This window comes from Sphaeramia orbicularis, chromosome 14 (assembly GCF_902148855.1).
Source record: "Sphaeramia orbicularis chromosome 14, fSphaOr1.1, whole genome shotgun sequence".
Classification (NCBI taxonomy): domain Eukaryota; kingdom Metazoa; phylum Chordata; class Actinopteri; order Kurtiformes; family Apogonidae; genus Sphaeramia; species Sphaeramia orbicularis.
Window position 1 is genome coordinate 33,877,487 of NC_043970.1, and position 286,495 is coordinate 34,163,981.

Consider the following 286,495-nt stretch of genomic DNA (forward strand, 5'->3'; position numbering starts at 1 on the left):
GGGGTGTAATGTACAACGTGCGCCTTAAAGTAGCCCACAGCTGCCACGCACGACTCATGATCCGGTGTGCCCACTGGGCGGAAAGCGCACAGTCCAAATGTCCCGACAGTGTGTTCTTCTCTAGGGGTCTCCAAAGGTGGGACAGTGTCCTCCCCACAAGCGCAGTACAGCAGCTGACGCACCTCTGCAGTACACCCACTGACAACCCACGCAAATTAGGAAAGATAGCCCATAGACAGCTCACCTCAGGTTTTGGGGAGACCCCTCTTCCCTGGACAACTCTGTCTCTCTCGGTCTCTGCTGTGGACCACTCCTCCTCCTACTGCTGCGGCTGCGGCTGCTGCTTTATTCCCGTGCGTTAAATTCCCAGTGTTCCGGTTTTTCAGGAATTGGACACACAGAGGAGACGCACCGGACAACTGCGTGACGCGACTCGGCAGGGAAAGAGAGAAGGGAGAGTACCGGGACGGAACAGGGAGGGAGGGAGGGAGAGAGAGAGAGAGGGAGAGAGAAGAGATCAGGAGAGGAGGGGGTGGGTGGGTGTCGTCTATTTTGGACCAGGCTCTGTCCGGACAGGGAAACGTGACGCGCGCCGGTGACACAGCCAGCGCGCCCCCGGGGTCAGTCATCAGTGGTGGGCTGGAATAAATGTGAAACAGGTAGATCACAGGTGTCAAACATGCGGCCCAGGGGCCAAATCCGGCCCGCCAAAGGGTCCAGTCCGGCCCCTTGAATGAATTTGTGAAATGTAAAAATTACACTGAAGACATGAATCATTTTAGTTCAGTTACCACATACAGACCAATTTAATCTCAAGTGGGTCATATCAGTAAAATACTATCATAATAACCTATAAATCAGGGGTGTCAAACTCATTTTAGTTCAGGGGCCACATTCAGCTAAATTTGATCTGAAGTGGGCCAGACCAGAAAAATAGTAACATAATAATATATAAATAATGTCAACTCCAAACTTTTCTCTATGTTTTAGAGCGAAAAAAGTAAATTTACATTATGAAAAGGTTTACATCTACAAACTATCCTTTCAAACAATGTGAATAACAAGAAAAAAGTGAAAAAATAAGTGTCATTTTAGCACAATTATCAATCAATCAATCAAATTTTATTTACATAGCGCCAAATCATAACAAAAGTTATCTCATGACACTTTACATATAGAGTTGGTCAAAACCAGACTCTGGTTGCCTCTGTTTATCATTTCCACATGTACATTATAACTTACAGAGCACAGTGGATCTAAAAACACACAAAACATTTAGTAACAGGCAGAATATTGTTAAAATTACACTTATTTCTCTTAAGACATTTCAGGTTGTTCATATTTGTTCAGGTTATTCACGTTTTTTTCAAAATTATACATTGTTTAAGTGTAAAATATAAGTTTAAGTGTAAAATACCTGAAAATATTTACATTTTGCAAAGAGAAAAATTTGGAGTTGTCCTTATTTATATGTTATTATGATAGTATTTTACTGGTCTGACCCACTTGAGATTGAATTGGTCTGAATGTGGAATCTGAACTAAAAGGATTGTTAATATCTTAGTGTAATTTTTGCATTTCACAAATTCATCCCAAGGGCCGGACTGGACCCTTTGGCGGGCCGGATTTGGCCCCTGGGCCGCATGTTTGACACCTGTGCTATAAATGATCACAACTCAAAATTTTTGTCCTTTTAAATGTAAACATTTTCGAGTCATTTTACTGTATTTACACTAAAACAAACTAACATTTCACAAAAACACGAATAACCTGAACAAATATGAGCATTTTAAAATGTCTGAAGTGCAATTTTAACAATATTCTGCTTGTTATTAAATATTTTGTGTATTTGTTGATCCACTGTGATCTGTAAGTTGCAATTTACACGTTTAAATGATAAACTGAGACATAATATTGTTAAAATTGCACTTAATTTTCTTAAGAAATTTCAGTTTGTTCATGTTATTCACATTGTTTTAAAGGATAGTTGGTAGATGTAAACATTTTCAATGCATAATTTTACTTTTGTTGCTCTAAAACATAGAAGAAAGTTTGGAGTTGACATTATTTATATATTATTATGTTATTATTTTACTGGTTTGACCAACTTCAGATCAAATTTGGCTTAATGTGGCCCCTGAGCTAAAATGAGTTTGACACCCCTGAGGTAGATGAAGTCACACAGGTGACCTGATCAGCCACTCCACCTTCAAGAGTTCACCTTAACCCTTTCATGCATGAATTATGAGAGCCTTAATCTAGATTTTTTCCCCCAACTGTTTTTACTCCTCTTTAGGCATGAAAGAAAAAAAAATGCGATTAAAATTTTTTTATGAACCTATTTTTCATGGAGTTGCAAAAATGTCCACTCAGCTGGACACTATGCGTTGAGTTTTTGAAGCAAAGAAACATGCATTTACTGATATACTGTGTGAAAACTGAAATAAAAACATTTTTAATGCTGCTAATCTGATGTTTTCTCACATTTTAACATAAACTAATACTAGTCATTACTTACTTCATGGAGATAATATGCAAAAAAAAACACTTTTAGATTATTTACATTATTTTTTACATTATTTTACATTATTATTTTTACAGTCTAATAACAATAAGAGGCAATTGATTTACGCGCAAACATGTTACTGCAGATCAGGTTTATCAAAAACAGCAAAGTTACAGTAACTGTATGAATGTCAGTGTATGGGATGGAGCATAAGTGTTCATTGAGTCAGCTGATATAGAACTAAAACAACAAAACCCATGAATATACAAGAGAACAGCTGGAGAATACCTGTCCACTGTAGTGACCACTACGCATGAAAGGGTTAAATAAACCTGAAAATAAAGGAAGATCCCAGTTTTATTTTAGAACTTCTACCAAACTGTCCCTCAAAGACGCAGACACCTACTGGAAACCAAAACCTACTGATCTAAAATGTTTCGAAACCATTAATCCTGTCAATACATGTAAATAACTGAGGCAAAATGGAGTTTGTCATCTTTTCATGCTCATCAGATATGACCCATTTGGACGTTCAGAGGTTCTCTAGTGAACAATCATCTTCTACGACACAGGTGTCAAACATGTGGCCTGGGGGCGAAATCTGGCCCGCCAAAGGGTCCATTCCGGCCCGCGGGCTGAAAGTGCAAAAATTAACCTGAACAGTCAAGGTTATCAAAATCCTTTTGGTTCAGGTTGCACATACAGAGCAATGTGATCTACAGTTAAAAATAACAACACAATAACCTATAAAAAATGACAACGACAAATTTTCTTTGTGAAAAATGATGTGGAAAAAATTTAAGTAAAAAAAAACAAAACAAAACAAAACATTACACTGTGAAAATATTTACATTTACAAAACTATTCTTTAACAATAAAACGCAAATAAATACATAAATAAAAACAAAGATGAACAACCTGAAATGTGCAATTTGAACAATATTCTGCCTGTTACTAAATGTTTTGTGCATTTATGGATCCACTGTGATCTGTAGTCATGTTAATAATAATAAGAGATATAATATTGTAGAAATTGTTCAAATTTTAGTTCCAGACTCCAAAATTTTAACAATATTCTGCCTGTTACCAAATGTTTATGTAACATTGTATGTAATGTGCATGTATAAATAATAAGTCAAGGCATAATATTGTTAAAATTGCACAAATTTTTCAAATGAAATTTCTGTTTTTTTCAGGTTATTCACATCTTTTTTTGTAAAATGTAAATATTTTCATAATTTAATTGGGGGTTTTTGTACTAAAACAAAAAGAAAAACTTGGATTTGTCATTAGTTACAGGTTATTAAGTCATTATTTTACTGGTCTGGCCCGCTCGAGTTTAAATTGGGCTGAATATGGCCCCTGAACCAAAATGAGTTTGACACCCCTGTTCTATGACACTGATTCACCAGTGACACCCATGGAGTTGAATATGACAGTGGTTGGAGACACTTGTCTGTATGTTCAGTTAATGGTATCTTTGTTGAAAATAATTCTCAATATGGATCATAATAACTGATATATGACATATACATGCATATGTTGCTCATTTTCTTTACATTATATAGTTACATATCTTACTAATAATTTTTTAGTTCATATTATTGAATGAATCTACAGTTGCAGCAGAGGCCATTCAGCTTACGGATGCACTCCAGAATTTAAGTGACTCACTGTTACTCCAGGTTCTAATGTTTCAAAAAGTTTTTTTTTTTTTTTATAATTGAATTGAATTGAGTTGAAAAATCTTTGATGTCCTCAAAGGGCAATTTGATTTGCAACAGAAGTGTACATATCTCACATATCAAAAACAATCAATCTCACATAGTACAATAAAAACAGTGAATAAATAAATAAGTCATCATAGTTAATGGTGCATTGTTCCCAACAGGCTCGCCTACAGGCTATTTAAAAACTAAACAGCAGATGGGACAAATGATTTGAGATATCAGTTTGATTTGGCTCTTTTCATCCGTGATTTTTTTGTATAATCCTGCAAGCAGTCATACAAATGGGAAAGATCACATCACTTCTTTGGTAGAAATAATAAATGTAGTAAAAATACAATATTTGTCTCTGCAGTAATGGAGGAGAAATATGAAGTTATCGAATGGAAATACTCAAAGTGCCAACACCTCAATTTTGTAGTACTCAACTAAATGTGTTTATTTCCACCACTCGTGAAATGTATTGTCTGCTAAAACTCAAGAAATAGCTAGGTTCATTATTCATATATGACTGTACAGAAAACACTGGTCTAGAGCGTTGGGGTTTTTTTTGCTTTTGTTTTGAAAGTTTTGCTCATTTGAGATCAAATGCGCTCAACTTCAAGTACTTTGATGAGCTGAATTGGAAAACATGATGGAAGTGCTGGGTGTGTTTTGTTTTCAAGAAATATGATTAACTGTCATTATATACAGTTTATAGTTTTTGTATAGTGACATATCTTAGATTTATGTGTAACACTAAAATGAATCTAAGAAGTGAATACCGTTATATTCTAATGTACAGCCAGTGTTTTGTAATAGTAACTGTAGCTCAGACGCAAACATTTCTTTTGAGTAAAACCCATTTTCTCATTAATTCATATAATTTCACATTTTGAGCCAATGCTGCATTTTGAAAACTGGAGCCAACTAGTATATTGGGCTATATTTTTCTTCATATTTGACAAAGCTTAACTACTTTTATTCAGGAAGAATTTCTCTATTATACCAGTGAAATTTATTCACAATGCAGTTTTCCGGTAATCTTTAAATAAAAAAAAATGTTTTTATTCATGTTAAATAATTATAAATGAATATAACTTATATCACATTCATGACTAGAAAACCAGGGATCTGAAAAATAATGTAGAGGAAAATGACACAAAATAAAAATATCTGAGCAAAGAACACAAAGTATACACCTCATGTTGTGCAAAGTGAACAGAGAAACGTATGAATACGAGGATATTGTACCACTGTACACTGTATGATTAATGTTAAATGTGACATAATTTAGATTAGTTAATATGATGTTGTATTTATTTTAAATTTGTATTCCATATTTTAATGTTTTAGAAGGCTCAAATGTTTTTATGCTGTGTGATTACATGTTGATTATTTATTGCTGCTTTTTGTTATTGTTTTTAGAGGGTTTTTATGTTTTATTATTTTTTTTAAACCTGCTCAAGAATATTGCCGAAAACTCATCCCATGGGAGACAAATAAAGAAACCTTGAAAATACTGTACACAGACTCCGTACAGCCAGATGATTCTCAATAATCTCCATTATTTTAATGGTCACAGTTGAAGCACATGATATAAAAGAATATTTACAATGATAGTTTAAAATTGAAAAACAAACAAAAAAAATTATAACAATACACACACCCAACAGCTGCTACTACCTAAGCATGCTCCCCAAAAGTAGCAACCTCACATAAAAAAGCCACATTAAAATTTAAAAAAAGGGAGTAAAGTGCATGTATGACAGAAATCTCTGACTGCAGAGAAGCTTCACTTGCCAGTCAGAGGCACACCCCTAATGTGTACAAAAAAAAGACAACAGTTAAAAAAAAGAAAAAATACACACCCACATGGTAAATGTGCTACAACAGTCACACTCACACACAGACACAAGCTAGATATAAAAACATGTACAGTTCCTAAAATGTCACAATAAAGATCTTTACATCCCCGAAAAGCCACATACACTTTGCCTCAAACTCCCAACTCCCTTACCCCACCCCCCACCCTCCACAAACAGCAATACATACAACAAAATGTTGAGTTTTAGTGGCATCAAAGCGGTAAAATGTCAGAAAGACAAGGTAACTTCAGTTTGTCAAGTTGAGAAATTGAAACTGTTTCTGATTGAGACGGACTTTTCAGGAATCCAGAGCCTGACATCTGTGCAGCTCAGATTTGGTTCAGACTTTGAGGTATTGTGCAGTCAAAACAAACAAGGAAAACATATTTTTAAAAAAACAAAAACAAAAAAAAACAAAAACCAGCATGCCTCTAATCTTTGCAATTTGTTTCAATACACATCTATACAGCCACTTTCGGTTGATGTTTATGTCACCAACTATGCAAAGTATTATCCAGTTATGTGTGTTGTTCAGCCTGGGCTACAGATGTATTACTGCTACTTTAGCCCACATTTGAGATCAGTCAAGACAGCAGAAATGACAGGGTTGCTAATATAGCAGCATTTCTGCCAAAAAGCTCCCAGGTTACCTTTACATCCTGTTTTTTGTAATTGTTGATAAGCACAGGGAATAAAAGTGGACAGAGCTGAAAGACAGAAAAGGAAAACTGAGGCTACATTCTACCTGACATCAGGTCGGATTATTGAATCCACCAACAGGAAACAAGTAAATATCAAGTGATAACCAAAACCAACAATGATGTAAAGAGTTAATATATGCAGGTTTAAACATATTTCCACAAGTTACCCAGAAGCATTCCAATGATTGTTTTTAATGCATTTGTCATACTTGCTTTTTGCAAGTGTTGATAATACACAGTGTTTATTTCAATGTTTTGTTTAAATGTAAATCAATCTGAACTGCTGGCCAAAACACCTTTCTTACATCACAGAGGCTCATGGTAGATCTGCGGGAGGGTGGTTAAAAAAACCAAAACAAACAAAAAAAAAAAAAACGCAGAAACTACTAAACAAATCCTTTAAGGCAAGAGGCATTGGTTTGTTTTGCTCAATAACATGTGCACTTCATTTTCATTTCTCACAGGTGCACACTTTCTCTCGCACAAACACACCAAAGTTCACACAGGGTGAGGGTTACATGGTGTGGTAAAGAGTACTAACAGTTCTTTTCTTAAGCCGCCTCAGGGGGTGAGTCCTTCCATACTGCTGCCTTGTTGCTGTGCTGGGTACCAGCCCAGGTGTGTGCACAGAGTCCTGGCTGGAGTTTGGGAGTTCCCCACTCTGTGGATTCTGTTCTGAGGTTGGAGAGACTCCTGACGAGGTTTCTTCAGCTTCAGTGAGCCTCTCAGCACCAATCCTGACGAGCTCTGGCTGCTGGCTAGCTGAGGAGGGTGAACTGTGGACCCGCTGCTTCTTGGAGTCATCACTACTGGTATGAGCTGGAGGCTCAGCAGAGGAAGGGGCTACGGAGGAGCGACTGAACTCCCATTCACTCAGGTCATTCGCCAACAGCTCCAGACATCCCAGCTTGGCCAGAGAAGCAGAGCGCTTCATGAGGGATGGAGGGGTCAGCCCTGCTTGACGGATCCTAGCTTCCACCTCTCTAACCCGTCTCTGGATGCTGCTGCCTGGCTTCTGAGTGGTGCTGGTGTCGAGGCCGAAAATCTGGTCCATTCGTCTCGCCTTGCCAGCTCCGCCCACGCTTACCTGCTGCAGGAAGGCACCCAGCTCACACAAAGTCTCCCAAGTCTCCCTCATAATGATGTCACTGTGGGGTCCCACTGTGTAGCAGTCCCAGTCTGTGGTCGACTCAAATTGGGTCACACCCTCCAAACACAGAAAGTTCACAGAGGCAAAGGGAGAGTGGCCAGTGTGGTGACCAGATGAAGAGGTAGACAGAGATCTGGGATCAACAAGCTGCTGTCTGGGTCCTTTTGTGCTTCGGTTGTCCTGTCCCAGCACCTGCATCTCAACTACGCTCTCACTTTCCTTTTGCACGGGACCAAATTTCCCATCCTCCTCCTCTTGCTCTTCCTGCACAGTCCCAACTACAGACACCTGAGGGCAAATGGAAATATCCTGCCCACTCGACACTCCTGCAGGGGGGACATTGGCTAGGCGTCGTTGAGTCAAAGATGAGCTTCCAGAGAGAGAAGGTGGGGATGAAGAGGGGGATGAAGAGTCGTGGTCCTGTTTCATTCGTTGTTCAAGCTGCCGTGTGACCCGTCGCACTGAGCCTCTTGTCCAGTCGCTGTAGAGTTGAGGGGGGGTTGTGTCTTCCTCCTCTTTGTTTTTAACTTCCTCTTTTACATTCTCAGCTTCCTCCTGTAATAAAACATCTTGATCCTCCATTTCCTGCTTTGACCTCCTCACATCCTGGTCCTGGGGACCTTGAGGCCCTAGTTGGCTTGGAAGGCCAAGGGGTGAGCACTCGGTGAGCATAGCAGGCTTCAGTCCTGTGGCCTGCACAGGGACAGCAATATCCTACAAGAAAATGTCAAGACGTTATGAAAACCAAATCCAAATGACAATACATGCACAATGAGATGGAGACAGAATGGCTCCTGAATTTCACCAGAAACAGCTGTGTCCCATCATGGCTGAACTCCCTTTAGTTCAGTTCTCTGCTCGGCTTTATGCCTCAGCAGGTCTACTTCCTGGTTTGATTTTTGTGCTGCTACATGACCAAGTTGCCTACATCGTCAAATTGCTTCTTTTTGACTCGTTTTATATGAGTTTAATGTCAAGTTGCATCTTACAGACAGATTTAATATAATAAATGTATTTATGTGCAACTTACACCAAATTATTGGAGTGACAAACCATTTTTAAGATGCATGTGAAACACACTGAAATTAATCTGGTAGAATCATAAGCATTATACAGAGAGACCTCAATTATCACAACAGATTGTGTTACTGTAATGATTTGACAGAACTGCCTCCAGTGGAAATGAGGAGAAAAAGTAGTTCAGAAGGGACAGACGCTGTGCATGAAGTATTCAGGTTTTGCCACGAGGTGGTGCCTTTGAATTCAAAACCCAACGACGAGGCACAAGTAAATCTTTTTAAGACATATTTAACAATGCAGATTCATAAAAGTAAACTTAAACTTGAACAACACACTTACAAAAACTCTAAACATTTAGACATTAAGATCTCTGTCAGAGCATGTGATTGCATGACTGAAGTCAGTGTGTGATTGTTTGCATGTTTGCAAAGGAGATAATGGTGAGGTGGTTTTGCTATGAGGAACCGGCTTACCTTTCTTTTATCTTCCTCCCTTCCTTCATTATACAAAACCTCCTCAGGCAGCGATTGTTGTTCTTTGCCACAGCTCTTGAGCTGAGTTGATTGCTGCACTGCAGCACAATGAGTCTTCCCATCTTGAGTCATACCCTTAAACTTTTCCCTGGCACTGAAAAAGTTAATGTGATCAGCACTGTGGGCAAACAACACCTCATTGTCTTGTGGAATGGCACTAGGGTAGCTGATAAAATCACTAGTGGAGGGAGTGTGGGCTGCGAAGCTGTCCAAAGACAAGTCACACAACTGTTGGTCACAGTCTGTTTTTTTTACAGGCACTGGTGCAGACAGACACTGGGGTCCAGCCTGTTGTGTGCTTGGTATTTGTGTTGTCATGGGCTCAGGCACTGACACTGGCATTGATTTTATTACAGGCAAAGGACAGGACAACACCTGTGATTTGATGACCTCGTCCGCACAGACTGGAGCTGGGGACGGAGTCGGTGATGGAGGCAGGTGGTGGAGGGATGGAGGTGGGTGAGGTTGGCCCAACAGAACACTTTCTGCTACAGTTAACATGGAAATGTCTGTTTTTTGAGGCTCAGGCACCACAGTGGCGGCCCGCGGCTGGGAGAGAGGAGGGGATGAGGGCCGCTCCTCAGTGTCACATACACCGTTGGAGAGTGGAGGACATAATGGAGACACAGATCCAGCTGTGGAGGTGGGATGGGGGGCGTTCAGCTGGCTCAGTGGAGCAGCAGAATGAGAAAGAGGCTCAGGGATTTGAGCATCAGCCCCACCTGATAGAGCCGTCACCCTCTCACTGGAGGCAGAGATGAGCTGATTGGACTTGACGTCAGTATCAGGCTCACTAGTGGAGTGTGTTGCTTTGCCAGTGTTGGATGGAGTTCCCAGTGATTCCAGCAGTTCCTTAACAGAGGGGCCAGGCATGCTGCTGGCCTGATTATGAGGGTCTGAGCGGCCCAGGCTATGAGGCTGGGCATAGGATTTAGACAGGGGCTCGTGGTGCTCTGAGAGGTCACTATCAGAATGAGATCTCCACAGTTTGTTGTGCCTCTGTTTGCTACAGGAGAAGGGGAGAAAAGGTGGAGATGCATATCACAACACAAAAAATCTAAGCATAATATGTTCATTTTGTCTTCTGCTTGAAATGTTTTTGCCAACCGTCCTGTAGACTTCAAAAATCTATTGAGGTAAAGGCCTCAAATTAACATTAACATATCAATAAATATGATCAAGTAAAAGAAACACAAAAAATAGACAGTAATGTCTGCAAATTACTCAGCAAATCAGTCAGCAAGCAGTTACAAACAAATATGACAAAATCAAACACTTAAAACACTTGTGAATGTGTGTTCACCTGGCCAAGAGGATGCCCTGATACTCCTCCAGCTGTCTCATGAAAGAGGGGTTGGGCTTGGTCACGGCACGACGCTCTTTGACATAATCAAAAGCTTTGTTCAAGTCCCAGCCGTACTCCTTCATGGCATACGCAATCACTGTGGCTGCAGATCGACTTATACCCATTTTACAGTGCACCAGACACTTGGACCCAGCTTTCCTGCAGAAGAGAACAAGAATAATGCATGAATACAAGTCACATCACTCAAGAGTTTTCAGATCAGCCAGTGCATAAATGTATGACAGAGAAAAAGCTCACTGGGAAATATATAAAGGTTGTCATCTGAAACTCACTTGGCTCGAGATATAAACTTGTAGGTGTCATTCCAATAGGCAAGAAGGTCAGTAGCTTCCTCATCATAAACACGAATATTGTGGTATTCAAACAGTCCGGGAAAAAAGTTGTCGATCTCCCTTGTTACGTTTAGGATGTACTGAACCCTGATGAAAAAAAGAAGGTATGAGAAGAATATTGTTGCAGACATTTTTGGCTCAGAACCTACATAAAATGTTATTATTGAATATGAAAATTAACACCGACAAAATCACTGCATGTCAGACATACGCCCCAAGATTTAAATGCTGACTATAAAGCATTTGCTATGTGAGCAGATTTCAGTGTTTTTGTTTCTATACTTACCCGCTCTTCTGCAACTCTTCCAAATTGGATGCATTCCACTCTGATCCCTGTAGGAAACAAAAGCAATCTTCAGACTAGTTCAGAGCCTTTGACTGAGCATTTCATAATGCTTAAAGCCTGTAATAAAACAAGCTTGTCATTTGGGGTGCATTTAAACTAAACAAGAGGAAAGTACCTTAAAATTGAAAGACATTCAATTATACTTGACCAGTTCATGTTTTTTTTAATTGCTAGACATGGATGAGGCTCAATCTACAGCTGATTTAAGTGAATGTTCTTTAAAAAAAAAAAAGTAATAATTTTGCTTCTTTTATAACTAACATTGGAACAAACAAATAAGCTCTTCGTGGCAGTGCTCCGAGTCAACTCACCAAGAAAACATGGTCAAAGATCTCTGTAGGACTGTCCATCTGCCCCAGAATTACAATCATCTCATTGTCAATGAACTCCTTGAACTCTCGCAGGTTGCATGTCATGTGCATTTCCAGCTCTGTTCGGATCTACAGACCAGCAGCATTACCAAGTAGGAGACAAAATCACATGTCTTATGACTACAACAATAAATGTACACCTAAAATAAAGTTTTTCCAACTGTGAGGGCAATAACTCAGATTTCATGCATTAGAAGAGTATGATTCAGTGAAGTGCAGTCTCACCTCTTTGCAGGTGACATTTTCCAGATCTTTCTGCATCATGATCTCCCTTAAACTGGTCTTGATCTGCCGCTCTGTCAGTTCCCTTTCAGTAGGTCTGCAGAAATACCATGACATTATTATGTATAATATATGAATATACTACATGTATTTATAAAAATGCAAAAACATCATAGTGATTGATAGTTACACATCAGAGAAGAGGACAGGTGAATCAGCCCGGTGTGACTGCACGTCCTGCATGGCATTCCACTCATTGATGCGTGCTTGGTCTGAGGAGACCCTGCTTTGATAGTAACTGACCCAGGTGAGGAACAAACTGCCTGGGAAGTAGTTGTGACATCGAGCTACCTCGCATGCTTTGTGGAGTGACTGAAGGGCTGACCTGCAAGTGAGAGCAAAAACTAGGATTCAACAATTAAAATACAAGTGAATCTCCAAGATAAGGACCAGCAAACAATGTACGGGGAGTTACAAGTCTGTGTCGTCACAAGAGAACTGAGGATGACTTACCACATCGCCTGCACAGAGACAGGCTTAAATACATGGATTTTGTTATCAGTTGACACACTGAAACCCCTGAGAGCAAAAAGACAGAGAACAGAGGAGGGAGGAACAAAACACAAAGACTGTCAGATATCCCAGCAGCCTGCAGATACTCCTTAACTACATGATATGTTGGACATTTTCATACCCATCTCCATCCAGATGAATCAGCGTGTCACTCCATAAAGGCAAAACCATTCCTACAGAACAAGAACTAAAAAAAAAAAAAGAACAACAAAAAAAGTTAAAAACACTGTTACAAATTTTGTTCAAATGTTTGGCCAATATATTGTTCACATGCCAGTTCTCACCTGTCTACTGGACTGAAATCCATACCCAGCACCACGCTCTCCTCTGTGTCCTGACGGCCATTGGTTGAGACCACCACCATGTAGCGGGTGACCTGAGGGTGAGCGCTCTCCAGGCGAACAGCCTGATGGAGTGGTAACACAGCTGAGTGACAATGAACACACAAATGAACGTGAATGTGGAAGTGAACCTTGCGTGGATGCATGAACTCACCAGTTTGATGTTGTCCTCAGGTCTGAGGAGAGTGAACATGGTCTGGAGATGTTGTTGGATGTCTCCTGATTAAAAGAAACCAAAAGCTACAGTTATTTAACATGACAATGTGCATAAAAGTAATGGTGTTAGAAATGTTCAGATCATGTTCTTCAGTAAAAGTATTAATAAGCACAGTGAAAATACCACAGGCAAAGGGTGTGCCTTTAAAACTTTAATATCATCAATAGGTCAGAAGGTTCCAGTCCCTGTTTTACTAATATATACTATACCAACTATATTATACTGACTAATTTTAGGGCTGAATTCATGTATTTGTTGCATTTGAACCACTTTTAATTACTTTCCGGTGTGGAGCTGAGACAAATCTACATTTAAAGTGATGTAAAAGTCCCACCAATTCTGATCTGACTGTTCAGACTGAGGTCATAACAAAAAATATCAGACTTGTATCTGATTCACGACCACTTATGGAAGTTGCCCAGATCAGAAGTGAAAAGAACAGATTCCATGTGATTCGTGCTGTTCAAATTCTCATGAGGAAAAACTGATCTGAGATGAAAATCAGAGAAAACATTAGATTTGGACTTTTGCCAAATTTTGCCTGAAGTGTGAATATAGCCAAATTTACCTGAATTGACAGCAAACAGGTGTTATTTGAAATAGTTATTCAGTTAACTAAGAAGACAAAAACACATCTTAAAATTGTTAATTCGACAGTAGGTCATCATCATATAGTGGACACCCTCGGCTTTACCTGCATGCTTGCTGCGGAGCTGTGAGAACCGGGAGCCTGGAGATGGAGAGGAGCCATTTCCTCGAGGTAAGAAGAGTGCAGCTCCTTTGACTGTCAGGAAACTTTCACTGATACTAGATAGAAAAAGAAAAAGATGGTCAATTATAACTAATTACAATAACATAGCATAAGTGTCCAACTTTCTGTCTTTTGGTGCAAATGTATGTAATATTCTCACAGTTGAGGACTACGCCCCCTCCCCATATTGCATGAAAAAGAAGCTTTTGTGCAACACAGTGAAAGCATGAGCTATGTATTTAGCCTGCAGGATCTTGTAATCCAGGGTTTACTATGTTTTAATAAAGGTGACCTCATCATGTGTTTTCTTATGAAATCCACTTTACACCCTGTGAAAACATCTCACACAAACAATAATGACTATACTTGTTTCACTTATGAGCTCTGGACAGCCTGATATTAAAACACCAGCTGGTTCCAATAATGTGGCGGCTTAACTGTACTGGACATGTTCATAAATGACACTCAACAAGACATAGACAGACAGAAAATGACAGCAAAAGAGACAGGAATTTGTTTACTTAATTCTATTCTTTATGAATTTTACCTTCTCTACAAAAAGCAGATCTACCAGATATACTAATATATGCTCTTAATTTACAAATTTTGGAGACTTTATAGTGCAAAACTGAGCACTGGGCAAGAAAGATGCCGTTAGTGCCAGGGTTCTCACTTAACAATAGTATTATGTAACAGACTTGGATACCTAAAGTATTCCTTAAACTTTTAAGACTGATCTTGTTCTTTTCTTAAAATATTTTGAGCTACAGTCCATGAGCCAAAAGTCAGATAACATGTTCAATCGAGTGACATTCTGCTAATGGCACAAGGTCTCTTTCTGTGTTTTCTACATGACACACCAGAGACCTAAATCCACTGTAGTCTATATGTGTCATTCATTGCTAGTAAACAGCTGCAAATATAGCCAGAGGATGAGGAAAACCCATTTCCAAACAGATTCTGTCACTTTCTTCTTTGATGACTCCTGGTGAAACTTCTCACTTACAAGAGAAAAAAGCCTTTGCATGCCCTACAGGTCAGGGGGTGGTGTTGAAGCTAAGATGCAGGCAGAAATTGGAAACCGATTTCTGCCTTTTCCACTTGAATATTGAAAAGTAGATAGTGACAACCGGCTTACAGGTGAGATTATATAAAAAAAAAAAAAAAAGTGCACTCTCCACATCCACATCTATGGACACTCAGCTGTCACATGCACCACAGCAGTCTGTTTCAGGTACAGTGTGTACTTTTCTGCTGTGCCCTCTCAAGATGCACTTAAGGAAAATCCAAAACCTTAAAACTAAGGGTGAATGGAAGGAGGATACATGTAATCAGATGAGTCAGAAGCTTTGGCTGGCATTTCAAGGAGCTAAAAAAGGAAGGAAATGTTCCTGCAGTTACTGATCGTGCTGCTACTGTGCTGTCACATCCTTCCCTTCAAGTCACCACGGGAAAACCATATGCCATTGTCATATCTGAGCACAAGAACAGAGCCCGTGGAAAACATAAAGACAGAAAGGTGGTTGGTTGTATTGTAAAATTAATCAGGTTAAAGTCAGACAAAAGACTGCACAATAACTTTAATTCAACCTGAATCAGATTACTTTAACATCCGCATAATGGTGCATTTGATCACATCCCTCCTATACAATGTTCCACACCATTAAGGACAGTGGGTTCCGTAAACTTACAGCTGATAAATCTCCCCTTGAGAGATCACTGAGTTTTCGGTGAAATACGGTCGCATCGTCCCGCCGCAGCAGGCGCAAAAGCATCCGGCTGACGAGCTCCGTGGAGCGGTCACAACACCGGGAGGCATGGCTGCGGGCTGCAGGCGGAGGAGCGGGTTAAGGTGCGGAGGAGGAGACGGTCAGCCCGGACTAAAGTGGAACCCAGGGGCAAAAAGGCAGCGGCTCTGGTGGCAGAAATCACTTGGATAATTTCCCTTGAACGGACATCTCTGCAGACTTCGAAAATGTTCGGTCATAAAATAAATAAATAAATTAAAAAAAAAAAAAAAAATCGATATAAGAAATTTCCGTGGTTCTCTAAAGCGGACAGACTGTCAGTCGTATGGAGGTGCAGGGCAGGTGTGTGTGGAGCATCTGCTCAGTTCTGTTTGGTCTGACCGCAGCAGGCTGCGGTAAATCCTGACACTGTGGGAGGAGACACGCGTGGGCCAATGGCAGAGAACAGCAGAGTACGGAGGATGATGTTTAGAGCAGACGCATAACGACTGTGTAAACAACATTCTGTACCTCAATGAAGATGGACCTTTTATTTCACAAACTGATTATGAAACATGAAAAAAAAACAAAAAAAACACATGACTTAGATCCATAATTGTACTGTGGAGTGTACTGACACTTATGTAGGAAACACACAGGAGGAATCCAGTTTGACTATAATGTACCCATATTTACACTGGATAAATTATTGCAACAGTATTTATTATAACCAGAATTAGGTCACCTCTAGCCCTTCATTTGACAGAAAAAAGAAAATGTCAGGATATGAATATAAAAGCAGCTGATTTCAACACAAAATGCTGCTTGTGTAAACAATTTTGCACAAGATCATTCAGGTGCATAGCATCAATGAATACAATTACATAAGTGCATACATGAGTTAATCCTACTGTGGCAGTTGCATGTTGGTTACTGTGAGGAGGAACAAAGCAGAGCTTTATTACATAAACAAAGTGGCTGATCCTATCAGTTACATTACTATATGGTACGTCACTCTATTTGACATGCTCTTTCAGTTCCCTCTTGACTGTTTGACCTCATGCAGCTTAAGATTTGACTAGTGATTAATCATTTGGCAATTTATGCAGCTATTACTGTAGAAGATTGTTTAATAATACACATACACCTTTTGAAACAGAGCCATGTCACTGAATAAAGAACATGTAAATATGTATTACTGTTTGCTTTTTAGGCTTTGCAAAAGAAGAAAAAAACATTGCACAGTGCTGATCTGGTTTAATTAGTTCCTTAAAATACAGTGACTGATACCAATACTCAAATCCACCTGAACCATAGCAAGAAATAAGGAAAAGAGAGCCGGTCATATGGTGGATGTGTATCATTTGTGTTTCCTTCATCCAGCTGTCCTTATAGAGATGAATGGAAACTATTCAAAACACTATGCAAAATAATCCCAACAAACATAAATAATTCTGATCAGGTCATTATGTAATGCCTGTTGACAGGCCTGGCAACTGCTATACAGCTTTATATCAAAAAGGCTGGTTTTATAAACTTGTATGGACATTAATCCAACCTGCCTCTACCCAAAAAAATAACAGACCAGGAAAGTGATCTGACTGTAGGTTTATGGAATTAATCTGCACAGTCAGTCTCCATATTTCCTTATTTATCATAGATGTAAGATAAAATTCTTATTTTCTTTTGTTTTGTCACCTATTGTTGACAACAGCAACTGAAACTTCCTTGACACCATCACTCCTGATTAAGCTTTAATTACTACTCCAGAGGGGCGTCCTCTAGAGAGTTTAGGTCACACACAGATCACATTGGTGTTGCCTGAACGCGCCACTGAAAAAAGAATGACCAAGTTGCGTAAGCACCTCTAGGTCTGTAGCCTTTAGGGAAATTTCTCACTAGAGTCAGCGATACCTGACACTTCATTTGGTGCTTCCAGTAACAGCAGGACAGCAACAAAAACAACAACAACAACAACGGAAAAAGGATTGAGAAATCAAAAAGGAGCTGTGTGAACTAATGAGAAACTTGACCTTAGGCTTGGTTACGCTGCTTGTTGATGTCTCGTGGTTTCAATTTATGGGGTGGATTTAAAACAGGGTAGGGTGAATATGTGACCACCAGCTCTCTGCCAATTCATATCAGACAAACAACTGCAGGGGTGTTTATGTGTCGAGTCCTTCTCTGGCCTGTCAAAAGTGTTTTTGTCTGTTTAATGTGCTTGTTCACACCTGTCATGCCATCTATGAAAATTTCTGCTAAAACAGTCATATGACATAATGCAATTATAAAATGGATTAAATTAAACATATGAAAGGCTGAAGTAGAGCCATTATCTAGGCAGTATACTACTTAAACAGTAATCGGACACATGGTTTGTTTGACCCTTGAGGTACCTACAAATGTATCTGGCAAGTAACCAATTGTATTTAGATTGTTATGTAATCAAAATAAAGATAACTGTAACCCAATAGTAAAACGCTTACATGTTGACCACAATAGCCCATCACACTAAGCTAGGTGACCAATTTGTTGTTCAGAAATAAAAGACAGAAAATAATATAAAAGAAGTTGGCCTCAATATTAATGCACAGAGTTGTGTTGTATGGTTTTAGGACTTTTAAGTTGTATTACCCAGCTATATTGAAAGTAATCAATACTAGCTTTATTATATTTTATATTAGATTCCAGATTCGAGTAAACTGCAAACTATTACATTACATAAGTAACTTTCCCAACACTGCATGAGATGCTATAACAGTGTCATTAAAAGGTTAACATTATAGACTGAACACCCTCGAGACAAATGCCTTAAAAGAGCCACATCACCGCTTCCTTTCTAAGTCTTTTTGTCACTGCGACACCATTTCTGCCCAATATTCCTTCACTCAAATTTATTCACACATATTTTAGAAACAATATCTGTTATATCTGAAGGTATTTTTGGACCATTTTGTAGCGCCACAGTCAGCATGCACAGGTCAGGCAGTCCGAGCCAAGGCAAGGACTCAAACTGATCCGCATGCTTATGTATGTGGTGTTACACAGATCTCTCAGTTTGCACCTTGCTCTTCTCTCATTTGACTGCTGAAATTCACACCGTCCAATGACAGCGAAGGCCAGAATGTGGTCACAACACAAAGACAGCACACAGAAAAGTCACCTTAGTGATCGCACCATCACTTATACAATATACACCCAAGACTTTTCATTTTCACTTTTCATTTAAAGCATACAAAATCCATTAACATCTGTTATTTCTGAGGCTAAATGGATTTATGAATGCTTAAGAAGGAGATCAGTCTGATTTTTTATAGTCTAATCAATGATAGGCACAGTGTGACTGCATTATATAAGACTGCAACAATATGAGGGAAATGATTTGTAAGTTTAGGAGACACATAAATGGAGGAAAATTAGATCAATGGCTTGTCTAAAGTGATATGCTCGTTAAAGACAAGAATAACTCTGCCACCAAAACCTTATAATGAATTCCTTTTCTCCGTTTTTATTTCCTTTTTGTGTGCGCTGTTCAGTGACGTTAAAGCTTTGGTAATGTCACCTTTAACTAGCCGTGGTGCAGTGCTGCCTGTTTATGCAGATAGACACACAGCATAAATAAAGCCTTGTTCTTGTCAGACTACCTGTGTTTTAGAGATGAGCTCTGCTGCAGCTGCTGACGTCAGTGACACAACAGGCAGCCATGACGCAGCCAGGACAAACAAGCAATTAGAAATCATTGCATTCCATCTAAATACTCTATTTTCAAAGTTAGGCCAAATTCTCCAGTAAGCTTGAGATTATGCTTAAAGCTTTAATTAGGAATATTTTGCAGGCCTCAAAAATTACATTCATTCTGAACAAAAGTAGATGCCCTCGTCTAAGCTGTTTTCTGGTTTCAGTAAATATCACAAAGGGAGAGGGCGAGAGAGAGAGAGATGAGATATCAGGTAGATTTATCTCATCATAGAGGCTATGACCATTCCTCTAACTTTGATTTTGCCTAAGTTTTCCATAATGACATGAGATGTAGCTGCATCGTCCTTCTCTAGTGTCAGTGTATGCTTATTAGAGAGAGAAGAGTGCTGCATTAGACAGCTATATTTTCTTTTTTGTGTGTTTTTTTTTTTTTTTTTTTTCCATTTTCTACCTACTGAAGCTTCAAATAGAATCATTTATCTTTTTCCATTTTTTTAGGGTTGCCTCTCTTTATAAGATGCAGAAATATCAGAAGTTGTGGAAGTTGAAAATTGGAGAATTAAATGTTTTTGCCAGCAACTTTTGGAATGTAATTTATGTTATGTACGACATACGGGTCAAACATGCAGTATGTTGCTCGCTGAATTTCCTCTCAATAACGACCATCAACATATTTATATTTGGGCATAAATTAGAATAATTTCAGTGAAAAATTAAGAGCTCAAGCTGTCAGGCAATTTTCACACAGCCTGAAAGGAGAAGAGATGGACTGCATCATGATTTTAGCTTCACGTCTGTGATATGTTCAGATAGACTCTAGACCAGGGGTCACCAACCCTGGTCCTCGAGATCTACCATCCTGCATGTTTTAGATGTATTCCTCTTCCAACACACCTAGTTTTAAAGATAAGCCTATCATCAAGCTCTGCAGAAGTCTGATAATGACCGTCAGGTGTGCTGGAAGAGGGAAACATCTAAAACATGCAGGATAGTAGCTCTCGAGGACCAGGGTTGGTGACCCCAGCCCTAGAGTAAACACTGAAACTACAGGGAAAGGTTTTAACATGGTTGTGTCCACAATGTTTACAAAAAGAGAGAAAGACAGCATTACTTGTGTAATCTCTAAAGTTAAACCTAGCACTTCTAACTTTAGTGGTTAATTTAAGCAATAAATTAATATGTTCTATTGTCTTCTGTTCTATTCTTTATTAAATTTACTTTATACTTGGGAGCAAACATGTCATTGCTTACTGACAGTATACAGGATTTGAGGGTCTTAATTGTTCAAAGGTTTCACACTCAAGGTTTTCTTTATTTGTCTCCCAGGGGAGAAATTTGGTTTGGAGCAAGGACCAGCTACATATAAACAATACATCAATTGTTACCGTAAGTGAGAAACTATTCCCATTTACTGAAAATATGTGGGAAAAAACCCCCCACTTTTTTTCTGTAGTTAAAATGTTTCTGTAAAAACTGAATGCTGAACCCAACTGTGCATTTTGTGTACCACTACACCTCTAGATCAAACAGAGCAAAAACAATAATCAGTAAATCAAGGATTAATGTTGCTTCACTATGGCCTCATACTATAAGATGATGAAAACCACAGACCCAAAACTGAACTAAAACGTGCTTTACATTTTCAGAAATTTGTAAAATGTTAAACATTACTTAACATTGGTTGTGCATGCAGAGTACATCTGCTTACTGAATGAAAATGTGTCTGACCTACCAAATACTTCAACTGAAGTGGTGAAATTAATAGAGTATTATATGGAATGATGACATTTAATGGTTTGAAAGGCAGAGAGGAAGTGAGTGATATTGAGGTCAAGACTGGCCTGCTCATTAGAATATGCCATCTATAATACAGGGTGTCCACATAGTCTCTTTACAATTCAACAAATTTATTACAAAAGCAAATGAATAGACAAATCTGTGGAAATTATTACCAAAAGAAAAGTAGATATTGAAGTTTTCTTGCCTCATTTAATACACCTCTATATGGGCACCATTAGTTGCACGAAGCACAAGAAGACTACACTTGATTTCTTGCAATGTTCACTGTAGCATAGCCTTATTGATGGTGGCAATGGCATTAGTGATCTTTTACTTCAGGTTGTTGATGTCCCATATCTTTGTTTGATACATAAGATCTTTAACATAACCCCACAGAAAGAAATCCAGGTGAGCGATATCTAGTGAGTGAGGTGGCCAGGGAACTGGGCCATCCCTTCCAATCCACTGGTCTGGATATGTTAGCTTTAGGAATCCACTAACATGCAGTTGAAACATGCAATTACAGTGAAACTAAAGACGATTTACTAATTCCTCTATTGCCGCATTTCCACTACATGGAACCAGTTTGACTCGGCTTGTCTCCCGTTGTTGTGCACCTCATTTCCTTTCCTCTACTGTGTAGAATCCTACCTTATTGAAACTTGTATTTGAGGGGGTACGACATTTGTTGCCCGCACTGGAACCGGAACTGGGCCTGGTGTTCACACTGCTGCTACATTCACAAGTGCCGCTAAGTAGTGTATCAAATATGTGACATTCCTGTAAAATGAATCATATGCTGTGGACGAATGTTTGAGCATACTGGAGGGATTCCACCCTTTTGAGGAAATGGAAGCTCTGACAGTGTTCCAGTGGACCTGGTGTCATCTTTTTAGACCGTTTCTGCCTCAACGTCATGTTGGCTACGTTCTGACCAAAACAATGCAGTGTACACATGAAGTCATCGCACATGCGCAACAAAGGCAGAATCGATAAGCAGAATTGTTAAGCAGGCAGGCAAACAATTCCAAGGAATCGAGCTACTGGGATCCGGTTCTCAAAAAGAACTGGTTTTCGATTCCCATCCCTACACTGATTACATACAACAAATCTGATTAACACATCTCATTAATTGCTTTTGTAATTTTTTTTTTTTTTTTTTTTAATGTAAAGAGACTTTGTGGACACCCTGTATATGTGTGTGCTTGTTGGAAAACATGGAGTGTCTACACAAGTCGCAAAGTCATGTAAGCGTGTTTAACTCTGACAGGTAGATGGAGTATAAAGAAGTGGATCAAAAGGCAAAGGGCTTGACATAGAATCTACTTCTCTGATGGAGTCCACACAATGTCATAATGATTTTACAATATACTTTAAATAAAACAATATTAAACATAAGGACAATATAAAAAAATATTTTTTATCAACACATTAAAATTTATCAAAATGACATTGATTCAGGTCTACCTCTGTGTACACAATCACACTCAGTCCCAGTGTGTGAATACAGATTTCACTCCCAGCTGCACAAATACAGACAGGCCTCTCAGTTTCATGGCACAGAGCTCCAATGACCAGACAGACACGACTTAGGGAGTGGCCACAGAACTGCCCCAACAGCAGCAGCAGCACGGCTCCCCTGACCCACATACTCAGAGCTGGCTCACAGGACGCCTGCTGCCCTCTGTTGGACGGCCACAAAATCAGCACAGAGGAAGAACTTTCAGGATTTCATCTGCTACTGAAGTGCCATATTACACAAAATGGGAAATGAGAGCGACTGCTTCTGAGTTTCACTGATATGAGATGTGTCATAAACAAATAAACAAAGTAGGACGCAGAAGAAAACTGCTGATAGCTGGTAGCGGACTAAAACCAGTTGTAACTGTGATTGAGTAGAACAAGATAAACCAGATTCTCCTCTCCACTTCAACACCTGAGGCATAAAATGATGACGCAGGATTCTTAAACCACAATGCCATAGGAGCAAAAGAAGTGTTCTGATCAGACAGATGTAAAAACTACAGATAAAGCTTATTTTATCTCTTTTCTATTTTGTTTAGTTTAATCATAGGAACTACAGAATATGACACTACACAGAAAATGTTGCAGTAGGTGTTTGAACCCATTATATGTCAGACAATGACAGCGCAGATGACCTTCTTACCTTCTTGGCTGTGAACGTCGGTCATCTTCCCCACTACCGGACTCCTAAAAGAGAATGCAGGATGGTGAATTCAAATTGCAGTTGCAATGTCAACCCGTGCAATTACACAATTACAAATGAAATATCAATAATTACAAGTAAATATCCCAACTGTGTTTTGACATTCTGGATTTAGTGATTTTGTCCAGCGAAAGGTAATATGCGTAATATGTACAGTGAAATATGATTTTGTTTCCTTTATTAAAAAAATAGAAAGAATGCGTATGTTTGAGATGGAAAAACAGAACTTGGCCCTGATGGTACTCAAAGGCTAATATTAGGCATTTAATATGGACTTTGAAGGAAAAAAAGATACAAATTATACAACATTTATTTAATCATTAATCCCCAAATGAACAAAAACGGAGTTAGAACCTGATTTTAGAAATATTTTTTGTTTAAATTACTAATTCAAACGTATCCAGTCATTATCATAATGTTCTGCACAGGCCTCCACAACTCTGTAAGTACTCTGCAAATAATACCACTATGATAATCACTAAGATTTTTGTTTCGGTATTCCATTAAACCTAGGTTTGTATCAGATATCATGACATGTTTAAGTATTTCTTATTTTGGGTGAAATAAAAGACTATCTTGTGTACTTCCAATGTCACATGCACACACATATGTATTACATATGAAAGTTGCATCCACCATAATGTTCAGTGCCATCTGAGCAGAGAATGGAGCAGCAGTGTGGAGGCACAGGAGGGAGAATAGGGATTCAATTTGCAAACTATCCAGGAAAATGACCTCAGTCCATTTGAAGGTGTGGCCGGTCAAAGTGTAACATATTCACATGCAAAGAGAGGGAAGAGGGGGAAAAAAAAAATCTAAATCACATTTAAATTGCAAAATGTGGAAAATGAAGATTTGCGAGGCCGGACGACAAAGGATTAGCAAGAGACAGAGACCTGGCATGTATACTGTAATGCATGGCACTTATCTTGTTTACAGGCTTAACAACATTACAAAGCCACAAACAGTTTCATAAACGGAGGTGGATTACATGCTGATGGTAAGCCACATTAAGTACAGAAAAAAATGAACTCAAAGACCTGCTGTATGACATCACATTAGCCCATACAACAGTTTGATTTGTAGAAATTTTATTTAGGTGAAAACACAACAGTATTTGATATGGACACTGGACAGTACAAATTGGGTAAAACATCAGCTATCACACCATGTGTATTGGAGTAACTAGACAGAGTATATTCTTTTAATATAACATTATTGCTCTGTGGCTTGTTAAATATGTTGTGGGGACAACTAAATCAACACTTGCATGAAGGTTTCTGCGTGATGGTTACTTTCTGATTGGATTTCAGAAAGTTAAAAATGTATGCAATATCAGAATTACACTAGAAATATAAACACTTCATTGACATGTTCATATTTGCTGCAAACAGAAACTGTAACTAACTTTGGAGCTCCAAATTCAGCAAATATATCACTTCTATATACTGAGAGTTGTGCTGCATAACAATGATATAACATAACACAATTTAATTGAACACAAGAATGTAAAGCCATCATGATTTAAGTATGGGAGATTTCATCTATAAGAAGACATATATAGCATATATTAATTTACTGGTGCATTTTAGATGACACAAGTGCATTTCAGCTGCTATTCCAGGTCATTGCATAGGACAAAGTCACACATCAATCAACTCTGTGTTAGATTAGCTAAAACAGTGAATTACAGAGGCTGAGTGTTTTTACATGTATGAAAATGTGAGAGGGTTTTTCCATAGCTTATGGAAATAAGTCATCTGAACTTACTGGCTGGGCACACAACTGCAGGACTGGACAGGCAAAATCTGAGGCAAGCCTGTGCTGCCCTCAGAGTCACAAGTTACAACCCAGAGTATCTCTAGTCACCAAGTTCAAACTATCAGGCTTCTCCCTCAAAGGTCAAACCCTGTGTGTATTTTCCCAACAAACACCCTTATTATGAAGTAGACAGAAATCAAATAGTTTATGCAGATTCAAAATAAGATTCCAGTAAATACAGTACAGGAAAAGAAAAAAAAAAAAACAGCAAGCACGCATCTCATGAGAAACTGCACAGACACACATCACATGACAGCAAAAACCAGGAAACCAGACGTGTCTATACAATGTGTTATCGCTCTGTGTGTGTGTGTGTGTGTGTGTGTGTGTGTGTGTGTGTGTGTGTGTGTGTGTGTGTGTGTGTGTGTGTGTGTGTGTGTGCGGGTTGCAGCTTGAAAACATATTTCCACTTGAAAACACTTTATCTATCAACACCCTGCCTGCCTCACCTTTCATTTCTTCTTCCTCTGCTATTAGAGCTCATACTACAGTTACGATGAAGAGATGTCTTTTCTAACTTTACTCTCTGGCTCAACCATACATCTATATGGAACATTTTTATTTGTATAGAAAGAGTTGCTCTTGTGCTGAACTGCTTTGGCTGGTCCACACACTCACTACTGGCTGCTTCTGTTGACGATGGAAAAATTGCTGCCATATCTCTTGCATTCATTCTGAGTCAGTCTGGATGACAGTCAGAACAAATGACCTAAAATGTGTGTGCATAGAGTAAGACAGCTATCATTATTCCGACTCACAGAACCTGTTTGGCTGTTTGAGCACACAGGTGTGAAGGAAAGGGTCCCTTTCAAGGCCATACAGCCTGTGATAGTTCGTGACATTGTCAGCAAAATAATAGTTTGGGGTGGTAGACAGTACATTTTGGAACACAAAACACTCCTTGGTCCAATCTCTTGAACTGTTAAAACAAGTCATTGACAATAACACCTAATTTACTTACGGAGTGGGGTTGTGTGATGTGGTTAGGATCTTCTATTGGAGTATACAGTTTTACAGTTTTTTTAATGGTGCCCCAGTACAGTAACTGTTCTGTAAATTCAATTAAGAACTGGATTACATAACCATATTCTACTTCATCATGTTGGATTCTTTTATGTGACTCTACCATATCAAGCAAAATCTTCCCGTACCATGAAGAAGTACGCACTGTGTCATCCAGATGAGTGTGATTTGTCACATGATATAAAACGATAATATAATAATATGAAATGACAGACATTATGATACAGTAACACAATATGCATCGTCACATCACACAGCCCTATTGATGAGTACAGAAAGTAAATGAACCCCACTGTCAGTAAGTGCGTAACACTGGGCTAATTAAAAGGTAGATGGATGAAAGTTTCATATATAAATGAGGTAATAAAATGAACAAAAAATTTGCCTTTTTTAAAATACGTTTTCTTTATTTTCAAAGACAAAAATGCATCTAAAGGCAGGTCTGTAATTATCTGTGTCACAGTAACTATAGTAAAACATGCGATCACATACATAGCAACTACATTATTTCAAAAACAGACACACAAAGGTGTTGTGACCATACTGTACAGTATGCAAAGAGCAGTTATTTATTATTTGTTTGATTTAGCAAATGACAGAGGAGTCAAAGTATTTAATATTTCGCAATTCATCTCGCTGCAGCCCAATAACAATGTATTCATTGATTAGAACTTGAAATATTACTCTTCTATACGTGATAACGTAATAGTCGATGTATGAAACTGTAATAGCAATTACACTAATGGTCCTGCTTCCAGACCAATACCAGAGTTTATAGTGTATATGCTGTGTGATAAAACTGTATGATTTGACGACGGATATCAAGTGAGAATACAAAAGTGCCCAAGTTTCACATTACCCTGTCGTGTTTATGTTGCTGCGTCACAAATCACACTCTTTATGGCAGTACATGCAGTCTTTTGGATAATGCTTTGCAGTGTTCCATGTGATACAGATGATGGCAATACATTTGCATGAAGCAACACAAACAAAGAACTTAGACCAAAAAAGAGGGTAGTAGGGATGTAACGATTACCGGTATAATGATAAACCACGGTAAAATTGCCAACGGTTACTATTACCATTTAAATTCTAATTATCGTGATAACTGTGTTTGATTACCGCCCTTTTCTGGAGAAAACGCCTATGTAAAGCTATGCTTTTATGTCAAATATTTGAGTACAGTTTTAATTTATTACAATTTTAACTGTATATACCTAATATTTGGAACCGATATTCACTTTTAAAGTCTTTGAAAAGGTTCATTAAGCATCTGTGTTATTTATGCAGTAAAGTATATACATTTTTCAAATAGGATTTTATATATTTTGTGTGTTTTTTGTCCTTTTGTGTTGTTATAGTAGGTTAAAGTGAAAAAAATAATAGACAGATGAGATAGAAAAAAAGATACCAAACATGGGTATGGTAAACATTTGTTTATATAGTATATAAAGGCTAAATCAAAAGTACTGAAAAATGGATAAAACAGGCTCAGACCGCTAAGGGTTAATATTTGAATGTTTCTGCAACAGAGGGTACATTGTACCAATTATTTTTGCTTGTTTTTTTTTTTTTTTCAAAATAACCCTTGGTGAAATTATTTCAGTGTGTGTATTAGTACTTTTTGAACATTTTGAGCACAATTTCAACAATACCATGATAATAATGATAACCGCGATAATTTTGGTCACAATAACCGTGATATGAAATTTTCATATCGTTACATCCTTAGAGGGTACTCAGTAATATCTAAGTCATTTAGTCATTGTCATGACAGTATTAGAGTTTGGTACCCACCCCAAGAATTTAGAGATAAGGTATTGGATTGTGATATTATCATGTGCTATGAAATGCCCAATGTAGTCAGATTATGGTCATACTGCACAGCTCTGCTGGTAGACATAAACTACAAGGGCTGTGAGGGAAACAGTGCAGGTTAATGCACTTCCTGAGTTCTCTGACGGGGTTCCCTGTCTGTGCTCAAACAATACAAGCACATACAGCAGCAACAGGAAACCACCTGCTCCTCTGCTTTGCCTGGACGCACTCACTCATTTCTTCAACACAAACACAGACAGAGAGATAGACACGTAGAAAGACAGAAAAAAGAGCAGGTCTGGAGTAGAGGAGACAGGTCCGTGTAGATAGACTAAGACAAGACACACGTCCACAGCCTCGTTTACATACCACGGCTGAACACAACAATACTGCACAGCAAATGCCCACATTCATGCGTGTCACAAGGTGCTTATTAGGAGCGGAAGTGCGTGAAATAGCTCTTAGAAGATGACACGAAGACAAATGTGCAACTTTAAACCTTTACACACCCTGCAATATAGCATACTGAGGCAGAAGAAGAGGAAATACTATATTCATTTGAACAAAACATCGATGAAAGTGTCCTCGTCTTGGAGAGTTTTGTAGCCAACCGGCAGTTGAACCTTTGAACTGGCGGAAATATGCATACATGATCCATGTAAACACATAGGGGAATCAAACAAAGAGGAACTGTGCTTTGGTTACACCCCGACGTTTTTGTATTCCAATACTACATGTTAAAAACACTTGGAGAAGTCAAACTATGTCCAAGTACGGAGTTGATATTGTAACTGAAAATGATGAGCAGCTATATTTCACGCATGCGCAGGAGTACAAAGGCAAGGCACTTTATGACAGTCAGCAGCCGATAAAAAGAGACCAGAAATGTTGCCTGAAAACGCAGCCGACAGCAAGGAAATTCAGATTTAACCTTGCCGACAGTATTAGTTAGGGAAAGCTACTATGAAGGCGGTTCTTACCGAAACACAGGGGCTGGAGCTGGTGCTGGGGGTCGGTGAACGCTGCACGGTAACCAGCGCCATTCAGCGACCGGGAAGCGGACACCTGAGAGGAAGCGACAGCGGCCAGACGAGCATAATTGTTTTGAGGTGGAGAAACCCCAGCTGAACCCGGGTTGTCGGTCCTCTCTCGCTTTTCCTCCCTCTTTCTCTCAGATCCGTAGTCTGTTTGACTACTCCCCGGCTGTTTCCTCTGTTAGCGCCTCCTGCGCATGCGCAACTACTCCTCTCTGGTCAATCCTGATTAACCGTATGAGTGCTGGAGATAAACAAAGCAGTGTCTTGTCAGCCAAATAATAAGCCTGCCTCTGCAAATGCAAAAGTAACCTGTTCAGGCCAAAGAATAACCAACTTCACCAGGTTAATAGCTGTAACAATACACATCAATAACAATTCAGTAACTTAAACTCAGTTATGAAGTGATTTGATACCCAGGATATTTAGAACTTGTAAAACAAATTTATCGTGATGTAAATTTGACTAAAATATTCTGACATTGAAACCCTAAGAGTGGTTAAGATGCTAGAAGAGAATACAATTTTTTATTAGAATATATTTTTTATTGGATATTTTAATCCTTTTTTTTTTTATACTCAACCTTTTTTTATGTGTTGGATGCATTTTTGGTTTTCTACAGCTTCCATAATTCCATATTTCCATACATTTTTTTTCTCATTCTGAATACTGAAAGCCATATAAGATTTTTTTTTTTTTTTTTTTAAATCCAGCAACACCATTTCGGACTTTTGATTAAAATATCTACAAAATCAGTCACCAAGCCATTTTACTAGTGACATTTTATCAAATCTGTCAAGCTTTCTGGTTGGCAAAGTGTACTCTTTTATAAAGTGAGTGGTACTTTCTATGATGAGTCAGCTGTCATTCTGTTTCAAGGTGACTTAACATACAAAATTTGATATTTAAAACTTTAGATTTCTACACAAAACAGGTGAAAATATAGGATTTTTTTTACCCATGACAAATCATATCTTTACTTACAGGTCCCACAGGAATTAATCTGAGGTTGTGATTCACAAACACTGCATTGTAGCTGGCTAGTCTGAACCTGCATTGCTACAACATTATCTTTACAGCTTGAGGGGACAGATCAAGGGGAGCAGCCATCATCACGATCCACTCTCTCAAATCTGAAGTGTGTCTCATCAGACTGAATCACAACCCAGATGCATACAACTATGCACAGCTGGACAGCACTGCTGGTAACACTGGCATTATCTTACCTGATAATTACTTTAATTTGCAGTTAATAAGATTTGTTAATGCTGATTTAGAGGATTTAAATTAAGATAAAATAATTCTAATAACATAATTTTACAGTATATCTTTAATTTGGTGATATTAACAGCATTTGCTCAGTCTGTCCATCTTTCATATTTTGTAAGCCTCATAGCATGATTGTCTAAGTCTTTTTTTTTTTTTTTTTTTTTTTTTCAGATCATAGCCATTCATGCAAAATGAAGCTGCAGTTTAAAGAGAGTAAAGTTACACAGATATCACAATTCGGCCAAAAATATGACTTAGGCAATTATGCTATGAGGCTAATGATTTGCACTTAGTGTCTGTCACTCCAGTTCCAATTATCTACACATCAGTTCATCTTCATCAATCATTTCAGCACCAGTGAGACCGTCTTTCAATCCATGCATCCATCCATAAGGCAGCTTTCGTCATTCTGTTTGCTCCAGAGGGATTAACAGTGAGGCCACAAAGGAGATGAGATGGAGATTATGACAGAGATAATGGTGTTTGGATTTAGAGACACTCAGAGGATGCACTGGCAGGTCAAAGCTACAGCTTTAATCACAGGTGAGCCATGCACTCTCTGATCTGATTTAAGAAAATGACTTACCGCAGTTTTAAAATAAATCAGCTGACAGCAAGGAAAAAACAAAACAAAACAAAAAACACATGAAATATCACTAAAGCTACTATAAATTGTCATAGTAAGAAATCCACTGTATCGTTCATAGACACATTATTCTACAGTAATGTGGCGACACTGTTCATAAGAAGAAACTGTCTGTTCTATTTTTTTCTGTCTCTAATATGTAAATTCTTATAACATGATGGTGTTAAAAGTGAAATGTGAAGATTGTGAGAGGAGTTTTTCCTGTGAAATACTGTGTAAATTCCATTTTTATGAAAATGAATGTGTCGAGTAACTACATAAAATGTAATGGTGAGTGACTTATTTTTGGCTTGACATGAGCATGAAAATGTTAAATCTGTGCATTAAGTAGCACAAATGAAATGTACAGGCAGTCTAATAAAAAATGACTGATACTTTGGCTTTAACTGAGAATGACAAATTACAACTGTGTCCTAAAAGTGATCTGTCTCAATCTTGAGAATTTACTGGCTTTAATTTATTACTCTGGATATAAATCCTGCGTAAACCTGTTCTGGATCAAGTGCACTGATCAATGATGGATCAGGCTACTTGACTCAACGTCGCCATCTACTGGCTAGTAGATAATAACATTTTGCTTAATCTACATACCCATTTACTGAAACAGTTTTTGACCAGGAAAAAAGAAAACTATGAATATTTTTGCATTGCTTGTTGATTTTAAAATGGCTGGCTGCGGGATTTAGCCGCTTTATAAATCCCATTTTGGAAATCATGTAATTTAGTACCTCCGACAAAACACCCGCACATTCGCAACAGATTCATCCCCTTAAATCAGGAAAAAGACACTAAAGTAACTAGTGGAGTTTTTATATGTATTAATAATATATATATAATGACTTTACTAACATAGCAGCTTAAGTGTACCTTGGTGATATAAGTCCTTTAAGTGTTTTATTAACGTGTCGAATCAGCAGCGTATGTTCACAGTCAGCGACGCAAGATGGCGGTCCCTACGAAACAGTAAGTTATAAGCCTTCCAACGTGTTTTAAACAATGTGTGGTCGATATTTCATACTTATTAATAAATACAACTGCTGTAGGAGAGTGTCAAGTCTTATATTTTGCAGCCGCGGTGTTACAGCACTGCGTCGTTATAGTACACAGTGATTCACTCATTGTACTTCAGCTAGTCAGCGACATGCTAACAAGAGGCTAACGTAAACTCATTTCACTTATTAAAGAAGAGTTTATTGTCTTTTTACAATGTGTCCTGTTTTTAACACCGCAGCGTTCTTTCAACTGTACCAGCAATGCAACGCAGTAACGTTTTTCAAAGATATTTTGTGGAGATTTGTTGAAACATTCATTTGAAATGCATCTGACCTGTTACATGTATGTTCAATTGGATGTGTTAGTGTTACGTATTTTATTTATTGATTGATTTATTTCAGCGTGAGATCTTTATCACAAAACTGCACCTTCTGCTACTCATTAGGTTAACTTTAAATTCAGCTGTTTGGCCTCGTTTTTGCTATAAAAGGCTGGAATGCATGAAGCTCATTACAAACTTTACAGTTTTGTGCTATTCAGTATTCAGATCCTGTGCATACATAATACCACTTTGTAATTATTTCACAACAGGTAGTTCTGTTTTATACACCTTTAGTAAAATAGATAAATAAATAAGATACATATATGTATGAAAGTTGATCAGGTCATTGTGCAGTAAAATTGTCCCCACATCTGTTTGACTATTATATCTATCATATTACTGCTTTGTTAAATTGTATTGCTGTAAGGTACATTTTAGGTTGACTTCATCTGAACAAATGGAAAAAATGTTGGGTAGTTTAATCAACAGCTATGCATAATATTCTGTAAGGTCGATATTTGTTTATTTATTATTGATTGATTTATCAGGGACAATGTAGTGAAACGATGGACATATAGAACATCTGATGTTCTGCACAAAGACTTTTTGAGAAAAAAATACATTTATGGTAAAAACAGCAATATAAAATGGTACAAACTAACAATACAAAAACATATAGCATCTATATAAATCAATATTAACACACATTCCCACTCTTCAAAGACAGTCAGCCCTTACCAGTGTTGTAATTATTACCTTGAATTTGACATTGTAGTTTAGAATTGGGTAATCCAGTGTTGCTTCCTCTAATAGCCAAGTAGAAAGGCCTATGTCAAAAAGTCAGCTTCTCATTAGTTCAGGAAAACAGGCCTGTTTCAGCTTCATAACTTATTTTCCTCTGCCCTTGAGAATTTTAATGAGTTAGTATTGATTAGAAAAGTAGGACAATTTTCTCAACTGCTAAATGGATATCATCTGTTTATTTCGGTTATTTCAAAATAAAAAAGTCAATTTTCATGTGGTCAGAAGAAAGTCCTGTTTTCAGTGTTTTGTCTGAAAAAATAAGGAAACTAAATGGTGAATTTCTAGGTTACAAAATACATTTACTTGGTAATAATAAAATTAACCCCCAAAACTAATGCACTCTGTGAAGTTTAAACAAATGGAGAGGGGTTATAGTTATTTGAGAATTTAACACTAATCAGTAAGCACACAAGAGAATACAAAAAATCAAATATCAAAAATATTCAAAATCAAATATATTCACGTACCACTCTTAATAAATTAGCATATTACCTTTGCGTGGTGGGATGTAATAAGTCTTCTAAAATATTTCTTGATTCTGCACAGGTATGGGCTGATCTTGCCTCAGAAAAAAGGAACAGCAAAGAGTGGAGCCCTGCAAAGACCATCAGTGTTTGGAGATGACTCTGATGATGAAGTATGTTTAATGTGTAAACCCTGAAAATAGAGAAATTAGTTTTTTGGTTGCCAAATTGACTTGGTGTGTTTTACTTTCTGTGTATTTCTCAGACAACAGTTGGGGAGAGTCTACAGAGAGAAGCTGCCAAAAAGAAGATGATGAAGCAGGTGAGGCGGTTCAAACTTATTACATTAGATTTTCTTCTGTCTTTTCCTGTAAACAGTGTATTACTCTTTTCATTGCTCTTTCTTTTCCTTTTCTGTCTCTGCCTCTAAAGACACGTTTGGAAATGCAGAAGGCCTTAGATCAGGACAGCACTGTGTATGACTACGATGCTGTGTATGATGACATTCAGAAACAGAGACTTGAGAGCAACAAGAAAATTCTTGGAGGAGCTGACAAAAAGGTAATGTCTCTTCTGCTGATTACTTGTATTGCAGAACTTGTCAACACATGGCCCTCATAATTATCTTGTAGATGATTAGAGGAATTGTCCAAGAGTAGTTTTAATCTTCCAGTATTTTCTTTGCTAAAATGGAGCAAGATGCCGAGTCTCTGCAGTGCTGCTGGTTTGTGTCCTGGACGATGGTGGGGGGGAAAAAAAGAGAACTGTACCTGTTATCCTCAGTAACTTCTGTATGCCTGTCTGTGTCTTTGTTTAGCCAAAGTATATCCATCAGTTGATGAAAGCAGTTGAAGAGCGAAAGAAAGAACAAGAACGAAGGGATGAGAGAAAGATCCAAAAGGAAAGGGAGGCAGAGGGAGAGCAGTTTGCTGATAAAGAGGCTTATGTTACCTCAGCCTACCGGCAAAAACTCCAGGAGAGGAAGGAGGAGGAAGAGAGGGAGAAGAGAGAGGCAGCGATGGAGGGTAAGACGATACTTGAAGGCTGTTGTCTTACTGCAGGATGATGATGTGTTAAGAATGAAGGAAGTTTGAATCCTATCTCATTTTTTAACACTGTAATGAATGAACAGCCGTTTTATTTTTTGTTTGTTTTTTTAATTTCATCTGTATCCAATCTCAAGATGCAAGATCCTTTTAGTTACAAAATAGATTTATATTTTGGGGTTTTCCTCTGGTACTAATGGATTCTATTATATCCAGCCATTTAAAACTAAAGTATTACTCCCTTTCCTCAAGGTTTCCATAGGTCATTAAAAAGTCTAAAATCCAATAATTGGTACCTTATGCCTTAACTACATTAAATACAACTTTGAGAGGTCTGTAAAATTATTAACTATGAAGTGAATATGTTTTCTAATTTGCTCATTCTGCAGTTTAATTTTTAAATGTGTTTTTGGGAAAATTTTCCCCATTTGATCACACCGATCTCACAACTTAAACTACAAAACCAAACCAACATATTTATTTTGTTTACTTTCCTGCAATATGGACACATATTTAGTGGTCGGTTGAAGCCAGTAGGGAAATAAAAAAATTGAAGTCCACTGCATGTTTGCAAACTTTGGGTGTATATAAATAAATGAAGCTTTCAATTTAATTTGCTGAAACCCACAGAAACCATGTTATTATTGGGAGCAAACCAGAGGTTTACCTTACTAAAGGAAACAAGTACAATCTCAAAGAATACAGTAATATCACTGAATAAATCGCTAGACCATAGAGATTATCATCCATACAGCGCATTCCTGTGTAATGTATTTTGGGGTTTTTTCAGCTGCTTTGGATGTGAAGAAGCAAAAGGACCTGAGTGGCTTCTACCGACACCTGTTGAATCAGACTGTAGGAGAGGAACCCATACCAGAACGGTCTGCTAACAGGTCAGGCATTGCTGTACAGCATATCATGTGACACATCAAGTACAGATAGCTCACCATCTTCACCTTTATGTTTCTTTTGAAGAATTTCACCTTGTATATTGTATATATCTTATATTACCTGTACATATCCATTATATGTTGCGCTTATTTCTTTTATCTATATTATAGAGTTGGCTTTTTGTATGTTTTAGTATTTCTTGTAGTTTTGTACATTGTCGATATTTTTGGTACAATTTGTGTGGCATTTCATACAGTCTTTTTTTGCACTTTAAGTGTTTGCTGCTAAAGAGAAACAAAGCTGCTAAACTGATTTTCGTTTTTCCTATAACAGTGACAAAGTTCTCTTCTCTTCTCTTCTCTTCTCTTCTCTTCTCTTCTCTTCTCTTCTCTTCTCTTCTCTTCTCTTCTCTTCTCTTCTCTTCTCTTCTCTTCTCTTCTCTTCTCTTCTCTTCTCTTCTATTCTATCCAGTACTCAGAGTTCAAAGGCCTCAGAAGACACAGAGAGGACATCACCTGTCCCTTCACCACCGTCCCGTGACAAAAGTTCATGTAGTGACAGTGAGGAGGGGCATGAGCAGAAATCTGGGTTTAATAAGCCTGCAGCAGGTGCAGGACACTCAAAACGACAGTACAGACAAAGGTCTCCATCCTCAGGGAGTGGAGAGGAAAGAGAAAAGGAAAGGGAACGAGAAAGAGACAGGGACAAAGACAGGCATAAGAAGAGTCATAGAGACCAAGACAGAGACAGGGGGAGGGACAGAGATAGGGACCGAGATAGAGAAAGAAACAGAGACAGGGAAAAGGAGAGGGATGACAGGCATGGAGGAAGGAGAGACGACAGGGACAGAAGAAGAGACAGGGACAGAGAAAGAGAAAGGGACAGAGGCAGGGAAGATGGCAGAAGCAGAGGGGATGCAGATCGAGAGGACAGACATGGGAAGAGGGAGAGAAGCCCTAAAGAATGGGAGAGGAATAAGAACGGAGAACGAGAGAAGAGGAGGCATTCGGATGAGGACAAGCGGAGAGACAAGGATCGGGATGAGGAAAGGGAGAGACGGAAGGACCCAGAGAAGGACAAAAAGAGGGAGGAGAAAGATCCTGATAAGGCTGAAGAAGTCAAAGAACAGAAGAAAGAAAAGGAAAACGAACAAGGAGACAACAAACAAGGTGAGGAAATGGAGAAAAACAAGTTTGCCAAGCGCAGCACTGATCTGACTGTGGTGTCTGCGAGAGAGAGGTACCTGGCCAGGCAGATGGCACGGTCCAGCGCCAAGAGCTACATCGAGAAGGAGGAGGACTAACAGCCGAGCATCATGGGGCGCAAACGTCACTGAGCTGTAATGGACACACTCAAACAGCAGAGGGCGCTCATGGTCTTCAGTGACATGAACACAGGAGGACAGTATGGGATTCATTTGTGAGTGTTATGGTGCGACTTGAATTAATGTTGATTTTGATTTGTAAATACATGTATAAGAGAACTTTTGTTTCATCACATACAGTTCTGGAAAAACTGAAGAGATCCTTGGTTTTATAATTTATAGGCATGTGTTTGGGTTTTGTTATTCTTTAGTCTACTGTAAACATTTCTCCTAAATTCTAATAAGACATTGTTCTTTACAGCCTGTTTAAAAAAAAAAAAAAAAAAATATATATATATATATATATATATATATATATATATATATATGTATATATATATATATATATATAATGTGCGCACTTGGAAACCCTCGGGCTGACTTATCAGTCGCACTACTACCACCCAGTGGCCTGACTTATCAGTGCACGCCAAAGTTTTTGCACGTACGGAGGGACAGATAGACTGATGATGGACTGATGACAGTATCCTTGGTGAGGGCCAAGGGTCAAAAAAATAAAAACAGGTCAAAAACATCAGACCATGAACAATGCAGCAATAAGTTCATTGTGTTTTAAATAACACAGTTCTCATGTTTTATTTCAGTAAACTGGTTCACAAAGCAATATTTGGTGGAATAGCCCTCATCTTTCAAACAGTTTTTATGTAACGTGTTATGTATGTCACGTCATTGTCTGATGCTTTATGCCATGGGTTATGGAAAAGTATGGAAGTGGGTTTTAATTTCCTTGTCTGGATAATGTGAGGAAGAAGAAGGAAAGAAGGTAATAGGCTGATTATGATGCAGTTGATTTTTTTTAGTTATTTCTCTTTCATTCTGTTTCAGGGAGTCTTTGTTGTTAACTTTTTTTGTGCATGTTTGTATTGCACTAAATATAAATAGGATTTCAAACCTCTTCTAGTACTTGACAAGGTAACCACATACACAGAGCTAACATGCAGTACATGTTAACAGTTGTGCTTTCTAACCTTTTATTTACATCATTAATCATCTGTCTATATTTGGATGCCAAATATGGCCTGAAGAATGTTTCAACATGGGTGTTGATCATCTACCTTCCTCTTAATCTCATTTCTGTGGCTCAGGTGTGGAAGTTTTATTTTGGTCTGTTTTTCCAGAGCTGTAAATGAGTACGTGTGATTAAGTAATTTTATCAAACCGCTGACTTTGGAAGATGAGTTAAGGAATGATCTGAGCCAACAATGTTGCAATTAAACCTCTTCAGTGGAAGTTTTGTTTATTTTTGGCATTGTTAGTGTTGAGTTAATAAAAACATGTGGTCCATATTTTGCATTGTATTGTTTTTATTTGTGGTTTACTCTTAAACATGCACACAAGAATCATGGGAGTGGGTTGATTTACCACTTCATAATCCAGTATGTTTTCCATGTAGACAGTTTGATGGCACACTTTTACAACTTAATCATTGTATTCACTTTGTGGTGCCTCCTCTGTTGTTAGCTCTGGTCTACAGGTACATGGAGATCACTGTCCACTGAAAAAAAGAAAGGAGTTGTCAGTATAGACTGGTATTTTTACACTAATACTTTGCACAGATTGAGACATGCTGAAAATTACATGCATTGCAATGTACTAACCTCCTCCTGGGTCAAAGTGATGACTCCATTTGATGCCTTGTTTTTGAAAATCGCTGTAAAGGAAAGATAAATTTCACACTCAAAATGCAATGACTTTTCAAGACAGTCCAAACCTGTAACCTTCAGTGCTATTAGACTGTTACCTGTGTTTTCTTTGATCAAAACAAGATTAATTTAATCCTTCATTCTCAGTAAATGAAAGCTTTTTTTGATGGTCACCTGTGATTTTCTCCATGCGTAACATGAGTGTCAGGAAGCTCTGCAGGTCAGTGGATGAGAAGAAGGCGAACCTGAACACTATCATGTTGATCAAGGAGTTGTTTGTGTCAATACCTGCCACAGAAATGAGGAAAAGAGGTCATTTGTAGTCACACCTATCACTCTTTCATACGTTTGTTTGAGGCCTTAACCCATGAAGACCCAGTGTTACTTTTGTAACAGTTCCAAAATATTTTTTTCTCTATATTTCACTTTTCTTAAGTGATTTATCACAATTTATTATGACATAATCCTCTGTATTTTGTGTTTTTTTTCAGTGAACATCAGATCAGGTATTTTCCTATATTTAATTTATTGATCATGTAGCTTTTCATAAAAGCTCCAATTAAAGTTGAGGGTTATTATATGAAAAACAGATAACCAAAGAAAAAGTGACTTTTTCAGCTAAATATATCATTAACTGAACACAAACTAAGTGTCTCCATCCACTGTCATTGATCCAACTCCATGGGTTTTACTGGTGAATCAATGTTTTAGAAGATGACTGGACTTCCACGGTAATTACGATGCCTCTGAATGTCCAAATGGGTCATATCTAATGACCATGAAAAGACGACAAGCTGCATTTTACATACATTATTTACATGTATTGATAGGATTAGTGGATCAACAGCTATTAAACAGTTCAGATCAGTAGATGGTTTTGGTTTGGGTCTTTATGGGTTAATGTAGTTTAATGTTGTCTGTTGTCACCTTCTGCCCGGAGTGCACTGTCAAGCTCTTGGTCAGAAAGGGTTCCATTTCCATTCACATCGTGGGCACGGAAGAGTTTCTGCAAATGCCACCAACACATTCTGTCAGATGTCTATCACTTTGTTGAGCGGAGTGAGAAAATATTTAATTGTGATTCATTGTATGAGGTATGTGATCTTCTGTTGATAGGTTACATTACCTTGTATTTGTTGATCTTAGTCCAGAAATCGGTGAACTCACTGAAGCTCATCAGCTGCATTCTCTTGTCATTCTTTGCATATTAAAGAAGACTCATCCAAAGTCAACAAAACAATTAAACTCTCAGTCATAATTTTGTACCTTTTGTGACATTAGAATAAAGTTAAATTTGTAAGAGAAATTAACAGAAATAAAAAATGTACACATTATTTGTATTATTATTTTAAGGATACATCCATTGCAGTAATCATGCTCATGCAGGTATCCAAACCAAAGCCTTCCCAAGTCCCTGTGAAAACACATAAACAACTCAATTGTACTGCTAAAAGATATTGTCGTGACTTGTCTTTAATCAGTTGTTTGTTTTTTTTTTGTTGTTTTTTGTAATTATCTAAATCAACTTACCATGAGGAAAGTTGTCATTCAGAAGCTTCTGCAGCTGTCGACCATTCAGCTCACCATTCTGACAGCAGACACAAATACAACAAAAAAACTATGGTTCAGTGATAGAATTAAAATAAAGAACATCAGTATGAATGACAGGACAGAAGAAAGAAAACTGATTTTCAGGAGGAAATGAACACACCTGGTCAGCGTAGCGATTGAACAGGGCACGTGTGGGATTGTCTTCCTCTATGTGTTTTCCATCAGTTGGTATCTAAGGTGTCACATTATGACATCAGAGGTCAGGTTGGCACACAGTATTTGCCCTTTTTAACTCAATCTATGCACTCTAAAGTACTTCGTCTTATACCTCAGGAAGGACTAAGTTCTCCTCTCCATTGTCATGATCATGATCATGATCATCATCATCGTCGTCATCATCATGTCCATCATGTGGGCTGGACAGAGTGAGAGAATTTGTTAAAACCTCTCATATTGTTTGGAGTCAAAAAAATCCACATTAACTTGCAAGATTTCAAAAAATATTCCAAGGCACACTGTAGGATTTGTGTAAAAATAAAAGGCCTTTATTACTCCATGGCAATCTTTTAAAATACCATAAAAATAGTATTTTAATAGTGTTAGTTTAGACCTCTCATATTGTTCTTCCACTGATTGATTCTGAATGCATCCTACTATATAGAATAGATCTTTATTGTCACTGTCACAGAAACAATGAAAATCAGTTTAGCAGCTCTGTTCTGCTTATCAGCAAAAACACCTAGTGCAAAAAAGACTGTATAAAAATATCACACAAAATACCTAGAAATGTAGGTATGTGCCAAAAGCTAATATTAAATATACATATACTACTGAAATACTACTAAAATATACAAAAGCTAACTCTATACTACAGCTGATAGTTGAAGAGTAGTACAGTAGATAGTTGATGAAGTTTTATACTATATAAATTTCCTTTGCTCCATACTCCCATAGGATCAGTTTGCCACATTTATCATAAAGTGTGAAATCCTTCAAAAAAGATTTTGCAGTGTTCACTTTGTAAAAATAGGAACATATTATACAGGTATGCCACACTGCACACAGAAATTCCCAGACCCTTGCAGGACACTTTTTTTTTTTTTTGGTTTATTTTTTTGGGTGTGTTTTTTGAGGGTCACTTCAAGGCCTTTTCTCTGCATGAACAAATCTAAAAGTCCCCCCCATCCTAGCTTGCTGATTGCTAAAATCCACCAAATGTTTATGTCATTATCAAATGATAAATGTTATTAAGGATAAATTACCAATTTTTAGTCATTACATTTGAAAGGATTTTGTGTTTTTGCATTAGTTTATCATTGTTTTGTCTTTACATTGATGAATCTATTGTATATACTGTATATTGCCATTAGAAGGCACGAAACAGTATCTTCTAATGAGGAAAAAGAAAGACGTGAACAGCGCAGAAACGTCCTGATATGCGGATGCAGAGTCTAGAAGGATAAAATGATTAATAAACCAGATGATTCATATTGAAATGAGTATGTTAACTATCCTTACATGATCTTTGCATCAGCCTTGGTGTAGACGGAGAGAACGAAGTCTGTGCTCATGTGGGACTCAGAGGTAGAGGGGATGATCACATATTCCCCAGGCTGCAGACTGTGCTGTTCAATCAGTTCCCTCTCATATGTGTACTGCTGGCCTTGCTTGATGGGTCTGTTGGACCTGAAGAAGTATGAACGCAGACGTCCTTGTTTGGTCTGAAAAGAAGGTCATACTGATTAAATAGTGCCTGTCACACATGTTATACACTCTCTGCTACTCTGTGCTCACAGTATGAGATTTGTTTTGTTGGTGCTTACCCCTGGTGGCACCTGTTGGAAATGACATAAGACCGAGAATTATTACACTGGATGTAACAGAAATGATTCATCTAAAACATCTGAAAATAGAAATAACATATGAACTCAAACTCAGGATGCTGACCTTAAAGATAGTCATTCCAATCGGGTAGTTTTTTGCACTTTTGCGGTTCTGATGCTGTCCTTTTTGCATCAGAGAAATCAAGACGTTCTTGTCCTCCACCTCTGTTTTGTTGATATTAGACACCTGGATGCGATACTGGGGGTTTTTATAAAAGGTATCTATAGAGGATAAAAAAAAAAAAAAAAAACCACAGGCAGGTGATATTTCTGTGCTTGCATGGAATAACAACAAATAACACATTTTCCTTAAAGTTTGTAGAATGAATCATATGTACTTCTAAAAAGGTTGCCGCCTGAAGTGCTTCCTGCTACCCAGCTGCCATCATAAATCATGCATTTCCACTGGCAGGTCACATCACCATCCAGAAAGTTCGGGTTTTCGCAGCAGAGGGACAACATGTTGAAATAGTGACAGAAGTCCTCAAGCTCAATCCTGACAGAAAACACACCACGGAAAAATAAATCCTCAACTTACAGAGACAACACACAAGTACCAACATAAGACATCAATTATGCATTTTTAAAGGAGTGATATTTAGCGTTTTTAAATGGAATTATGCATTTTAAAACATTTCCCTGTGGTCTACATAAACTGTAAATCAGTGGTTCCCAACCTTTTTTGGCTCGTGACCCCATTTTGACATCACAAATTTCTGGTGACCCCAGACATTCAAAATAGAGACAGTTTTTTTTTTTTTTTTGTAAAATTAATTTGTTTTTGATCATGTAATAGTTTGCTATACTATGTTGTAAATAAATGTTAATTTTAGACATATTTAGTCTATATAATGTATATTATTATGGATGGGGGCAGAAAAGCCAGGTGTAGATTACTGCACAAAGTGAGAATTTTATTTTCCTAGGTCAGGATATGTACAGTCAGTCCAGCTTGGATTTACAAGGCTGACAATTAATACTGAACAAACAAGAACTCCAACTATGACTTATGAAAGAGCTGCAGCATCTGAAACTGACCACAATGAACATTTGAAAGATAAACAGTTCCACAGTGCTTCAGTTTCAGTCATGTCTTTAATGTATTGTGATTGTCTCTGTCAACTCACCATACATTTTTTTATTAGTACGTTGTTTTTTTTTTAAATCAATTATTAGAAATTTCAGGCGACCCCAAGGTTGAAAAACAGTGCTGTAAATGCTCTGCTTGGAACTGAATTCTTCATTAATTCAACTCTACAGGTCCATCTTCAACCCTATTTCTGAGTAATGACACCAGAAAAGTAATTTTGAACACTGGCTCTTTAAATGCAAAAGAGCCACTTCAAGCCCCACCCCCTCCAGGTTGTTGACTGTGCTGCTCTGTTCCCGTTCAGCCACTTGTGTTCATTAATACAACCAACAACTGAACATTTTAGGTAATCGGCTTGAAGTTTGGACATATCTTCAGTTTTTACTACAACCGCTGCTGCTGACAAGCAATTATTTCGTACTTGGAGAAATATTCGTTGGAAGTCTTGACCTTATATGTGCAAATGCCGTGACGTAACGAGTTATGAAACATAACAAATTAAGCAGGAATTGGAACAGTTTGTAGAAATCCACTTGATTTTGTCTGAAATGAATATAAAAACAGCTTTGTGGCACCTGGAGAGTTCAAATTCAAACTTTATGAACTATTAGGGTCCAAATACACAAATAAATGAACCAAAGACTAATAAAAGTGGGTTTAGCAAAATATGAGTCAGCCCTTTAAGGAAGCAAAATGCATGTTCTGCACCTGTTAGACCTCAAAGTGGCACATCTGACTTACCAGAACTCTCCATCATTACGCTTGACACACTTGTCCCTGTCTTCTCTGCTTACTTCATTCCACAAAGATGACCTGAGCAGAAAATGTGAAAATGACTGAACAGATTTGTTTATCTTGAATTCTTATATATCTGTATAAGAATTGCTTATTTGGTGTACCCGTCACTCCACTTTCCATTCCACTCTTGTTTGCCCCAAGGGTTCAGGACACGCACCAGCCTCACTTTGGAGCCACGATGAGGTATCTGTAATATAAAAGGAGGAAACTTAGTGCAGACAAACGTACTGCCAACCAAACATATAAAGACCAAGGGATTATTCTCATCATTCAGCCTGATGTGTCTGTGCATCTGTACCTCAGCTACTCCTGTAACAGAATAGGCATGTGCATCCACCAGCCCAGTGTGTGCTATGCTGTTCACTATCCTCCCCTGAAACAGACAACTCACATACGTCAAACAAATGAGTTACAAATCTAACAATCAATAACAGCTTTTTGGAGAAACTAGCTCCCACATCTTTTGATGCAGTTCCACAGCAAATCAGTGAGTTGCACCCGGTGGCATTGCTCAAGGAGCGCCACAGCTCTTCATCATGGTTTGCATCGTGGACCTGGTGGAGCTGGTAAGACATGGGCACACCTCCACTAAGATCCTTGCATGCCTCGGTTGTCAAGCCAGCATTCATGTCAGCATATGAACCACATACTCTGGAGCAGACAGAAGAAAAAATATGCTTGTATTATTAAAGACTGGAATTTAGCAAATCTAGAAAAGTTGTCACTGTTATTTGTGCCGCAGCTGTGAAAACTAGGATGAGTTTACATACTTGGCATATGCTTTTTCCAGGAGAGGAACCCAAAACTCATTTCCACCTTTTGCATGCACAGAGATGAACTGGTCTCCAATGGTTGGCAGGAAATCATCAATGACAACATCCACCCATTTGCCGTACCTCCAGAACTGGCAAAGATCAGAATAAGCTACTTTAACTCATAACTCAAATCACAGGTTGTGTGAGTCAGAAGTTGTACATCACGTGTTTCATGCACTTGTAAATTATCTCTAAATCTTTACCCTGAAGTGAAATATTCCTGCGTAGTTGTCGAAGGACTGGTTCATTGGCACAACTTGTCCCATCAGCTTTTTATGCATCGTCAGGGAGGAGATGGCAGCCAAAAACCAGCAGTTACCTGATCAAAGAAAACTACAACTTATCTCCTGTACATCTGCATAGTTCAAATAGATAAGCAGGGTGTTGACTGGTTCCCATGGTTTTTTTTAGTCGTGTGAACAATGGACAGACTCACCCACACTGCCTTGACCAAAGTCAAACCTGGAGGTTCCTGCAGAACTGAAAACAGGTGCAGCATTCTTGCCTTGGTTTCTCAGGATGTCCTGCACAAAATAACAAAGAACATGCATCAGACATAAGCAAGGCCTTGGAATTTAAACTTTTTGCTGTTCTGTAAAATGCATTTGTTTGACATTAAATTCAAATTTTACTTTTGGTCTGCGCCACTGTACAAGCCTGTCCATCCCACCACTCAGGGCTTCGAGGCGTCCCAAAGACACGCTGTCAGGTGGGAAGCTGCTGTCCACAAACAGTTTTTGTCTGCGGACATGGTAATCTCGTAGTTGCTCATAATCTTGGTTGTTGAACTTGGCTGGATTAGAGGCACTCCCCTCGCTACCATCCTGGTAGCGCATGTTGATGATGGATGTGCAAGTCCCAGGCATGTTGATCAGAGGATTCAGGTAGTAGCTGAAATGTTAGAAGAGAGCACAAAATAACAGGTTTCTGAATCCAGTCAGTTCAATTTAAACCTGAGTTTCTTTGCATTTTAATAACCGGAGTTAAATGGTGATAAATACCTGTCAGACAACTTTAACCAACCGCTGCTCTACAGGAGAGGCCCCTGGAGATCCAGTGACTGTACTGCAGAGAACACCTCACTTATATATTCAGACTGACTTCACTTACAGTTTGAGACCCACCTCCAAGAATGTGCCAGAATGTACAGAAGAGCCAACATGACTGACAGCTGAGATTAGTGGGGATGAAGACTTTTCTAACATTCATCATCAGAAAATGTCACAAAGTCATAAACCCCTCATGTAACAGGATGGTTTAGATTTTTTACCTTCTCACTTGCATTTTTTGTAATATACAATTGCATAAACAATATATTTGTATTGTTGTTAAGTATGGATTTACCTTTTCTATCCCAATGAGCTATAAGAAAGAACTGAACATAAAGAAAAAATAAATCAGTGGTGGAAGATGGTCATATTTGGGATAAATAAATTTACCGATGCAGCATTGATGCAACATTTTATAGGAAATGTTATTGTACTTTCAGAAGGTAAGCCCCTTTTTCCATACTTGGCTGTAACCGTTCAGTCTGAGCAAACTTTCCTATATCTGTCATGTCAAACGGTTTTCTTCCAGTGTACTAGTAGTTCGTAATCTATGTGATGTTTTATTATGTTAGTCGTTTGTCCAGGACAACAGACGGAAATGAGCTTTTCTGCTAAAATCTGGTGCATGCATCTTGTTTGCTGCAACTAATGCCAATACATACTGTCCTGTAACTAAATAAATAAATACAAATAAAATACTGCAGAAAAGGTCCAATTCTGCAGTCAGAATCATAAATATATTATTATCAGCAAAATGTACTTAAAATTTGAGAAGCCAAAGTAGTCACTGTTCATGTGTTTTCAGTTTGCTGCAGTAATGTGTATGTTGCATTTTACTGTTGTACATGTTTAAGGTTAAGTTCATGTGTTCTACTTTGAGTACTGCTGGTAGTTCAACCTACAGCAATGCATCATATTCTGTAAGATCATCATGCTTGCAGTGCTTAATTGCCATCTTCTGACAATCATGTATCTCTAAAGTCAGTGTTCAAATTTTAAGATACAAAGACGTCGAACCACGAAGAAAAGATTCTGTTTATCCAATAATGGTGTAAGACTATGGAACAGACTGAGTGTGGAGCTGAAACAATGTCCAAACATCAAACAGTTTAAAAACAAATACAAACAAATGATTTTTACTAAATACAGAGAGGAAAAGGCTTGAGGGGGGAATCCGGTTGTTTTTCATAGTGCGGCTTTGCCACATATGTGCTGATAATATCTAGTTTAAATATGGATATATGAATATATTATTACTATATAGGACAACACAGAATATTAAATGTATTTATGTTATGTATGTATATGTTTTTTTGTTTTTTTTTTTTGTTATTGTTTTGTTTTGTTCTTTTTAGTTTTCATTAATATCTGGTATTGATATCTGGTAGGAAAAGTTGTAAATGGGTGTTATCATATTAGTGTATATAGGAAAAAGGATGTGTGATATTGTTATACAATCATCATCATCATTATTATTATTATTATTATTATTATTATTAGTAGTAGTAGTAGTAGTATTGTTATTATTATTATAACAAAATAATAATTGCTGTATAATGATCAGAAGGAATAGAAATTGGGGGTAGGAGTACATAAGTTTTTACTTCTTCCTACTCCTTTTGAGCATGTATTATTTCATTTGTTTTTATTATTATTATTATTATTATTATTATTATTATTATTATTATTATTATTATTATTATTATTATTTATTTATTTATTTATTTATTTATTTTGTTGTTTGTTTGCTTATCAATCATTTCTGTACCAGTACTTATATTTCGTTGGTTGATTTTTGTTTTAAATTCACTGTCTACATGTTCGAAATAAAAATTTCATTCATCCATTCATTCATTCATCAGTTCAGAAAAACAGACTGATTATCAGTTTTATGACAGTTTCCCCTCAAATCAAAAAATGTTTTAAAAGAGATTATTTATCTAAAGAAAAATGAGGATTTTGACCTGAACTCATGAAGGTGTTGATCTTTCAGTGTCAATACACACACATACAGAATAGGGATGAATATTAACCAAAGCGGTCAGACAAATGTAGTCAAGTAAAAACTGTGGTATTTGCCATTGAGTTGTGGTGGAGATGAAGGATGTAGCATACAAACGAAATATTCAATAAACAGTGGCACATGCATTATATTCCATCACCGCACTGAATCAAACTTCCTCCATGTATGAACGAATGAAAATGAAAAAAAAAAAAAAGAAATTTAAAAAAAAAAAACATTTCCCTTTCACATTAGTTCGCTTGAGAGTTACAAGTGACTACATAATGAGGAAGAGGAAAATGAGATTTGGAAAAAAAAAAACAAAACAAAAAAACTGTCAAATGTCAGCTTACAGTACATCCATATCTGCCTAGACTGAAATAATATATGTGTTGAAAACTTTAATAAATATGAATTAAATAAAAGGTAACCAAATGAAAAATAATGCCTCTGGCCACAGCCGTCACAGACACAGAGGCATCATGTAACATCAGCTGAACCAGTTCACAGAGCACAGGTGTTAAACCTACCGCTGTTATTTCTGTTGAAAGGAACATTTACGAGAACGTGGCAATGCCTGAGTAGAACTTGAATTTAACTATTCTCATTCCAATGAGAATGGGAATGTTTGCTTCTGGCAAAATTTGTCTCTTGTCACGCACATTGCAAGCTGCAGGCAAAAATATTAATTCCTTTAACACAAATAGGGTTTTATGGTCATCACAAGACTATTTGTATATTATGGTAAAACTTATGAGGATTAGTTTTCATTTCAAACCTTTGTGAATAGATTGTGAAGACTTTTTCAGGCATTTGAATGACTGGTTGCTTTAAGGTTCAAACATGCTTCAGGGCTTTTTACACACTAGAATTAAAGGAAAAAAAGAAAAGAAAAGAAAAGAAAAGAAAAGAAAAGAAAAGAAAAGAAAAGAAAAGAAAAGAAAAAGCACAATTTTCACATAGTTCAACCAAGTTTTATATATTATTTTAGTTTTTTTGTGAAAAATAAAAGTATGAATAACTGTTACAATGAAATCCTCCCTATACTAAATAGTGTTCACTTGCTACACATCAGATGATACAAGGAAGTTAGATTTTTAATAATAAAATTTTTAAAATGTACCAACTTTAACCCTTTCATGCATAGTGGTCACTACAGTTGACAGCTATTCTACAGCTGTTCTCTTGTATATTCATGGATTTTGTTTTAGTTCCACATCAGCCAACACAGTGGACACTTATGCATCGTCCCATACACTCCAATTCATACCATTACTGTAACTTTGCTGTTCTTGATAGCAGTAACATGTTTGAGTGTTGACAATAGCAAGCAATTGATTTGCTTGTTGTTGTTAATAGACTGTAATTAACCATTTTTCTTAAACAAAAAGTTTTGGGTTTTTTTGCGTATTATCTCCATAAAGTGAGTAATAACTAATATTAGAGTATGTTAAAATGTGACAAAACACCAGATTAGCAGCATTAAAAAAAAAAAAAATTTCATAGTTTTCACTCAGTGTCTCAGTAAATACATGTTTCTTTTTGTTTCAAAAATTAAACACATGGTGTCCAGCTGAGTGGATATTTTTGCAACTCCATGAAAAATGGGTTCATAAAAAATTTTTAATCGCATTGTTTTTTCATGCCTAAAGAGGAATAAAAACACTCAGGAAAAATATCTTGATTAGGATCAAAACACGGTATTCAAAATCTCTGTGACGGGACATTTTAGAGACAATTTGACCCACATTTTTACTTTTAAATAAATTTTTGCTTTAGTTGGACCATAAGGGATCATCCAAAACAAGGAGCTACTTTATATTGAAATAAATCTTGGAATGGCGAGCAATTAAAGTTCGCTCTCTGATGGGACATTACTGTGTTTGGACCCATTAAGGTTCTCGTAATTCATGCGTGAAAGGGTTAATTTTAATTCACAAGGTTTAGATGTTGACAGTGGGGTATCTGTCAAAATGAACAGGTCATTTTGATAAAATATCTAGACATTTAGTTACATCACAATTTCTTCTCCTGAAATGTTTGTGAAATGGAGTTGATGCAGTCAAACTCAGAGTTTTGTGAAGAAAAAAAAGAAAAAAGAAAGAAGAAACGAGACTTGTGCCTGAGTTACTCAAGGGTATGAACTATCAATTACACAACAGATACTGAAAGAAATCTATGACAAGCTTAATTAATGTATTGACTGTCAAGTCTGCTGTATAGAATTTCACTACTCATATACTTGCATCCATTATGCACAACCTTTCATTCATACTTTGTGTTTATGTAAGGAGTCAGCTATTATTGAATGTGGAGTCAGAGAGACTGAGAGCTGACGGCAAAATAACTGAATTAAATCTGGGGAAAAAAGGGTTCTGAGAACCAGACACATACCTGAACATGTTCTGACACATGACATGCCGTCTTAGTGACAGGTAGTTACCCTCAAGACACATAGACATCATACAGACTTAAGTCAGACAGCACTACAGTATATGCAAATAATATAGAGAATATGTTACGTAAAGCAGAGTAAAGACAGGATGTGTCGCTTCAGGGTTGAGTGCACAAAACAGGTCACAAAAAAGGGTATTATTATATCATTCATGGTGTAAATCTTCATCTACTTTTACTGACACTGTGCAGTAGTTTTTAGTACATTGAAGAAGAATGAAAAACTGTCATCGTAAACCCTATGATTATGAAGTTTCTTAAAGATCTGACATCTGCCAAGACATTTTTAATACATCGCTCTATGAGTTTTAAATGCAGGACTGGTGAAATAGCTAATGGAAAATGAATGAAACTTTATTTAATTTGCTTTTTTAAAATTTATTATACTCTAGGTAACAGCATAAATAAACTAAAACAACAGTGTGTGTTTGAAGTGGTGACTGAAAAGGCTCCGGTGCCTTCCCAGTTGAAGGTTCGCTCCGAAAAAACAGTTTACAACACAATCATTCACATTCGTATCCTTCAGAATTAACTTTTTGTACAAGGAGCTTCGAGACAACAATGTAAAAGTGTCAACAGTATGTCAGATAAGTCCTCATTTATCAGTAACATCACATATCAAATACAAAGTAGTACATTATGGGAAAATGCCACCAATATACATAGATATAGTCCAATATCCTAAATACACATTCTAAATCACAGGTTACTCTGCAGAAGATAATCCGACTGATACATTATAAGTAATGGCATTTCCCAGCACCACAACAAATACAGCTGCATTTATGGCGTATATACACTGTGGTGTTTTTATTTGGAGAGACAGAAAACAGCAGAATTTACTAATGCATGGTCACGACTTACTAATGCATGACCATGAGTTACTAATGCGTGGCCACAAGTTACTAATGTGTGGCCATGAGTTACTAATGCATGGTCACGAGTTAGTAATGCATAACCACGAGTTACTAATGAGTGGTCACGAGTCAGTAATGTGTGACCACGAGTTACTAATGTGTGGCCATGAGTTACTAATGCATGGTCACGAGTTAGTAAAGTATGACCACGAGTTACTAATGAGTGGTCACGAGTTAGTAATGCATGACCACGAGTTAGTAATGCGTGACCACGAGTTACTAATGCATGGTCACGAGTTAGTAATGCATAACCACGAGTTACTAATGAGTGGTCATGAGTTACTAATGTGTGACCACGAGTTACTAATGCGTGACCACGAGTTACTAGTGCGTGGCCACGAGTTACTAATGCGTGGCCACAAGTTCATAATGCGTGACCACGAGTTACTAATGCGTGGCAATGAGTTACTAATGTGTGAACATGAGTTACTAATGTGTGACCACGAGTTACTAATGCATGGTCACGAGTTCATAATGTATGACCAGGAGTTCCTAATGTGTGAACACAAGTTACTAATGTGTGGCCACGACTTACTAATGCGTGGCCACGAGTTACTAATGTGTAGCAACGAGTTACTAATGTGTGAACATGAGTTACTAATGTGAGACCACGAGTTACTAATGTGAGACCACGAGTTACTAATGCATGGTCACGAGTTCGTAATGCGTGACCTCGAGTTACTTATCTCGTTATCTCTGACCACAAGACAATTCAACTACGAGATTGCTGTACAGCGTAGCACACTGATTCGATGCTCTTACCAACATGGAACACCTCAGTTTGATTTAATTTTATTTTCTCCTTGGTATGAACTACAGTGAAATACTTCAAACACTTACGGTAAGACTTGGGGTTTTAGTGTGGGACATTAGTAACTCGTGTCCATGCATTAGTAACTCATTGCTAAACATTAATATTTTTTTCCTCACGTCACCAAAGGGGCTCCGTAGTCATCTAACCTAACAGCCAAAATCAAAATCTCTCCATCTCTGAAAAACTTTTGAGTTTGAGTTTTGACTTTTTCTCCTCACTGACAATGTTTCTTTTGTTTTCTTTAGATCCTGCATGTTTTTAGTGTGTGTGTGTGTGTTTTCTCTGTGTTGTACAAGAACAACAAGAAAAGACTGCTTTTCTGTTTGGGGCAGGATTATTGTTCAGTGATGTGAAAGCCCTCTGTAGAGTGGAACTTTTCCTGTCATAAACACTGGTGATGTGTTCAGACATGAGTAAATACCAGTAGAATGGATAATACTTCTGCAAAAATGCAGCTTTTAAAAAACAGGTGGTCTTTGGTCCCAAATAAACATACCATGAGACCAAAAAAGAAGAGGGTAAGGTTAAACTTTATTTACCTTGCTGTGTGACCAAAAAACAGAAAACAAGATGCAGTGTCTTGCAAAATAATAATAATTTAAAAAAAAAGGAAAAAAAAAAAGCTTTTAAAAACTGGTCTCTGAGCCAACATTTTTCAGCTCAGTGTTTATTAGAGCATGAGATAATTAGCAGTGTCAGCTGCCAAAAAAATCTAAGTAACAATGGATGAGTGTCGCAGGTGCAGTCACACATGTAAGAACACATCTATAGCAAATTATCAATGAAAATACTCATGTTTAGTATAATAGTATAAACAGGAAACCACAATATTGTAGTGTTTGTAAAACAGTGTTTAATTCATGCATGAGTGTCGAGCAGATTACATGTTCAATTTTGTTCAGAAATTAATGTTAAATGATTGGATGACAGATTGTAAAATAATGAATGATGCAGATAAAGATTCCTTGGAGAGTAGGAGTTCAATGGATGTGATGCAAAGCATGAAAAAAGTATTATATTATTTTGTAGGAAACCCCCAATATATGCTTTCATACATTTAACACAAGCACAGTGTACATACTGTACATTCCATTATGCTGCATGTCTGTGCTGCGCTGTTTTGTATTGTCCAGGGTTGTCCTTTTGTGATACTTTCTGAGATACTAAAAACAGCACAAGGGCACTTTTTGATGTGACAAACAAAGCATTTTGTTTCTGTCTTCCATAATCTCTCACATGATAATAATGGAATTAAGGTTGAACACATGGTACAAATTCTTTCTGGGCCACTAGTGCACATGGCACACAAAACAGGATGTTCATTGCTATATGATTGTTTAGAAGCCACATTATTTACAAAGAAATTACAGAAAGGAGGTGGAAATAATTTCAGATTAAACCAAAAATAAAAGACTATAAAGAGAATCTGGGAGCCACTGAGTAAAACAGAACAGTATTAGTGCTTCTGATTGTGGCGGTGCTTTTTGTACATCTCTAGATTTTCGTTAAGATAGATGGAGTAGGTCCATAAAAAGAACTAAAGCCTGAAAATGTCTGTAATCTTAAAAAAAAAAATAGAGACTAAGTTTGTACTGTGACTTTATATCATATTAACAATAAAAAAAAGGATCATCAAAAAAAAGGAAATCATAAGTCATAATTTCTTTGCCAGGCCTTTACTACAGCTGTCTGTCGCTGCTTGTTTGTGGTTCTTCTTGCCTTCAGGTTTCACGTCAATAACTGAAAAGCATGTTTTATTGAGTAAAGATCAGGTGACTGACTTAGCCACCAACAAAAAAGCGAATGCCATTTATTTATCTTCAAAGACTCTTGAGTTGCTTTTGCAGTATGTTTTTGGTTCTTATTCATTCATCTGTGTGAATCCTACCAGTTTCGCATCATTGGTCTGAACCTGAACAGAGTGGATAAACCTGTGTACTTCAGAATTCACCCTGTTACTTCTGTCAACAGTCACATCTTCTACAGTCACGGAAAAAAATATTAGACCACCCTTGTTTTCTTCAATTTCTTTTCCATTTTAATGCCTGGTACAACTATAGGTACATTTGTTCGGACAAATCTAATGATAACAACAAAAATAGCTCATAAGAGTTGAATTTCAGAGCTGATATCTATCCATTTTCCATGTTTTCTTGATAATAACCAAAATCACTTCAGTTCTTACATCAATATCTATGGCATTGTACTGACAAAAACAGTGCTTTTAGGCATTCCATGTTTTCTTTTCTGTCTGTTTTAGTCACATGATACACACAGGAGGTCGTACTTGATTGCATAACCACTGTTTTTGATGACTTTTGATGGTCTAATAATTTTTCCCATGACTGTATATTGTAAAAGCAAAGTGGCCTCTGTGTGCGTGTGTGTCTGGGGATTCACACCAAATCCAGAAAGAGCTGACTGCTGCAGTAAGTAAATAGTAAGACACACCACAGGTTTTCAAAGAGCACCTGTGGATAATCACCAAGAACACCCAGCAGCACTTCCACTTTGTTGGTTTAGACCTGACTGCTGCAGTTTGGTCAAGGAACAGACTAGAGAAAACCACAAGTTGACAGGACCAGTATTTTGGGAGATAAACAATAGCCTTACACTCACGTTGCTATACCCAGAACGCTTTGGCGGTGACTGCTGGACAAATGCAGTACAGGATGCACAAATACACAACAGCATAAAAAGTACCACACTTAGAACCCGTGGATCCCCACAGGTCAATGCTCTAGTCATCAATAAACACCAGTGACCCAGGTTTATTGCTTTTTCAGCTAAATGACAACCTTCTTTACTTACATCAACACCTCTTCAGATCTCATATTGAGAATTTCAGTGAAAATACATGCAAATTAAACATGGACAATAAACTCTAGAGCTTTTACCTGCTTATTTGTCATAGAATAAACAAGGAACAGGACACATCTGGACATTTAATATTACTACAATTACTTTTGAGCCTCTGAAAATGGACTATGGACTATATTAAAAATAGGACCAATGGCCCTGTAGCTTACCGGCCAAATTAAAAGCTTTGGGAAATGTATCCAGATGCCATTTAGTATCACCCAGTTATGTGCATTTATTATATTACAGAAATAGCCCATGTTTTGGTCATATTCCAATCAGATCTGTAAAAAATTCCAATTCCAACTTGATATCATTGATACTGATTTATTGTATCAATCCACTTCCTATCTGTTATGATGGGAAAATTTTTCAAAGCCACATTAAATCCAGAATCAGATCCGGATCAAAATAATTTCAATACCTTGTGTTGACATCATCATAAAGAAGCTGTATACCAAGTTTGAAGTCAATTGGAATTGTAGTTTCGGAGAAGAAGACGATTGAAAATTTTGTAAAGGACGACAGACGATGACGCCAGATGCCGCATGATGGCAATAGCTTACAGCTTATCGGCCGGCAAGCTACTAAGCTAAAAAAATGGTTGTAATTCTTAAATGATTAATACAATATTTTTGTTAAAACCTTGAATTAAATCTGAAAGTCTACACTTCAGTCACACCGCCATTGCTTCATTTCAGATTCACTGTGGTGGTATACAGAGGCAATATTACAGAAATTGTGTCACTATACATATAATACTGTATCTGTTTTATTTTTTATTTTTTCAGATATTATGATGAAATCCTTGCTTTTCAGATGCTGAAAATGGTAGCTTGAAAGAATGCATGACATCAAATGTGATTAACAAATTATTCTTTATTTAGGGCCCCATATGCAAAGCAATTATTTCTAGCTCATCATGAACCATAATTTTTCACTGCACGTAGTAATTTTTGTTATAGTTTTGAGTAACAGTGAGTGTAATAATAAAGAGATAAAACAGAAGGTGATTTATTTTCAGCTTGTCTCAATACTGTTGATCATGCCATCCTATGCCTGACTAAACCCTGCTTCTGACAATAATTACACAAAAGTTACTTATGTGTGTTAAAAGTATAAAGCTTTTACATACCACCGGTAAAACAACAGCTGAGGAGGAATATAACCGCAAAAAACAGTGAACTTGAAGCATTGAATGATGTCTTAGGAGTTCATGAGTATGGAAAACAGGATGGAGGAATACATGCACACATAACAGGAGATCTGGTTCTTATATGATTTCTTGGGTGTCTTCAGTCTAGCTCGGTCTCCGTCTTGGAGTAGACTGTAAAGATGAAACTCGCGGCTTCATTGGGGTTATTTGTATGCGGAATGACCAGGTACTCGTCTGGTTCTAAACGGTAAAACACGATCAGTTCCCTCATGGTTGTGGAATCACTTGTTATCAGAGGCTCTACGTCCTGGAAAAGTGATGATGGTAGTCGGCCTTTTGGTGCCTATGAAGAAAAGAAATGGAATTAAAAATGAAAAATTATCATCTTTTGGAACGTATTTACACACCTTTGCTATTTTTCTAACATGATTCTTTTGGCTTACCTCCGATGGCACCTGTTTAAATTGAAAAAGAAATATATCAGGCACTATTCTCATAGTAAAGTATGACAGCAACAAAAAGAAAATACACTGCAAAAATCTGCAGAATTAAGCAAAAAAAATCTGCCAGTGGAACAAGTGAAAATTATCTTGCGTAAGATTTCTTGAAATAAGATTTTCAAGATCTATTGTCTAAAAATAAGTTCTTATATCTCACTGAAAAGTTCCCCTTCAGGTGATTATGTCTTATTTTTAGTGTGATGAGATATTTCGACAAAAAATGAGAAAAATACACTTGATAAGATTTTGATTTTTGCAGTGTAGGTCTGAAATGACAGGAAAATATGACAGTTACCTTGTAAATGGTAAAAGCCATTATGTGGTATTTCATTTTGCTGCGGTATTCTTCGTCAGGTTTCTGCAGCAGAGACAATAAGACGTTCTTGTCCTTCCTGTCTCCCTCCACTGCTACTTTGATGCGGTACTGAGGGTTTGTCCAGAACAGCTCTGAAGCAGAGGACAGGGATTGTGCACATTTTTCAAGGTCAAATTAAAGCCCTTTTCATGCACTTTTAAGGGTAGTTTTAAATTTTTTCCAGAACAGCACCTTATGGCTGGGGTAAAATACATATCTACAGGAATACATATAATCATGATTATGTGTTTTTTTTTTTTTCATTTTTTATCACTATTGTGTACAATGTATTAGGCTATAAACATCTAAAATTATTTTTCATAATAACCTGGCAGAGTTAATATTAAAAACAAATAAATCACTTCACAAAGTTGGACTTACAAACACTTTCAAGCACTTTTCAGAACTTAAAAACACAACATTGAAACTCAAGCATTTTCAAGGATTTCACACATGCGAACCCTGAAAGGAACAGGTTTTTACAGAAATGTCAGACATCGTTTTTGTTCCTAAATGATGGAAACTCAGACCTCACCTGTGTCAGGATAACAACCTCCTGCAGATTTTCCAGCCTCCCATCGTCCTTCTTTCAGTGAACAATTCCACTGACAGGAATCTCCGTCCACAAAGTTGGGGCTGTCACAGCAGATGTCCATGTCCTCGAAATATGTGACAAAATCTGCCAACTTCATCCTAAAATGGAAGTAGGAATCAAGTACATGAGCATCTAATGATAACTAAACAATGCGCAAACGTGACACCTTCCCAGCTATTGTATCATTTTGATAGTTTTACCAGAATTCTCCATCATTGCGCACTTTCAGACAGTTGTTGCGGGTCTCCTCACTCACACTATTCCACAATTCTGACCTGTAACACAAGCAAATATATCAGGGCTGTGAACAGTAAGGCTGCTAATGTGACTGCACAATGTAGATATCAACAAATCACAGACAGCCGTTCAATCAATCAATCAATTCATTACAAAATTATTACAAACAGTCAAAATCGACAATTCCATTACAAGATACATTTTGTAATAGGACACCCCAGAATAGATAGAATAGATGGAATGTCTATATTGTCATTGTACAGATACAACGAAATTTAAAAGCAGTCCTTAGCTCAGTGGTTCCCAACCTTTTTTGGCTCGTGACCCCATTTTAATATCACAAATTTCTGGTGACCCCAGACATTCAAAACAGAGACATTTTTTTGCTAAAATTAATTTGTTTCTGATAATGTAATAGTTTGCTATACAATGTTGCAAATAAATGTTAATTTTAGTAACATTTAGTCTATATAATGTATATTATTATGGACAGAGGCAGTAAAGCCAGGTGTAGATTACTACACAAAGTGAGAATTTTATTTTCCTTGGTCAGGATATGTACAGTCAGTCCAGCTTGGATTTACAAGGCTGACAATTAATACTGAACAAACAAGAACTCAAACTATGAATTATGAAAGAGCTGCAGCATCTGAAACTGACCACAATGAACATTTGACAGATAAACAGTACCACAGTGCTGCAGTTTCAGCTTCATAGTTTGTCATGTATTTTATGGATCGTGATTGTCTCTCTCAACTCATCATATATTTTTTATTAGTAATTTTATTTTCATTTTTATCAATTACTAGAAATTTCAGATGACCCCTTTTGAATTCAATGGTGACCAAATGTAGGGTCACGACCCCAAGGTTGAAAAACACTGCCTTATCTTATAAATGGGGGCCCTTAGACATGTGATGTGAGACACAATTTACGTTATAATCTTTAATAAATTAAACTGTTCTAAATAACGACAAACATGTTTTAAAATATTTACCTATCAACCCTTAGACGTGTGATGAGAGACACAATTTACATTATAATCTTAAATAAATTAAGATGTTCTAAATAACCACAAACCTATTTTAAAATATTTACCTATCTATCTAACGATGTTTCATTTCATTTCCTTTTCCTAATCAGTAGATTTTACTAAGACTTAACACCAGAACAGCTAACAGGTGAATTACTTTGACACCTTTAACCCCTTTGGTATGAAGCACAGCAGTAACAACCATGTGGTCAGGGCTTAACATTAAATGCTGTTGTGGCAAATGCAAATCCCTGAAGTAAGACTCATCAAAGTCTTTTTCCAAAAACCAGAAAAATGTATTCCATACGATTTTGAAATTCATTTCCCAACACACTGAGGTACTATGTCTGAGAGTCAAAACACACAGTGCACATGTAAAACTAACAGGAGGAATTATATTACAGCTTCACTGCTTCTTACTTGTCACTCCAGTCTCCTTTCCACTCCTTCTCACCCCACGGGTTCCAGATTCTCACCAGATTCACCTCGTCCCCCTTACTCTCAACCTGTCAAATCACAATAATTCTTTCTAGTGCAGCAGTAGAACATATTTATTACAGTTTAAGTGATTACTCTATGTGTCAAGACAAACTGCTCCACAGATTTCCATGAAATTTAGTGGAAATTTTTAAATATATATATGTTTTTTAGTTTTTTTAAGAGGCACTGAAAAAGAGGGGGCAACATAGGATATAACTTGTGGTTTTTGCATTCAATATTTCAACCTTTTCAATATATTTGCTAAAAATAAGAAAAATGCAGCTGTTAAAAAAAATCCTCTTTAAACAATGTCCTTGCTGTTTTTGCCAAGTTCACATGTATCATTTGATTTGAATTTGATGATTTGTAATTTTATTTGCATTTTTATTGTTTTTACTTTAGTTTAATATTTCAGTTATATCTCATTTTCAATTATTTTTTTTTCTATTTTCCCCTGTGTTTTGTTTATTTCTGGGGTGGTATTCACATAAGCCTTTTTTGGCTTCTATCCTCTCCTGCACAATGATGTTACTTGTTTGAATGTTGTTGTTTTTAATTTTTCTCTTGCTGTTTTATGATGTGTAAATAAATAAAAATTAAAATTTTAAAAAATATATATGAATAAAGCCAAATATGATGCGCAGATTTGCAAACATGCACAAACCTGTTCCACTCCTGTAACAGAATAAGCGTGACCACGAACCAGACCCAGCTCTTCATACTTTTTCCCTTTTTCCTAAAAACAAATGCATTTGATATGTTTAGGCTTGTTATAGTTATCCATTTCATAAGTAAGACTTTCTTTAACATTTACCCCTGAGTGAGTCCCACATCCCATCATAGTTTTGCACTCCACTGCTCTGTTCATGATGTCCCAGAGATCCGATGGGGCTTTGGACAGTGTGTAGGTCATGTGAACACCCCCACTGAAGTCCTTGAATGCTTCAGAAGGATTGCCAGCAATCATGTCGCCATACGATCCACAAATTCTGGGGCATAAACATAAACAAGCACTGTTTAATGAACTACTTCACAATGACCTCTCACTCTTTTAACTCAGTAAACATGTATTTTTGTTCCTGACATTAAGGTTTACAATGACAGAAATGAAAATGTATATGCCAGTTTTTATTTTAATATGTAGAAATCTGTTTCTAAATCCATCACTGCATGGCCCATCTGTCCTAATCAGTACCAGTAGATTAAATTTGCTGTAGGAATAAAGTTTCTCTTTTGATTCATTTCCTTTTGCCTTCATCACGTTTTGTTCAGTATATGGTGCATATTTCATCACATACTTGGCATAAGCTTTCTCCAGCAGAGGAGCCCAGAACTCGTCCCCAGACCGGGAGGAAACTGACACAGGTTCTTTGTTGCGTGTCGGCAACAAGTCGTCGACAACAACATCCACCCATTTTCCAAATCTCCAAAACTTCAAAATAAAAAGGAGGAATTACAATTATTACAGAAATCCACTTTTGTATCTGAAGACATCAAAATAATTCAGATTCTTATTTTACAGTCTAATCGTGAAATGTAATGTTAAATATTTTTTGACCCTGAAGTGGAATATTCCAGCGTAGTTCTCCTTGAAGCGTTGATCCAGAGGCACTACTTGGGCCAGCAGTGATTTGCGAAAAGTCAGCCCTCCAATGGATGACAGAAACCAGCAATTGCCTTGGGGAAAAGCATAATATATAATTTAATCATTTAATCTGCTCTATCATCCTTTTAATTGTTACATGAGAAAAACTGAAAATAACTTAGTTACATACCCACATCTCCTTGTTTGAAGTCAAATCTTGATTTCCCGTCCACAACAAATGAGGGATTGGAGGACAAGTCCTAAAATCAATTAGATCCACATGGACAGTTTGGCACATATTCAGCTGTTTTTTTCTAGAACATTATAAATATGTCCAACATCGACTTACTTTGGGCCGAAGCCACTTCACTTCTTTGAGCTGCTCTGCTGGAAAATCCTCAAGTTTTCCTAATGACTTTAGGTTTGCTGGGAAAGTTTCATCTTCAAACAATTTCCCTTCATTAACAAGAGACTCTTTGAGCTGCTGGTAATCCTGGTCTTTAAATTTCACTGGGTTAGAAAGGCTTCCCTCGCCTCCTTTCTCATAGAGGGAATGAATCATTTTCACACCACTGGATGCCATAATGGAGACCTGCACAGGTGCTTGAAAAAAAAACAAAAAAAACAAAACAAAACAAAAAAAAACAAAACAAAACAAAACAAAATATATATATATATATATATATGTGTGTGTGTGTGTGTGTGTGTGTATATATATATATATATATATATATATATATATATATATATATATATATATATATATATATATATATATATATATATATATATATTTTTTTTTTTTTTTTTTTTTTTTTTTTTTTTTTTACACACACACACATATATATATGTGTGTGTGTGTAAGAAACATCAGGTAAATACAGCTTTGAATGATAACTGTAAACAGCAGAATGTAAAATGTAAATAAGAACATTTACCTGCAAAGTCACAGCTGAGAAACTGCAAATAAGCACAATGTGTCTAAAACTTGTGTGGCATCCACAGAGTGAAAACACAATGTGATAGAGGAGGTCTGAGGGAAATTATTTATACTCTTCAGCTGCATAGGAGATAGTTGAGGTATGGTGTAATGCAGATAAAATCTCCTCCCAGGTTGGCACCAGGTGATTTCACCTCAGATGACTCAAAGTCATACAGATGTAATTGCTCAATCCAATGTAAATGTATCATCCCTTGGTTATGCATGTGAGTTTGTTATTTTTGCCAAAGGCACTGAAAAATGACTGCATGTTCACACTAAAAAAATAAAAGTTAACTGTGCAAATCAATTTAGTGGGTTTCCATCACGTCAAGGCCTATCACATTCCTAGCGGGCATACCATCAAATAGACATGGTGAACAGGTTTCAACAACAAAAGGACAAACAAGAGAAGTTCACATCACAGATCAAAGTACTCAGTCAAAGTTAAAGTCAAGAGAATGTGGATGGGTGCCAAATTGAAGGAAAAAAAATGATGAGACAGAAATAAGCCTTTGAATTCCATCTGAATATAACCACTGTAGCCTTTCAATTAAAATGAAAATATTAATAAATGTATTGTTAAAGACCATGCAAGAGGTGAATAGAGTCAATCTGATCAGTGTCTGAAATCTGCAGGAGTGAACTGGAACCTGGAATCTCAAATATAACAGCCTTTGGTGACTGTTTAATTCATGTCAACACCACAGGGATTATTAGGCTGCAGTCAGGGGCCTGTTGCACAAAAGTAGGATTCAGACAACCTGGATAAATGACTGAGCTGGGCTCAGTGAATCCAAAACAACAGTGTCCCCAGAGTGCATCGCACATGAACTGGGACAATCCTGCCATCTTCCCAGATGACCACGGTGGTCAGCTGGTCAGGGACCAATATGTGTTCAGTTATTTTAGTTAACATGCACACTTTAAACTTATGTTAAATATGTCTTGCACTGGCAGAGAAATGTGTGTTTTTCTTCAGTTTAAATTGATTTGGCCTCTTATTCTGTTTGTGTTGTATACTGTGTTGTATACTGTGTGTATACTGTGTTGTATACTGTGTGTATGCTGTGTTGTATACTGTGTGTATACTGTGTGTATACTGTGTTGTATACTGTGTTGTATACTGTGTTGTATACTGTGTGTATACTGTGTTGTATACTGTGTTGTATACTGTGTGTATACTGTGTTGTATACTGTGTGTATACTGTGTTGTATACTGTGTTGTATACTGTGTGTATACTGTGTGTATACTGTGTTGTATACTGTGTGTATACTGTGTTGTATACTGTGTGTATACTGTGTGTATACTGTGTTGTATACTGTGTGTATGCTGTGTTGTATACTGTGTTGTATACTGTGTTGTATACTGTGTTGTATACTGTGTGTATACTGTGTTGTATACTGTGTGTATACTGTGTTGTATACTGTGTTGTATACTGTGTGTATACTGTGTTGTATACTGTGTGTATACTGTGTTGTATACTGTGTGTATACTGTGTGTATACTGTGTGTATACTGTGTTGTATACTGTGTTGTATACTGTGTGTATACTGTGTTGTATACTGTGTGTATACTGTGTTGTATACTGTGTGTATACTGTGTGTATACTGTGTGTATACTGTGTTGTATACTGTGTGTATACTGTGTTGTATACTGTGTTGCAGGGAGGCTACTGCATCCATTCATTTGTCGTGTATGGATTTGTCCTGCATTTATTTCAGTGTGCAGAAATGTGGGGTGTATTATATACAGACCTTTGAATATGTATTTATTCTTATGTTCTATAAAATGCTTTGACTTCATGCTTTTTGTCTTTTAGAGTCACTGTGTGATTTCAGTTTTAAAGGAGCTGGTGGTTTATTTGCTTTGATTTATCCTTATTCAATAAAAGAACATCATGTTACTCTGGTGTGTATTTATATTTATATGGCATATATCGTCTATGGGAAACTGTCAATTTTCTAAAGATTGCAAAATCATCATTTATCTAAAATTATTGAAATGCATGATCATAAATGTTTCAATACTGACAGTGGGTCTAGTTAATGTGATTCCATTGTGTAATGGGCAGTGGGACAACTATTGATTTCCATTTGTGGTGACTACTGCTGACTGAGATAAGGGATGAGATTTAACTGATCCTGGAAATTAGCCTGGTCTAGAGAAGGCTAGCTCCACGGAGTAAATCTCCATGGTAACTTATGTCATAACATATCCCGCTTTCCACTATCCAGCTTTTGTGCAACCAGATCACACATAAATTGAGCCAGGATAACCAAAATATCCTGGCTTAATCCCTTATCCTAGTTTTGTGCAACAGGCTCCAGATTTTGAAACATGCAGATATGTGCTTCATTCAGTCACGTTTAGTCTTAAGCCCTAACTCATATGGTGGTTAGAGCTGCACACCACACTGTGTGCGGGTGAATCTAAAAAAAAAATAGCACACATAATTTAATTAAAACAGTAAAACATTTTAGATTGATTGTACATGAATTGAAATATTTCAAGCCTTTTTGTCTTAATTTTGATGATCATGAGTCCAGTTTCTCAAACTATTAGTATATATTTTTTAAAATCTAAAACTGATAATACAGAAATGTCAGGCTTAAATGTTAATTTTTGTCCTCGGTACATCATTCTGACCTTCTGAGGTGTGGTGGAAACACAAGGTGCTTTGAGATGAGCCTTCAGCTCAGTGTGTTGGCTCCAGGGTTTCTCATGACAGTTTCACATGGATTCTGTCTGAGGTTTAGATCAGGCCAGTTGGATCACCACATCACACTTACACCACGGACAGCCAACCCATTCTGAGTAGTTTTTGTCACTGGACAGGTGTCAAATCATACAGGAAAATTTAAATCAGCATCTCCATAAAGCTTGTCATCAGTTAGACATCTTTAAAGCAGGAGTACACTTGCATTTCCACCAATTATGAAAAATCAAGTGTTAACAACCAAGATGCAAAATTTCAAATACATGTCCAGCATGTTTTCCAATACTACAGTGGTGGAAAAAAATTAGACCATCAAAAACCATGGTTATGCAATCAAGTACCAACTCCTGTATTTATCATGTGACTAAAACAGACAGAAAAGATGGAATGACCAAAAGCAGTTTTTGGCAGTACAATGCCATAGCTACTGATGTAAAAACTTAAGTGATTTTGGTTATTATCAAGAAAACATGGAAAATGGCTAGATATGAGCTCTTAAATTAAACTGATGAGCTATTGTTATATTTGTCTAAGCAAATGCATCTTTAGTTGTACCAGGCATTAAAATGAACAAAAAATTGAAGAAAACAAAGGGTGGTCTAAATTTTGTCAGCGATTGTATGTTCAACTGAAAATGGACGTGTGCATGTCCTCTGGAGCGACTTAAGGCCCTGGTCCCTGTTTATGCTTTATGAATCCATGGTGTGGGACCTCCAAGAGCTTAAATATTCAACCACAGACATTTTAACATTTTCTCCAATTGCACAGCCATTATTGGTTAGATGCCAAACGTGTTGGTGCTTATTTTGCAGTGACAGCAGTCTGAAGTGACCAACATTCTTCTAAAATTCCAAGTCTGTCCCTCTGCCTAAGGAAGACCACTATCCTTCCACCTGTGTAATTACCGTCACTAGTCCTTGAAGAAACATTTGCCCCAAGAATAAGGAGTCAGACATGGATATTTTAAACAAAGTGTTTAATCAAATTGCATTTTACAAATGCAGAATATATAAACAGGTAAATCAAACTTCCAAAGTCCAACAGAATCCTTCCACCAGCTGTAAAGGAAAAGAAGAAAATATTAAAGTAAAAACATGATTACACAAAGCCTTAATGCAATACTAAAAACTGAAGCAATTTCAGGTGAGCCTTGGTGTGCAATCCCATGACAGCGGATGATACAATTATACAAATCTTATTCACAATTTACCCCTTGTTTCTGATAAAGGTTTTTGCATTTGCTCAATGGCTGAAAATAACCTAGTTCTTAAACGCAAGTTTACATTAAGAATCCATTTTGTACAATAGTACTGATATTGGATGAGCACCATCACATACTGCAGTGGCATTTTCCATGTTACAGCACAATGAAAGTTCATTTACAGTCCACAGCACAGCTAGTTGTTTTAACACCTTTAACCACTATGCTTCTCTTAAGTGTCATTTAATCCTCACAGACTTTGTTTTGCAACAGGTAATCTTTAGCATCTCTGCAATACTTTAAGGGACTTTACTCCATGAACAACTGGAACACAACAAATTCCCCTGGGATTAATGAAGTATTCTGGTGATTAAATGGCATTTCAACACAGGAATTCACCGTTTTCACGGCTATGGATGGCATTTTACTTCTGAAATTCACTTCAAGTGGAAAACTGTTACCTATCTGCATGTCTCACCTGCCCAATCTTTCAGCTGTTTAAGTTGCTGGGAACACTCCTCTCCCCTGTGGAGGATAATAGAGGATGTATGTTGACAAGTTGTTACACTTAATCAAACCGTAGGACGCTTCTAGAATTTGTTCAGAAAACCGAGGGTCACCACTGAACAATCTGCCGGTAATTCCAGCTATTTCAGTTTAGGTCTCATCACAACAATGCACAGCAGGTTGATACTGACTGGCCTCAAGCTACCTGCATCAATGACATCCTGGACTGGAAGGGTAAGACCTGATCAGAACACACTGGACCTGTAAAAAATAAAATTAAAAAGTAAGTGTCTGCACAGAAAAATATATTCTAAAAACAAAACCTAAGTACAAACACTCAGAAAAGTGGATTAGAGCTAATCACACTTCCTATTCCTGGTTTTCATCAGACCAAACCACTTACACATTTTAGCAACTGTTTTTAAATTTATGGATAGTGTGCTTAGTTTTGAGGCTGGATAAACCATACAGTATTAAACAGATTAGGTAACAAAAAGACACGTTGGGTTGGAAATGTGACCAAATATACTCATGGCAGACACTGAACTCTGAACTGAATATTTGACATAAATAAAATGTTTATGACAGGTATTTTCTGTACTATAGAGGTCAGTGTTACATAATCCTATCATTTTATAGCAGGCACTTGATTGGGCCACATCACTATGGTTGTATCACCACCTGCTGGTTCAGGAGGCTCTTTACAGTCTATAGTGCTTCTGCATTATTAGGCGAAGGATGAGATATTGTTTTCTTAGAGAATAAGGAAAATAATTTCAATACCCTCTGCAGATGCAGACTTTCCCTAAAGTTTGAACAAATCACATTAGGTCTACGTAACAAAAAGTGCTCAAACTTCATTGTGCAAAAGGCAACTCAAACATATTTAACATCATCTTTAAAATCTAGTGTCACTACACTTACTGGCACAAGCTTAAAGGTGATGCTGCAGCAGAAATCCAAGATCGGCCCAAGACAGAAGACACCATCTCTTAAAGAGAATAAAATGTTTGATGGTTACTAACTAGCACTGATTCGGTCCATTTCAGAAAAGATGTCAATGCAATTGTGTGTCAGAAAACTTAAAATCACCACTGAACAATCTGACGGTAATTCCAGCTATTTCAGTTTAAGTTTCATCATTACACAAGCAATCGGGTAACACTTTGACAACTACAAACAACTCACCTGGAAAGACTGAATCCTCACATGGCTTGTTTGGAAGGAGGAATGTTTGGTGCTGAAATAATGCAGAGGACAGAATTTATAAGCAGCATGACATGTGGAAAAGTTCCATGAGAATCAAAAATCAAGAGTAACTTTTGGACTCAGAAAAGTGGATCAAATATCGTCAGTTATCGCATCTGACGGCACTTCCTACTCACGGTTATCATCACTGTGAAAGTTTTAAAAATGCATTAAATCTGCATTGATGAAGACATGTTGCTCACCTTCCAGGTCAACTGCATATGTATTCTCGGTTTAACATCTGGCAGAGGACAGTCATTTTAGCTACAAAGGAAGAGGGGATTTAAGCTTTTATGAAACTCAAATTAACGTGGCAAATACTTTGAAATGCAGTAACTGAAGTTCAGAAAACCAAGCAACACCACTGAACAATCTGACGGTAATTCCAGCTATTTCAGTTTAGGTTTCATCAGTACTTTTGGGGGCTGTGGTAAACTCTGAAAAGTTCATTCTTGCATACTAACCTTTTAAGCCTGGAAATTTCTGTGGTCTTGTTTAAACCCATTTTAACCTGTAATAAAACAGTATATTTAGTTAATACATGCACAGGCTATTCATTACAGATGAAATTTGAGTGATTAAGTGGTTCTGCAGCTCAGAATAGTGTGCAAGAAACATCGTCAGTTATCGCATCAGACGGCACTTCCTATTCACAGTTTTCATCAACGATGCAGGAGGACTTCAGACAGAGGGCTATACTTTGTTACTCACCTCTGAAGGACGTGAAACAAGGCCGAAACCTATGTCACGTCTGAGACACTTGAAGTGCAGCTACACCACCGCCTTCCTGGAACATGAGGAGAGTATGAAGTCAACTCATTGATAGTATGGAAATGCAAATCCCTACAGCATATCCTTACTGTGTTAAAGTGGCTTTGGGATTAAATTCAACCTACACAATGTAGTACAAAAATAAAGACGAAGTTAAACTCACCATTTGGCGGATTTTCCACCACCTTCTCCATCTTTCTTTGCTCTCCACGTGGGTGCCTTGAGGCCCGGCAGTTTGAGCTAACATCTAAGTTATGCTAACAAGTCAAACATTTTAGCATTAATACAGACTGCAGCTCAACTAACGTGTCCTCTGACTCACATTAAATGCTTGTTCTGTCAAATTTGTGCCCAACACTAAATCTTCAAATGACATTCGCGTTCAGACGACTGCACAGAATACACAGCCGAAGTCGGAAAGACGGATTACGCGGTTGGCAAACTATTTAAGCTCCGGCTGTCGCGGACATTTGACGTCACTTCATTATGCGTTTCAAATTTGGCTTTGAGGCAATATTTTAAGTTGTTTTTTTTTTTTTATTACTATTTTTTTCTCTTCTTGTTTATTTCTTTACTTTTATTTATTTAATTTACTTACCTACATATGTATTTATATTTAATTTCTTCCTGCCTCACCTCGAGCATTATGTTTTCCCCATGCCATGTTCTGTTCTATGTGTATATGGTAATATGTAAATAAAGTATGAGGAAAAAAAAAAATAATAAAAATAAAAATAAAATAAAATAAAATAAATTTAAAAAAGCGTTGAGGCATAATGTCACCCCCTACCGGACATGTTTCCACCACACACAGATCTGTCCTGCTGTAATACACTCATCCACAAGGTGGTGATATCCGTCAGGTTACTGAGTTCGTGTTTCTCTTCACTAATTATACGGAGAATCTCACTAATTGCTTGTTTGTGTGTCTGCTGTGTGGAGGCATCAGTCTGCTGTCGAGAGCGTCATTTTGTTCTGGAGGTGTTTTTTTCTGGGCAGACTTTGGATATCACACCCTCACCACCGGAACCTATTGCCTTCTTTCTGTATTCCACCCCTCACAAGTGTCAGGTAAAGGAGTAACTCATTTAACCCTCCTGTGGGTAATGTTCTGCTCTCTTTTTTATTTTTATACTGTAAATTCCTTTCTTATTTCCTTGTTGATGTGTCTGTTTAAGCCCACAGTCTGGCCAGTCAGTGTCTTTACAGACTCAGCTGTGTCATTTTTGATATTTTCTTGATATTTTGTCATTTTTGCAAGTTTCAGTTTGTGTCACCAGTCAGAATCTGAGAGAATCTGCATTTTTGGGTTGTGTAAGGTGTGTCTTGTAAAGTGGTAAATGGTTAAAAAAAACAAAAAAAAAAACAACTTTATTTATATACACATTTATTACTGTGTGTGAGAAGTGATATGAAAGATATAAACATGACTGTATTCCCTTCACTCTTTATTATGACTTCCAGCAGTCCTCTGATGTTGAAACCATCATTTAGGCTGATGTATGCATCTGCTCTTAGCTTTAGGAAAAAGAACTTTATATGAATGGTGACTGAAAAAGAAGTGTGTTGAGTGTGTTTGCTGTCGGTGAGAGTGGCAGATTGAAGGTGTGTGTATGTGTTCATTCACTGCAGTGTCATGTTACCACCTGTGAAGAAGGACCGGATCATTACCCAGCTCCCAAAGGTTAACACACACATGCACACAAACTCAGTAACGTAATTACACCTAACTTTGTTACTACTGATGATGATGTTATTTAGATCCCCCTAAATAAATGGGCTTTGATTTTCTAAAACGTGAACATCTGTAAATATACAAAACACTGCTGTCCTTAGAAAATCTGCAAACTTCAGAAAATATGTAAAATACAGTTTGTTATAATGTCATCCTTTTGAAGTTCAAACCTTTCACTGTCCATTTTTGTACTGATTTTAATCTGAAAACATCTTAAACTGTATAGTAGACTAATGTTTTCAGCCTGTATGGATACATCACATTGAGGTTGGTCTGCAGTCTTTGTTCAGTTGTACCAGTAATAATCAAAGCATCTCTTTTGGTTAGACTTTGCTTTTGTTTTACATCACTTTTTACATTTGCCATTTTTCTCACAGTGTTTTAGTCCAAATGCTGCGCTTCACACCAAAGATGGCTTTCATCCTCAGGTGAAGGCGGTCTGTCGGGTACCGAAGGGAGGCACAGTGAGGTACGACCAGACATAGATAGATAGATAGATAGATAGATAGATAGATAGATAGATAGATAGATAACCACAATTCACCTTAATGGGGTCATATTTTGCTGAATCTACTTTTATTAGTCTTTGGTACATTTATTTGTGTATTTGGTTTGAATTTGAACCCTCCAGGCAAAAATAGAGTGGATTTCTGCAATCTGTTTTAATTCCTGCTTAATTTGTTATGTCTATAACTAGTTATGTTATGACATTTGCACATATAAGGTCAAGACTTCTGATGAAAATTTCTCCAAGTACGCCATAATTGTTTGTCAGCAGCAGCGGTTGTAGTCCATACTGAAAATATGTCCAAACTTCAAGCTGATTACCTAAAATGTTCAGTTGTTGGTTGAAGAGCAGCACAGCCGACAACCTGGAGGGGGTGGGGCATGAAGTGGCTCATTTGCATTTAAAGGGCCAGCGCTCAAAACAACCTTTCTGGTGTCATCACTCAGAAATAGGGTTGAAGATGGACCTGTGGAGTTGAATTAATGAAAAATTCAGACCCAAGCATAGCATCTACAGTTTATGTAGACCAAAGGGAAATGTTTTAAAATGCGTAATTCTATTTAAAAAAGCAAAATATCACTCCTTTAATAAGAATATCAAAAGGGTTTGATACATAAACTCTACAAGGTCAATGTCTCTTCATGTTGGTGTCAAACTGTTGATATGGACCACTGACAGTTATTGTTTTGTGTTTACAGCTTTAACATCGCCAAGGTCATTGTGGTGGGAGATGTAGCGGTGGGAAAAACATGTCTGATCAGCAGGTGAGAAGTAATCAGTCATATTTAGATCATGATGATGAGCATTAGTCATGCGTAACCCCTCAACCCCAATACAGTAGCATCATTAAAGGGACAAGATGTAAAGATGTTCTCCTGCTGTTGTTAAACCAGGAAACAATCATTACAACGAAATCAAACCCTCACTGTTCCAAATAGTTTGGTTTTATTCCATTTTATTCATTACAGTGCTTGTTTTCATTGGGGTTTGTCTCTCTGTCTGTCTGTCAGTAAGATAACTCAAAAAGTTATGGACGAATTTAGATGAAATTTTCAGAAAATGTTGATACTGGCAGAAGGAACAAATGATTAAATTTTGGTGGTGAGTGACGGGGGCGGGACGGGACGGGACTGATCTGCCTTGGTGGAGGTCTGCGCTCTCCGAGTGCTTTTCTAGTTTATTTATTACCTCCGCCAAGGAGGTTATGTTTTTGCTAGGGTTTGTTTGTCTGTCTGTCTGTTTGTTTGTCTGTCCGTTAGTGTGCAACATAACTCAAAAAGTTATGGACAGATTTTGATGAAATTTTCAGGGTTTGTTGGAAATGGGATAAGGAAGAAATGATTAAATTTTGGTGATGATCGGGGGTGGGGGGGCCCACGGGGGGGGCCACTGATCAGCCTTGGCGGAGGTCTGCGCTCTCCGAGTGCTTCTAGTTTTACACTGTAGTCACAGATTGAGAAACAAAACCTCATTCTCTTGTGTATGCAAGTGCACAGTGGAAATGACAATAAAAAATCCTTGATCCTAGAACCCTGACTGACAGCAATGCTAATCACATTTCACCAAGATGTACGTAAAAACGGGACATTTTCCGTAAAAAAAGTATGTGACTCAGATTACCTCTAAGGGTTTAACTAAGTTTGTGTGAGTTGCTTCTGGCTACATAGAGCGTAGATAATATAATTTGATGCCATTTATAACTTCAGTAGATCTTTTAATGCCATTTAAGGTGAATATTTTGACTTCTACAAGAGTTATTTCCGTACTATTTTAACATATCATGTACTTTTTAATTTTTTTGAGCTACAAAGGGTTATTCGATCAATAGTTTAGTCTTGATGACTGCTTCATGATGAGTAAGATACCTAATAGTTACAGAGTACCAGTTCTTACATGTGAGTACTGACCTTTCTCTACGATAAATCCATTAAAACTGAACACTTCATTGATCAAAAATGAGCGATTTACCTGGATTTCAGCTCCAGTTGTTTTGTCATTATGTCTAATAGATTCAGGAGGGGAAGCTAGTCATTTACAATGGAGGTATTTGTCATCTGCGTCCTCTATTCCTGTCAGGTTCTGCAAGGGTGAGTTTGATAAGAATTACAAGGCGACCATAGGGGTGGATTTTGAGATGGAGCGATTTGAGGTGCTCGGTGTTCCTTTCAGTTTACAGCTGTAAGTATTTTAATAAATCTTCCTCAGTTCATTGCCTCAATTAACTTGCTTTATTGACCATTTATTATTTTTATTTTTCAGTATTAAAACCAAATCACTCATCACAAACAATTTACACTTAGAACTTTCACCATTTTGGCTCCTGAAACGACTTATTTTCAGGGTTTTTCAGTCTCAAAAATTTAGAACATTCTAAAATTCTTTTTATTTTAAAGTTGTATTTTATTTCACTTTTGCAAAAAAAGAAATTCCTTTACATTTGGAAAATTACCTTTTTCAATACAGATGTTTCCATATCAAGGATATACCTCCACATACACATGTAACCTGACCTAATCATTCCAACAAGCATGTAAAATAAAATATAGAAATAAAAATAAAATAAAATAAATAAAAATAAAAATAAAACAACAACAACAACAAAAAAACACAAACTTTGTAGCATCGAACCAGGGTGTAAAAACAAAATCAGTTTCCTTCAGTTGGTCTCTCACCAAGGTGCATGTAAAATGTTGGGAAGTACTAATGCCTGCTGAAAAGTAGCTTACATAACCAACAATAAAATTACTTCCCCTTTACAAAATCTGATCTATGTTGTCTTACATAATGTAGCCATCCTTCCCATATACCACTGAACTTATCGACTTCCAACCTAACATATGCGGTAACTTTCTCCATTGTATAAATATTGAGCATAACATCCTCCCATTCCTGTATGTTGGGCACCAGGCTCGTTCCCCATCTCCTGGTGATTGCCTTTTCACTAGCCAGCAGTATTATTCTTGTCAATTTGTAGTTTCTTAACAAATTACAGAATCAATGTTTAGAACATTGTAAAATTCTAAAAGTTTTCCTGAATAAATGTAAGGCAGAAAATGAAGTAACATGCATCAAACGATTTTCTGTCTTTGATCTGTCTTTGGCGTGTTCAGATGTTCCATTTTTCAAGATGCCCTGTATTATCACATATCTTTGCAGTAAATGTCATAACAGTCGGAGCTAAGATGCTATGGTTGTGTCTGTTTTAGTTGGGATACAGCAGGTCAGGAGCGGTTCAAGTGCATTGCTTCAACTTACTACAGAGGAGCACAAGGTGAATATATTCATGAGCCTTTGACTCAGTTAGAATAATCCACCAATTATCCATTATCCACACATCCATTAACATGTTCATGCTTTTTGTCTGGGTGTGTGTCTGCAGCCATCATAGTAGTGTTTGATTTAAGCAGTGTTGGCTCTTTAGCACATGCCAGGTAAGAAATATTGCTTTATTACCTAACAATGGAGTCATTAAAGGTGCCATTAAAGTGCCATTAGAGGTCTGCTAATGATTCTGTGTGTATGTGTGTGTGTAGGCAGTGGCTGGAGGACGCTATGAAGGAAAACGATCCATCCAGTGTTTTACTGTTTCTTGTCGGTACCAAGAAGGACCTCAGTGTAGGTGGTCAAATCATGCTTTCATTTTTCCATTTTATACTTTATCATTTACAGATTATGCTTAACCCTTAAAAACCTAAACAGCCGTCGGAAACCTAAAGCATCTACTGATCTACTTTATTTAATAACTTTTGAACTACTAATTCTATCTATACATGATAATAATTCAGGTAAAATAATGTTTCCCAGCTTTTCAGCAGCATCAGATGTGTCTTATTTGGATGTTCAGAGGCTCCATAGTGAATGCTGATACACCGTCATTATCTGTAACATTGATTCACCAGTAAGACCATGTAATCTGACAAGTAATAGTGGTCGGAGATGCTTGTTTTTATGTTCGGTCAGTGATATATTTGATTGAAAATGTCAGTTTTTCACTGTTGTGACATAAAAACCTTTGATGTTACTCTGAGCCTTTATGAACATCTATATGATCACTAAATTAAATGTAAGAAAACACCTGATTTTCACTGAAAAATTCAAAATGCAGAAGATAATATTATATAAATTGTGATGAGTCATTTAAGAATGGTTAGATGTAGATTTAAAGTCATTTGAAATCTTCACAAAAAGAATTATAGGTCTTAAAGGGTTCATTTCAGATTGTAAATTAAGCTTCATCAACACTTGGAATAAATAGTAGAACAAGTTTATGAAAACTAGACCAACATGATCCAGCTTGTGGCCTTCATCAGGGTTGTTATAAAATAGATAAAATACATAACAGTGAGGGTTAAAACATGACAAAAATAGATATCCACATATTATTTGGCTGGTGTGATAACTGCAAATAAGGGTGGCCTTTATATTATATTAATATTATATATATAAGCGATTAGAGCTGCACAATGTGTCGTTTTAGCATTGTCATCGCAATGTACATGTGCGCAATAGTCACATTGCAGGTCCTGCAATGTAGGAGGCAAATGAACTCAACGTATTCTCATCTAATTTCAACCTGGGTACCTGACACACACCACACGCAGCGATCCACCAATCACAATCGTTCTTAATCAATTTGCCGAAGCAGAGCACACCCCTGCACATGGAGTGAGTCACTGGTAACAACATTGAAAAATGAGCAACAAACAAGAAAAAATCACTGAAAACGAAGACTTGGTGCCAAAAAGAAAAGCAACGTCAGTTATCTGGAATTATTTCAGCTACAAGAAGGATGATACTAACACATGTGTTCTGTGTCGACAGTGTCTTGCACATGTTGCCACAATGAGAGGAAACACAACTAATTTGTTTGATCATTTACATCGCTGCCACACAGCTATTATATCCTCCTGAGTATTTTTTCATATCGCAATATGTTTATGTTTATGCATTTGGCAGACGCTTTTTTACAAAGAGACTTACAGGGGAAAATATATATCGCAGGGTTAAAAAAATCACAATGTCAGTTTTTTCCAATATCACGCAGCCCTATAAGCAATGCTGGAGTTCATGACCTGATAGTTTGCTCTAATTTTTTTTCTTCTTTGTGCATCTTTGAAGAAGACCCCAGAACCTTCTACTTCATTTTTACAGTAGTTCATCAAATTAAACACTTCTTAAACAGGGTGACACTGTGGTGCAGTGGTTAGTACTGTAAAGGGCCTGTAGGCATGTGACAGTAGTTGTTCATCTCTATATAGTGTCTCCTGCTTTTATCCAACGTCTGCTGTCATAGACTTCAGCCCCCCTGTGAACCTACAATCTGTTGGTGTTTTAAATCTCATTTTACCAAAAACAGTGGCAAATATTTAGCTTTGATAGTATTTGAAGTTATTTTATAAATTTGTACAATTGGATTTGTGCTCATTTAAAGACACTGCGTTGAAGTATTTAAACCAGTTCTACTAGTCCAGTGGTTCCCAACCTTTTTTGGCTTGTGACCACATTTTAACATCACAAATTTCTGGCAACTCCAGACATTCAAAACAGAGACATTTTTTTTTGGATAAAATTAATTTGTTTTTGATCATGTAATAGTTTGCTATGCTGTGTTACAAATAAACTTTAATTTTAGACGACATTTAGTCTATATAATGTATATTATTTTGGACGGAGGCAGAAAAGCCAGGTGTAGATTACTGCACAAAGTGAGAATTTGATTTTCCTTGGTCAGGATATGTACAGTCAGTCCAGCTTGTATTTACAAGGCTGACAATTAATACTGAACAAACAAGAACTCAAACTATGAATTATGAAAGAGCTGCAGCATCTGAAACTGACTACAATGAACATTTTAAAGATAAACAGTACCACAGTGCTTCAGTTTCAGCTTCACAGTTTGTCATGTCTTTTATGTAGCATGATTGTCTCTCTCAACTCACCATATATTTTTTATTAGTACATTTTTATTTTTATTTTATTACTAGAAATCTCAGGTGACCCCATTTGAATTCCAGGCGACCCCACGTGGGGTCCCGACCCCAAGGTTGAAAAACATTGTACTAGTATATGTATAATTATTTCTATCCGTGGCACAAAAGGGTGGATAAATGACTAAAAAACACAAAAAGAACAAACATGAAGTAATGTTATATCGGCCCAGAATTTCACAATAGATACTCCACTAATAATTTCTGATAATTCTGTGGATTTTGTCTTTGCTCTTACCCTCTTCACATTATTAAAATAATAATAATGATATTGTATATAAACTGGAACATACTGTAGATTTTTTATGCTTATCAATTTTTTATTTTAATTATTGAATAGTGGTCTACAACCCTCTTGAAGACGAAGCCGTTTGGAAAATGAATGAACTGTATGAGTAGAAAACAACATAAAACATAGATTCAAGTCAGACTTTTGCACAGGTGACCTCTTCATGAAGTGTTCAATTGAAATTGTCTCTCACATTGACCACAAGGTATTTGAGTAACATAAATACAGTTGTCTGCTTTTCCACTTCCTCACAGTGAAGGGTGACTTAAACCTTGTTCTTGTCTCGTTGGTTTCATCACGTTGTCTTCTCACCTTTCACTCTAAACCTCTCTCCCTCAGTCTCCGGAACAGTTGGCTCAGATCGAAAGAGAGGCCATCAGACTCTCTGAGGAAATCAAAGCGGAGTACTGGGCCGTGTCAGCAAAGTCAGGTGGGAGTCAAACGCACTTTTACGTGAATTTGTCCCCATCATTCTGTCAAAGCTGGACTCTAACTTCCTTATCAACCTCTTAAGCCTTTAACCCCTGAGGCACTGTTTTTTGACATCTGGTTGAACTCCAAACAGCACTGTCAAAACTCGGGAAACACAGTAAAAAAAAAAAAAAAAAGAAAGAAAATCACGACAGCAAGGCAAGGCAAGTTTATTTATATAGCACATTTCAGCAACAGGGCAATTCCAGGTGCTTCACACAGGACACTGAAGTACAACAACAAGGGAAAAAGAAACACAATTAAAACATTATAAAAGAAACATGTAAAAGGAGATTAAAAACAGCAAGTAAAGAAAACAACACATAAAACCCAAAAATATAAAAACACACACATTAAAGTAAGAGTGGCAGTGCAGAGTTTCGAAAGAGAATTTAAAATTTAAAAAGTAAAAAGCCCTACAGTACTGTATCTTGGTTACTTCCCAGATGAACTGGATTCAGACGATGTTTACCTCTGAAAGATTTTGTTGACATCAGCTAAAAAAGCCATAACAAAATGTTGGCAGCAGAAAGAAACACCCACAATGGAAATTTTCATTCCAATTGTAGAAAACATTAGACTTATGGAACGCATGACTTTCACCCTGCTGCTCCAGGAGGAGCTGGGTAAAAGACGCTGGAGAAAATGGACAATGTTTACAAACTGTGACAGTACTAATTAAAAAAAAAAAAGGCTTAAGTTGTATGTATGCTTATGTTATAATTGTTATCCCCAGACCTCATTTTCTTTTTTCTTGTTCTGTAAAATTAAAATGCTTATAAATAAAAAGGGTCAAAAAAAAAAAGAAAGTAAAAAGTCTTTTAGTCAAAGGCAGCAGTGAACAGGTGAGTCTTTAACCTTGACTTAAAAGAACTCAGACTCTCAGCAGACCTGATATTTTCTGGTAGTTTGTTCCAGATATACGGAGCATACAACAAACAAACAAACAACAGTAAAAACAAAAAAACAAGGAAACGGTATTAAAAAAAAAAAAGCCCAAACCATTAGTCTCACTCACTGCTCTGTGTTTTACACCCCATTTCAAAGGTAGTTTGGGCGCACTGAGCATGCTCAGATGTTTATGGAAAGAACAAAGTCTATTTTATCAGCACATTTTGAAAATCTTCTTATTGAGCAAATGACTGAATTTATATGAATCTTTAAAATAAATCACACATTCAGAACAAGCACCACAGACACATCAGAGGTTAGAGGGTTAAAGGTGTTTTTTTTTTTTTTGATTTGTGTCATGTTTTTGTCCCATTTTCTGCTGCTTTTATATCTTTGGTTCTTTCAGGAGACGGCATCAGGGATTTCTTCTTCCGTGTGGCCTCTTTGACTTTTGAGGCCAATGTTCTGTCTGAACTCGAGAAAAGTGGGTCAAGGAACGTTGGCGACATTATCAGTGAGTCTGCAAAAATAATGACATTGAAATTCTTTTTTCCAGCTGCATGAATACAGAATTACAATTTAATAAATAAAGGTTCAACTCTGATATACCATGAATGAGTGGATACATAATCCATTTATTATGGGATAAAAAGGACAGAACAAGCACAGGTTATAAAATGGTTTCAGTTAAAATTTAGGTGCAGAATTCATTAAAATACCCCATAGTAACCAGGTCTGATAGTTTCAGGACCTTCAGATTTTTCCAGGGACTAGTGCCAGCATATATATGGGTGCTTCTGTGAAACCGGCCCCTAAAAGCAGGACAGAGGGGTGAAGCATTTAAAAAAAAGATGTAGACTAATGCTATGAAGCAAGTTTGGAAGCACTTTAGGTCTATTTTAAAAATAAACATTTATTGAGATAAAAGAGAAACAATTTTTCAGATAAAACACATTTTTATATTATTTGATATGATTTTTATACACAAATCCACATGTAACACAGTAAAAAGGACACAAAAATTACACGCTATTTTTTTCGAATATCTTTTCATTCTCTCATAGGTACATTTTGGGAATCAAAGACAATATGCAAGGCAGAGTGTTTCACAAAAATGACCGCTGTTGCAAAGTCACTCCACATGTGATGCGAGTGGACACGATGGGTTACACACGAAACCTGGAATGAGACTGCTGATTTATGAAAAACCCATCTGTCTGGATGAATGTCTGGATTAGAAAAAAAACTAGGATTGTCAAATTTAACACAGTGTCTTTATTGATAGTGGTATATTAGACCATTTCAAGCCATGTTTTCCAGATCAAATGCACTGACACCTAGGTAGCTTTTCATGGCCAAATTTTGGTCCTATTTTTGGCCCCAGTATTTGATTAAAATTCATTAATTTTGGGATGGCTCAGAGCAAGAGTGTAATTTTTTTTGCATTTATCTGAGGTCATCATTAGGTACATCCTGGGGGGAAATATGTCTAGATTTTAAAGTGCCAGATACCAAAATGAACCCAGTTCCATGGAAAGAATCATATACACATTCCTCTTTTTATTCCTGTTAACACACATCACTAATCACCTTTGACCAGGTACAGTAATTACATAGTGAGTCCCAGTTACACTTTATCCATCAAGAATAAATCACATTGTCAAAATCATTTCATGAGAAGAGGTAAAAATATTTTATTCCAACTTTATGGATAATAGTGTATAAAAGCCAACTAATACACATTGTGTACATACAGCGATGACTAGTCAGGGGATAGTGTTGTATGAGATCATAGTATAATTACACAGTATTCTCATCATGATTTCTAAATCTATCTATCTATCTATCTATCTATCTATCTATCTATCTATCTATCTATCTATCTATCTATCTATCTATCTATCTATCTATCTATCTATCTATCTATCTATCTATCTATCTATCTATCTATCTATCTATCTATCTATCTATCTATCAATCTATCTATCTATCTATCTATATCTATATTCCCAGTTGGCTAAATGTAAAAAAAAAAAACAGTCTGAAATCATGTTTCCAGTTTCATTGCCTTTAACCCTTTCATGCACAGTGGTCACTCCAGTGGACAGTTATTCTACAGCTGTTCTCTTGTATATTCATGGATTTTGTTGTTTTACTTGCATATCAACCAACACAGTGGATACTTATGCACCATCCCATAACACACTGCAATTCATACCGTTACTGTAACATTCTTGTTCTTGATAAACCTGATCCGCAGAAACATATGTGAGTGTAAATCAATTGTTAGTTGTTATTAGACTGTAATTAACAGTTTGTTTTTTTTTTAAGTTGTTGTGTTTTGTTGTTTTTTGCATATTATTTGAGTGAGTAATAACTGTTATTATAGTATGTTAAAATGTGAGAAAACATCAGATTAGCAACATTAAAAAAAACATTTCTTTCATAGTTTTCACACAGTATGACAGTAAATACATGTTTCTTTGCTTCAAAAATTAAACGCATGGTGTCCAGCTGAGTGGACATTTTTGTAACTCCATGAAAAATAGGTTCATAAAAAAAAAAAAAAAAAATTCAATCACATTGTTTTTTTTTTCATGCTTAAAGAGGAATAAAAACACTCAGGAAAAAAATCTTGATTAAGGTTCTCATAATTCGTGCATGAAAGGGTTAAAATAGGAAAAACAGGATTTATTCCTTAAAAAGTGTCATTGTGGATATAAATTTGATAATGTGTCATTTTAAGGGGTGTACAAAAGTCCTAGACCACTTCAGGTTTGTTGGTTGTGTCAGGTTTAAATGACCATACATATTTATTTCTCTACCTCTTTTTTACTACAGGTTAATACAGGAAATATGTGCTTAGTATTAAAACACAACTAAAAGGCTTATACAGGCTGAAGTCAGTATTTAATGTTACCTCCCAGGAGTAAAAGTCTCCCAAAAAATAAGACACTACTGACATGGGGGTCATAGTAAATACTTGACACTTTGGTCTGTTTTTTTTTTTTTTTTTCCTGAAACTTCTGAAAATTCTGGCTGTGAAGTGGGCATTAAATTCTGTTGGGTCATCTTAAAAAGATCTTAAAAAGTCTTAACTTGTAGAAACCTGTAGGAACCCTGCGTGCCGTAAGTGTACTACTGAGTATTATATCACTCAGTGCCAGGTGTTTCAGTAGTTTGTGTGAACAGGATATATTTACATTTTATATTTACTGGAGCTTCTGTTTGTCTCCTGACAGGAATCACAGACAGCACAGAGACTGATCACAAACCAACCAAGAGGAAATCCACCTGCTGCTGATGACAGATGACGGACGATCGCCCGGACACACGATACCACCCACACAGGATAACGCAACTGAAACATAGACTCATTGTGCTCAGTGTGGACGCGGACAGATCCCATCAACATGGATGTGCTGTTGCATTTCAGCTGCAGTTTTCCTGAGAAGGAATTTGTAATGTTTTTAGGTTTGACATCATTAAATTTATGTTTAGGCTGAAAAACAACAAGTCAGTCAGCAGCTTGACTGTGTCCGCTTAGGAATGTGTGCACCGCCGCCCAGAGCTGCAACAAACAAAGCATTGTGATACGCCAGCTTACATAAAAATGAGCCAAAACAGAAAGATCTCATTTTTGTTTTTGGTTTTTTTTTTTTTTTTGCAGACCACCATCAAAAGCTTTCACAAACATGTCTGAACCAACATTTTTCTCACGTTACGGCTGAAATTGTCTGCACCAGACCTAATGCGCCTTCTTTGGTTTCCTGACTCGTCTCCTGTCATGTGTCTCTCTGCTGCTAATGTGATGCGTACGCTGGCTCCCATGACCACGGTTATACCCACAATGCATCTGTCTGCACTGACACAAGCGTTCTCATGATCTTGAAAATGGAGGGATTGTTTGCAGAGAGTTACATCTGTGGCCAACTGATTTCATCACTCACTAAAGAAACAGACTGTTTCTAACTGCTTGTTAAGATGTCCGTATATGCAGTATATACATGTTTACACTCTCATGTCTCCTATTTAACATTTATCTCGGTCACAGGCCATGGGATACTAATATGTTTGACCACCTTGTTGCCTCAAAACAAAGTTTTTTTCTTTAAATGTGCAAATTGGAGCAGAATTCTTCACATTCTCTTCACAACTCTTCATATTTCAACTAGGATGAGAAATTAAAACACATACAGGGCTTTTCAGAAGCTTTCTAACAGGCTGATTTTTTATGTTTACAAAACCCAAACCAAATGAAAGTGGTAAACATGCCATGCTGATGGTTCTTGACACCCATTCTAAAGACTGGGTCAGGAGCCACATGTCGCCAAAAAATGTTCATTACAACCGTTTCATAAACTTTAAACAACATCAATGTCAATCTCAGCTCAATGTTCATATTTTAGTGATAGTTGCATTTAGAATCTAGTATAAAAGACTATCATATGTTCTATTTTAGAGCAAGGAAAGAAAAAAAAAGGACCTCTTTGACCTCAGTAATGCATACAGCAGACTGTGGAAGATGTGATTTACCTGGTTTGGGCGTTTAAGAAACTGTCATGAGGTCATGTGGAAATTAAGATAATAATAGTCAAGTTCAGTTATTTATTTGTAGAAGAGGCTTGTTGTGAACTGGGTCATGATGGCTCATCAGTTTTAAAAAGTAGGTCCCCACAAAGAAATAGTGCTGGCAAGTGCTGTCATTGATGGTAGTCCAAAATTTAGAACTGAGATCCTTTAACAAGTATTTAACCTTTTTTTTTAACATCGCTCAACATTTATTTCACCAACCTTTTTTCCTGCTAGTGCCTCGTTGAATTAAATGTAAAAATATACCTGTGTGTTCTTATAATAGCAGTGACAATGCACTTTTTCATTACGTAGCCTCATGACCCTGGTTACCAGCGCAGCACCTTTACTTCCACAAAACCCTGATGTACATCATGTATGTCACATAATCAAATAATCACATGAACTCAGTGTCATATGAATACTTTTATTAAAGGGGTCACAGGTAGAAAAGGTCATCAGCAGTACTAGAGAAGACATCACCGTCACTATCATCATCATGTCTCCACTACTGCCGACAACCAATCACAGCCTTGCTGAGAAAGAAGAAATATCTTAATCTGTCAAGAGACATAAAACCAAAACACATTATTTTTTCAAACAATATGCATATTTATGGAACCATGATGCTTTGCACACTGCTAAATAAAGCACACCATTGAATACCAGCGCTGCTTGTTTGTACTGTCGTACAAACAATCACAAAGAGCTTCGACAATATATTCTGAAAGAACTGCGTGCAGTAAAGGATAGTACAGAGTTAGAAATATAAACACAGTGGAGTCAGTTTATAGCATCTTCTCATTATAGTGTTAATGTCCTCATCCACTGAAATGTCCTAATTTTAGTGAAAATAAAATCCTGATATGAAACAGACTTTTGGTTTTTACTCAAACCCGCATGTTTTAAAACTGGGGAAAGTGATACTGACTTGGGCTTAAATGCAGCAGCTACGTCACTTTACGTGACGGTGGCAACAAAACCCGATGTTGAAAGTAAAATACTCAAACTACAGGCATCAGTGACGCTAGAGTTTTGAGTAAACTTCAGCAAACCATCATTTATGTCTATGTACTATTTCCACTTAGAAAACCTGCCATTTAGATATTGTTCCTAAAATTTCATGTTAATGCAAAGCCTTGCAAAAACGCATACAAGGTTGCCTCTAGTGTGACACATCAGTGGTGTCAACACAATACTCTCATATAGAATGAAGTTACATCAGAGACTATCTACAGGAGCCAAAATAAAAAGCAGATCATATTACAGCATGTTGGAAATACAACTAGCAGTGGCTCACATATGATGGAGGAACTCAAGCTGGCATGATAGTTTCTCCTTGAATTATTTTTTTAAATCAGTGTCCTCCCTCACGCTCTACATGTGTCTGTGTCCACTCAAAGGTGTGTGTGTGTGTGTGTGTGTTTACTTTAACAGATGTGACGAGTGGAGGCTTAAAGTTCAAACAGAAAAAAAACAGTCTTTATTCATTGACGCTTCACTCCATACAAAAAAAAAGGATTCAACTTCCCGATTCGATTGGCAAAGCACTATGTTGGCAATGGCTTGCAAAAAAATCCACTAAACGGTAAAAGACGACAGGTGGGTTGTAACTGTGCCCCTCTGCCAAAACCATTCAAGCATCCAACTAAAACCAATTGTAAAAATAAAAAGATAATAGGACAGCAAAGTCTGTTTAGGTCCATATCCTTTATGTAACTGCTGTCAGCAATTTCAAGTGTTTTTGTCATTGTACTGACTTACTGTGTGACATATACAGTGTTATTCTGACTATACAAAATACTATGCAGCCAGGGGAATCGGCTGGAGGTGAGAACTGATGACAGGGGAGACAGGAGAACAAGAGGGAGGAGGAGATGAGTCATGATACTGATGAAACTGGGAAACTGATGAAAGGTGGAATTTACTTTAAGAACGGAGTCTGCTGGATGGCAGGAGCTCCAACTGCATGAAAGGGCTGATGGGATGTGGGAGAGACACCAGGACCCATCAGCTCTTTCATCCACCACAGGGAGAGGGTTTGAGTGGGTTATCCAGATGAAGAAGCAGTAAAAGATGATGACTGGATGGTGAGTGGGGTGGGGGGTGAGGCGACGCCCCCCTCTGTGTCCTATCGGTCCATTTCGTCCAAGAGGGGTGTGGCGTCTCCGGCGATAGACATGGGCGTGCTCTCAATCATGGGGCTGGGTGATGGTCGTGGGGTCATCCTTTGTGCCTTCTTCCGGCCCTCGGCTTCTTTCTCCTTCAGCCACTGCTCCGCCATCTTGCCCCAGTCGACTGCAGAAGAGGAGCTGCTGCTGGACCTGCAGGGAGGAGCAACACTCTTAGTCCAAAGACAGTGACGAGGTGTGTCGAAGGCCTCTCCACTTTGTATGAGTGCAGGTTTAGCACCCTCTACTGGTAGAAAACTAGTCTGCTAAACTACAATAAACATTCTCAAGTGTTACTAAAATGAGACATGAAAAGCTATTATTAAGATGCCAAATCTCATTATTTTGGTACTGAACTTTAAACTGTTAAGTTATACAGGTTTCTACACACATGTACTTAAAGTGTAAAGAGCATAAAGTGGTTTAAAATACTGAACGCTAAACATTCAAGGATTTAAACATTACAAAAGTTAAACAGTCCAGTGTGATGAAGTTTGCAACTGGCTAAACAGAGGCAATAAAATAAAATAAAATGAAATAAAATAAAACAGCACCAAAACAGCTGTTATCCTGAAATATTTCATCTTTTTCTTCAAGAAGGAGGTGAAAAGTATTAAAGGATGTAAAATTACTACAACTACATATGTTGATGCTGCAGAGACATCTTGTGCAACTCTGAACATATGTTATGATGATGTGATCTCTTTCTGTTTATGCACTTTCACAGTCTGGTACTTAAACAGTTTTACATCAAATTATGACTTTCTTGACCTTTAGAATTGTCATTTAAACTGGAACACTGCATATGTGTAAATGATAGTACAAGTGAAAAAGGGTTAAAAATATAACTTGAACCACATTTATGTAAAGATGTCGATATCCTCCAACCAAAACACTCTCTAAGCCATTCTTAAGAGGGGCAAAAATCAATTGGAACTATTTTTCTGTAATAATTGATGTTATACATAACACTGTAAGTAATTTACAGTCACATTATTCAAATAAACGTGAGATTAGAAGACAGACAAATCTGACTGAACCATAGTTTTCCTTCATCCATACATACTTTGGCTGCTGCTGTGGCGTCCGTCCTCTGGAAGAGGTGGAAGATGACGGTGTACCAGAGGAGTGACCATGGTGACTACTGTGATGGCCGTGATGACTGTGGTGTGACACGTGGCCTCCGTGCGGGTGGCTGTGTGCGTGAGAATGTGAGGACTGTGGCGTGGATCCAGGGTACTGTGGTGTGCCCAGAGCCTGCTGGCTGGGTGTGGTGTACGAGTAACTGGGTGTCATCATGGGGGTCGCCATGGGCTGCTGAGGTGTTGCAAATACCTGCACAGAAAGAAGTCCTGGTGATCAATTTAGTACATTTAATTCTTAGAGTAAACTGTCAGTACAGCATGTCAAGATTTATCACTCCTCTTTGCACTAACTAGAGATGTTACAAACCCATCTTGTTTCTCCTTCTGCTTGACCTCATTAATAAACCTCACTCACATGATAAGCAGAGGAGCTCCCCCCTCCTCCTCCTGTGCTGCCGCCATAGCCGTACTGGCTGGATCCCCACTGTGCGGGGGTGGTGTTGGGGTTCTGGCCCTGGCCTGTGACTGCGGCGATGGCACTGAACATCTGAGAGGTCATGTTGCGTGGGAGGGCGTTGACAGCTCGTGTTAAATCTAGATAGATAAGAGGGCATTAGGAAACAGTCGGTGCAACCTGACTCAGCTGGTAATGAAAACACAGATTTGTGTTTGCTGAATGAAGTGGGACTAACCTGCGATGTTGATGTTAGCTGGGGTGGCGTTCAGAGAAGCAGGTGTCCTTGTTCGACTGCTGTTGCTGGGTGTGATGCCTACATCACACAAAAACAGATTATCTTAAACCTACAATGCATTTGTTCCATTGAAAGGCACCAAATTCAGAAGGCCGTCTGCTTTCTTACCTGGCACAGGCTCTTGATAATGGTCCTTAAACCAACGGAAAAGCCCATTTACTGTAGGGAAGATCTGTGAACGGTAGCGGAAGCCATCTGGGGTGATGGTTACAAACTCAACCCTATTTAAAAGAAATGTGGAGACAAATTATACGGATGTATTTTTAAAAAATTAAACATCAAGATATCATGGAAGCATTTTGGTAGTGGACTTCTGAGTGTATCAACTTATGGTATGATGAAACACTTATTTCTATTAACCCTCTTAAGACTGCCATCATAACAGGCCGCCTACGTGTCTTCATGTTTTCTTTGCAATGAAAGTGTTAGAAAATGTTTTTTTGGCCAGAATTTAATTTTCAATATCTGGCCAATAATTATCATTATTATGAATAACAAATGCTTAAAAGAGTGTGTTTTAGTAGAAAAAGAAAAAAAACAGACTTGAAGGTTTTTTGCATATTTATTATCAGAAACAACTGTAAATGTCCATAACAAAACTTTTGAGATTGCAGAAATAAACTTTCAACAATTTTACATCTGCTCAAACATGCTTTTTGGTCTTGAACATATAATGGCTTCATATTTTTTGTTATTTTCAGGCATTTTTTAGCCTGTGCAGAAGTCTCTGAAACAGATTCTTTCTACTTGTAAATGGAGCCCCACATTGCTGGTGTAAAGTGTTATATAGTGCTGGAAATCTCAGGGTCTCAACTTTCCGATGCCATTTGAATTTTGTGGATAGTGCAAATGGTTCTGGAGTTACAGTAATTTGTTGTTGTAAAGTGCAAAATCCACCACCGGAGAGACTGCCGTTGTTAAAGGGTTAAAGACATAATATTTTTTTATGCAAATCAATCAAACACTCATGCTCACCTTGGTTTTCCTCGTGGCTGGTAGCCCAAGATGAACTTTCCAGGCAGCTCTTTACATGCCGAAACAAAATAAGGAATAAAAGTAGGCTTCTCTCTCTTCGCCCTGATCAGTAACTCCTCCATTTTCTATGAATGAGATAAAAAGAAAAAAAAAAGTAAGAAGTGGAACACAAAACAAAACAGCAAATAGCTGTCTGACAGTCCGTGTAAAATTCTACAAACTGCAGAGCATTCCTTACCTCTTTGTTTCCTCCACTGCACTCTTGGAAGTACTTATGTCCCAGGAGATCCCGGGCGAATGATGCCATGGGCTGAATGTAACGAGCAGTAATTTCATCCAGATCTTCAAACTCCTACCAAGAAACAAACACACTCTTAAAGAATATCTGGGCGCTGTAGTAATGCTGATGTTAAATGTTTCTGAAGTGTCACATGGTCAAGTATGAAATAAAAACATGAGTACATCTTACTTCATTATTAATCCACAGTGTGTGTCCTAAGCTAAAAGCGTTCTCTTTTCCTTCTTCTCTCACATCCACATGCTGGTAGATGCCGTCAGCCACCTACAAAACATCACAGGATTAGACTGGAAAACCCAGTAAAATGAACTGCTTCCATCAAACTTCACCAGCTTCATACTTTTAGATTTAGGTTTGTTTACAGCTTGTGTATCCATTTGTGTTTGGCGTCTGTAAAACTACTCTCATGTTATGCTAACGCTTTCTCCATCCATCCATTCAACTGTGTTTTCCTTAATTTCACCCTTTATCACCCTCTTTGAGCTCTTCCTTACTTTCCAAGTGACGGTGAGGTGGTTCTCTCCTTTACTGCTCGGTCTGATGATCAAATCTCCCTGGTCCAAAGTCTCCATCATCCTCTCTGCCTGGTTGAAGCTGATATTGTGGAAGTTGGGGTGGGCAATCACACGCTTTATATACGCTGAACAGAGAGAGAGAAAGAAAGTAAAGAAGGCTTCAGTGTAAATTATAAATCCTTGGCTAAACAAAAGCAACAGTTTGTCATTTACGGGGGAAAAGTTGGACTATTTTAACATCCACTTTTCTGCCATTAATCTCTTTTTGTACTAACGTGTCCTTTGCTGTTTCTTCTTGAGCTCCTCCTCCTGTTTTTGGTCCTCTGACTCTGTGTCGAAGTCGTAGTAGCTGTCTTTAGGAAGCTTCCATTCATTGGCCTTATCCATTAAATCCGAAGTGCGGCATGTGAGGTCGACGCTGAATTTTTCAATGTCAATTTTCATAATGCGACAGTGAACTGTCATGCCAACCTGCAGGAGATGCAAGAGCACCAACTAGGTTTTAAACAGGTGATATAGCCAAACAAGAGGCAAGATATCATCAAGACTGGAACCAACCATGGCATTCTATCAACAAAACACAATCCAGAATGAAAAATAACAAAAGATGCCTCACCTTAACCCTCTCCTCAGGGTGTTTGACCACTTTGTCACTAAGAAATTTGGTGGGAATAAATCCCTGGACGCCATTGTCCAACCTGGACCGCACACCAATAGCCTGACCTGGACATGAACCGCTGTCGAAATGATTCCAAACCTAAAACAGACGAACAAAAATGGGTCTAGTCGCGCTCAACAGCAGATGGCGGTTTAATGTCAAATTATCAGCTCTCTTTGGTGATCTGGTACCTCGCTGAGTTCAGGGAAGTTGTCCTGCTGGCAGAAAGGACACTGCCACAGTCCTGTGGCATCGTTACGGATTGCCTGATCATAGCTTTCGCCCTGAGGCCGCCGGTGAGCGATGCCTGTTACTATACTGGTGATCAGCTTACCTGGAGGGGAAAAAAGGTCATGAGTCATGAACCATATCTGTTTATAAGATGAAAAACAAAAGAGCTGATAGAAGCACTTCTTTTCTGTTGTAATCAGTGCTACTCATACATTCTCAAATATCCTGCACTATTACAACTAGTGGAAAACATTTAATTGAATACAATTACATTTGGTTAAGTCAACTACATTAAAATCATTGATGTTTCATTGATTGATTGTTTATTACCGATATAAAAGGTCTCTGGAGTCTCCTTGGTGAGCAGATTGAAGACCTCCTCAGTGTTGGGGACTCTGTAAGGAACTCTCAGATCTTTGTACCTGCAGCTCAGCTCAGCACGAATATCATACAGAGTTATTCCCTTGTTGCCATAGCCCTACAGAGAAAAAAAAACAAAAAAAGAAAAAGATGCAATGATTAAAGGACTGCAAAGATACTGTACTAATGAATATTAAAAACACATGTCTGTGAGTGTATTTAAAGTTACACTGAAGGAAATTAGGTAGAAAAAAAGCACATTGTGTTCTGGAGCCATATCATAAAGATTTGTCATCAACTTGCAAAACAACATTTCTGTATAACCAAGAAATTAGTTAAATGAGACAATAAACAAGTTGTAACCTGTCTCTCCAGCTCCTCTGCAAAAGCATCCAGGTCCAGATCTTTGAGACGTTCTGGGTTTTCCAAGATCTCCTCCAGCGCTCCGGCTGGGTTGGCATCTTCTGCAGACTCATCATACTCAAGGGCGTCGACAGCCATCTTGCGAGCCCACTCATATGTCTCAGGGTGAACCCGGGAGCCATCCAGAACCTCAATGTAGGAGTCAGTGCTGTTGGAAGATTTTAAGGATATTTCATGCTGAATAGTACTAACGTCACAGAACAGCACATCGTAATATCATTACATACGAAGGCAACATGAAGAGTGATGCCTATGCCTTGAGCTTTACTAGGAACACACCTGTCTCCAAGAGATGCAGTATCGATCTTGATAAAACCAGCGCAGTTGATAAAAACCTTGGGTCCCATATGACACATTGTGACAAGTTGGGTCCTGTTTTCCAGACGAGTGTTGTTCTGCTTCAGAATCTGCAGAATTTCAATTTCACTGGTTAGTAGATCCATTAAATACTAAAATCTACAATTTATACATGTTCTTAATGTTATCACCAAAAACACATACCTTCAGCAGGTGGGAACCCTTCCTGGGTCCCAGACCACAGACGTACTGAACCAGGCTCTGAGTGTGAGGATGGGCAATGGCCCGATTCACATCCACGCCAACCTCATTGGCACGGTTGATGAATTCACAGTAAAGAGCATTGAGCAGATCCTCCTTCACCACATGTTCCTGGGAAGAGCAGAAGAGAAAAAGACATCAGTCACTTAAAAGAACAATCTCCAGAAAACTGCAGACATAGAGGTTATCTATTATATTCCGGTGGTTTTGGTCGTGATTTTCTTCCAGTTATAATTGTGCTTTTATTTGATTATTTCACTTTGTCTACTGTCAGTGTGGTTTGCAAAATATGCGTTAAATATATTGAATATATTAAAAATGTCATAAATTTTTAGTCTTACAAAGCTTTTTAGTTTGGCTTTTAATTACTTTTGTTTCAGCTGGTTTTACTAGTACATCAATATTTTGACTTTTTCAGCTTGAAAAACTAAGCATTTCAAGTTTAGTTTATTTAGTTTGAGTTTCTCAGGAATTAGAAGCTGAAAAACATAGGATGGAAGAATGCCCAATGTCAAATTTGATGTACAAACTGTTGTTTTGAAATGATACGGACCAAAATCAGTTTTAGTTTATTGCACTGTATTTTTTTTTTTTTTGTTTCGTGTTGTTTTTATTTCTATTGCAGTTGACAAAATGATTTTTTCACTTGAAGTCTTATTTTTAATTTTTGTTAATTATAGTAACCTTGATTGACACAGACACCTTAGTGTCTTAATGTTTCTTAAAAGTAAAGCAATAAACAATTAACATAACTCTACCAATGACTTAAGGAAGATGGGCTCTGTGCGCCAAATTTTCCAAATATCACAGAAATGTTCTTAATTTTAATTGACTCATCCACATAAAGTAAGGTAAGGCCAAACAACCCTATCTTCTTTCATCTCTTACCTGATGTGGATGCAGTTTGAGGCAAAGAATATCTTCATCGGTGCTGCAGACTTGAGCATATTCCACCAGAGGATCTTGGATCTTCCTGGCAATGGACACAGCTTGCCGTAGTAAAGGAGGATAATCCCTGAAATCAACCTGCATGAGAAATAGACGGTCAGATAATCAGTTGGAAGTTAATGAACACTGACACCACTCATGACAATTCTGTTTCTGTATGGAAAGGGTTGTATGTGTGGAAAGTTTATTACCTCAGACTTCTTGCTGTTCATGTACAGCTTGGCCAGTTCATTGTCAACAAGCTCCACTCCAACAGCGGGCAGAGATGACTCCTGCTCAAGTTCACTGATAGTCCTCTTGATGTCCTCCATGATCATTTGGGCATCTCTGCATGCAAGACAGGTATGGAATAATGTTTTACTAAAATCCTACACTTCAGATTTACTTCAACATGTAAATAATATGCAAAGCATGGACATGTAACAGCAGAAACATGAAACACTCACCTGTTCTCCCCAGCAACTGCAACCACATGAGGTTTCTTACTGGACAAAAACCTTTTGAGATTCTCAATGTCATTTGCCTGAAGATGATATAGAGAGAAGATGAATGACAATGCATTCAAGAACATTTGATTCTATAACATTAAAACCCTTGACAGATTGTCAACTGCTTGTACCTTCTTCTCTCTCTCATCCTCCCTAAAGGCATTCCTCCTCTTCATGAAGTAGGGCAATCGCAAGAAGTCCACCACCTCTCCCTCTCCGTTGATGAGTGCACAGAACACAGGTGTATCTCTGTCAGGACAAAACCCCAAAATTAGGAATGTTTGTATAATTATGTAATTTCCACTAAAAATGCATTTCTCTTAAAAGCAGTGATTTTTGGGAACTTGTACACCTGGGATGACATGCCATACCTGCTGGGTGCATAGGCTACTCCCAACACCCGGATGCCTTTGCCCTGACTCTCATCCATAAGGTCATCATCTTCCTCAACCTGCTGATCTGGCCTGTACGGTGCCACCTTAAGCCAGTTATATAAGCGGCGACAACATGACTGCAAAAAACACAACATTTAGAATGACTTTTATGTATGACACCATTACCCACAGTTTTACGACATGTTTTATATTATGCTAAATAATTTCCAATTTAACTGAGATATATGAAGGCAGATAAGATAATACAACAACTAGACAGATTTACTGTAGACATCAGGCCACATTACCCTGACAATGCTCTCTTTGGCCTCAGCAGTCAGCTTGCTCTTGAGCTCTTTGGCCATCTGTGGGTAGAGGAACTGATTTAGAGCTCTCTCTATGGCCAAGGTTCGCTGCCTGTTCCACTCCTGCACTTGGTGACTGAACTCGTCCCTGTAGTAGAACTGTTTGATTTCATCAAAGTAAGTCTGGTCCCCGGCGTACCTGAAAAGACACAGAGTGAAAGTGTGTTTTTTTTTTTTTTATTACCAGAGTAATAACTCAAAAGCCCTGTGCTCTACTGTCAAGCTTGTAGATTAAAAAACTACAAGTTCCAGTCTAAAACTCAGAGAAATTAAACTCAAGGGAGCTATCCTACTTATCAAACCTTCTCTCCTACAACATCTAAGCTACAGATGCTAACCCAAAAATGACAACAAACTGTTACATCCCGTTCTGTGTGTCTGGTAAATGTCTTACTGCAATGGGATGTGCTTAAGCTATTTATTATAAAGAATCATAAAAACCTCTAATGTTCCTCATCTGGATAATTATAAATATTTTAAGTGTAGACAGCCCCATCAGGCTACAACTATATTAGCAGTCCAACGTCATACTACAGAGCTAAGACCCACTTACCCTTTGACCCCTATAAGGTCAATACAGATGTCAATGGTGAGCAGCCCTTCATCCTCTGCCAAGCACATCTTCAAAAACTGATCACCATTTAGCTCTTTCACAGGTTTGTTCTTAAGATACTTGAAGGAGTAGGCAAAATGAGCTTCATCTACTTCCTAAAGGAAGTGAGCAAATGTTAAAAAAGGTTTAGGACAGTGCTTTAAAAAACACAGACTCATGAGTAACGTTTTGTTAAATGTCAGAGATAAAACATGCTAATACCTTTTTCCCTTTCTTGGTAGGCTTAATGTTGATCTTGGCTCTTTCTTGGAAGGTCTGTCGCAGGACGTGCCTCACCAAAGGTTCCCGAGCAATTTGCATAGCTACCATGTACCTGGTCCCTTCCAGCACAGCCTCTGGGGTGGTGAACTGACTGCAAACGTAGTCTTTGGCCAGCTCCACAGGCTCAGCTGGGAACTGCTCTGTCTCGTGACGCTGGTAACTGTCTCTCAGATTTTCTCCGAACTGCTCTGGAGTCAATCCAAACTTTTTAGCTAAGCCATCTTAAGTAAAATAAATAGGAAAAAACAAAGAGAAAGAAGAGTTACCACTGCAGTGAATGAGAAAGGGGTATACATTAAATGCTAGTGAATACTGACTTCTTGGCATGTCCATTAAAAGAAAAAGACTTACCGAGACCTACACTCTGACAGATGCTGTACATATCCCTGCGAGAAGCCAGCTTGAGATCAGGTCCTTTCTGCTCTTCTTCTTCCTCCTCCACCTCTAATTCTTCCTCCTCACCTACAGGCAGTTAGCATTAGTCTGCTTTAACATCATCAAAACAGGATAAAAGTTCATACAGCAGTCTGAATAACAACTGAACATGTTGACAGGTCACATCATCATTACAGACTAATTTAGCTCCATCTGTCTTACCATCTTCTGACACTTCTTTGATCTTTTTGAGCCTCTTCTTGTTGGCCTTGGCAGCATTCTGCATCTTAGGGATGTCTCGGCCATAGTAGAGCAGAAAGTGGTTGTACACATCACCCAGCTCTTCAAGAGTTTGCACATCTTTCAGTCTACAAAAAACAGTGACAGATACTGTATTGTTTATGGTGCAGGAGGATGGTCCTAATAAATACCTTACATAAGAACCCACTTTGAATTACTTGAGTCTCTCTTCTTTTGTGAACTAAAGACATACCTCTCCATGTCGGCGGTGTCGAGGGGACGGATGCCATCAGCCAATGGTTTGTCAGGATCAGCGGAGATCTGCTCAAATTGGAAAGACTGCATCTTCTGAAACAGACGGGTAAGGTTCTGCTTCCTGGTCTTCAGCTGTGTCCACTGGTGGGTTTTAAAATGAAATGAGGATTACAGGTCAATAAATCATGTTATTAAAAATAGGATTTTCTCTTTCACATTGATGTTCAATAAGTCTAAAGAAAACTTCTGTTTTCACCTTTTCATCCCACTGCCACACCTTCCACAGGTCATTAATGTTCAGCTCTGGCTCCACATATTCCTTTCTGTAAAATGCTATGAATGGAACCTGAAAAAATAAGGATAGAATGGGATCACATTTAACATATATTTTTGTGGACCTACTTGTAAGACTCTTAAAGACTAAATAAAGAAATATTTAGGAAAAAATGTTTGTCACACAGGAGAGGTCACTCTACCTCAAACTGCTGATTCCTCATGAAGTTGAGAGCCTCTTTGATCTTAGCAATTGTGCTGGGACCTTTCCTGCTGAAATTTGTGGTTGTTCCTCTGTCTAGATAATCTGTGCTCTCCTGTTTAAGGCACAAATAGAATGTTACTATATTTGTATAAAGATACATGAGACAAAATCCAAAATGTTTTGGCCCATGGAAGAACAATCAGCTGAGGTACACTGAATTTCAAGAAAGTTATCAATACATTTTTGCATGGCAAAGGTCATACCTGCATGGAAATAGTGAGGGTTGAAAACCCATGTCTAAAGATCCACTCTGCTTCCTCTTCCAGCTCATCATCCTCAGCAGGTTTAACAGGGATGGCTCTTAACTAAGATAAAGAGAATGTCAAGCAAGTCATACATATAAATCTACTATAAAGCAAAGTGTTACACATCAATGGGGTCAATAAAGGAATATCACAAAATTGAAACTAAACTGCAAGCAACAAAAACACTGTAGTAGAGACCAGCAAACACACCCACCTGGAACCTCTCAGGCATGTCTGTTGAGCGGATCTCATTGTCCTGGTCGGTCATGTGACTACTTTCCAGCTCGCTGGGCTCATAGATCTCAAAGATGCTCTTTCTCCCTTGCCTCCTCTTAATCTGTTTCTTGGGTCGGTCCCAACCCTCCTCATCCTGGTCCTCTTCCTCCTCCTCACCTTGGTCATAAGCATCTGCATCAAAGTCAGCGAAGTCAAAGTCGCCACCAAAAATCTCCTGGGCTTCCTGGAGAGCTCTGTGGAAGGATGAACAATCATTTGTTAGGGCAGCTCATCATTTTCTATTTCATACTTGTATTTCCTAGTATGCATCAGTACTTTTTATTGACTATGAAGGCCTATTTCAGTATTACAGTGGCCCTGTATAGTAAAAGAAAACTGAGGCAAATGTTTAATTGAAAGGCAATGGCATAATGTTAGTTATTCAGAACACTCACGCATCTGTGTATCCTGGAAATTTCTTCTTCTTCTTGGTGATAGGTTGGCCATCATCATCCACAATAAAGTCATCAATATCTAGGAATAACAGAAGAATTTTTTAAAATATAAATAATTTGTGTGACATCAACTATTATGTCTACTTTTTAGAAAATAATCAATAACCCTATTAATTAAAAATAATAAACCCCTTCTACCCTACCTGATTCCTCTTCTTCTCCCTCTTCATCATCATCTGCTTGTTGGAGAGGTTCATCAACAGCCTCGCCTTCTTCCAGCTCACCCTCTCCATCTCCATCCCCATGAAAGATTTCATCCGCAATCAAGTCTTTCTCATCATCGTCTTCTTCATCATCGTCCATTGTTTTGACGCGATCATATTTCTTCTTCTGCAAGACAAAAGGGGCACAAAATCAGCCCAGTGAACAGCAAATAAACAGGGTTCAAAAATACACAGAACACTGAATGAAAATTCTATGCTGACAAACAACAAAAAACAGAGATGATGCATTGAACCATTCTTACCCTCCTCTTCACTTTAACACCCAAGTTTTCCTCAATGAGGTCAAGATCATCATCGTCCAGGTAATCATCATAATCTGTCAAAAGGAGCAAGTGTCAAGGCGTCAGTTTCTGTTTTAATGAGTTGTATTATATTAGCAACAAAATGATTTTATAAACTAAACTACACAATGACTGAGTAAAATTGAACTGGTAAAGGATGATTTTTTCTACATCATAATGCTTGCTTAGATTAGTATTTTCCAGTGATTAAAAAATAATATAAGTAACTAATGCTAAGACTAATGTTATTTATTTATAATTTTTTTTTTTACATAAAAAACAAATCTTACTTCTCACATTTTTCCCAAGCACCTGTTCTTATTGTGCTTTAAATAGGAGTTAATGAAACATCAGTTAGTCAATCAGTCTGTCCGTCAGTCTGTCTATCGATCATGAAAGGCTTTTTAAAAATCTTTTACAGAAAGAATAATTAAGCCAGAAAATAATAATTAATGATTAATCAATAAAATACTTCTTAATTACAGATCCTATATTTTCAGTCTGCATACCTGCAGTGAGCTACTGAGCCATATTATTTCTCTACAAAACGCAATTATGTGAAAATATCCCCCAACAGCCAAGATTCAACATCAAGCAGCAGCTGCACAGATTAATGCAACAAATATGCAAATGGACCCACAACATATGGAGCTGGGAACAGGGGAAATAACCTGCTTAGCATGATCAACAGATGCCAAAAATATGCTTGAGGTCTGCTCAGGTTGTCTAGAATATAATCATTACTGTGCACCAAAGATGTGTCTTTGTTGCATGTTTAAAACAATGCACTGTTTTTCATGGTAATCAATTAGCAGAAGGGCACAGCAAGGAGGAATCTGTTACATTTTGGAGCAGACCCTTTTTACTCTCTTGCATTTCATGATTGAGCATCTGAGTGTATAATAAGATTACCGGGCCTTTGTGTAGGTACGCCACTGAGTGTCCTTTTAGTTTCCCTGTGTCATGATCCTTATGCAAAAATGAAATACTCTAACTGCCTTTTAGTATTCTCAGAGTACTGAATACAACATTAACATCTCATAGACAGAAAAGCATATATGTTGCTTATATCACATATGTTAGTGTTATGTTTATTGGAGAAACAAAACAGGACAACAGCACATTATGACAATCTTTAACAAATTATCCAGATAAAAATAAAAATCATTTGTATTGGGACCTCAGAAACAATCACAACATCACACAGAACACTGTACAGCAGATATTATATAATAAAAACACAGGGAAGACTTACTGCGTTTTTTTCGTCGATGCTTAACTTCCTCTTCCGAATCACTACCCTCTCCACTACCACTCCTTTGAGGCTCTTCATCCTCATCAGCCTCTTCCTCTCCATCATCAATAAGTCCACGTAAATTGCCTTGCTCATCCTGATCCTCCGTATTTTCTTCCTCTTCTTCATCTGTGAAAAACTTACAGTGAGTGGTCCACACGTAACCTGATGCAACCTCACTGCTAAAGGAAAACAGTAAAAAATCTTACCATCATCCTCCATAAACCTCTGGGTTTTCTTGGGCTTTAAGTCTTTCTCCTCAAACTCCTCTTCTGACTCCTCAGCTTCACTTTCAATAAAGTCTGACATGTTTGCAGGTCCTGCAAAATAGTACAAGATAACAGATAAACATGAGTTGAGCATTTCAACACATACCATATCATAATGTCATAATGCTAGTGATATTTAACAAACCTCTGATTCTGTATGACTTATTCTAATAATGTGTTCTCCTATCCTGTATGAACTGCAATAATTATAGTTACGTAATAATTCATATTTTGAGGTTAAACGTAATGTAATAATTATTATATAACAATACATCTAATAAAGAACGACTCGGTTGCATTGTTCATAATCCTTTCTGCTAGAATCATACAAGAGCAACGTTGTACGTCCAACTAACCGAGGGATTTAACTGCAGTGTTTGACCCATAAAAAGAAGCTACAAAGACTTTATATTAGTGTTTTTTTCTTCGTCTGTTTTCTTCGTCTACGTGTCTGCTGTTGCAGATTTGGTTATTTATATACACCTTTGTAAAGTACCACCTCTTTTCTCAAAAATGAAACTTTTTATTGTTCGGTTCTAGAGCTACCGGCATCTTACATCCTACCCCAGAAAAAGGCAAAGAATGTCGCAATGCACACTTCTACCAGTGACTGAGAGAACAAATCCAACATTTAGTGACTGTTTATGCTAACCCACACAGGGGAACGTTCAATTCACAATGTTTTAGATGGAAAATGTCTGGTTGCCGCAAAAGATTGTTAATAAAAGATAATTTAAGAAAACCAATCACTCACGTTAGCTAACCGTGCTAGCCCTGTTAGCATGCAGCCACACATTATCACCCAACATTAACCATGCTAGCTACCATTTATTAACGTCTGAACACTATACATTTGTACTGTATTGTATCCACTAACCTGATAGATGACAAATACAACAGGACCCAAATAAATGTTATAAAAGTAAAACAAGGCCTCTCACATAACTTCGCAGTCTAACGCATTGGAGTATGTTAGCCTAGCATAAGAAGAAATAACAACAACAGCTAGCTTAACTGTGTTTATCAAGTTGATGGCTGTTTAGTAACCGGTGCAATGTAAAGGTCGCAGAAGATCGCGGCGAATTTGGACTTACACGTCTCAAAGCGGCGGTATACTCCGTGAATATTTACAATAATATCGTGCCTATGTTGTGTTTTGTGTTTTCGAGGAGCTTGTATTTGTAAAAATGGCCGATGAGCAGCGTGATGCCAATTCCGGGAGGCAGTGAAGGAAACTCTGTCCCTTTGCTCTCCAGAGTAACACCCCCTGCTGGTTCACCTGACAAATATAAAAGCAAACCAACACGACATACTTTACACACTGTCATTTATGCTAGATACAATACTATATTTGTGTAAAATTTTAAAATATCACATTATGCTTCCATATATTTTTAACTATATAATATCTATGTCTCCGTGCCGTGACCACTCCGGTGCGCTAGGTGGTGCTGTTTTTTACACTCCACGTTGGCACTCTGTACCTTTTCAATGACGTAGCGAAATATAATGCAAATCGCACAGAGGCATCGGCGGCTTAAAGGAATGGATATCTCAAACTGTACAGTCCTTCAAGGCTTTTTACCAACCCTTGTTTTATTTTTATCTTGTATGTTTGGACTTTCACTCGGCACGGAACTGAGTTTTGTAACATGTGGGTCAGTGATTAAACTGTTAAACATAAAACACAATGTGAGACTGCATTCGCACGACGTACGCTACGGCTCCGGTGAGTTTTCCCCAACAACCCAATTATTAAGCCTTAATAAACGGTTTTTTAGCCTTTGTCGTAAAGGTGAAACTTAACTACACTTGTAATAACCTATTAAACATATGTTATTATGTCACGGTGTTAAAATGATCCTTCTCAGTACAAACAGACTTACATTTTGACTTCTATCGTATACTGTGTCCATGTTTGTGGAGATCTAGGGACAATAACGTATAGGTTAAATGACGTTTGAGTAATATTAGTAATGCAAATCCATCTAATGCTACTTTTGGAGCTTAAAATGTTTTAGGATCGTATTTGACCCATCTCGTTTTGTGCTCAAAAGCTCTTGATACCGGTGTGTCATTTCTGTGGACAGATCAGATAAGCCACCACCTCTGCTGTCCTGTGTTATGTGACATTAGGAAATAAGGACATTCAACTTACAAAACGTCAAATTTCACCCATGAACACCACGACCTGGTTTCATTATGGCCCGGGGTGTACAGATAAGTTAAATGGGTAAAGCTCCAGAAGAGGAATCACATAAAGCTACAGTTAATACATAAATTATCACAGCAGACAGTCCATGTTGTACTGATTCCCCTTTTGGAACCACATAATCCAAAGAAACAGGTATTTGTGTTAAAAGTAGGCATGTACTCTTCCAGGCCATGATATTTATAAGTACTTTATCATTATATTGCTTTAGATTTAATAGCTGTCAGTGTTGCCCAAACTGGAATTCATTTGCAAACGTGACACCTAAGGTGCAAAGTTAAACCAGACACACCAGACTCATCTGACTTGCATTATGTTTATGCATTTGGCAGACGCTTTTTTCCAAAGCGACTTACAGGGGAAAACCAATCAAATCACTCAATCAATCAAATTTTATTTATATAGCACCAGATCACAACAAAAAAGTTATCTCATGACACTTTATATATAGAGTTGGTCAAAACCAGACTCTAAGCCAATTTACAGAAACCCAACAGAATCCTCCAGGAGCAAACACTTGTCACTGGTGACAGTGGCGAGGAAAAACTTCCCTTTAACAGGGAGAAACCTCGAGCAGACCCAGACTCCTGGAGGATGGCTGTCTCCCTTGACCAGTTGGGGTTAAAGAGAGAGGGTAAAGAAAGAGAAAAAGAGAGAGCAATAGCGATAGAGACTGGGGGAGAAGGGGGGAGTAGGGGGAGACACATGGAGGCAGTTGAGGATAAGTGAGTGATGATGATGATGAAGGCAGGAGAGAGGCAGGACCACAGCAGCAGGTCCAAAGATGATCCTCGGAAAACCTGTGATAATCCTGGGAAAAACCTTATTAAAATATTTAAAATGGAATGTCTGACAAGCATTAATTTCTTGTTTTGTGTTTTCCTGACCTTGCCTCTTTGAAAAGACTCAGCACAACTCAAATCACTGACATAATTAAGGATTCTTTGCCAGTTAAGTAAGCTTTTATGTGCAAAACAACTGTGTGTTGCTGGTCACTTTCCTGAGGGTCTGTTCATTTTAAGTATCTCTGCTCACTCTGGCTGTTTTGTGTGTTTCTTTGTGTTTGTCACAGGTAGTGGGCAACAGTCTGTAACAGGAGTGACTGCAGTGGAAGACAGCAACAGTTATTGGAGTATTCGTGGGACAAGAGACACTGTGTGTCATCGAGGTACCCCAGTGAAGTGTGGGCAGACAATTCGCCTCACCCATGTCAACACAGGTCGTAACCTCCATAGCCACTACTTTGCATCCCCGCTGTCCTCAAACCAGGTGGGTCTTATGTGTTACAAGGAGTACATAGAGTTAACTCACATAGATTTGGGAAATTATTTGTATATATGTCAGTGTAAAAAAGTGGTTCTGACAATAAACACTGCATGAACAGTAGGTCATTATATAGATGTTTATGCAAAGTTACAGCTACTTATTAATTTCATTACATACTATATCATACCATTTCGTAATATAATGACATGTTTTCAGAGACACGCCCTTCACACTTAGTGCAAATTGAGCAACAGCAGAAGGGCATTGCTGGGAACCTAATTTGACAGCAGCTCCTACACTTCAGCAAATGTACCAGATTCTGTGGGAAAATAGCCTTGGGTCAGGGAAAAACCTCTCCAATCAAGACAATGTGTCATAACACTGTCCACCTAAAATGTAATGGGGTGAAGGATGTCTACCTTGAGATGATAAAAAAAATATTGTTACTTGTCACAGATTTTGTCACAATGTTTAAATCAAGACTGTTAAATTATTGTGCAACCTGGAACAATCCTGCAAATCAGTCCCCTCATCATCTGTTTTATGGCACCTTTTAATGGAGTGATTAAAATCCCCGAACAGTAAATATTACTCTCAGTGCAAGGCCCCGGTTTATCTCATTGATTTTATGCACATTACCCACTAATAGAGTCAACTTTGGTCTGTCTTGCCTCCCTTAACCCTTAATCACTTAAAGAACCTGATGTATAATCCAGTACATTTGAAGGTATTTGATATTTGAAAGCAAAAATATTCATAAATAGCATTTTTTGTTGCTCCAGGAGGTGAGTGCATTTGGTGAGGAAGGGGAAGGTGATCACCTTGATGAGTGGACAGTACAGTGTGGGGGGACCATATGGAAACGTGAAGAGGCCGTCCACTTCCGTCACAGGGCCACTGACGCTTTGCTGTCAGTGACGGGCGAGCAGTACGGACGACCGATCCAGGGCCAGAGGGAAGTCCATGCCATGAGTAGCCCCAGCCAGCACAGCCTGTGGAAAGCCATGGAAGGGATCTTCATGAAGCCCAGTGAGAGTCCAGCAGGCAGCCGGGACTACAGTCACTCACACACCGAGTTTTGAACTTGACCTTCTTTTTTACTCTTCTCTGCTCCTGTCTGTCCCCACTGTCCTCTCTGTTTACCTGTCTTCTTACCTCCCATCTCTTTTTACATATACACCAGCAACCTCCAGTTTGTCTCTTTGTGCCCTTTTCCTGTCTTGTTTTTCTCTTTTATCGACCTTTGTCTCTGCTCTCACTGCCATCTTTTAAGGAGAATATGCCAAAGTCAGCTACCATGAATCAGGGTGCAGTGACTTTATCTCATCAAATCCATGCAAGCTTCTTTATTTTCAGTGGACAGTTATTTGGAAACACAAGTGAATCCTCAGCTAAACTCAGAACAAATGGGCCCGTGGCCTTTAGTATAATTTCAGCAGCAGTATATTTTGCCTTAATAGGTGCAGGAAGACATAATGCTACTAAAATAGTGTTTTAGATTTTAAAGGTTTTTATTACAGTGGGTTACACTTTAACATCCAAGAGGAGGTGTTGCTCGGAGCTGTTATTTATTACCATCAGCACTCACACTACAATACAAAGGATTTTTCAGCATACAGTATTTAAGTGAAGTGAGCATTTCATGGACTAAATTGAACATTGTTACACTTGTGCCTTTTACTGGTTTTAAAGAATGTTCTTGTATTCTGTGCCATTAGTTGGAAACACCAATTTGTGTGTTCAGACCGTTTATAAGCAGTGTTAATGTTTTGTCAGTCAGTATTGCCTGGACACTGTTTTCACAGTAACTGACATGAGACCACAAGCAATTTTCTTTTAGTATGATCCTTTTCAAATTGACTTGGAAAAAAAGTTTGTTATAATGTTTTTACATCTAACTGTAAACAGGGATTTATAGGTTGTATTTCACATCATTAAACTGTATTTTGTGATCACTTTGGAGTGCGAGGACAAAGTACAGTATTTTACGTTCATGCTGTCTGCATGGATGTGTGTTCGATCAGCCTTTTGTTCTAAAGGTTCACCAGAGCAACAAGCCTGCAATGAATACCTCATATTAAAGTGATCTTTTTTCTGCATAATAGCGTCAGTCATCTTTTAATTGTATGTTTTACTGACTTTCATCTGACATGATCTGATGACTCTTCACAATTGGTTCTTCCTGAATCAATTTACACAGCATACTGAAGCAACATCTAAACAACAACCAATTATAAGCACTTCTTCCTTAACTTGCTCCTTAATGGGACTTCATGATTGAATCACCTCTTTTGCCCAACTCTTTCATCTCAGAGGAAACTGAAAACAGACCAAACGATTCCAACTAAGGAAAGCTATAACTGTCTACTTGGATCATTACACTTAGCATAATGCCTTGTTTGTCCACTTAATGGCATGTTTTGGTTCATTATCTGGTGGCTAATGGGCTTTGAGGGCATCTGCTAAGGCTAATCCCATTTCAAATGAGCTACTTGTATTATGGGCCCATTGACTATTTGTCATTGACCTATAGCTACTGCCTAATTATCATGATTGAGAATGATTACACAAGCCAACACATCTTTGCAGGAATTCCCTTCTGATCCAATCTGAACTAACTGTTAAGATGCTGACTGCGGTGTGAGCACCTTTGTATGCATTTCTTAAAGCAGTCGGTAGAAGGTGAAGTTGGAAAATGAAAAGCACTCTCTCCTATGTGGCTCTGTTTGTGTGATCTCAGATATACAGAGGCATGGATGCACACTAGACCTGCTTGGAGAAATGCAGCACAGGCCCCTTAAGTAGAAGCACCCTGTGTTGTTCTTCTATTTTTAGGGCTGGTATTTATAAAAACACTGCTACTGTAATGAAAACTGACAAGCAAAGCAGCAACCCTGCTTCATACTGACTGATAAGGGATTGCTGCACAGTAAGTAACTGTCAGAGATGGTATTTCTGCTCGACACCTTGTTTAGCCCTCAAAGAGAAGGAATCTTTTACCATTGCTACATTGATGTATGGGGAATTTAGCAGCAGTTATTAGGCTGTTATTGTATCGTAGAACTTTACAGTGCTGTAATCATGAACAATAAATGATTATCAGTGATTTAAAAGAAAATACTCCCAAAAAGTATTACAAGTCATCTATTTTCTTACATTCATGGATTTGTTGTATGCATTGTGTCATTGTAAACTAAAATCCTTGGATTATGGGCTGGTAGTCAAATGAAGCAAACAGAGTTGTTCATACTCTTATGACTCTTAAAAAAAATCTGACTGAATTATTTCAATATCTCAAGGCAAACATTTTCCATAAATAAACACAAATGTCTGATTTTTCTATCAAAACAAGGTTTTATTGCATAAACATATATGGATATATTTTTAGATTAAACTGATTAAATTTGTTATTTGCATTTTTAAATATCCATTCAGTTGGTAACTATTGCTGTTTTCTTTCTCCTTTTCTAAGCAGCATGCCAAGGTCGTATTACATATCTGTGTTTAGTTTTTATCTCTATACAATCTACAAGGTAAAAGATGTTTTGGTAAAAACAAATTTCAAAAGCAACTTTCAAAAACATGAAAATCATGAACTGATCCCGTCCTGTTACAGATGAACAGTATAATAATGTAAACTTCAAAAGTGTTGATAAAAGGTCTTTCAAACGAGTTTCCCTTACATAGCCATGCAAGGATGTCTGAATGGCACAAACATTTGAGAATTGTGAAGATAAAGTGGTCTATGCTGGTTTTAAAAGGACCATGACGCTAATAGACAAAGGTGAAAACATGGTCCGTTGGTCAGATGTCAATGTGCTGAGAATATCAAAGACATAAACTGACTTACAAGGATAGCATACATTTTACAGCAGTTTATACAGGACTATGAGGCAGTGAGAACATTCCATACAAACCTAATGTGACTAAAACACACAATATACTGTATTCATTGTAAATTTTAACCATCCACAGTGAGAGACTCTAACCTAGATGGTGTGAAACAGAGATGATGATGATGTGACCTTGTATTTGCATATTTATGAAAATGCCCTCTCCTGCTCTCTGATTTGATTAATAGCTGGTAGAAACTAGAAAAAATGGCTATTACAGTATAAATTGGAAAGTCAAATATGTGACAGTAGTACATACATACCTACATTGAAATCAAGGCTGTGCCACCACAAAGAAAGATTAAATGGATTTCCCTGTCTTTCATAGACATGAAAATCTAAACAACAACATGCATACTGATTTACAGTATAATACATTTTTACTGTGGTACTTGATCTTACAAAGCTATTTTTTGTTTTAAGAGAAAGCCCTCGCCACTCGTGTTTTCTTTCCCTTCTGTCTGACTTGGACAGTATTTAAGCTTACACAGCTGCACAATAATTTAAATGAAATGCACTGTTTTGCAAAAAAAAAGAAAAAGAAAAAGAAAAAACTCCCCAAGGTATTCACTGGTTCAGTCTCCACTATGGTTGTGTCCAAAGGGAGCACCCTACAGCAAAGCATTCCACACTCTTTATGTTGCTGTTATGGCATACTGTATTTTTTATTCAGTATTAAGAAACATCAGCAACTCTGTGCCAGAAGTGGCATCTGCAGTGACAGTGACATCCTGAAGTTTACTCTGTGGTGTCACTGGGATGTTCAGTTCAGAGCAGCCCCATTACAAAAAAACAGTGCTTGTAAATGCCTGTAAGCCTCTCCAAATTTCCTCATCCCTAGACGCTTGTAAAGCTGTGGTGTGATCTCTGCTGAGCCATAAAACATAACTATGACCCCAGAAACTTCCCCAGGTACAGCAGCAGTCACCTTCAGCTTGTCAGTTCAAAGTGACAACAGTTTCAGTTATGGGGAACACAACAAAACAAAGCTTGTTTTTATTTCTTTTTTTTTCTTTTTTTTTTCTTTTTTTGCTTTAGGAAATAGACATGAATGCTCCCCGGTCCACACAAAACTGCCCTTGTGACATGTTTCTGTCACATATCGAAGGTAAAATTCAGTGGTGTTGTTCTTCACTTCTGAACACCTTGTAAACACGGTTGTTCAAGCGTTTAGCTGCAGTTCTGATTTAAACCACCAGGATGCAACCTCTTCCAAGATAACAGCTGTACCAACAGCGCATCACAGCACTCTACTTTAAATCCCTGATATATCTCACTAGTTTCTACCCTTTATACATTCTGCTGTTGAAAGGAGTAATACATTACACAAGCTAAGTAGTGCTCTATATACAATGAAATCCACAGGGGTCTGGAATTGGAGTAATTATGATGTGGTTTCATATGGCAGTGTAGATACTGGCATGCTTCTGTGTGGCCTCTATTTACCACATTTGGGCAGTATTATAATAATGAGATGCATAAATTAAACATTTTTATTACAATATGTACCTAAAAATTCCCTTGATCCGGTCCTTTTATTAGTCCAAACCTTCAAACATTAGACATTTTTGGTGTCTCTTAATTGAAACCTCTGTATATTTAAAACTCTGAGCCTGATTCAGTGTGAGTTAACATGATTCAAATCAACAAAACTGTCCATATGCAGCCACACAAATTGTAAGTAATAAATCAGTCCTGTAGAGCTAGTGTGGCTGTGATTATTCTCGACTGGTCCCTCACTGAGTATTGAGTTGTGCTCCTTGAAGATACACATAAAAATTTCATATGCCCCAAGATTACTGGACGGAGCCAAGGATGCCGACATTTAACAGAGGGTGTGATGTTTACAAATGATGAGAGGTGAGATTAAAAAATAAAGAAAATGCAGTTCAATGCTGTACCCAACATTCAGCGCCCACATTCACTTAATGCACATTCATTGTGACTCTTTTGGGGTAAGTATGCAGTTGTCCATAATATCCACTGTTTGTTTTTTTTTTTATTTAAATTAATAATGGCTCAAAGCACCTGATAAATGTTATAAACATTTTAGGTAATTAGAAAATCAAGTTTAAAGGGTGGTCTCTGTCTTGAAAACAGCAAAATAAAACCCTCTTATCACAATTTAATATATAAAAACATATTTCCTTCTCTGTTCAGTTTCCTTAAAATCACTAAGTCCAGTAACTTTACAAGGTGACATCTTCAATAGGAAACAAATATATCTCTCTTCATTGCACTTACATGCTGCTTCTATAAGTTAAACTGAAAACTAAACAAAAAAACACAACTGATTGTTCAGAGAAGTGCTTGGGTTGTGGCTGGTCCAGCTTTGGCTGTAAAGACAAGATGTGAGGTCATGGCTATTCTGTCCACTCCCCATGCTCACAGTGCAATTGGTTACTCCATGCCATTCCGCAGCATCTGATTGGCTGCAATAAGCATGACACTGATGATGAAAGCCATAGCGAAGGCGCAGATCAGGCTTTTCCTGACACACGTCTGACGATTCTTCTTCTTAGGATGCACTGAAAAGAGAAAAGATGCAAGACAGCCCAGTTACATGAAGACTTTGAACACGTTTTCACTTAGGCCTAGTACGTGATTCTCACGTAATGGTGATTTCTACTTCTGTGTATTTTCTAGACTCATTCACACACCTCTGTGAAAAGGTCTGTATGCCCATTACTGGGTCCCATTAGGATTAAAAGACAATATCTTGGAAATGCCTTGAGGGAAATTCTTGAAAAGTGGCACCAACAGTCACTTGAACTCAAAGATGAAATTATTATATTTTGGTAGCCAGAGGTCAAAGGTCATTGTATCTTCATAAAACATGTTTTTGACCAAATTCACAAGTGGTTCAGAGATTTACATGAACATCTTATGACAAATGACAGTGACATCTGACTGAAGTTAAGATTCCCTTTTATCCTCTGTTTGTCGCTCTTTTGACTTGAAGCTCTTTTTTTCTAGAGATTGTAGACCGTTGTGTGGTTTTCTATAGCAGATGAGTGCTGTGTTAATTTGAATATACTATAAGTAAGTAAAAACATTGACCTCATACATTTGTGGTAATGAGGCAGACTTCATAAAGTCTACAAGATTACAAGTCTCAACCAACTGTGTTAATAAAGGATAAGTCTTATGATTTTTTGCAATTGTGTTACTATTAACAGATCCTACAGAAGGACTAATACCAGCAATGAATTCCTCTTACAAACTAGGAGTATGACAGAGACAATCAAAGAATAACTCATGAAGATGATGGCAGGTGTCGCACTCAGCAAATCCACAACACAGTCCAAGACAATCATCTCTGACACATCATGATATTTGTGTAAGTGAGAAGAAATTAAGAAGAAGTGAAACCTCTAAAATGGCAAAAAGCGTAATTTAGTATTGATAGCATTTACATTATTTATCACATTGTGGTGTTAGTTTTAACCACTTTAAGGACTGAGACAAAACCAAGAACAAAGACAATGCTTTATGATATTTAAACATACACACTTTCTCTGTAACTTCCACGTCAGAGTGTACCGTCATTCGCGAAGTAGTGACTCTGAAAAGTCAAACTGGCATGAGTCTTATGCTTCACTGGGCAAAAATTCCATCTCTACCTTCCAGCTGTTTGTAAATCAAGTGGTCTGAGAGGACATGGGACTGCTGCATCTACTGCTTGTCTGTGTTTTCAGTCTGTAGAAAACCTGTCCTGACAGCCTGTCTAATTGCATGGTGTTTTCAGGCAGGTAAGGGCTTAAATACTTGACTGACAGCTAATTATGAGTTGCTGATCAATTTCAGTCAGATGTGACCAAGACAAGACACTCTGGCTCTATTTCATGTCTCAGTGTAGAAGCTTGGAATTGGCTTCACTTTTCCATAACAGCGTGAAATGGCGTCAGGTTGTGTGTATTTAGATTTAGGAGAGAGCTGCAGATGGAAGGTGTATATCTTCAATTCTGGAGTTTCACCCCTGGTTTCTGCTCCTGGAGTTTTAATAAAAAATGTTTGGATTTGCACCGTAATGATGAAACGTATTCCAGGACAAAATCTCAATTTACCTCTATTGTTTGTGCATTACAGCTTTAGATAATTTATTCAAAGTGTGCCTTCACTTTGAGACATAAACAAGAAAGGGACCTTGACAAAACAGCTGCTACATTTTCTGTATGCTGTCTTCATTGCACTTTTTGAACCTTGTTTCTGGAATTAAAGTTATGTCTTCTTAGTAAAATCAATGACAGAAGCTGAAATGTGCACACTACAGCAAAACCAAAGACAAGAAGAGTTGTTTTTTTTTTCTTTCTTAAGTGCTTAATCTCTGGAGTTTGAAAGAGGAAGAGGAGTAAAAGGGTAGGAGCAGATGTGTCCTCCAACAAGGCCTTGCAGCAAGAGCAACAACAAAAAGTTTCCTCCTGTCAGTCCCCTTGTCTCAGTTTGTTAGAATCACACAGTGCATCAATAAATCAAGTCAGAGCTCTGAGTGGTAGATCTAAGAGGGGCTGTGAAAGGCACTGACGTCCCATTGGACAGGAGGAAGATGGGAAGGAAGCATGAAAGGGAAAAAGTGAGGATACGGGAAGAGGGTTAAACGCACGCAGGAATGATCTACAATTGCTCTTCACCAGAGATACTGCGTACCTCTTCATCTCCTTTTTATCCTCTCTACTGGCTCTCTCTCTCATCCCTTCTAATGTCCTTTTTTTCTTCTGTCTAGCTCCTCGACACACCCTTCCTTCAACACCAGAAACTTTTGAGAGAGTGCCAAGGCAGCAGTTCCCTGATCCCTTCTTTAGCCTCTTATCTCCCTCTTCACTGTCCCTTCTCCACCAAGTTTCCCCATTTCCTCCGTGCTGTCTCTTTTTAGGTCTCCCCACAATTGCAGGCCAGTGCCCAATGGATTTATTAAGACTTTCCAAGTTTTGTAGGTTTTTTGATTTCCTTTTACCTTTGTCCTAGTCTCGCTTGGGGGATAGAAGGCAATTTCTAGTTCTGTACCATAACGAACGGGTCAGATTTAAGGCTTTGTTTCACTCCTTGTCCCTTAAACAAAAGCCTGTCTTACCACTTTGACACTCAAACATGGGACATCAGACACACCAAACAGTTCTCCTGTCTTTTTATGGCTTTGAAAATCATGGAATTGAATGCATGACCTTGAGAACAGTAGACTTTGCTATTTAATATTACAACTGTTTTCATGAATTTGCATCATAAGAGCAACACTGTAGAGAACTGATGAATATTCCTGTTGATGATACAGCTGTACACAGGAAATGAAGGATGTCACCTTCAATCTCACTGAAGAAAGACTCTGAAAGTTGCTAAGAAGTCCTTGGACTCAATGTTTAAGGAAGTATGATTTTTGCTCCCTGATAGTTGAGGATTTGAAAAACTCTTGCTTTATCTTTCCCACTTTATTCAGCTACAGACTTCAGATTGAATTTTCTCTTGCAATGTGAGATATCAATTTTCTTATCTGAACTTTCTTCTCTCACTCCTGAGTATTTCCTGCTCCATTTTTCTCTGCTTAACTTTATCTCCCACCCAAAATGTTCTGTTGTTCGGGTAGATTTCACAGGATTTTATAATGCAGATCCTGTTTTATTCATTGCATAATCTGAGTTGTCAGCTACTTCTGAGTCTATTGCTTTATAATGGTCTTTACATGTATATCAGAACTGATACAACCAACCAATTAAATGACTGTTTGATTAAAAATCATCTTGATTTTAACATGAAAACCAAGCTTTGGTTGAAAAATTCATTATTTTTTGTAATACATCTGCACTAGATCAGAAAGTCACTTTTCATTGTACCTGCTCCATACACTGTGGAACTGAATTGAACTGAAAAGGCTCCTTATATTGTATACAAAATGACTTATCTCTTAATTTAGAAAATAATCATCAGATTAACTGATAGTGAAAATAATATTTTGTCACTACACAGACTTACAATCTTCACTTTGTCTTGGCGCAGCACAGAGCCAAAGCCAGGAGGCAAGTTTCATTTAACATAAACACTGGGAGCAGGAGATAAAGATAAGATGGTTCTACACAAAGTTTAAAAAATCCAAGCATCTCATTACTGTACACAAACAGAAAACTCCATATTATAATACCTACTTTTATTTTATCGCTTGAACAGCAGGTTTTTACTTGACTCTACTGCAGTTTATTGGTGTATTTTGGAGCCTTGGATATTGTGAGAAAATCTGTCTGGTGCCTTATAATCAGACTAATCACGCCACAGCAGTGTGCTCTATTTCTTCCTTCAAGCTTGATGTCATGTTCAGCGGGACATTAAGAGGTACAGGAGAGAAGGTATTTTGTTTTGTTAGAAGACTAGAACAAGTGACATATTCATCTCATTGTCAAGGTTATATCATTAGTGGGAAAATCTACTTCAAATCACCAGATTTCTGAAAATATTCCTGACCAACCATTTCCAATATGCTTCATTCTTTAAGGAAATAATGTTATTAGTTCTTGTAAACAACATAAACATTCTATGGTTTTCAGCAGGCTATAATTCAGCAAATATGCAAATGGGTATTGCCATTCAAAAGAAATGACTTAATTGATTCTGACATCTTTTCTTGTATCACTAGCTTTACAGTCACTACAGTCAATTTCCAGTGCTCAGATATCTCTAAAACTGATGATGATATAAGACTGAATTTTTAAAATGTTAACAAGGACCAATAACATTATTTTCTGAAAGTATGAAACAAATTGGAGATGGTCACCTGCAAGGCTCGCGGTGATTTCACATGGCTTGACCCAATAAATGATACTGATTTTGACAATTTTTTTTATATATGCAAGCAACTACAAACCTCTGTAAGATGATATGCCCACCTGTCTTTGGTTTTATCTGTATTTAAAATCTGTGTGGTATAATAAGCACAACCAGACTGAGCCTTTATGCACAGAATTTGACTTAAAGCTCCCACCACCTCAGCAACACCAATACTATTGACTTTTTTTATGCAACATTAGTTTTTTTGCTGCTGATCCACTGATGCAGAGAATTGGACTGATCTAACATTGGTTCGACAGCCTTCATCAATGCACATGAATGCAAGACCAGCTCTGACACAGATAGTGGGAACTGATTAAATCAACAGTAACACAATATTGCATTTTTGTTTAACTACCACTGACGAAAAAAAAAAAAAAAATCACATTGTTTTCTGTACTTATGCCGCTGCAAGTAACTAATCAACAAGCGCAGCTCTAGACCTATTTAGATTTTAGATTATATAAGAGAAATGTGTAGATTCTGAAACTCTAAAAACACTTTTTCCTTTATTTATGTCAATCGAAATGCCCCCATTTCTGGGCCCACCACTCAAAACATACTATAAGAGTTATAAAGCTGGTACAGGGCAGAAAAAATGGTGAGGAGGGTTGAGCTGGGTGTGGATATGTGAAATAAGAGTTGTTCAGGGACATCCACAGGAAAATCAGACACCTACTATATGTAGAACTGAAGGCTGCAAAGAGTTAATGCCCTAACAGAAAAAAAGAATTTGACCTGAAGCAGACACTATATTTAGAATATTTGTAGAGTATTTACAGTCTTGTCCAATGAGGAACTGAGGTCCTGAAGTGCTTGTCAAACCTGCCAGATTTACCTGACAATATTCACAATAAGAACAATTCTGCAGGTGCCTCGATCACTCAGACCACTTGAGTTAGTGTTTGACTTTGGGGTTAGAATATGTTAGATCAGATCAAATCAGATTGAACAGCTCAAGGCTCTGGTCAAAGACATGTTTTTATAACTTTTTTTATTTCAGATGAATCTACTGGTTCTAAGTACAGTGATGGAACAGATTCAGTTCAGCCAGTTACGAAAAAAAAAAAAAAACAGCTAAGAAAGGGCTTGGTAGACTCCTGCTGAATGTGGGCTGCACACCTCTTGGACAGCATTTGACACTGATTTTTTTACACAGATTTTATGACGTAGAGTGATCCCAAACAGTTGCCTTGACTTCAGCATTAGAGTGGGATGGTTCAGGTTAAATCAAAACAGGAGTCACCTATAAAAAACAGACTGTACATTTTTGTGTATCATCACCAGCATCGATGTGTTTCATCACAAATACAATATGCAGTTGACATGTTTCAGTGTTTAAAATGTCTAATATTACTACCAAATATATCAGATAAATAAAACACCATAATGGTTCAGTAACTACAGGTATTTATAACTGTGGAGTTTCTTTGAGAACAGCTTGCTCACCTCCCTCATACTCAGGGCAGTTCCCTGAGGTTTCATTGAGGCTCTCCTCCTCGGTGATGATGATGTTCTCTATGTCCTTCATTGTCAGGTGGTCCCTGAAGGCGTGGAACAGCACCTGCTTCAGCTCATCCAGAGACAGCTGCTGCATGTCAAACTGCAGGGGCACACGGCGATCAATGCAGAGACACAGTCATCCACAAACTGGGTTTATGAGGGCAGATAAATATAGAAGATATGAAAGATATGAAAGAACTGAGAAATGTACCGGCTACAAGAAATGACATGTATGGATTTGTGGTTTTATCTATTAAATGTGTACAGTATAAATAGGGAAGATGTCAGTGTGTAGCAGCATGTTTGCATATGCATCAGCGGTGCTATTTTTGGTGCTTGAATCAGTATGCCAATGTGTGTGTGTGCAATGGTATAGGTGAGTAAATCGATGCATGCGCAATGTGTTTAATGGACATATCCATTAAAATGGAAATACAAGTGCATTTACTCTCTTGTAGGTTATTGCATCTGTAGTTGTGGGTGCATGTTTTTGGTTAAAATGATTCATGAGGCTTAAGCCAATCAGAGACTTGAAATGTGAGTCTTAGCCTCTGTCCTAGTCCCTGTCTGCCCTTCCAAAACATCCCGTCCTTCCTGCCCTGCCAGCAGAACCCTCGAATCCATAGACACACATGCACACACCTTCCTCAAGCCAACTAGCATCTGCGTCTTGATTATTTACCACACCAGCAGCCTCAAATACAATCAGTTGCTTGGTTTAGCACAACAGATGGACATACTGAGGCAGGCAAAGCAAAGAGGAAGAAAACAGGGGGCTGATAGAGAAAGAAAGAATGATATCCTGATGAGAAAAGAGGGAATTATGGTGAGGTCAGAGACAGAGAGAGATGAAGGAAGTAGTGTGAGACACAGATGGACAAGACAGAATTGGCAGAGAATAGTGGTGTCGAAGAGTTGTGATGGAGAAGAAGAGATGCTCATTTTAATAAGGAAACAGCAATCCTGTTCCTGCATTCACACTTTAAGATACAACTGTGCAGTTTGTATTTCAAACAATGTAACACATTCAAGTTATTAAAAGCACTAGGATGTACTATTAATAGTTTTCTGAGATATTACACCTACTTTACTTATTTACTAAGATATTTAATCAACACTGCTGAATATCAATCCTTAGGAAATTTTAGTTAGATCTGTACCACCGCATCTTTTTCATAACATGCTGCAACTTTTCATTTCTTTTAAAATCCAGGCATTAGACAGTGCATAATTGTCTCTCTTTAGAGCCAAGCAGAGATATTTGTTTTTATTTTACTATTTCTTATGAGAGGAGAACTGCTGTTAGTTATCGAAAAAAGTCTAAGAAGGTTATGTGAACACTGTGTGATTTGTGGATGTAACTTGCTATTATATGTCTGTGTCTGTGTATGTAGCTGTGTGTTCTTTGTCTATGTATCTTACTTCTGATTTTATTGCAAAGCACTCTGTGAATTCTTCCTGCGAAAAGTGCTATATAAATAAACTTGGTAACATTTTACTTGAAGGTCTAGTTTATAATGCATTAAGCGCACATTCATAAGACATTATAATGCATTTATAATGCATTATAAAAGTCATGACAACAGTTTATGATCATGTACAACAACTTATATCCAGATTAATAAAGTATTATAAGTGTAGGCATAATGTATTATAAATTCAGTTTTCATAATATTTTATACATCCCTAACAAAGCAGTGTGAAGGAATTAATTTTTTAGGTCGGAAACTTTTGTTAGGTTTTGTCACTGGTCCCTATACCCATCTATTTTGGGGATTTCATATTTATTTAAAAAAAAATAAATAAATAAATAAATAAATAAATAAATTAATTAATTAAATAAATAAATTTAAAAAAAAAAAAAATATATATATATATATATATATATATATATATACATATATATATATATATATATATATATATATATATATATATATATATATATATATATATATATATATATATATATATGTATGTATACAGGGTGGAGAAGCAAAATTTACAATATTTTGAGGCAGGGGTTGAAAGGCAGTGTATGACCAATTATTTTATTGAAAGTCATGACAATTTATTTGCCACAAGAAAATTTACATGATAGAAAATGTTTTTATTCTATGTGTCCTCCTTCTTTCTCAATAACTGCCTTCACACGCTTCCTGAAACTTGCGCAGGTGTTCCTCAAATATTCGGATGACAACTTCTCCCATTCTTCTTTAATAGTATCTTCCAGACTTTCTCGTAATAGTTTTGCTCATAGTCATTCTCTTCTTTACATTATAAACAGTCTTTATGGACACTCCAACTATTTTTGAAATCTCCTTTGGTGTGACGAGTGCATTCAGCAAATCACACACTCTTTGACGTTTGCTTTCCAAATTACTCATATGGGCAAAAGTTTCTGAAATGGTATGGATAATAGTGTTAGGTATGATTATGGCATCAATATATGTTTGGTTTCAAAACAACTGACGTAGTGCCTGCTGAGAAAAAACAACTAAATGTTCATTGTAAATTTTGCTTCCCCACCCTGTATATATATATATATATATATATATATATATATATATATATGTGTGTGTGTGTGTGTGTGTGTGTGTGTCTGTGTTTGAATTAACAAAGATTTAGAGCTGCCACATTATTTTTTATTTATGTACAAAGCAACATGTAACACTTCTATTTACTGTCTCTGTTCTTTTAATGTTTTGTTTTTACAAAATAGAGTTATTAAGAACACTTGGATGTATAATTTTTGACTTACCCTTTACTTAGAGCCAGCAGATACTGCTCATACATCATCATACTTGTGTTATAATATCATACAATTGCTAATAACCTTTTACAGTGTTGTCACTTCACTAAAAGCTCTTAAAGTCATCCTATAACCTATTATTGATGTTTATAAGGCATTATTCAGTTTCAGAAACTGCACGTCAGAGCAGTTCTCTGTGTCTATATAACTGGCTAGAGTTATGATGGTTATAATGTGTTACGTAACCCAGGACTTGAGATTCTTCCTTCAAACACTGTTCTCACTTTGGTATGGATGTATAAAACATTATGACAGCTGAATTTATAATACATTATGCCTACACTTAAAATACTTTATTAATCTTGGTATAAGTTGTTGTACATGATCATAAACTGTTGTAATGACTTTTATAATGCATTATAAATGCATTAGAATGTCTTATGAATGTGCGCTTAATGCATTATAAACTAGACCTTTAAGTAAAGTGTTACCATAAAGGTTTATTTATTAATTTATTTAATTACTCTTCAGATCACAGGGTTCAGCTCATACTTAAACCTTTACCATCAGAGCGAAATACATGCAGATTCCTTAAGTTGTATAATTCTATTCTACACCATTGAGGCTGAAATATTCAAATCCCTTCCTATCTTTCTTTGATTAACATTTGATAAACATTTTCAGTACTTTCTCACATCTCACTCATCTTTTCTCCTGAATTACTAAACCTCTCCTGGATGACTGCCTTTGTCACAAACCATGATTAAAATAGTTTTTCACATCATCTATTTCAAATCACATTGTCATTTAACTATTTTAACTCATTCCTACATGGCTGACATTTGACCACTTTTTTATGAATGTGTTGAAGCTTTAATTGGAGAAATTCATAGATACAGTATTGTGCTTAAAGTTGGAATAAAATATTTTAGCCTCTTCTCATGAAATGATCGTGACACAACAGGAAGAAAAGAGGAATGTGTCTGAAAACAAAATTATTCCAACTTTAAGGGCAAATAAAATGACCACACCACACAAAACATAAAATATATTGTGTTGATTCTATCTACAATGCAGTACGAATCAGTTCTTTTGAAAATCATTGCATGTGCATTTTCCATACTGTTCCAAATATTGCTTATTTGGGGTTGTATGCAAAATGTTTACTTGTTTTTGTGGAATATGTGCATTAAAATTAGCAGCTGTAAAAAATAAAAGTGCCTGAATATATGAAACATAAAACATTAATTATATAAATACAATAACAAACACCAACACAAACAAAATTATAACCTGGGATATTGAAAACAGAATAATTTTACATACATATACACTGTTGTCCACAATGTTAGAATAATCTTCTTTTCAGACACATTTCTCTTTTTATTTCTATTTATACACATCAGTAATCACCTTTGACCAGGGGCAATGAGTCCCAGTTACACTTTATTCATATTGTCACCATTATTTCTCAAGAAGCGGTTACAATATTTTATTCCAACTTTATGTACAGTGTAGATAAACATATAAATGAGCTTTGCTTGCAGTCATTTTCCTCATTCATACAAACACACATCAAATAATCAGTTTTGAAGTCAAGAAGAGAAAGCATAAAAATGAAAATACAGAATAACGATACAGCAATGGATTTAACATTTATTTTTTACAGCAGGTTTCAGCACTGAAGTAAGGAAAACATGATCTGAAGCTCAAGAAGACCTCATCACCTAAATTCAAAAGTTGGAGGATGCTATCGCTCCCAATGTGATTGACAGATGTTTTAATACAAGGCCTTGCCAACAGCTTAATCTCACTTATTAATATGTCTCCTCCTCTTTATTCAATGCTGATTTGCATTAATAATATTTGTAAACACAGGAGCAACACAGGCCTCCTACATTAACAAAGCTGATGATTTCTATCTGTATCTCAAATTCTATAATTACACAAGTGACTGAATTTGTACTTTAAAGGAAAATGAGACCTTAAGCAGCTCTGACTCATTGCAGCCTTATGTGTCACTCCAGGGCTGAGAATCAGGGAGTGGCTCAGCAGCAACAGGGTCTAAGCTGCCTGATTTCTGCTCTCCTTCTTGCCAAAACTGTCTCTGTCTTGAATAGATGCTGGGAAATGGAGGTACAACTCTTTGGACTGCAGCCGCGGGACAGACAACATGACAGCTCAGGGCGGCAGCGTGGAGAATGTACAATGTTTCTGTCAGTCTGTCTGAGGGGGGAAAAGCCACAGTGGAGCAGCTACCTGTTAGCAACCAAACAGAGTGATTTCTACTCTTTTCTGCTTTCTGAAGGACATTCACACACACAAACACACACTGAGTGAAGAACAGGGGGGAAACTCAAGTATAGCCTGTCAGTGCATTTGGTGTTTGGCTGAATTAAATAAGATATGTGAAATGTGTGCATGCGTGTGCGTGAGCGCATGTGACAAGAAAGCAGCAGGGGATCGTGAGCAGTGACCGGTGACACAGTGAAGGAGCCAGGACACATCAATCAGAGGAACAGGTGCTTACCGACGTCCTTCCCATCTAATCCTGCCTGCCCTCATACAGCTCAAGCTTGTTCGTCAGTCGTCCACCTGTTTTGTCTTCTGACCCTTCTCTGAAAAGTCACCTAGGGTGAGAACCTTCGAGCACTTCGTGTTCTATTTTCCTGCTATTTTCCTTTCGAGCAACAGTGCTGTCAAATTTAGGCAACACCGTCAACTTCAAGTCGCTTTCTTTTTGCTTATAAAAGGAAACAAGCATTGACATCACACATGTGAATACGCAGATATAACAGATTGAAGCTTGCTACCTCAACAAAAAAGGCCACTCATAAGTCCAAACTTGCACAAGATGAAAATCAAGGTGAGTTAAATCCACAGAAACAGAATTAGTCATAGTTGCAGGGATGACATTTTAAGATGTGTGAATACATTAGCCACCTCTGCCTGTCTGACATGAAATACTCCTCAGTGCAAACCCACAAAGGGCCTGTTCTGCACTTTGGCTCATTCACCAAATGGCATCATTACTAAACAGAGACCCACCACATTTTGATATTACTGTGCATTTGGCATCACTGGTCACCAGCATGAACACTGCAGACTCAACAGATGTAGGAGGCAGTCACAAGCCTGTCACTGGCCGAGTGTAATTCAGCTTCCTTCCTTGCAGAAGCTATTTTAATTTACACAGTGTTGGTTAGATTTATTTTTTTATGAACTTGTTTTAATCTTTATGACAAGTAATTGTTTAAATAGATGATGAAAGGTAAGGTGCACACATCACATTTAAGAACATGAGAAAGCCCCTTATCAAAAAAAGCGGTGGTTGTTTGTAGTACACGCTAAAAAGATATGTTTTATAAATATTTTTTCTGAGTTACAAATGTACTGTACTATTTGCGTGGGAACCTGATGCATTTGCATTTGCTAATGTTTCATTTGCTCTGGCCAATTGTTTGGCCTCGCTCCCATTCAAACAGATTTACCACCGGCCAAAAACTGGTCTGGCCAATCACAGCCGTTTATGTGCTGTGGAGCAGGGTTGATATGAGGACTGACAGAGGACTACCACTGAGGCAGCTTTCTAAACCAAGATGGCTGCTACTGGTGTGGAACGATATTACAGTATAAGACAAACTGGATAGCGTGTGTTCTCCAAAAGAGGAGGCCTAAGCTGATGATAAAGATGTTTTTGCCATACTTCTGACTGGATTTAATAAGATAATTTACCAGCTGGTCCAGAAGCATTTTGGCCTGACTCTGATAACAACTAAGACTGGCCCAAATTCCATTTTAGGGATCTGGGTTCTCACTAGTAGTTAAAAGAGAATATTAGAGACTTCAACTAAATCATTAAAGTAGCAGCAAAAAGTTACTTGCAGCGTCACTGCTTCGACAAGCCAATGTACTGTACATTTAAATAACACACAGCATTAAAGTGAACAGTAAAGATCAGAAGGTAGAACAACGTAATGTGGTTAAATGAGCAGAACAGTTTCACTAATGGGCTTCATTTTCCTGATATATAAAGTGTGACATCGCCGACACCCACTGGGACCAGGCCGGGTCGATCACCAACAGTATCTACAGCTGAACCTGTTCCGAACAAGTCTGACATATGACTCTACAACAGCATCAAAAACACTTTGCACAAAGTTGTTCCGGTTAAAGTGAATGAACCAAACACGTTTAGTGCTAACAGACTCTATAAACAGACTCTCTAATGACCCATGATGCGGAGTAGTCATGGCTTGACACGAAGAGTGAAAGGAACTGCTGATCTGAAAACAGCCATTCCGTCTAAACAAAGACACCATTTGTGTATTAAGATGCATCATTTTTTGTTTAACCAATAAAACCCCGTGCTGCTTTTGTCAGTTCCCAGATGAATTTTTCTCTCTATTTAACCTTTCTAAAGTGATTTATCACCATTTATTATTTTATCCTCTACTTGCATTTTTCACTCTAAATCATGTATTTTCCTATATTTAATTCCCTATATTTGATTTAGATGCTCAAGAAAACTCAGTTCAAACATTATTGTATCAAAACAAGAGAAAACTGAAGAAAAATTGTATTTTTTTCTGCAAAATGTATCATTAACTAAAGATAAAATAAGTACCATCCACTGTCATTTATCCAACTCCATGGGTTTTACTGGTGAATCAATGTTATAGAAGATGACGGTGTTTCCACATTCACTATGGAGTCTCTGAACGTCCAAATGGGGCATATCTGATGACCACGAAATGATGACAAACTGCATTTTACAACAATTATTTACATGTAGTGACAGGATTCGTGGATCAACAGGTATTAAATATTTTATATCAGTGAATGATTTTGGTCGTCAGTGGATGTTTGGGTCTTCATGGGTTAACATAAAAAACTAGGGTCAGAAACATCATCTAGTGCCTCTGAAAATGGAAAGTGAACTGAGAGGTCTCAGGTCAATTCTGATTTGAGGATTGGTCTGATGATGCCAGACTAGCTCTCAGTCTTAACTGAGAAGATTTAAGTATTATAGTATTGTCAATACACATTATAGTCACCTGAGGCTGAGACCATCAACCTGTCTTTATCTGAATGACTGACTGATGTTGGTCTTTTAACTTTCCTATAGCTTGGTGATAATTTGACTCTACTCATCGTCATTCTTTGTGCAAAATTTGTCAATAATACCTGATTCCTGACATTTCTTAGCATCACTTTCAATGCGGTCCCTATGAAGGGTGGTGTGAAAAAAATGCAGACCACTAGTTGCTTTTCCATCGGACTTATGCCCAAAACTTTACTGATATTTACGTAATGTTGAAAAAACAGAAGTGCGTAATGTCGGTTTTTCCATTAAATCACAAATGCAATGATTTGTTTATTTATTATTTCGAGATGACACAAGAAGTCATTCCATAAACATAGCAATGAACATAAATATCATGTTGATTTACAGATATATTCATTATTATCATATATTACCCCTCTATCCTGTACTAAATAAAAAAAATAATTTGGTTTCCTGGTGTGTCTACACATACCGCGACATGTTTCTTTTAAAACTCTTCTTCTTCACTTGTTGTAACGTCCGTCAACATCTGGAATTTTTTATTCATGTGACTCTAGTTGCGGAAAAAGGTCTTTCCATTGCAGTTTTGCATGACACACCAATTGTGCTATGCCCAAAAAAACACCTCTTGTCAGTGCAAAAACTTTTAATTGAAAGACGAGAGTTTTGGCGAAATTGTCATTTTTCCATTAAGTTATATTTGTGTAATTTGAGGGTCAATGGAAAAGTGACTACTGATGGGTCATTGCCATTATCATCATCACTAGTTGCTTTTCCACTGACCCTCAAATTGCACAAATATGACTTGTGCATAAAAATTTACCTAATGGAAAAATGACAATTTTGCCAAAAGTCTCATTTATTGATTAAAAGTTTTTGTGCTGGCAAGAAGTAGGTTTTTTGGGAGTACCGCAAATAGTACATCATGCAAAATTGCAATGGAAAGACCTTTTTCGCAACTAGAGTCAGGTGAATTAAAAAAAACGGATGTTGACGAATGTTACAACAAGCGAAGAAGAAGAAGAAACATGTTGCGGTATGTGTGGACACACCAGGAAACAAATCATTTTAGAATTTAGTACAAGATAGAGGGTTAAGATATAGTAATAATGAATATATCTGTAAATCAACACCATATTTACATTTGTTGCCATGTTTATGGAATGACTTCTTGTGTCATCTCGCGATAATAAATAAACAAATCATCGTATTTGTGATTTAATGGAAAAACCGACATTACACGCTTCTGTTTTTTCAACATTTAGTTGATATTAGTGAAGTTTTACACAGATGTCTAATGGAAAAGCGACTACTGTTGCGTCACACAGAACTGAACAAACCGACACATCCAAGTTACTACATTTTCTATTTACAAATTACTTTAATTTATTATTCTATGCCACTGATTATATGGCAGCCAGAGAAACCTCAGAGGTGCAGACATTTGGATGAAGTTTTGAGAGGCAATGAAGTTGTAGCAGCACCTTCATGCATACAGTCTGTATTGAATTTTAGCACAGACTACTTCCTTAACTTAATAAGAGGTGGCAAAACTATTGGTCTTAAATGTGCCAAATCCTTTACCCATATTACACAAAATACTGTTTGGTTTCTGCAGACCTGTTTCTTACACTGGCACAGAGAAAATATATTTCAAAATGTCTATAAACAATGTGAACAAACTGGATAAAAAGCAGGTGTTTATACCTCAGCAGAAAACGACTTTATCTTTAGGCACTGTATCTTAATTTGCAATGGAAGACTGGGTGCTTTCTTTTTTCAAATCTAATTTACTGACTGTCAGCAGAAATATAGTAACTTGAGTCAGGGGTTTTTTCAAAGCAGATCTTTGAATCTCCCTTAGGTTTTACTCTGAACAAGATACAGTGGAAAATAAACAGAAAAGCAGCAACGATTCTCAGATATTTCAATGGAAGCCCTGAATAAAACAAGCAAAGCACAAACATGAAGCCGTGCACAATGTATTCAACATGCACACACAGAGAAAAATGTAATTACACAGAGAACATGCCAACTTCAATCTCTCCAATGAAGTAAATCATTATGTGCAAGGCTGTTATCTGAACATACTGAAGTGAGTCATTACGGGCCACCATCATGCGTCTCCCCATCTTCCATTATTCCTATGTACTCTCAACACAATGACTCTCCTTCTGCTCCTGTTTCACTCTCAGGTCTGTGAAATATCAACAGACACACACAGAACACACAAACACAAAACGCTGCTATCACAGTCCTCTGAGACACACTTCCTCCCACCATTTCATCCCCCTCCTCCTCCACCTATTCCTCCTCCTCTCGTCCGTTTTCCTATATTCTTTCTGCTTCCACTGCTCACTGCTCCAGCTCCTCATGTCTTCTATCTCTCATTTTTTTGTCGCCTCCTTCCTGTTTTCTTTTGGTCTGTCTCTCTCTTTGTGGGAGGTGAACATTTTAAATCACCCCAGAGACGCACACTGTCTGCGACCTTCATGAATCACAGGCTCTCGTTCCTCTTCTTTCATTTTCTCCCACTCTCCTCCTTTGTGGTTTTCCTTTATATTCCTGTATCTTTATGTGGGGCATCCCCCCCCCTTGCCACACACCACCCTCCTTCATCCCCGCATATTGTCCAGTTCTCCTCTCTATTCTCTCATCCCTTTAAGCCTCCCTGGTTGGCATGCTGTCGTCCGTCTTGCTCCATCTATCCTTCACAGAAGCAATGGGCCTCGTTTGTATGAGGCGTTCTATTTAAACTGCACAAAAAGACGAATCTTAACGTCAAAATCAGCAGTTTTCTATTTCTTTTCCCTAATAAAACAATAACATAATGAAATCTCTAGTAAACAACACCTATACACCTATGTCAGTGTGGCCTAACCTAAAACACACTCACCTCCTCATTTTAGTGACTCACCCTGTAAATGTTTTCAAGCCGAGAACAGCTTCCTGAGAGCCGTTGCCCTGCTCAACCAGCCGTCCTCAGGCAACCCCCTTCCCCTTCCCCATGCACACACACATACACACTCTAAACTCCTCACTTTTCATTATTGTCGCCTGTCTTACCAAGGAGGCTAAAAACACTCAGAGAATGGCAAACGCTCATCCTGAAATTTCCCAAAAAACAAAAAGTCAGCATGTTCAAAAGCATGTAGATGAGCTGCAGCCTTAATCACCACAGATCCCAGTTTGGACACTTGAACGCACAAACGCTCATATATCTGTTTTCCCTCATACAGGGGCACATCCCTGAAATCTTTATTATGGTAATACCTTCTGCATCACTGTGAATAATAAACACACAGGCACACCCAAACCTAAAACATACACACACATATGGAGACACACTTAATTCTCAGCGGGTCTCTTTTCTTTCAAGGCCCTGAGCTGAAAGAAAAAGCCTCTGTTTCTGTCAGAAAACACGGGAAGCAGGCAGGGATCCTCAGAGTGTGGTTTTGTGTATGTGTGTATTTTTTTAAGCAAGTGCTCCTGCGCAGAGTACCTGCAGAAAGTAGGCCTCTGCTTAAGGATGTAGACTCACTCTGACTACTGAAGAATGCAGTTAGGGGTGAGGAGGAGTAAGTCAGAGGAGGCGTTAAGGATGTGGAAGTGATAAATGATGAGGAGTGTGAGCGATGAGAAACAGATTCTTTGCCATCTGGGAGGGGGAAACTTTGTCTCTCACCTGCCAGAAGATGTTGTCAATGGTGTTGCCCAAGAATCCTTCTCTGTTGTCAGACGACAAAAGTTTGGGCCCCAGTATCGTCATGAACTCCTCAAAATCCACCTGGCCATCCCCTGCAGGCAGACGCACACAGGGAAACAGACCGGGGCCACAGAGAGTCAGAGACACACACAAGAAGGGTGACAGAGTGGAGCTAAAAAATGCATTTTTTGCTAAAGTTTATTTGTTTGACAAAGAAGCAAGTCCAGAGATAGATCAAAAGATGGATGTGCCCTTATCCATGACAAACACCCATGAATCATCAGCTCTAATTCACCTTTCAAATGAGATGAGTGCACCTGTGCACCTGTCTGCCCATGTGTGTCTGTGCGCAAGTGTGGTGGACTGGTTTTGCATTGAAGCAACAATTCAGGAAACATTTGGCAAATTCAATTCAAAAGATAGAACATGCACAAATTTGCATTGTGTATTCAACTGCTGCATGTTGTTAGAGATAGCAATCAAAACCCAGCATCCTGTGGAATTAATAAGAACTCACCATCAGCTCCTGCAGACTGATATCATAACATATATTGCCAGTTTTGAAATTACAATGCTATCAAATGTTCTATTTAGCATTTGTTATAATGGCTTGCATATTAAAAGCATTATAGTTGGTTTTACAAGTCTGAGTTTTATTGTATTAATAATGTTTGTGAGGTAGCAGAGTATTTTCCTGGACTGTTTATTGAATAATATTGTTTAAGTGGCTTTTGGAAGGATAAGCATGATGTGGCAGTCTCTAGTATAATATTATGAATGACATTCTTGAGGCGCTTTGAAACCTTACTCCACTTTATAACAGTTACAGTTTTAAATGAATGTAGTTCAGATTTTGACTACTTACTCTAAAACCTGAAAGCTAATGCAAGAGATCAGCGGATCAAGATTTCTTACTGGAAGGGATTTAATGACATAAAATTAATCACCTGAAGGAACAGGGCAGGATGTCTAAAGTCTGATAACAACTGACATCCCTGAACTAATTTTGCCAGTGAGCACTTTCAGTGCTTTATTAGCGCCGACACTGAGATGATAGAAGTCAGAGGATGAGGATTTTAAGAGATACTGTCTATCCTCAGAACAAACGGCAGCACAGCTCTCAATGATCAGACTACTCATGGAGGCAAAAGCAAAAAGCTTTTAGCTTTGACCTTTGATATTTACCGAGAGCAGCGGAATCAAGAGCAGGCAGATAAGAACCAGCTGAAAGATTGACTGGCTTGTTTGTGATGCAGGGACTGTTTAGGGGTAATTGCCGTTCTCTGTGAATTTACAAGCAGAGCTGGGGCTGGAGGAGCCGGAGCAGACAGGTTCTCTCTTTATTGTCTCCTTGGGAATTTGTTTTTGGCCATTGACCACCTGCTGCTCCTCCTGGCTGTTTAGAAACAGTTTTGTGGAATATTTTGAAGGAACTTTAGTTCAAAATCTCATTTGGCATCATGCACGTAAACACACTACCCAATTAAGTTTGTTGTTTGTTTGTTTTTTATTTCACATTGAAATTCCTCTTGCAATCGGTTTTCTTTCTTTAGATGCAAAGTAACCTGTTAGGCTCAAACAAACAGATATAAATACATTTATAACAACAACAGTTCTCAGTCTTTCCTACTCAAACTACACATGCAGCAGATTTCAAATCAGTCCCTGTACAAAAACATCTCTGTCATGTGTTTGGGTGTGTTTCCGTGTGTGTGTGTGTGTGTGTGTGTGTGTATGTGTGTGTGTGTGTGTGTAGGTGTGTAGGTGTGTGTGTGTGTGTGCGCACGTGTGTGTGTGTGTGTGTGTGCATGTGTGTTCTGTGCATGCACCCAAGTGTGTGCCCTTATGTAGTGCCTCACCGTCCATGTCCAGTCTCTGCATGATGATGGCCAGCTCCACTTCGCTGGGCATGTAACCCAGGGAGCGCATGGCCATGCCCAGCTCCTGTTTGGAGATGAAACCATTCCCATCACGATCCAAAACACGAAACGCCTCACGGATCTCTGCACAACAAATACACAACATATCACTGTACATTACTGGGGTTTTTTGCCTCTTCCTCTGACTATCTTCCCCTTGTTCCACTTTGATTCTTTCTAGATTCTGTGTAAACAACAGATATAGTTCAGGAATTAAATTATTTCACTGATAAAGCCATTTTGAGTTGCAGATAATGACAGTGCAGTTTAAATCTAATAAAATGCTATTATGCTAATGCACAAATACACTATTCAATATATGTTTCCTTCCTGTCTTTCCTTCCTGTCCCTCCAGTCTCCTTTTCTTCCTCGGTGACTAAGTTGTTGTTTTGTTGATGTGTGAGTTTCTGGTTAATTTAGGACAAGTTTTGCAGGTGTGTTGTAAGATGGTAATGTGTTTTTCACCTTTGTTTTCCATTCTCATTTGTCTCCTTCTCCTTGTTTTGTCCCGTCTTACCCATTAATGGCTGGGCTCATCTCTAACAGATCAGTATATCTCTTCATCTTTATTCGTTGTCCCCATTAGGACACCAAAGCAGGGAGTGAGATAACTGAGTGAGTTTTCTGTCTGTTCTGTCTGGAAGGACATGTTTATTGAAATCACTCAAGGGGTGTTTTTCCTCTGCTTCAAAAACTGTTCAACAGTTAAGACTAATGTGTCTAATGTGTAAAAATATGTCTCATGAAGGGAATATTTCTTTTTTATAGTCAAAGCACAAGAACAATAATTTTGGCTTGTAATGTTGTTTTCTTTCTGTCTTTAAAATGTGTGTTACTTTCAGTTTGTCTCCTGGCATTGTAGGTTTTTGATCATCATTTGTGTCTGATGCCTGTGATCATTCTCTTGTCCTTATTGTTACATAAAGTGTAACCCTATCAATTTTAACAAGAACAGACTGACAGCGCTGCTCTTTGTTCTCAAACTAAACCACGTCTGAGCTTTATGGGAGGGACCTCTCGTAATTGTGTGAATGATGCCTGTTGTCACTTGAATTGTTAAGCGTCTTTAGGGATGGCTGGTTGGGTCATCAAACTGTCTGACTCTGACACTGGAGGTCAGCATTCTTATGGGATTTCCTGCCTTCATTCAGAGAAACAAATAACCAATGAACAGCTCACACGAAAAAATGCAAAGATTCAACTGCGGTGCTATGATATTTTTTTGACACATTTCATATTTTAATTCAAGTTCTTGAGTAGAAATCTGATTGTATAATCCAGAGAAGCACAAAATCACTATCATTCTTCTCACATTAATTACATTAGTGTGAAAGACCATATCAGGCACCATATCAGAGAACGGTGTGCGTGCCAGCAGTAGATATCACATTAGCTATTAAAAGAAATCCATTTTTGTCACATGTATTAGGCAACTTAATAACTGAGCTGATTTGTAACAAACTGTCACCATTTAAATAGATTATGAGTATTCACACTAGCCTTGTTTAATCAAGCTCTAGTTCATTTGCTTGAAAAGTCTGGTTCAATCGGGGAGGTGAGAATGCACAATCGAACTCTAATGTGAATCAAAGACGCAAACTCTGGTGTGCTTAAAAATATAGGTCTTAGTTTACTTCAAGTGAACCAAATACAGAAAGTGGACTTCAATGCAGGGGATTGTGGGTAAACATATCAATCAATCAGTCAATCAATCAAATTTATTTATATAGCGCCAAATCATAACAAAATTTATCTTATGACATTTTACATATCGAGTTGATTGAAACCAGACTCTAAGCCCATTTACAGAAACCCAACAGAATCCTCCAGGAGCAAACACTTGTGAGTGGTGACAGTGGAAGGAAAAACTTCCTTTTAACAGCAGAAACCTGGAGCAGACCCTGACTCCTGAAGGATGGATGTCTGCCTTGACCAGTTGGGGTTAGAGATAGAGGGTAAAGGAGGAGAAAAAGAGAGAGAGACAGAGAGAGAGAGACTGGGGGAGAGGGGGAGAAGGGGGGACGTAGGGGGAGACAAATAGATGCAGCTAATGTACAAATGTACAGATAACTGAACTAGAACTTTTAAAAGTAGATCAGCTGGTGTTAGTATAATTACTAAAAACCAGAACAAAGGTCCATGACTGTTAATACTACTACAACAAATACAAGTATTAACAGTGGCTATACTACTACAAGAGTTAGTACAAATAATAGAAACCTCTACCATCCATGGAACTATATAATAAACACTATCATAACTATAAGGATAAGTGAGTGACGACAATGAAGGCAGGAGAAAAACATAAACATATGTGGTGGAAATGGAAGTTGCCCTGCATTAACCAATGGATCAGCATGATTTCTTGTTTATTATCTTGTCTTCTCATTCAGTAATTCTTGATGGGGTCCCCAATTGTACTGAGGCCATGTCCACATAAAACCGCATCTTTTTCTTAGTCGTTTTTAAAAAAGTGCTCCATAAACGCAGAGTTGTTTCAGGAAATATCTACATCCACACGAAACCACTGAAAATGACTGAAAATGATGCAGTACAAATGCCAGGCCTGTATGTGGCGTTGTAATGCTCTCGCAAAAACAGAGAAGAAGATGTGGAGCATGTGCATAAAGCTTGCTTGGTTCTACTAGGTCTGATCCAATATTACCTGGTTGCCCCTCTCCGTGGCAGATCCAATGACATCATCATTTTAGAAAAGTTGTGGTTTGATCGTAAACCCTCATTTTCAAATTTATCCACTCTGGGACCTGGTCTCAAAAAGTTGCAGTTTCAGTGACTGAAAACACTGGTTTAGTGTGAACAAAAGGCCTATCCGATACAAAACTTTTGCGAATATGACCGAAGCTGTCTTCATATGGACAGGGCCTGAGGCTACTGGACTAATAGGTGTGAAAACGACTTCAGTCTAATCTGACCTGAAGCTCCCTGGTGGACTGTGGAGGTACTGGGTGTGAAAGGTCTTCTAAAATAAATAAAACAGTTTTCATTTCCAATTTGGTGATGAAATATCAAGTTACCATAAAATATATGTGGTTAAATATTATTATTTCCCATAAAACAAGTTGAATATTATTTTTGCTTCAGAATTTAAAGCATTTAAAGCCATTTTCTCTCATTTTTTTTCTTCATGTTGATTTTGGGCTGGATAAAGTCTTTTATAACCCTCAACCCTGAAAACATATTGCAATTGGGTCTGTCTGTCTGTCCAACTCAAAATCTGCAACACATTTCCTCCTGACAGTTTTACATAAGGTCTCTGGATGGATTTGTATGGGTTTGGATTGAGATCCTAGAATCTGTTAAGGATTATGTCAGTTTTCATGTTTTATAATAAATGAAGGTAGTTATTGCTCTGAAAAAAAATCATACATATTTTATGACAGTATCTAATAACATGATCCATTTCTTGCTGATCCAGGAGGCAATCAGGTCGGGAGCATATTTTCATTTTGATTGGTATTCCTGATATGCATAATGTATTTTTCTTTTAGTGTATTTACAACATAACATGGTGGATATGACCTGGGGATCTGCATCTCTGATTGTCTCTCAAAAGCCAGGATACAGACTTATCAATGTACTACTTCACATCTTTTTTTTTTTTGTTACTTGACAGATTGTTTTTTGCTGCTTTACAAACTTCAAATCAATCTTAACCTTTAAACATAATGGCAACGGATCAATACATTTTTTATAGAGATGCTTGGACACATCTAATAACAAATTTAAAGAGAAATACATCCTCTGACTCTTGTGTGTTGATTAATGGTTTGGTTGAGCTGCAGAGGATTTTTAGAATTCAAAGTGTGTTTGTTTGGGAAAGGCTCAAGACAGTGACATAAAACTGTTTTCATCTTCATTGAACATAACCCCTAAATGTAACTCTCAACCATTATTTTGTGTCCATGAGGTGAACTGATTCATAAGGTGATACTAATGTGTTTTAACAGCTCCATAAGACAATAAAAGGAGCTTCCTCTGTGCTGATAACAGGCTTTCCCATTAACTGGAAGCACTGCAGTCTTCTCTCAGACAAATTAAGGTGAGTGTGATCTCTTTATCTCTGTCTCCTCCTGTCTCCTTGTGTCTCTTACATCTTTATATACTTATTGTGTTTTGCAAACCCTGAAGGGCCTGTCCCAATCACTCCACAGAGCACAATCACCAGCAGCATCGCCAGGAGCATTTCCGGTATACTCCTCCCATACAAAAGGCTTACACTAAGTTGAAGTTTTAACTAAAAACACACACCGCCTTTAAGCCATCTATCACTTTGCACAGCAGAATTACTCAAACCTCAGAGGAACATAGAACAAAATACCTCGGCCAATCTCTGGCTAATTACCTGTCAGTCAATCTACACTATCCGAGAAGAGATGGAAGGGAGGAGGTGGAGCTGTGGGCAAAGGTGGAGGTGGTCGAATTTATCGACTTGATAAAGACCGCAGAGACAAGACAGATATAACAAGCCTCTATTCATGGGAGGCTACTCCATTTTTCTGTGGATTTGTTTTGAGTTTCAGGGGTGGGCGATGGTGTCATTTCAGCTGGCGTTCGGCATTTGTACAAATCTTTGCAAGAGAAGCATAATGGAGACGATGCAGAATGGAGTTTAAATCACAATTTCCCCAACGCTAATCCTTTTCTTAACTTCAACAATGAATTTTACATGAAGTTCATCGCTCTCTTTCTCTCTCAGGCCGTGTGTCATTAATATTCTCGTCCTGACACGCTGCTCTTTCCTTCCTCTGTGTAATAAGTCCATCTCAGATCTGTCTCCTATGCCTGTCTTTGCTCTGTCAGTTGCGTGGGAGCTGAAGTTCAGTCACAGCCCCCATCTAAGCCTGTAAATATCCCCCACGGCTGATAACTAGACTGGAGCACCATGCCACTGCCTCCTTTCTCTCTCTCACTAAATAAAGTGAGAATCAGAGGCAAGGGATTGGGAATGCGGGTGAGTGTACGGCCCCCCAAAACAAAGTGAGATGTATTTGTATGCAGCTCAACAGTGAAGAGTACATTTTCAATAGGGTACGAATGAGCCGGTCCCTGATGTATTACTGTGCAATGCCTGGTGTGTGTATGTGTGTATGTGTGTATGTGTGTGTCAGAGTATGCAGCCCTGCCTGTGTATTACCAAGTCAACCCCCAGGACTGTTCTCACTGTGATTGATGAAATGCCTCAAAACTAGAGAAGAGGATCGCAGCAAACCAACACAGGGGTGATTAACTAGCTTTGTATCTTCACTAACAGATCATCCTAGAAGAACCTTCAGCATCTCTCTGAAGTAGGATTAGGAGTTTTCTAACGCTGGCAGGAAACACAACGGGTATTCTGTCCACATCAAACAATCCCATTGGTTGTTTTGGATCTGTGGCTGACAGTGACTAGATAATGCCTCATTACAAATTCTTACATAAGAGCTGAAATAAACTGTGGGTCCAAGCAGCTCCACCCTCCTCGCTGCCCTTGACAGAAAACACAAGACCAATTAGACTGATGTTTCATTTACTCAAACAGTTTTGAAAAGCAGCTGTTTTTAGCAAACGGGGTTGTGTGGACCGGCGCACGAGGGACAATGGATTAAAAGATTTATGCTACAAAGTACTTCATACCAAAGCTCATTCAAGCAAACTACAATAGCCCACATATATAAACAGAAACAAACAGCATCAGTCAGGAACACACTCTCATGCACTTGGTCCAAAGTCTGTGACAGGATTAGCTGCTTGTTTTGTACCAAAGCACTGATGCCAGAAGTATATGCATTTATTTCACTGCAAAAGCATTTTTGTAAATTTGGAAATCAAGTCCAATGCTATGTTATGTTATGTTATGTCATGTTATGTTATGTTATGTGAATTCCTTTCGTTTTGCTGCAGCAATGATTGGAACTCCCTTCAAAACTCCCTTAAACTTTCAGCTCTCCCATCTCTCCTTACGTTTAAACAGAAACTACAACATTCCCTAGTTCACTGTTGCACGTGTTGACTCTCCCCTTTCCCCTCTCCCCTTCTCCCCTGTGTTGACTCTCCCCTTTCCCCTCTCCCCTTCTCCCCTCTCCCTATACACTCTAGTAGTTATTTATATCATTTTTAACTTCATAGTCTCTTCACCATTGGTTGCAAGTCTTGGATTCATCTGTACTGTTTCCTTTTATCCATTTTTCTTTTGTTCTGTTCTGTTGTGTTTTGTCAGTGTTTCATCATTGTAAGTGAGAAATTGTTCTCAGTTGAATTTACTTGGTAAAATAAAGTACTTATAAAAAATGTTATGTTATGTTATGTTATGTTATGTTATGTTATGTTATGTTATGTTATGTTACCAGTGACTTTCAAAATGACATATATAGGTGTGCAGTTTTGGGTGATGGATTACCATCCTTAGAGACAAGGTGGCAGTTTGCAGGCAGCAGAAATGACTCAAAACACTATAAAAAAATGTTCAAATATATACAGTAACTGGTGGATTTGGGCAATGACAAAAGCACATTTAAAGATTTTGGCTTTTTCAAAACATTTACAGGAAGAAATTAGGAAAAACTAGGGATACCTGCACAAGATGTGACTACAAAGAAATAAACTGAACTGTACCACTTCTGTCTGACCTACTGACTGAGAAGGCAGTTAAGGTCAGCAATGATGGATTTCTTTCCATTTACAGTGGAGTTTCTGGCCCTTCTGATTCAAGGTTTGGATTTAATCTAAAAATAAATAGTGCAAAAAAAAACCCAAAACAAACAAAAAAAACACACTCATTCATTCCCATAATTCAGTTAAACAAGCTGCAGTAGTCATGGAAAGTTTGGAGAAATAGATAGGCAATGCAAAATAAATGGAAACAGGGAATTAATTAATCCATTTTCTTATTTGTTGGTTTCTTTGTTTTCTTGCACAACTGGTTAACAATATCAAATGTTTTCTGTAAACTGCTGCTGTAGATGAGCTTTACTGTTTTTATTTGTTTCCATGTATGCATCATGTGTCTTCTGTGCTACACTATAAAGTTCTTTTTAGGGGACTGCTTTAAGAATGAGAATTAGAAAAAGATCATGGTTCAGACCGAAATAAGAATTTTAGATGACGACTATCAGTCATCTGGTTACAAACACAAAGACACAGTTAAAATGTAAAGACTTTTATTCTATGTTCAATCTACAGATTACTTTCCGTTGGAAGCAAGACATGAACATCAACATTTCCTGTGTTTTAGTCTAAAGTTTTGTTTTTGGGCCTCATCCATCTCAACCTCTAACTGTAAAAAGTCTGTATAACGACATCATTAGACCGTCTGTTTAGAGATGAAGCCATAAAAACAACAATACTAGTGATTATACTGGTTTAATCCCTGTAAAAACAACTGTATATAGAGGAGGGGTTATGTTGGTCAGAGTCAGAGTATACAGATATACAGTACACATTTATTAGAACCAATAAGAATTTCCAGGAATGCTGAAAACAGTTCTACATCAATTGTTTTTTTAGCTATGACCCACAGACTCTTGTCATGGAGGCGTAAACGACAAAGAAATTTGTGGAGAATGGATTGGTTGGCAGTCAGGCCTTCCTTTATTGTGCACAAGTGAGAAACTGACAAAACGAAGCTTTGCCCTCTGTCAGAAGTCAGTTCTGACCTGTCCTGGAAGTCAGTCTAACTTGTAGTAGCCTGCGCTAAGCTTAAATATGATTGGTTAATATGATGTATGACACTGTCACTAAGCAGAAGAAAGAAAATAAGATACAAACAGAAAGAATACAAGACCTTGGAGTGGTCCTGGGAAGTTTTAAGGAGTTGGGTTATGCTGTATCTTGTGGTATTGTTAGAGACAAAGTAGCTTAGAAAACATGCAGAATTGAGAAACTGACTGAGAGCAAACATTCCTATCTAGGCTTGTGATTAGAAAGAGAATGAAAACTGAAGAGCTATCATAGGTGTCTTATAAACTAATAGAAGACTCATGGTCAGTATTAAAATCAGTATTAACACTCTGTATATAGAAGGATGCAGTGACAGCTCTCCAAAAGTGTAGCCAAAGTGTTTCAAACTCCCCCTGGTGGCTGGCTATGTCACAGATCATAAAATCTCATATTTCTCTACGGGTCCAATGCATCTTCTGATATTTTAAAGCGGGTTTCATCAAGGTGATTTATACACAAGTTGTCATTTATTTCTGATCAATTTGTTTTTAATTAGTTACTTGATGATATAAAAGTGGGTGACTGGCAGCTATCATGACCAGTCCATTTAAAGACTCTGTCAGAAGCATGAAGGAAATGAATGAGGCAGCTGGCGGGTAGGCAGCCGTCACATCCCTGCATTTCTACTGCACGGATTCTGGCTCCTATTTGTGTCACACAATCAACATGGCAGCTCACATAATTTTGGCCTCACTATTATAAAGCAGGAGGGAACAGCATTGCAGCAAGCATACAGTTTATGTTATGACTGCACAGAACGAATGCAGACAGTCTTTTTACTGTATCAAAACAGGCCTTTGGAGACATATATCTTAATGCAAGAATTAGGATCCAAATACCAATACATTGGTTTTCTATTCAGGAATGGTTATATGCAGTATATTTCTGCAAGACACTGCATCGCTTTAAGTCCAGTGACTGATTTTATTTCCCAAGAAGCATAATTGGAAACCAATGCATCCAGTCAAGCATTGACTGAATGGCTAAATGGAAAAACTTTTCCCCAAGAGAATTGGAGCGTTGTAACACCATTGTTCCAGAAGTGAAACATTAATTGCTAGTACCTCACACTTTACCCTCCCACCCTCCTTCCTTCCTTCCCCCTCCACCGTCTCTCTCTCTCTCTCTCTGCATGTCAGCACACTCACCACCCAGCTCCTCTGTGGAGATACTGGTGAGCTGGAAGGCTTCGCTGCCCTCGGTCAGGGAGCTGCTCAGGTAGTTGTCTGGATAGAGCAGGCCCGCCCGCACATGGTGGAATGGCATCTTCTCCCTGCAGAGCACACAGAGACGTACACTCAGTCTAAACACATTTTGAGTGCAAGTGAGTATGTGAGGAAAATAGCAGAAAGAAGGAAGGATGCGTGCCTCTATGTGTGCATGTGTATAAAACCTTGGCTACCAGCACGGTCGTGAGCTCCTTTTAGAAACACAAGCTCTTGTTGAGGGAACATTGTTCATTCCTCTCTGCTAATGCTCATTTCTGGGAGAAACTGCTGTCTCCTTGTGGCAGAATCACAGTGACAAATTATGTAATCACATTATAATTCAATGCAGTCACAAAAAAATCCAACTGTTATTGTTCAGATAAATACCATCAGAGTACAATCACGACCTCGGTATTATCAAACAATGATTCTTCTGCCACCTTCCCCCTGCCTGCTCTTTGTACAATCTTCTTAATGTAAGTTACAGAGGAAATACACTTAAGCCCTGTCATTTGCTATCGTTTCTTCTAACCCCCCCGTCTGATCTGCTGTCTTCCTGTCCTGCCAGACAATCCCTAGTGCCACCTAACACATCACCAAGAGACCCCGGGGCTTGACAGGGTATCAATCACTAAAGGCCGCTGTTGTCGTGTGATCAGTGTGACTCTCTCCTGTGATTCATGAGAATTACCCTCTGAGGGTTTTCCCAGTGTAATATTTTGACACTTTGGCAATATGCTTCATGTAATATTTCTGCCAATAGTACACACTGAACTGAAGTAAGTCGAGGTGAAACAGGAGAAGAAAAGAAAGGATGAGGAAGGAGGAAGGAAAAGAGATCCCAGGAGCATTTCTTGAGTATGCTGCTGCCAGACAGGACAGATAGAGATGTCTCTGTAACAGGAAATATAGCCAAAAATCTAAACTCCTCTCCTCTCCTCTCCTCTCCTCTCCTCTCCTCTCCTCTCCTCTCCTCTCCTCTCCTCTCCTCTCCTCTCCTCTCCTCTCCTCTCCTCTCCTCTCCTCTCCTCTCCTCTCCTCTCCTCTCCTCTCCTAATATTTGAGACTTAAATCCTTTGTGGAACCTGAGCCAAGGGAGGAAAAGGACACAGTCTGAGAGTAGAGACAAAGACAGTTTAAAAGGTTAAGAGCCATGGGATATGTGCAAGTCTGCTTTAGTGATCTGTAGAGGACATCAGGTGTGAAAACGCCTTTTTGTGTGTGTGTGTATGTGACAGAGATAGAAAGCAAACAGTGTGTGTTTGTGCAGAAAAATGTGTAAGTGCACATAGTTTGTGAGCTCTGAGGAAATTTATTCTTTGGTCCATCTGCTCCTGGTTCTACACTTGTCCCACGTGCACAATAGAGGTACTCAGGTCACCACAGCAACATGTATCTGTTCTGCAGACATGAGTTTGAGCCAATATGATGCACATGCAAACACACAAGCTAAAAAGTCATTCTTTGATCAGTGTCTAATTAGCACAATTAACATTCCACTGAAAACATCTGAACACTGTATAAATTTTAAGGAATAATCTACATTTTATAAAATATCCTGACTTTTAAGTCCTTGAATAGTTAGAATAGTTCACACTTCAAAAATCCTGCATCCTACATTTCCCATAACACAGTACAACACTGGTCCTTTATGCCAAATAAAAATCTCACATCTTTCCAGATCCAAGCCCCCAGTTTGCAGGTTTTCTTCCTTCATCATGCTGTTTTCTCAGACAACAGCCCCTTCAGGGCCATTATCCTGTTTTTGCAGATTGAGTTTTGGATTATAAATGGTGGATTGTCCATTTACTGTATAGTGTAAAGTATATTAGCATCAATGTAAATATTGTCGCATCACTGTTGAGACAAATCAGTGTTTTTGGTGCTAAATGAATAAATATGAAGACAGATGCCAGCGTCTTGATTGTATTTTTAATTTTTTTTTTAGCATGGGATGAACTGATAAAACTCTTAAAAGGGTGGCTGACAAAAATTTACAACCAACACATTCATCCACTCCATCTCAGGAAGCAACCAAATTTACATGAAACATACATTTTTCATACTAAAATTTGATAGAGACAACGTTTACAGTGTAGTTTGTTCATTTTATACATTATTACACCTAGAGACATCACATTTTGTTGAGTTACTTCTGATTATTTCTTTTTTTTCTTTATAGTTAAGTCATTTATATTGAGCCCTTCAGATCTGCATGTACATACAAAAACCTTAGTACGCATGCTGGAAATATGTAAACATATTATATCCTGTGGGTGGACCATAACTGGTTTGATGCATACGCAGTTTTACAATGTGTATCCTAAATGTGTATGTACATAAAATAAGATAAGCCTTTACTGATCCCACAGTGGGGAAATTCAAGTGTTACAGCAGCATTTACAGTAAAGTGAGTGTGCAGAACAGGAAAGGTAGTAATAAAACAGGAACGATACATGTGGTTATATTAACAGAAAAAAAGGAATAAAGACATAAAACAATAAAAAAGCTGAAAAATAATACTGCACAGAGAAAAAATACTCTTCAATTGCACAAATGTATCCACCAATTATTAAATCAGTGAACAAATTAATCAGCCATATGATGAGAAATTAATAGGAGAATGTATTTTAACAGTCCATCTGCTCAAACAATTGTTCCCCTGACAGAAACACTCACTCATCGCCAAAGCCAGCAGACACACGCATACACATACATCAAATTCAGTCACACACTGATCCTCTCTTTTTTCTGTCTGTCTCTTTCATCACTTTTCCCCTCTATATTTTTGGATAGTGGTTTGTCTAGTCGTGAAAACAGAATATGTCGTCGGAGAGATGGACATGAGAGCTGACAAGGACAAGCTTTAGCAGAAAACCTCCATCTGATAAGCCTCATTGCCTGGCTCTGAGCAGGAAGAGGAGCGGTGGAAAGACAGATCGACAGAGACAGGTGAAAGAGTGAGGGTGATGAGGACGGGTGGTAAAGGGTGATGAAAGGACCAAAAAAAAAGTGGGCTGACTGGCAGCGTTTGAACTGTGGGGTCATCTGCACCCGAGGGAGTCCAGTTTCAAGTGTGCAGCGAGGTGATCAGAGAAAATTTCAGCTGAGGGGAGGGAAGAGGCTGAGATGAAGGGAATGGAGGTGCAACTGAGATTGAGTCAAAAGCTTGGAAAGGGGAGAAAGGAGAATGATGTTTTTTTTTCTCACCTCCCGCAGTCCCCACAGAGAGAAATGCATTAGCAGAATGGCAGAGAGAGAGCTGAGGGGTCACACTGCACATGCACAGCACTGCCATTATGAGCCAGCCATGACAGGACGACAATAATACCAGAACCAAGCTTTACCCACCAGATCAAAGCAGGCAGGTTGTTTCTGCTGGAGCCACCAATTGCCCATCAGAACATGCAAAACTGTGTGATTTAGCTGCATCCAAGGACTGTCTGATGTCTGTGTGCATGAGATCTGTTCACTGGCTGGGTGCATGGCTTCAAGATAAATCAACAAATTATTCTCTTTTTACTACAAGCCACTGAAACATCAAGTTCTTTTCCAGTTTTGGAGATAAAACCGTCGCCACCTGCCAGAAATAACTGGAGACCACATTTGAAATATCAGTGTTGAATCAAGGTAATCTGCAGAGCTATTTGTCATCTTTTAATGTTGTAGAACCCAAGGCCAATCAAAATAGACAGAAGGCAAATTTTCTGCATCAAAGAAGGACAAATGTCATTACGTCAACAAGCAAACAACAATAAATGCCATCTTATTGGATCTGCAGCTAAGCCAATCATAAATTATTAGATTAATTTTATTGAAATGCCCTACTGTCCCTTCCTATCTTTGCTGCCAATGTCACATTGTCGGTGTCACCTTGGGCAAAGAGGCAACCACCACACTGCTGTGATCTCTGCTGCCTCTCCCTTACCCATCAGGCCTGTATCCTATAAACACTTCCTCAACAGAGGCGCATGATGGGCAGTCCATCTTGTCGCCTACAGCAGCCTCTCCAGGAGGTCACCCAGGGTCAGCCAACACCTTATCTGGCTCCACTGTAAACTCCCGCGCTAACTGGATAGCCCAGGTGTTCCACCACCAGCCAGGCAGATGAGATGAGGACGAGTGCGCCCTTGGTTTTCTCCCAGGTGGTTTAAACAACGCCTGTTTGATGTTAAAGGAGTTCCAGCCGATGGAAAAAGTGTTGGACACCCATGATGATCTACCACGGTGCGCGCATCTGCAGCGGAGGGAGCGCAGCTGGACTCATACCGCCTACTGCTCCAAGCTGCTGCTATATGTCACCCTCATTGCTTAAAACATTGGGGTGTCCGAATATTGTTACAAGAAAAAAAAAAAAAAAAAGACAAACATTTGTGCTCGCCATGCCCTCAAAATGCTCGCACCTTCCAAGCACGCGGAGCCCCCTCTGTCCATTACCGTCCACAGGCAGGTCTCCACCGGGTACCAAATGATGAATGTGTGTGAGGCATGTGACAGACTTGGCCATCGTGTTTTATAGCTGTGAAGTTTTAGAGCATCTGGCAATGAGAGTTAATACAATTGGGCTTTAGACTTCAGGCCAGACCCCATTTATCAGAACCAATATGTGAGCTGCTGCAGCCTGAACGAACACAGAACGGCTGAGAAAGCCTCAAAGCATGATGTATAGTGATGGAGTGCTGTACATCCCGCTGCGTGTTGAGTCAATTATACTGTAATTACACTTATATGGCGTGTGTGATGGACCTATAATCACCTAATCACACAGATCAAACCCACACAACGCGCACCGACGCGCGCCACGCACAGAAACAGCTGGAGAGACATTTACAGGAGCAGTTTAGTCTAAACGCAAATATACATAGACATCATTATGTTGTCAGCCATTACAACTGCACAGCCCATCTGGACTGTCAGCGCATACAGCACATACAGTGTAGGTATATTTACACACGTACGCACGCGCTCACGCGCAAGCACGCTCCCCACACTTCCACGGATCACAACAGGTGCAGTCGCCCGCGCGGCACTGCGGCCATGAGCGGGACCGACGCATGGGCGGTCGGTCGTGGTAATCACCTTTATCACCTTTAACACAAAAAAGGCAGAGGTGACACACCAATTAAGCATCCTACCTGGCTGTAGCCTACCTGGCTGTGAAAGCACTGGTCCGCCGGTGTGAGATTCACCACGCTCGGTTACAACACCGTGTGCGGAGATGCTGAGGGTGTTTGGAATTGCCAAGATGTATTTAGTCTGTTTGCATCCGTCCTGTGCTCTTGAGGAGTCCGTCCGACAGCCAAAGATGGACTCATTCAGTCTGTGTGTTGGACCTGCTTCGGGAATTCACCAGTGGGTCATGTGCTCCACACTTTTTGGATAGTTATTCACAAAATATCAACTGGTTTGAGGAGGGGGATGATGGAGGTGAGGGTGGTTCTCAGAAATCTGATCCGTTTCAGCTGAAGCCCAGTCCCCACATGAATGGCCTCCCATTCGTGTTCTACATCTCACTTCTCATCGCCATATCTTGAGATTTTGGGGTGTTGAAGCAGTGGTGCCAGATCTTCGTCCTATCAGCTCGCCCAGACGGACGCCACCCAGCCGCCCACGGGTCTGGGTCTAAGAACCGGTGGTGGTGGTGGTGGTGCTGCTGCTGCTGCTAGCTGCTGTTGCCAGTCTCTTCCAATAAATTATAAATCACGAATTAAATGCAGTTTACTCTGTCGAAATAACAGCGCAGAAGATGGAGATGGTGTCCGGCTGAAGCTCTGAGCGCAGCTCGGTCAAACAGAAGGGAGAGAGGGAGGGATCTCCCGACGCTCCCGGTGCATTTATCTTTTCCCGGTGACAGAGTTAACCCATTTATCGGTGCAGTCCGGTAAGGGAGGGGCCACATGGGGGCCACGGCAGCCGAGGTAAAACTGTGTATAGGTGAGAGGGAAATATGCGACGCCGTGGCGCTCAGTGGGAGCTGGAGCTGCCCCTTCTCCACGCAGGTGTGTGAGTCAGTGGGAGACAGAAAGAGAGAGAGGAGGAGGGGGAGAGAGAGAGAGAGAGAGAGAGAGAGAGAGAGAGAGAGAGAGAGAGAGAGAGAGAGGTGTGAGGTCCGAGCAATTAAGGTTTCACTGGATCAGTGCTGCTTCAACATCTCCCCTGGGGAAGTGTGTGTGTGCGTGTGTGTGTTTTCATTTATCCATTGTTCGCAGCTTTAAAGAGTCATTGATGACCAATTATGGTGCTTAGGAAATGACATCAGCCGCAGTACTTAAATGATGCAGTGTGTCTAATCTCCCCCTCCTCTCCCATCCCACCACCCATCCTTAAATTTTTTTCCTTTTCTTGCTCTTGTTCTTTGTGGGCCAGGCGTCAGGATCCAGGACTCCATCCAGCCAAACCTCATTTCCATGGCTTCGCTGTTTTCCTTGAGGACGCTCTTTCCTCCCTCATTATCTGCTGATCAGACTGTCTGTGTTCACGCGCCCTGCCTCTGATTAGAAAACCCCACTCTCCCATTTACATCCTCTATACTAATATCTGGATCTGGTGTTTTTCTCTGCCTGTGGGACTGCAGCAGCTCAAATCTAGCCTTGAGGATGAAAACTGTGTCTCCCGCGGTGCTGCACCGTTATAATTAAAAGTGGTTACAGCAACTTATTTAACCACCCAATCTCTTCCCCTCCCGCTGACTGTAAAGGGTTAATACATTATGAGGGAGCCTGGGGGTTTAGCAGTAGAATACTGTTTGTCACTGGGAGTTGGAGCTTCAGTAGAAAGTAAAGATAACACAAGTAGGCCGTGAACACTTCACCCTCTGACAGTCCCAGTTAATGGTGCTGATAAAGGATTCTGAACAGATGTAAAAATGAGCCAAATCTAAGATAAAACCTCATTAAATTCATGCTTCATTCATTTGTATTTAAATGTCTCGTGGAGGATGTGGAAGCTGGGTGAAGCCGTGTCCGTCTGTGCGCTGTCCGTGGTGCTGAAAGGCTCTCCTCTGCACACAGGACGGCTGAAGGTGAAGTGATGCGCCTCATGTCAGCATTTCCAAACAACTTAACCTCAATGAGTTTAAATCAGATTTGTTCAAAGGAACAAGGATGGTCTTGAGAGAGACTTAGAGGCAATTTCCTTCTCATACATCACCCAGAACATTGAATACATCCATAAATGCCATCTGATTAATATAAATGTCATGAATTAATTAGGTTAATATGTTTCTATTCAGTAACATTATTATAGTACTTGAACCAGGAGACTGTGTATCATATAAACCAGCAAGATTTTATGTTTTGCTTTGTGGAAATGTCCAGATGCACATTTCATTTTAACATAATTTGATCATCCATCTCCATGGAGAAGAATATATGACCACTCTATTTATGGCTTTGCAAGCACAATTTTGCAAAAAGTACGGCAACGATTTTCATAAAACTTGGTGGATGGGTAGGGTACAGACTGAGAAAAGACACCTTAAATTCTCAAGTAGGTTCATAAAGGCGGGGACTGGAATTGTTTTTTTAGGGCTGAAGATATTACAGTTTAGTTCTACTGGCTTGGTTATCAAGTAAAATGCACAAGTGAAGCCTATTGATTGCTTTAAAAAGAGTATTTTTTCAAACTTTAAGTGCTTTAAAAAAAAAAACAAACATCATATTCTTATAGCACTCCTCTATCTGTTCAGTGTCTCTGATATTCACCATATCATCATACACACAATGGACCTTTAAATCAGCCAGTTGTGTAACTGCACAGACAGACGGACAGACATTCAATACTAGGACTTACAGCTGTTACAGTCCCTTTACTTATAGCACTTAACTTACCTGACTGCACTGCATTCATGTTGCAACTGATTAATTGTACAGCTCTGATTTTTCACATTGTGTAGAAAATTAACTCCTCAGTGACACCATGTGAAAAAGAAATAAGAACTTTGCTACCATGGTAACAGTCAGTGACACTAACCACTGTCACCAATGGACAAAAAGGAAGTAAATAGAGGTTATAAAATTTGTAGGAAGAGTACACTACTGGCTGCAGCAGAAGTCTCTGTTCCCTTTTTGTCTTATTTTACATTTAATCTAGTTATCATCAAGACTGGAACATTTTTTCTGGGTCTAATCCAGCTCCTTCATGTCCATATTACTGGAGTCCATCTGCTGTCCCAAGTGTCCATTTGGCCTTTTCTCGGAAGTGCAGAGCCAGCTGTGCTGCCGGCGTCTGGCCAGGTGATAATCTAAATCTCATGGTGAGTTCAGCACAGGTGTTTTGAAATTCAATTATTATTATTTTTTTTTTTTGGTGGGATTGGTGGATTAAAGTTGGTTTTAAACTCTAAAAACCAGTAACTGTGTTTGCCGTGCTAAAAAATAAGGAAAATGTAATTCATTTACAGAAAAAAAACAGGTCCTCATGTTGTGTTTCTGTGTTATGATTCAATGTGTTACAGTTTCTTCATTTGAATTTATGTTAGATTTATTGTGCATTCTAAGTGACCTGAGAGCAGTGACAACTGGCATTAGTCTCTACAAATATGGTGAGAGGCGTCACAGGAGGAAGCATAAACCTCAAATCAAATACAGCCACATGGACTATGACCTCATGACAAATCAATAGGGAGTAATCAAATGTGGCTGCTTGTTTTCTTGGTAATGTTTGCTCTGTCAGACTGTTTATTGCACGCTAATAGAGATATGCGCTTATCCTGCCTTCTGAGCTCTAATCATCCCATAAATGTGACCATGACTGAAATGCAGCCTCAAGAGCCAGATGAAGCACTCAGTTTATTTCAAGTTAGGCTGTTGACAACAGAGAGTGTCACAACATATGGGTAGGAAAAGAGTGAAATAGGAGACCATAAAAAGTCTTTAAAAAAGTCTAGATTTATGGTGTGATGGTTAGCAGAACTTCGGAAGACTTCAACCAAAATTACACAATAAGTAAATGTATGAATGAGCCTCAAACGACGTTTATTATAAAGGGATGTCAAACTTTGCAGTATAACAGTGTAGCACATCATAAATGTAACAGGGCGGAATTATAATATAGACTGGAGGAGTCTTTGTTGAGGTCAGAGCTCTGCAGTCTTCTGAACACAAACATTAGCATTTCAAAGTTAAGATATGGCAATTTACTTCTTCCATGACAGTGAAAAGGTGATGATAATGTGCTGATTTAATAGGCTCTCTCCGAGCAGTGTATTTATCAGAATGAAAGGATTATCTCAAATGGCACTGCTGCTTGTGATTTCACTTGAGTCCTGTGATGAAAAAAACACAAATTGGGGAAAGGAAAGCTCCATCCTCCCACTACTACTCCATGAAAGTGTAGAAGTTCTATACTGTCGTCAGGTCTGTAGTACTTCAAATACTTTTCATATAAATTCTGTCTACTTTGTAAACTTGCAGCTGGACTGCTGCCTCGCAAAACGAAAACCTGGCAGCCAAAGGCACATGGGAAGGCAGATTATGGTTTCATACCACAACCTCACTTTATAACGCATTCAACAAATCTCTCCAAATCCAACCTCATTTTCATTAGTATTTAAATATTACCATCATCCATTCCACTCCACATCCCTGCCATTCTTTTGCCATGTCCTGCAGCAACAGTGACCTTCCATGGGGAAAAAACAGGATCCTGTCGGCTGGAGTTTTCTGCCGCAGGCATCATAGAAAATTAAATTTAAAATACTTAAGCAGATAAATTCTCAGTCACCTATGCACTCAAGATTGTGAACAGGATGAGGTACAAAAATAATCAGCAACTTAAGTGTGTTACAGTGTGTTTATATGTCTGCATGCAACAGACAGGGCAGGAGTGGCAAGAAAGATCAAGAGAAATGTCATGAAGTAAATTGATGGAGGTTGGGATGGCACCACACATAAAGAAAAACATAATTAAACAGCAAGATTATATTTTAAAGGTCATAGAGAAACAATAAGGTTGGGCACCCAGTGGGCCTGTGATGAATAAGCCTGCACACACACACACACACACACACACACACACACACACACACACACACATTCTCCTGTAAAATATACAATACCCTCAAGAGCCTGAGGTAAAACTTAAGGTTCCCCTCAGGAAGGTTATGTCTCCAAGACCACATGAATAATGCAACACGGAGTGAATTTAACATCCCGGTCTTTGGAGAATAGAGTGTGTGTAGAAACATATACACAAAGTGAGAGAGACAGGTCTGACTGCTGAATATGAGTCAGAAACATAAAAGCTGATAATGAATGACTTTAAATCAAACCAACACATTCAAAGGGTTTTTGACTAGTTATTCTGTTATAATTAGCTGTCATTTGAGCCTTGTATTTGTGCTGTGTTTTGTTTATTATTTATAGAAAATAAAAGTAAAATTAACTTTTTGCCATTTCCTTTGCTTCTTTCATTTTCAATTCCTATTTTAGAAAATGGATTATATTGTTTTTGTATTGTATTTCTTTTTGCTCGTGTTATTATTTTGTTACTGTATTTGATGCTTTTTGTTATATTCATGCAACTAAAGCAAAGAGTTGAACTGAATTTAATTCAGTTGAACTGAACAAGTTATTCATTCATTTTCCATAACTTAATTCTCTGGAGGGTTGCAGGGGTCTGGAGCCATTCCCAGCTGACATTGGGTGAAGGCTGGATGAACATATCACTATGGACATGGACATCATGGACATATCACCAGCTCTTCACAAGTGAACTGAATTACAGTGAATTTAATTCATCTGAATTTATAATGACTGAAAGAATGGATGTGTTTTAACCTTCGGGGCCAGTCCGAGCCTGGACATGGCTCTAGGAAGAGTTTAAAAGCAAGGGGCTCCGCACTGATCAATACTACTGACTATTATTAATGTTTGAAGGACATGTCCTTTTTTCCCCTTTTTTGCTGCTTTTCCCATGTGTATAGAGGCCTGTAACCTAACATTAATCTGTTGGACTGAATCAAAATGCAGTTCATGACACCAGCTCTAACAGAGGAAGCAGGAACTGATTAAACCAGCATTATTAGTTCACCATCCTATTAATACAATAGTGCATTTCCCGAAAGATTACCAATGACATAATGTGTCACAAAAAACAAAACATTTCAAGCCCTCATTTCCAGGGTTCTTGGGGGCCCTCTGTTGGCCATGGGGGCTTAAGTAGCTTTAGCTTTACTTGTAGCTTTACCTTACAGTTCATTTGCAATGAATGCTAATTGGAAAATGGAGTGATCACCAAAGGTGTTCTAACTCATTGTGTAGGGGCAATATATGTGCCAAAACATACAGCAATCCAATTCAGACTCACAAATGTCATGAAGGTGACATTATGATGCATCTTCCACCAAGTTTCTTTAAGATAATTCTTCAAATCATTGTAAAGATATTTCAGGCTGGACCAGAGCAGTTGGCAAAAAAAAACAAGAATGGGACCAGCTAGCTAACAAAGCCAAAAACTCATGTGATTCCATTGGAGTGAAAAATTGTATGATTACTCTGTTGATGATCAACACACTCACAAAATAAATGTTCGTCATGTGTCTAATTTCCACCTCTAGGTAAAGCACAAACACATTTGCCTCAAAAATTCTTCAGTAGTCTGATAATACCTCTGAATATTATGTGAAGAATGAATGTAAAGTAGCTCATCTCTCTCCCACATAATGAAGATAGGGACGATTTTGCTGGATTGTGTTTTGATGGAGTGAAAATTTTATGATTGTATGGCAACATTTTCAAACTCAGTATCCCCGAAAATATATTATGTGTACTTAAGTCACACCACCATTGACCTTTTTCTCATTTTTCCAGCTCTAAATAGAAACTGCACTTGTGGAAGAAAAACAGTTTCCATCAACACTTGAAAATAGAGCAATTTATATGTGCAAGTATATCTGATCTATGCTCTGCATATTAAGAATAATGCTCATGGTGTGTAACTAGGACATAACTGGGAGATGGAGAGTGCCTCTTCGAAAGTCAATGAAGCTCTACCTGTAAGCTCTCAGTGAAAAATCCAAAGTACAGTGTGTCTGACAGCCTGTAATGACATTAGCCACGGTAACTTTAACCTAGTTTGTCGTCTCTGCTGTCCATGGACCATAAAATTAGGAATTACTGCCAACTTTGGAGAAGTGACAGGCGAAGTGAGAGCAACTGCTAACGAGTTAGCGGTGCAGTGCGACTATTCCCATGACCTGTCTGCACCAACTGGAGACATGATGGATGCTTCCTCAAAATGTAACACGACTCCCATTTAGAGATTAGTGAGTGATTCATCATCCCTTTTAAAAACACACTCAGGAAAACAAATGTATGTAAGACAACAAACACACACAGGAAAGCATGCATATACACATTATGGACCAGTGTATCACCCACTACTTGTCAGTTAGTGTCATCTGTTGCAAATATGACTATGATTCTTTCCTGTGAAACAAAAAACAAAATATGACATTCTTTTAATATTTCATTTCCTTGTGTAATAATCTCATAATGTTTTGGTAAATTAAAAGCTTAATTTATCCCAGAGTTTCCCCAGCATTCAATAAAAGCTGCTAAACCTTGGGACAATTTCATTTTTAATGGGTTTCAGAGGAAGTTTTAGTGCTACATGACAGTCTAAATGCTGCCATAGAGGTTTTTCCATCTTGAGAAAAAATTTAAGCAACAGACTGAAGTCTTTTCATTTTTTTGGCATGAAAATGTTCAGAGGTAATGCATTAAATATCAGTCACAGGAACCTGCCTTACAAAAAAAAAAAAAAAAAGAAAGAAAAAAAAAAACCTCCAGAAAAAAATCTCAGAATCAGCCTTCAAACATGTTATATCAGCTGAATCCCCACAGATATACACACATACACACACTCCCACACACACAGCATGAATAAATCTCACACCTTGGTAGGTTTAAGCTGTTCTAGTCTGTTTTCTCTTCTGAGCCAGGCAGCTGCCAGTCCATCATCCCTCCAGACACCGAATTCAGCAGCAGCACTTTTCTTCTTATCCCCGTCTAGTTCCAAATGGCTAGAGTTTGAATCAGCCTGACTTTATACCTAAAAAACACACACACACACATACAGTACACGGATTGGGTCAATAAACCACAAAAAAACATTCCACATATTGGTGTTGGTATCTCTTGTATTTTGTTTATAACAGCAGGTCTGCATGGTATGAGAAAAATCTGCCATAGGTGATAAAATATAGAAAAATAAAACCTTGCAGTCGCTATCAAACTGACACCATTTTCATCAGATGTTCACATACTGAACGTGAATTCATTGTGTATAAGTAAAACGATGTTTCTTCATCAGATTTCAGAGGGACTTTTTTTTTTTTTTTAACATGTACATGTCACAGTAATGATGTAAGCAGGATTAATTAGACATATCTAGTATCTTTGGTTGCACTAAAACAGTAAAAGTGCACATTAGGGCTGAATTTAATAATTATTTTCATTGTCATTTAATCTTAATTATTGTCTTGATTGTTAAAAATTTGTCTGGTTTGTGAACAACCAGAAAATAGAGGAAATAAAGCCTGAAACATTTGTCATAACCCGGCTCTAGGCCATGACAAGAAGACGGGAGAAGTACACGGAGCTAAATTAATGCACAATATTTATTAAAGCGTAAAGTAAGATAACCAAAATATGCAAGTAAATATGGGGTGTGTATGTCAGTAATATCAGTTGTGTGTATGTGGATGTGTGGATTGTATAAGTGTAAGGTTGTATGGCTGACAAACAAAAGGTAAAGCAAACAAAGGATGCCGCAAGAGGAGAGAGACAGCGTGCAATGTTGGATCTGGCACTTTTATCCACCTGAAGAACACCAAGCCCACATGCTCCCGATCAGGGTGATGTGTCAGCTGATCAGTTACCTCAAAAGAGAACATAAAGTTGCATCACAGGCAAGCAGCATATAGTCTCAGCCACCGAAGGAGGGGCCGTCATACATTGTCCTCTAATGCTCTGTTTGATGCACAGCCAAAAGGTGTTCAAAAGAAACCAGAAAATAGCTGGAAAATAATCACATTCAACAAGCTGCAATCAGAGGGAAAAAAAACTCCAATGATTATCAATTATCAGAACAGTTCTTAATTAATTTAACAGTCAGTAACTCATCATTTAATCACTGCAGCTCCAGTGCACATTAAAATCTGTTGTTAATTTAAGCCAAAAAAAAAAAAACCCCGAAATATGAGACAAGATGGAAAAAAGGAGAAGAATGTAGCACACAGTGGCCTGTTTTTTTGGGTCGGTTTTTTTTTTTTTTTTTTTTCTTAAAGACACGTTATAGACACATAAATGAGTGGGTTTCTTTAAAGAGTCAGCCTCACGGTAGAGTTACTTTTACACATTCACAGAACCATAAACTCACTCACAGACAGTCACAAAAACCACAGAATGAAACATCATCAACCACCTACACAAACACACATAAACACCAACACTTATCCATATAATTTAATGATTTATATAATATAGATTTTTGTCAGATGTCCCCATGACATGAGAAATTCTGGTCCACACACACACTGAGCACCACATGCTGGTAACAAACGCAAATGAGGTTTAATTAAAACACGATTAAATTACTTTTAATTCATGATATGGTAATGTTGCTGGCGTCGCAGCTACTCTCTCAGAAAGTCTGGGGGATAAAAATTAACAGGATTACAAGTTCAACTGAGCTTAAAAGTTCCCCACGTTCAAAGTATACAAACAATTCTGACACACAATAGCAACTAATTAGGGACTCACTGCCCCTTATCAGGGAAAAAGGCAACACTCAGGATAAAAACATCATCCAGCTCTTAAAGTTAAATAGGACATTATATGTGCATTATTAATTTTTAGTTGGAAAAAGGTGAATAAGCAATACTGCAGGAAAAATTTAAATGTACTCTATTAACTCAGAGGTTTCTTGGGCAGGGAATTAAAATGAAATATTGTTAAGTATTTGTGTGTCTTTATTCACCAGAGGAGAGGAGAGAGGAGAGATGGGAAAAAACAGCCTTTAAAAGTCAGTGAAATGTGGCCATTTCAGGTCAGGGTCAGCAGGGTCTGAACACCACAAAGCATCAGAAACTAACAAAATGGGATGAGAACTGCCAAGAAACAACTTTTAGAGTCAGAGAATGTGATAAAATGATAAAACCTAGAAGCACTGGACAAACCTCTAAGAGAAAAGAATGGAGTTTGATGATGAAATTGCAGCATTTGATTAGTTTGATTAAACCAGTTCAATCATGAAGCTTATGAAGATATAAAGTTATTACATTTGTTGATTACAAGTTCAGACTTACACTTGTTCAGACTAAACTCTGACAATTCTGACCTTGTTTGGACGATTCCAAACAGATCTTTGGTGCAGCTAATGACAACAAAAACTGTACAGAAAACAGGTGATTTGTGGTTTTACTGTGGCCGTTTTCTGTCTAAAAACAGAGCAGAACTAAAAGAGCTATAATGTAAACTATCATTTGGTGGAACATGTGAAATTACAAGACACAATGTTATTCTGACCAACTGTCAAAATAACATGCTATGAGTTTCAGTTTGAAGACGAAATCTTCATGATACCATAATACAGATGTGTGTGTGTGCGCGCGCGTGTGTGTGTGTGTGTGAGCTTTATACTTTACTTATACTTTATTCAGTTATAGTCTGTGGATACTGGTGATTTTTGTAGCTGTAAGTGTGTTTTGTACGGTGGCCCAGAGGTGCAACAGGCCAAAAAATTATCCACTAGACGAAAAAAAGTTATCTACTACGAGGAAAAAAAAGAGAACAGCCTAAAAAAATTATCCACTAGATGAAAAAAATTATCTACTACAAGAAAAAAAAGAGAACAGCCTAAAAAAATTATCCACGAGATGAAAAAAATGATCTACTACAAGAAAAAAAAAGAGAACAGTCTAAAAAAATTATCCACTAGATGAAAAAAATTATCTACAAGAAAAAAAAAAAGAGAAAAACAGCCCAAAAAAATTATCCACTATAAGGAAAAAAAAAAGAGAACAGCCTAAAAAAATTATCCACTAGACAAAAAAATTATCTACTGCAAGAAAAAAAGAGAACAGCCTAAAAAAATTATCCACTATAAGAAAAAAAAGAGAACAGCCCAAAAAAAATTATCCACTAGATGAAAAAAAAAATCCCCTATAAGAAAGAAAAGAGACCAGCCAAAAAAATTATCCACTAAAAGAGAAAAAAAGAGAACAGGCAAAAAAAAAATTATCTACTAGCCCAAAAAATTATTCACTATAAGAAAAAAAAAAGAACAGGTGAAAAAAATTATCTACTATGAGAAAAAAAAAGAGAGCAGCCCAAAAAAATATCCACTCTAAGAAAAAAAAACCATCATCCACCTTTTCAATTACGGGGGCGCTGTTTACCCGAAAGGTGTCTTGCTTTAAAATTAAGGCCACCACAAAAAATAAAAGAATAGACTGAAAAATTTTAAGGCTTTCGGCTAATGTGGCTAATGCTAAGGAAGTACCCCACCGGAAGTGGAGGTCGTGTGCTAAAAAATAAAGTTATTTTAAAATATAGATATTTCCATTAATATAGTTTGCAAAGCAGTTAAATGATTAAATACGGTTCCAGTGTCTGCTCAAGGTTAGGCATGGGCGTTAAATGGTTAAGGTTAGGGTTAGGGTATGGTTGGGGTTAGTTTTCAGTGGTAAATGGCCCTTGTGTGCACTGTGTGAAGGTTCGTTGCTAAGCTAATGCTAACGCGAAAAGTTGACGGCAACTTTGTGAACTACCAGTGCGAATAAACAATTGTGTGATTACGGTGTTGAATTGTTCAACTGCCTGACATTCAATATCATTTTTGATGAATATTCGCTACAAGAAGATCTAAAATTATTTTATTTTGAGAGGAGGAGAAGAGGAGCTTCCTGTGGAGCTCCACTATCATGGCATCGCCCATTTGTTGAGAGACAGCAAGAGCATATTGCAGCACCGACACCTGGTGCCGTGGCCCCTCGGCTGGTGCCGCGAGGTACCGTGGCACCTCGGCTGGTGCGGCACCACGGTTGATGCCGCGAGGTGCCGTGGCACCTCGGCTGGTGCCGCGACGTACCGCGGTGCCACGGCTCGGTGCCAGGTACCCCAGCACGGCACCGCGTACCATGGCTCGGTACCACAGCTCAGCTCGTTGCCAGGTGCCGAGGCACTGCGGTACCACGGCACACATCTTTATCTCCACAAAATGTCTTTCTTGATCTAGTGTTAGTGAAGACACTCCGTTTGAGTTGAGGAGGAGAGGTCTACCTGCAAACAAATGGGCAATGCCATGATAGTGGAGCTCCACAGGAAGCTCCTCTTCTCCTCCTCTCAAAATAAAACAACACAAAGTTGCCGTCAATTTTTTGCGTTAGCATTAGCTTAGCAACGAACCTTCACACAGTGCACACAAGGGCCATTTACCACTGAAAACTAACCCCAACCATACCCTAACCCTAACCTTTACCATTTAACGCCCATGCCTAACCTTGAGCAGACACTGGAACCGTATTTAATCATTTAACTGCTTTGCAAACTATATTAATGAAAATATCTATATTTTAAAATAACTTTATTTTTTAGCGCACGACTTCCACTTCCGGTGGGGTACTTCCTTAGCATTAGCTACATTAGCCGAAAGCCTTAAAATTTTTCAGCCTATCCTTTTATTTTTTGTGGTGGTCTTAATTTTAAAGCAAGACACCTTTCGGGTAAACAGCGCCCCCGTAATTGAAAAGGTGGATGATGTTTTTTTTTTTCTTATAGTGGATATTTTTTTGGGCTGCTCTCTTTTTTTTCTCATAGTAGATAAATTTTTTCACCTGTTCTTTTTTTTTTTTTCTTATAGTGAATAATTTTTTGGGCTAGTAGATAATTTTTTTTGCCTGTTCTCTTTTTTTTCTTTTAGTGGATAATTTTTTTGGCTGGTCTCTTTTTTTTTCTTATAGGGGATTTTTTTTTTCATCTAGTGGATAATTTATTTTAGGCTGTTCTCTTTTTTTTTCTTACAGTGGATAATTTTTTTGGGCTGTTCTCTTTTTTTTCTTGTAGTAGATCATTTTTTTCATCTAGTGGATAATTTTTTTGGCTGTTCTCTTTTTTTTTCTTGTAGTAGATAATTTTTTTCATGTAGTGGATAATTTTTTTTAGGCTGTTCTCTTTTTTTTCTTGAAGGAGATAATTTTTTTCATCTAGTGGATAATTTTTTTAGGCTGTTCTCTTTTTTTTTTCTTGTAGTGGATAATTTTTTTCATCTAGTGGATAATTTTTTTAGGCTGTTCTCTTTTTTTTCTTGTAGTAGATAATTTTTTTCATCTAGTGGATAATTTTTTTGCCTGTTGCACCTCTGGGCCACCGTAGTTTTGGTATAGGACCTCCCTCTTCTTGAAGACTTTGGAATATCAATACCACATTGAACTCTTTACCCATCTTCGTGACCAAACATCTCAGAGTAGGAATGTAAATTACACAGTAATTAAACATGAGGTTAATTATAACATACTATTGGGTGTATGTCACTATACATAAGTAGGTAAATTCAGATAAGCTACTGCTGAAATACAAACAAAAACCTTTAATATTAACCACCAACCTTAGGTGTCAATAATGTAACTTGAGTAATAGAAATGTGTAAAGTGGTCACTGTTACTGTATATTCTTTTACTATTTAAATTGTGGTTTCTCTACATTTGCCAACAATTTACCAGAAACAATATATTGTCATTTACTATAAATGTACAGGGTAAGTAATTAGTAATTAGGGAACTGTAAAAGGAAGGTTTACTAATGTGAAAAAATCTATTGCTGCTATTGGTTTTGAACCTTTCCATTTTGTAATTTTTCAGATTTCAGTAGGACCAGAGAAAGCAACAGGTCAAATAACATTTACATAGCAGCTGTGTACTTCAAGTACCTTATTTCAGGAGACACATATCATAGATAACAATACATGGACAAGATTTGACTAATCTCAGACTCTCAGATCTGTCCTCTGCTGCTCTGAGTAGGTCCTTTGGGTTGAATTTAAATAGGCAGTGCTCTTCAGTCTTCATAGCCAGTGTCTACGGCAGCAGGTCAAAGTAGATTATTGCAACTGAAGATCTTTCCCTGCAGATAATAATTCCCTTGTCAATAATGCATGAAGTCATATAAATCACAATACGTCTGTTTATCTTGCCGCCCCAAGGTCACTCCTCTTCCTCTTTCTTCCTTCACTCATCTATTTTTCTCGGCACCCCTCATTTCTTCCCCACTAAGGCTGCCTGAACATTAAACCCCCTCATCCGTTCATTCTGGTTGTCCCTACTGTCTCTAAACTCTAACTCAGCCTTGTAAATAAGTGATGACCATCTTGGCGTGATTGTAAGTTAGTTTGTTTACTCTGAGACAGACTGCAAAAATCAAACATTTCTGCTCCGCTGAAGGGCACATCTGTGCCTGTGTGCACACTGCAGACCTGTAAATGCACCTACATGCATGCGCCATTATGCACTCACACTCACACACAGGCACATGCACAACCACCACAGTGCAGCTCCACGCCTGAATCCCTGCTGAGCCATCACAAGTCACGGCTCTCTAAATTAAATAACATCAAATTAGATTAAAGTAAATGAAACATCAGTGAGGAGCGGAGGGACGAGAGGGTGGAGGGGTTGTGCAAGGATAGTGAGGGGAGGTGGGACAGACAGGCAGACAGACAGACAGACAGACAGGCAGACAGACAGACAGGCAGACAGACAGACAGGCAGACAGGCAGACAGACAGCAGGAACTGAAGAGTTTATGGAGATTTAAGGTGAAAAAGGGGTCATAGAGACAAAGAGGTGAGAGAGAAGAGAGACAAAGGGGAAGGTGAAGTAGAGGAGAAAGAGGCAATAATGAAGGAGCATGGACAGGGGATGAGCAGAGAGCAGAGGTTACTATGTGTGGGAATGTGCACCTCTACATAGGTGTGAGTTTTTCTAAAACCAGCATTGTGAGGACATTTTTGCCCGTCCTCACAACTTTAACTGACTTTTCAAGGGTTAAGACTTGGGTTAAGGTTAGCGTCAAGCCTGGTTCAGAACAAAGGTCAAGAACAAAATGAGCTGAAAACTTCTTTGCAAAATATCGTTCTGCCATGTTCTGAGAACATTCAAGTTTATACCGATGCAACTGTGTATTATTTCCATAGCAACGACTCTGCACTTCCAGTGGTGCTTCAGGCTTTTTTGTAGCTGAATATAATTTGTAGCGTCTTAAAATATGAATAAGGATAGCAGTAGTGAGTTACAGGCTGCAGTTGCATTTCTTGTTTGGATAAAATGGTGAAAAATATACAAAAAACTACATATTATCTCCTCCAACTTTTCACATACTGACACTTGGCCAGTGTGTCTCATTTTGATGACTAGAACATTGTCAGAGGGGCATTCAGCTACTCCAGGCTAGTTTTGTGTGTGTGTGTGTGTGTGTGTGTGCGTGTGTGCGTGCGTGTGTGTGTGTGTGTGTGTGTGTGTGTGTGTGTGTGTGTAGGTGTGTAGGTGTGTGAGTGTGTGTGTGTGTGTGTGTGTGTGTAGGTGTGTGCGCGTGTGTGTGTGTGTGTGTGTGTCTAACTTGGATTAGGTTTAGGAATAAAAACAAGTTTAGAATTAGAAAAAGGGTCAAGGTTAGGGATAAGAAAATATTTTCAGGCATTTTCCAATGTAAAATCCTCTAACTATAGTGTTTGAAATAAACCACTGCTGTCAGTGTTTTTGCTACTTAACTGCACCATCTGTCCCATATTGTCAATTTTTGACAACTTACATTAATTTCTATCTGGTACCCTGGTTGCTGAAAATGTATGTTATATGGGTTGCCCAGGCCTTTAACAGACACCAAGAGCTATTAACTAAGCAGTGGTATGTGACCACTTGGGAGGAGGAATCTGATAAAAAAAAATGACAGATGACAATTTTTCCCATTTATTGGAGCAATTCCATCATCTCCAGGAGTTGGTGTCGCCTCATAGCTGAATAAGCAGAGAAAACACTATTGAAACAGGACTTCACCAGGGAAACTGCTGATGATAACATTGCACTTCTCAGTGACAGCAGAGCTGCAGCTTGTAAATACTGAGAACCGACCAGTGGTGACTGGACCAGCTGAATGGCAGGAGATGCCGTCAGTCAGACTGAGTCGAGCTGAGACGGAACACTTCACACCACTGTAACGTCCTAAAACAGTCTGGTTGGGGATCGTTGGACTGAGCTAGGCTCTTTGGGAATGTCACATTACATCAAAAAGACAGAAAAACATCATGACAGTGTGCATACCTGAGTTCTTCTTAAGTTATAGGGACATAAATCCATTTTCTCAGCTTGCCTTGTGGGGAAGCTGGTCCCACAGTGTAAGTCATTAAATTTTAGGGTTCAAACTTGTCTTGTTTCAAGGATGTATTGTGGCTCAAGGCTAGAATCAGGTTCCATGTAATGAAAGTTAATGTCCTTTTGAATGCAAATTGTCTGTGTATGTGTGAATGTGGTCAGGTTATTCATTAATTCATGAGAATGTAAATCTATTTCAATAATCACCTATGGGAATAAAATGCAGGTCCAACAATAAAAAAGCACTCCTCAGTCACCAATACCTCAACAAATGCAGTATATTCCATGACAAGCAGGTATTATTACATCATGTTTTGGTCATACTATGTGCATGTGATGTTGACACTGAACCCCTTGCTCATGTCTGCAGCTTGGTGGTAATAAACTTTATGAACCATCCTCTCTGCATATAAACAAACATGCAGCGATGCTTTGGAACTGAAACTACAACAGGTCATTGTAATGCAAAGAGGTTAAGAGCTGTTTTAATGCTATGTTCGGGCATGTTGTGCTGACAGTAAATCACAAAGAAATTTGCATAAGTCCCCTAAATACTTGGAAAGTCAAAGCAGGGATGTATTTTTGTTTCTACCCCTTGGCCATCAGCCGCAGGGGTATTGTTGTACTCTGCAGTGTCCGTCTGTCCACTGGTGTCAACACTATTACTCTTCACTAAATCATCTCCTTCATGTGTGGATGCAACTTCAGAAGCTCTTGGACAAGTTCTTTGGTCATCAATACTGACCTTCATTCTCAAGGTCAAATTGGACGGCAATGTTGACCTACATTTTTCAGGTCTTTCGGGGTCAGTGCATGGTCACAGGGGCAGACAGGTGAAACTAGCACAGATTAGATGACAGGATAGTGATACTGGTAGGGTAGGAGGGAGAAGCAAGGGTATAGGTCCAGGGCAGCCCGTCAAAAGAGGTGGTCAAGGGGTCATCACAGTATTCAGTGTTGGTCTTGTACCATAGTGGGGAAATGGAACTGGCTGTATACTGACCTGCAGGGATCCCCTGTCGTTATGGGGGCAAAAAAGGTCCAGAATGCTTTTTAAGGGTTAAGAGTTAGTTTTAGAGTTAGAATTAGGTTTAGGCTTAGCATTAAACTCAACACACAACTTTATTATTATAATCTTTACTTAACTAGGAAAAAGCTCATTGAGATTATCCTGGCAAAATTCAATACTTTATTGTCATTGTATAAAAAACAAGAGATAGAAGTTCAAGCATCTTTCAGGCAGATATAACAATGCAATACCAATGCAAAATTAAAGTTTAAATTAAAGTTAAAAAACTAGCATCAAAAATAGAACAATGACTGTAACAGTGCAAAAGTTCAGATGAAAAAAGTTATGAATTCAGTTATAATGTTTAAGAGTGATGGTATAGGGAACACATTACATAGATGCAGTGTTTACACAGGGATATACAAACAAACAGGTGACAATATACAGTATATCATGTGACCATACTAAAATGTACATGTTTCACATTGTGTCACATTGTATATATTGCTAAGTCACAAGTCAGTAAATTAAAAAATAATCAGCTTATCTTTAACGGTTGAATAAAGTAAGTAAAGTTTGCGGCAATATTTTTTGTCATTTGTGTACTTTGTGTTTTTCCACACAGCAAAAACCCAGGGAAGAAATGTATGTAAAGGCACAACCAAACATGAATGAATATGCTATATAAATGGACCAATTTGAGCAGGAGAAGATCTTATCCAGCTATAATAAAACATGCTCAATCTAAATTTGGGTAAAATTAAGTGGTGATGGTATGTAGTGTACTGTACACTGGTGGAAATGTGCAGAAATTCTGCACAAAATAAGACAATTTGATGATCAAATGAATTGAGATTCTGTATGATCTGGTATGGTTATGGTCTGACGGCATTTTTGATTTAATCTGCAGAAGAATTATTAGTTACTAATGATGTAGGTATGCCATTACAGTGTGTTAGTCATTAAATTATATACTCTAAAAATCCATCAATAAATAGAAGTGTGTATTCTGCATGTAAAAATAGTCCTTAGATGAGTCAAATCAGGGATCTGTTAGCCTAGATGAGACTCTGAAACTCATTTGGCTCTGTTCCACTGAAATCACAAAGCCGTGATCTTATGGCTTGCATCAGCCACGGGACTTATCCCTGTCAGGAAAGATCCCACGGCTGACACAAGCTGAGAGGAACATGGATATCCCTCTACATCATTCTAGTCAGAGCACCAGAGCTGTCCATGCATGAGGAGAAGGATTGTGGTAGTTACTGATGCTAACAGGGGCAGAGTCACAACTGAGTTGGCTCAGAGGTTTGCCTTGCACATTTATTGGAATTTGAAAAAAACAAAAAAAAACAAAAACTGAACCTTAAAGGGATTGTATGCAGTATTTACTGAGGCTGTTTTCTGTCTAAAACAGAGCTAAGCTAACAGAGCTATAATGTAAACTATCAGCTGATGCAACACATAAAGATTATAAGACAGTAGTCGCTTTTCCATTGGACATATGCACAAAACTTTATCGATATTTACTAAATGTCAAAAAAACAGAAGTGTGTAATATCGGTTTTTCCATTAAATCACAAATGCAATAATTTATTTATTATCGCGTGATGACATGAGAAGTCATTGCATAAACATGGCAACGAACATATATATCATGTTGATTTACAGATATATTCATCATTATTATATTTATCCCTCTATCCCATACTAAATTAAAAAATTATTCGGTTTCCTGGTGTGTCCACACATACCACCCCATGTTTCTTTTAACATTTTTCTTCTTCTTGTCTGTCATCATCCTTTTTTTTTTATTCATGTGACTCTAGTTGTGGAAGAAGGTCTTTTCATTGCAGTTTTGCATGATATACCATTTGCACTACGCACAAAAAAACTTCCTCTTGCCAGTGCAAAAACTTTTAATCAAAAAACAAGAGTTTTGGCGAAATTCTCCTTTTTCCATTAGGAAAATTTTTAGTTATATTCACGCAATTTGAGGATCAGTGGAAAGGCGACTAGTCCTAGTTGGACCGACTGTAAAAATAACAGCTATGAGTTTCTGTTTAAAGAAGAAAAACTTGACAAATGTGTGTAAACAATGAGCTTTATACTTTATTCAGTGAGTGATACAGTCTGTGGATACATAGTGTTGGTTCATCGGTGGTTTTGGTCCTAAGTGTTTCCAATAAGACTTCCCCATACAGTTGACAGTTTGGAATATCCATACTACCCATAACCTCTTTCATGCTTATTTGTTTCTTGAGTCATTGTCATTTTTTCTGACACTGTTTGTAAGCTGCTGAAGTAACACAGTGCATACTCATTTACTATTTCCAAGATTTCTGTCTAATGACTTTAAAAAAAAATAGGCAATTTTAAATTCCATTTGGATATAATTGTAGGGCTGAAAACCAGAAGCCAAATCATGCAGGGTGTCCAATGAGATATTCCCACAAATATACAAACAGAAGGATATGTGTCTGTGTGAGTACTTGAATTCAGTTTATTATACCTCTTTTGCCATGGGAATTATCATGTCTGCATATTAGAGACATATGTTCACTGGACTGAACCCAAAATCTAAAGCAGCTCTAATTTCTCTTGCAACATCGCACAACATGACTGTTTACAGAGCACAGTGTAACAACAAAAGCTTGTTGTGTTCCATTCATGCTGTACTGAAGGGCCATAACGGCCCTGTGGAGGGTTGCAATTGCAAAGCAGAGATATTTTGCAACTACAATAGCATCCTACACTTTTTGTGAGTAATGCTCTGCCTCTCTGGTGGTGAAGTACCCTATAAAGTCCACTCTGCAGCAGGTGAATAGAAGCGCTGTGTTTCCTCAGGTATTAATATCACCCCTGGGAAGGAGCACTAAACTGGAGTCTGAGGCAGACGACCGTGGAGGGGATCTTCATTCGGCGGTGGGCAGTAAATCAACTTCTGCTAGAGGCACAAGGAGGCTGAAAACATAGCGGGTGATGGAGTTCTACCTGCCTCCTTCCCCTCACCTCTCAGCCGTCCCACTCACTCCGATCCATCGACCCCTCGACACCTTCAATTTCCCTTTTCCCTCCATTTTCAAACTCCTTTCTTTTTTACATGCATGCTTTTCCCTTTGGCAAGTCCGCTCACCCCCTTCATTTCATTCCACTGCTTCCAACTTAGATTTAATTTCACTCCTCTACATCACCCTCTCCAACCACCAACCCAATTTTCTCAGCTCATTGTCGCCGGTTGCCTTCCCTATCATCCATGTCTCCCTCTTTTCTTTCTACTCATCCTCTCTGCTTGCATCCCACTGGCACAATCCCCAGAGACACTGAAAAGGAGGTCAGCTTTGTAACAACATAGGTTCACATTTCATTGCCACAGCATTGGGCCTGCCAGCATGCGGGATTGATGGTTTGGGGGTTTCTGCTGGCCCAGAGAGTAACTGTAGAGACGTCATCCTCAGAGAAAACACAGAAAGCAAATGCCAAGAAGGACATATGGTGTACTGTATCTGAGGTTATCTGTTAACACATGGAGGAAGGGTCGACCTGGACCCATGAAATATGATACAAACACAAAGGTGAGGGGAAGAAATTCTGGTTAATTTAAATCACTGTGGAGAACCCACTTTCTGTTATCAACATGAAAAGACATGAAATATTCTCCTTAATGCATTAGATGCATTGATCTTATACCCTTTAATGTGGATCTAAAAATTACAGCAGGGTATCTTTAACACAGTATTGGACTGTACTGACTCATCTTAAACAGTTTATATGTAAGCGTCTGTTCAAACCCTCAAAGACCTAAGGAGCCACATGCAACCAGGAGCATCTACTGATCCAAAATGTCAGAGAAGTTTTGAAAAATTAATCCTATCAATACATTGAAATACAATCAATGCATTGTGTTTTATTTATTTTTAACAACTTTGTACGGTGACCTTGAGTGTCCTGAAAGGCGCCTATAAATAAAATTTATTATTATTATTATTATTATTATTATTATTATTATTATTATTATTATTATTATTACATAGTTCAGGCAAAAGGCAATTTCTCAGTTGAATCAGTTATGACATATTTTACGGTGGCCCAGAGGTGCAACAGGCCAAAAAATTATCCACTAGATGAAAAAAATTATCTACCACAAGGAAAAAAAAGAGAACAGCCTAAAAAAATTATCCACGAGATGAAAAAAATGATCTACTACAAGAAAAAAAAAAGAGAACAGCCTAAAAAAATTATCCACGAGATGAAAAAAATTATCTACTACAAGAAAAAAAAAAAGAGAAAAACAGCCCAAAAAAATTATCTACTATAAGGGAAAAAAAAGAGAGAACAGCCAAAAAAATTATCCACTAGACAAAAAAAAATTATCTACTGCAAGAAAAAAAGAGAACAGCCTAAAAAAATTATCCACTATAAGAAAAAAAGAGAACAGCCTAAAAAAATTATCCACTATAAGAAAAAAAGAGAACAGCCCAAAAAAAATTACCCACTAGATGAAAAAAAAATCCCCTATAAGAAAGAAAAGAGACCAGCCAAAAAAATTATCCACTAAAAGAAAAAAAAAGAGAACAGGCAAAAAAAAAAATTATCTACTAGCCCCAAAAATTATTCACTATAAGAAAAAAAGAAAAAAAGAACAGGTGAAAAAAAGTATCTACTATGAGAAAAAAAGAGAGAGCAGCCCAAAAAAATATCCACTATAAGAAAAAAAAAACATCATCCACCTTTTCAATTACGGGGGCGCTGTTTACCCGAAAGGTGCCTTGCTTTAAAATTAAGGCCACCACAAAAAATAAAAGGATAGGCTGAAAAATTTTAAGGCTTTCGGCTAATGTAGCTAATGCTAAGGAAGTACCCCACCGGAAGTGGAGGTCGTGCGCTAAAAAATAAAGTTATTTTAAAATATAGATATTTCCATTAATATAGTTTGCAAAGCAGTTAAATGATTAAATACGGTTCCAGTGTCTGCTCAAGGTTAGGTATGGGCGTTAAATGGTTAAGGTTAGGGTTAGGGTATGGTTGGGGTTAGTTTTCAGTGGTAAATGGCCCTTATGTGCACTGTGTGAAGGTTCGTTGCTAAGCTAATGCTAACGCGAAAAGTTGACGGCAACTTTGTGAACTACCAGTGCGAATAAACAATTGTGTGATTACGGTGTTGAATTGTTCAACTGCCTGACATTCAATATCATTTTTGATGAATATTCGCTACAAGAAGTTCTAAAATTATTTTACTTTGAGAGGAGGAGAAGAGGAGCTTCCTGTGGAGCTCCACTATCATGGCATCGCCCATTTGTTGAGAGACAGCAAGAGCATATTGCAGCACCGACACCTGGTGCCGTGGCCCCTCGGCTGGTGCCGCGAGGTACCGTGGCACCTCGGCTGGTGCGGCACCACGGTTGATGCCGCGAGGTGCCGTGGCACCTCGGCTGGTGCCGCGACGTACCGCGGTACCACGGCTCGGTGCCAGGTACCCCAGCACGGCACCGCGTACCATGGCTCGGTACCACAGCTCAGCTCGTTGCCAGGTGCCGAGGCACTGCGGTACCACGGCACACATCTTTATCTCCACAAAATGTCCTTCTTGATCTAGTGTTAGTGAAGACACTCCGTTTGAGTTGAGGAGGAGAGGTCTACCTGCAAACAAATGGGCGATGCCATGATAGTGGAGCTCCACAGGAAGCTCCTCTTCTCCTCCTCTCAAAATAAAATAACACAAAGTTGCCGTCAACTTTTCGCGTTAGCATTAGCTTAGCAACGAACCTTCACACAGTGCACACAAGGGCCATTTACCACTGAAAACTAACCCCAACCATACCCTAACCTTAACCATTTAACGCCCAAGCCTAACCTTGAGCAGACACTGGAACCGTATTTATTCATTTAACTGCTTTGCAAACTATATTAATGGAAATATCTATATTTTAAAATAACTTTATTTTTTAGCGCACGACCTCCACTTCCGGTGGGGGTACTTCCTTAGCATTAGCCACATTAGCCGAAAGCCTTAAAATTTTTCAGCCTATCCTTTTATTTTTTGTGGTGGTCTTAATTTTAAAGCAAGACACCTTTCGGGTAAACAGCGCCCCCGTAATTGAAAAGGTGGATGATGGTTTTTTTTTTCTTATAGTGGATATTTTTTTGGGCTGCTCTCTGTTTTTTTCTCATAGTAGATAAATTTTTTCCACCTGTTCTTTTTTTTTTTTTTCTTATAGTGAATAATTTTTTGGGCTAGTAGATAATTTTTTTTTTTTTTGCCTGTTCTCTTTTTTTTTTCTTTTAGTGGATAATTTTTTTGGCTGGTCTCTTTTTTTTCTTATAGGGGATTTTTTTTTTTTTTCATCTAGTGGATAATTTATTTTAGGCTGTTCTCTTTTTTTTTTCTTACAGTGGATAATTTTTTTTGGGCTGTTCTCTTTTTTTTCTTGTAGTAGATAATTTTTTTCATCTAGTGGATAATTTTTTTAGGCTGTTCTCTTTTTTTTTCTTGTAGTAGATAATTTTTTTCATGTAGTGGATAATTTTTTTTTAGGCTGTTCTCTTTTTTTTCTTATAGTGGATAATTTTTTAGGCTGTTCTCTTTTTTTTCTTGAAGCAGATAATTTTTTTCATCTAGTGGATAATTTTTTTAGGCTGTTCTCTTTTTTTTCTTGTAGTAGATAATTTTTTTCATCTAGTGGATAATTTTTTTAGGCTGTTCTCTTTTTTTTCTTATAGTGGATAATTTTTTTGGGCTGTTCTCTTTTTTTTCTTGTAGTAGATAATTTTTTTCATCTAGTGGATAATTTTTTTAGGCTGTTCTCTTTTTTTTTTCTTGTAGTAGATAATTTTTTTCGTCTAGTGGATAATTTTTTGGCCTGTTGCACCTCTGGGCCACCGTAATATTTGGACGTTCAGAGGTTCCGAAGGGAACATGGAAACACCATCATCTTCTGCAACATTGATTCACCAGTAATACCCATGGAGTTTGACACATGACCGGTTGGAGATACTCAATTTTACGTTCATTTAATGATGTATGTTGTCACTTTTTTTCTGATTTGATTTAATAGCCTTTGAATTTACTCTGAGATTTTATCAACATCTACATGGTCAGTAAATGAAACACAGGGAAATACCAGATTTTCATGCACACAACCACAAGCTGTAAGCAATAGCTGGTTATGGACATCAAGATGACGTGAAATTGGATTTAACAAAGCAAATATTTCACATTCTTCCACTGGATATTTACTGCATAACTATACCTCAACTGCAACGAGTACTTGAACTCTGACTGAACTTACTCTCATTTCTTAAACAATCATCAATTTGCAAGAAAGCAAAAAAAAAAATTACTACTATGACCTCTCAACTAAATTTTGCAGCCTTACATCTGGATAAAAAATGTCAGAATTTTATTAAACTGTTACCTATTATTTTGTATGTGAGAATTCTTTAACCAATGTATGAATTCTTGAGTTGTAGTAACAAATGTGCTTGTTCTCTGAATTCCAAAGTTATCCTTCTGTCTAAGTGAATATTTGTGCCAAATTTAAAGAAATCAATCTGTTCCTGAGATAATATATTCACAATTATTGGACAGATGAGCTGAAAACATAACGACTCCAACCACTGTCTATCTCTGTCAGGGAGGGAATAAAAACAGAGCATTTCTGGCTTTGTGTTAAGATGTTTTACAGGTATCTGAGGGCATTATTAAAGTGTGATGACAGGTGACCTAAAGTTCACCCATCTGCACTGCTGATACACACCACAGAAAATCACATACACCACTTTCCCTCTGTGGGCTTAGCTCTAAGATATCCTTCTCCTACAGTTCTTATTTGTGACTGTTTGTGTGTCTCCTGTCATCTGTTTTGTTTCACATTTTGTCTCACGCTTACTGACTAACAATGTACGGGAAGCTCTTTGAACTGAGCTGAATGGAGGCAGGCAGATATAATGAACTCGATACAGTCAGTGTTTGATTCATTAATACTAATGAGAAGATGAGTGTCAATGAGCAGCATTGAGTAGGTGTGAGTTCTGGAAGCGACGTGTCAACACACACGCATTAAAATGAGTAAAATGGGGTCAAGACAGGGACAAAAAACAGGAGTAGAAAGGTGATATTTGGCCTTGTTTGAGCTGCAGCACCGGGCAAAGGTCTCCATCTGTTGCCAGTTTAATGCCCAATAAAATAGTGCCTTCATAGCACCACTTTTATTGGTCTCCATCCGCCCAAACAAAGCACTCCTCAGTCACCAATGCCTCAACTTGGTAACAATATTAGCTGACAAGCAGGTCAGATCAACTCACACACTGGTGGGAAAATAAAATGCCTGTTAACCCTCCGGTATCCAGGTGCGCTTTTTAGGCACACTTTGCACTTCGTGTAAAAAAACTTCTCATTATTTTTCAAAATGTAAATAAGGTTTGAATTCAAAAGTTGTTCATTTGTGCATGATCTTTAAAATTCTGGCCACCAACTAAAATTTGCACATTGTAAACAAAAGAAAATTACAAGACTAGCATCTGTCTCCCAAGTGTGCCTAAAACGCACTATTTCTTCCATTATAACCACTGTTTTTTATCCGAAAGCCATTAAAGCATAAATCCTGCTTTTACTGATATCTGGGCTTCATTTGAGAGGTGAGGGTCTAAATTTTCATGTAGTATTTTGAAAAAAAACCCAAAAAACATATTTTGTGTTTTTTGCATCAAAAAATGTAGTTACATCATGATGAATAGAGATCGTTTAAAGGATTAAAAAAATCTAAAATGAATGATTATTTGATATGTATGATTAGGGCTGACCTTGATTTACAAAAATAAAATCAAATTAGAGCAGAAAAACAAATCAATATATAACATTTAATAGTTTGATTTTTAGGTGTGCATTTTTCGTACACTTAGTGACAGATGCTTGTATTTTTGAACATTTGACCTAGCGCCAAGAATAATAATGCAAATTAGCCAATGTTGAAGTTAATCACTGACATATGCCAGGCTGCAAAAATCAAATAATATGTGATCCACGTTTTATGTAGTATATTGAAAAAAAAAAAAAGTGTTTTTTGCATCCAAAAAAAAAAAGGGTTGTTTACATTACAAACACGGCATTTAAAGGGTTAAAAATGTGACAGTTATTGAGTATTCGGTATTTTTACTTACGGCTCAAGTTGATGAAATAGAAAAAAGTCTAATAGAATTAAAACAAACTGTATGAAAATTTTTTTGACATTATTCCACAAGTGTGCCCGTATTAGGCACACTTGGTGCTTAGTAAGGGCCTTGCTGGACGGGATACCAGAGGGTTAATGACATCTTACTTACCTGGCATAAAGCGTGCCTCTTCTACTTGCTGGTAATAAACTTAATCCTTTCCATCCTTTCAGTATATAAACAAAGTGGTGCACATGAACACACGTGTTGTTGTAACCAAAGATACAAGACCCTCCGAACGTAGCTTTTTATAGATGGTACAACTACAGCATGATAATTTGTTTTTTTGTACACGTGGACATGTAACACACGCTGAAATTGAACCTCTGCTTTCAACCCATTACTGGCTGAACATGCAGGAACACATCACATACTGCAGAATAGGAACAGCGGGCTGCCATGTCAGGTGCCTGGGGAGCAAATTGGTGTGGGGGGGTGGACACCTCCAACCCTCTAGGGCACGGCTGCCCCCGGCACAATAATCTTAGACCCAAACATCCACCATCAACCATAACCATCAGCTGATCTAAACTGTTTAATACCTGTTCATCACTAATCCTATCAATACATGTGAATAATTGGTGTAAAATGCACTATGTCATCTTTTCATGATCATCAGATATGACCCATTTGGACGTTCAGAGGCTCAGAGTGAACGTGGAAACACTGTCACCTTCTGCAACATTGATTCACCAATAAAACCCATGAAATCTGATAAATAACAGAGGATGGAAATGCTTGTTTTTACATTCAGTTATTCATATTTATGTGTCGCCTGAATCACTCAGAAAATACTGTCATTTTATTGCTGACAAATCTTGCATATAGTGCTGTATGTTACACATCTGTGTTCTGGAAACACTGGTATGACTGCCTCTTGAAAGTATAGAGGGTTTTTTTGTGTTTTTATTGTGTTTGAATTTATCTGTTTGCTTTTTAATGTGGACCATGAGTCTGAAATAAAGCCTATCTATCTATCTATCTATCTATCTATCTATCTATCTATCTATCTATCTATCTATCTATCTATCTATCTATCTATCTATCTATCTATCTATCTATCTATCTATCTATCTATCTATCTATCTATCTATCTATCTATCTATCTATCTATCTATCTATCTATCTATCTATCTATTTGTTGAAAAAAAAATTACTTTTTCTTCAGTTTTCTCTGTTTCTGATATAATAACCCTCAACTTTAATCTGAGCTTTTATGAACATCTACATAATCAGTAACTAATATAGGAAATTACATGATTTTAACTGAAAAAACACACATTTCAAAGGATAATATAATAATAAAGAGGGATAAATTTCTTAAGAAAGATTAGATTTAGAGAAAAATTCATTTTGGAACTGCCACAAAAGTAGCCCTGGGTCTTTATGAGTTAAGAACCTCCTGATCCTGTTCTTTGTGAAGTTTATCTTACTTTAAGTGCCATCTGTAAATATACCACATCAGGTTCTGCAAAAGCTGGAAATGTCAGAAAATTGTGTAAATGACCCACATAAACATGATGAACATCACCTGTTCCTTCAGATCTTACAAATATAACATCAACTAAACCCAAAATACAAAAATTATGAATGCAGTGAGTTCTCCTGCATCTCTTATATGTAGTATTTAAGAAGACATTTCTTAGTAGATATGAGTGGCTCTTGCACGAGGCCCAGCATTACATAAACATGCTCAGAGTTTTAGTGTCAACAGCCATCATTTTTATTAGAATAAAAACAAAAATAATTAGGCATATATTTGGGACATGGCAACAAATTTCTGGAAATTTGATCTTATTTCTAAATGTGTCACAACTGAAAAAAGCCATCAAGTTAAACAATTGAAGTATTACGACATTGCACATAATGCAACATAATTAAACAAATAGATTAAATTAATATGAAACTATGTTACTGCTTTATTTTGTGAATATGTTAAGAGTCGTCTACTTAGTGACTACATTGTACACAGCTTTTATTTAACCAGGGGAATCCTCATTTCGGTTATATTCTTTTTTCTAAGAGTGATGACCTTATTTGTCATGTCATCTGTTTTTCAGAGGAATTCTACGTATTGTGTCATTAAATCTGCTCCACTTGATAGTTCCATAATTACCTTTCAGCATAATGTAATTCAAGTGATCTGACACGAAATAGAAAGTCTACCTACTTGTGTCAACTCCAGTTTTCAGGCTGCAGAAAGTCAGCCCTGTGATTAATTACATGTGTTTCAGACAGGTATAGGGGTTAATGAAGTGACTGACAGCTGTAATTACTGGTTGCTGATCAAATTTAGTCAGACGTACTCTGCTGCTTGTCTCCATGGCTTGACTCAGAGACTTAGAAAAGTGTCTTCACTTTTCAGGTCATCTATATTTACATTTGTTCTTCTAATTTGGATTGAGAGGATAGAGCTGAAGAGGGAAGGTGTGCATTTAAAAATTCTAGTGTTTTTCCTCTGATAACAGTCCCTGCAGATTTAAATGAATAATTAAAGGTGTTGTCCAAATATTCCTTTTTTAAACTGACTCAGTACCACTGTAATTGTTTTTTGTTGTTATTATCTAAATATTGCTATAACATTTTTCCCAGATGATCATCACAAAACAAGCTAAACTTCCAGAAACCCAGGGAAAACTGGGACAACCTGTTGTAATTTGGTTGTAACTAAACCACATTTTAGAAGAGGAGAAAAAAACGATGTTTCAGATCATAGATAGTGATTCTAAAACATCCCCATATCGTCAGATGATCTTTTGGTCAGATTTCCCTCAGTCCAACCTGGTTTCAACCCAAGTATGAAAGAAATTTTGACTAAGTGATGACATTTGCTCTTTTTCTGCATGAATTTCAAAGTCCAATGGTTGTCACGACAACCCTCTCAATGTAGAAATGTCAGTCTGTAGTGGTGCTTTGGAGGAAAGGTCAGGACATGATCAAAGTGAGTGGTCTCCTCCTGTTGAGACCATGTCTCAAAATATCATCAGAATTCACCCTAAACCTGAGATAATTAATTCTGGATCTGCCATCCCAGAAAATGAAACCTTGAATGTATTCACGATGCAAAGCAAAATATAACTGACCTTAAGGCGATTAATAAGGTTGGCTCCTCTGACTTTGTTTATGATTTGCATGCTGGTTTACCTGTTACTACATGGACACTGATGGGAGGGTAAATACCAAACATTCCCTTCAACACTGAAAACACACAAATGAGTTTCTGTAAGACCCACATGTGCTCGACCTCCTGCTGCAGTCACTGACAGAGACTGACACATGAAGGAAGTGGTGTAGGCGTTCAGGGTCAAACTCACCTTGATGTTGAACAGCCAATCAGAAAGCAGGGGGTGTCTATCTCATGTGTGGCAGCTCTATAAAAAGATCTCCAACTGTCCTGAAGACCTGACCAGGAAAATTAGAGATACAGCACTTCAGAAGACTCATGTAAACACTAGCATCGGGAAGCTGACACACACCATCTGTTTGGGGCTGAAGTGAAGAATTACCTGTGAGACAAAATACATTTTTATTGTAAATTCAATCTTTGGGCCAGACAGCAGTAAAACAGATTACTGTTTGCAGCAGAAAGAAACCCTGATATGACACAATACAAAGTCCCAGTTGATTTCCTGTATCTGTGTATGAGTGAGTGACTTCTCTCATGTGCAAGTGCTTATCTGCATGTATTCAACAAGAGGATCAAAGATAGCTGAGAAGAAAGATTTCTAGTAAACAATTGTGAACTCCTCACACAGAGCTTCACCCTCTTGTTCAATGTTACCTCTTTTTATTTAATATTCATTTGGTCTTTTTAAGTGGGGCAGAGGTACGGAGAACATGAAAGACAACGTGCATGAATGAAATGAGGAGGGGGATGGAGACAGAGAGATACATCAATCACTCGTTCTGGTCCTGAGTTTCAGACTTAAATGGAGCATGTGAGAGGGAAGAGACAGCAAGGGTTTCTGCAATTATAATGTCACCGGTGCTGTGAATGGAAATAATGAGGGTTGTGTCTAAACTGTTTTTTTTTTTTTTCATTTCCTCTGTCTTTGTCTGCATATTAACTCCATCATGAAAGGCATAGTGTAAGGGGATGACACAATGGGGTACAAACGCGAACTGAAAACAGTGAGAATAGGCTGGAATCTCAGTGAATGAGGTGTTTGGAAAATATAAAATAAAGTCTTGAAGGAAAGCGTGTGTGTCAGTGTTTGTGCATGCGTGTGCATGTTTGTTGGTTGCATAATGTGATTCAAGACCACATCAGCAGAAGGACAGAGATCAAGGACATACTTAATATGGAGCATGCTTCCTATTAACATTGGCAGCTGACAGCAGAGTAACCCAAAAAAAAAAAAAAAAAGTAAAGTACCTGAACGCCTCTCATTTCAACTCCATTCTGATTGGTAATGCAGGACGGAGCCACCTTTATACCTCTGAGCATTTTAATCACTTTTAAATAAGGCCTTGCTTTACATCTTCCCTTCATTAATGCAAGAAGCTTCTAGGACCGAAGGCAAAGTATGAGAAACATGGAGGTCATATTACCAAGTCCAAATACTTATATGTTCACTAATGCACTCATGGCTGAAATAAGGGACAAAACCTTACATCCATGAAAAGCCTTTCAGCACAGTGGAGGCGAGGCTGTTGCCTGTTGTTTAGCATAATAGCTCTATGTGCTCCATTACATGAAGCTCCAGTGTATTATAATTAACATCCACATTAAACGTGACACATGTAAGTGGTGGCGTCTGGCAGCCCTGTCTCCCACAGAGTATGTTCATGTACATCTAAATTAGAAACACAAATCTGTTTTTCCAACAAACCTAATCAAAGTTAGATTATGCACTGAGGCTCTGAATTCTCAGGATAAAGTGTTAAGATGATTCACTTTAGACTTAATTAATAAATACACTGATTTACAGTGTTCTGGATAAAAAGGCTATCAGAATAAAAAATGTTGGACCTATATGTCTGTATTGATAATTATGATAAGAATCATTATTACTTGACAGTTTAAAGGTTCATTTCTGGTCCTGACTGAAAGTGAATAAACCAGATGGTTACTTATTTTGGAGTAGAACATAATGTAGAGACAAATAGCATTTCAGAAATCTCTGAGTGGAATGTTCAAAACAATTATATCCTCCTGAGACCCAGGGAAGTGAAAGTTTTGGCTTTTTTTTTTTTTTTACATTAAACAATTGTCTTTATTGGAAACTGCATAATGCAACTGTTTTTTTTTCACATACATTTTTTTTCAATAATTTTTATTTATTTATCTTTTAATGGGATGTCCTTTGCAATGGACAGTATTTTTTTTTAAGTAAAACTGTTAAACTTTTGTCCCCTACAGAGGACAAAAATGCATTGGAGGGTCTCAGGAGGTTATGATGAAATGTGTGAAAAAATAACGTGAAACAAGAAACATAAACATTTGGAAGAGCTTTAGCTGACAATGTAAAAAAAAAAACCCACAAACTACAATTTAAATGAAAAACCACCATAGTACATTACAATTAATATAATTATCACCACCTAAAAGTACACAAAGATAATTATGATTATCTGGTTCCCAATACATGTAAATTTTCTTAATTAAATACTTAAAAACCATACAGTCCATGTTTTATATTTTGTTGGCCTGTTTACATAGATTACATCAAATATTTCTTTAAATGTTCGAAATCAGTGAAATCAATAATTATCTTTAATGTAATGGTCAGTTTCATGTGGTCAGGGGTCAGATATCTTTTACTAATGTCAACATAATGGTATTTGCAGATATTTTATTATAATGACATGACTTAGTGTGAATATCTCAATATATTAATGTATAACCTCATCTGGAAACATGATTTCTGTTTGAGTCACATCACATTGAGTTCATCAGCAATAATGTTATAAAGAACAATTCCCATGATCCTATACATCTTTATGACATCATCTACAAAGTCTTTTATTGTTGCTATGAATGAGAAATTGGACACTGACAGCTGACAAGACATTTTGTAATCTATACAATAAAGTTGATGCAAATAGTGGCAGATGGCTGAAATTGAGCTTAAAACCAGGAAATGTAATGGATTGAAATTTGTTCCCACCTTGATTTTTTATGCTCAGTTTAGGTCATCATTTATTGATCTATTAATTTGAGTTTGATGTTCAGTGATAAAGATTTACTTCTGTAGGTATTGTCTTGGATGTCCAGGTCAAAAATCAGCTGGTTTCTAATAATTTAATTATATAGACTTGCATAATGTGTTTTCGTTGTCAAAATGTTAATGAGGAGGGATGAGAATGATGTTCGTTAATTAATCTCTTATTATCTTTTCCCAGCACTGAGCTAATGTGTAAACCGTTAAAAACCTAGTATCAACCTACAGAAACTGCATACAGTGTGTCCAAGTATGCTGTTGTGAAATCATGTGAAACTAAATATTCAAGTTAAATTAAAGCTTCTTCTTTCTAAACATTTTAATTTTGCATTTCCTTTTTTACCTTTTAGAGTAACTCAGAAAATACATCATTTATCAGCACCTCAAAACCATGACTCATTTCTCATTTTAAATACTGTACTGTGCAAAAGTTCTTAGTCAATGTTAGGTTTGTTGTTTTAGCAAAGTTCTAGTAGCCACAAACATGCAATTTTCAGTCTGCATTAAGATGTACAGTATATACTTTGTACAGCCTTAACAACAAACGTTTCAGGAAAAAAACAGCTTCTCTAAACCAAAGTGTTGGATATTTACAGTGACCTCCATTTGTACTTAATAAATCTTAAACTCTTTTGTTCAGACAATATGAGCTTTACTGCATTACTTCAAGCTTAATTCAGCGCACGTTGGATATTTTGAAACATTTTTGTCATGGGGACACAGGTCAACTTGATACTGATTATGGTCTGTAAAAACCATTTATTTCAGATTTGAGTGTGGGTGTGTTTATAATGTGAACAATTTTGTAGTATTTTCTTGTTGCATCTGAAGAAAAGAGACTGAAAAATAAGCTTATATACTTATTACAACCCTTGTACAGATTGTATATATCATGATGACAAGCAGGAAGAAAACTCCAAGGCACTCTGTAAGCATTAAAATGCCTTTATTCTCATGGCATAGTCATATATAGACCTAAAAACACTTAAGTAAGTACCTAAGTAAACATTTAAGTAAGTACCTAAGTGTTTTTTAGGTCCATATATGACCATGCCATGAGAATAAAGGCATTTTAATGCTTAAAGAGAGTGCCTTGGAGTTTTCTACCTGTTTGTCATCTACTTTATGAATCCCTTTTTCCATAGAGGACCTAAAACAAACTCTTTTTTTGGGTCATAGAAACATTCCTTCCCATGATTTTTTGAACTGTACATATTATGTTGTAAATTTTTCAGACAAAACCAGCTTGAGGGTTGCTTTTTGTTGAGCTACATGTTGCCTGAACTGAGGTGAGATTCTGCTTTTAAAATGTGAAGAATCACTGTGGGTGTGAATGTTGTTTAAATGGATTGTTAAATTTTCAGCATAATATTTAGAGGACACTGATTGAATCTCTGCACAGTGTTACTATCTCAGAAGCCACACATCCCATCAAAGTGCACTTTAGACACTACACTCTCATTTTACATTTATTAGAGGATCCGCTAAATGTCAATACAACAAAGGATGGGGTGAACTTCAAATGGGTTATGACTAAAACATGACAACACAGAGGGATCTGCCGGCTTGTTAGCAGACTTAAAGTGTTTAACTTACAAATACGCCAAAAACTGGAGATTTAGACTGAAAACAGTGAACAGCCTGTCACTAGATATTCCCCTTTAAACACGCAAACAAACATCTACAAATGCACACACCGTATCATCACTCATACACACACACCAGAGGTGGTGTTGGCTAATTACTGACAGGAGGATTCTCAAGGGAGCAGGAAAAACAGTGAAATGCCCCTTGGCATTCTGGGACCTGTAGTGCCCTCCAGCACAGAAGGACCTGTGGTTCTCCCACTTAATCACCAGCGATTCCAGGAAGTAGGCCATAACAGAGGACGGGTGAGTGAAGGAAAGAGAAAAAGCCCATATTAGTATTGTCAGACTTCCACCACATAGTTAAACACACACAGACACACGCCCACACACACACACACATACACATACTTTAATATATAAATATACATACACAAACAAGGAGAAGCTGCCAAATCTCAGATGATAAGATGAACAGCCTGCGGATTTAGGAAGTCGAGCCAAAGAATACAAACACACACACAGTCATGTCTCTGTATTTTTGTGAGAACACTGATTTACATAATGCATTCCCCAGCCCCTTACCCCAAACCCTAACTTAAGCTTAATACTAATTCTAACCTAAAACCAAATTGTAACTCTTCATATAATGTTTAAATTGAAAGGAAACAGCTTAAATGTCCACCCAAAGACAGAAAAATAACAAAATATGTCCATATAGCTATACAAACCCATATGCACTCACAAGTTTTTCTTTTCACTCTCTCTTACATCCAATAAAATCCCTCACAGATAAGCTCCTAAGTGGAATTTACACCATCCCCATATCTTTTTTTTTTTTTTTGATGCATACAGGTCTTTGAAAAGTGTGATGCATATTGTAGATAAGCATTTTCCTCTAGATTTTCCTCATATTTACCTTAGATGCAGAATATACACACTGGCGTTTTATGTTTTCAAAAGAAGTGTAAACCCTTCACAGACACTAGGCTTTGACATCAACAGAGGGCAGAGCTGCAGCTTGTCGCTCTAAGCAAACATCTATCATTCTGCTGGGGGCAGCTACTCCTGCTGAGTCATCTGCGTCAAATTGTCTTTGTTCATCCCAAATAAGATGAACTGAAATTTTGACACTGTAAGTGGAGGTGATGCCGGCGGAGTGGTTCAGTTTGACCTTTCAAAACGACCTCGGTGTGGTACTTAGAGTAATACGGATAATGAATAGTCTTAACATGAAACCTTAGACTTACAGGAAACCCAACAACGGTTTAAAGAACTAAATGGTTTTGAAGAAAATTCCTCAGTATCATTCTTGGGGAAAAACTAGACTCACTAGATGTATGTCAATAAGGACAGAAGAAAGAGAAACAGTAAAAGAAGTGCAAGTTTCAGTTTGGCTCCCTACTTTGTATTAGTGCTTGGCGATACATTGCATTAATTCAATTATTCAAATTTTTTGCTTAATGAGAAAAGAGAAAAATGCCTATTGCAAAAAGATTCTGGAGAGATATGGCATTCAAATATAACCTGTTTACTTGTATTATATTCATTCATCAATAATTCCCTCCAGTTGATGCCTTCCAGTGGAGCTTTATTTTACTTAGAATTATTTTTAATTTTAACTAATAATGCACTTAACTGCAACACAAGTGCAGCTTTTAAATATTGCTTACTGACATTGCAGATATTGGAACTATAACTTCAGTAAAGAAAGTATTTTTGAATAATCAACTTTTTTTTTTTTTTACGCACCATTGTCTTTGTAGTATTTTGTCATCACACATTTGTTCTTTAAACTATTTTGTAAATTTCTTTATTTGTTGTTTTTACAATAGGCTGTTTTGCTTTTATTTTATAATCTATTTATTCTATAGAACATCAGAGCAAAGGATAAACCAGAGTCAAATTCCTTGTTTGTGTGCACAAAAAAACAAACAAACAAAAACAAAAACAAAAAAAACAAAACAAACAAACAGCTGATTCTGATATTTTACATTAATTATGTGAACAAAAAAAATAGATATATTGACTGAAACTGATAACAACCTATAACACACCCATAACACTCAATAAACAAAAGTCAGTTTTTTGGTCATATTTCATATCCCTGTTTTGTAGCAAATAATGAATATTGCACAGTTACATGAAAAATTGATACTGCAGTTGTGATTTTGTGTACATTTGTTTGGCGATCAAGGAAAATATATACAGCAGGTTATTATTCTGAATAGTGTATAGTTTTCAAAATGAAACTTAAACTAGTATGAAATATATTGATAATGTAGGGGCATTTGTTTTAATTCATTTTTCATGTTTTACACAAACCCTCTCTCTGCTCAGAGCAACTGAATCCTAAACATCTCTAGACACACACTAGACCTTTAAACTGCAGCGTTTGTGATATAAAATTACAAATGTTGACACTGAGATTAGATTAATTGTGCAGCTCTGAAATGAAATATAGACTTTATAGACTTTAACCTATAAAGACCCAGTGATACTTTTATGTCAGTTCCCAAATGAAATTCCTCTATATTTAACCTTTCTTAAGTGATTTATGACCATTTATTATAATATTATCCCCTGTCTTTAGCATTTTATCACTATAAATCAGATATTTTCCCATATTTAATTTACTGATCATAAAAATGTTCATAAAAACTCAGATTATAGATGATGGTTACTACCAAAAACAGAGAAAACTGCCGAAAAAGTGACTTTTTCCATAAAATCTATATTTAATTGAACATAAACCAAGTGTGTCCAGCCACTGTCATTGATCCAACTCCATGGGTTTTACTGGTGAATCAATGTTGTAGAAGATGACGGTGTTTTCACGTTCACTACAGAGCCTCTGAACATTCAAATGGGTCATATCTGATGACCACTGAAAGAAGACAAACTGTATTTTACACCAGTTATTTACATGTATTGATAGGACTGGTGAATCAAAAGGTATTAAACAGTTTCCATTAGTAGATGGTTTTGGTTGGTGATGGATATTTGGGTCTTTATGGGCTAACTAAAGTTTAACATATGAACAAGTCCAATAAACACACCACAGAAGATATGACCGATCACATGGGCCCTAATGGGATATGGAATCACAACATTTAGTCTCACATTTGGGTTGTTTATTGTGAATCATATCATTATTGCAGTATTGCATATTTCCCTCGTACAGTGAAATGATTTTGCAGTACCTGAGATTTTACCCCTTTCATACATAGTGGTCACTACAGTGGACAGCTGTTCAAAGGGGTACTCTTGAATAATCATGGATTTTGTTGTTTTAGTTTCATATCAGCCAACCCAGTGGACACTTATTCATCATCCCATACACTGAAATTCATACCATTACTCTTACTGTGCTGTTCTAGATAAACCTGATCTGCAGTAACATGTTTGAGTGTAAAAAAAAAAAAAAGCTAATTGTTATTAGACTGTAATAGATAGTTTTTTTTTTTAAACAAAAAGTTTTTTTTGCATATTAGCTCTATGCAGGTATGTTAAAATGTGAGAAAACGTCAGATTAGCAGCATTTTGATTTCATAGTTTTCACACAGTATATCAGTAAATACATGTTTCTTTCTTCTAAAATCAAATACATGGTGTCCAGCTGAGTGGACATTTTTGTAACTCCATGAAAAATATGTTCATCAAAAATCAATCAAACTGTTTATTTTTATGCCTGAAGAAGAATAAAAAAAATCTCAATTAAGGTTCTCATAATTCATGCATGAAAGGGTTAATGTGGTCAAATTGACACTACAAAGTTATGATAAATCTTCAACATCTTGGAGCGACAGGATCATGCCCTATTGATTCATTGTCACATCAACAGCGTCACCTCATGTTAGCGAGCCGCAAAACACAAAAGGAGGAAACCAACCTTCACATTCACCGCCTGTCCACACAAATGAGGCTCAATGTACTAATATCTGCCGAAAACATGACACGTACACCACAACGCAAAGCATACATAAAGAGAGAGAGCAGGCATTAGATATTCAACAAGCTGCAGCACAGAGGAATCTGCTCTCTAACTATGACCCGCAGTTTGATACTTCGATACTTTTAGATAAATCGATTATATTGAGGTTATAAAAATGAGATTCCCTGCACATACTTACACCTACACACACTAAAGATCAATATCTAATTTGACACTACTATCAGCTTCTCCAGATCTGCAGAGCAAAGCAAACCTCTGTGTGACCTTCAACACCAATCACTAAGCAGCAACCAACCTACCCCACCAGGCATCTTTAACGTGTGATCCGGCCTGCTCGCATCGATCCAAATGTTAGGTTACTGTAGCATTTGTGCAGCTTTAATGGGAAATAATAATGGATGCAAAAGCTGTTTAGGCACTGTGAGTATACTTCCACTAATAGGTGCTGTGTGTATTAGGATGCAAAACACAGGGACTGGAATTGTCCTAGGGGATAATAAAGTGAGTTAACCTTTAACTTTCAATTTGTTACTACACTTACTTATATCCAATGGTAGAATACGGCAAAGTACTTTTACTCCGATCCTGTACTTTGGCACAAACTTGAGGAACTTGTACTTTACCATCTACAAGTTTACTTCACACTTCTTCATATTTACTCTTCACTCAATCTCACATGCAAACATTGTGCCTTTCCTGCATTTACATTTGACTGACAGCCTTATACACATTTTGATACTTGTATCAGTAATACATTTACTGAACAGATACTCTCTCCACAACAACTTGTATCACCACTGTGCATTACATATACATTTAGTCTATTCATTGATGTAAAATATTGATACCCTACCTCAAGGGATGGTCAATAAGGCCAAAAATGTAATCTCTGTCTCTTGGATTATTCATAATATTTATTGTTTTTTATTATTACTATTATTATTGAGTTTTTTTCTATTTACATGGTCTCGAGATGAACTGTGCACTATACACATATATCCATACTGCATATTAATGAAACCACACAAGTAGAAAAGCAGTACCTGAGAGGATGTGAATGTCAAAAAAAAATTATACATACATATATATACACACGTGTGTGTGTATGTGTGTGTGTGTGTGTGTGTGTGTGTGCGTGTGTGTGACTGGAATTTAAAGACACTGCTGCCAATAAAGTTGGAATAATTTTGTTTTCAGACACATTCCTTTTTTTTTTATTCCTATTTATACACATCAGTAATCATCTTTGACCTGTAGCAATGATTACATACTGAGTTCCAGTTACACTTTATCAGTTAAGAATAAATCACATTGTCACAATAAAAGAAGAGGTAAAACTTCATTTCAACTTTATTGGCAACATGCGTAAATCATCACTGAAAGACAATGACAGGAAAAATAAATTTATATTGAATATATTAAACTAAACAGCTTGCAATTTGAATTTTTGTCAAGCAAAAAAGATCTCCAGAGGAAGAAATGACCTTGTTTCTCAGAAAACAAAAACCTGATGGCACAAATGTATTCAATATATTCCCCAGCTTGACCTGCAATGAACACTTACCCTATCCAGACATTTACTAACTAGAATCCATTAACTTTAACTGTACTGAAAACGGAAACTTTTGGTTATATATTTTTCAGCTGATGTTTTGAAATATAGTTCTTGTGTTATTGTATAAAGCTCCGCATGGAATACGTGTATTGCAAACTGATTAGATTAGGTCGGGGTGATTGGCTTGATTCAGTTTGTGCACAGGATCGCCCAGGTGGCTCCATGTGCTGCAGCTGACACAGACAGTGTGTGGATCACTTAGTGACTGATCAGGAACAAAGACATTTTTACTGTGCAGTGTCTCAGCAAAGGCATGCATGTTTGAAACGTTTGAAGAAGAAAGTTGGCTTTAATGTGGGTATGTGTTTGTATGTGTATGTGTGTGTATTTGTGGTTCTGTTGGCTTTTCCCTCCTCAGTGGTGCATGGATTTGCATCTCATTGACAAAGTTTATCAGCTAAGGAAGCCACTGTCTCTTTCTCTCTTTTTGGCAGTTGCACCAAAAGGCCTCTATGACGGCCTGTTTGAACTGTAATGAAAGCGTCTCTTCCCCCTTGTCATTCTCACAGCATCAAGTCAAATGGAAAGGATAAACAATAAAAGAGGAGCTCTCATTTGCTGCCTGCTTCGTAGCCTTTGTGGCTGCATAGTTGTTATGACAAAAGAAATGCCCATAAATAGGTCTGTCTCAGCAAAAACAGAAGGAGACAGATAGAATGCACAAAGCCTCACACATAAAACACACTGAAACAAGCCCTGTAGATATAAAATGGCCTGCCTGCATCTGTCATTTGTTCAGTATAGTGTATGATGCCAGATTTTGACAGATTAGTGAAATCCCAGCAGATGAGAAGACAGTGACCTTGCCAGTTGCAGACAAATGCAACATGATATACCTACAGAATACATATGGATATACTTTAAATGCAATCAAACATGATGAAACGTTCTAAAATTTCAATTTATTTGTTAATTTACATGTCTCGTGTGTGCAGCCATGCAGTAATGCTGTTGATTCTGTAAAGTGTGTCCTTGTAAAAATCTTTGCATCGTCTGAGAAATCTTGTTTAAGGACTGCATGGGTGAACAAGTCCAGCTACAGTATCTTCAATAACTGTTAATACTGAGCAACAAAATAAAGAAACAAAGCAGCCAAGGACACAGAGTCATCATACGGCAGCGTGCACAGCCGCACACATACATGCATATGCACAGGCACACACATGTATTTGCTTATGTCTATGTGCTGTATATTCACAACTGAACTTGTTGTTCAATCAAAGCACTGTGTAAATCTGACGACACATCACATGTGCCTTAATTTAAATGCAGATCACGTGGAACCTGAAGGTTGCAATCATGACTCTTGTTGTCACAAGTGCAGCAATCACAGACTGTGCCTTTTGAAACTCCCCATTAGGTTCTTTTGTGTTTTCATGGTTTATTTTTCCAACATCACTCAATAATTGAAGACTCAAGTAGTGTTTTTCAGATGGTTTGACAAATAAAAATGTTTCTGAGTAAATGTGTCTACAGTTTAGACCTGATGTGAACTGAACACATTTCTAAATTGACTGTGACTCCTCTGAATCAAACAAGTGTAAGCAGAGGAATTTCAATATGTGTTGGTTCAGATGCTGCAAACTGGAGGCAAAATTGTATAAATGAGGAGGTTTGCTTAGGATACATGGTGATGCATTTTAGATGAGTAGCAATTTAAATTGCATAAATTGACTGTTTTTCAAATTTTTACCCTTGGCTAAAGTTAACCCATAAAAGACCCGAACAACCACTGGTGACCAAAATCATCTACCAATATAAAATGTTTAATAACTTCTGATCCATTCCATATCAAGACATAAAATGCAGTTTGCATCTTTCCATGGTCTTCAGATATGACCCATTTGGACGTTCAGAGGCTCTGTAGTGAACGTGGAAACACTGTCATGTTCTACAACATTGATGCAGCAGTAAAACCCATGGAGTTGGATCAATGACAGTGGATGGAGACACTGGGTTTATGTTCAGCTAATGTTAAATTTTGTTGAAAAAGTCACATTTTCTTCATTTTTCTCTGTTTCTGATATTATGATAATTAACTTTAATCTGAGCTTTGATGAACATCTACATAATCAGTGACTTAAATGTGGGAAAATACCTGATTTGACACAAAATACAGTGGATAATATTTTTAAAAACTGGTGATAAATTGCTTAAAAAAGGTTAAATCGAGAGAAAAATTCATTTGGGAACTGCCAGAAAAGTAACACTGGGTTTTTATGGGTTAAATATGACAGCACTACCGCGTCATTGTCAATAGCTAATTTATGTTTTTATTGCTCTCAAAGAGTGGAAAAATGTTCATGCCTTTACATAAAGATGGTGGAACATTCAAATTTAGTAAATATAGGCTTTTTTCTAAATAATCATGTCTACCAGAACTAGTCAAATTAATCCTCTGCACACTCTGAACAGCTCTGGATAAAAGAAAAAACAGGCAGCTCTTTCAATTGATTTCTCAAAACTATTTCACATTGGAGGTGTTTCAGAATATTGACATTGATGAAATTGCTTATACAGTTGTAGAGCTATGCTACAGGCAGTGAACATTTGAGATGTAAGAGTAAAATTAAAGTTTGTTGAAATCATTAAAGGTCTCCCATAAGGTTCAGACCTTTTATTGTTCAGGCTATAGCATACAAAAATGACATTGTCTCAGCTGTAACTGGGTGTAACATGTATTGTTATGCAGATGACACACTGCTCTGTAGTGATTTTCAATAGGTTTGACCTGCAGAACTACTTTTTCCTGCAGTAAACAAGTTGTGATCCACTTTTAAAGAATTCAAACCCAACAAACATATTTTTCAAAAACAGTTTCCTAAATATACGTTCAATGTCATTGTGAGCTTTTTTTAAAATATGCACACATGACAAACTGAATGAGCAATGGATTCACAATTCAGTTTGCTCACAATATATGGAAGACTTACAAAATGGCTGTTCTTAATATACATCATTAAAAGGTACCTGTAGTGAATTTTCATTGCTAGCTGTTTCAAAAGTTCATGCATAATAGTAGCGGTTCTGTCAGATAATTTAAACCCGTTGTTAAGTACACGCTCCGTCAGTCAGGCATGGTCAGCGACATGTTATCTCCTTCACGGGCTGTTCCAGCACCAGTAGTGAAGCAGACTCATTGTATTGTATTATATTGTATGTGTCTGATTACCCGGGCTGTGATGGACTGGTCAGTGTCCCCGTGCAGCAGACACCAGTCTAAGATGACACATTATCAGCCCGTACTGGGTCATGTCTCTTGGACAATGGCAAAGCTTACGGCTGCACAAATAACTTGTGCGAACACATGTTTTCCACTCAATCTCGCTCACTGACTGCTGTTTGTTTACTTTCTCTCGATCACCTGCCAACAACATGGATACGTCCCTTCCAGCTGGAAATGACCGCTCCCCATAGGTTCTGCCCTCGCACGCAATTAGCATAAAAAATAGGTCCAGTGTGGTGCATTTATGGCAATCTTTTTACTGAATTTGCGCCTCTCTTGCTTATAAGTAATACACACAGCACAATTAATGCCATAAGCATGACCAGTATAGGTGCACGTTTAGTGAAAACAGTGTGTTTTGGTTCTAAATGACATTTCAGCAGTGATGCACTAGCTCTGATATGTCACACACATGAGTTTCAGTCTCTTTTATGGTTAGTGTGCATAAAACAATATTTAAAAAGGTGATGTTTGGGGCACCTTGGCTATAAAAAATCTTTCTGTTAATGTTTGCTCTACCATGGTTACTGATGACTTTAACACACATGTCAACTCAACTATCAGATCCAATATTTAAACAATAAAATGTCATTTAAAGCTTTTTGTTTTAAGCACACACTTCGCAAACCACTGGGACTGGGTCTATGACCCAGTTTTGGGTCATGACCCACCAATTGAAAAAGCCTGCTCTACTGTCCAGCTGATTCTGCTGATTGATGAGTTCTCTTCTTTTTCGCTGATTTGTGAGTTGCCCTCTGTAAGCACAAACTACTTTTAACCCATAAAGACCCGAACGTCCACCGGCAACCAAAATCATCTACTGATCAAACTGTTTAATACCCGTTGATCCACTAATCCTATCAATAAATGTAAATAATTGGTGTAAAATACAGTTTGTCATCTTTTCATGGTCATCAGATATGATCCATTTGGACGTTCAGAGGCTCTGTAGTTACCGTGGAAACACTGTCATGTTCTACAACACTGATTCACCAGTAAAACCCATGGAGTTGGATCAATGACAGTGGATGGAGACATTTGGTTTATGTTCAGTTAATGACAGATTTTACTAAAAAAAAGTCATTTTTTCAGTTTTCTCTGTTTTTGATATAAAAACCCTTAACTTTAATCTGAGCTTTTATGAACATCTACATTCATTCATTCATTCATTATCTGAACCTGCTTTATCCTCACTAGGGTCATGGGGGTCACTTGGAGCCTATCCCAGCTACTTACGGGCAAAGGCGGGGTACACCCTGGACATTTCACCAGTTCATCGCAGGGCTGACATACAGAGACAAACAATCACTCTCACATTCACACCTATGGGCAGTTTAGATTAACCAATTAACCTATCAGTGCATGTCTTTGGATTGTGGGAGGAAGCCGGAGTACCTGGAGAGAACCCACGCAGACATGGGGAGAACATGCAAACTCCACACAGAAAGGTCCCACCCCCCCGAACATCTACATGATCAGTAAATTAAATATAGGAAAATACCTGATTTATACTTGAAAATGCAAAAAACAGATCATAATATTAGAATAAATGGTGATAAATCAGTTAAGAATGGTTAAAAGTAGAGAAAAATGAATTTGGGAACTGCCACAAAAGTATCACTGGGTCTCTATGGGTTAAATGCAAGTCAAACCAGTGTTCTTATTCCGAGGCAGAAACATTGATTATGATAACATTGATATCTCTACTAAAAATGACATACAATTTGAAAGAGTCACAGAGTACAGACAAAGAGCCTCAAGAATAAGATTTTTCAGATTACAGAAGTTATAACTATTATTTTCCCCCAAAGTCACCCAAGTAATATTACATCCATTCTTCACAGTCCTCTGAACATTATGACCTTAAAAAGATTTTTTTAAGCTGCACAAATCAAGAGAAAATGGAATATTTTGTCTGGAAGAGGTAAAAACAAGCAGGAAATTAAAACAGCCTACAATTCTAGTTAACGGTAAACAACATGGCATAATTATTTGATTATTAGATTTAGATGTCAGAAATCATTTTCAGTCATCCACATCATACTTAATCCTTCTGACCACGCTCATTTAGGAGATGAGAGCATTAGCTGCACCATGTGGCTCAATAGAGAATCTTTGGTATAAATATCTATGAGTGTGAACTGATGATAACTTGATGATCGTCATGTGACTGACCTCGTGACTAACCAGAGACAAAAAACTGATCCCTTCTGTAGGAATATAGTGAACTTTCTACTGCTTTGTAAGAAGATGAGCCCTTTTATGGTGATATTCTCTTGCTGCAACTCTTAAGCAAGTGGATGCTATTTATCACTGAGCCCTAAGATTTATTACTGGCAGCAACTATAAGACTCATCATTGGCAATCATACGCCAAAGTTGAGTGTCCCCCTCTCTCTCTGTGAGGCATGACTAACACTGGATTTTATTTATTTATAGTGCACTTACTGGTCTTTTACCTCCCTGCATCACCTTGTTACCTTCTTTTAATACAGGCACTCATAGAACACACTCAAATGATTCCATTATGTTGCAAAAGCCGCTGGTTTACACTGATATTGGAAAATCTTGTTTAACTAATTTTGGTCATGCAACATGGTTAAAAAGGATTTTTATTCCTTTATTGAATTGCTTTTTCTGGTTTTTGTTTTTGCCATCACTGCTCAACCATACTCTCTTTGTAATTTCTTATTTAAGGTTTTTACAGTGTGTTTATCATTATTAATGACTGTGTTCTTTCAGTTTTAATATCAGTTATCATATTTCCCACTGGCATATGCAGCTCTAAAACAGGGCGCCATGTTTCCAGGAAGGACTTGTGTAAACCCAGACTATACAAGTGGTGCCAGGCACTAAAAACCCCGCCCCTCACACATATTTCGCCCCTTGTTATAACTACATGGGAAGATTTTAAAAATTAATACTTTTTTTTTACTTTGACCTACTGTTCCCAAAATGTAATAAGATCCATTCTAGGTCACTGGCAATCTAAAGAGTCAATTTGGTATGAATTCAACTTATAGTTTGCTACAGACATGTGAAATTTCTCCCATTATAAGTAAATGGGAAAAAAAAAAAAGAATAAAAAAAAATTCATAAAAAACTTAAACTTTGACCTAATTTTGCCCAAATCTAATGACATCTATTCTGGGTCACTGGCAATCTATAAACCAAATTTGGTAGGAATTTACCCAATAGTTTTGCTGCTACAGACATTTGAAATTTCGCCCATTTTAAGTAAATGGGGAAAAAAAAGATTTAAAAAAATTCATAAAAGAATTGTAACTTTGACCTACTTCTCCCAAAATATAATGAGATCTATTCTGGGTCACTGGCAATCTATAAACCAAATCTGGTATAAATTCAATTAATAGTTTTGCTCCCTGGTTCCAAACCGAGCCAAAAATACCAGGACATGATCATCTATATTTGTGACAGAACAAAATGTATCAAAACACATAACTCCAGGGAAAAGTGGTTCTGCAGAAGAAAGAAAAGACATGAAAGATGACAAACAGAGATGACAAAGTGATAATGAAATGTCTGGTTTGGTTGTTTGGTTTCAGCTAAAGGCAAATCCTAACCGAACCGTCGTAGAATCATTTGTGACACGTGTGAATGAAACGTTGGTCAAACAAACTTAGTTTCAGTCAATTATCCACTAACTGAATGAGGATCAAAAAGGATGAGTTTGCCCAGTCCTTGTCCTATTATTCTTCGAACCACAGCTCTGTCACTGTTAGAGTAGGTCAAAGGATTACATTCAGCTGTACTGTCTCCTTTTCTTTCTCAGGGATTCATTCATTACTCGCCAAGTTGACCAGGGCAGAGAAAGAAGCTCACTTTCATCTGCAGTGGAGCAGAAGAGCCATGAAAAGGATCAATATCTCTGAAGGAGCAATACAGTTTGTAGATCCCTAGATACCTGTGTATAATTTGGTTTCTTTCCCAGATATAATTCTGCAGAAAGTGTGCTAACTTTGTTTATATTGAATCTATTGTACGGTATAAAAGAAAAGATATGAAAATCTCTTCTTTATGACAGCCGACTTTTACTCCTCCACATGCTACACACTCATGGAAAGAAAGGTGTTTGCATTCTTGCTTTTGCTGAGACGACCTCCAGCATCCAATTATTTCACTGCTTTAAATGCCTTCACAGCAAAAACCCTTTCAAAGGCCTATTCTCTCTTTCTGTCGGTGTAGAACGTGATTTCACTCCAGGATGTCTTTGTGGCCCATCCTCTCCAGTCGGCGCTGCCTCGAATGCAATTCACAGCATCTAAATGTGTCCCTGCCCCTTCTCTCCTATTACTCTAATCCATGTGCCAAATGCCACGGGACACATCGCACCTCAAACAGATGGAGAAACAGGCTCCTGGTTTCGAGTTAAAGACCTACCTCTCCAGGCAAAATAATACCTATTGTCCCAAATCTGATATAGAATACTGGTGTTAGGTGGACATCATACTGTGATGAGCCCCTATGAGGAGGAATGTCTTCACCCATTTATAGACCTCACTCTTCTACAGTTCTTAGCAAATCCTTTTTTGTGTGTAATCATAATCTTATCCTATTTGATCCATCACCGCCTTTCCATAGCAAAAGGTCCTTAATGTGATTCCACAGTCATTTTTATAACTGTGAAACGGAGGCTATTTGTGATTTCTTTCTTTTTTTTTTTTTTTTTTTTTTTTTTTACTAACTAAAGATATAAGAGAGTGCGAGACAAAATGATATCCTCATCTCTACTTGTAAACAATAGCAACAGGATTTATGTTCTGTTTTTATGTACTGAACAGATGCAGATCTTGACATCATAGACTGTTGTAGAATCATGTTGTCTTTTTAAGCACTATCTAAATAAAAGGCAGCAGAGAGTTAGAACTCCTTGTGTTAAGTGATGAAAAAGCAGCCATGAGCAGTAACACAGAACACTAACAATGAATAGATTCACACAGTCCAAATTTTGCATGCATTAAATTACATAAAAAACAAAGAAAACACTGGTAAATAATGCAAAGGGCTCTGCATATTTTAGAGAAGTGTGAGCAGTTGTTTGATAAACCATCTGGAAAAAGTATGATTATTGTTACGGCCTATGAAAAAGATTTCGCTAGGGAGTTAATTCATATTGAACATTGAGTATGAGAGGAAACTATGTAAATTACACACTGAGGATTATCTGAGATGAGAAATGAATTATCATAACTATCAGAAAGCCAGATGAAGACAGGAAGAGCTCCTATTTTCAGCCTTTTTACAGGGTAGAACGTCCAAGATCCCATACAAAATGAAATATGACAATTATATAAGAAAAACAGAGCACACTGTCATTAAAATAATTACCAAAACAGGACAGACTAAGACACAGACACTGATCTTCTTCCACAGTAAATCTAATCTTACCAGAGTAAATCAGAAGAACACTAGAATTCACCAAAAATAACTGAAAAATTCAACCGCAGAATGGAGCATCCCCTAATAAGAGTACATGTGTATGCCACTGTAAGTAAGTGATGTAATAAATAACCTGTATGACAACAGCCTGCATGCTTCACAAAACAAAAGCTAATCTGGTCACATGTCTGTATTTCATTTACCCATCAGCCCCTGTAAAACCTGTCCTACCCAACCTGTGGAGTCACTGATCCACTTCCTGCAGGAACTGATGGAGATGCAGAACAAACAAAGACATGAATAGTTTCTTTGGGTGTTGAAGCGTCATTTAATCTCACGCCACAGGTCGGACACTCAGTAATCCTGTAGAAAGAACGCACTGGGAAGTCCCACAAACAATGAACTCACCTGAAGCCAGGTAGTGTTTGAGCCACTCAGCATGTCAGCATGGTGTATGTCTTTAACCCTTTCATGCATGAATTATGAGAGCCTTAGTCAAGATTTTTTTTCCCCCGAGTATTTTTATTCCTCTTTAGGCATGAAAAAAACAACGCGATTGATTTTTTTTTAATTAATATATTTTTCATGGAGTTAAAAAAAATGTCCACTCATTTGGACACCATGTGTTTAATTTTTGAAGCAAAGAAACATGTGTTTAAAACTCATCATCAGAAAGTGATAGACTGTGTGAAAACTATGAAATAAAAACGTTTTTCTTGCAGCTAATCTGATGTTTTCTCACATTTTAACATACTCTGATACTAGTTATTACTCACTTCATGGAGATAATATGCAAAAAAAAATACTTTTTGTGTAAGAACACTGTTAATTACAGTCTAATAACAATTAGTAACTGATTTACACTCCAACATGTTGCTGGGTCAAAACACAGTAATGCAAAACCAGGGGGGTGTACAAAAATTTTAGTAGAGAACTTAATAGTCTACTATCAGATAAGATTGAAGGAAATTTAAGATTTACCAAACAAAAATATTATGAGCACGGCAATAGGGCAAGCAGATTATTAGCTTTCCAATTAAGAAAACAAAAGTCATCTAATATAGTGCAAAAAATAAAATCACAAAGTACTTTTGTTACAAAACCAGATGAAATAGCAGAATCCTTTGCACTTTTCTATAAATTCCTATATAAAAATACAGATACTTGCACTGATGATAAAAAAATTGCAGATTTCTTAAAAAACATAAAATTACCAGAATTGACTGAAACGACAGCTAGGGATCTAGATAAACCAATTGAAGAATGGGAGATCAAGCAGGTGATCTCAACACTAAAAAATAATAAAACCCCAGGGCCAGATGGCTACATTAATGAATTTTATAAAACTTTTAGTGATATACTTTCCCCCCTATTGTTAAAAGCATATCACTACGCACTTTATTCTAAAACCGTGGCACCTTCCTGGAAAGATGCAACCATCATAGTAATACATAAAGAGGGCAAAGATCCGACCGAATGCCAGTCCTATAGACCAATATCACTGCTAAATGGAGATGTGCGAATATTGACAGCAATATTGGCTAAACGAGTCAACCAAATGATAACTCAAATTATTCATCCTGACCAAACTGGATTCATTGCTGGAAGATATTATGGGGATAATTTACGACGCCTGCTGAATATAATATCATATCAAAAAGATAAGAAATCAGAGTCAATGATTTTATCTTTGGATGCTCAGAAAGCATTTGACCGTGTGTCATGGCAATTTTTATTTCAAACTTTAAAACGCTTTGGATTTGGACCTAACTTTATAAACTGGATTCAAACACTCTATTCAGACCCCCAGGCTTCCGTTAAAGTCAATGGCTATATATCACAGAGATTTAAACTGGAACGCGGCTGTAGACAGGGCTGTTCTCTGTCACCATTGCTTTTTGCCATCAGCATTGAACCATTTGCCCAACTCATCAGAGATAATATTAACATAAAAGGAATTATGATAAATACTGAGGAACATAAATTGTCACTATATGCAGATGATGTATTGCTATATCTAACAGAATTGGCATCTACAATACCACATCTTAAGACTTTAATTAATGAATTTGGATACTACTCAGGATATAAGGTAAATATTGAAAAAACAGAGGCTATGGACATCAATGGCAAGATACCCCAAAACGTAAAACTTCAGACTGGTTTTAAATGGCCCAGTGATGGTATTAAATATCTTGGTATATTTATTCCCTTATCCCTACAGAACCTTTATGATGCTAATTATATCAAAATAATCCAGTGCATAAAAGGAGACCTGGATCGTTGGTCTATGCTCCCTCTTTCTCTGCTGGGACGTATTGAAAGCATCCGCATGAACGTTCTGCCACGACTTCTCTATTTATTTCAGATGTTGCCCATAGATATTCCTAAGCTTGTTTTCAACAATTTGGATAAAATGTTGTCAAAATTCATATGGCAAAATAAGCGTCCTAGAATTAGACTTAAAACTCTACAATTATCAAAGTCCAGTGGAGGCCTCAACCTACCAAATTTAAAATTTTACTTTTGGGCTGCACAAATGAAACCCTTGATAGGATGGATTCAGGACAACACAAACACACGATGGGTTAATATTGAAAAACAACAATGTCAAGATCCCTTACAAAGCATGCCCTTTCTAGATGCACCCACTGGAGAGATGTCCGACTGGACCAGGGTCACTTTTAAAATATGGAATAAAAAAAAGTTTGCATTTCAGCTCCCAAAGTTAATTTCATCTTTGATAAATATTGGCTACATGAAGTCTTTTACACCCAATAATCTAGACAACAGCTTTAAAAAATGGTCAGAAAAGGGATTGATTTACCTGCATCAGCTGTTTGATGGTGGGATATTTAAGACATTTGAGCAGTTGAAAGATGACTTTGATCTCCCCAGTTCAAATTTTTTTAGGTATTTGCAACTTAGAACTTTTCTGATGACTCACAAGGAATGGGATAAATTCGCAAAACCTACACCCCTAGAAAAGTATCTGATAGAGTTACAAACTGGTGATGGAGAAAAGAAAGTAATTTCTAAATTGTATAATATTTTCTTATTTATGAATCAAAATAACTCCTCGCGGATAAGAGGGAGATGGGAGGCAGAGGCGAACGTGGACATATCTGAGGATGACTGGCGCGATGTATGTACGGAGGCACATCTGGTTACAAATTCTAATACATGGAGGGAATTCAAATGGAAAATAATCATTAGATATTTCAGAACACCAGAAATAATGTCTAAAATGGATCCCCAACATCCCAGCTCATGCTGGAGGAACTGCGGAGCCCATAGAGCTAATCACACTCATATATTTTGGGTTTGTCCTAAGTTAAGTGTGTTTTGGAGGGAGGTGTTCAATGCCGTGAAGGAGGTTTTTAAAATGAACATCCCACAAAGCTTCACAGTGGCAGTTTTGGGAGTAATACCTGAAGGTCTGGATAGAAAAGCAGATAAATACCTTTTGAATATATTATTCACCGCTGCCTTAAAGTCTATAACCATCAGCTGGATGAAACCAGAACCTCCCTCATATAATACATGGATTCAAAAAGTTTGGGATATTTACCAGATGGAGCAGATCACACACTTGCTCCGGCTTCAGAAAACCATATTTACTTAAAGATGGGAACCTATGTTACCTTTACTACTGCAATAATATTTACTGGTGTTGCAAGAACACTCCCTGTTATCAAAGTGCTGTCAATCTACCTCTGACGAAGATTTATATCTACAGCCTTTTTTATTTTTATTTATTTATTTATTTATTTATTTATTTATTTTTTTTTTTTTTGTTTGTTTTTTGAAGTAATCATTGTTTGCTATAATTATTACTGCTTTCTTAAATTTCATTATATGTGTCTGTGGAGGTGTATGAGAATATATTTGGAGCTGTGTAGGGGGAAAAGAAATTAATTGAACTGTATAATTGAATGTATAATTGTACTGTACTGAAAAAAAAAGAGAAAATTTAATAAAAATTAAGTTTAAAAAAAAAAAAAACACAGTAATGCCCCGTCAGAGAGCAAACTTTAATTGATTGCCATTCCAACATTTATTTCAATATAAAGTAGCTTCTTGTTATGGATAATCCCTTATGGTCCAACTAAAGCAAAAATGAATTTAAAAGTAAAAATGTGGGTCATTTAACAACACTAATCTGTCAAATTGTCCCTAAAATGTCCCGTCAGAGAGATTTCGAATACCGTGTTTTGACCCTACTGCAGATCAGGTTTATCAAGAACAGGAAAGTGTCCACTGTGTTGGTTGATAAGCAAATAAAACAACAAAACCCATGAATATAGAAGAGAACAGCTGTGGAATAGCTGTCCACTTTAGTGACCAGTATGCATGAAAGGGCTAATGGTAACACACAGCAAACTCAGCTGCCACGTTATAACTTGCAACTTTAGATCAAACCATCTGTGAGTGTGTGTACTTGGAATCCAAAATGCAAATCTAATGCACAAAAGCAGGAATGTTGCTTAATCAAAAGAATTCCAAAATACATGTAAACACAAATTCACACCAGACCTTTATTTTGATGGGAAAACTGTTTTTTGTATGGATATGGGTGACACTGTTTTAACCCTAATCATATGCACCTATATTCATTTTTGAGAACTACAGAAGATATAACTGATTAAATCTCAATGCAATTTAAAAGATACGTCTACGACAGAATGTACATTTCCAAGTGAAATACCTGCAGTCTGTTATTCCAGGTTAACTGCTGATTAGATAAACGTTGAAAATGTAATAACATGTCAACTCTTGTCATATCTAATGTAGATACATATTAATGAAGAGGTAGCCTGTTCATGTTTGATGTGCAATTCCTTTGTACCACCAGGGGGCAGTATCTCCCTGATCTCTCAAAGCCAATTTCACCTTCTGCTGTGGTGACTATGTTTAGTGTCTGTGCTTGAGCATCTGTTGTCAGTTGCATTTATACCATGTCATTTGCAAAAACTGAAAGAAGCAGGTGAGATGAAAATGATCTTATTTACAATATGACATGTTCGGATAACCTGCATGTTTTTATGTGTGGACTGGAAAGTAGATGAATAAAGCAAAGGCCTGATTAACGAACAGCAGCCTCACCAAAGGAAAACAAACAACTACTATATTTCTAATACTACTTTTATTGCTGACTTTTATTGCTATTTCTGATTGCCAGTATATGTGCTCTGACTTTATGAATTCTGGACTATAATATAATCGTCTGTACTTGTGAAGCGAGTGCTGTTTACACACTATGGCTGCATTTTGTTGATACACAAGAGCAGTTAATAAAGATTCAGTCTTTACTCAGAAAAATCCTAAACAGACACAGCAAAAACACAGAGAAATAGTGTAATACAATCGCTGTAATAAGCTACTAAACAGGTTACAAATCAATAACAAAACAATGCTGTGCACCTGAATTTAAACATTTTTGTCACTTCCTTTTTTTTCTGATGTGAGAAATGAAATGTTTTTAACACTGCACATGAATTTCAAGCAAGAAATTCCAATGGACATAGACAAAAACAACAAAACAATGAATTACAATTCCCAAAAGACCCCCCCCCATAAAAATATACGTCAACAGGATGTCAAAGGTGATAGCGTACTCTTATGAGGCATAAATAAATAAGAATAAAAGTGAAAACTGAAGCAGTTTGTTGTGAACAAAAATAATCTTTTCACTGACATCTGACACTCTACAGTTATCTAAATCCAAAATTCACTCATTTTGTAATCAAACCACAAGGGCAATATTGAACTGATCATTTAAGTCTTTATTGAAATCTAATATTTAAGCTAATCTGATCTAGCATGTCAGACTTTTGGCTTTCAGTCTCTCCCTTTTTAGCAATATATTTAATAAGGAGTGTGGCTAAAATAAATGTTATCTTCCACTGTTGACAGGAATCTTTGTTATAACCTATTTAAACAAATGCATTCATTTTAAAGTTAGTTTAACATTACTGTAATTCTCAGGGGAAAACACCTTTAGATACGTAGTGATTGTCTCTGACAAACCCTGAGAAACCCTGGTGAGATAAAACAGACACCAAGAGCTATTTGTGTTATTCTGTAAGTTGTCAGCAATGAGAAGAACGACACTTAGTACATTCTAACAGTAAAAAAAAAAGTCTAATTCAAGGCACATAACAGTCTAGTGTACAAAACATAAAACCTTAAAATGGCAGAGCTCAAGCTTGTAATTGTACTGTATTTCTATAAACTACCATCATGAGGCAATAGAAACGATACAGGCACCTGTGTGGGTCAGTACAGACAAGTCATAAACCAAAAGTAACACCTCGCACATACAAATGAAACAGAAAGAGCCAATACTGAATTAAATATGTTGTCAACATCCCTGCACATGCCTGCTTACCCTTTTTTTTTTTTTTTTTTTTTTTTTTTTTTTTTTACTATTTTAACACACATTGGATTGAACAATTACTTTTAGTGTTCAAGGCTACACTCAGCAACAGCTTGGAAATGCATCATGTGAAATGTTGATATTTAAGACCCAATTTTACAAACACACCACCAGTTAAAAATGGAAATGCCAAAAGCTTTCATGTGCAATAATGTCTGTCCTGATAAAAAAAGATATACCAAATTACATATGATGCAGGAACTCAAGACTGAAATGACAAACTTATTTTGTACCAAAAAGTTAAATCCCAAAAGGCACTTATTCAGACTTATACTGTATTATTATATATGGTAGATTTGACCATCTCAGAGCTAAGAATCCCTTAAAACCACAAAAAAACCATCATGAAAATCAAATCAAAGTCAATCACAGATCCGTCTTCAGCACCATATCGAAGCAGTGTTCACTGTGTATAAAGAGCAGAAGGTGCTTTTGTGTAACGTGTGGTTCTGCGGGCAGTGAGAGTGGATATGAAGTCTCTCCAAGGCACATGGCCGTAGTGTATGCTGACGAAGATTAATATTTTGAGATGTTTTAGAAGAACTGAGGCGCAAGAGCTGATATCTGCTGATATTCCTCATCTTGTGCGAGTAGATCACACCTCTTCATAAAAGGCCATCTGAGACATGTACGCAGAGTTTCTCTGTAAGGAAAGAGAAAATTCTGACAATGAAGTAACTGTGACTGAGGTCAGAGAAGAATGTCAATACAGAGATAAGAAGACCTAACACGTAGGGCTGTCATGATAATGAAACTCTATCCCATGATTAATTATCATAAACAATATTTTTCGTTCTGTTGATTTTATGCCACTCGTATAGTACAGCCTAACAGTAGTTAGGTTACAAACACAGTGAGAAATCTGGCTCACAGGACTGGAGTGGAATAATCCTACCATTGAGTGACTATTTCAGTCAGTAACCTCCTCCTTTTTCACAATCTACATGTTGCTGTTTTCAAAGTCAGACTTAATACATTAAAGACCAACAACCTCTGAGCTACACAATGAAAAAGGAAAGATATGACAGAAAATACATCTATTTATGTAGCATTCATTTACAGAGTTTTTGCAATTTTCAAAATGTCTAACCTCCCTTAGCGTAAATGTTATAGTAAAATAACTTTTCCTCCAACAATATTTTGCCAAGACCCTGTCACTGCATCCTGCAAGAGTTTTTCCCCCTATTCCAGAGTGACAGAGGAATAGAGTGCCAGACTGATCTCCACTTCTGGCACAGTCCTAACGAAGTATGGTGATGCAAGACAACACAGACTCTACACCTAATGAAGACAAACCATTTGTTGGCACTGAACACTGGAACACAAAAAGAATGCATTTCTATTTAGCTTTAAGGTTAGGAAACCAAAACAGGACAGGTCTTACATAAATATATGACATATACAAAGACATTACTGATAGTCACAGATACTAACAGTGAAAGGATTTTCTGAAATACGACTGTGCTAACAGCGGTATACCACAGGTAGTACACATGATTACATACAATCAGACTTCAAAAAATGAAAAAAGTACCCCACTGATAGACATGAGGTGTAAGGGGTCATAGAGGAGTACTGGTCAAAAAACCTGTGAAACAATGTGAAATCAGTGATAAATTCTGGCGTTTCTAGTAGCTTCATCCATTACTGCAAATAAAGATGGCTACTATGACACAGATTCCTACAACTGTAAAAATTATACCAAAATCCCAGAGTGGGAGGTACCATGTTGCCTGTGTGAAGTTATTCGGAGCCAGAGTCTGCACAGTAGACATTAAATACACCGAGCAGCCAGCATTCAGGACCATGACTGGTCAATGCAGCCATCAGTCGCTCATTTGTCATAACATTAAAAACATACATCTGAAAAAAGAGGAGTTGAACCCAAAACTATTTGATGAAATCTATTTAAAAGTGGCATTTGGGAAAATTTAATTAGATGCGTATGTTGAGCTTTTAGTTTGGCAGAAGTCCAGCCAGCAGAGGGAGACCAAGATACTCAACATAACTGCTATAAACAATCTCGAGTTTCATCCAGCTGTTTTATCCACACAGGAAAGGATACGATTATCATGATGATGCAATATAATTTCTGAAATCCTGCTCTAAAGGTTAGCCTATTGAGTGTTTTACTTCAGTGTAATTTATTTGACTTCCTTTGTGTTTTCATTATGAGTAAAATCAAGTACAGTTGACATTACTATATCAAGCAGAAATATGCAAACCATTTAAAACTATTAAGGACTGGCTGACTGGCATATTCACTCAACCACATAGTCAGTCAGCAGCACACTCCTGATATGCTGAGGATAAAACAGTGACTTAATGACCGAGACAGTGATCTTACATACGTTGCTGTGAGGTATGTACACAGGCTCCTGTGCGTATCCCCTCGCCTCACCGTGGAGGCTGTAGAGGCCGGCCTGCTGCTGCTGCTCCTCCAGCTTCAGAGACTCAATTTCTGACTTCAGCTCCTTCAGCTGGTCCTGCAGGTGTTTACTTTTCTCCATGTACTCCAGCCTAGGAACAAAAAAGCATATCCAGCGACGTGTCAGCATTAATGCGTAAAAAAACAAAACATACAAACACAGCCTCTGTGTCTTTAAAGCACCACTGCAGGAGATTTCAACTCTAGCTCACCTCTCTCTCTCGATCTCCATTGACAACCTTTTCATGTCAGAGTCTTTAAAGTCCAGACGCGAAGATGATGTTTCATAGGCGAAGTTGGACGCTTCAGGAGGAGCAGGGGGAGTGGAATAGGCTGCTATGAGCTGGAAAATCACATTAAATAGATGTCAAAAAACTTAAGTTAAGCACATTAGCCCACAACACAGTGTTCTGCCTTTACCCATCTGACTAGTAGTCAACATTTAACAGTTATTCAGTTATCAAAGAAGCACTTAACACAGTATAACAAAAATTAAATCAAAATGTTTCCATCCAACCAAGGGAAATGGGGAGTTGGGAGTTATTTTGCTCATTTCTGTCCAAATATGTTAAAACAACTCTACACATTATTTTATGTTGTAAGTACAGTGAAAAGTAAATTCTTAAAAATACATTATCACATTGTACACATTTTTCAATTGGCAAATTCGAGCACTTTTAAGGGTCATTTTCAAATGTTTCCAGCACAGCCCCTTATCGCTAGAGTAAAATATATATCTACAGGAATACATACATTGATCTTTTTTTTTTTTTTACTTTTTATCACAATGTTGTACATTGTATTATACTATAAACATCTAAAGTTATGTTTCATAATAGCAAAAACTATAGAAATTAAAGTAGAACACAAAGTTTTATCCAAAAAAATAGGGAAACCACTTGGCATTCTTCAGACACCCTCGCACAGAGCCAAAAATTAAGATAAAAATTTACCAGGAGTCGACCTGAGAACACCCGCTAATTTTGTTTTTTGACACAAAGTTTTATTTTTCAAAATGTATTACCTCTCTGTAAGTAGCTTTGGCTTGCAATCTAGCCTCACAGAGCTAATATTAAAAATTAATTAATCAATCACATCAGTTATAATTGCAAGCACTTTCCAGACCTTGAAAACACAACATTGACATTCAAGCATTTTCAAGGATTTCAAGCACCTGTACGAACCCTGATTATCAGCTGCTTCTTGTTGTCAGTGTTAAATGACATAGGCTGTGGAGTAAAAATTGGAACACTAAAAATGCTCTAAATATCTCATACTAAATGATTTACACTAAACTGAATTTAAACACATAACACAGAGATATTAAGTGAGATGCAAGAGGAGCTGTATTTATTTCTTAAAAAAGACAATGCAAAGGGCATGTGGGCAGCAGTATATGTCACCGTACTGGATATGTTGTTTTGGTGATCTCCAACAGCTTCTGTTTTGCTCTGCGCTCCGCATCCTTCGCCTCAGTCAGATCCTGTTTCAGGTGATCTGCCTCCTTCAGCCTGAAAACACAGCTCTGGTTGGTTTAAAGCTGACAGGACTCAGCACTACTGTGTCATACTGAGAATTTGGGAGAGGAGGAAATACAGCCTAATGGTCGCTAATAAGAGGTTCTTGCTGAAGAGATAGATTTTTGCCTTTAAATCTTGCCAATCATTAGTATTTAGAGTGGTACATTCTACTCTCCTACTGAGAAGCGACAGGTAAGCCTTATTTATTTACTTAATCCATGTAAATACTGTAAGTGAAAAACAAAATCCAAACTAAGCTCTCAATACACTGGAGGTGTTTTGGGAACGTTTTACATTATGAGATTCTGAAACACTTAACTATGTGCTTGTACTGTAATCATCAGTAACCATAATGCAAAATTAAGGTAAAAAGTTAAAACCTGCAATTACTCAACATGGAAAGTTAAGGGGAAAAAAGTAAAATGTAGTCACTTCTTGCAATGTGGAGAAAGAACTTATTTTACTTTTTAGACAGTTATCATTAAGGTGATGTCCTGCTATTTCCAAGAAACTCTGCATCAGGAAGCTCAGATCCCTTCACTGGACTAGACTGACTAATGCTGAGAGATTTCTGAAACTGTCAGTGTATGTAAATGTGTTTGGCACTTTAATGCCACACAATATTTAAGAGGAGACACTCTATACCCCTAGTTATGACCAAAAATAAGCAGTTTATATTGAAACGGTCAAGAAATACTTGATGAAATGCAGTTCTTTGAGACACCAACCTCCTCTCAGACTGCTCTACGAGTTTGACAGCCAGCTGCTCCGCCTCCCTCATCTTCTGCTCCATCAGTCTTTTTTCCTCTTTAGTTTTCAAGGCTGTGACCTCTAACCTCTGCCTCTCTTGCTCAGCCTCTGCAGCTTTGTGAGCCAACAGCTTTGCCTCCTCTTCAGCAATCTGGGCCTTTTCTGCCAGTAGGTCTGCGGTCTCCTCAGAACGCAGCTGAGGAAATCACAATGTAGGATATTAAATCACAAAATGGGGTAAGATCAATCATTCAAATTATTGGTATGGTGATCTGGCTTCAACTTTGATGGGTGAATTTTATCTGGACCGGATAAATCACACAGATATCAGCAAGTCATGGCTATGGATTGAGCACTTGTTTTTTTTGTTGATGGTGAAGCTCTTACCAGCGCCTCATTGGCCAGTCGGGCCTCGTCCTGGAGCTGGAAAAGCCTTCGTTCCATCTCTTCTTTTGCTCGCTCTGCCTCCTCCCTCATCTGTTTCTCTCTGGCCAGGATTTGACGTTCCATCTAGATTAAAGCAGAACAAACAAACCATCACAGCTTCTAGTCTTCAATCCGCACACTAGACTAACTTGCTATTCTTTTTCATCCTGTGACCTTTTTGCGGGCCTTCTCCTCTTTAGCTTGAGCCTTCATCTGCTGCACCTCAATGGAGTCAACCTTCCTCCTTCTCATGAATAGATCGTGGTTACCTATACACAACTGTAAAATCTAAAAATCACAGGAGAGAAAAGCCAGCATTATGTCATTTCATTCAATTTTGATAAAACTTTGATATAGCTGAGCAACAATAGTTCAACTGACCAGTTTGTTGACCCGCAGTTGAGATGAGTAAAACTTGAAAACATCTTTTTTCTTGTCCAGAGGTTTGATTGTGAACTACAAAAAAGTTAAAACAATTTCCTCTTTGATTCTGCCACAACATTCATTAAGTTAAACACATTTATTTTTTCACTTCTTTAAATTTATCAAGAAATTAACATTAAGAGTCTAAACTGTACACTGTATATTTTATTTACCTCCTTTTCGCTGTAGGAGATGTTGCGAATGCCGCTCCAAGGAAAAGACTTGTTGGGGTTGAGTTTGCTGTTGGGGCTGTAGATGTGAAGACCCTGAGCATCCACACCGAGCAACAGGTCTGTGTCCCTCTTATTTTGCTGTAGACATGATTTAAAAACAGAAACAAAAACCATCAGGACTAAAGGGGCCCCATTTTCAATATGTTATGGTGTGGATAATCCTAATCTGGCAGAAACAGAGACTGATTAATTTTATTGATCCCCATTGGGAACTTAAAGGTAAATTAGCTCAAGAACAGAAAAGAGAAGAAAAGCCAGCAAAATGAAAAATAAAACAAATAATCAATGAATTAATCAGTGAATTATTTACGGAAATTTGATATAATGCTTTCCAGAAAAATTATACTGAAAGTATCATTAAATAAATAGTACTGTCTGTACTTTACTATCAGTGGAAATATGATATTTTACAGAAAACAATGTATCTTGGGTCATTTGCATCATTATTAGTTGCTAGCATGGCAACTTTATCTAAGTCAGTTTATAGTGAGTTTAACACTTTTTGTTAACACTTAAAGTGTTGGTTCATCCATTTTATCCTGCAAGACTTTGTGCTTTTCATATTTTTCTGTTTCTGAGGAAATTAAAGCCATGATGATTAGATTTGCCTCCTGATGTTTTTACCACAGAGAAGAACACGAAGATAAGCTGTCAGGCACCCAAAATTTACAACCGTCAACAATGATGAGCTCAGAAAAATGAGAAAACTGGAGGCCATCAGGCAAAATGTGATAGGACTGAGAGTGACCTGCAGGTGGCTGTAGACATTTGACTGTTCAGTGAGACCCATTGTACTTACAAAAATGTGGGCATATTGTTTAGTTCATCAGTGAGCAGGCTTGTTTTGTGACTTATCTGTCTGTTGTGTAAAGTAATATAAAGGTGCCAACAGCAAGTCTAAGCTTCTGCCATTTAGAAACACAGGAAAAACCCTGTTTACTGTTTACAATGTACACTTTACAAGAAGTGAGAAAAACTGTCTGTCACAAAGACAGTCATTAACACTCACAGTTATGGCAAAGTAGCTCACGCCATACATCTCGAGGTCTTGAGCAATCTTTAGGTACTCCATCTCTGCCTCATCCCTGTACAGACATTATGAAGGACAGATGGTATATGAAACTGACACATTTATAACACTTACCAGGATTAATGCAGTGTTATGGTGCCACTCACTGGAATCAGGCCAACATGAAAACAAACCACTCCTATACATGGACTAATAATAAGATTTATACATGGAAACTGAAATCTAGATACTAAACACTTCATAAACAACTGACTGTTTTGTGTGTGTGTTTTTTTTTTGTCTTATTTGTCTTTTATATGAAGTACTGTGTAAAACTCTTAGGCCACCATTAGCTTTGTTGTTTGTGCAGGGTTGTTAATAGCACACAGGTATATTGACTAGATTGTTTACTATGCAACAAAAATCTGTGAAATATAGTATACGTACAATAGCAAACACACAAATAGAAGTAAATAAACTGCAACGAAATGGCTTCACCATGCAAAAGTCAGTATTTAGTATGCTCTTTGTTCCCTTGACCAAAAAGTCCAAACAATGTAAAACATGATGAGTGGTGAATGAAATCTGGGTCACACTAAATACTTGACACTTTGGTTGGTAGAAACAGTTTTTTCCCTCCAAGTATTTTTAGTACATATTTTCTGTATATTCCAGTTGTATCTTGAGGGTGAGAAATGCATATATGTGGTCAATATACGGTCAGTATTTAATTCAGCACTGTACACATGTAAGCACAGACAACTCAAAAAAAGGTGGAACTGACACTGTGTTGATTATCCTGGTAAAAATAACATCTAATAATCTGAGTCTTACCTGGCAATGCCTCTGTGCTCTGCATACCAAGCTGTGATCTTCTCCTCCCACATGTCAGCTGTCATTTGATACTGCATCAGAACCTACAAAACACAGAAAACATCAGAAAAAATACAGTACTATACATTCTCACTTTTTATGTTAAATAGTGAAGTGCACCAATGCAAATTTTATTTTGTGTGAAGAACCACTGTGCATATTCTAATGTGTTATGTTCGACTTACTCTCTTTGGTAAAAGCTCATCTTGTGCAAGGAAGCCTGGCTTGTGAAAATTTGGGTCATAGTCTCCATACTGAGTGCAAAGGGTCAAAAAATAAGGAAAGAAAAAAAGAACAGAGGCTGTGAATGTAACACATATTGAGTGTAATAATGGCAAAAATTTCATCAACAGTACCTAGTTATGTCAAAGGAAAGCATACACTGATTTTCTTTTGTCTTTAGGTGGCTAAAACATTGCATTATGCAGCTTCTGTGCCATGTTGGTCATGTCAGCTTCCCCACCTTCGGCAGGTTTGTGAGTGTTACGGGAAAAACTAATACTGCTTGATTTTTTTTTCATGATTTAGACATTTATTACTATATGACATACATTTTTAATCAGCTAGTATCAAACTCAGAACTTATATTTATTACTGCTTTACACAGGCTTAAATGGATTATTATTAAAATGCATAGAGAATGTGAATGACAGAAAGGGTCTATTAACAAAGTTAATAAAGTTTTCTCACCTTGGCTTGAACAGCGTATGATGCCAGCAGAACAGAAGCTTCAGGGGAACAGAATATCTCTTCATCTAATATTTGCTTTTTCACCTAAACACAGAATGTGATTAAAGATGCATTACTAAAGTAAGGAAACATTTTTAACCATTGACAAAATTACAACAAAGAACTATTTCATCACAGGAGACAGGGACATAGGTTAGTTCATAGAAGATCAGCTACATTACCTGTAAGAAGAAGAGATGCTGAGTAATCTCTTGGACCAATTCTTCTTCTACTTTTTCTGGGAAGAACTTAGCCAAGAAATGAAATGTTATTGGGGAGTCCTTGGGAACTTCCTGGTCCAAGACCTAAGCAACCAAATAAGCAGAAAATACTATGAATGGAATATAGAAGAAAGGGAAACATTGTGTTCATAAGACCACGTTCATATTAAAATCAGAATACAGAAGCGTTAGTGAACAATCACTTTCATAATCAAAAGCTGGAAATGTAATCATCAGGAATAATAAACAGAAAACTAAATCAAACATCAAGCAAAAATTATAGTTCTGGGTTTACTGGTGTGAAGACATTCTTTAATTAATTCATCTTTATATAGTACTGAATACTGAATGACTATTTATTTATTACAGTCTTGAGCTCCTCTCACCACAATAGGCTGACTCACCCGTTTCTCTGTTTTCAGCCAAGCATAAGTGTCCTTTACTGTGTATCTCAGCCCAAAAAACCAAGTCTCCCTCAAGCCTACAGTGCGACACACCAGGTCAAACAGATCCTTACCTTTCCATTTCACCTGAAACGCAGAAACAGCAACAATGAGACTTCCAAATTGAAAGATGTAGTTAGTTGATCCACTTGCATTACAAACAAATAAAATACATTTTTATAAAATAAAACTGCGTCCTTTCACAGGCAAGTGGAGAGATAACATTTCAGTCAATTCAGGTAACTTCAGACTGTGGCTACTGGATATGTATGGTGTAAATTAGCCTAATTTCTAGGGATGCAGGATGGAGAAACAATTATCAGAGTAGCACATCTGTGCTAAAAACCAAAACATCAGCAGAAACAATCTGATTTTTATTCAAAGAGGAGCTTGGGAAAAACAGGAAATGGCTTTCCATCTTTTTATGTTTTTCTCAAATATTATGAACTTCCATAGTTAACATTAGACAATCAAAACTTAAGACGATGTTGAGGTTCAAAGCTATTGTATATATGGCTATGCATAAACTGGGATGGTGTATTACAAAATACTGCAGAGAAAGAATTTTAAGAGAAAAAAAAACATAGGAGGAATAGTAAAATTGGACCATACCTCACAGCTGAATTCCATTTCAGCATCCATAGTGATAACTTTGACTTTAAAAGTCTTGGGCTGTTTCTTCTTTAAACCCAGTATAGACATTTTGAGGTTGTAGCTGTCAACCAAACTACAGAGAAAACAGCAGCACTTGCAGTCAGTAACTATTTGCTATAAGACAAGGATTGATGTTTTACAAGGATCACGATAAAAACACGTAAAACTCAAAGTCACAAGGCACATATTAGTTAGCTAATTGGTCATGTTTAACTAGACAGAGAAATCCACTAATATCGCTGTTGCTTGTTTAGTGTAGGTCTCATTTCGAAGAATTAGCCATCATGTTAATTATTTGTTTTAGACATAAATCAGTGTAATCTTGATTAGAAAAGAAATATAAGTAAAATGCAGATAAGGCCCGTTACCAGTGAGTAAAGTTACAAACTTCTGCCGTCCGACAGTGCACGGAGGAGGCTGGGCTTTTTGTTGGGGCGACGAATGCTAAGCTAACTAAATGATATTTCTAGCAATGATAGCTTTACAGCTATGCCACGAAAACGGACCAAAAAAAGTTGTAGGAAAACCGGAACTTTTGAGAGCGCTCCATGATCAAATGTAACATCACAAAATACGTCTCGGATATTAAATAGTGATCGAATACAATTTGGAAACAAGTTTTGACACACTTGTCTGTAGCTAACGTGTTTTAGCTGGTTAGCTCGCTATTAATGAGACTTTCCAGAAGATTGTTTTGATTCTCTACAGGTGGGAACTGGAATAGCAGCGGGATAACAGTACTGCGCATGTCAGTGAAAGCAGAACGGAAGCCTACTTCACGTGATGTCGTATTTTTTTGTTTCCTACCATTTCACCGAGAGGATAGAATCACAGAAAGCAGTATCAAGTAAGATTTAGTCTTTAAAGTATTTATTTTGTAGGTTGAATGAATCTATTAAATACAAAAATAAATTAAACAAACCATAAACAAAATCATAAGAGTATAGAAACCATAAAATGCACGTCTATGTGCTTTATCGGGATGAAAGCTATGCTGTTAGCTAGGTTCGGATTTTCAGTGAAAGCCTCAAATGAGGAATACACGCCCAGATTCATGTACTGAAGTGTATCCTGGGAAAAAAAAGTGTATTCTGGGTTCAAGTTGTGTGGCTGCTGTCTGTGTGGTAAGTGTTAGAATTTAGTCTCTGTGAGTGGTTGTGGCAATAGACTGAATTTTATTTAAGTCGTTTATTGTGAAGCAGTTGCATCTTGGAATGGAATTGCAGTCGCTTACACTCAAACTAGTTATGTTAATCATGAATCTTTTTACCAGCGAGTTATACCTACTTCAATATAACTTCAATAATTACGCAAAGGAATCAGTGGCGTTCTTTCTGCGATACTGTCATAAAATGTTAAAGATATTTTTTCTTACTTTTATGTTATATAATGAAGTACAGTAAGGTCCATAACTATAGGAACTGTGACGCAATTTCTGTAAAGTTGTCTATTGTACATCACCACAGTGGATCTGAAACTAAACAATGAAGATGTGATTGAAGTGTGTACTTTTAGCTTTAATTCAGTGGGTTTACCAAAAAGATGGAAGATGGAAGATGGAGCGACATCCAGCCAAGTCCAGAAGTCTTGAGGAAGATGGCATTTCATTGTCAAAGTCTATAATCATGAATGTAAATACAGAGGGGTATTAAACTGCAGTGAAGTGAGCCACACTTTAAAAAATCTTCTATGGAACAGGAAAAAAAAAAAGAACACTTGATAATGGAAGTTTTGAACCTCATAAAATAATTTCCCTAAGAAGCCACATGATAATTCCAGTTCTTTTATTATTGTTTGGATTATTGTTCAGACTGATGAGTACAATGAGTCTGATGCATTTTCAAGAAAATTTACTGTCAAAATTGTTAATTTAAAGGCAAATTCCATGAAATAATATCGATCATCTCATTTCTTAAACTTTGAACCCTTATAAAATCAATTCCTTAAGAGGTCACAGAATAGTTCCAATGGATTACTGTTCAGACTGATGAGTACTATGAGTCTGATGCATTTTGAAGAAAATTTACTGTCAAAATTATTAATAATGTAAAGGTAAACTACATGAAATAATATGTGCTGATTGGCTCCTTTCTCTGTTGTTAGACCAGCATAAAAGCATTATGTGAAGAGGTCACAGAACATTTCAGATGGTATTTTGTTCAGACTGGTGAGTACTGTTAATCTGATGCATTTTCAAGAAAAAGCACTGTCAAAATTAATAATTATTGAAAGGTAAAAATCTTGAAATGATGAATGGAATTTTTCTGTGACCTCTTAAGGAAATTATTTTATAAGGGTTCAAAGTTTAAGAAAATGAGCTAATCAGTATTTTATTTCATGGTCTTTGCCTTTAAATTATTATTAATTTTGACACTAAATTTTCTTGAAAATCCATTAGACTTATAGTATTCATTAGTCTGAACAATAATCCTCTGGAATTACTCCGTGACCTCTTAAGGAAAGGACTTTGTAAGGGTTCAAAGTCTCCATTATCAAGCGTTCTTTTTTTTTTTCCCTGTACCGTAATGTCTAGGATAGACGTGCATAGATTTTTAAAGTGTGGCCCACTTGACTGCAGTGGGTAACTGCAGGGTGAAAACCAGTGGCGACACTCAGCATCAGGAGGGCCACATCAGAATTTGCCCAAAAATATATAGAAAAAAAGCCTGCCCTAGGTCTGGAATAAGATTCTGTGGAAAGAGAAAACCAAGACTAACTTGTACCAGAATAATGATGGTAAGAGGAAACTATTAGGAAGGAAAGGAACATCTCATGATCCAAACCAGAGCATGTCATGCGTCAAACATGGAGGAGGCAGTGTTACAGCATGGGCATGTACAGTTGTCAGTGGATCTGGGTCACTGGTGTTTATTGATAATGTAACACTGATGGAAGGAACAGGAGGAATTCTGAAGTACACAGGTCTATCCTCTCTGCTCAGATTCAGACAAATGCTGCAAAACTGAAGAGATGGCATTTCATATTGCAGGTCGATAATGACATAAAACATACTGTAAAGGCAATCCAAGAGCTTTCAATGGTAAAGAAAATACATGTTCTTCAATGGCCAAGTCAGTCACCTGATCTTGTGGTGAGATAGATGTATTGGATCAAAAATGGGCCTCAGTTTCTGACTGGGCTTTGTTCTGCTTGCAAGGAATCTTCCAATCAGTCTTTGAATGAATCACCAGGAGAATTCAGCATTCATGGCAACAGAGTTATTATTTATTGTTGACAAAAAACGCAAGAGCAGTTCACAGTGTTACCAAGCTACACTAGAACTACTCCCATCCAATGAATCAGATTACTTTGAAAATGCTATCTCAGGACACACCAAGTCTGTTTTTTGCGCACACAAATGTCTGACATGCACACTTGTTCGCTCCTGTATAGCATCTCCTAACAGCTGCCCACCACAACCTCCTGAGCATTCAGAGATGGAGGGTATGTATTGATTGCTGTTACTTTTTCAGATCTTTCCCTGTAGCTCACCCCCACCCCCCACCCCCCACCCCCACCACCTTTTTTCATACATACACCACTACAACAGAGGATTCCTTCTTTCAGCAGATTTATGTGATAACGCTGAATGGCCTCTCAGTGTAAATCTTCAGCACAGCTATGTTGAGGCAGACTTCACAGACTTGTCCTTTCCATTTCCTGAGTCTGCTTATGGTGATCATATGTTACTGGTTTTAAAGCCGAATTGTCATAGGTTGCCTTCATATTATATCATATGCATAATTTCATAAACACTCAATAATAGGATTTTCCAACTTGTATACACAGTATATTTTCATGTGTCTTCATTAATATTTGTTTGTGTAGCAGCTTAATAAAACATCAACTTTTTGCACATCACCCTTTTGAAAAATTGCACCGCAATCTCAACCCAATCGTTCAACATTCTTGTCAGTCATTGGAGATTAAACTGATGGCAGACAGACCCACAAACTAACAGCAACTGAAGAGAACTATACTAAAAGCCTGGTAAAGCATCTCCAAGTGGAAACTCAGTGTTTGGTGATGTCCATCAGTAACCACAAAGACTATTATCTAAGTATTAAAAGCAGTACTTATATTTATAACGATCAGAGTTTGTCCAGTTACTTTTGAGCATCTGAAAATGGAGGGACACTTAAAAAATTGTGCAATTCCTAAACTGTCAATAGAAAGTTTTTGATAAACCTCTTGAAGTAAAGCTGCAGGTTCATGCTTCAAATCCACTGTGGTGGTGTACAGAGGTGACATTGCAAAATATGTGTCAATGTCCAAATATATTTGGAATTGAATGTATTATTGTTTACAGTTTTTAACAGATCTGTAAATATGTCAGCTGCCGCAAACACGTTTGAACACGTGAAAGCTGTTATTTTATCAGTTCATAAGAACACTTCATCAAAGGACAAGATCGATTTCTACAACACCTGGGCAGAGAACTATGATCAGGTGAGAGAAGTAAGACATTATGCAAAGCAATGTGTTTTATCATTGCTTACATTTATATTAAAGGTCCTTTTACAGATTATGTGAAAACATAACTGAATGAACTGTTCTTCTTATATCCACTCAACAGGATGTGGCTGTTTTGGACTATCGTGCACCAAGTCTGGCAGCAAAAAGCATCTCCTCTCATTTCAGTGGTGATCGTGAAAGAGCTGTCGTGTTGGATGTGGCCTGTGGCACAGGAATGGTGGCCAAACAGGTGAATTTACCAGAGAAGAACAAAATTACACACAGAATTTCTTGATAATGATTATTGTCAGCTGATACAGAAAAAACTGCAAAGAGCAGCAGCAATTTTTATCTGTAAAACATTTGGCTGAGTTCATAGTTCATCGGTTTAATGCAGTGATTCTCATCTCAAAATGCGAAGACGTCTATTGTCCACTATGTAATAACTGTATTATTTATCAACCTTGCAAGGTTCCTACAGGGTCTTAAAAAGTCTTGAATTTATAAATCTGCATTTAATAACTTAAAAAAGTCTTTAAAATGTATTAAATTTGATGTGGTAGGTCTTAAGTTATGTTACCATAAACTTGTTTGCTGTGTTGTGTTTAAGTGTGTATGGGAAATGTCCAAGCTGCAAAGAAAGTAACATTTGTCGACTTCAACCCAACAATTTATATTGAAATTAGGAACCAGTTATCACAAACTTTGCAGCCCCTGGTAAGAAATGATTCAGAATGGTGGGAATCAAGGTGTTGGAGTAAATAGATAAATGTTCCTAAACTCTAGGAGTCAAATTTTTGCCAGTATGGCTGTGAAATTGGTATTAAATTCTGTCTTAAGTAGTCTTAAAAAGGTTTTAAAAAGTCTTAAATTTAACTTATAGAAACCTGTAAGAACCCTACCTTGAAAACGTAATACTAGTCTGCATTTAATACTTCCACCCTGCACACAACAGTACCTTATTTCATTAGCTTTTGTACATTTTATCTGAATGTAAACTCTGCTGTTAAATCTTATGTTTAAGTTGGAATTCTGCACATATTTCGTCCACATGTTTGAATCCAAAGTGTAGTCCATATTTTAATTTTCTGATATCAGTTCATCACATCAGTGTTTTAAATGTTAAACTGACTGAACTATGGTCAGTGGTAATGTTATTCAGTTAAAGGGTCTTGGATTTGGGACCTTTGTGGGTATCGACGGAAGTGAGAGTATGCTGGAGTTGGCCCGAAGGAGTGGACTGTACCAGGACCTCAAGCAGTGCATGCTGGGAGACGAACCTCTACCTGTTCAGTGGGGTAATTCAGTAGCTCCTTAACTTGATTACTTTTTAATTTATATTATTAATACTGCATGCCCTTTTATAATTTAATTTTCTATTTCATTTTAAGAGCAAACTGCCAAAATGCCACAGTTTTTAGTTATGTATTGGGGACCTTATTTTCTTTTTAATACCAGTTCAGTCACTCCTCCTTCCTCTTGCAGGTACATTTGATGTGGTTGTGATCGTTGGAGCTCTGAGCGTTGGTCAAGTTCCAGTCAAGGTGGTCAGAGAGTTGTGCAAGGCTACCAAGCCAGGTGAGGTTTCGCTGGTTTGTCACTAGTATCCTTCTGGTAGGTGGGTAATTAACGCTGAACAATACCACTGCACTGATGCCTCTTTCCACTAGGGGGCCACGTTTGCATGACAACAAGAAGTAATCTGGATAATGTGGAATATAAAAAGGCTCTGGACCAGGAACTGAAGAAAATGGAGGAAGAGGGAATCTGGAGTTGTGTAGAAGTTGTAAATGTGGACAACTGGGAGAGAGCAGTGTCAGAGCAGGAAGATGGCTACATATCTGGCACTGTTTATGCCTATAAGAAGCTGTGACTACAGTGTTGCCCTTAAAGTTGGAATACAACAGTTTTACCTCTTCTTGTGAAATGACTGTGGTAATGTGATTCATTTGTAATAGTGTGACTGGGACTCAGTATGTAATCATTGCACCTGCTCAAAGGTGTTTACTGATATGTATAAATAGGAATAAAAATGATCCCAACTTTACTGGTAGCAGTAGCGGCACATGTTTGACCCTATCTGTCAACGGAGAGTAAAGTAGAAGTAAAAGTCAGAATCAAGTCAAATTATTTGTCAGGCTGTTCTCCAGCTGGAATCAGACATAGTTAAAACATGCAATTTAAAAGCATAAAACCTAACAACATATAAATCTGTGTTCCTCAGATCAGGGTGTCTGTTTACTCTGATTAAAGTTGAACAGTTGTTTATGATTCTGCAAAAAATGTTGCAAAAATCATAAATGTTGCATATGCAAACTGTATGTATGGCATATAGATTATGTACAGATATAGATGATATAGATGATGCTAAATTCTTTCCTAAAGAGTGATTGCATGACTGCATTTAAGTCATTTGTGAAGATTTCTTTGTGCATTGATATCTGCTCATGAATTTATCTGATAAATTCGTGAGTGTGAACAATAATTATACACTTTGTATCTCAATAACCAAGATCCTCTAGTGACAGAAAAATTGATTGTGTCCCTTCTGTTGATTTTACTGATGTCTCCAGTAAAGTTTCTTCTAAAGTATGTGTGTTGGTATATATTAACATGTGTTGTGCCCTAGCTCTAAGGGAACAACATAAAGGAAACACCCAAGAATGCTTTAACCGAATGGAAGCTTGTTATATAAGATAAAGGAAAAAGAAACAAAGGAGTTGGTGAGGTTATACTGAGAGGACTTTTTGTCCACTTTTAGCTGACTTCACTAACTCATGTGTCAAACAGTTTCGCCAATATTTATTTTGTGGGCGAAAACATGTTGGGACAAGTTGAGTCAATGGCTCAGTTCACCACCAAAAGTTTACAGATGTATAGAATAATCTGGTATTAGATAAGTATCCTTATCTGATATTGTTCAGATAAGCTCAACGCTAGAAGACAGTACAAAGGAAAGACAAACACAGGTTCAGAGTTCTTAGATTATCTAAAGAGAGCTGCAAAGCAAGTGTCTGAGTGTCACAGGAAGACCTGTCAGTGTCTGATGAAAGTCAACAAGATAGAAGTAAAATAAAAGTCTTACAAAGTCTATTTCTGCAAAGAATTCATACATATATTGTCAAACTTTGCTGTACAGAACAAGGTTTGACATTCATTTTTCTAGACACACATGAATGAAACACCATGGGTAAATAAGTGTAAGTAATATGTGCATGTGTAAATGACTGCTGTACTGTATGCCTCAGGTTTATGCACTAAGCCCTTGGCTAGTGTTTGGGAATAATACCAGGGTTTACTTTAATACAAAAACTATCTGCAATGATGTGAAAACACATTACTGATACTGCATTTGTTAATTTTTAAATAAGTCTACAGTCTTTTCCTTTTATTGCTTCAAACCTATAATCAGTCTGCAAAGACGTAATTAAAAAATGACTCATAATGTATTCATTAATATTTAAATGTTTTAAATATTTTAAGTGCTTTCATTTCCTAAATGTAAAATCCGATGGGAGGATGTGAACTCCACTTTGGTTTAGCAAAGTTCTGCATTTTGTATATCCACCGTATCTGCCTCATGTTTACAGAGAAAATGTACAAAAGAAAAAGACCCATCAATGAGAGATCGGGCTGGAATTATACACATCTGTGGTTTACAGAAACTTATAAAAATAACGTTTTTTTCTGATGACTGGTTTGAGATCCAAGTCCCAGTCTGGGTTAGAAGTTAGACAGGCTCAGTCTCTGCCTGTATTTAAGTCACGTCTAAAAACGCACTTTTTCTCATTGACTTTTAATCAATGAATGAGATGTTTCTTTAGATTTCCTATGTTTGTACCAGATTTGAATTTGTCTGTTTTTATGATGGGTGTATTTCACTATACTTAGCCCACTTTGCATCTTGTGTTATCACTGTTTTACTTATTTTTTCCCTTGTTTTATATATGGCACTTTGGCCAACTGTAAAGTTTTTAAAGTGCTTTATAAAGTTGTTGTGGTGTGGTGTGGTGTAGTGTGGTGTGGTCCGGTCCACATATCCACATAAAGACTACTGAAAACATATCACCCAGGCAAGGGAAGGCCATGTTCCAAGATCAGGTTTTGTCAGCGTAAGCCCAAAGCTTGTTAGATTTTTAATGAAGGCATCAAGATTGAACTTTCAAGTCACATGAAGGAAAGAAAGTTGCAGAGAAAATCCAGAGAACATGCATGTGAGTTAGCAAGCAAAACTGGCATTTAGTAAAGTAGGTTAGGTCTCAAATGAACTATTTTATATGACAAAATTACAAGGTTAGGGTATTTAACAAATTTGACCTAACCCAATGCATATGTTTATCTCTACCTTAGAACAGGTTATGCCAAAGGACCATGTTTTATGCATCATTACTCTAAAATCATAATAACTGAAGTAGCTACTGTTTGAAACAAATCTCCCATGACCCTGTATTTGTGAGTTTGCTATTTTTAATATAAAATGACAATATGACTTCAGTTTATTGATCATGTTGGGTTGCAATATACCAAAACTAAACACAAACATGTTGATTAGGAGCCCTTTTTAGCTCTTCATTAGTTGCAGTTTTAGCCCAGTTTTATATAGGAATTCATGATTTATCCATAAATTCATATTTAACTGATCAGACATCAAACAGTAGATGTTCATGTTGAATTTACTGATTTTAAATTCAACTTTTGGGTATCAAGAGCGCTCAAAGGAAAGTAAACATTGGACATTTGACCGGAAACAAAGTCCATGGGGAATTATCCATGTTTGTGTGGAACTCTGTCCACATGATGGCAGTGTTTCAGACGAGGATGAGATGAGAAGGAGCATCAGTGCTGGCAGGTGTAACAGGCCGCCATCCACAGGTGAGTCAGACAAAGTCATGTTGAGCAGCTGAACCTCAGGAACATTTTTCATTTCATTGCAAACAGTGATACATTTTACCTGCTTCTATCTATACTGGGATGATAGCTTGTTATGGTGAAACATTTTGCCCTAGTGCCCCAGTGTTTCAAATTATGACACTGAATGAGGGAGCTTTTGTTAAACTTATTACTGTGCTAAAACTAACATCTGAAATATTTCAAGTCAATGAACAAAATCATATATGCTTTGATAATTCTGTAAATTACCATTAAGTTGTTTAAATATAGTGTATGTTCTCACAACATTTTGTGTACTCTGTTTCTATATTCTACACATCATTTTGCTGCTTTAAAGTCATTAATCTACAACACAGTGTTCTTTAAAACTGTTTTGGATTTTACATTTTGTCATTTTGCACACTTCATTTAATTGAACAAAACTGAAACGGAAAATGTTCTGTAAACATGATTCACTGAAACTGAGTTTAGACAATCTGCAAACACTATGTGACTCTTTCCTCTCAGGTTAAACCAGTCTCTGTCAAACCTGTTTGTCCTGTGGATTTTAATACCCTGACAAAGAGCTGAATGTCCAGGGTGATGCTAAAGAGAGGTTGACAGTAATATACTTAACAGTCTGACATGGTTAGATCGTACAGAAAAGCATGATGGAAACACTTGAATAACTGAAAATCAGCTTTATTGAATAATAAATGACTATAATCTTTCCAAATTAAATATTCAGAGATAAAAAACAAAATATCTCCAGAAAAAAAAAAAAAAAAAAAAAAAAAAAAAAAAAAAAATATATATATATATATATATATATATATATATATTTTTTTTTTTTTTTTTTTTTTTTTTTAAACTGATATTTGATATGAGTGTAACAGTTTATCTGTAACATCACTGCATTTTCATATCAATAACGCTCATCAAATCAACTCACAAGCAATGTTAAAAAAAAAAAAAAAAAAAAAAAAGGAAAACTCATGTAATGATGTAAAATAATGGTAAAACAGAGTCAAAATAGGCCCAAATATACTGTTTCTGTCTCACTTCCATTCTGCAGTTAATTGCTCAAGCTGCATTCAGTGCCTGTCAGTGTTGATGCTTCATTCACCCTCTTTTAGTGCATTTAAACTTAATAATGAGGCTAAAACCAACATGTTCAACATGTTGCCAACAAGTTAACACATTAAAATGCAAACTTCACAAAAGAAAAGAACAAAACTGTAATATTATTCACATTCACCTGGTTCTAATGTACTGCTGTATTAAAAAACAAAAAAAAACAAACAAAAAAACAGCAGTGGATGTTATATGACGTATCATCTGGGTACGGATGAAAATAGCAATGTGTCTCTTCTCTCTTTCTTTTAAACATTATGAAATATCACCATAACATTAACACAATGCCAACATTAATGACTAAGCATCATCTGCAAACTATTATAAAATCAGTAAATGACTTCTAGAGACTTCTTAAAGAAAGAAAGAAAGAAAGAAAAAGAAAACAAAACAAACATGTATACTGTTTTACGGTACTATAGGTATGTTTTTGCAGGATTTGATGATGTGTCTTCATTGTCACTCTTAACCAAGTCTGATGACTCCTCTTCCATTTCTGCTTTTTTCAGCTGAGACTTTGTAGACAGTGCCTCACTTTGCTCTGATTTTGTAGAACCCGGTCTTTGCATTTGAGACTTTGTAGATGGTGCCCATGATCGTTCAGAGTCCTGCCTCAGTCCCCTCTCAGGTGTGTTTTCCCACGAAGGCCTCGTGTGCATCGGAATCCCAGTGGATGCGCCCCCGTAGCTCTGAGACCGGGTCATCACAGGTCCCACCGGCTGAGACCGAGTTGATGGGATCCTGCTGGACCCGTTAGAGGAGCGGACCACCAGATACCTGACAGAGGGGCTCTTGTCTGTGTCGTGGGCTTTGAGGGGGCACGTCGAGCTGATGAACAACCCCCCTCCCAGAATCAGCAGGATTGATGCTCCCCAGCCGATGTAGAGACAAGCGCCGATCTCCCTCCGCTGAGCATCTATGGAGGCGCTGTAGAACTTCCTCACCACTGCTCCGGCTGCCCACGATGTTGGGATCAAACACAGCAGGCCTGTGGCGATCAGCACCGCCCCGGCCGCTACAGCCACCTTACCCTTAACTCCAGGTGCTTCTTCATCCAAGAACCGGGTGCACTTCCCCCCTACGAAGGCCAGAATGAGGCCCGCACTTCCTGTGGTGATGGCGAGGACAGTAAGGGCACGTGCAGCCTGGAGGTCCGCGCTGAGAGCAAGTAATGACTCGTAGGGTTTACACTGGATCTGCCCCGTGCTCTGAACCACACAGGTCATCCAGATGCCCTCCCAGATGGTCTGAGAGGTGACGATGGTGCTTCCCACGAAGGCTGTGACCCGCCACATGGGCAGTATACAGCTGATGATGACCCCTGCCCAACCAAGGAGACACAGGGCACTGGCCAGCATCTGCATCCCAAGAGAGGCCATGGTGACGCTGTAGAGAGCCTCGAAGCTGTTGAAAAAATCTTCACACTCCTTAAAAAATTGCTCTAATGTGTTCTTTTGGTCCTCACACCCGGTCTTTCTGGTTGCAACACTTTTATGTATCTTTCAGCCGGTTCTGGTTGTCTATCCCTCTTGTCAGTTAGCAGAGTTTCCTTTTTCATACACTTCCATTTCTGCCTCAGTAGTAGTTGTTGGTTGTCTTTTCCTACAACAGAATAGAAGCAGAGTCCTGTCTGTTCAGCCTCCAGGTGTGCCTCAGTATGGCCTCATTTGTTTACAGTCGTTTTTTCCTCTGTTTCTGTCCCTCCCTCTTTGTATCCCCAAATGCCGTCCTATCCTCCTGTCTTCTCCTCCCCCCTCTCTCTTTCCCTTCTCTCTTTTTTTGTCTGCTGTGGAGTGTTCTTTCTTTTCTGTCACTTGAGCGGCTGCCTGTGTGCTACTGGTCAGGTGTGACTGCACCACACCTACTCTATAGGGACAAAAAAAAGGGGGAGGAGGTTGACAGAAGACAGAGAGAAAACAAGGAGAAAGACAGGTGGCTGTGAAACTTCAACGTCATCTATTTCCTCTCACATTGTTTATGTGTGACAAGATTATTTGGAAAATATACAGAGTTGTGTAAAGCACAAAGAATGATCAGCCTCTTGGTATTAAACATGTTTCAGTTTCATGATTGTTTTGCATTTTTGTCAAACAAACTGGGCTGGACATGTAAAACAGGGATAAAAAATGTGATTCTTACTTAATATGATCCCAAAGTTAATACACATGTTAACTCACCGCTCAATATGTGTCCACATCTTATGCCAGTACGCTTAAGCATGTGTATAATGCCTGCGAAAGGAGGATGTTTTTGTGTAACAAGAACGGAGTGATGAGGAGGAACATAATCTCCTGGGAGAAAATTAGTTTCATTCTAGCAGCAGCTAGTGCGCAGAAAAACCTGTTTGAAACATGCAAGCCCCTCCCCTCACACATACATACACACTCTACAACACACAACCTTTCCATCTGGCTCAAAACAATATTTAATCTCTCTGTTCTTGCATGGTTCAGAGGGTTAGTTTGTTGAATTTGCATGTATGTATCTTTTTTCAATATAAAATTTAGCATTTTGCAAATATGAAAATAGATTAGAGTGAACCTTTTATTGCTTACAGTCCTTCCACAAGGAGGCACAGAAGTATCATGTCAGCTGTCATATATGATGGTTTGTTTTGTAGAAATTGATAAAAACATGCCTGCATCTCTTATTGAAATAAAACATGCATATTCAAAACGCTTGCACAGATTTCACATCTTCACAGATATGCTTTGTAAAATTCTAAATTTATTGTGCGTACCTACAAAATTTCAGAGCAACGTTTTATTTTATTTTATTTTATTTTATGATTTATTTATTTATTTATTTAATTTTATTTATTGAGCATCAGTATTACATGGTGCATATGTACACATGGTACATGTTCACAAAAGTCACAGAAGTTCCTTCAAACAAAGCTCATCCCTTATTTTCTTTTTCCCCCCATAAGTCACCCCCACCCCTCGAGAGCAACATTTTAAAAGATAAAAAAAAAAAAAAAACCTTCTCGGTAAAGAGAAAGTTGGTGCATTTGCCCTCGACGATACCAAGAAGGATCCCGAAGACCTCAACAATGACGGTGATGATGATGAGTACTCTAGTGACTTGCAGGTTTTCAGGTAGAGCCAAAAGAGCATCACAGACTTTACACTGCCTCTGACCTCTAATCTGGTTAAGACAGGACATCCACAAACCCTCCCAGATCACATGATCAACTAGAAAAGCACTCGGAGAGTGCAGACCTCCGCCAAGGCAGATCAGTGGGCCCCCGTGGCCCCCAACCCCGATCACCACCAAAATTTAATCATTTGTTCCTTGTGCCAGTATCAACATTTCCCGAAATTTTCATCCAAATCCATCAATAACTTTTTGAGTTATCTTGCACACAAACAGACAAACAAACAGACAAATCAGTGCTGGGAAAAACATTACCTCCTTGGTGGAGTTAATGATAATATTGCTGAAAGTTAAAACTTTCCAAGCAGGGAGAGCACAGAAGATGAAGATGCTCCCCAAGAGCCAATGATGGCCAGGACAAACCCAGAATCTGTCTTTGCAGAAAACATGATGATGCTCTTTCTAAGTATTCAAAGAGAGCCTGGTGTGGCTGAGAGACAAATGGGCAGATAGATACCCACTCGCAGCAGACTTTAACAGTGTTTTACTCATGTACAAGCTTTGTTGTTAACGAAGGAGGAGTTTGTGATCTTACCTCTCTGGAGCTGACACTGGTTTCTGAGGAAGTCTTACCAAAGCAGACTCACTGTCAACCACAAAGTATCAAACCAAAGTCTCAGGTGTTTCTTAGGCCATACTGAGGCTAGAAACGTGGAAGTGACAAAACTCTGAGAAGCATATTATTATACACTTTATTTGTGAACAAAGTACAGAGTGCTTCACAGAGAAAATGATAATAACACAAAGGAAAACAAATTAAATTACAATAATCAACTCAAAAATGAAACAGTCAGAACCACCAACCCTTTGGTTATTGGACGATCTGCTCTACCTCCTGAGAATCCCTACATGGCATTTCCTTTTGCCTTATTTGTAGAGGCAGGTCACATGGTACACATCACCACCTGGGCCCAGTCTTTAGTAGAGTTAAAGTTTATACGTAGAACATGTACAGTGGTCCATTCTGGATTTTAATCTGGATCAAACCTCCACCATGTGTTGTTTATAACTTTTTGGAGGGATCTGGAAACTTGTGAGCCAAAAAACAGGATTATTCTGATCCCAACAGAAAAGTGCATTCAGAAACAAAGTGGATAAAACTTTAAACTTGGTCAAATATCATAATACAATCAATGAATTAATGTATTCATCCAAAACATATTTATATTTTGCACATGACTTAGTCAAATGTTTAAAATCTAATGAAAATGTAAAAAAAAGGAATTTGCCCAAAAAATAATCAAATAAAATGTATTTACATAACTGATTTTACTTTGTCTTGAATGGTTTTATTGTGTTGTTTTCTATCTCTTTAAATAAAGTCCTTCAAAGAGACCTCCGAGTTCTAATCTGGAAATCACACTATAGTCTATAGTTCTATTTTTAAACTACCAATAGTATGCTTTTGGGAATATTGAAAAGATTGTGCTGGAAATCAAAGTGATTCCAACCAATGATGCTTTGAAAAAATTTTAACGAGAATTATCTGATCCTTGACAGCAAAACTTGGCATTTCCAAATTCAGGTCATCCTGATCCTGATTAATTTTTTTGAGCAAATAAATAATGTATTAACAATTTTACAGCAGTATCCATGAACACAACACTAAAATACTTAAGGATGCCATGGCTGAATCTGTTTTTGATGTGTACTTTTGTTTAAGTTTCTGTTACTCATAAACTTTGTTGCCTCTGAACATACAGTGGGTGATCTCACTGACTTTAAAGAGGCTAAACATGGCTTAAGGAGACAGTCTTCAGCTAGTGAATGAACATATAATTACATTTACACTGTTGGTAGACAATGCTGTGGTATCATATTTATACTGGAAAATAAAATGCTGATCTTTATCTGGTCAGTGGCTTCATTCATTTTAAAATGTGTTCTGTTTTGAATGAATAAAACAAGCAAAAAAAACAAAAACAAAAAACAAAAAAACAAAACAAAGACAGAAAGAAAATCCACTGTAATCAATAGCATGGAAGTCAACCTTTATTGAACTGTCCAAAGAAAGTACAGTGATAGTTAACAAAACCAGAACAACAAAATGACCAGGTTCCTAATAGACATCTTTCATAGACTTAGCAAACAAAATCTGCAACAAGAGTCCCTTCCTTTTGCACTGTTTTTCATAATCCACAGGAGTAAAAAAAAAAAAAAAAAAAAAAAAAGGTTAAGTGTTTTATATTCTTGTGTACAAGGTTGGAAAACAAAAAAGTAAACTTAGCTCTCACTATAAAATGAGTTCATCGTCCTCTGGAGTGACAATGTACATGACTATTGGAAACGTTCCCGAACACACCCGTGACCACAGAATGTTTATCTTTTATTGAAAACATAAAGTTAGTTCCTGTTTCATTCAGATCAGGGCATGATGTAATAATATTCACTCTGTACTTTTGAGGCTCTGCTGGAAACATCACGCTCCAGATTTGGCTTCCTTGCCATGAATAAGCTCTCTGCTATGTCTGATCTGTTTGATGGATTATGTTGAAAACTCACCTGGTCATGTTGTGGTCGTCTTCCCTGAGCCTGATCAAACAGATCACTATGAGCTTTATTCAGGGAGGCAGACTCATGGGCATGCACCTCGGTTACGTGCTGCACCATCCTGCGTGGCCTTTGATCTGACATCATAGAGCTGTTGGACCTCACGTCCTCAGACCTCAGTGTATCTCTGTTACTGAGCTGCCCGCTGCTGTATGGCATGTATGAGTAAAAGGAAGCCGGGGGTCTCTGCTTCTCCCCACAGACCAGACAGATCAGGGTCCCTCCGAGCAGCAGCAGAACACAGGAGGCCCAGCCGATGTAGATGGACGAGCCCACCTCCCTCCTTAGGGGTGAAGCCACCAGTGGGTCGTTGTAGACTGAGATGGTTATCACGGCTGACCAGCTGACTGACACCAGACACAGGATACCAGACAGGATACACAGAGCCCCGCCCAACAGACAAGCCTGGAAAACAAAAGATGTCGGTTACACAAGCATCATCACTGAACTGTCAAAAGCTTATTTATATTGTAGCCTTTAGCTCTAATAATTTTTTTGGCAATGGTGTTGTTTGGAGAAAAATAAATGAGATAATTAGTGAAAGTGGTCACAATAGTAAACCATTAAGCAGTGGTTCCCAACCTTTTTAGGCTCATGACCCCATTTTAACATCACAAATTTCTGGTGACCCCAGACATTCAAAACGGAGACATTTTTTTTTGCTAAAATTAATTTGTTTTTGATCATGTAATAGTTTGCTATACTATGTTGCAAATAAACGGTAATTTTAGACATTTAGTCTATATAATGTATATTATTATGGACGGAGGCAGAAAAGCCAGGTGTAGATTACTGCACAAAGTGAGAATTTTGTTTTCCTTGGTCAGGATATGTACAGTCAGTCCAGCTTGGATTTACAAGGCTGACAATTAATACTGAACAAACAAGAACTCAAACTATGAATTATGAAAGAACTGCAGCATCTGAAACCGACCACAATGAACATTTGAAAGATAAACAGTACCACAGTGCTTCAGTTTCAGCTTCAGAGTTTGTCTTGTCTTTTATGGATTGTGATTGTCTCTGTCAACTCACCATGTATTTTTTATTAGTAAGTTTTTATTTTTATCAATTACTAGAAATTTCAGGCAACCCCATTTGAATTCCAGGCAACCCTACGAGGGGTCCCGACCCCAAGATTGAAATACACTGCATTAAAGTCATACAAGCCTCAAAACTTGTATATGTTAAAAGACTTTAACTGTACACACTGCAAATTATTTGGTTCTCACCAAAAGTAAAAAAAAAAAAAAAATTAGATTTTGAAGTGTTGGATAATTTATTTTGTTTTAAGACTTAATTTCTCATTTTAAGTGTTCATACATGTGTAGACATACTTATTTCTAGATTTAAAAATCTTAATCCAAGAAATCTTGTCAAGTGACATGATCAAGTGCAGAATGTAATTTGTGGTCTGTGGTGTCTCTCAATCAAAACAATCAGAATAAATGTAGAAGAAGTAGAAGAGGATCATGGGAGTTGTTTTCATCCATCTCTGCACATTTGTGAACAAAGAAATGTAAGGTAATGATTAAGATAATAACTAAGATAATATTGACTTATACTACACCTAATATACACCAAATGATGTGTATTCATATTATGTCACATGTCATGAAATAGCTGCAAGTAACATTATAATTAAATTAAATGACACCACTGATGAATGAATAAATGAAACAGGCTGTTTCAAGGAAGACAATTACATATTTCTCTATTTGATAGAAAGTAAGAAGATAAGGCTCGTTGTTTTTAGATAATGTGATGCAGAAATGCTACAGATCATGGTTTTAATATGATGTTCATTCTATTGAAATTTAATGACTTTTTTTATTGTATGGTATTTCTTAGATTATCAACAATAACTGACAATTTCATTAATGGTAACTTCATTTTGTGTTGTAAGATCTTGGTCTGTTAATGACTACGGATACAGGGTATTATTATTCAGAATTAAATAAATCTCTACATACATACAAAAGACCAGTGAGTGCATGGTGAAAGGCTGAGCTGTCTGTGGTATAACAAATATACAATACACCTTTGGAAACTTCAAAACAGCAGTACCTTCTTTTTAGAGGATCTGGTGGAAGGCGGCTCCATGGTGTTAGGCTGCTGTCCACTGCAGTTGACCACTCCGCCACCGAGGAGGGTGATGATGAAGCCGAGGAAACCGGTGATGATGGAGGCCAGTGTAAGAGCACGTCCAGCCTGTAGGTCAGAGGGCACAGGGGAGGACGTTGTGTGTCTCTTACACTGCATCTGACCTGTAGACTGGAAGACACAGTGCAACCACAGGCCATCCCAAACCTGAAACAGACAAGACGAGTCCTCTGTGAGAAATTCAAGTTTAAATACATCCTGAGCTGATGGTTTTGTGGTGACAATTCACTTCTGTGTTCATGTAGAACAGGGGTGTCAAACTCATTGTAGTTCAGGGGCCACATTCAGCTCAATTTAACCTCAAGTGGGCCGGACCAAAAAATAATAGCATAATAACCGATAAATAATGACAACTCCTTTTCATTTCTTCCTCTTTGTTTTAGTGCAAAAGAAACAAAAACCAAAAAATTGAAAACATTAAATTATGAAAATATTTACATTTACAAACTATCCAAACAAAAAAGATGTGAATTATCTGAAAAAACTGAAATTTCTATAGAAAATTAAGTGCAATTTTAAAAATATTATGCCTCAACTAATACATGAGCATTATGGATCAGTTCTATAAAGGCACAAAACATTTAATAACAAGCAGAATATTGTTAAAATTGCATTCAATTTTCTTGAGACATTTCAGGTTATTCTCATTTCATTGTTAAAGATAATTTGTTCATGTCAATATTTTCAGAATTTAATGTTAGTTTTTGCACTATAACAAGGAGAACATTTTGAAGTTGTCATTATTCATCAGCATAACATGATATTTTTTCCACATTAAACCAAGAAGAAAATTTGGAGTCATTATTTATAGGTTATTATGTTATTATTTTATTTGAGATAACAATAGTCTGTATGTGGAACCTGAACTAAAACTAGTTCAACACTCTTGGTTGATTATATCTTCAGTGTAATTTTTACACTATCCAAGTTCATCCCGCGGGCCGGGTTGGACCCTTTGGTGGGCCGGATTTGGCCCGCGGGCCGCATGTTTGACACCCCGATGTAGAAGTTCAGATTCACTCCAAAGCAGGGGCGTCACATGCATTTTAGTTCAGTGGCCACATACAGACCAATATGATCTCAAGTGGGCCAGATCAGTAAGATTAAAGTGAAAAAGTAAAAATACATTATGTACATTTTTACATCTACAAAGTGTTCTTTAAAGAAATGTGAATAACATATATAACCACGAACAACCTAAAAGAAAAATAAGTGCAATTTTCACAGTATTGTGCCCCAGCTTATCATTTCTACAACTAACAGATCGCAGTGGATCTACAAATGCACAAAACATTCAGTAACAGGCATAATATCATTAAAATTACATTGATTTCTCTTAAGACATTTTACATTGCTCATATTTGTTCAGGTTATTCACATGTTTTTGTGAGAAGACAGCTTGTAAGTGTGAACATTTTCATGTAATTTGACTTTTTTTTTTTACATTAAAACAAGGAGAAAAACTTGGAGTTGTCATTATTTATAGGTTATTATGATAGAATTTTACTGGTCTGACCCACTTAATACCATATTGGTCTGTATGTAACCCCTGAACTAAAATTATTTTGGCACCCTTGGCAGTTAATATTTCAGTGTAATTTTTGCATTTCACAGATTCATCCCACAGGCCAGATTGGACCCTTTAGTGGTCTGGTTTTGGCCCATGGGCCGTATGTTTCACACCCCTACTCTAAAGTGTACATATTTGTTGGCATTTTTGAGACCATTAAGACAAAATAGGAATCAGTGGCATGCAACTAAGGTCTGCTAACAGGCTGTTAAATCTTTGCTGTATAGTGGTTTAGGGCACCAACAATGCACTGAAGTCTCAGATTTAATGTCTCTCTTATTTATCATTTTTTCCTGTCGTTTCTTTACCAAAATACCCACAAAAAGTCCAGAACAGTGAGATTACAAATAAGAATCCATATACTACTTACTGTTTGCTCTTCTCGCTACATCTTACCCTTCATGCTTAGCTGATTCCCATCCCCATAGTGTCATGATACATTAGGTGATATATTGTTGTTTGGTCGACGGCCTACACAAGGTCAGGACTCAAAATGAGACTTGGAATCTGTTTTTACTGTGTCTCCCAATTTTTTTTTTCTTATTTTATGTATTTTTGTCCATTTATTTATCATTTCTTTTTTACTTTTGATCATTTTTCTGATTATTTTGTGCATTTTCCTGGTTGTTTTATTCATTTTTTTGTTTGCTTTTGTTCATTTCCTTGAATATATTGTTCATTTTTTGCTCTTCTTGTTGACATATTGGATACAGTCTCTAACCATTACTTCAAAAAAAAACAATTTTTTTTAAAATTGTATTTTCATTCTTATCTTATCTTATCTTATCTTATCTTATCTTATCTTATCTTATCTTATCTTATCTTATCTTATCTTATCTTATCTTATTATCCTTTACATTCCAAAAGTAAAATACCTAAAAAAAAATACTATGATGTGTGGTTTAATTTTCAGCACAAAATTAAAATATTATGGAAGATCACAATGGATTTTTCAGTTTTGGTTGCAAGAAAATGCCACAATTCTCTTTTGGGTGTTTAGAAAAAACAAATATGGAAACTTTGGAGAGCACTGGTGCTGTCCGACACAATAAGTGTGTTGCTGGCTTACCGACTGAGCAGTCACAATATTAGCTCCTACAAAAGATGTCTCCCGCCACATTGGTAGTCCACATATTAAACACACTCCTAAAACACCAATCAGACAAAGTACCAGGCCTCCAATCTGTCTGCCCCGGCCTTCCATCTAAAAACTCCACATTCAACTCAGTGTTAAAGAGGAAAAAACAAAAAATGTTCCATAAAAAATTCACAAATTACACCAAAAACCATTACATTTTTTATGTTTCCCTCTGAGGATTTTAGAAGAAAACACGGGGCTGCTTTTCTCTTGTCTTGTTCTGTTAAAATGCAGGACAGTTTGTTCGCAGCTGCTGTTGCATTTTGCTGTTATGTTAAGTAGTCAGATGACACAAAGATCAACAGAGGAAGGCAAATGTTGTGCAGCATGTAAATATAAAGATAGAGATAAACACACCTTGGCCAGATACAAATCAAGTTTTTCAGGCTTTTATGCTTGTGGAAACAGCGCTACTTCACACTGAATGATCTCTCACAGTGGATAATAAGGGTTTTTTTCTGTTTTTCTCAAAGGTTTCTATTGTTTGGGGAATGTATCATGTTCATCTCACTTTTACCCACCCACCCCCCACCCCCAGAAAATACCCAAGTTTTGCAGTTATATAAACCGTATTACATTGAACAATTGGAAAACTGGCTGTTGCTTTAGAACAATAAACCAACCATCGGTATTAGTAAAAAAAAAAATACAATAAAAGAGAAAACACACTGTTTATGGTAAAAAAGACAAATGTACTTTATTTTCCATTCAAAAGATAGAGAAGGTACTTTTCTTGATTGAATGTATAACAAAGAAAAAAGAGCTAAATATCACATTTAGGATTAAAATATGACATTTGCTATTGCTAGTATTTAACACAAATTAATATGACATGTGTGTAGCTTTAGTAAGATTTTATTATTTAGAAGAACCATTTTCTTAAATCTGTCAGATTTCCATGGGAGATTTTCATTGGTTTAAAAACATAAAGCACAAGGTTATAGCTCAATGTGATACTAGAAATCTGTAAAGGTTTTAGAAAAGCTGTGATTTTTCCTAAAACTTGTATTAATTCATTCTCTTTCATTTTTAAAGTCAATGAACATAAAAAAAAAGAAAGAAAACAAAACAAAGCAAAAACAGAATGTCTTCCTTCATTTGTAACATTAGTTTATCATGATTCTGGTGTAATCCCTTTGAATAACACACCCCTGGCATTTAAATACGACAACTGACATTTACACATTTCAATATTTTACATAGATTTAGTAGTAAAATTCACCATAGTGCAATTGAGGTTGAAATAAATGTTGAGAGAATGAAACAATGTCTTTCACACTATCAGCTGCAGTTTGTTTTATCCACCGCTCCTTTTGCTTCAGCATCCATAAGTGCTGCACAGGACCCCTCCTCCAATAACAAGCAGCGCTCCGGATGCCCAGCCCACATATATGGAGGCCCCAAGCTCTCCTCTCCTCTCATCAGTGGCAAGTGGGTTGTAGAAACCTGTGATGATGCTGTGAGCCGACCAGCTGACAGGAATAATACAAAGGAGCCCCGCTATTATGAACACCACACCTCCTGATATGCCCACATTATACTTTGTGCGCTGGTCACCTCGATAAAAGTTGGTGCAGTGACCACCGACCACAGTGAGCCCAATGGCCACCACGCTGACGCCAATGGAGGTGCAGATCAGAGCTCTGGAGGCCTGCAGATCCTGTGGCAAAGCAAGAATAGAGTCATACGCTTTGCACTGCGCGTGTCCTGTGCTCTGGATCACACAGTTCATCCACAGACCTTCCCAAAAGACCTGGGAGGTGACAATGTTTGCCCCAATGAAGGCTGTCACCTTCCAGGCAGGTAGTCCACAGATGAGGATGGTGCCAAGAAAGCCAATAATCGCCAAACAGATTCCGACCAGCTGAGTCTGCATTCTGTCAAAAAGTAAATCCAAGGCATGTATTTAAGATCGTCAGCAGAGACTTGAACAAAATCCAACTGTGAGTGAGCTGCAGATCATCAGCTTTAACGCAGCTGTAAACACGGCTGTTTGTGTCTCTGTTGGGTTTTGCGCTGCAGGTATGAAAAGGACAGGGAGGAGACTGTTAGTAAGTGGATCAAGTTTCTTGCTTGTCCTGATTCCTGCTTGAAATGAATGAGGAGGAGGAGGAGGAGGAAGAGGAGGAGGCCACCAACAAACCTTTCATGTACTGTATGAGAAACTTTCCTGCAAAGACAGGAAAAAAAAATCTAGGTTATCCATTTCTACATTGCTAATTACAAACTTAATGTCTGCAAAGTGAAGGCAGGCTTAAGCACATATAGTACCATCTTAGATTTCATGCAGGAACCAGTTTACACCTGATAATAGCAGTGGAAGTGAACAAAAAAGTAACCATTTTTGTAAAGCCCAGCGCATAATAACGTATCAGTACCTGTTCAATTATTAAAGCACAAAGTATTTGATTTAAAGCATTAAATCAACTATTAAAATCAAGAAGTGTCATCCTGGTTTATTATGGTAGTGCTGGGTGTAGCAGGAGTATGTTTCAGTGTGGTTTACAGACAGTCAGCATTTAGTTCACTGAAAACCTGTCACGCTTCCAAAGGAAAGTGTGAATATGCAGATGAACGGTTGACATACATTCAGCTGCTACTAGTTCCTTCCCAGCTGAACAGATTGGTGTTATGAGTAACACCTGCAGTTCACCCCCCCTATTAGTCATTTCTGAGATTTCTGTGGCCTTCAGTGTCTTCTGTCAGTAAAAGCCAGGAAAGCAAAAAATAAATTTGGGCGAAGTAACATTCCAGACAGCTAAATCCATGAACTGTTTGTCAAGTCAGGCATTTTGACAAAGTGTTAACTTATTTTTGCTCTTCTTGCAGCTACTGTGTGGTGTAGACCACACTGCTTTAACACAATACTGAGAAAAAAAAAAAAAAAAAAAAAATTAGTTTGTGCAAAGTGAACATTGCATTATTGAACTGGAAAGTGCTACAGAAAGCCAAATATTGCAGAATACAAAAGTTGAAAAGGGAAATCTGCCAACTCGTAAATGTTTTACTGCATTAAATTAGAGCCACTGAAAAAAAAAATATACACAATTTAATTAAAGGTAGGCCAGGTATGTTCGAGTTGGGCAATTGTTTTAACGGTTAAATGTTGAAGATCTTCCCATACATCAAATCTTAAGATACAATGCCCTGCCCCCCCCCCCCAAAAAAAAAAAAAAAAAAAAAAAGCTTTCCCTTTTAGATTCCATTTTATAGTGGGTCATTTTTAACGAGGAAACATGCTCTAGGTACTTTGGATTCAACCATCAAAGAATCCTTCATGTTGTTCTACTGCATGAAAGGAACGACGTCAATACACGAGGTAAACCAAAAGTTGCTCATCTTTGATTAACTGGTCATTTTGCAGCAAAATGAGACAGAAGATAAAGAAGGAGTTTCACAAGGGTAGAAAAGCTTTTTTTTAAAAAAAGTTTTAATTTATTAAAAATTTCATCAAAAGCATTAAAAAAAAAAAAAAAAACATCAATCTTGTAGTCTAGTGTCCAGACTTAAAATAGTCACTGGTTTTTCAGACGTAGGCCCCTCCACTAGCGGATGAGCGAGGAGCCGAGTATTTGGCAGAGTATCTGTTGTCCTTGCGCCGCTGACACTGACAGCAAAGGAGTGCACCCCCGATCAGCAGCAGTCCTGCAGACCCCCAGCCGATGAAGAGCGCAGCACCAAGCTCCCTCCTCTGGGCGTCGATGATGACAGGATTGTAGAAGTTCCTGATGATCTCATTAGCAGACCAGGACACAGGAATGAGGCACAGGAGACCACCGACGATGAAGGACACCCCAGCAGTGACTACCACCTTGACTTTGGCGGCCTCATCTTCAACACAGTTGGTGCATTTCCCTCCTGCGATGGAGAGCAGGATCCCCATGAAGACAACCAGGATGGAGATGACTACTAGGGCACGGGCAGCCTGTAAGTCCTGAGGCAGAGCCAACATGGAGTCATAGACTTTGCACTGCATCTGGCCTGTGCTCTGCTTCACACAGTTCATCCACAGGCCCTCCCAGAAGGTCTGCGCGGTCACGATATTATTCCCAATGAAAGCAGACACCTTCCACATAGGCAGGGCGCAGATGATGATGTCTCCCACAAAACCAACACATGCCAGAAACATACCCAAAATCTGAAGGCCTGCAGAAGTCATGGTTCTCTCTCACACCAGACAGACTCTGTTAAAAGTCAGCAACACCAGCAATGTAACACAAAGCATGAGGTTTTCACCTGCAGCTTTTAAACCCACCAGGAAAACTTGGCATCTTCTGATTGGCTCTTCAAAGCAGCTCCCATTGGAATCACCTGTGGTCACTAAATGTGCAGCTGGGCGTCACCTACACTGACACCCTGTCCACATTAATGCAGACATTTCCCATCTATCAACTGCAGGTAATACAGTGACTTATGCATGGCCTATGTTTGGTATTTCATTTGTTGTTTACAGGTTTGTTGATTGTAATTAGTTGTCATGCTATTGTTTTCAAATCTCTTCAGTTTCAGCTGTCCACATGGACACGATTCAGAGTTTTAAAAAAAAGATCTCTGCTTTAGTAGGATGACCAAACATACTCTTTTTTTCTGTAAAAAATATTAGTCTTTTACCCTGCTTTTACCAAGTTTGCTGTGTTTTTACTTAGTTTTGTAATGTTTTTCTGACTTTTTCTGTCATGTTTTCATTTTATTTTATTTTATTTTTTTTGCAATTCTGAACATGTTGAGGAAGTCGACAAGAAAGAAAACATAACCCAACAGACTGAAGAGTGGAGGAAATACATCTAAATCTGAGTGAGTAGTAAAAAATATTTACTGTTGCTTTTTCACTCTATTTTGCTATGTCACTTACAACTAGTTCTAATCAGTGGTGGAGGATTTAGATCGTTAACATTCTAATATGTGAATACAACCGACTCAAGCACAGGTTTACCCACAAACAGTTAAATGTACCCCCCACCACCACCTTACTGGCTGAAAAACCACCCCCAACCCACTCTAATGGACAGTGCAATACTGGCCCTGCCTCAGTGCAACAGTCACAACACATGCAGGTGGTTTTCCTACTCTTACCTTACATCTTACATGACCTGTGTACAGGTTTCTCGTGTAGTATGGAGTTAGCTTTTGTATATTTCAGTAGTTTTAGTAGTACTTTAGTAGCACATGCATATTTAATATTGTACCCTGTTTATCCTTTTGGCACATTGCCTACATTTTTCAGTATTTTGTGTGATATTTTTATACAGTGTTTAGTGTTTTTGCTGCTAAAACAGAACAGAGCTGTTAAACTGATTTTCATTGTTCCTGTGACAGTGACGATAAACATCTATTCTATTCTATTCTATTCTATTCTATTCTATTCTATTCTATATTGCACTATAACTTAAAGTCATGCATTCAAATCCTTACTTAGACAAAAGTATGTAAATATTTTGAAGAAAATATGCTGTAAAATTATTGCTGTCACTGTTTCGCAACTAAATATAGTGTGTTCAGATTAATTTTATTGTTGCATTGATATGCATTGAATGCATATATGTTTTTTTTTTATATACATATATGTTAAAATTTAATGCTGTCTACAGTTCAGACTACAGTTATGCATCATATTATATAAGCTAATTATATCTTCGTTGTGTCACTGTCCTGTTAAAACCACATAAAAAGCAAACTGTTCAGTTTTGTGTTTTTTCTAAGGGTTTATTCAGTTTAAGAGAATAATTTTAATACAACCCATAAAGGAAAACTGTATCCTTCACTTTCTCTGAAACATTCGACATCAGCACATTTGAAGCTATGTGGTTTTCACTGGACAGGAAGAGGATGAAAAGCTGCAATCTGAAAAACAACTAAATCTGTTAGACAAATGTATTTGTGTTAAAAGTGTAATATTTGCCTGTGGAATGGAGTGCAAGTGTAAACCTGCAAATTGAAACTAAAGTACAAGTACCTCAAACTTCTACACAAGAACAGTATTTGACTCAAAATAGAATAGACCTATTTGTTTGAAAGTTTTGCAGACTATTTTCCCTTTTCAAGTTTCATGATTTCACTTTTAAGTCCATCAAACATGTACCATCTTTTGTCTGGACCACACAGTTGAGGCTTCTTTTCTTTCTCTAGGGCACCAGGGGGCCCCTGTGGCAAAGAGAAGCACCTCTGTACTCTCAGGCAGCATGACGGATGTTTATATCTGAGCAATGAAGCCAAAGCCCACCCAGAGGACAGGGCTGTTCTGGAGCATCTGAGGGTCATATAAAACTTCCCACAGTGGTAGAGCTTTCATCCCAGTGAAGAGCTCTGAGTGAGAGGGAGAACCAGCTAACAGTCATGGCATCTTTAGGGCTACAGATTCTGGGTGTTGGACTGGCTGTGCTTGGATGGATTGGGAACATATTGATCTGCATGCTACCCATGTGGAAGGTGTCTGCTTTTATTGGAAACAACATCGTGGTGGCTCAGACCATCTGGGAGGGACTGTGGATGACCTGTGTGGTCCAGAGCACAGGCCAGATGCAGTGCAAGGTTTACGACTCTTTGCTCGCCCTACCTCCAGACCTCCAGGCGGCCCGGGCCATGGTCGTCATCGCCATCCTGTTCTCTCTGTTTGGCCTGCTGCTCTCTGTTGTCGGAGGTAAATGCACCACCTGCATTGGAGACAGAGCAGCAAAAGCCAGGGTGGCCATCTCTGCTGGGGTTTTCTTCATCCTGAGTGGAGCACTGTGTCTGGTCACTGTATCTCTGCCCGCTAACACTATCATTAAGGACTTCTACAACCCCATGGTCCCCGACGCTCAGAGGAGGGAGCTGGGTGCGTGTTTGTACGTCGGCTGGGGAGCATCAGGACTGCTGCTGATCGGTGGAGCTCTCCTCTGCTGTCAATGCCCGTCTGGTGGAGATCGTTACAACGGACCAAAGTATTCCCCACCTAAATCTACAACACCAGGAAAGGAGTTTGTCTGATCTGTTGTATCACGTGAAGGCAATTTTAAACACACCTGACTTTCCATACAAGACAAACCTGTTGTTTATCAGTGTGATTTACATTATAACTACTGTACTTTTACTAACACACTGTGTCTTTGGGTTTGGAAACAATACAAAGACTCTGTGGTATATGCCATGTCAGATTAATGGATTTCTTGGTTAAGATTGTTTCTTTTAATCTCACAATTAACAAACTCTTAGACTTTCCAATACGATTTTCATGTTCTTCACTGCTGGCAGATTTTCTATGTTTGTCATGTGATATTTGCAGTTTTATTTTTCAGTTTCATTTTATATGCCATTTAGTTAATAAACAGCATTTCTGACAACATAGTTTTTTTCCTCTTTGAACATGCAGCAGATTGTACCTACTTACTTCAGATTCATGAGTAAAACGTTTGATAGTTTTACTCAAATGTCATCAATTCATTCTACTTCTTACACTTGTGTTTGATTCATCTTATCCTATTTGTTATTTAGTTTTATGTGATGTTTTCCATGAAAAACAAATGCACAGCCAGCTATCCAATGATACATAAATTAGTGGCCACAATATTGTGAAATTGTTCACAGATGCATGAAAGTTGAAGTAAGCAAGTTAGTTCCATAACAGTTTTGGCTTTACATTTTCCTTGTGGTGTTTTTACTTTGATGCAAATTATGTGAAATGTTCGCCTTTTCTCTGGTCTGACTGCTGATCACACCAGCTGAGGAGACAAAATAATAAAAGACACCATTGTAATAGGCCTATTGTTTTGCTTGTCCATTTGGCTTCAATTCAAAATGTCTGTAAACAAAAAGAAAACCATTTAAAAGAACTAAGATATTTCATCCTGACAAGACTTGGCAGATGTGCTCTTACTGGAACAAGTGTAAATATCCATTCTTTGAGGATATTACACAGTTTCTTAGCAACATGTATTCAAGCATACGCAGTGCGCTGTTGTCTGTAACTGTGACATCTATTTTACTTTGACAGAAACTGTAAATTTCTGTCTTAGTACAAGGGCAGTCGGTTACAGCAGGGCAAACATTTCAAGCAGATACAGTAAATTCCCAGGAGTCGACTTCTTTGAATTCCTGAATACTTATATCATTCAGGACATTTTCTTCTCACTGATGTTGGTGAGAAGTTCAGTTTTAGTTGTATTACAGTGTGTCTGTGTGAGCAAGGTGAAAACAAGACAGAAGTCACAGAGTAAACAATAAACCTTTTTTATCAACATGCAATTATACAGTTAAATCAAAAGTGCGCATTACAATTGCTTGGGTTTTACAAAGGTCTCTTTTGATTAAGGAAACAATCTACAAAAACATGACATACAAATTTTGTTTACACATGTATGGCATGACTTCATTCAGTTTATATCTACATAAAGAACAGATAGAAAGCACTCCATCTGAAAAAAAAACAAGCAAGAAATCACCACAAAATAAAGAGTCAGCTGCCACACATTTAATGCTTTTTTGCTTTAATGACAAATGGGAGCTAAACTCGAACACAGTCACCTTTTTTTTTTTTAGTTTTTGTAGCCTTATAAAAAACATTATGCTCAACATAACTTGTAACTAACTAAACTGAAGTCATTGAAAATCTGAAGGTACTTTGTGCTACAGCTTCAGCCAAAGCAGTTGAATTTGAGCAAGGTGAACTGGAGACAGAAATCACAAGTAGTTCAAAGAATGAAAACAAAAAGAAGCCTCATCTTTTGATCATTATGCAAATATGAAAATTAATTTTAAAAAGTACACAATACAAATGCTTGGGTTTTAAAAAAGACATAGCATTATGGAAATGAATCCACCCATACTTTTAGAGTAATTTAATAAAAAGAAATGACTGTGGAAATACATTCTGGAACAATAAGAAATAGGAATATTTCAGGTATTCAGTCATTATATTCATAGTGGTGGTGAGTTCAAGTTGTCAACAATGGCAATTTATAAACCATGGCAAGATTAAATAGATAAAAAAGACATGCAAATAAATCTCCACCATCTTGATAAAGGTTTTTTTCTTATGCTAAATGTAACTTCAAAACAATCAGTCCAATCTAAAGGGGGATTGTTTCCTCATCATGTAAAAGCAAAGTGAAATGAAAAAGGTTTTATCTTGATTTTGAAGGTTTAGGAATAAGCACCTTCATGAGCAAAACCTTTTTGCATGCATTGTAACAATATTCAACTGTACTTGTGTAAAATATGACAACTATGTTACAGCTCCAGCCGAAGCACTCACACATAGTCCGCATGTGCGGACACGGTTCTTGGAGAGCTGAATTTTGCCGGTACATAGGGTCTGCCATCCTTCGGGGGGCAGTTGTTGCAGAGCAGGCCTCCCCCCAGCAGCAGCAGCCCAGAGGCACCCCAGCCGATGTAGAGCGCAGCCCCGAGCTCCCTCCTCTGAGCGGCGGGCACAATGGGATTATAAAAGTCTCTGATGACTGCGTGAGCTGACCACGACACCGGGATCATGATGAGCAGGGCGGCTATGATGAAGATCACCCCAGACACAATGCATGTTTTGGCTTTGGACGATTCATCCTCCATGCAGTTTGTGCACTTTCCTCCAACAACCGCCATGAGGACCCCAAACACCCCAACAATTACAGAGATGATCACCATGGCCCTGGCCGCCTGCAGGTCCTGAGACAGGGCCAGCATTGAGTCGTAGACTTTACACTGCATCTGGCCCGTGCTCTGGACCACACAGGTCATCCACAATCCTTCCCAGATCACCTGGGCCGTGACAATGTTCGCCCCAACGAAAGCGCTGACTCTCCACATGGGAAGTGCACATGCGATGATAGTGCCCAACCAGCCGATGAAGGCAAGCAGCACACCCATGATCTGAAGGCCCTGAGACGCCATCGTTACACCCCTGCAGCCAGGACTCAGAAACTACACCCGAAAGGAAATATTTTATCCTCAAAAATCTTTATACACCCAACTCCACTTTGAGACAGTGTGGAGAGGTGGTTTCTCGTCTCTGATGTGCTGAAGTCTCACTGTGAGAAGATGATGGCTTCCTGTTGGGGCTCAAACTTTCAGGGTGGAGTTTCTGTGCAGGCAGACAAAAGGGGAAAACTGAGACCTGATACCCACAACCCTTGTTTTCTCTCTGTTCATTGTTCCCACACATACAAGCTTTGTTTCCTCAAGCAATACTTGGCGACCAGTAACAATGGCTCCAGATCCCACCTGTGCTCACACAAACACAAGTAGAGCTTTGAGCAAACACTAGACAAGGGTCAGTCCGTTCAGTTACTTACACCAGGAAGTGGATTTTTATGGAAGAAATCCAATATTCATTCATTCAGCTAATAGATAAAGAGACACGAAGACTTAGAGTTTTACACTATATTTATTATATTAGAATGAATTCACCTAGACTGTGTTGGTGACCCAGTACTATGCAACCTTTACTGATTCATTTTTAATTATTTAATTATTTTTTTATAGTATAGCAAAAATGCAGTCTAAATAGAAACTTACACTAAAAACATCAGGTAGAAGATCAAACACATTTCAATGTTTACTCTGCTAACAAATACAGAATACTCCTTTGAGTCTATTTAAAGTACAAATACCTTTGCCTGTGGGCTAATAGTTTGCTCAAAGACCTGTTTCTAACCACAGTGCAAGGATTGTGTTCCTGCCACACCTATACCTGATCAACAGGAAAGACAACAGGTGCTTCTCAAATGCTTTTCAGGGGATTTTTTCCAGGATGCATCTTGTTTTGATCACAGTATTAGAGTAAATATATATTTATGCATCAATGTGCCCTTAATAAACGCCTGAAGAGTTTGTTTGTGTATTTATGGCTTTGAATAAACTACAGTGGAACACAGATGCTGTTTTAATATATGTGAACAAAAGGACAAGGACAGACAATGACAGATTTGTAAACAAAATATTTATTTACAGTGTTCATCATTTCATAAATCCCAAAAACATAGTTTATAAAAGAAGAATCCACATACAAAAAATGAAGACTGCAGTTACTCTAGGTTAAAAACTTAAAAAAGACTATAGTTCATATAAACAACTGCACATATACAAGAAACTTTAACCTTCCAACTCGGTTGTCTCATTGAGTGTGATTCCTCTCTTGCATTTCATTTACTTCAAAGGCCTCTCATGAGAAGACAAACTCAAGAATACTTTTTTGCTTCTTAATATCTTGAAATACAAACACTCACAACCTAGCAGCACCAGTACATCTGTCCCAGTAAACAGTATCACAGCTGCTTCTTCCACATTTGTTTTAAACATAGTCTTTTGCGGACGCTGGTGCCGAGACATCGGATTTGGCAGCCTTGTACCTGGCTGTGTAAGAGCCTTCATCCTTGGGAGGGCAGTTACAGCAAAGCAGTCCTCCTCCGATCAGCATAAAGGCAGCTGCCCCCCATCCGATGTAGAGTGCAGCCCCCAGCTCCCTCTTCTGAGCGCTGACCAGCAGTGGGTTGTAGAAGTCACGGATGATACTGTGTGCCGTCCAGCAGACTGGGACCAGGCAGAGAATCCCAGCTGCAATGAACACAACCCCAGCTGCGATGCCTACTTTGGTTTTAGATGCAGGATCCTCCACACAGTTGGTGCATTTCCCTCCAGCCACAGCAAGCAGGATAGCCATGATGCCCACCACAATAGAGATGACGGTCAGGGCCCGGGCCGCCTGGAGGTCAGAGCTGAGGGCCAGCATGGAGTCATAGACTTTACACTGCATCTGGCCTGTGCTCTGGATCACACAATTCATCCAAATTCCTTCCCAGGTCGTCTGCGAGGTGACAATGTTGCTGCCAATGAAGGCAGTGACCTTCCACATGGGAATGGCACACACAATAATAGCACCAATCCATCCCAGGATCCCCAGGGCCGTGCCCAGCATTTGTAGCCCAGCAGACACCATTGTCAAATCTTCCTTTGCTGTTTGAGTTCCTGCAAATGAAATGTCTTTATTTTTCTTGTTCTGTGAAAGAGTCAAGTCCTCTGTTTTAGTCAGGTGAATTATGGGAGAGGATTCAGGGAGCAGGTAGATATGATCTCCTCTTTGAAGGAGGCGGGGCAAAGAGGGAAAGCAACAGTACACCATCATCAGTACTTGCTCTGCAGGCCCACCCCCAGCCTGTTTACCCTCCCCCAAGTGATCTGGCTCACTTTAACAAAAGAAAAAGTAAGATAATCTTCTAAATATTTCACCTCAAACAAAACACAATATACTTGAAATGTGTACATTTAATTTATAATGGTGACTTTTTTTTTTCTCCATTTCTTTGCATCCCTCCTTTTCATTTCCGTTCCGCCATCTCGAGTTTCACCTTGAGCGTCAGGAAGGTGTGGTGATTGATGATTCAGTCTGCTTTGAATGACAAAACCTCAGTCAGAAGTGTCAGGATGACCAAATATGGTCTTCTCCTTTGTGACTTTGCTTAACAGCATTTTAATAGACTATGTGTGATGTAATGCAGAAGTCACAGGAAACAATTAAACTGTCTTTACAGTGGAAGAAAAAAAAACAAAACACTTTGTTTAAGTTACATAAGGACGAATGACAAAACTGAATATTAAACATATGAAATATAGAAAGTTTGAATGTACATTGAATTAAAATGACTTCACAAACCCTGAAATATGCTGTCGAAATAAAAATCAAAGTAAACTTGAAAATTACTGGTTTCGTTTTTTAATTTGGAATTTCCTGTACTTTACCTTTTTCTTTGTTGCAGTGTAATATATTACTGCAGGCATTATAATGCACATATGGTGTCATAAGTTAGTGAGTCTGACACTGGTAGTTTTCCCAGTTTTGCTTGGTATTACACACTGTTGAAGACAGATAGTGAGGAATGCGAGGATTTTCACAGGAAAAAATAACTTGAAACTTTTACATAGAAGTCCTCAGTTTCCTGACGGTCTTCCAAAAGGATCAATAAAGTTTAATCTAATCTAATCTAATCTAATCTAATCTAATCTAATCTAATCTAATCTAATTTAAGTACAGGCTGTTGTCATGGATGCAGACAACTAAGGCAGGTGTTAGCCTATGTAGTCTGCTAACATCAACCAAAACTTCATATAAGCACATGACATTTTGCAAATCCAACATATTGAACCTTGAATTCTGCAAAAGGAACATGTACTCTCTATAAGGTATTTTGTGCCCAGTGCCATTCAATACTTTAAAGAGTACTGAAGGATAATTTATCAGTCTCAAGGCACAGCACAAAGGCTAAAAATATGTTTTTCATTGTCAAATTCTTGTAAATATGTTTTAAGGACATACGAAGTCTTGTGACGAAATCCACTTCAATGTAACCATTCTTGTTTTGCTATTGTGAAAGACAATGAAATGCCTGAAAGCAACTAATGGAATTGGCTTGAAGCAAAATAAATGGATGAGAAATGAAGAGAGCATGTGAAATAGTGGTTGAGGTCACTTTGAGAGGGGCCCTGTTATTTTCATTCCGTGTGTGTTCTTTGGATCAGACTGAAGGCTGATTGTAAGTGTGCACAAATAGACGTATTTTGTTCTGGAAGTTCACAGGAAAGGGGTTTGCATTTTATGTGGAGGAGGTGCAGGCAGAGCAGGGATAAGTAAGAAAAAAATGGGGTCAGTGTAAGTACAAGTGAATTAAAATACGACTCATCTGACAGGTCAGGATTTTACAACTCATATATGTTGTAATGCTCATATTAAAGTACAACGTTGAACTCTCTGAAGTGTGGTCTATCCATCTGTCATCCTCTGATCTGCCCAAAGGGGGGCAGCAGCCTCTGTCTTCAAAACACTTCCATCATTTTACTTTTCCTTTGAGGTGTGGGTGTGCTTGTGTGGAGAGTATTTCTTACAATTTGCCCTTATTTTATCTGGAACTGTTTACAAAGATATTCAAGTCACACAGGAAATAGATACGATTGGGACACAGACACAAAGAAATCCTTCTTTTATAAGTAAAGAAAAAGTCCTGTTTCTACGTAGTTTGTTGGTTTGGCTTGAATTTTGCTTTGTATATAGGCTATATACTATCTCATCAAATATCTAACCAGAAGGGCTAAAGGTGAAGAGAGAAAAGTTTTGAGACTACGACATTACCCAGTGTTCAAACATCTTTAAACTGCAGTTCCTGTGCGCCCATAAATCTCTCTGAAGCCGTTAAATCCAAGGCTCCCTGTGTCTTTCAAAGGACTCATTACTTAGTAACTGAGAGTAATGTTATGGAGCACAATCGCCTCCAATCAGTGACCAGTAAAAAAGAGTTCAGTGGAAGTCCCCATTTTAATGTGAAATGAAAATAAAAAGCAGGTGATGGGTCAGTGGTGTGTGACGTGAATAAAATGTTGATATTGCCACAATAGCCCCATACAGAGAGAGATGGTAATTAAAGTAAAGACAGTGTCACATTTATGAGGTCAGCAGTTTCTATGGCATTAAACAACCACAGACAGGCACGTTTTAGAAACTCCTATTTTTATATGATGTCTTTTTAATCATGACAGAGTAATCAAACAAGATTCAGGAAGTTGATAACAATACAGATCATATAAAGTTTAATTTTGCTACATGAGTATGTTACTTATTAGTTTTAAAATGTAATTTTAGGACTTCATTCCTCAATATTATGTTTTGGTCTGGAGGAATATTTTATGAGTTTTATCATCTCCGGATTTAGGCTACTGGCATACTTCTGCTAATGTTTGAAGCACTTGTCCCTATTGGCAAAAAAACAATCAGATAAGTCCAGTGATGTACACACTTAAGTCCTCGGGGACACTGTCTCTGCAATCAAGTTGGATTTGATGATGGATCGTTTGTGTGTTTTCTCCTCAGTTGAGAGGAGATACAGCTGAGCACTCCCACACATCCACACCTCCACAGTAAACAACAAGGAAGCAGATAATCCTTCAGTTAACCGAAACTCATTTATCAACTCTTGTGAGAAATGGCGTCATTCACAGAGAAGAGAAACTCCTTAAACTGACTAAATCTACTGCCATGGAATGATATCTGTGGAGCAGTTGGTAGCACTAACATAACTACAGTATATCAGAACTTTAATATTCACCACAGCAGGTCTCTGACCTCAAAACTGACATATATCTCTTCTTAGTCTATATTTTTCATAAACAGAAGAGCTGAAACATCAGTGTTAAGTTTTATGTTATCAAACAGCCTTCAAACTTCAAATATGAGGCAAACTTCACAATGTTAGCTAGTATGGTTAAAGTCATAGTAGGTTATGATTGTGTCAAATTAATCAACAATAAAACATTGTATATGTGTGTTATTAATTATGGTGCTTTATTTACAAATGCTGTTAAAGCTAAGTTTGATGATCTTTCACATGTATATCTGATTTGTATTTTATTAGTAATTACATGAGGTACAGTCATTTAAAATTAGAAACCAAACACTGAACATCAGCTCCTTTGATATTGTTTACAGCTCATACATCCTTTAATGGGTCACTGCTTAAATGAATTTCCAGCAGACAAACAAAATAAACCCCACTAAATGCTAAATGCTGTGCACCAAACTCCAGACTATAGTGACTAGGACGGACATTCAGGCCACATTCAGCGGTTATAACCTCATTTGTGGTCCTGCAAAGAGACTGAATATTGGACTTGTGAACTCCAAGTCAGTCAGTTGTGTAAATCAGGCACTGTTGCACATTAGCTATAACAATATAACAAGGAAGGTGATTACATATCAGTATTGTGAGTGTCTGAGCATCTATCTGTCCAAAACCAAAACCAAATGCTAGCCACTATGCTATATCCAGCCATTTCATATTTGTTGTTGTAAGATTGCGATAGTCATATTTGATTTGTTGATTGTTTCCTAAACCTAAAGATAATCTCCTATTTATTGACTGTCTTTTATCTGGTGTTATCTTATCGTGGTCATTCTTTGGCAAACATGTTTCACCAATATCAAAGTATAATTGTGTGTGCATGTATAGAAGTGTGTCAGCAGGCAGTTATATAACAGTCCGCATGCACACAGCATTTTTGATGTAGTTTATAGATCAAATCATCGTAAACAAGTGGTGCCAGGCACAACAAACCCCGCCCCCCGCACATATTATGTCCTTTATAGGTAAATGAGAAGATTTTAAAAATTTACCAAAAAAAATTTAAGTTTGACTTACTGTACCCAAAATGTAATGAGGTCCATTCTGGGTCACTGGCAGTCTATAAAGTCAATTTGGTATGAATTCAACCAATTTTTTTGCTGCTACAGACATGAGAATTTTCACCCATTATAAGCAAATGGGGAAAAAACAAGATTTTTAAAATTCATTAAAAAAATTTAAACTTTGACCTATTTTTCCCCAAAATGTAATGACATTTATTCTGGGTCACTTTCAATCTATAAACCACATTTGGTAAGAATTCACACAATTGCTGCTACCTACATTTGCAATTTCACCCATTATATGTAAATGGGGAAGAAAAAAAAAAGATTTGAAAAATTCATAAAAATGTTAAACTTTGACCTACTGTTCCCAAAATATAATGAGATCTATTCTGGGTCACTGGCAATCTATAAACCAAATTTGGTATACATTCAACCAATAGGTTTGCTGCTAGAGTGTTAACAAACAAAGAAACAAACAAACAAAGAAACAAACCGAACCAAAAACTATACCCCTTTCCTCCCCTTCGGGGGTGGGGTAATAAAGTCATAAAGTCATTTAATTTACATGCAGTTGGAAATAATGCTCAATGTTAAACATTTGACCTGCTTCAGGGACAAGCTTTATGATCACTCTGCTGTTCCGAAAGGTAGCTGAATATTTGGTTAATACTTCACTTGATAACACAAAAGATAATACTTTTAAAAAGACTTCAAGGCTTCTTAAAGTTTGGATAACGATTTCCTTATTTACTATTTTTATCTTTACTCTTGTGTGTACCAACCAACTATCAGCAACACGGACAATCCTATCATGGAAGGATGCTGCCAGTGCAGAAATGAAAACTACTAAACTTTTTTGTTTTTTTTCACATAATGTGCTATTTTCAGTTGGTCAGTTTCCTTTAGCAGCTATCAGGCACACATTTTCAAATGAGCTGACAGAGACCAAAATCTAAACTAATAAAAAAAGAGCAAAGGAACAAATTCTGTCCATGTTTACTTAGCCTCATGCGCGTCGATCTTGTAAAACAGCCAAATTTTCCTAGTATGCCAAATCAAGGAATGTCTATGTGTTTGGTTCAACCCAACATAAGTGTCCCTGTTGCATAAAATAATCCACATACACAACACCACATGTTTATCTTTTGACAGTGAAAGTATAATGAGTCAGTGTTGGAAGATATTGAGAGAAAAAATCCTTGGTTTTAGGGTTTTCATGGTGTTTTTCATCTTATCTCGTTACATTAGTGATGAGTGGCTTCGAGTCCAGTAGAACAAATTAGGAAAGGGGTTTTCATTATAGTTTCAGTCATAAATACCCTTGGACATAATTTTAAGCCTAAAGAGAATTTAATAGGTTTGCAGGGGCCATCTTTACATCTATAAAATATATTCTTATATAGCTTTCCTAGTTTTCCATTAACTCAAACATGACTGTATGATTACCCACGCATTGTGTGACCCAGCTGGGATTATTTGTTCTACAACAATAAAAACTGTACAACCTTGTTTTTCTCAAACCTATAAAAACATCATAAAATATTAACAAAATGATAGAAAGAAAATGTCAAATATGCATTCACAATGTGTAGACCTGTTGACTTTATTTTCTCTATCGCTCTCTAACAGTCACATGCTAAGCAAACAATACACACACACATTTATGGGAATCCATGTTTGTATCCACCACAGTCTCATGTGGTCACCTATCAACCACATAACAAGCTCTGCCTTGGCCACTTATTACCTACTGACAGCAATAAAACAGACACACCCAGAGCTACCATGGGCAAAAGGTTAAACCATAAAATTACTCTCCATTTGAAAGAAGCACACAAATGTGCACTGACACACACCCAGGTGGTAAATGAGGCCAATGCCCAGGACTTACCTGATTGGCTTGGTTTAGCAAGTGATGTCACCTCTTAGGACGGCCCGACCACCTTGTAATAAAACGATGCACAGATAAGCGTGATCGACTCCTTAAGAGCAGCAGAAAAACATCACATCTGAGCGGGCACGTACACAGGGTAGCTGACGTGTTGGTGGACGAAGCACAGCGTGACAAGTCAGCACTTCGGGAGTCAGGTGCTGTGGCTACGGCTTGTTGACGAATCATACCTGGAAGGAAAGAGAAGAAACGGTTTGAGACAGCAGTCTCAACAAGGTTCTCCGACATTTTCTTGGGAAATAGCACAAGTAAAGAAAGGTAAACCGAAACTGAACTGAAAAAGAAGGAACGAAGGACAACCAGAAACACAGTGTCTCTGTGGAGAAGAGGCCTATCTGAGTACACAATGGTTTCTTTAGGACTTGAACTGGTTGGAGTCACTCTGTCGGTGCTCGGTTGGCTGCTGAGCATTGTCAGCTGTGCCCTGCCAATGTGGAGGGTCTCCGCCTTCATTGGCGCCAACATAGTCACAGCTCAGGTGTACTGGGAGGGTCTGTGGATGAACTGTGTGTTTCAGAGCACTGGCCAGATGCAGTGTAAGGTCTACGACTCCATGCTGGCCTTACCTCAGGACCTGCAGGCTGCCCGAGCGCTCACTGTCGTCTCCATCATCGTGGGGGTGGTAGCTCTCCTCATTGCCACGGTGGGAGCAAAATGCACCAACTGCATCGAGGAAGAGGGTGTTAAAGCCAGGGTGATGGCAGCCTCTGGTGGGGCATTCATCGCAGCAGCTTTGGCGCAGATTGTGCCTGTTTCCTGGTCAGCACACACCATCGTTGTTGAGTTTTATAGTCCTGTCATCCCCTCCGGCCAGAAGATGGAGATTGGTGCGGCGCTGTATCTCGGCTGGGCTGCTGCGGCGCTACTGTTGATTGGGGGGTCCATCCTGTGCTGCAGTTGCCCTCCACAAGAGGATAAACCTGCCAGATATAGCATCCATCCTCAGAGCCGCATTGCATACTCAGCCGCTCCAAGGTCCACAGCCCAAAGCTCCTACAACAGAAGGGACTACGTGTGAGGAAAGACCAAGAATGGACAACACACTTTCCAATGTATCGTGTTTGTTTGAACATTATCATGAAATCTGTTCAGACACAGAGCCAAATAAGAAACCTCAGTTGCTCACCACAAATATGCAGAGAGCTAATCCAGCTGTTGTGGGGAAGTTCCTTGTGAACATGTAGGACCAAAAGCTTTTTGATACTATGTAAAAATAGATTTGGATGTGCTTTAGAGTTGTTTTATGACACTGTTTACAATTACCATTGGTCAAAAGCAGTCATAACCTTTTAAAATACAAGACCAAATATGGTAAGAAAAGTTTAAAGGCCTGAGTAAAAGTCATATTTTATATATTTATTATTATGATATTTGGATCCATTAAGCCTGTTCATCATTGTACCAATCAGTGTATATTAAGCATCATTCTGTTAATTATTGTGTAGTAAATAGGGACACTGAATATACTGACTTTATGAACTTCCTTTTTTTCCCTAGTGGAATGATGTATTTTCTTGTCATGATCACATACAAAGTCACATGTGAAATATTATACAACTGAGTGAAATGGAGTCCAATGTACGGCTCCAAAGTAAGGTCAAAATGGCGTAAGGGACTACAGAGAGTATGAAGGACGTAAAGTAAAATCAACATTTTATTGGGTTTGTGGATAGACTTTCATTATTTGTTCCAATTCTGTCATATTATTTTCTACAAAGTTTGAAGCTTTCCTTTTTTATATGCTGTGTATATATATATATATATATATATATATATATATATATATATATATATATATATATATATATATATATGCATGCTTTAACTTACAGTATGTGTGTGTCAAATTAATTTTCATGTTTTCCTCTGATTGAAAACATCCTACTGTACTGCAAATGATTTTAATAACAAAGCAATAAAGATTTTTTTTTACAGTGAAACACTAATTTTGCCTAATTTATACTGTTGCACTGTCCCCATATTTTTAAATACAAGAAAAATATGAAACATAATAAGTGACAATACAAAATCTCATTTTGAGCAAGTTTGAGTGAGATAATGTGTAAATACTATATATTAAAAAAAAAAAAAGGTTTAAATAATGGATATACTGTCCTTAGTTTAGGGTCAATATAACATTTCTAAAACAGTATGAAGCATTTTGCATGTTTATGAAAAATTTTAGTCACTTCAAAACATGACAGCCGCTTGTACTGAAATCTCACGCAAAGGGAAGTGTTATTTATATCTGTGTGTGTGTGTGTGTTTGTATGCGTGTGTGTGTATGTGTGTGTGTGTGTGTGCGTGCGTGTGTGTGTGTCTGTTGTAAGTATCTGGGCCACAGATACCAACTTTTTTCCTGTTTTGAATAGTCAAATTGTTCCTCTCCGTTTCGATAGGTGTATACAGGAAGATCTGTGTGTTAGTTCTGCACCCAGAACATTATAGGCCTCATATGACCTGTTTCTGTCACCCAAACAATCTAGATGATACTATTAATGATGTACTTTGTGTTTAATAAGAGACCCTTCAAATTTATAATTCCACATTTAAAACTTAGTCATTCCATAATATTAACCTACATGATTTAACATAGTAAACAAACTCTGTGTCCATACTGACAACAACTTGTTTTTGTTCAACAGCAGCTGTTCAAAACAGATGGGTTTGATAGAGAACAACCTACCGATTTCAGCTGTTATCTCTTCTATGAATATAAAAACTGATGTTGTTACATAAATAGCCACAACTAACTCATGAAGACGAACATGATGAAATGACAAACACAACTGCCCCACTGTTTAGCCCACAGCTTTGTTTTTGTATGTACTTTTTTTTCTCACAGCAACAAAAATAATTCATTTCTGCAGCAAGCAATAACAGATTAATTGTATGTGATGTGCTAACCACACCTGATCCAGGAGCTTGATATTCTTTAAATGAGATCTGTATGTTTTCAATGTTTTGAGCTGTTACTTAAGGCCATGTGTAGGTAGAATATTTTTCATTTGAACCCATGAGTTTTACATTTACAGGTGCTTCAAAACTGCAAAAACATTTTTAAAAATTTAGCACATGTAGCTTTCTGCATTTGCAAAGTGGGTGAATTTTGTATCCTGGTATAAATATGACCAGGTTCAGTTAATTCACCCTTATGCATTCAGACATGTGACTTTAAAGGCAAATATGTGCTATTTAGAAATCAATTTTTTAATTAGAGGAAAGCCTTCGTTTTCTAGATATTAAAAGAAATTTCTAATCAAATATTTGAAACAAAATGTCAGCAACAATAAAACTCAATTGTTTTAGTTTTTGAATGATCTGTATCTTTTAGAATTGTTTGGTTAGAGTAGTAAGTTTAGCCAGACAGATCTCAATAAATAGCGTTGGATGTCATGCCAGTTTTTATGGCATTTGGTGTGCTATACCTAAATGTTTTTGACCGTTTGCGTGTTATTAAACGCAATTTAATCGTGAGTCAATGTATACCATGATCTGTGGTTCACATAACCATACACTGTAAGCCCAAACTTTGTATTTACTAAAATGCTCAATTACAATGTACTTAAATGATTTAAGTTTTATTACATTACTATAAAATGTTAAGTATATTCTACTTATTTGTAAACACAGTTGAGAGTACGAAAAAGTTTAAGTTGAATGGATTTAAATCACTAGGTTTTAGTCATGACCACACCTTTTTATCTCTACATTGCATTGTGGGTATTGGGCATGTTGTTGAAAATGTGTCCTTTTTATGTGCAGGAGTTCAGCGGGGTTGTGGTGTTAATGTTAATTTTGACTTAATGTGTGTATGGCAATGTATACTGGTCTTTTTGTGTTTGTTTTTGTATTTTTGTAGAGTTGCACCATGAGTGAGAGCCATAGGCTGAACAATGGCTCTCCTGTTCATCTCCAATTGTGTTGAAGTAGATTACATGTTGAAACCTTGCCAAATAAAAAATGCAGACCACACCGGCAAATTGCAGTGAGTTGTTTTCCTACTTAACTTCTACCGAAGTTACAGGATATGAATTTAAACAATTATAAAAAGTAATGTATTTTGCAAAAGATTCAAATTTAAACTAACTTGGATATGTGTGCAATGACCTGATGATATTAAGCTAATGATTATACAAAGCAACAGAAATTGGAACAAATTTTAAGTTAAATTAACTTGGAATTTAGTGTGTTGTACTTAAAATAGCAATTCCATTCAAATCAAGCATTTAAGTTTAATACACTCAAGTTTTCATTACTTAAATTTTTTAAGGTAACCGGTTTACTCACATTTTTAAAGTAAACTCAACTTATCTGGTTTTACAGTGTAACCCTAACCCTAACCTTCAGTGGGTGGTATTTGACGCATTGATTCAGGTTGGACAGGGGGCTAATAACGGCATGAACATACATGCGGAAAGCTTACAATGCATACAGATAACACAGCAATTAAAAGTGGCGTGTACATTTATGCGAGTCATGATATCACATTGGTTTAACCGATACTGGGACGATCACACTGTCTGTAAACTGAAGGTGTTTGACAATTGGCCTATAATGTTTACTCTCAGGCCATATTTGTTCTGGGTGCAGTTTTTCCAGTTTCCAGCTGAGCTTTGGGATTGTTTTCCTAACAGTGAATTATGTCTGTTAAAGAAAGCAACATGTTTGGAAGCAGAGAGAAACCAAATTAGAAGAGCTCTTCTTATATTCTGAGTGTGGATTTACAGTGTGTGCTTGTTGGTGTTTCTATGCTTACCCACAACAAACTATTCGGTAGCCAGAGGGAGAAGCTGCATCTCTGTTCTCTGCTGTGAAAATGAGTCAGCGAACATGTTCGTTATATAGGAACTCAGTCAGGTAACACATTCCAGGATGTCTTTATCCACAGGGCAGGAGGGTTTACAGAATGTTTCAAGTTTGAGTATGAGGATTATCAACTTGAGTTACCAGATCTTAAGTTAGATTAACACCTATGGTTTTTTAGATCCATTCTAGTGGCACATTTGATGTTTTCCTGTCTCTACGTGTCTTTTGTTTTTATGAAAAACAAAAGGCTCACTGATTTAAGTGATTGGACTTCCATTACCTCTGTTGAAGAGGTTATGCTTCCGTTACTGCTTGTCTGTCAAGATTATGAGAAAAATACTGCTCCACTTTTTATAGGATGTGGTGGAAGGGCATAGGTCAATGGTACAGTAATCTGTAAGTGTACACTGAGATTTGTCAATACTGTCTCCACTGCAGGAACTAGCCTATCTGTTACTACAATGTTGCTCATAAAATTGAAATAAAATGTTTTGTTTTGTTTGTTTTTTTTACATCTTCTGATAGTGACAATGTGATTTACAGTATTCTTGATGATAAACTGTAACTGGGACTCAGTATGTAATCACTGTACCTGGTCAGAGGTGATTGCTGATGTAAAAAGGAATAATTTTTAGCTAATAAAAACAACAAAACTTGAAAATATTGATCTCATTTGTGTTATTTCTTCATTTTAGGGTTTCGGTATCTACATTTACTTAGATAGATCCCAGAGAAAGCCAGGAGGAAAACATAGCTTTTGAAAAGGGTTAGTTTTTCTTGAATGTTAAAACAGAGTTCTCCAAAATTCCACCAACCACACAAACCCTCCCTCCATCACATCTGCTGCCCCCCCCCCCCTCCTCCTCCTCCTCCTCCTCCTCCTCCTCCCTTTCCTCCCCCTCCTCCTCCTCCACTGTGTGTGCACAGGTGCTGTTTTTGTGAAGACAACCTCTTGCTGACATCACCACTGGGGGACTCCTCCTCCTTCCTCAACTGACTCCCCTGAGGTATAAAGGATCTCTGTTTCCGTGGCAGCATCTCTTAGCTACATCACACCCTCTCATAGGTGCTCACACTTAACAAGAACACCTGAACAACAGAGGAGGAGCTTCTTTACCTGGATCTGAAGTGGTTTTGTTTGCCTCCTACTGAGTTTTGTGTCTGAGAAGAGAAGAGACAATAAGCCAGCATGTCGATGGGTATGGAGATCGTGGGCATTTCCCTTGGAGCCCTAGGTTTCATCATTGCAATAGTGACATGTGCCCTGCCAATGTGGAGGGTTTCAGCCTTCATTGGAGCCAACATCATCACCGCTCAGAACGTCTGGGAGGGTTTATGGATGAACTGTGTCACACAGAGCACAGGCCAGATGCAGTGTAAAGTTTACGACTCCATGCTGGCCTTGCCTTCAGAGCTGCAGGCATCCAGAGCGATGACCATCATCTCCATCATACTGGGGGTGCTCGGCATCATGATCTCTATTGTTGGGGCCAAATGCACCAACTGCATCGAAGACGAGGCATCCAAGGCTAGAGTGATGATTGTGGCAGGAGTCCTCTTTGTCCTTGCTGGCCTTTTGGTCCTCATCCCTGTATCCTGGACTGCCAGCGTCACCATCCGAGATTTCTACAACCCCATTGTGCCATCTGCTACGAAGAGGGAGCTGGGGGCCTCACTCTACATCGGCTGGGGAGCCGCCGCCTTGCTCCTTATTGGTGGAGCGATGCTGTGTGCCAGCTGCCCGCCAAAAGAAAAGAAGTATAAGCCACCAAGAATGGCTTATTCTGCCCCCCGCAGCACCAGCGGTGGAGGATACGACAGGAAGGATTATGTATGAGTGAACAAGGAGGCTGAAAAAATGATCTGGAACATCAGATATTTAAAGTGTATCTTGTTTTTTTGCACATAAGTTCTGTGTGTGTGTTATTCTTGCTGTCTGAAACGATGGGGTGAAACCCACGAAAAGACTCCGAGTTGAAGGGATGTATGTGTAAATATTGATCTCTTTGCTTCATCTGAGGTGTTTATTGCTATAGTTTTAAAACAATTGCTGTGCATTAATTCCTTAAGTGTTTCTTGTTTTAGATCCTTGATTTAATGCCTATTTTCCTATGTAAATTTTGTATTCATTTCTGTGGCATTACGTGTATTTAAGAAAACACCTGCTTTTTCCGTGTGTGCTGCTCTATAATTAGCTTTTGGCTTGCTGGTGTCCTGTTTCACTGAAACTTTCAGTTAAAATGCTGTGTGTCATTTCACTAACAATGACAAGGAAGAGCCAGCTCTCATTTTACATGGATTTGGTTGTGTGATTGTTCAGTGTGTAAGTGAGTGTGCGTGTGTATGTGTGTTTTGCATGTATTATTTGCTTAGGAAAGTTTCTGCTGAGACTGAAACTGTAGATGGCTTCATGATATGGCCTCAGGAAAAAAACTTTTTTTTCTTCCTTACAGTTTCACAGTTTGAGGTCATTTTTTTCAGTTTGGACAAAAAGTTACTGTTAATGTGTAAATTTATTTTGTATTTCTGTAATAAAATGTACTTATATTGTATTTGTAACCCATATATTCTCTGATACTGTGCTTTAAATTGTATCTCTTAATTTTTCCACATTTTGCGTGTTTTCTTTCATGTGAAGTTTTAAACAACTGTTTCAACAACTTTAAAAGACCTGTAAGTGTGTGTTTTGGGTAGATGACACCCTACAATAATAGGATATTTGTTTTCTGATAAGCAGCAGGATGTTACTATGAAGTTACAAATACACTATATGTTTTATTTATCTTCAGTTGCTTTTAATCAGATTTTGACTGTTTAACCACATTATCTCAGATCATATTTACAAATGTTCAACCAACAAATTATTCATAATTCAAAATGTTTTGATTGCTCCAAATTTCAATAAAAGTCACATTAAAAATGAAGTTTCCTTGTACAAGTTGTTTTACATTTTTTAACCCTATTAATATCCCTTAAAATACTTACATCACAAAAATGTGCTACTGGAGCAAATAAGCATCGGTCTAAATCAAACACTGTAAAAAGCTTGACGTTGGGTGGGGCTTAAGGAGGTTCTTTGTTTAACCATGGTTAAAAGCACCTAACCTGAGTCAATTGTGATTTCCAGGTGTGGCAGGTGAGCTTCAGCTGACACAAACCTGATGCGGTATCAGAAATGTTTGTCTTTTGGCTACATCATCGAAACCCGCCAGTAAAGGAAAAAAAAAACAAAAAACGGAATTAACAGTGAAGGCTAGATTGTCCGAGAACCATGCAATAAAAAAAGAGAACACAGAGACATTCAATTAACATTACTCCAAGGTAAATGTCAAGAGGAACAAGGAACAGAAAGCTGTTTCTATTGTTAAGACCAGTTGCACTTATTGACTAAAAAATGACATATGGTGAGGTTAAACCAGCTCCCACTTTAAAACAACAAACAAATATTTTGCATCACTTTGACACAATAAATTACAGCAAATGTTGACTGATTTACTTGAGTATCATCGTCAGCTTTTAGTTTTTTGTGATTAACTTTATCTTTTATACTGTTTTAGTTATTTATGTTTTCTGGCCTCTTTTTTCTCTTTTTGTTTTTTGGCACTTTTTTCTTTTTTCCCATCTTGTTTGAAGTCCTTTGTGTCTGTTCTGCTTAAACTGATCCTGAATACAGCAGTTTAAGATCAACACAATAGCTGATGAAATGTATTTTGCAATCTGACCTTTTAGTCCTCTAGACAGTTTGGGGAAAAAAACAGTGGAGTAAGTCTATTTGACAAAATGTCTCTTAGCCGAATAGACAAACTCACTCATATTCATACAGTTAAAATCATAACAAATTCCTCACATTTTTTAACATGAATGCTGTGATAAATGGGAATGGAAGACATGAATTTTGCTTGTCAATAAGAAAAAAAATTATAAGCCGGAGCAAAACTATGCTGAAAAGAGAATCTACTTGTTTTGAGTGTTTTTTGTCTAAAATGGCTTAAATGCTCTTCTAGTAGTGTTATTATTCTTATCCAACATTCACGATAAAATATCAAAAATAAATGATCAAAACTCACTATACTACACTATAAAGTGTCTCTGTTGGCTTTGCTACAAATATGAGCCAAAAGCATAAATCAGGCTGTGCTCACTGTTTGATATTATCCTTGGTTTAAATGAGAGTTTTGAACCATGATGTAAAAACATTTTACAGCCTTATCTGTACATAACGTAGAGTAGGAGATCCTTTATCAGCTCTGAATGCCCCGTTCCACCCTCACTGCTCACAGATCAGTTTCCTGTCACACATTTAATCCTAATCTAAAAGAACACAAGTCTCCGTCCTTTAATTTAATGACTTGCATTATGGAAATGTGCATTTTGTGCCATAAAGGGAACTCAGTCCCTACAGTCTATGAGATAGTGTAAACAGATTCAGGTCTCAAAAACACAAGGAATACTTGCCCATACGTAAACCTTGCTGTTCTCTGTAATCTCGAAGGACCATGATCGAGGTTGGTCACACGGAGTGGAATTTGACCGACTCATTGACAAATGTGAAAGTTTGCAGTATATGTTTACAGCTAAGTTTGTATAGTGTAAATATAGTTGAGGACACAGGATACTTTAATAAATCTAGCTACTGTAGTTACACAATCTAATTGTTGTACATCTTAAGAATTATTTGTATAAGTGGGTTTTGCTTTTATAATTTGGGTGAGAATAATTTAAAACACTGTGTAAAAGCATAGTTTATCATTCTGGGAATAATCTTTCGAGCATTCTTGGCAATGACCACAAGAGAAAATGAATGAAAACCTCATATCTGTTCAGTGTTTACCAAATGTTTAACAAAAGCATTGGAAGCAGAGGGAAACAGTTGGCTTAACATTGTCCAAACCCTACACTATACTTCTGAAAACCACTGTTGTGATGTGTTATATCCCAACATGTAAATCTGTGTTGTGTCAGCTTATGATTTTATAGAAGGTTATTGTTATATGACATTTATTTGGCTGAGTTTTGATTTCAATCAACTTCAGGTGGCAGCCTGACAGCAACTATAGACTCCATAAAGTGACCAACTATGAAACAAATCTAGCAAATTATCTCCCATAAAACTCTTGTCAGATTCTTCTTTGATTCTGCAAGGAAAAAACTTTATTTGGTAGTTTGTTACCTCCACCAAGGAGGTCATGTTTTTGCCAGCGTTGGTTTGTCTGTCTGTCCATGTGCAAGATAACTCAAAAAGTTATGGATGGATTTAGATGAAATTTTCAGGAAATGTTGATACTGGCACAAGGAACAAATGATTAAATTTTGGTGGTGATGGGGGGGAGGGGGGCGCACTGATCTGCCTTGGTGGAGGTCTGTGCTCTCCGAGTGCTTTTCTGGTTATTTTTGTGACAAGGTAAGCTAGCTGCTCATACTCAGTGCCATATATAGAGTTACGACACGCTTCGATGACGTCGCTCACGTGGTTGATGTTTGCCAAAATAAACCACACACAACCGTTGTGTCACTACTGTATGTATTGTTATGTGTGTTATACTTTTGAGTAGTGGGGTTGACCACTGAAAGGACTGCATTTATTACTTAGAAAGCTTAATTTTTTGGGGAAAGGTTCGTGTTAGCTTGGGTAGGCTACTTCAGTGAGTGGCGCTAACTTTACAAGTTTATTCATTCTGCAATTGTACTCTACTCATAAGACGATAGACAATTTACCATTTTAAGTTTTACTATTATAGGACTGTGGTACAAGCAGAAAACAGTAGTTAGCTGTGTGGACACTGTGTGCCTGCCAAGCTCTGCTCTGATGACACACAATAAGGCATTAACCAGCAGATAGCATAGTAGCTAACTTAGAATGTTAGCGTTAGCACGGACGCTTAACTCATTAAAAACTCAACATTAACAAACTCAAAACTCAACAGAATTCTTATAGGATGAGTCGGATATTACAAACAAGTTACAGAAGTTTCACTGTCTTTAACTCATTAATAATAACTTTAATGAACTTTTATTGGCAGAGCTCAGCTCTACAGCAACTCACCTCCTAATTATCAAATCAAAGTTTATTTATATAGCACTTTACAACAACATAAAGAAGCCCAAAGTGCTTTACATCTAAAAGCATGATTAAATCATAAGATAGAAACAGGTTAATCAAGTAACATAAATATGCATAAAACAACAGGACACAACACACAGTGATAAAACAGACCACAGATTCAAACCTAATAGTGTCTCAGTGCTAAGGGTTAATTAGCATATTACCTCAGCTGACAAACTTAACCAAACACCACCAGGTTTGGCAAAACAACTAAAATAAAAGTCACTGAGAACAAAATTTGTACTAACGTTACTTTATCTTAAAAACTCCATAATTTGTGGTTATAGAGGTTAAATCTCAAAAGCTGGCCAAGTCAAGCTAGCTAACTATAGGGTTACGGCTGAAAATCCAACATAACACTAAAACACATACCAAGGAAAACCGCATGTACAACAAAAATGTCCGCTAATACAGCAAATATACTCGACAATTTGAAAGATGAATATATCTTATTAAATTAGCGCTGGAATTGCTAGATCAGATGCAACAGAAATGAATGTGTTGGCGTTACACTCAATGTAAGAACTACCAAGCCCCTCCATAACCTGGAAGTAGGTACATATGTCGTCCGCCATTTTTTTTTTTTTTTTTTTACAACAGGAGTCTATGGAAGTGTCGCGACTCTATTTATATCGAAGGCTCTGCTCATGCTAAGCTAAATTAACGTCCTGATAACAACAACCGCAGAGTCACATCTGTGACATTGTTCTGCTTAGCTATGAAGCTAGCAAACACGCAATTAAATAGAGATGTACTTGTCCTGAAATTCTTAGCCAGCTCAAATACTGATATTTAAAATAATAGATGATGACTGTACCACTGTTTTCTTTTTATTCCTAAAGTTTTATATTGTTTTGTTGCTAAGTTTAATGCTAGATTGCTAACCACTAGCGTGCTAACGACTAGCGTGCTATAATGGTATATAAATGCAGTCTATGTTCTAAACTCACAGTTTGTCAAAGCACTTAAATTAACTATATTTTTGTTTCCATATGTACTCACCATCCAAGGCACACACAGATCAGCACAGAACACAGAAAGCCAGTGTTTCATTCACAACACCTAAACTTAGCAAAGTGAATTGGACTCAACACCAGTGAAATGACATTCAAAGGGGTGCATCAACTGGGTGATATATCAAATCATTTTTATTAATTTTTTCTTATTTTTTCTTTTCTGATATAAGGAAAAGGACCTATATTATAAAATCACAATTACTGATTCCCCTGGAGGCCTTTTTTTATTATTATTTTAAAATGTAACAATGTAAAATTGTAACATATCCATTGTGAAATATGTGTTTCCACTCATTGTCCTTCAGTGGTTTTTCATTTAAAATTAATTGTAGTTTTTCCACAAATGATGCACACCAGCACCCTTGCAAAAGTTGCTTTTTAGTTGTCTTTTAAGGACAGGGCCTATATGGACAGATTTGTTGGACAATGGTAAATGTAACCACAGGACCATAGTGACCCAGACCTTACCACCACTGACATCAATAACAATTGGAAACTTTCAACAATGTTTTGATGAAGTGTTGCGACATGTTTGATAAAACAGTCACACAGAAGAGCATGACAATCAAAGACAACACAATAAAATAAGGTCATTGCTCCGTCACATCCACAAATGTCACTTTCATATCTGAAAGTCAACTTCTCTTTCCAGCAGAAACACGTGAAGTTGACAGGTAGCACATACAACACAAACAAGATGATGATCAAACAGCAAAGTCCAACTACAAGCACCAGATAGAAACCCATTCGAAGGCAAGATGTCAGGTTATCAATGATTTTTTAACCTATAATGACTGATGGACTGTAAAGTTGTGTAAAGCAGATAAACTATCATAACACATCCAGAGGCAAGTGTCAATGAGGTTGTATACATTAGCAATTAATCATAATATGAAAAAGGAAAGTTTAAAGGAAATACAATTAGACAGCAGGCCTAGATTTAAGAATTACACTATAGGAGACAATAAATTTGCTCAATCTGTGGAACCCAAATATAAAATACTCAAGCAGTAAAATATACAGTGCAGAAATATACACTAATTGATAACAATGTGTGTGATTCAAGTTACATCTGGCTGTTTTTGGACTGAAATTCTTAAAATACAAAACAAAAATTCACACATACATTGCAAGAATAAGTATTTATTCTGTTGTATTCCATGTATGCTAGTCTCAAGGAGGAAATACATTCAGTCCCTACTGTGTATCTGTATTTGTTTTTATAACTTTTCCTGTTATTTCCAAACCTGAAATTATGTTTCTAGATCATTTCATATAGTTTGAAATTAATGTATTAGTGCACATGTGTCAACATCAATATAATTTAATGGCAAATTGAAAAATAGTCTTACTATACCTTTTGGTAAAATGTTCTGTGACTGTTTGCATAGACAATGTAGAACCTTAAGCCATATTGCAGCTGTTGGCCTGAAACTTCACTAGAAATTTGTGCCCTTAAAAAATACATTCTGCTAAACTTAATCCTGGAGCAATTGTGATTCATGTGAAGTGTAACTGGCAGCGTACATTATTTTAGTAAGTGATTATCATTTCTGATATTGGCTTATTATGGAGGGACTGTGTTGGCTGAAGCTGTGGAGTTTAGATATTAGATATTAGATATATCTCAGTAACTGAGCCAAAACTAAACATGGCCTGAGCTCTCACAGATGACAAATAGTGAAAAATCTTTAACTGCATAAAAGACTTGAAGACTTTACAATAGACTTGAGTACTTTGTCATCTCTTATTTCCAATCTTTGTGATCCTTGTCAAAATATTTTTCTTGAGCTACATACCATATTGTTGGTAGGAATAAAATATCTTTATCATTGTGTTTATTATAATCCTAATTTCATTGTACACACAATGACAATAAAGGCTCTTCTATTTTGTTCTATTAACACAGTAAAATCAATAGTGAAGTATGAGCTGGTTTATGTCAGGATGTGCCTGTTTTGGACATTCCTTTCCTCTGTGAGAGTGTCCTGATAATCCTACTGTTTATCAGGGAGCTTTGAGCTGTGTTTTATGACTTAATGAGTTCTCAAGCTATTTATGTCTGTAAATACAGATAAATTGGAGGTCTTGTGAAAGATTAAGATATCGACTAATTAGACAGAAATATTTTGATATCATCCAAAAATCTTGTTTAAATGCTCTTTTTGTATTAGGATATTGAAAAGAGCATACCAGGACAGTGCTTTCCAGGAAGGCTGTTTACTTTTTAAGGAAAAATTTTTGTTTATCAGTTGCTTAAAACATGTATGATATAAAGAAAGAAAAGGCTCTTTGACTTTGGAGGACTAACAGCTTTCTGAAACCTGAGCATTTACATCATACCTCTAAATAAATGTGTGCATCGTGGGCTAAGATTTGTAGGTGAGACAGATGCCTTGGGAAAATGTGTGCATGAGGGGAAGTAGAAGTGGCAGTTATGCAGAGGTCTTCATTCTATCTTCATATTATAAAGCATTCATGTTACTGTCAGGACATTCTGTGAAAGCATTTTTGTCTTTAAAACTGATATACTAATACATATGCAATGCATAAATGCGTAAACTCTACTGAAAAGAGAACAAAACATTTAACATGGTGTTTGTTGAATGTTGTGTGGGTGTTTGTTACATGCTTTGCTTTATTATATGATAAGAAAATAGACCTACTGCAGAACTACACGCCCACAAAAAAAAAAAAATCATGACCATAAAAATGAAGATAAATAACAAAGCTTGACTAAAAAATATGTTCCATCCTGGTTTCTGCTTTACTACTTGTATAGCTTTATAGTGAATGGTTAAGCTGCCCTGTTATTTTGTTTTGTTAAAAATGAGGTACTAATACATCTATATGGAACGCAACCATTCCATATGCAAATTCTACCGCAAAGAGAACAAAATGTTATGTTATTTGCTGAATGCTCTGTGGGTGTTCATTACACGTTTAGCATCATTACATTGTAAAGTAACACGCCCACAGAAATAAAGTACTTAAAGGTCAGCAAAAACATGAAGACAAAACTAAAAATAAAGACAAAACTTAACTGAAAAATATTCACCATTCTGGTTTTTGTATTTACTGCTTCTGTAGCTCTATAGTGAATCACTGAGCTCTACTGTTTTGTTTTGTTTATGTGTGTAATTACACCTGACAAATTTCTTGTTAGTGTTATACCACATTGACATATAAAAAGTGCAGACTCATCAGTCATCTGCCTTTTCTTTTGTTCTTTCTTTCTCTACTTCTCTTTCTCTTTCTCCGGGTTTTGTACCATGTGCTCCCTCTGGGCCTCCTCCTCATGCTGTTGCTATGGTGACAAAGCACAGCATGCTTTATCCCAGCAGGCAAGTTTCCCATAGCAATGGATGTTTGGGGACATTTCAGCAGAGGCAAGAGGTTCTTCAAACTCACAGGCTAAAGGTTTGTTTTGATAAAAATGTTGGTTGAGAGAGGAGAGAGGGGCAAAAAGGAGTAAATATGACCTAAGAGAATGGACACACCACAGGTTCAGTCCTCCCCTCTAGAGGTTGAGGTTTTCTAAAAATAAAAATCAGTTCTATGTTTTCTATACCTTTTGTCCTCTCAGTCTAGTCCTTCTTGTGTTTTCTGTGATGCAGGGTTCTGGCTAATTACAGGTGTTCTTAGACAGGTGTGTTGGCTGAAACATGACTGAAAGCTGTAATTACCAATAGCTGATCACATTTAGTCAGATCTGACCTGGATGTGACTCTACTGCTCTAGTCTGTCTATTCTGTGTAACACTGAAGCTTACTCTTTTGATGTGGAGAGGAGATTCCAGTGTTTTTTCCCCTGTGATTTCAGTGCCTGCAGCCTTAAGATCAAATATAAAAATAATCATCCAAGGACAAGGAGGGGTTTCTTCCAAACCTGAAGAGGATTTTGATTCTCAATTGACCGACCACCACTGATTAAAGTGTCTGTATCTAATTCTGGATCAGGGTCCTTTATTTTTAATTATCCTCTCCTAAAGATAGAACACAAACAATGAGTGCAGATGAGAAAATAATGAACAGACCTGGAGTAGTAGTCTTATCATCATAGATTCATAATTTGTACAAGATTTTCAATCAATTGATTTTTATTTTCCATAATAATCATTATTATTCTATCATCTTTTAGAATAGAACAGTTAACATGATGTGATTATCACCAAACAGTCAGAGTTTAGATGTTCCCTGGTCCTACAGTCAGGAGGTTCCAAGATACCTTCATTCACCTAGTTGTTTTTTTACCACCTGACGCCATCCTCAATGTGTTCATATTTATTTAAGTTTTCAGTGTGTGAACATCAGTTTCAATCCTACTCCAAGACAAAATTCATTATAGCAGACAGCACAGACCAATACCACAGCTTCTGGACCTGCTACCTTTGTCCATTTAACCATTTGCACATATTTTCATGTGAATCTGGAAATTTTTTGGAGATTAGTTTCAACTGGTCTTAAGTAACTTTTCATTAAAATAGTTTCAATACTGTAATTCATCCAGTGACCTTGGCTGTATTTTGACTCTTGTATAAATTCTCTGTTTTGTGGATTCCAGCAACATTCTCAAGCTTCATATAGCAGTTCTACAGTTTGGGCCTAAACCTCCACAGCCCCCTCCCTCACAGCCTTCATTTACAAACTCCTCCTCCTGTAGTGCCTTTGAATTGGCCTGTAGCTGAGTCTGTGAATGAACTAGGTCAAATTTTCCCAACATGATAAGATTAGAGGGAAGAATTCTCAATATTGTGTTTTTATTTTCTGGTTTTTCTATCACCCCAGTCTGAAGGAGCATCTTTAACTCTCCAGTCCATTGTATTTTCTACAGCTCTTTTGATTATGTATTTGTGTGATATGTATGAGACTCAGACCAAAGAGCTGTCACCCCAGTTTCTTCCAGAACTCAACTACCTATGAGCTGTTCTCAGTGTTTTGATATTTGGCTGTGTTAGTATGAAATCTCCAAAGCAAAAAGCTACAGTTTGGCCTGTTGAGGCCACATGGCCCAAGATGACCCAGTACAACCCCCCACAATCAGGAAGCACATTTTACTGAGCATTGCCCTAGGCTGAAATGGAACTGTAATATCTTTGCTAAAGTGTTCACACCATCTTACAACACAAAGGCTGTGCTCCATCTTATTCCCTTTGAACACTCATAAGCACATAACTCACAGCATCAACAGACTGTGACTGAGAATATTAGGACATTTGGCACGTAAAAGTTAAGTTCTTCCAATCATGCAGTTGCCACTCCGACATAGCTACAAATGTACTTCTGTCACCAAGTTGCTTCAAATTCACGGTCATATGATGTCATCTTCTTCCTCCCACTCTCTGGGGATGAGGACAGTCAAACCTTAAATGTGTGACCATTTGTGTCTCTTTTGGGCTGGTGCAACAACTTCTCAGTTTCTTTGATGCAAATAGTCATTGTTATTAGTATGACTTTTCAGATTTCTTTCAACCAGTCTATTTATTTATTTATTTATTTATCTTGAACATGCAAAGAAACAAAATAAAACAAAACAAAGCAAATTAAGATAAAAACAAAATAACATTAAATGAACAGAATCTATCTTCAAGTACATACAAGTCTGAATTTTGCATGGTCGAAAAGTAGTAGGAAGAAGTATTCTAGTGTATTGCCATTGACCTGGAAGTCTCAGTAATAATCCCCACCCCTCTGCATGTGAGAGTGGTTTCCTTTAGTGTCAGTAAAATCTTTCCCGGATTTTTACTTCTTCAACCCCTGCACAATGACAGTAGTAGCAATTTATTACAACATGAAGTTTCATCACTCCTCGCTTCTTATGTGAATGACACTCTCTAAACTAGTGGTCACTTTGGCTGTCTGAGCTGAGCCCTCACACTGGCCTGTGAAACTGTTTTGTTCCTTTTCATTACACTAAAGCTCTAGTGTGCTTCCTCATCTGGGCCTTGCTAGTTGGCATTAGTGAGTAAGTACCAATCTGATACCAGCTTGTCTGCGTTTTATGGCTTGAGCTTTGGTACTGTCTGCCCTATCACATGAAACTTAATCAGAGGATCCTTTAGAATTTGTTGCCACTTTTGCCAGAGGGAGAGTAATGTTTGTGACCCCTTTGCAGTTTCTTTATTTATTTATTTCCTCCCTGGATAAGGAGTATGAAAGTTCACTGGATGGATGCCTACCATCTCTCTAACAGCTGGATAAAACCTGAGAACTTGTTCCAAATGAGTGAATTTTACTTCCTCATTCTTGAGTTTCACTGGCTGTTTGCTGTATTAAGGCTCTGTCATTCTTAATCTTACAGAACACATCAACTCCTGTGCCCCAGTGTCTCTTTTCTAAGTCTACGAGCAGTTTCTCTCAGCTTCCTCCGTGACTCCACTTCTTAGTAGTTAAGTTTAGATCTGCATCTGACCTGGGCATTTGTGGAGAGGGGTGACTACTTGAGCTTAGTCCCTGCAGTAGTTTAAAGTATGTTCACCCTTCTCTGTCCTGAATGTCTCCTAAATTCTATAACTCACAGCAGACATTATTGGTTTTTTTTTTTTCCTTTGTGACTAAATTAGCTAAACTTTTCACTTTTTCCAGTTTTGGGTCATGACTTGTTGTCTTTACCATCAGAGTAGCAGCTTCATAAACTGTTAAGCTAAATGAAGTATTGCAGTCTTGGGTTTCAGTGAAAACATAGTGTCTGTAGGATGCTGCAGAGCTCATATGTCTGTTCCAGAGATTAGACATCTGGCTAACAATTGTTTGCCACTTTTGCTTTTTGTGTGTCACATTGTGTTTTAAGTATTAATAGATGTCAGAATGCAGCATGTTGAAATTGGGACACAGAGGAGAAGTACCTGCTTGTGTTGGAGTAAGGACTGCATTCAACAGCTATGTGAGAGGAGCCTGCAACTGTGTGTTTTCTTTGGAGCAGGACAGGGAGGGGTGGATACACTCACCACTGTACATTGTCCTGTTGATGGAATGTCAGGATGCATTATTTATCATGGCCATGTCTATTCACTCCTCTAAAAAAAAAAAAAAAAAAAAAAAAAAAAAAAATCCTATATTGATGTGTGCATCTTTCCAAAGTTTAGCTAGACCTTGTTCTGGGAATACCTGCTTGTGGGAGGGAATTACAATGCATGCATGCACTTCACTGTAGCTTCCTGGATATTTACTCAGATCATTTTGCAATATTTGTTCAGCAGAAACTTGTCTGTCTCCTTGTAAAGGTGGGGAAAAGTCAATATTTAGTGTGAAGGGATATTCTTCACTGGTGTAACAAACAGGAGGAAGACTATTTGTCTTCTCTCCTGTCACTTGGTTGATCTCTTAGCTACAATGGATCAAATTTGGATTCAATGTTAAATGATTTGTTTTTGGCTCTGATAACCAGAGTGCTGTCATTTGACAGTATTCAACATATCAGCTCCAGTATAGGGTGGTTCCTCTGCGGTATGAGGTATACTGTCAGTAATCTCACCCACTTGGAGTAGCTCAAAGTCTCTATCTCATAACTATAGCTCTGGTTCATTTCAGTGCTCTTGTAGCAGCTGCTTTAAGACTTTTGCTTCATTATTGGGAGTTTCCTAAAGATCTTGATTATGGAGAGTTAGCAGAGGGCCCTGCTGTGGATCTATCTGGTTAGGTGCAACTGCCTGCACTTCAGGATTACTGAGGATTATGAATTGTCATTCTCAAATTTTCTGGTGTGGTCTCCAATGCTTTTATCAAGCTGTCACAATGCCGCCCCCCCCCCCCCCCCCCCCCCCCCCCCAATAAAGACAGAATGACCAAATCCATGGTTTGACCCCTTTTCAGGAATTTATGATGTTGGTAATGAAACAGCCTCATAGTTTGCCAAAAGATGCCTTATAAACTGCAGCTGACATTTTTCTACAATGTAGTAAAACTCACATTTAACACTCCTCAACAAAATCCTCTTATATTACCATTGGATGTTGACATAACCTGGCAGATAACCAAAGGACTATTTTTAAGAACATACTCCTCACATTCCTCCTGTCACTCTTCTCCAGCACCATTGGAGAGATTTCAGTTTTCACAGTTAACTGGTATAAAAGGCCTGTCATGATGACATTCTTGAATTATTACAGTTTTCATCTTAACAATAGGGATTTCAGGTAGGTTCTATGGGGCCTGCAGATTTCAGCCTGTAAGTTTCCTCTCTTGACTCCAAGCCTTTCCCAAAAAGAGTTTTCGTGGTTAGTATAGCTGTGATCATCAAATGGAGAGTCTTGACTCTGGGTCTGATCATGTAAACCTCTAAGATCCCTAGCAAGACTGCCGTAAATGGAGGCATCTTGCAACCCCTCAGATGATCTTTGCCGATACTCTGGGCTTTCTGCAGGGCGCCAATCTAGTCCTAACACAGTGGGGCCACAATTTTATTCCATAGCATCAAACTTCATCTCAGTGTCTTGCACTGAAACATGAAAAACCTCAAAAGAAGCTGAGAAGAGGCAAGCAGGTCTTCAAAATGAATTTGTTTCTAAACTACTTATAACAGATATTTACTTAAAAAACAAACAAACAAAAAAACAAAAAACAAATAGCGAAGTATCAAATATAATCCAGACAAAACAAATGATCTTTTCACTTCCTTTTTTTTGTATCTTCCTCTTGCTGATGGGCTACACTTTACTTCTTAATTTCATTACCTTGTTACCGTATATGATGCCACCTTTTCTGCATTTCAGGACTGTAGATCAGAAGGTTGTCATCAGGACCTTCTGCATATCTTCCCCTTATGGTATGACTTTAAGACTCTTGTTTAGTTGAAGGCATTAAACAGATAGATAGAATATATTAGATGCAGAACATACGAACCACAATGACTTTGTATATTAACCTGTCCAAGTTCATGGAAGAGGCCGTCTCCCTGACACCAATACTATGTTTCTGATGAATCCCTAATTGTCACCTTTAAAGCATTTGTTTTGTTACCAAAATGAGGATTAATTTATAGTTTTCACCATAGTCAATAGTTCATTATTATTATTATTATTATTATTATTATTATTATTATTATTAATAATAATAATAATAATAATAATAATAATGTCAGAGCCATGATAGTGATGTGTTGCTTAGTTTTGTATAGCAACTTGTTGCATCAGCAGAGCCATTATTCACATCACACCCTCACAAATCCTCAGAGGCATTGATACAGTTGCCCTGTTACATCAAAATACTGTACTGTATGTATTTTGATGATGTGGGTAATAGTAGGCCTTATACGTACAAATGGTATTTTGTGTTTTAGTGAAGTTTGGTTAAAGAGATCTATCGATGAAAAAAATTGAGGTCTTTTAGCGCTGAAGAATGGATGACGACAGTTAACTCCTCCAAAAAATAAAGCCTAAACGTGACACTGTGGCGCCACCTAAAGGCTCAAAAAATGAGTTTTTTTTAACGTCTGATTTCAACTTACTTGTTTTCCCAGTCTCAAAAACGTGCACATATGTCCATATATTTGAGAAATTTTGTCAATTGTGTATGAATTTGTGTACTATGTATTTTAAAAACATGTTCCACAACAGAAGTAGCGTTGATATTTCAGCTGGAAGAAGTAAAACGAATCAATGTTTTTTTCAGTCATTTAACTGAAAGAAACATTTCAATAAAAACAATGTTCTCAAGCAAGAAGTTTAAATCTTTCTGTTCATATAGAGGTAAATTCAGGTGAATTGCTCAAATGTATACATTTATTTGTTTTAGGGGAAAGATACTTTTCATTTCCATTAACCTCCGCCAAGGAGGTTATGTTTCTGCCGGCGTTTGTCTGTCTGTCTGTCTGTCTGTCTGTCTGTCTGTGTGCAAGATAACTCAAAAAGTTATGGTGGCAAAGTTGACATTGGCACAAGGAACAGATGATGAAAATTTGGTGGTGATGGGGGGGCACTGAGCTGCCTAGGCGGAGGTCTGCGCTCTCCGAGTGCTTCTAGTTTAATAGTAAATTAATCATATTTTCATGTAGCCTAAATGAAATAGGAGTTTCACGCAAACTCACCAATATACATACATACATACATACATACATACACACACACACATATATATATATATACACACATATCCATTCCAAGGGAAGAAAATTTGTAAATTCGTTTAAAAAACAATCCTTGAGATCTAACTTGAAAAAACTTTAAACCTATAAAAATAAATGTTCGTGTTCAAGTCGTTTTTTTTTTTTTTTTTTTTTTTACATCATTCCCTACGCTTTATTGAGAGTTGTTTACCTCTTCTAAGTTTTATTTTTATTTATTTTTTCCAACTTTATTAATCAAAATCTGGTTATACATTCAATCAGTTTCATAGAAAAAGACTTATTTTTTCCAGACTGAGCAACAATGTCAAACTTAAGTGAGCAATTTTAGTAAAGAACACCATAAAATAAAATAAAATAAAATAAAATAAAATAAAATAAAGTCAGAGGTCTAATCAAGAATCAATACATTCAAATTTTCATAAACAATCAAGGCTCGTTTGGTTTTCACATGTCTCAGTGTCTTTTTGAAGTTTGTTATTTCATTCTTGTAAATTAAGAACAGTGTGTGTGTGTGTGTGTGTGTGTGGGGGGGGGTCTTCACAAATCTGCATTTGTGTATAAATTGTTTAGCCATAATAACCAAAGTGTTATACATAATTTCTCTTTTTCTGTTTTCCATAACTCCAAATTTAATCGTGTTCAAGTCGTGCCGAAGCCTGACAGCCAAAACTCAGGACTTTACTCCATATATTTTGTGCGTCTGACGTCACGACGCACATCAGCTGTTGACAGAAGCTCCGTTCAGGCTCGACCTCCGGCGCCGTGCATCCGAAGTCCCGTCCTGTCATTCGGGAGGTTTTCAACGCACATGCTGTTTGTCGACCGCCCGGTAACGGACCATATGCTGCCATGAGCGCTTTGTGTCGCATGATCCACAGAGGAGTGCTGAGCGGCCGGTGGTCTTGTCGTTTGCTGGCCGGACAGCAGGATGTGTGCGGTGTGTCTGCCACCGTCCGGGCGGCCAGCTCATCCAGGTATGCCTGCTAGCTGCCCGGCTAACTGCTGCCATCTGTCTGCCTAAGCTCTGTCGTGGTCCGGTGCTTTGTTGTTTGGAGGTGGCAGCTGTGAATTTTTTTTTTTTTTTAATCTGTCTGTAATATTAGCTATTTACTGTGTCCATGCGTGTGTTTGTGTTAACTTTACACACTTTACGTAGATGACATTCAGCCCTGGTTAGCAGCAACCGTTACATTCAGCTCAGCTTTATGCTAAAAGCATTGTAGATAAAGTCTCTTACGTTTAAGTATAAAGCGTCTTGTAACATATTTATTCATAATTTTAAATATCACGAATGTACAGGTTCTGTTAGGCTAAGCTGTACTAGTGGGCCATACAGTAGGTAATATATTGTAAATGAGTCTCTTACATTACACCCATGTACTGTTTATGGAATATTCTGTACTATGTTCACTTTTATTGAGATTTGCATGGCTAATATATTAAATTGTAGAATTTACTGAGTCAAAACAGGTGTTCAGACTGATGAACACTACACCAAGCTGTAAGTGAAGTAGTTACTATAATAGTTCTCAGTAAGCCATGTTTTTATTACGCCAGTAATAGCATTAGTAAGGAGATTAAGGCCATGTTGGATGTAGTTTGTGATGCTGGTGAACCATTGTGGTTTGATGAATATTTAATAATAGTGATTTTATTTATCGTTGGGAGTGAGTCGATATAATACTGAGTGATCCTGTTCTGTTCAAAGTTCAGTTTTGTTGCAGGACTTAAGCATTGTTCTAGGAACTGAGAGCCTATATACTTTTTTTGAGTAATTTACTTTGTAACAATGTCATATCTGCTGCTTTAAGTGTCTTTATTTTGAAGATTTTTTTTTTCAGTCCCTTGTTCCACATCCCTGTAAATTAATAATCTTTTGGACTTTTGATAATTTTATTGAAGATGTGACTTTGGAGTAAGTGTTATGTCTAAAATACCTCAACAAAATAACTACACTGTTACCCATAAATTTGAAATAGAATATTTTTACTTTTTGTCATGAAGTGATTGTGAAAATGTGTAACTGGGACTCAGCATGTAATCACTGCACCTGGTCGAAGGTGATTGCTGATGTGTAGGAATTTAAAAAAAAAAATCTGTCTAACAACATAATTATTCAATTTTAGAGGTGATAGTGTAGTAATTGTATCCTGGAAGTTTAAGTTTAATTCACACCTTTTAAATACGGTCTCAGCAAAAGTAACAAGAGCTTTATAGTGGTGTTTTTATTTGGAGATATTAATTGGTATTCATGTAACCATGCTCTCCTAGGCAGAGAGCTTAAACAATAACTGACCTTTCCAATGATGACATGCTCTGAATATCAAATCTGCTTTAGAACGGTAAATGATTCACAATGAATGGCTTCACTCGTGTGAAAATATTGTCAGACTGTAACTGTACAAGTAGGTTGTACCAGTAGGTGGAAGCCTTTGGTCACATATCAGAGAACAATCGTTACGTCCCTTTATAACCTGTTTGATCTGGACATACTGTGCGTCAGATAACCCCCCAGTACTTTGAAGGAGTTTTATTTATATGCATTACTGCTCCTTTACAGATATTACTCACATACTGGAGTCAGTGTAATCAACATTGTTTTCTTTTTGCAGCCCTGTCAACTTGACCTACGACGTCTTTGATGGGAAGGGGGAGAGTACCCCCCTGGTATTTCTTCATGGCCTTTTTGGCAGCAAATCTAACTTCCACTCAATAGCGAAGTCACTGGTGCAGCGGACAGGACGAAAGGTAATGCAGTGATGAAGACAAAACACCTCACTGTTGTTATATCACAATAACTGGTCTTTATGTGTTTGAAAGGTTTCTCAGCACTGGGAAACTAGACCTCTGACAAAAGTGGGCATGGAACATACAGTCAGGCAGTGTGCTTCCAGTCATTTGATATAGCTCCCCAGCAGTCTGTCCAGTTGTAACAAATACAGACTGATAATAAGGCCTTTGCTTGAAGAATATCACCACCTCAGTATACACAATGGTGCTTTTGTTTTGTGTTGTCACTTAGCTGAGTTGGGCCGTATGCCAAGAAAAACAGAAAAAAACAGGATACAACTGACAAAGTTTCCTCTCTGTCGTCCCTTTCCCTCCACTCCAAGTGTCCTAACTGTCCTTTGTCCAGTTAGGTGCTGACTGTAGATGCCCGTAACCATGGCAACAGTCCTCACAGCCCAGTGCTGACCTATGAAGCGATGAGCAGTGATCTGAAACACCTCCTTTCCCAGCTGCGCATTGAGAAGTGCATCCTCATCGGCCACAGCATGGGAGGAAAGACAGCGATGACAACCGCCCTGATGCAGGTGAGCAGACGCAAAAGGTCACCATGAATTTATTATGATGTCCCATGACATTTTTCACTGTACACCCCTGTCCTCTCTAAACACAGTAATCCTTTTCTTGCTTCAATACAGTAGCCTGCTATGGTCATTACTTTTTGTCATTTGGTTTCCACATTTTGTACCTCTGTGTTTCTCAGTTATCTAGCCTGTTTATCCATCTCTCTCTGTTCATAGCCTGGTTTGGTGGAGAGGTTAGTGGTTGTGGACATCAGTCCAACCCAGACCACTGCACGCGGCAACTTTCAGTATTACATCCGAGCCATGCAGGAGGTGAAGGTCTCCAGTAACCTGCCACGCTCTACGGCCAGACGAATGGCCGAGGACCAGCTCCGCAGTTTGGTCAAGGTCAGAGTTCTGTCAATATAATACTTCTATAAATCTAAAATCAGTCAGTAAAACATTCTTTACTCCATAAATATGTAACAGTTTGTCAGAAATGAGGCATTCACTTCTAAAGATTCTAAATACTTAATGTCTTTTCAGATGTTATTTGTGGGAGTTGATATTCATGTCTTAAACAGCTTTAAAAGACCAAAATAAGGCCCTATCCATACGAAAACGGTTTTGGTCATATCCGCAAAAGTTTTGTATCAGATAGGCCTTTCATCCACGGGAAACCAGTGTTTTCAGTCACTGAAACTGCAACTTTTTGAAACCGGTTCCCAGAGTGGATAAATTTGAAAACGCCAGTTTCGCGTCTTCATCTGTGCGACCATTTCACAACTTTTCTAAAACGATGATGTCATAGCCCCACCTCTATAACCTTTCACCCTTGAAGCAAGATGCCGCTTCACAACAACAACAACAATGGTGGACTACAGAATAGCACTCATGCTACAACAGCTATTTAGTTTATTGGAAATATTTAATCCAAATCTTCAGCTACTCTTTCATTACAATGAGCAACAAACAATCATAGCTAACAATATTCACTACATGCTCTTGGATCTATTGCGGAGAGTTGTTGTTGTTGTTGTTCTTCTTCTTCTTCTTCTTCTTCTGTGGCCTATGGTTTGTATACAGCACGCAAGCTTTATGCACATGCTCCATGTCTTCTTCTTTTTTTGCGAGAGCATTACAACACCACATACTGGCCTGGCATATGTACTACATCTTTTTCAGTTGTTTTCAGTGGCTTCATGTGGATGCAGATATTTCCTGAAACGACTCCGTGTTTACGGAGCACTTTTTTGAAAACAACAAAGAAAAAGATATCGGATAGGAAAAGATGCAGTTTTGTGTGGATATGGCCTAAGTCCAGCTATGAGCTCTGTTTGTCTCCCTTTCAGGAGCACTCGGTCCGTCAGTTTCTTCTCACTAACCTGGTAGAACAGAACGGCCACTACGCCTGGAGAGTCAACTTAGACTCCATCTCAGCACACCTTGATAGCATCATGAGTTTTCCCAGTTTTGACACTGTCTATGAGGGACCTACGCTGTTTTTGGGTGGAGCCAATTCAGCTTACATCAGGTATAAAACACCAGACATGGTTTCAATATCTACAGAGACAGTCAAGTAGGTGAATATTTACTCACTAGATTAATGCAACAAATTATCACATTTACATCCTTATGTAGAACCAGTTGTCATTACAGTTGCAGCTTAGACTTTTCCTCCACAATGACGATCTGTCATCTATAGAAGAATCAGTGGATAGTAATGTTTATTGCCCAGTCATGGTAGTCATTCTCTGGGCCAAATACATGATAACAGCAATAAAGAAAAACATCATACACATGTTGACCTTTACTGTTGTATTAAGAGTCTAAAGATGAAATTTATGCATGCTCATTTGATTGTATGTAGTTTTTCTTGGAGTCTGTTTTGGACCTGGAGCGAGTCATTTGTTGACCTCCATTTCTAAGTTAATGTCTGTCTTGCTTGCCCACACTCATGGTATGTAATCGTCACCTCTAGTTTCTTTTTAAAAGCCTAGAGTCCGTTTTTTTGGTGTAAATTCTTTTATTTGCTCTGAATTCGTTAGTGACTCATTTTCACTTTTACAGTCAACAACACAATATGCCATTAATTTAGAAACAAATGCCGAATACTACCACACAAATTTCACATAAGCTCATGTGCACCTACAAACACAGCACAACAAGGTTATAGAAATTCAATAACAGAGTGGAGAAACAAAATTAATGAGACATTAAAAGAACTTGGTCTGATGATGGGAAATATGGTTTCCATTGTAAAACAAACTGTAATACAAACACAGAGCTAAAAAAAAATAATCAGTTGGGATAAACAGAAAACTGCCCCAAGACCCTAAAAATCCTGTTTTTTTACCTTCAGGCTAAGTATCCTAAAAATTGTTACAATTATATTTGTATGTGTTTCATTAAAGATTAACAGAGTAGAAATGGAATGTAGAAATACTACATAAACAACACCATTTATCCATGTACATAGAGCTGGGGGATATGTCAAAAAATGAATTTTTGATATATATTTTTTCCAAAAATTATTTATATTTATTGCGTATTTTTAGTTAGTTTCTGTGTTTGTATTTATGTATTAATACATTTAATCAATAGTTTTCTAGCTTTATTAACTGAGGACAAAACATGATTAAAAAATACTTTCATCACTAAAACTACATGCCTTATATGAAGAGAAACAAAGTCACAAGTAATTTATCACAATCAGCAAACAGATTTCCTTTTGAGGTTTTTTATGAGCAATAAATGTCTTAAGAGCAATTTGATTGTCTGATAATTGATGAGATTAATTTAATATATTTCCCAGCCCAGTGAACACCAATGGGCCCAGTTCTGTTGTTATAACCAATGTCCGCAAAAAAGGCAAACTCAGTAGACTCAAAGTGACACAAATATAGAGTTAATAGAGTTCAGTAGATCAGTTAAAAAGATATAAAGAGTAAATTCTTAAATTAGAATCAGTTTAGCATGGGTTTAATGATAGTGTTATAGTGATTATTTGAGGGCATCTGTGGCTCAGAGGGTAGAGCGGGTCATCAAATAACCAAAGGGTTGGTGGTTCGAATCCCACTCTTCCCTCGTCTTGTCTAGATTCAATGTAAGCGCTTTGAGTACACAAAATAGAAAAGCAATATTTATATCCATTAAGTCCCAGACCTGAAGTTATGCCTTGAGATCAGCATCAATTATGATGAATTGAGGTGAGTTGAAGTGAAGTGACAGCACTCAGTGAGTTTCCCACATGTTCCTATAGTCTGTTAAAAAGCCTGGTTAAGAAATGAAGTTCTGGACTTAGGTTCACAGACATGAGGATATGCTGTTTTTTTTTTTGTTTGTTTGGAAATATTCAATTATAGTAAGTGACTACATTTTTTAGTTTTTCGTTAACATTGTATCTAAAAAACATTTTACTCATCTGTCTAAGTGATTAATTCCCTTGTACATATGCTTTCTAAATGAGGGTCATAGCAGTTCTCAAACTGCTTCCTTCCCTCAAATAAGTGCAGTTAATAACCATCTCCTTCTGCTCTCTGAAACAAACTCCATTTAGATCAAGGGTGTCCAATCCTGGTCCCTCAAGGACCAGGATTGACCAGGATTGCATGATGTTTCCCTCTTCCAGCACACCTGACGGTCGTTATCAGGCTTCTGCAGAGCTTGATGATAGGCTTATCATTTGAATCAGGTGTGTTGGAAGTGGGATACATCTAAGACATGCAAGATACTGGCCCTTGAGGACCAGGATTGGACACCCCTGATTTAGATCATACATTCTCACGTCCCTTCACAGACAGTCATAGATCTCCTAATATAAAGATGAGAGTAAGTATCATGCAGTAGTGTAACAATATACAAGCCCACATTCTACACATCAGTGAAAACTATCAAGGAAATGAGCCCAGCGGTGACTTGGCACAGAGCACAGCATTTATCTGGTGACTGAAAGTAACTTCCTTTAAACAATGGCGCAGCAAATGACTCAGCAGAACTGTGAAAAACTGATATGTTCAATCTGTGTTGAAATGTGTTTATTTTTGCTTCCTTACAATTTAAAGTGTGTTTATTGTGTGAATGGATCAAAATAAGTAAAGTACACAATTTACAATGATGGGAAATGCAGAAGATTCAGTAATATGGGATTTTTTTTGCTTTTGTTTATGTTATGTCAATGGATATAATTAATATGACATTGTTTAATTTCTATAATGCAGGATTAACAGCAATCTGTAAAATCATTACAATGTCATTGTACAAATTAAATAATATTTTTATTTACTGCTTAGCAGTATTGTGCATACATTCAAAAGATACTTAAACATGTAAGCAATCTCAATCTGCATATGTAATTTCTGCCACTAGAGGCCTTTAAATCAAACCAAGAATAGAATAGAATAGATTTGAATAAACTTCATTCTCATTACAGTCATGTGGAACAAAATTAGGGATAATAGATGTAGTAGGTTATGGGAGTTGTTGTTTTCATTGTTTTTATGGCTGATGAAAACATATCCAAAATGATATAGGCTTTTTTTTGCAGATGACTACATATATGAGTCAACTTTTATGTATTTTCAGTGGCATATATTCATCTTATGTCATATCATTAGCGTTGATATTAACTTAAGTGAATGGGACATGCTGACTTTGACTAAATGAAATGGGCCATTACGCTGACTAAAGATTTCCTTGAATTTGGCCACTGCTCTAAACATTAGCTGTCATCTAAGTAAACAAGTCAACAAAAGTCAACATAAATTTCAGCCAAAAATCCTATAATCACATACCTCTGAAAAAGGTTTAAGTCACTGTAACACATTTTAAAATAAATATAGTATTTAGTATTTTCCTGTCCAGCCCTTTCACCTTATGCTTAGTTTTTTCTATTCCTCTTCACTCCTGATCCAGCTCTGACGATTACCCAGAAATCCAGAGGCTCTTCCCTTACGCTGACATCCAGTACATCCCAGATGCGAGCCACTGGATCCACGCAGATAAACCCCTAGATTTCATCAGCTCCATCATCACCTTCCTACACTCATAGTCGCCTCTGTAACTACAGGTTCAGAACTTTGTGTTTTGAGGGGTCCATACACAAACTGACAGCGAGGATAACGAAGCTTCAGCAACAGAAAGAGTCTTTAATGTCGCTGATGTTTAATGCCAACGCCAGACCAAACTCTCCGTTTTACAGCCGTTACCTTTTAACTATATGAAAAACTGTGCCGTGTAGTGTGGTAGATTTTTTTTTTGTTTTTTTTGTATTGTTTAGCTTCTTTGCCAGACAAGTAGTGTTGCTAGAGTAACTGGTTTCTGGATGTGTTTTTATTCATTTATAACTCAGTAGGAAGGCAGTAGTGGTGATATTTACAGTTTAACACAGTGGAGCTGTTTCAGAGGCGATATACTAATCCAAAGAAACTCCCATTTGCACAGTACTGTCTTTATGTTGACACATTTATGCCATGATGAGAGGAAAAAGTGGCTTCAAGTACAATCTCTGGCTGCTGAAGTGAATCAGCAGCAAAATACTTATAGAAATTTTGACAGCACTGGAATGAAACAAATACTGTAAATATCTCTCTCTATATATATACATATATACAGTATATATAGATAGATATTTAGACAAATGAAGAGAGTGCAAATATAAAGCTGTACTTTGTGCTGTTTAGTATCAAAGTGGCTGTGAAGCAGATGTTAATGTGTACAGAAAAGTGTTAAGAACTGTTGACGCTCTTTTCATGCTGTATTTTATGTTTTATTTTTGTTTTCTCCTCACTCTTTCTGTTTATTACCATTCTGTCAGAGTTGAGGGTTTACAGCTCATTTATCCACTCTACACTGGAGGTCAGTGAGAACGCTGGTTACATTTTTTATGCAAACAATATCCTCTATGAAAAACGAGCTAAAATGCAGTATTGCTATTGTATAAACTGTTGCCTGACTATCTCAGGTAACCATTTCCTGTTATACACTTATCTACTCTTCAGTCTGTCTGAGTAATGTTGTCTGTGTATCTGGTCAGTTTCATCTGATGTAATGTTTTAATGAGATATGTTTGGCCAGTTTATTACCTGTATTTCACTTAAACCCTTTTTATGGCTCAAGTCTATATGGGTATTTCACAAATATATGCTGCAACAATGTACATTGTTATCTAATCGTAATAGTGATGATATCATTTCTGTTCTCATGGTTTCAACGGTCCAGTAGTGAAACTGCCATTTGTTTGAATAAGCAGGGTGTTGTATATTTGTATGTACCTCTTTTGTCGAGAGCTTGTTTTCCATTTCTGTAAAAACTTGATATAAAGGAAAATTTTATCTTACAAAAAAAAAGCTAAGTGTCGATTGGCAGCTGGGTTGCCAGTTCTGTATAAATTCTTATATGAAGGCATCTCCCTTCATGGAGCTGGTGTAGTTGTTTATGTCGAGCAGAGTTTTAAGTCTAAAAGACTTCAGATAATCAAAACATACGCGTAGGGGAAAACTTGTTTTATTCATTAGTGAGCGGAGAAACACCCCTCATCCTTCTCAACCACAGGACAGATATGTCTTGTTGCACAATGTAAACAGATTGTCTGGGTTTTTTGGCAGCACTGACATTTGTATGCAGGTCCTGCTGTGGTGGGACAAGAATACGTCAAAAGAGACTTAACAGTATTTGAAAGCTCGTTTACTCCATTATTCAACTGTTCAAGCTGTTTGAGACATTGTTGTGTGTTCAGGATCGTACTGTTTTACTATGAGCATGCCTCTTCTCTTGTCTTCAGGAGTGACTTTGCTGTGCTATAATTGTGTATTAAAATTAATTGTTGCCAAAGTGGTGACACTAAACCGAAATAACTGCATATATACATTTTAAATGTTTGGAACAGGCATATACACAAGGGGAGTATATATCAAAGATGTATAAACTGATACTATTCAATAAAATGGGGAAAAAATTACAAAATTGTTGTTTATCTTACTTTGTGCATAAAATAGTTGACTACGGTGAGTACGAAACAAACTTCTACAAATAATTTGAAGGATTTGCAGAACAATTGTTTTTATTTACAACAAGCAACATAGAAGAAAGTGAGTGTAAAGCTTTTGCAGTGTCCAGCAATCACTCGACTCACTCTTAATCACAGTTTTCTGTATTTCCAAACATACATTCAATTGTTACATGTGAGAGTAGTGCATGAATGAATGTACAAAGTGCACAGTGATCACTGTTTTAATCTAGTGATACGACTTGAAAGCCTGCTTCGTCCCTGTCCCTCTGGGGGTCGGACCACACATTGTCCTGGTCTCCTTGACGACTACTTTTGCCCTTCCTGAGCTTCCAGCGCAGGGTGCCAGAGGAAGGCATGCTGGGAGTTGGAGCAGTGGAAACGGGAGGTCTGGGGATGGAGGCTTGGTTTGAGTTAGCAGTGGGAGTGGGAGTGGCAGTGGCGGCGCTGGTGGTGGGCAGAGGGAAGTTGGCCGGCCGCTGGATGGGCGGTTTGTTGTTCCTCCTCAGGATGCCCAGACGGGACGACTTCTTCTGGGACTGCTCAGACTGCTGTTGATACTGCACCTGCTGCTGGAGCATCAGCTGAAAGTCCTCCTGTGAACAGCACAAGTAAACAGAGAAGCATGACAGGATGGTGATAAGCAAGAAAAAGTAGAAGAAGCCAGATCCAGTACAAATAGCAGTAGAGACAAACGAGTAAATTCCTGAATTCAAAATGTAAAATGTACTTTTAGTATCAGAAAAGGTTCCAACGTTTGTGTTTTTACTGCTTCTCATCACTAATGAATACAAGAGCTTGTTGTTCCTTTGTGTGAGGCCCATTTGAGATACTTTGTACAGGGTAGAGTAGTAGTTTAGTACTGCATCATACATAAGCATATCATTTGTTTTTGTGTAAAAAGCAGTGGGTGAAATGGAAGAGTGGGGGGATTCTCTCCCTTTGATAAACTAAACAAGTGAAAACCTTACCTGAATAAACTCTGCTGCCCAAAATGTAAATGTCCCCTTACTTATTACTTAAATAAACTAAAACAAAATCAGATAATTGTGGGAGGAAGAGAATGAAGTTAACTGAACAAAATGTATTTGTAAAATTAGAAATGTTATCATGTAAACAACGTATTTTGTGTAGTGTTCATGGGAGTGTGTTGTGGTGCAGCCCTTTAAAAATATGTTTCCTAAAATATTTTACATAATTGCAGGTACATTAATTAGTGTTTTGGAGGCTTTTTCCAGTGCTCACTAGAGGAATTGTGCTCTAACACCTTTAAGTGGTTTTGGTATATTTGATCGATATGGTGTGGCCTGGGAGCTGGGGGGTGTTACCATGAGGCCCTTCCCCTCTTTTGAAAAAATAACAAAACACCTATTCACAAAAATTAAGTGCAAAATAGCTTGTAGCAGAGTTACAAGTACATTATTTCCATCTGAAATATTATGGAGTCTAAGCACAATGCAAAATAAAATGGAAATACTGAAGTAGAAACATGTCAAAATTGCTTTTATATTCAGTTTTTAATGTAAGATTCCACCACTGTCACACAGAAGATAAGCACAATCTGTATCTCAGTAGAAAACTCTTCTTTTAAGTGTGAAGTATTTACAGTTTAATGCTGCAGTGAACCAAGCGCTCACCAGATGAACATACGGGCCTGGGGCCAAAACGCAGTGGCAGGATACCAGCTGGTAGTTAGCGCCTGCATGTACTTGAATTTTAATTATATAGTTTGTTTCAGTTGTTAATGTAATGTGTGTGCTTTAACAATAATTACTTGTGTGCTTCTTTGTGTTTGTGTGTATACTCACTGACCTGATTTTCTAAGCTTGCATGTTTTCTGACTCCATCCCTAAGGCTTCAATTTTCTCAAATATATTTTGCTCAGTGCTCACACACCTAGTCTGTCTCTGTTAAACATTTACCTTCCAGGCCTCGACCTCCAGTGACAGTTCCAGACGTTTCTGCACAGCCTCCAGCAGCTGGTTGTTGAGACACATCATCTCCGTTTTGCTCCGCAGAAGCTCGGCCTCCATCGCCTTCTTCCTACAAAGCAGAACAGAAAGAGTGACGCATTTCTTAAGATAGAAAAATGTATCTCAGCTTCCTTTTTTTAACTGATTTGGAGGGAATGAGTAGAACTGTATGTGTGTGTTTACTCACTTCTCAATAGCCTCATCTCTATCCCTTAGTGCTTGCTGGAGAATAGAACTGTCCTCTGGTCCATGTCCTTTTCCAGGTCTGACCTTCTGAATGAACACACAAGTAAAGCAGTTTGAGTTTAATTCACCTCTTTTTTTTTTTGTCTTCCACTACTTTCTGAGTCTAATAAACCACTCTGTTGTCAGACACACTCCTATTTGTGACTTCCTCCTGACTCATATCTGGCAGACTCAAATCCCTAACCTATAGTGTCACCTGTGAACCTGACGGGCCACATTCCAGAGCCATAAAACCCAGGTGGAGCAAAAATGTTCCTTTCAGGGAAGTATTAAGGACTGATACACATCATCACGAGGTCACTTGTTTTTCCTTTCAGTAATAGTATCCATGTTCAACTATCTTGTTGACAACAGAATTCTTGCGCCCCCCCCCCCACCCAAAAAAAACCCCCAAAAAAACATGAAAGAACCTTTTGTCGACTAAGGTTAGATTTTACAGAGAAAGGTATTGTGTTGCCATGTTTTCTACATATGTGCTATGATCAAAAACTCTGTCTACATGTCAATAATTAGCCACCTTTGTTCACAAGTACAAGCAAAGCAAACACCCTTGTGAGTGACATGCCCTCTAAAATCAACGCACACAATGACTGCAGTGAAATGATAAGAGTAGGGATCATTATTGTACGTGCAGGTGTTGCCCTAACCTGGTTGGTGTGATTGATTGCTAAAATGCGAGCCACGCTCTGCAGCTGGACCAGGGCTGCGTCCAGGCGGTTTTCACCCTCAGAGTGTGTGCTGAGGCTGGACTCTGGATCAGTCAGTGGATGCAGGAGCCGCAGAATAGACAAGACCTCCTCAGTGACCTGTGATGCAAAGACAAGACATAAATGATGTTGTTCCTGAAGCTGTACAATGTTTTCTTCCCTGATATACTGTCTGTAAATGTTACCCGCTCTCTATGCTGGCTCCATCCTGGTCCATCTCTGTTCTCCTGCAGCTTGTCGACCTGGGCCTTGAGTTTGACACTCCGCCGACGGGACAGCTCCACCTCCCTGCGCACTTCTTTAAGCTGCGCACGATAAACATCATATCAGTACAGTTTAACAGCACACGCATTGTTTTTACTGTGCTGCCGGTGTCATTTCTCCCACACATATAAAGCACCATCTCATGACATTTTAACACAGTGTAAATAGAAACTGCTAAACTAGATTCCTGGGTGAAACTGGAGAGGAGAAATCCAGTCATACCGGCTGAGAGGTTTTTCAGCACTTACAGAGATGGTAGGGGAAGACACATTCAGAGTCTCGACCACAGTAAAAGTACCTACATCACAGTGTGAAAATATTCTACTGCATGGAAAGGTTTTACATTTGAAACTTCACTTAAGTAAATGTATTATCTGCAAAATGTACTTGAAGTGAGAGTCAGCGTGCAGTAAAATTGTTCATGTCACTGTTTTACTATTATATATCCTTCTGAGACCCAGGAAAGTAAATGTTTTGGCTTTTTTTCCATTAAATAATTGTCTTGATTGGAAAAAGTATGATGTAACAGTTTTTTTTTCAGATACAATTTTTATTTTTATTTTTTATGGAATGTCCTTTGCAGTAGACAGGGCTTTTTTTGTAAGTAGAGCTGTGAAACTTGTCGCCTACAGAAAACAAAAATGCATTGCTCAAACTCAGGAGGATATGATGCTTTAGGATTAATTTTACTGCTGTACATGTTTAAGGTTGAACCCATTTGAAACTCTTCATATACTTGGCTTTTTGATATTTTCTATAGACATCCAAGAGTGTTCTTAAACACTTCATTTTTCTTGAGAAGGATTTCAATTTCAGCCTGTGCAGGAACACTTCATCTCTTAATCAACACTGAGATATTTAGTTTTCACTGGACAGACAAATGCAATGAAGTAGAAAAGTACATTATCTGACTCTGAGATGTGTAGGAAAGAGCAAAGGGGAAACTTTTTACTATTAAATATTATTCTGGTGATTTCTATTGACTAATTTATACCATCGGTATATCATCTTCATTTATGTTAAAGAAAACACAAATTCTCTCATGTTTGTATCAGTGGAACAAATATAAATGTAAATAGAATTATTGAGTACATATTCCTATATACATTCCCTCTGGAACTAGTCTTTGGTTACGTAGAGGTGTAAAGCCGCATGAAATTTAAAGTATGTATGCTTACGTACAGTGCTTTAGTAAAAGTACTTAGTTACATTCCACTACTGAGTACATACATTGTAAATATGCACAAAGGAATGCATAAGCAGAGAGCGCTAAATGTGCAATGGAACTGTAGACATGTATTAATAGACATAAAGAGGGCACTATCATCATCAGATGATACTGTGGCATTGTGTAAAATCATCATTTTTGCAGCACCTGGAGGATCACTTTGGTCTAACATTAGAGTTCAGTATTATTTGGATCACACAGAAGGACATTATCTTGTACCCCTGGAGTCCTGACAACTTGATCCTTTATTTTATCTTTTTGTAAAGAATACACTGAATGACAGTTGAGATTGTCTCCTCCCTGTATAACTGGTTTTGAAAAACCTGCCTGTAGAAGAATAGATTTAAAAACCACAGGACACTAACAAGCCTTCTGTCATGGAGACGGATAAAGACCTACCGTGTCTGAGACATGTGATACCGTCCTGCGTCTGCCGAGCGGCCTGCCACTTTTAATCAGGTCTGGTAAAGTCCCATCTATGTAATGCCTCTGGAAAGGGCTGCCTTCACCTGCTGAGTTTGCCGACTCTGAGGACTCTCCAGTCTGTTCTGAGCTCAGATCACCTGGACTGTCCTTCTCGTCAGACTGGCAGGACCTCCTGTCCTCCTCAACCAGCTTCTCCTCTCCCACATCTGTTAAACTGAGCTCAGACAGCAGACAGGAGGCATCAGCAGGTACATGGGGAGCAACTTCTTCCTCCAGCCCATCAGTGTCTAGATCCCTTTGTTCTCCATCGTCTTCAGGTTCCTCTGGTTCTGAAACTGCCACAGACACTCTTGGTTGCGTCTGCACTGGCAGGATGGTTGGTCGATAAACTGCAGATCTGCCCCCAATTGAACCCAGATGTCTGCCCTCCAGTCTGGTTAAAGAGTTGTAGAGCTGGTCACTGGAGGTGAACGGAGGCCTCAACCTCTCATTCAGGACTGAGAAAGGCTGAGAGTAGTCCATGATCAGCACTGAAGAAATGACAGTAAAGTCAATTAAGTCATCTGCAGATACAGAGACAGTGTATATGAAAGAGCCAGAGCCCAGAGCAGGAGGGAGGACGATGACGGTCAGAATGCCTCCAAACTAGTTTTTCCTGAACTTTGTGCGTCTTCACAGGCACACGACATGACAATGATGTGATGTCACCGGAGGCTGTGGCTTCATGTGGCCCATGTGGGACTTCTTCCTCCTTGTGAGTCGCTGCACAAACACATGACGTGCAAACATACCAGAGCCGCATGTCAACAAAGGGAGGAGACCTTTTGAACCTGTGATATAATTAAACTATACCTGTTTGACGCATTATGGATTTAGACTGCCCTTTTACACAGCTACAATCAACACCAAATAAAGATTAGATGACGAGAAGTACATTTTTTTCCCTTCCTTACCACAGAAAATTAGTCATCAATTTATTTTAAGTGTGAAACTTCATTGGGGAAAACACCGATTGTGGTCATTCTGCACATCATGGAGGAAAAAGGCTGATTTTATTGGTGACAAATCGACAACATGAGCGGAGATGAGTCAGTGACATGTACTGAAAAGGAACTCAGTGCTTTATATGATGTGGGGCTGGCTACAGTACAACAACAAACCTAAACCACAATTATTATTTCCAAACCTCTTCACTGTATCCTTTTGTGTTTATTTATTCTGCAGTTAAGTGCATATGATGTTCTGCCAGTTTTTGCTTTGACCCATTTTTCACTCAACCACCTGTCAACTACAATTATAATTAATGTACGCCCAGTTGTCTAAAACTTACAGGAAGTGGTTAGAGGTTTTATGCATTGTCTTTCTTCTATCTCTATTCTATCTTCCTTCTATTTCAATCTGTGCTCAATACTCTGCATGTTTCCTTCTGCAGAATGTAGGTCATCATTAATTAGACCCTTTACACACATGAATCCAGGCTCTAAGAGGATTACAGTAAAAGTGCTCGCTGTAGTCATTTCTGTGTCATTTTTCATCCTCACTAATCAAATTACGTTAAAAACTACTGTATTTATTTTTGAAGCAAGGTAAAATCTAACGCTAGTCATTTATGATTAAATTCATTAAAACCAGGGGAGGAAAAAATGGGTCGGCCAGTGGATTGAACAGCTTCATTTTAGAGTAAAAGATATACTGTGATTAACAAAAATAAAACAGGTCAAGGCACATTAAAATCAGTTCTAAAATGTCCTCAGTTATCAAATTCTTTCATTTTGGTAAAATAATTTGATTAATCAATTAGAGCTGGGAGATAAGACCAACAAATTAAATCTAAATAGAGGGCTCTAGTTTAACTTCACCTACTTCCAAGGCGCACGGAAGAGAAAAACTCTCTGTAGGTCGAGAACTCCAGCAACACTCATCATGTAGAAGAACTTCATTTCATTCTAGATATAAAATGATGGCTTTCATCAGGGTGAAATACATTTTATGGATGTTATGGATGATTCAGTATTTAAACCAATTATTTTCTGGCTGCCTGAAATGAAGACAAAAACTATTTAAATCATTCTTTCTTTACTACAGTTATATGCTATACATGAGAAACACATTCACAAATTATATAAGAAACATTTTGCATAGTTTTTTTCTTTCTTATTTTATTTTGATGACTGTAATTGGATTAGTATATGATTTGTATGATTCCTTTTTTAAGGGAAGGTATACTCAGTGCCAATGAAAACGCAACACTTGAATGTGTTTTATTGTTCCTGAGCTGCATCAGTATGTTTAAGTTTCACCTGTATAAGATAATCCCAATTTCTTAACAGCCTGAGATGGGTTGAGCTATTGTCACGCTTGAATGAACTTGTCTGCATTCATAAGACTTGTTTTTCTCATTGCTCAGCAATGAACTGCTCAACTTAAGGAATTGTGGTCAGTTAAGGAGTGGTCATGTTCTGTATATAAAGGCAAGCTGAAAAGCACGAAAATCATTTGCAATAACTCAGCGATGCCTAGACTGATACGTTACCAAAGATGCCCTGCTATGGGGCTCCTGGAGGCCAGAATCTCTGCTCAGCAGGTGGCGCGCCGTTTTGGATGCAATGTGTCCACCATAGTCAGGATGCAACAGAGGCATGAAGAAACTGGCTCAACTGCAGACAGACCTCGCCCTGGACGAGCACGTGTGACCACACCACAGCAGGATCGTTACATTGAGCTGCAGCACCTCCAGGACCGCTTTGTGACTTTTGGTTTTGGGGGTCCTTGAGTTTCTTTCTTTATCCTTATTTTTTGTCAACAAATTTGGATGTGATTTTTTATTTTTACTGTATAGAAATGGCCTATGATTAATTCCAAAGAGCTTATGGAATAAAAATCCTCATCAATTAAAAAAAAATATAAGAATCTTCAAGTGTTGCGTTTTCATTGGCACTGAGTATATTTCCATAAGCAATTTTTGGCCTCTGAACTCTCCTGCATAATGTCCTAACTTTTTAAAAACTGTGTATGATGTACAGCTAAACTAAAGGTTGCATTTTCATTGAACAGGAAAGGAATAACCTCCATTTTGCAATTTAAGCATTTTTCACTATTTTCAGAGCAAAACCTTGATGAATACTGAAAATTCTAGGTCTGCTACTTCAAAAGTACTTAAAATTTTAACTCTTTAAATTAGACAGCATTAACAGGAAGTGTATATGCATAATTCCTACAAGTACTTCCCACAAAATGCTTGTGTTGCAAAATAGTTTCACAATATGAAATTAATGCAAAATGCTGCAAACATTGAGAAACTTAGCTCATCTGTGTTTTATCATCCAATGTAAACTGTCCTTGTTAAACTTTCACAATAGCAGGATTGTCCATATACACCACACAAAAACAAACCTAATTTTGCCCTGTGTGTGTATGAAAATGTGAAGAAATGTATCAGAGGTCCTGACGACACACTGTTTTTACTATTAACTTTAAATCTGTTTGGTGATCAGACCTGGACACTTGGCTTTATGCAGTTAACAAATACCCGAGAAGGACGCAGAACCAGAACCGGTTCAGTCCATGTTCCCACTCAGTCGGTCACTAGTGAGACAGTAAACAAAATAAACAAAGGCAGGATTAGATGAGGCCACTGCTGAAGCGACGGCTAGTTTACTTTCTAGTCACATAAAACACTCCACAAAAGCACAGATCCCAGTGTGAGGAGGGAAGACAATCAGTGTCCTCTTTCATCCACTCAGTCGGGGTTTAGATTTTTTGTCCCTACCATGACGGTACATTGGCTTCAATGAAAACCCTCTTTGTGAAAGTTTGAAACAGTAAAAAAAAAAGTTTATTCCTTAAAGTTTCACAAAGGCACCAATGTTCAGGTATCAACAGTTCAAGTAAACTTTTTTCACTTATTAAAAATTCAGAATATCTCCATGGGAGAAATACAGTTTGTCATTACATCTATATCACAATAATTCTTTTTTTTTGTCATTTTTACTTAATTGGTCTCTTGTTTCTATCCAGAATCATCACATTCATGTACCTCATTGGAGTTATCACTGGTTCAAGCCAGCGTCATCTTCATTCACTCTATGTTTTTTCACCCTGTTAGTTGCTACAGTTCAGTTTTCTCCTTTTTCTTTCCTTGTTTGCTTCCAGCGGAGGCAGCGCACCTGAAGCCCAGGTTATCCGAGGCAGAGTCTGGAGTGTTTCCCATCCTGCGGACACACAATCAGAAGCAGCGGTTACTCCCCAGGCTCAAGGTCTGATGATACGTGTTTCTTTTATTAACACACCTGGTAGTGATTCGGGCTTTGTGATTGGCTGTGCCATCCACAGTGTCAAT

At 37.6% G+C, this 286,495-nt stretch overlaps 23 protein-coding genes, 1 long non-coding RNA gene and 5 other non-coding genes across 45 annotated transcripts in view; 8 read left to right on the forward strand and 21 right to left on the reverse strand.

Moving 5' to 3' along the window:
- The window catches only part of coro6 (coronin 6), a 26,699-nt gene extending 26,242 nt beyond the window's left edge, over positions 1–457 (reverse strand). For 2 of the 3 annotated variants that reach the window (XM_030154887.1, XM_030154885.1), the window contains exon 1: positions 245–457. The gene's annotated coding sequence lies outside the window, so the exon portion shown is untranslated. The remainder of the gene's footprint in view (positions 1–244) is intronic. The other variant, XM_030154884.1, reaches the window with a different exon arrangement.
- A 5,297-nt stretch (positions 458–5,754) lies between these two features.
- On the reverse strand, positions 5,755–29,324 carry ssh2b (slingshot protein phosphatase 2b). 2 transcript variants are annotated; one of them, XM_030153949.1, is made up of 15 exons: positions 29,078–29,324; positions 23,376–23,419; positions 13,947–14,059; positions 13,190–13,254; positions 12,979–13,100; positions 12,816–12,881; positions 12,635–12,700; positions 12,312–12,506; positions 12,125–12,218; positions 11,840–11,968; positions 11,469–11,515; positions 11,123–11,269; positions 10,788–10,988; positions 9,425–10,490; positions 5,755–8,645 (listed from the first exon to the last, which is right to left on the reverse strand). In XM_030153949.1, exons 1-15 carry the CDS (start codon positions 29,138–29,140, stop codon positions 7,296–7,298), a joined length of 3,768 nt encoding a protein of 1,255 aa, XP_030009809.1. In that variant the 5' UTR covers positions 29,141–29,324; the 3' UTR covers positions 5,755–7,295. The 2 variants fall into 2 exon arrangements, with proteins under 2 accessions (XP_030009809.1, XP_030009808.1); XM_030153948.1 differs by lacking the exons at positions 23,376–23,419; positions 29,078–29,324 and adding an exon at positions 15,695–15,989.
- Positions 29,325–31,973: 2,649 nt separating this feature from the next.
- On the forward strand, positions 31,974–37,206 carry nsrp1 (nuclear speckle splicing regulatory protein 1). Its single transcript, XM_030153951.1, has 7 exons — positions 31,974–32,009; positions 33,712–33,802; positions 33,895–33,951; positions 34,062–34,190; positions 34,447–34,654; positions 35,466–35,568; positions 36,038–37,206. The coding sequence occupies exons 1-7, from the start codon at positions 31,990–31,992 to the stop codon at positions 36,867–36,869; spliced, it is 1,440 nt and encodes a 479-aa protein (XP_030009811.1). The 5' UTR covers positions 31,974–31,989; the 3' UTR covers positions 36,870–37,206.
- Positions 37,207–37,750: 544 nt separating this feature from the next.
- Positions 37,751–45,774, reverse strand: LOC115432881 (calpain-2 catalytic subunit-like). Its single transcript, XM_030153950.1, has 22 exons — positions 45,732–45,774; positions 45,363–45,621; positions 45,167–45,254; positions 44,934–45,049; positions 44,686–44,819; positions 44,374–44,566; positions 44,214–44,288; positions 44,017–44,102; positions 43,859–43,930; positions 42,366–42,523; positions 42,092–42,249; positions 41,968–41,979; positions 41,663–41,865; positions 40,473–40,560; positions 40,305–40,376; positions 40,124–40,181; positions 39,952–40,007; positions 39,720–39,791; positions 39,521–39,599; positions 38,768–38,881; positions 38,549–38,601; positions 37,751–38,445 (listed from the first exon to the last, which is right to left on the reverse strand). Exons 2-22 carry the CDS (start codon positions 45,594–45,596, stop codon positions 38,419–38,421), a joined length of 2,148 nt encoding a protein of 715 aa, XP_030009810.1. The 5' UTR covers positions 45,597–45,621; positions 45,732–45,774; the 3' UTR covers positions 37,751–38,418.
- Positions 45,775–55,684: 9,910 nt separating this feature from the next.
- On the reverse strand, positions 55,685–61,796 carry LOC115432456 (calpain-2 catalytic subunit-like). Its single transcript, XM_030153304.1, has 13 exons — positions 61,705–61,796; positions 61,116–61,369; positions 60,957–61,026; positions 60,740–60,858; positions 60,480–60,613; positions 59,996–60,170; positions 59,846–59,917; positions 59,122–59,207; positions 57,632–57,706; positions 57,372–57,529; positions 56,777–56,928; positions 56,425–56,436; positions 55,685–56,324 (listed from the first exon to the last, which is right to left on the reverse strand). The coding sequence occupies exons 2-13, from the start codon at positions 61,347–61,349 to the stop codon at positions 56,121–56,123; spliced, it is 1,491 nt and encodes a 496-aa protein (XP_030009164.1). The 5' UTR covers positions 61,350–61,369; positions 61,705–61,796; the 3' UTR covers positions 55,685–56,120.
- A 3,625-nt stretch (positions 61,797–65,421) lies between these two features.
- On the reverse strand, positions 65,422–68,647 carry LOC115432743 (uncharacterized). 5 transcript variants are annotated; one of them, XR_003937240.1, is made up of 9 exons: positions 68,355–68,647; positions 68,132–68,207; positions 67,885–67,931; positions 67,624–67,684; positions 67,361–67,412; positions 67,097–67,163; positions 66,378–66,433; positions 66,144–66,183; positions 65,422–65,522 (listed from the first exon to the last, which is right to left on the reverse strand). It is a non-coding gene; the product is annotated as an uncharacterized LOC115432743 (long non-coding RNA). The 5 variants fall into 5 exon arrangements; XR_003937239.1 differs by having other exon boundaries at positions 66,127–66,190; XR_003937237.1 differs by having other exon boundaries at positions 66,144–66,190; positions 68,355–68,646.
- Positions 66,265–66,338, reverse strand: LOC115433638 (small nucleolar RNA SNORD65). Its single transcript, XR_003937400.1, has one exon. It is a non-coding gene; the product is annotated as a small nucleolar RNA SNORD65 (small nucleolar RNA).
- LOC115433639 (small nucleolar RNA SNORD65) lies at positions 67,244–67,317 on the reverse strand. Its single transcript, XR_003937401.1, has one exon. It is a non-coding gene; the product is annotated as a small nucleolar RNA SNORD65 (small nucleolar RNA).
- On the reverse strand, positions 67,499–67,573 carry LOC115433634 (small nucleolar RNA SNORD49). Its single transcript, XR_003937397.1, has one exon. It is a non-coding gene; the product is annotated as a small nucleolar RNA SNORD49 (small nucleolar RNA).
- Positions 67,762–67,835, reverse strand: LOC115433640 (small nucleolar RNA SNORD65). Its single transcript, XR_003937402.1, has one exon. It is a non-coding gene; the product is annotated as a small nucleolar RNA SNORD65 (small nucleolar RNA).
- LOC115433635 (small nucleolar RNA SNORD49) lies at positions 68,014–68,090 on the reverse strand. The gene has a single exon (XR_003937398.1). It is a non-coding gene; the product is annotated as a small nucleolar RNA SNORD49 (small nucleolar RNA).
- Positions 68,648–69,097: 450 nt separating the features above from the next.
- On the forward strand, positions 69,098–84,154 carry LOC115432742 (ras-related protein Rab-34-like). The gene is made up of 11 exons (XM_030153697.1): positions 69,098–69,262; positions 69,824–69,875; positions 70,304–70,395; positions 71,133–71,198; positions 72,511–72,612; positions 73,641–73,705; positions 73,814–73,865; positions 73,968–74,049; positions 77,050–77,140; positions 78,479–78,586; positions 81,315–84,154. Exons 2-11 carry the CDS (start codon positions 69,828–69,830, stop codon positions 81,374–81,376), a joined length of 768 nt encoding a protein of 255 aa, XP_030009557.1. The 5' UTR covers positions 69,098–69,262; positions 69,824–69,827; the 3' UTR covers positions 81,377–84,154.
- On the reverse strand, positions 83,534–99,526 carry supt6h (SPT6 homolog, histone chaperone and transcription elongation factor). 3 transcript variants are annotated; one of them, XM_030153694.1, is made up of 37 exons: positions 99,316–99,526; positions 98,112–98,222; positions 97,864–98,031; positions 96,570–96,643; positions 96,247–96,433; positions 96,044–96,122; positions 95,587–95,842; positions 95,331–95,432; positions 95,066–95,179; positions 94,846–94,935; positions 94,588–94,730; positions 94,317–94,462; positions 94,071–94,181; positions 93,660–93,940; positions 93,399–93,553; positions 92,789–92,984; positions 92,478–92,617; positions 92,238–92,355; positions 92,065–92,141; positions 91,810–91,945; positions 91,559–91,696; positions 90,614–90,781; positions 90,392–90,519; positions 90,053–90,260; positions 89,660–89,807; positions 89,290–89,432; positions 89,057–89,197; positions 88,716–88,911; positions 88,420–88,565; positions 88,097–88,189; positions 87,866–87,979; positions 87,628–87,752; positions 86,761–86,873; positions 86,593–86,670; positions 86,316–86,494; positions 85,882–86,150; positions 83,534–84,968 (listed from the first exon to the last, which is right to left on the reverse strand). In XM_030153694.1, exons 1-37 carry the CDS (start codon positions 99,497–99,499, stop codon positions 84,776–84,778), a joined length of 5,448 nt encoding a protein of 1,815 aa, XP_030009554.1. In that variant the 5' UTR covers positions 99,500–99,526; the 3' UTR covers positions 83,534–84,775. The 3 variants fall into 3 exon arrangements, with proteins under 3 accessions (XP_030009554.1, XP_030009555.1, XP_030009556.1); XM_030153695.1 differs by having other exon boundaries at positions 84,776–84,968; positions 99,266–99,394; XM_030153696.1 differs by lacking the exon at positions 99,316–99,526 and adding an exon at positions 99,049–99,181 and having other exon boundaries at positions 84,776–84,968.
- Positions 99,527–99,672: 146 nt separating this feature from the next.
- Positions 99,673–103,748, forward strand: sdf2 (stromal cell-derived factor 2). The gene is made up of 3 exons (XM_030154834.1): positions 99,673–99,900; positions 101,456–101,652; positions 102,432–103,748. The coding sequence occupies exons 1-3, from the start codon at positions 99,681–99,683 to the stop codon at positions 102,729–102,731; spliced, it is 717 nt and encodes a 238-aa protein (XP_030010694.1). The 5' UTR covers positions 99,673–99,680; the 3' UTR covers positions 102,732–103,748.
- A 2,818-nt stretch (positions 103,749–106,566) lies between these two features.
- caln2 (calneuron 2) lies at positions 106,567–142,222 on the reverse strand. Of its 2 annotated transcripts, none has more exons than XM_030154876.1 (6): positions 141,375–142,222; positions 136,165–136,289; positions 127,241–127,384; positions 125,361–125,473; positions 113,802–113,955; positions 106,567–108,070 (listed from the first exon to the last, which is right to left on the reverse strand). In XM_030154876.1, exons 2-6 carry the CDS (start codon positions 136,280–136,282, stop codon positions 107,943–107,945), a joined length of 657 nt encoding a protein of 218 aa, XP_030010736.1. In that variant the 5' UTR covers positions 136,283–136,289; positions 141,375–142,222; the 3' UTR covers positions 106,567–107,942. The 2 variants fall into 2 exon arrangements, with proteins under 2 accessions (XP_030010736.1, XP_030010737.1); XM_030154877.1 differs by having other exon boundaries at positions 141,360–142,222.
- Positions 142,223–193,909: 51,687 nt separating this feature from the next.
- mettl27 (methyltransferase like 27) lies at positions 193,910–212,532 on the forward strand. Of its 4 annotated transcripts, none has more exons than XM_030154349.1 (6): positions 193,910–193,918; positions 210,222–210,351; positions 210,479–210,607; positions 211,520–211,655; positions 211,843–211,935; positions 212,028–212,532. In XM_030154349.1, exons 2-6 carry the CDS (start codon positions 210,232–210,234, stop codon positions 212,228–212,230), a joined length of 681 nt encoding a protein of 226 aa, XP_030010209.1. In that variant the 5' UTR covers positions 193,910–193,918; positions 210,222–210,231; the 3' UTR covers positions 212,231–212,532. The 4 variants fall into 4 exon arrangements, with proteins under 4 accessions (XP_030010209.1, XP_030010207.1, XP_030010206.1 ...); XM_030154347.1 differs by lacking the exon at positions 193,910–193,918 and adding an exon at positions 205,174–205,239 and having other exon boundaries at positions 210,227–210,351; XM_030154346.1 differs by lacking the exon at positions 193,910–193,918 and adding an exon at positions 206,734–206,749 and having other exon boundaries at positions 210,212–210,351.
- On the reverse strand, positions 194,890–206,606 carry nf2b (NF2, moesin-ezrin-radixin like (MERLIN) tumor suppressor b). 3 transcript variants are annotated; one of them, XM_030154343.1, is made up of 17 exons: positions 206,271–206,606; positions 205,861–205,975; positions 205,210–205,335; positions 204,767–204,889; positions 204,546–204,629; positions 204,041–204,109; positions 203,817–203,899; positions 202,983–203,058; positions 201,914–202,051; positions 201,699–201,773; positions 201,492–201,605; positions 201,279–201,401; positions 200,870–201,087; positions 200,030–200,132; positions 198,834–198,964; positions 198,595–198,713; positions 194,890–196,836 (listed from the first exon to the last, which is right to left on the reverse strand). In XM_030154343.1, exons 2-17 carry the CDS (start codon positions 205,948–205,950, stop codon positions 196,799–196,801), a joined length of 1,710 nt encoding a protein of 569 aa, XP_030010203.1. In that variant the 5' UTR covers positions 205,951–205,975; positions 206,271–206,606; the 3' UTR covers positions 194,890–196,798. The 3 variants fall into 3 exon arrangements, with proteins under 3 accessions (XP_030010203.1, XP_030010201.1, XP_030010202.1); XM_030154341.1 differs by having other exon boundaries at positions 198,545–198,713; XM_030154342.1 differs by having other exon boundaries at positions 198,541–198,713.
- A 4,205-nt stretch (positions 212,533–216,737) lies between the features above and the next one.
- Positions 216,738–218,238, reverse strand: LOC115433114 (claudin-4-like). Its single transcript, XM_030154344.1, has one exon. It carries the CDS (start codon positions 217,737–217,739, stop codon positions 216,777–216,779), a length of 963 nt encoding a protein of 320 aa, XP_030010204.1. The 5' UTR covers positions 217,740–218,238; the 3' UTR covers positions 216,738–216,776.
- A 3,287-nt stretch (positions 218,239–221,525) lies between these two features.
- LOC115433225 (claudin-4-like) lies at positions 221,526–227,197 on the reverse strand. The gene is made up of 3 exons (XM_030154516.1): positions 226,869–227,197; positions 224,134–224,376; positions 221,526–222,471 (listed from the first exon to the last, which is right to left on the reverse strand). Exons 1-3 carry the CDS (start codon positions 227,001–227,003, stop codon positions 221,881–221,883), a joined length of 969 nt encoding a protein of 322 aa, XP_030010376.1. The 5' UTR covers positions 227,004–227,197; the 3' UTR covers positions 221,526–221,880.
- A 411-nt stretch (positions 227,198–227,608) lies between these two features.
- On the reverse strand, positions 227,609–228,960 carry LOC115433244 (claudin-4-like). Its single transcript, XM_030154550.1, has one exon. It carries the CDS (start codon positions 228,811–228,813, stop codon positions 228,256–228,258), a length of 558 nt encoding a protein of 185 aa, XP_030010410.1. The 5' UTR covers positions 228,814–228,960; the 3' UTR covers positions 227,609–228,255.
- Positions 228,961–230,463: 1,503 nt separating this feature from the next.
- cldnd (claudin d) lies at positions 230,464–231,096 on the reverse strand. Its single transcript, XM_030154548.1, has one exon. The coding sequence runs from the start codon at positions 231,094–231,096 to the stop codon at positions 230,464–230,466; it is 633 nt and encodes a 210-aa protein (XP_030010408.1).
- A 2,158-nt stretch (positions 231,097–233,254) lies between these two features.
- Positions 233,255–234,412, forward strand: cldn29 (claudin 29). The gene has a single exon (XM_030154549.1). It carries the CDS (start codon positions 233,271–233,273, stop codon positions 233,901–233,903), a length of 633 nt encoding a protein of 210 aa, XP_030010409.1. The 5' UTR covers positions 233,255–233,270; the 3' UTR covers positions 233,904–234,412.
- Positions 234,413–236,085: 1,673 nt separating this feature from the next.
- On the reverse strand, positions 236,086–236,907 carry LOC115433241 (claudin-4-like). Its single transcript, XM_030154547.1, has one exon. It carries the CDS (start codon positions 236,796–236,798, stop codon positions 236,163–236,165), a length of 636 nt encoding a protein of 211 aa, XP_030010407.1. The 5' UTR covers positions 236,799–236,907; the 3' UTR covers positions 236,086–236,162.
- A 917-nt stretch (positions 236,908–237,824) lies between these two features.
- LOC115433240 (claudin-4-like) lies at positions 237,825–238,951 on the reverse strand. The gene has a single exon (XM_030154546.1). The coding sequence runs from the start codon at positions 238,840–238,842 to the stop codon at positions 238,198–238,200; it is 645 nt and encodes a 214-aa protein (XP_030010406.1). The 5' UTR covers positions 238,843–238,951; the 3' UTR covers positions 237,825–238,197.
- A 6,209-nt stretch (positions 238,952–245,160) lies between these two features.
- Positions 245,161–246,765, forward strand: LOC115432440 (claudin-4-like). Its single transcript, XM_030153281.1, has one exon. The coding sequence runs from the start codon at positions 245,373–245,375 to the stop codon at positions 246,042–246,044; it is 672 nt and encodes a 223-aa protein (XP_030009141.1). The 5' UTR covers positions 245,161–245,372; the 3' UTR covers positions 246,045–246,765.
- Positions 246,766–250,889: 4,124 nt separating this feature from the next.
- On the forward strand, positions 250,890–252,753 carry LOC115432688 (claudin-3-like). The gene has a single exon (XM_030153599.1). The coding sequence runs from the start codon at positions 251,025–251,027 to the stop codon at positions 251,670–251,672; it is 648 nt and encodes a 215-aa protein (XP_030009459.1). The 5' UTR covers positions 250,890–251,024; the 3' UTR covers positions 251,673–252,753.
- A 15,008-nt stretch (positions 252,754–267,761) lies between these two features.
- Positions 267,762–276,645, forward strand: abhd11 (abhydrolase domain containing 11). Its single transcript, XM_030153597.1, has 6 exons — positions 267,762–267,990; positions 269,629–269,764; positions 270,157–270,330; positions 270,544–270,714; positions 271,659–271,840; positions 275,221–276,645. The coding sequence occupies exons 1-6, from the start codon at positions 267,866–267,868 to the stop codon at positions 275,354–275,356; spliced, it is 924 nt and encodes a 307-aa protein (XP_030009457.1). The 5' UTR covers positions 267,762–267,865; the 3' UTR covers positions 275,357–276,645.
- Positions 276,088–283,196, reverse strand: bicdl2l (bicaudal-D-related protein 2-like). Its single transcript, XM_030153594.1, has 6 exons — positions 282,130–283,196; positions 280,424–280,543; positions 280,179–280,337; positions 279,473–279,558; positions 279,235–279,355; positions 276,088–277,908 (listed from the first exon to the last, which is right to left on the reverse strand). The coding sequence occupies exons 1-6, from the start codon at positions 282,676–282,678 to the stop codon at positions 277,537–277,539; spliced, it is 1,407 nt and encodes a 468-aa protein (XP_030009454.1). The 5' UTR covers positions 282,679–283,196; the 3' UTR covers positions 276,088–277,536.
- Positions 283,197–285,791: 2,595 nt separating this feature from the next.
- The window catches only part of sumf2 (sulfatase modifying factor 2), a 4,832-nt gene continuing 4,128 nt past the window's right edge, over positions 285,792–286,495 (reverse strand). For both annotated transcript variants that reach the window (XM_030153596.1, XM_030153595.1), the window contains exons 8-9: positions 286,446–286,495; positions 285,792–286,367 (exon numbers count right to left, since the gene is read on the reverse strand). The exon at positions 286,446–286,495 is cut by the window's right edge and continues 92 nt beyond it. In XM_030153596.1, coding sequence (XP_030009456.1) covers positions 286,265–286,367; positions 286,446–286,495 — 153 coding nt within the window. In that variant the 3' untranslated portion in view covers positions 285,792–286,264. The remainder of the gene's footprint in view (positions 286,368–286,445) is intronic.

Excerpts from the sequence above, each read along its gene's own strand:
- ssh2b (XM_030153948.1), bottom strand. The coding sequence starts at position 15,822 with ATGCCTCCCGGTGTTGTGACCGCTCCACGGAGCTCGTCAGCCGGATGC. Across the intron at positions 12,882-12,978 it reads GATTTCAGTCCAGTAGACAG|TTCTTGTTCTGTAGGAATGG; the intron begins GTGAGAACTGGC and ends TTTTTTTTTTAG. Across the intron at positions 10,491-10,787 it reads CAGGGCATCCTCTTGGCCAG|CAAACAGAGGCACAACAAAC; the intron begins GTGAACACACAT and ends CTTCTCCTGTAG.
- nsrp1 (XM_030153951.1), top strand. The coding sequence starts at position 31,990 with ATGGCGGTCCCTACGAAACA. Across the intron at positions 33,952-34,061 it reads AAAAGAAGATGATGAAGCAG|ACACGTTTGGAAATGCAGAA; the intron begins GTGAGGCGGTTC and ends CTGCCTCTAAAG. Across the intron at positions 34,655-35,465 it reads GAGAGAGGCAGCGATGGAGG|CTGCTTTGGATGTGAAGAAG; the intron begins GTAAGACGATAC and ends GGGTTTTTTCAG.
- LOC115432881 (XM_030153950.1), bottom strand. The coding sequence starts at position 45,596 with ATGCCTGGGACTTGCACATCCATCATCAACATGCGCTACCAGGATGGT. Across the intron at positions 44,289-44,373 it reads GTGGAACTGCATCAAAAGAT|GGGAGGATAGTGAACAGCAT; the intron begins GTGGGAGCTAGT and ends TGTCTGTTTCAG. Across the intron at positions 40,561-41,662 it reads AAGGCTGATGCAAAGATCAT|CCCACATGATGGACATGATG; the intron begins GTAAGGATAGTT and ends CACTCTGTCCAG.
- LOC115432456 (XM_030153304.1), bottom strand. The coding sequence starts at position 61,349 with ATGGCATCCAGTGGTGTGAAAATGATTCATTCCCTCTATGAGAAAGGA. Across the intron at positions 60,614-60,739 it reads CTGGAATATTCCACTTCAGG|TTTTGGAGATTTGGAAAATG; the intron begins GTCAAAAAATAT and ends TTTATTTTGAAG. Across the intron at positions 56,929-57,371 it reads AGGTTGTTATCCTGACACAG|AGCTGTTCTGGACAAACCCT; the intron begins GTGAGGTCTGAG and ends CCTCTGCTTCAG.
- LOC115432742 (XM_030153697.1), top strand. The coding sequence starts at position 69,828 with ATGTTACCACCTGTGAAGAAGGACCGGATCATTACCCAGCTCCCAAAG. Across the intron at positions 72,613-73,640 it reads GTTCCTTTCAGTTTACAGCT|TTGGGATACAGCAGGTCAGG; the intron begins GTAAGTATTTTA and ends TGTCTGTTTTAG. Across the intron at positions 73,866-73,967 it reads GGCTCTTTAGCACATGCCAG|GCAGTGGCTGGAGGACGCTA; the intron begins GTAAGAAATATT and ends GTGTGTGTGTAG.
- supt6h (XM_030153694.1), bottom strand. The coding sequence starts at position 99,499 with ATGACAGTGTGTAAAGTATGTCGTGTTGGTTTGCTTTTATATTTGTCA. Across the intron at positions 90,261-90,391 it reads ACTGCATCTCTTGGAGACAG|CACTGACTCCTACATTGAGG; the intron begins GTGTGTTCCTAG and ends ATCTTCCAACAG. Across the intron at positions 87,753-87,865 it reads GCAGTGGAGGAAACAAAGAG|AAAATGGAGGAGTTACTGAT; the intron begins GTAAGGAATGCT and ends TCTCATTCATAG.
- sdf2 (XM_030154834.1), top strand. The coding sequence starts at position 99,681 with ATGCAAATCGCACAGAGGCATCGGCGGCTTAAAGGAATGGATATCTCA. Across the intron at positions 99,901-101,455 it reads CGACGTACGCTACGGCTCCG|GTAGTGGGCAACAGTCTGTA; the intron begins GTGAGTTTTCCC and ends TGTTTGTCACAG. Across the intron at positions 101,653-102,431 it reads CCCCGCTGTCCTCAAACCAG|GAGGTGAGTGCATTTGGTGA; the intron begins GTGGGTCTTATG and ends TTGTTGCTCCAG.
- caln2 (XM_030154876.1), bottom strand. The coding sequence starts at position 136,282 with ATGCCATTCCACCATGTGCGGGCGGGCCTGCTCTATCCAGACAACTAC. Across the intron at positions 127,385-136,164 it reads CTCCACAGAGGAGCTGGGTG|AGATCCGTGAGGCGTTTCGT; the intron begins GTGAGTGTGCTG and ends TTTGTTGTGCAG. Across the intron at positions 108,071-113,801 it reads CTGCCCTGAGTATGAGGGAG|TGCATCCTAAGAAGAAGAAT; the intron begins GTGAGCAAGCTG and ends TTCTCTTTTCAG.
- nf2b (XM_030154341.1), bottom strand. The coding sequence starts at position 205,950 with ATGTCTATACTGGGTTTAAAGAAGAAACAGCCCAAGACTTTTAAAGTC. Across the intron at positions 205,336-205,860 it reads AAATGGAATTCAGCTGTGAG|GTGAAATGGAAAGGTAAGGA; the intron begins GTATGGTCCAAT and ends TCTGCGTTTCAG. Across the intron at positions 203,059-203,816 it reads GAGCACAGAGGCATTGCCAG|GGATGAGGCAGAGATGGAGT; the intron begins GTAAGACTCAGA and ends ATGTCTGTACAG.
- mettl27 (XM_030154349.1), top strand. The coding sequence starts at position 210,232 with ATGTCAGCTGCCGCAAACACGTTTGAACACGTGAAAGCTGTTATTTTA. Across the intron at positions 211,656-211,842 it reads ACCTCTACCTGTTCAGTGGG|GTACATTTGATGTGGTTGTG; the intron begins GTAATTCAGTAG and ends TTCCTCTTGCAG. Across the intron at positions 211,936-212,027 it reads GTGCAAGGCTACCAAGCCAG|GGGGCCACGTTTGCATGACA; the intron begins GTGAGGTTTCGC and ends TCTTTCCACTAG.
- LOC115433114 (XM_030154344.1), bottom strand. The coding sequence starts at position 217,739 with ATGGCCTCTCTTGGGATGCAGATGCTGGCCAGTGCCCTGTGTCTCCTT.
- LOC115433225 (XM_030154516.1), bottom strand. The coding sequence starts at position 227,003 with ATGGAAGGCCGGGGCAGACAGATTGGAGGCCTGGTACTTTGTCTGATT. Across the intron at positions 224,377-226,868 it reads ATATTGTGACTGCTCAGTCG|GTTTGGGATGGCCTGTGGTT; the intron begins GTAAGCCAGCAA and ends TGTCTGTTTCAG. Across the intron at positions 222,472-224,133 it reads CCAGATCCTCTAAAAAGAAG|GCTTGTCTGTTGGGCGGGGC; the intron begins GTACTGCTGTTT and ends TTTGTTTTCCAG.
- LOC115433244 (XM_030154550.1), bottom strand. The coding sequence starts at position 228,813 with ATGCAGACTCAGCTGGTCGGAATCTGTTTGGCGATTATTGGCTTTCTT.
- cldnd (XM_030154548.1), bottom strand. The coding sequence starts at position 231,096 with ATGACTTCTGCAGGCCTTCAGATTTTGGGTATGTTTCTGGCATGTGTT.
- cldn29 (XM_030154549.1), top strand. The coding sequence starts at position 233,271 with ATGGCATCTTTAGGGCTACAGATTCTGGGTGTTGGACTGGCTGTGCTT.
- LOC115433241 (XM_030154547.1), bottom strand. The coding sequence starts at position 236,798 with ATGGCGTCTCAGGGCCTTCAGATCATGGGTGTGCTGCTTGCCTTCATC.
- LOC115433240 (XM_030154546.1), bottom strand. The coding sequence starts at position 238,842 with ATGGTGTCTGCTGGGCTACAAATGCTGGGCACGGCCCTGGGGATCCTG.
- LOC115432440 (XM_030153281.1), top strand. The coding sequence starts at position 245,373 with ATGGTTTCTTTAGGACTTGAACTGGTTGGAGTCACTCTGTCGGTGCTC.
- LOC115432688 (XM_030153599.1), top strand. The coding sequence starts at position 251,025 with ATGTCGATGGGTATGGAGATCGTGGGCATTTCCCTTGGAGCCCTAGGT.
- abhd11 (XM_030153597.1), top strand. The coding sequence starts at position 267,866 with ATGAGCGCTTTGTGTCGCATGATCCACAGAGGAGTGCTGAGCGGCCGG. Across the intron at positions 269,765-270,156 it reads TGCAGCGGACAGGACGAAAG|GTGCTGACTGTAGATGCCCG; the intron begins GTAATGCAGTGA and ends TTGTCCAGTTAG. Across the intron at positions 270,331-270,543 it reads TGACAACCGCCCTGATGCAG|CCTGGTTTGGTGGAGAGGTT; the intron begins GTGAGCAGACGC and ends CTCTGTTCATAG.
- bicdl2l (XM_030153594.1), bottom strand. The coding sequence starts at position 282,678 with ATGGACTACTCTCAGCCTTTCTCAGTCCTGAATGAGAGGTTGAGGCCT. Across the intron at positions 280,338-280,423 it reads GGAGCCAGCATAGAGAGCGG|GTCACTGAGGAGGTCTTGTC; the intron begins GTAACATTTACA and ends TTTGCATCACAG. Across the intron at positions 279,559-280,178 it reads CAATCAATCACACCAACCAG|AAGGTCAGACCTGGAAAAGG; the intron begins GTTAGGGCAACA and ends GTGTTCATTCAG.